Below are 288,358 nucleotides of genomic sequence, written 5' to 3' on the forward strand. Positions count from 1 at the left end.
TCACGACATTAAATGTATTCACAGCTGCTTATATGAGCATCTCAACTGGGCGGAGAATACAGTCGCAGTGTGCCGGAAGACGTCTGCTTGTCTCTATGGTCTCAAAAAGTTTCGGAACATATTTCCACAGGAGTTGAAACGCCAGCTCGTGCAAGCACTCGTTCTATCGAACCTCCACTATTGTGATGTAATTCAACAAGGTATGAGTAGTGAAAACAAAAGACGGCTAGAACTAACCAAGAATGCCTGTGTGCGTTACACCTGCAACATTCGCCGATATTTACTATTAAAAACAATTTTGACCACGATTTATTCATCAAGGTGACCGGTTTCGACCACTACTGTGGTCATCTTCAGACCATTGAGTACTGCAGTAGTGATTCTCCCACAGAAAGAGGTTCCTACTCAATGGTCTGAAGATGACCACAGTAGTGGTCGAAACCGGTCACCTTGATAAATAAACCGTGATCAAGACTGTTTTCAATAGTAAACATTTGGAAGACATTGATCACTGACTTTCCCATAATGTATTCAAAAGTAATTCGCCGATATGATCATGTTAGTGCTTCATACTCCGAAGTAGGGTGGCTGCGGCCGGACAAATTGCGTGACTACCACACTCAATGTCTACTTCACCGACTCCTCGTTGCGCGAGCACCCCAGTACCTTGCTTCAGAGATTAAAAACCTGTCATGCCATCATAATCGAAACACGAGGTCACTCTTATTTGGTATCCTAACTGTGCCCACTCACAAAACAAAAACTTTTGCAAACTCCTTCTCAGTTGCCGCTGTCCGCCTCTGGAACAAACTGCCCCTTACCTTGCGCAAAATTGAATCCCCTGCTGCTTTTAAGAAGAAGTTGAAGCATTTCCTACTATCATCCTCATAACGTTCTCCACAAAATTAATGATCAAGGCCAATCCTATCTGTCAAATAGCAAAGCTAGCGTCTCTTATCTTGCTCCTGAGATGCCTTTCTCTTCATCTATCTCTATTAGCCACGCAATCTTCTTTTCCTTTATATTTCCTTAATTATGTTTCATCATGTCTCTATTCTTCTCCTCCCTTCACCATCAGTCGCCCTCATACTCCCTGCTGCCAGCACTCCTATCTAAAATCTGTCTCATCAATAATGTCTAATTATAACAGTACTTATGATCTACGAATATAAACTCTATAAGTATTTATTTTTCCTGGTGTGCCTTTGTAACCGTTTATTTTACAATTTGTACTAGATGTAGTTTAACATGCCTACTAAAACATATGAATGTAAAATAAATAGAAAGCCTGGTTAGATGTAAGAGAGGACCTGATGGCCCTAATCTTGCCAGGTTAAATAAATAAATAAATAACTAAATATTTGGACTACCATCCGCTGTATAATGAAATGGATCCCAGACTGCAGCGCCTAGAACCGCTCGGCCAGCCCGGCCGGCGGCTTAAATTTCTTAGTTGCATCGTTTACTGGGCTGACCTACGTTCTTACCCCTTAACGTATATATTGCGAAATTTTTTATCTACCTTGTGATCAGAGGTATCCCGACACCCCCTAAAATATGCGTTTTTCATATTAGGTGCATTGTGTTGCCACCTACTGCCAGGTACGCCATATCGGCGACCTCAGAAGTCATTAGACATCGAGAGAGAACAGAATGGCTCGCTCCGCGGAACTCACGGACTTGGAACGTGGTCAGGTGATCGGGTGTCACTTGTGTCATACGTCTGTACGCGATATTTTCACACTGCTAAGCATGCCTAGGTCCTCTGTTTCCGATGTGATAGTGAAGTGGAAACGTGAAGGGACACATACAGCACAAAAGCGTATGGGCCGACCTTGTCTGTTGAGTGACAGAGAACGCCGACTGTTGAAGAGCGTTGTAACGTGTAATAGGCAGACGTCTATGCACACCATCATACAGGAATTCCAAAATGCATCAGGATCCAGTACAAGTAATATTACAGTTAGGCGGGAGGTGAGAAAACTTGGATTTCAAGGTCCAGTGGCTGCTCATAAGCTACACATCACGCCGGTAATGTCAAGCGATGCCTCGCTTGGTGTAAGGAGAGTAAACACGATTGAACAGTGGAAAAACGTTGTTTGGAGTGACGAATCACGGTACACAATGTGGTAATCCGATGGCAGGTTGTTGTTATGGCGAATGCTCGGTGAACGTCATCTGCCAGCGTGTGTAGTGCCAACAGTAAAATTCGGAGGTGGTGATGTTAGGGTGTGGTCGCGTTTTTCATAGAAGGGGCTTGCGCCCTTTGTTGTTTTGCACAGGCCTACACTGATGTTTTAAGAACCTTCTTGCTTTCCACTGTTGAAGGGCAATTCAGGGATGGCGATGGAACTTTCAACACGATCGAGCACCTCTTCATAATGCACGGCCTGTGGCGGAGTGATTACACGGCAATAATATCCCTGTATTGGGCTGCCCTGCACAGAGTCCTGGCCTGAGTCCTTTAGAACAGCTTTGGGATGTTTTGGAACGCCGACCTCGTGCCAGGCCTCATCGACCGACATCGATACCTCTCCTCAGTTCAGCACTCCCCAAGAAACCTTCCAGCACCTGATTCAACGTATTCCTGCGAGAGTGGAAGCTGTCATCAAGGCTAAGGGTGGGCCAACAGCATACTGAATTCTAGCATTACCGATGGAGGGCGCCACGAACTTGTAAGTCATTTTCAGCCAGGTGTCCGGATACTTTCGATCACATAGTGTATTAATTATCTCACTGAGTGCTATGTGAATTCCTGTAAGAAAAACGAAATCACTATCGTTTACTAAGTAGCGTGTGTATCAGGCTGTGGCTAACGACGGACGTACCATCGTCCGATAAGCAGACTCACGCCCAAGGAAGTCCCCTGCAGAAATATTGAGCCATCGTACCTCTGTAGTTGCTCATAATTGCGAAAGTGTTGCTGGTGCAGGATTTTGCGCACGAACAGACCACACGATTATGTCCTATAAATGTTAGACGGGATTTATCTCAGGCTGTCTGGATGCCCAAAGCATTCTTTCGTATTGTCCAAAACCAATTAAAGTTATTTAATTTTCACCACAAATTATGGTAGCAAAACTGAACGACACTTGGCATTTAAAGATGTAGGTTCTATTTGGAATACAATGTTCAATCAGCAAGACGCTATCCACGATCGATCTGACTTCTTTCGGGCGACGTACGTTGCCCTCCCTGAGGCATCGTCTCTAAAACAGGAAAGCCATGGCGAAACATATTTGACAGATATACAGGCGACCACAGTAACGGTAGACAGTTTTGATAAATATAATAAATTATTATTCAGTACAATCTAAAGTACGAGATGTGCCAGTTGCTCATACCTACGTGTACGTTTCGATATCTGAAAAATGAGAGTGACTAACGGGAAGCACCTTCTCTCCTCAACGGACTTCTACTGTTTAACAACTGATAGACAGGTTTTCCATACATCGGATCCTTGCGTTTTTAGTATTATTGAAGCCTCTTTGCTCTTTTTATGATACGCTTAAATGGGTGTACATTTTATTATAACAGTATGGATAAATAAAAAAGAATGTCATATTATTTTATTTCTTACACTCGAGCCATACTGGTCCCAGATTTTAGTCAAATTCCAGAGTTTGTAGACTCTCAATATCTTAGTAATATATTTTGCTGTACTGATACATAAACGTAATAATCCTATAATACATACCGCAATATCACGTAACATCATTCTCGTAGTTAATTGACACTTAGTTTCTATATATGACAAACCAGATTATTTATCATCGATGTTGTGATAATCACTGGGCAGCCTTTTGTATTTCATGGTTACTCAGTGATCAACTGTATTTTAATGTAACGATTGACAGTAATCGACTGCGACTGTGTTCTTAGACGCGCAGCGCTATTCCAAAAAATAGCAATTTCAATTTTTCGTATTAAATGTAATTTTAAGTTTTATTGCAGCGTTCGTCAACGACTGACGTGTTGTACAAGATAACCTTTTATGAATGTTAGGTATTACTGAAGTCAGCCATTACGAAAACTGTGTTAGGTAGAAAGTTTAACTTATTGCTACGGGAGAAGTACCATCAGACTCGACTGAATTTGTAGAAATAATTAACTGTCAGAATACATGTTGAAGTCTTGTTTCAAGGGTGCATCAACTTTTAATAATTCGTCAATATATTATTTCCTATTTCTTACGCACTACGACACCATAAAGAATATCGTCGGAATCGGTGAACATTGGTTTGAGAGTACGAAGCTGCACTCGCAGTCCGATTTCGTCGATGGAATGTTGTACAGTTGTGGCGATTCGTCAATGAGTCTTTCACTCTAAATAAAGAATCGTAAGAATCGAATCGTCATACGGACGAAACGTTGTTGTAAAGAATCGTAAGAACGATTGCGGGCCGGCCGCGGTGGTCTCGCGGTTAAGGCGCTCAGTCTAGAACCGCGCGACTGCTACGGTCGCAGGTTCGAATCCTGCCTCGGGCACGGATGTGTGTGACGTCCTTAGGTTAGTTAGGTTTAAATAGTTCTAAGTTCTAGGGGACTGATGACCACAGAAGTTAAGTCCCATAGCGCTCAGAGCCATTTTGAACGATTGCGTGTTTCCGAGTCGTGACCATTCCAAGTTCCGATTCATCGATTCTTAGTACGCTATGCTTCGAACAAAATGATTACGACCGCCAGATGGCAGTCAAGTGGAGGATGCGTGTGAACAAAGGAAGCTCGGAACGAACAAACGAAGTTCGTGGGCCGTAATATTACTCGTGAAAACCCAAGTTGACACTTGGCGGTGGCTGACGGGAACAGGGGAAGGCATTTCCCATTTACTATCGCTACCATCAGCCACCGCACCGACGTCAGGTAGGTTTGCGCGAGTAATACACGAACTAGTGTTGACAGAAACGATATACAGCGAGTACACAGCTCCCAATACACACGATTAAAATCAAGATATCCAAGTATGATGAATAAATAAGCTTTGTTAGTACGTATTGAATGTAGTTGAAGTTTTGGTTTTTAAGTTTATATGTATATAGGTGTCTTTCCTTACAGCACGCGATTTTACACAAAACAGATACGTTCAAGCCACACAACCAAACTCGCATACCACGTAATTTTGCACCACCTTTCGTATAAATCGACTCCTCTTTCCTGGCATACAGAAATAAAACAATAGATGCAATCAAATCAAACGCGACCTTTCAACAATTAAGGTATTACACGTATAAATCGAGAATCACACTTGTGACATCATATGCATGTTTACTCATAAATAAACTATTTCTGGCATATCTTATTATGACACAGTTCGATTCTATCCCCATTGAAAATTTCAGACATGTTCTGCCATCTGTGAGTAAGATGTACAACTTTTTGCATTCCGTAAGAATCGCGCCATCGCAGACTAGAATGACTCGTGAAAGAATCGTGAACGAATCGTAGGAATCGATTCGCAATGTGAGACTGAATCGTAGGCATCGAATCGGGAAAAAGAATCTTGTTGCCCAACTCTAGAATGTTATTATCCTCTACGCAATTGTGTTTTACTATTTTTCTCCGGATGTTTTTTGTGGACCAATCAACAAGTTCTCATTGAGAGATTTGTCGCTGCACTTAGGCAGACTCCAGCTGATGGACAGAGACGATTTTTGAAGAGATTTTATTTCAGAGAGTTTTTGAGATACAACAGTAGCGCTTTATAGTCAGTCAGCAACGAAAATTAGACAATTTTAACACCTCGTTATTTTTACGTCTGAAGATTTGTCTCTATTGAGAACGATACGCTGTCGGTATCTGCAAACCTTTTTTTCCGCGGGTAGTAAAATACTGCGTTCGGTAACGTCCTTCTTCTAAATTTTTCTGATTCTTAATTGAAAGAATTTAGTTTGTGGCGATCAGACATTGGCGATATGACGCTTCGTGTTGCCTAAAAGGAAAACGTATCTCTTTCCATTACAAATATTAAAGTCATAAGTTGTTCAACCTAAGTGAAAAGGTTGTTTTGGAAGGATGGCATATCATACCGTTAACTTCGACTACTGCGTTAGTAACCCACTTCCTAAGAAGTTAGACCCAACCATGCTCATATTAGCAGTTAAATTTACTTCTCTTTCACACTGAAGTTACCGGTCTAGTACCAAATCAGTGATCCCTTGTTGTCTCAGAATGTGTCCTGCCAACCGATCCCTTCTTCTAGTCACGCTGTGCTACGAATTTCTTTTCTCCCCAGTTCTATTCAGTACCTCCTCACTGGTTACTTGATCTAGCCATCTAATCTTCAGTACTCTTCTGCAGCGTCACAAGTCAAAGCTTCTATTCCGTTCTTGTCTGCACTGTTTATCGTCTGTTTCACTTCCATACATGTTCACGCTCCATACAAATACTTGCAGAAAACACTTCGTGACACTTAAATCTATACTCGATGTTAACGACTTTCTCTTCTTCAGAAACGGTTTTCTTGCCATTGTTAACCTGCACTTTACATCCTTTCTACTTCCGCCATTATCAGTTATTTTGCTGCCAAAATAGCAAAACTCTTCTACTACTTTTGAAGTGTCTCGTTTGCTAATTTAATTCCCTTAGCACCACCGTATTCAATTCGATACGAGTGGTTCTAGGCGCTAAAGTCTGGAACCGCGCGACCGCTACGGTCGCAGGTTCGAATCCTGCCTCGGGCATGGATGTTTGTGATGTGCTTAGGTTAGTTAGGTTTAAGTAGTTCTAAGTTAAGGAATTCTGCTACCTAGGCAGTAAAATAACCAATGACGGACGGAGCAAGGAGGCCATCAAAAGCAGACTCGCTATGGCAAAAAAGGCATTTCTGGCCAAGAGAAGTCTACTAATATCAAATACTGGCCGCAATTTGAGGAAGAAATTTCTGAGGGTGTACGTCTGGAGTGCAGCTTTGTATGGTAGTGAAACATGGACTGTGGTAAAACCGGAACAGAAGAGAATCGAAGCATTTGAGATGTGGTGCTAAAGACGAATGTTGAAAATTAGGTGGACTGATAAGGTAAGGAATGAGGAGGTTCTACGCAGAATCGGAGAGGAAAGGAATATGTGGAAAACACTGATAAGGAGAAGGGACAGGATGATAGGACATCTGCTAAGACATGAGGGAATGACTTCCATGGTACTGTAGAGGGCAAAAACTGTAGAAGACAGAGATTGGAATACGTCAAGCAAATAATTGAGGACGTAGGTTGCAAGTGCTACTCTGAGATGAAGAGGTTAGCACAGGAAAGGAATTTGTGGCGGGCCGCATCAAACCAGTCAGTAGACTGATGACAAAAAAAAAAAAAAATAGTTCTGGGGGACTGATGACCTCAGAAGTTATGTCCCATAGTGCTCTGAGCCATTTGAACCACTGTCCGTTCCGTTCAACTGCTTTACCAAGTCTTATGCTATCTTTGACAGAACTGCAATGTCATCGGCGAACCTCAAAGCTTTTTTCCTTCTCCCTGAACTTAAGCTCGTTCTTCAAATTTTTCTTTGGTTTCCTCTATTGCTTGCTCGATGTACATATTCGGTAACATCATGGATAAGCTACAGCCCTGTCTCATCCCTTCTAAATCGCTGCTTCCTTTTCATGCCCCTCAACTCATAATTACCGTCTGGTTTCTGTACAAGTTGTAAATAGCTTTCCACTCCTTGTATTTTACCCATGCTATCTTCAGAAATTCAAAAAGAGTACTCCAGACAACATTGTCAAAAGCATTCTCAAAGTCTACAAATGCTGTAAATGTAAGTTAGCCTTTCCTTAACCTGTCTCCTAAGACAAGTCGCAGAATCAGTATTGGCACGCGTGTTCTTACACATCTCCTGAATCCAAACTGATCTTCTCCGAGGGCGACTTCTACCAGATTTTCCATTCTTCTGTAAAGAATTAGCGTTAGTATTTTGCAATCATGACTTATTAAACTATGGTTCGATAATATTCATACCTGTTAACATCTGCTGTCTTTACAATTGGAATTATTACATTCATCTTGAAGTCTGAGGGTATTTCGCCTGTCTCATGTATCTGACTCGTCAGATGGAAAAATTTTGACATGGCTGGCTGTCCCAAGGCTATCCGTAGTGCTGACGTAGTATCATCTACTACCGGAGCCTTGTTTCGACTGAGGTCTTTCAGTGATCTGTCAAATTCTTCTCGCAGTGTCATGTTTCCCATCTCCTCTTCATCTGCGTCCTCTTCCATTTCTGTAATATTGCTTGCAAGTTCATTGCCCTTGTATAGACCTTCCATATACTCCTTCCACCTTTCCGCTTTTCCTTCTTTGCTTAGGACTGTTTTTCCGTCTGAGCTGCTTCATACAGCTGCTTCTCGTTTCTCCAAAGGCCTCTTTAATTTTCTTGTAGGATGAACTTACCTTTCCGCTTGTGATACATGCTTCTATATCCTTACATTCCTCCTCTAGCCATTCCTGCCGGCCGAGGGATCCGATCGGTTCTAGGCGCTACAGTCTGGAACCGCGCGACCACTACGGTCACAGGTTCGAATCCTGCCTCGGGCATGGATGTGTGTGATGCCCTTAGGTTAGTTAGGTTTAAGTAGTTCTAAGTTCTAGGGGACTGATGACCTCAGAAGTTAAATTCCATAGTGCTCAGAGCCATTTGAACCATCTAGCCATTCCTGTTTAGCCATTTTGCACGTGTTGGCAATCTAATTTCTTAGGCATTTGTACGCTCTTTTGCCTACCCCATTTGCAGCGTTTTTATATTTTCTCCTTTCATCGATTAAATTCAATATCTATAGGATGTCTACTAGGTCTTGTTGTTTCATCTATTTGGTCCTCTGCTGCCTTCACTATTTCATCTCTTCAACACATATTGTGCAGTCGCATGAATAACGGGTACAGCATATTTCCTAGGAAACGGTGTTACAGTGTCATGCAGAAAGAAATTAAAGGTTCAGTTGCCACGAAACAGCAAAGAATTACAACTATCGACAGGCGGGATTCATTGTTCAGTACATCAATAAGCAATTTGAGCTAATTTTCAGGCATGCTGCACGTGAATTTATTGGTGATATGAACAGTACGTAAAATTTATGAAGTCCCACTCATTATTCCAAGTCAGCAGCAACTGTTTGGACGATGAGTACATAATCTCTGTATATCACTGCAAAGGACGTTGATTAACTCAAGGGGGACGCCTGGAGCGATTTTTTTATTTAAAACTCGATGTTGTTGAATTCATGAAGAGAAACGTAGTGCAGGAACAAACTCAGAACATCCGGAATGGATTGCACACCTCAAATTTTAAGTGGACTTGACTGCACGCTGCAAGGTGAGCAGCAGCTTTCTGGTTTGATGGGGTTGCATTAAGAATAAAATTGTGTGATTGAAGGATACATTCTGACAAACACAGTCCAGTTCACTAATTTCATCGTCATTAAAGAAAACACGAGGTCTGAACATTTCGTCGTGGCGTTGAAGGAATTACAAAGACAGTTTCCTAAACATTATGAGACACTTCAAGCTTATACCCGTTTTCCAGCTGTCTTCAAGACCGTTTGCCGTTTCAGTTGAGAGCGCCCCTGTGCATGCACAGGGAACTGGCTGACCTGCAAAGGAGTTCCCGTTTTAATGACGCATCCTTTTACCTTAAAACTGTCGAGGAAGTTTTCATTATTTTCCAGCGGTAGAACATCTCCAAAATGAGGTTGCAGAAGTGATACAGTATTTCGAAACAGCTTTTTTCCGATTATGAAACTGAGTAAGTCACGATTACGTGGCAAATTGAGTGCGAAAACCTGTGAAATAGTCTGCACCTGCTCGTATGCCAACAGTCCGCACCAGATAAAAATTATGTCTTCAGCTTGCCGAAAATAATTAAATAATACTGAAAATTGTTTTTGTTGTGACTTGGCAAGACAGCCAAGCCACTATGAGATAGCCGAAAGGCACGCGTTTAAGCTCACGCAGGCTGGCGTGAGGTCTGGAACAGTTAAAGGAGTTGAGTCTAGTAAAAAAAGTACGTAGCTTCTGGAATACTTAACTTTAATCCATAATTGGTAAACATCGGTCTGACAGTACATGCATCACAAGATAAATATCAAATGCTATGGCGCCTTGCTAGGTCGTAGCAAATGACGTAGCTGAAGGCTATGCTAACTATCGTCTCGGCAAATGAGAGCGTAATTTGTCAGTGAACCATCGCTAGCAAAGTCGGTTGTACAACTGGGGCGAGTGCTAGGAAGTCTCTCTAGACCTGCCGAGTGACGGCGCTCGGTCTGCAATCACTGATAGTGGCGACACGCGGGTCCGACGTATACTAACGGACCGCGGCCGATTTAAAGGCTGCCACCTAGCAAGTGTGGTGTCTGGCGGTGACACCACAGTCTTCTTTGTGATCTTTGTTGCTGATAAATTTGAAATATGACACTCAGTCGTACACAGTGTGACTGTAGTGCCATTTAAATGCGGCGCGTTCGCAGTTTTCCCCTCTCGCCTCTCTACCCGCTGTGTCAGTGGGGCGTGGCGGTGGGGGAAGTGTGCAGCGAGGCCGAGCGCGAGCTGACGCGGCTCGTAAGCCAAAATCTTGGCCGTCCCTGCTGCAGGAGGACACAGCATGAGCTGGGCAAACATTCTATTTGACGGCTTCTTACTGCAAAAACAGATAATTATAAGTTAATGCGCATCGGTAGTGAGAAACATTCCAGTGAAGTTCGAATCTAGTATTAATGGTAGGCTGCTCGACTCGGCATTGTCGATATCATTGGGAAATGATATGAAATACAATTAACGTATTACATGTGTCCTAAGGAAGGATAAAAGCAGACCAGCACATTGGGAAAATTCTAGGAAAGTGTGGCTCATATATTAACGAAAATGTGTAGAGAGCGCTTCCGTGACCCACTCTTGAGAATTGCTCAAGTGTTTGGGATATCGACCAGGTCATAGTAAAGGACGACATTAAATTCCTTCGAAGGTGTGGTGCTACATCCGCTAGTGCGATGTATTACGAGTCTAGATCTTGTGATTTTCATCTTTTTGGCAAGCTGAAAGAATATCTGGAGGGAAAGAGATTTTACAGCGATGAGGACGTTCGCAGAATGGTTCTGTGATCAAGGAGCGGATTGCTATTGTCGAGGAGGTGAACGATTCGTAGAACATTCTGACCATTGTTTACAGAGATGTCGTGACAATGTGTTAAAAATCATATCATGTGTCTGTGTCTACTGCAGCAGTCAATAAAAGTTACTTGGCCTACCATAAGAATGTCTGACTTACTTTTTGAAGTCCCCTCATGGCAGGAGATGGTCTATTAATGTTTTCAGAGCCCAACGTAACTGAGCACTGTGGCACTTTTACTACAGTTCATTTTCGTCACTGGTAGCATATGGACTTTATTATGATTACTAGTTTTCGCCTCAGCCATATTCTACCTGGTAAAGCAGATATAGAGAAAAAACAACAATTAAAAACTGGGTAGCATATGGACTTTATTATGATTACTAGTTTTCGCCTCAGCCATATTCTACCTGGTAAAGCAGATATAGAGAAAAAACAACAATTAAAAACTCCATTACAACAACCATAAAATTAACGGGATATCATTCTCCTGCATAGGCCGTTTTATATTGAAACAACCACTTCATTCCATGCTTTAGCAATCAGCTAATTTTGCCCCCTCCATGTGCATTATTAAGCTACATTATAGTAAAACACTATAATGTATATACTGTACCATGGGTTGCAATGGTACAGGGTACTCCTCACCACTTACCATACAGTGGTTTGCAGAGTATGTACTGTAAGTAGATGTAGATTTAGATGTAGCTGTACTTACATATCTGCATGGGCGTGGTCACTGCTAGTGCCTCAAATGATGAAAATCATGTAGTATTAAATTTAGCTTGTTACTAACAAATAGACCTCGAATGACAAGACATAACGTAATAACATTAACTTGTTAACGAACAGGCACAACCTGATTATCTCCCTATTCTGTACAGCTTCAAAGTGAACCCCACCTACTCTAGTGCCCCAACTATCAAACATGGGTCGTCGAGCAGATGCGCAAAACTACAGACCTATATCGCTGACATCGATCTGTTGTAGAATTTTAGAACCTGTTTTTTGCTGGCGTATCATGTCATTTCTGGAAACCCAGAATCTACTCTGTAGAAATCAACATGGATTCCGGAAACAGCGATCGTTTGGGACCCAACTCGCTTTATTTGTTCATGAGACCCAGAAAGTATTAGATACAGGCTCCCAGGTTGATGCCATTTTCCTTCTGGAAGGCGTTCGATACAGTTCCACACTGTCACCTGATAAACAAAGTAAGAGCCTGCGAAATATCAGACCAGCTGTGTGGCTGTATTGAAGAGTTTTTAGCAAACAGAACACAGCATGTTGTTCTCAGTGGAGAGACGTCTACAGACGTTAAAGTAACCTCTGGCGTGCTACAGGGGAGTGTTATGGGACCATTTCTTTTCACAATATATATATATATAAATGACCTAGTAGATAGTGTCGGAACTTCCATGGGGCTTTTCCCAGATGATGCTGTAGTATACAGAGAAGTTGCAGCATCAGAAAATTGCAGCGGAATGCAGGAAGATCTGCAGCGGATAGGCACTTGGTGCAGGGAGCGGCAACTTCCCCTAACATAGACAAATGTAATGTATTGCGAATACATAGAAGGAAGGATCCTTTATTGTACGATTATATGATAGCGGAAAAAACACTGGTAGCAGTTACTTTTGTAAAATATCTGGGAGTATGCGTGCGGAACGATTTGAAGTGGAATGATCATATAAAATTAATTGTTCGCAAGGCGGGTGCCAGATTGAGATTCATTGGGAGAGTCCTTAGGAAGTGTAGTCCATCAACAAAGGAGGTGGCTTACAAAGCACTCGTTCCACCTATACTTGAGTATTGCTCATCAGTGTGCGATCCGTAACATGTCGGGTTGATAGAGGAGATAGATCCAAAAAAGAGCGGCGCGTGTCGTCACAGGGTTATTTGGTAAGCGTGATAGCGTTACGGAGGTGTTTAGCAAACTCAAGTGGCAGACTCTGTAAGAGAGGCGCTCTGCATCGCGGTGTAGCTTGCTCGCCAGGTTTCGAGAGGGTGCGTTTCTGGATGAGGTATCGAATATATTGCTTCCCCCTACTTTGCCTCCTGAGGAGATCACGAATGTAAAGAGTGATTCGAGCGCGCACGGAGGCTTTCCGGCAGTCGTTCTTCCCGCGAACCATACGCGACTGGAACAGGAAAGGGAGATAATGACAGTGGCACGTAAAGTGCCCTCCGCCACACACCGTTGGGTGGCTTGCGCAGTATAAATGTAGATGAAGATCGGAAATGGGTGCTTGACACTCTCTGGTCCAGAGGGAGTAGTTGGGAGTTCTGCTGGATGACGTTGATATTCTCCCAGCGGTTTGCCAGGGCGTGAGAACTGGGAGTGGCCATGAATATACGTCACCCAAGTGTGTCATTCGACACCGGACGTCCTTATCAGTAACCCCACCATACGATCTCTTGGCTCGTATGTCCACTGATAACCTACCCCAGTACCTGCCCTCACGTTCGCATGCAGTCCAACATTGAGTCACTGTAGTAACAGACTGCCTCACAAATCTGTAAATAGCGCTGTTCGACTAACCAGCCCAAGAGAGAACTACAAAGAAACCACTCTGGGAGGTGATGATAGCTTAGTCTCGCGCGCTATGCGACATCTTCGTGTTCTTCACGCGGTGATCATTCAACATCTGACGCTGTTCACTACTCTTACGTACCCAAACAACACCACACACGAACAACATTAATGCGCTCTGGTGGACGTTTACAGAATTTCATATCTAATGATTTGCATGCCCACCGATGGTGTGTAAGTGAACGATGCTGCATAGACATACGACCGTGCTTTACTCGTTTTCTCAAACAGTGTGTATGGAAAATGAGGAAAGTGGGAACGGCACCAATGTAGAGAACAGCCTATCCAGACACAGTGCAAATGAAACCAGCAGTGTTCCGCGCATAAGAATACGTTTACGCTGGGTGTCGACACTGTGGCTCTGGTACAGTACCTGTCCACTTAGCGACGCCGATGGCTCGTTCCACGGAGTAATGCGTGTGGCCGGAGACCCTATCAAAACGCGATGCTTCTCTCTCTCTCTCTCTCTCTCTCTCTCTCTCTCTCTCTCTCTCTCTCTCTCTCCATTTCCTTCTTTCTCGGCAGAGGAGATGAAAGCAGAGGCCGGGCAAAGGCGGCCGCAGCCAAATGACATTAATGGCTGCCGCCGGCTAAGTCGCTTATGATGCCGCTGCGCCAGGGGGGCGAAACGAATCCTGCCTACAGTGGGCGAGCGTCTTACCTTACCCGAGACGACGCGCTCCGCGCCCAGAGATGGGAAAATGAACTAAACTAAACACCGCAGTTTCTGCTTGTGCCCATCAGAAAAACATTTTCCATTTTATTTGAAACGTTCCCTCAGAAAAATTATAAATGACTGTGCTGATAAACCTCTTACGTTATTTGATTTTTAAACAGCTGAGCAAAACTGAATGTGCTCAGACATTTCTCTCTTTACTTACTCTGATCTTCACTAAAGTGACACACAATATTTTTAGCGCAACGCAATCTGACTTTCAATAATCCTTACAAATGAATAGCTCTGACTAGCAATAACCTATACCTTTCACGAATCACTTACAAAAATCTTCGTTACTCGAACTACTGCAATACAGCGAGCGCCAACACTGCCAGCTAAATGAAAGATTATAACTACGGAAGGCACTAATTACTGATAGGCATAGTTAGCAAAGATTTTTATAGAGAACGAACAAAGTATTTACCTTAAAAGTGTTCAAAAGCCATAATATATGTAGCCCGAAGGCTCCTACTGTTAATATTGTTCTTTTGCCTCCAAAATTGTTAAATTGTAACTTGATATTTCGAGGGTGCTTTTCTGCTTATAATTTTGAAAAATGTTTTTAGGAATAAAATACACATTTGCTAAAAGTAATTTTCCATCAGTTACTTCCTGGCAACTACTTCCACGCTCACCTAGTGTGATTAAATGTGTTAATTTTCTTGATGAATCGCTAGTAAATAAAGTAATTCTTTAAGAAAAGATTTTGAAAGTAAATTCATGGTTCAGTAAGTCCACTATAACTTGACATGAAAGGCAATTGAACACGGCGTATACAATCCTCGAAGTACCGCTGTGGTTTAAGGGTACCACGGATGTTTGTCCGTGCGCGTACGTACCATCTACCGATTTCCGTCCCTTTCGGGTAATTCCTTCGTGATGCGTCACGTTTCTTTTTTTTTTTTTTCGTCTTAGTGTATATGTCTTGAGGCAATACGCGCAGAATACCCAGACTATACTCACCCAATATTTGAGAATGGCAGCTTAGCTACTTCCAATAAGCTTTACACATAATTTGTAACTTTTTCGTAAACATTTCGTTAATCTGTGGGTGAACAACGCGAAACCAATGAAACCAACACAATGAGTTTTGCGTTTTTAAGCATAAAGGTTTTGGATGTTTGTCAAATATTCAACAGATTTACACGTTTCAAGCTGTTTCATACGTAGGAGATCGATTCTTTAATGAATCGGCGAGGGTGATTGCTGGTATCATAAGATTTCACTTTGACGATCTGTAAACATTCACACGCCAAAGTACACTACTGGACATTAAAATTGCTACACCAAGAAGAAATGCAGATGATAAACGGGTATTCATTGAACAAATATATTATACTAGAACTGACATGTGATTACATTTTCACGCAATTTAGGTGCATAGATCTTGAGCAGTCAGTACCCAGAACAACCACCTCTGGACGTAATAACGGCCTTGATACGCCTGGGCATTGAGTCAAACAGAGCTTGGATAGCGTGTACAGGTACAGCTGCCCATGCAGCTTCAACACGATACCACAGTTCATCAAGAGTAGTAACTGGCGTATTGTGACGAGCCAGTTGCTCGGGCGCCATTGACCAGACGTTTTCAATTGGTGAGAGATGTGGAGAACGTATTGGCCAGGGCAGCAGTCGAACATTTTCTGTATCCAGAAAGGCCCGTACAGGACCTGCAACATGCGGTCGTGCATTATCCTGCTGAAGTGTAGGGTTTCGCAGGGATCGAATGAAGGGTGGAGCCACGGGTCGTAACACATCTGAAATGTAACGTGCACTGTTCAAAGTGGCGTCAGTGCGAACAAGAGGTGACCGAGACGTGTAACCAGTGGCACCCATTACCATCACGCCGGGTGATACGCCAGTATGTCGATGACGAATACACGCTTCCAATGTGCGTTCACCGCGATGTCGCCAAACATGAATGCGACCATCACGATGCTGTAAACAGAACCTGGATTCATCCGACAAAATTACGTTTTGCCATTCGTGCACCCAGGTTCGTCGTTGAGTACACCATCGCAGGCGCTCCTGTCTGTGATGCAGCATCAAGGGTAACCGCAGCCATGGTCTCCGGGCTGATAGTCCATGCTGCTGGAAAACGTCGTAGAACTGTTCGTGCAGATGGTTGTTGTCTTGCAAACGTCCCCATCTGTTGACTCAGGGATCGAGACTCGCTGACAGATGACGTTCACCGGGCATTCGCCGTACGCACCCCCTGCCATCGTATCGCCACATTGTGTACCATGATTCGTCACACCATTCAACATTTTTCCACTGTTCAGTCGTTCAATGTTTACGCTCCTTACAGCAAGCGAGGCGTTGTTTGGCATTTACCGCGTGATGTGTGGCTTACGAGCAGCCGCTTGACCATGAAATCCAAGTTTTATCACCTTCCGCCTAACTGTCATAGTACTTGCAGTGGATCCTAATGCAGTTTGGAATTCCTGTGTGATGGTCTGGATAGATGTCTGCTATTACACACTATACCCCCAATTGGCGGTGGTCTCTGCCAGTCAACAGATGTGGTCGACCTGTACGCTTTTGTACTTTACGTGTCCCTTCACGTTTCCACTTCACTGTCGCCGGCAGGTGTGGCCGAGTGGTTCTAGGCGCTACATTCTGGAACCGCGCGACCGCTAAGGTCGCAGGTTCGAATCCTGCCTCGGGCATGGATGTGTGTGATGTCCTTAGGTTAGTTAGCTTTAAGTAGTTCTAAGTTCCAGGGGACTGATGACAACAGAAGTTAAGTCCCATAGTGCTCAGAAGCCATTTGAGCCACTTCAGTATCACATCGGAAACAGTGGACCAAGGGATGTTTAGGAATGTGGAAATCTCGCGTACAGACGTATGACGCAAGTGACACCCCGTCACCTGACCACGTTAGAAGTCCGTGAGTTCCGCGGAGCGCCCCATTCTGTTCCCTCACTATGTCTAATGACTACTGAGTCCGTTGATATGGAGTACCTGGCAGTAGGTGGCATCTAATATGAAACCATATGTTTTTGGGTTGTTAGGATACCTATGATCGCGCAGTGTATTGTCAGATGTTCGGACGTAAATCCAATGCGTCGTACTATCGCTTCTGTGATGGGTCCTTCCAACGGCAAACCTTTAATTCGTCCACTGCATACTGCTCAACAGATTCATTTAACTTCGTCGTTTTCGTATTTACTCACTGTGCCCCACGAATGATTCGTTACTAGAAGTAATGTATTAATACGCTGTGGTAATGTACAAACTATGATGTTGTTGTTGTTGTGGTCTTCAGTCCTGAGACTGGTTTGATGCAGCTCTCCATGCTACTCTGTCCTGTGCAGGCTGCTTCATCTCCCAGTATGTACTGCAGCCTACATCCTTCTGAATCTGCTTAGTTTATTCATCTCTTGGTCTCCCTCTACGATTTTTACCCTCCACCTTGCCCTCCAATACTAAATTGGTGATCCCTTGATGCCTCAGAACATATCCTACCAACCGATCCCTTCTTCTAGTCAAGTTGTGCCACAAACTCCTCTTCTCCCCATTTCTGTTCAATACCTCCTCGTTAGTTATGTGATCTACCCAAACTATCATATGCGGAAGAAATCTGAAATGGCGCTGGGAACTCTCCGAGTGCTCTCAGCCCACCCTGCAGTGTCGGTATAGTTTTTCTTGTCACAGAGCTACGGTGAGCAGCTCTCGAGAGTTGGAGAGGCGGGAGGTCTAAACTCGCAGATCGCGACCGTATGAGATGTTCCTCCACTCTCGGACAGTGCTGGTAAGCTTACTCTCGGCGCTGATTACACGACACGTACTTCTCAGGAAAGCTCCCCGAGAGCGAAAAGTTCTCCCGTGTGTACCTAGTTACAGGATTTGACGACAGTCTCACTTCGTAAGGGTGAGCGAGTTTCTGCGAGAAGCGAATGGTCCGCCATTTCCATCTGGCTGTTGCTGGAGCAGTTTACAGTACGGTAAGGGGGAGGGAGGGGGAAGGGCGGTCAGAGGGTGTGGACGCCCGGCGTCACGACGCCTGCCGTGTCCGGGCAGTGGACGCTGAGTGATCAATAGCCTGACGAGGGAGCCACGGCGCCCGCTGGTCAGGCAGTTTCGAGAGGTGGGGAGAGGGCCGAACTCACGGGGGAACCGCAACGCTGCCAGACAAGTAGGTGAGGGCCTAGCTACAGCTAGCTCCGTACGCTCAGTATGAAAGCAGCGGGTGCTAGACTGAGCTGACGTAAGGCCTAACATCGCTCGGACCTCTTTGCCTGGCATAGTGCACCTCCTCCACGTGGCTTTGGCTCGACAAGTTGTACCAAGTGCCCTGCAGAAATACTGAGTCGTGCTCCTACAGCTGTTCATAACTGTGATAGGATTACTGGTGCAAGATTTGGCGCACGACGAGACCTCTCGATTATGTCCCATCAACGTTAGATGGGATTCATGTCGGGCTGTCTGAGCACCCAAAGCACTCGCTCGAATTGTCTTCAAACAAATCGTGAACAGTTGACGCCTGGTGATGTGGTGCATAGCTGTTTCGCAATATGAAGTCCATGTATAGCTGTAAAAGATCTCCAAGTAGACGAACATAACCATTTCCAGTTACGATCGGTTCAGTTCAACCAGAGCACCCAGTCCATTCCATGTAAAGACAGCTCACAACACTATGCAGCCACCACCATGCGAGGTGACAGGGCTAGCAGAGTATTTAACACTAAATTCATCTAGAATCTCCAGATGGAAATGATGCTCTAAGCCCCCCCTCCCTCCCCCTTTTCGAACTCGTACTTTTGCTCTTGCACATGGATTAAGAAGAAACGCGAACTGACTCTAATCGACCCTGCAAGTAGAGTAGAAAAGAGTTTGGCACCTGCAATAGCCGGCCGGAGTGGCCGAGCGGTTCTAGGCGCTACAGTCTGGAACCGCGCGACCGCTACGGTCGCAGGTTCGAATCCTGCCTCGGGCATGGGTGTGTGTGTTGTCCTTAGGTTAGTTAGCTTTAAGTAGTTCTAAGTTCTAGGGGACTGATGACCATAGCAGTTAAGTCCCATAGTGCTCAGAGCCATTTGAACCATTTGATCCTGCTATAATTTGATAGAAATTAATTTGATAAATACGTTTCATTAAAGTGGTGAGATATGAAAGGGTTGCTCTACCGATCTACAGAATGAAAGTTCTGTCCAAAATAACAATTTGATTTATTATGATTAAACTCATAACAATAAACAAAACACTTGAAACATTTACAATACGTCAAACTGGATACTCAAATAAATGCTTTGAAGGTGAAGTTGTCCTTAAACTAGCTAGTGACGTTTATGACCAAGTGATTGTGGAGCCAATTCCTTGTAACTCAAATCTTCAGAGAAATACCCAGCCAACCCAACATTAATTGCTGTTACAGTAGTGAGAACTCAGGTAATGAGCACCCAAGACAGAACCACGTAAGAAAAGATGGGAACAAGCGCGCTCTACTGAGCTCTGTTTATCACAGAGCAAAATTCCCTAATCTGCCGATGCTGCGGACATACATTAGCAAGCTGTCTTCTTAACTGGAAGGACACGATCTGGCGTACCGGAAGCGATGGCTGGTTGCTTCGACATCCAGTCGTGGTGACGATAATGTAACGAGTATAGCCCGAAAGAAATTATCCTGGTCTGGTTGTTCCATTCTACAGACTTCCTATCAATACAAATGCGCCTCTGAGGGAGACGAAGAAGGCTCGCCACACAATCACTGACGGTACAGTGATTGATTTTAACAAGCGAAGTCACACAGTAACTCTGATACAGTCACCTTTAGCCACAACTGCTGAAGATGGACAACATAGGCCGCTTCTACACATAACGCTCAATTGCCAACTGTACTCAGAAAATTACATTGAAGTCGAAACTTCAGCAACTTCGTCAAACATTTGCAATTAAATGAAAGTATATTAGACAGACAACAGAAGGCAGGCTATCCAGAGCAGCGAGAGCTCAGTCTTGTAACCTACTCCGACCGAAAGACGAGAGCCGACTCCTTCAAGAGCACCTATACAAGCCGAACACAGAACATTCCCGCCCACACGACAGAGGCCGTGGTTAAACGTTCCATTCAGCAACTCGAAAACCGGGGGAAAATTCCACTTTATTGCCGAAGCACTACCATTCCACCAATGGAGATACTTGGCGCCAATTTCTGCGCTGATTTTGCTACGTCACGGAGCTATCCCCTGAGCAAGCCAATCTAAGTTACGATTTTGCAGAAAACGCGGGAATTTGCCCGCCAAGACTGCCTGGGAACACAAGTCATTCCCACACCTCGCTGGTAGCCCGCCAGAAAGTGTTTTCACTAAGTTTCTGCGAAGTAACGGAATCTCTAGCGCAGCCGCTCCGTCAGGCCCCTGTGGGCGTGTCGCCCCCGCTCTTATGACAATGTCGACGTCTGGAAAGCATCCACTCGACTCCCTCACACCTGTCGGCTTAACCCTTTCAAGATCAACAGAACCCGCCTGTCACCAGACCACCCGGGTGACGAGAGACGCTGCGTGGGAAGTCCCCATGTGAAGGAATAGCAACGTTTCACTGCATGCAATTAGAGAGGAAAATCGAATTACTCAGAGTAAGATAGAAATATGAGAGGGGGCTTATGCCACCTCTCAACCAACTTGCACAGTGCTGTGAATCCAACGTGAGCCCTTGGCTTCAGGGATTCTGCGCCACACTCGAAACCTACCATTAGTTCTCACCATCCCGTATTTCTCGTGGGTCCGCACTACGGGTCCTGTGACATCTTATCCGAACTCTCCATCTCCATATGCTCGGAGAATTGACTCTCTAGTGTCCGCTGCCACACACTGGACCGAACATTTTGGCAGGAGGGAAGTAAGTGGAAACTAGTAAGGTGCCACAGACAGTTTCGACCATGATACAAGCACAAAATTTTATTAGCTTAGTATTCTACCACACTAAGAAACATGCCAGGTAAGACTGACAGAAGAAATACAGGAGATCGAACGAAGAGCGGCGCATTTCGTCACGGGAAAGTTTAGTCCGCGCGAGAGGGTTACAGAAATGCTCAACGGACTCCAGTGGAGGCGCTACAAAAAAGACGTAGTGCATCGGGGAGAGGTTTGCTATTGAAATTTCGAGAGAGTACTTTTCGCGAAGAGTCGGATAACGTAGTACTTCCTTTGAGATGCGCCTGGTTAAATGACTACAACGAGAAAATTGGAGAAAAGAGAGCTAATACGGAGATATACGGACAATCATTCTTCACACGCGCCATTTGCGAACAGAACAGGGAAGAGAGGGGAGGATCAGTTAGTGGTACCAGAAGTACCCTTCACCACACTCCATCAGGTGGGTCGCTAAGTGTTTATGCAGATGTAGAATTTCTTGAAAAACCTATCTCAGCATTTAATCATAAAATGGCATTTACTCAAGTAAATAGTTAAACAATATCTGAATGTAATCCCTGAATGTAAAATGAAATGCCCACTCCGATTACTGACTCATTACCGCACAGCCCAACCGCTAAGGATATAAATTAGAAATTTGGAGAGGGTGTTTATCTTATACTGTAGGCACCGTAAAGGAGGAATTTTTAGAAATACCAGCTCTAAGATGGTGAAATCGGGGATGGAAGGTTTTTTGAAAATATGTCGCTATTAAGGCAAGTTTGAAGCTAGGACTACGAAAATTGTTACTTCGTTTCTCGCTCATAAATGAAAAAAAATACGTCCTTCAGTGTTTCTGGAAATTTCTCTTCTAAGGGGGTGAAATATAGTATGGAAAGTTTTATGAAAATATTTCATTATGAAAGCAGAATCACTTTTTGGTCAGAAGCACATTCGGACAAAACAGTGCTTCTGTGGCCATAATTATCGTGAACTGTGTAAAAGGTGTTGCAATTTATGACCTGAATCGAAGTAAGCTGTTTAACAGTCACCACAACAGCGTTATCAGATTTGCATACAAAAAAAAAAAAAAATGCCTCTGAGCACTATGGAACTTAACATCTGTGGTCATCAGTCCCCTAGAACTTAGAACTACTTAAACCTAAGTAACCTAAGGACAGCACATACATCCCTGCCCGAGGCACGATTCGAACCTGCGACCGTAGCGGTCACGCGGTTCCAGACTGAAGCGCCTAGAACCGCACGGCCACACCGGCCGGCCGCATACAAAAAGAAACGGATCTTTAACACATTAATTTTTCAGTAGACTAATACATGATGTCTATACCAACACGCTGTCCTCATAGCCAGTGGTTCATCTGTACAAGGAAATGAAAATCAGGGGGAGGCAACGTCCGGGCCACCAGAGAACGCTGCAGTAGCTTCCTCAACACCCCTGCAGTGTACAGCCGAGCGTTGTCATGAAGAAGGAAACGTATGACTTGTACGTTATGTTGGCTGCACGAAATCAGGCGAAATCCCTCAGCAGAGTAACATACTTGGCTGGAGACACTACTGTTGTAGGCATCTTTATGTGCTCAGTGTGCAACGTGACGCAGTCGACGGGCATTTTAGCGACATTGTGCAACACATCTGCGTAAAGCGGATTTTTGTTGTGGTTTCCATTTCAGGACCGATCGGTGCTTAAAAAGAAGAAAAAAAAAGAACCCAATAACACACGACCTGTACTATCGAGCCATCACTGAAGGAGGTTCTCAATATTGTATCCATTCATACTAAGCCATTCTTGTGTCCGACATCTTAGACAACCATGCACTCTCCCAAAAATTCCAGCTTGGTCACAAATGCATCGGCAAGTGTTCCTGTATTGTTTGTTAATCATTAATGAGCTTGCACGCACCAAAGATTTCAAGTGTCTCCACAACTAAAAATCCAAAGAATCTAGATCGGGAGAACGAGCTTGGCAATTTACTGGAATTCCCCGGCCAACGCATTGTCCATTAATCTCTCTGAGGTGTTCTCGGACAGTTCAGAGAAAATGGGGAGGTGCTCTATCATACATGATCCACATCTCCAGCCGTTGTCGAAATGGTATCTGGTAAATACAAACATAAAACTACAATGTGAAAGCAGTTTCACAAGCATATCAAAACACAAACTGATTCCACTAGAACTAACGTATCGGTGCACTTACCCATAACTGTCAACAGATGCCTTGAATGCTATATGCACGGAGAATAGCAGAGGAATCTGTCCTCGTTTGTTTAATGCATTCTGTGGGTCATCCGTAACAGCAAAGCGCTTTCCTTCTAAGAAATGTGTTTCACAGTAGCTAAGATGAACAAGTACTTACAGCTGTTAACGTACGCGTTTTAAGGCCCATATTTACTGGACATTTATTTCTCTATCACCCCTCAAAATATGCAACATTTCTTTTTAAAGCTCTGCATAGTTCCATGACGCTATCAGATTTCGGCACCTATGAAGACAAAAAATTACTTGCTTCTTCGCAAAATTCGCTAATTTCTCCTCCATAACTTAGGGACAAGCGCACCTCAGTTTGTTTACTCACTGCGAGATTTTTTTCTTTCAATATTTCTCAAGATCGCGAATGGGTCTCAATACTAAGAATCGTTCGTGTGAGTCTCTAGCGGAATTCTTTGAACAGAAAATACATTTATAATATTTACTCTGATGTTTCTGTAATGATCACTCTTGCCTCGCTAAAGACATTCGCTTCAGATTCTTTGCCAAATCTACATCAACATCTACATACATTCTCCGCAATCCACCATACGGTGCGTGGTGGAGCGTACCTCGTACCACAACTAGCATCTTCTCTCCCTGTTCCACTCCCAAACAGAATGAGGGAAAAATGACTGCCTATATGCCTCTGTACGAGCCCTAATCTCTCTTATCTTTGTGGTCTTTCCGCGAAATGTAAGTGGGCGGCAGTAAAACTGAGAACTATTTGACATCTATTTACTTATTTAACAGTATGGTCAGGGCACCCCGTCGGGCAGACCGTTCGCCGGGTGCCGGTATTTCAATTTGACGCCACTTCGGCGACCTGCAGTCGAGGAGGATGATGGGGTGATGATGAGGACAGCACAACACCCAGTCCCTGGGCGGAGACATTTCTCCGACCCAGCCGGGAATCGACCCCGGGCCCAGAGGATTGGAGGATTGACAATCCATCACGCTGATGATGAGGACAGCACAACACCCAGTCCCTGGGCGGAGACATTTCTCCGACCCAGCCGGGAATCGACCCCGGGCCCAGAGGATTGGAGGATTGACAATCCATCACGCTGACCATTCAGCTACCGACGGCGGACGGCTTTGTCATGTAATGTAGGCACACTCACGAGCGTATATATATATATATATATATATATATATATATATATAGGAATGTTTCCTGAAAGTTTGGCCATATATATATATATATATATATATATATATATATATATACAGGGTGTTACATAAAGGTATATATATATATATATATATATATATATATATATATATATACAGGGTGTTACAAAAAGGTACGGCTAAACTTTCAGGAAACATTCCTAACACACAAAGAAATATGTTATGTGGACATGTGTCCGGAAACGCTTACTTTCCATGTTAGAGCTCATTTTATTACTTCTCTTCAAATCACATTAATCATGGAATGGAAACACACAGCAACAGAACGTACCAGCGTGACTACAAACACTTTGTTACAGGAAATGTTCAAAATGTCCTCCGTTAGCGAGGATACATGCATCCACCCTCCGTCGCATGGACTCCCTGATGCGCTTATGCAGCCCTGGAGAATGGCGTATTGTATCATAGCCGTCCACAATACGAGCACGAAGAGTCTCTACATTTGGTACCGGGGTTGCGTAGACAACAGCTTTCAAATGCACCCATAAATGAAAGTCAAGAGGGTTGAGGTCAGGATAGCGTGGAGGGCATGGAATTGGTTCGCCTCTACCAATCCATCGGTCACCGAATCTTTTGTTGAGAAGCGTACGAACACTTCGACTGAAATGTGCAGGAGCTCCATCGTGCATGAACCACATGTTGTGTCGTACTTCTAAAGGCACATGTTCTAGCAGCACAGGTAGAGTATCCCGTATGAAATCATAATAACGTGCTCCATTGAGTGAAGGTGGAAGAACATGGGGCCCAATCATCACCAACAATGCCTGCCCAAACGTTCACAGAAAATCTGTGTTGATGACGTGATTGCACACTTGCGTGCAGATTCTCGTCAGCCCACACATGTCGATTGTGAAAATTAACAATTTGATCACGTTAGAATGAAGCCTCATCCGTAAAGAGAACATTTGCACTGAAGTGAGGATTGACACATTGTTGGATGAACCATTCGCAGAAGTGTACCCGTGGAGGCCAATCAACTGCTGATAGTGCCTGCACACGCTGTACATGGTACGGAAACAACTGGTTCTCCCGTAGCACTCTCCACACGGTGACGTGGTCAACGTTACCTTGTACAGCAGAAACTTCTGTGACGCTGACATTAGGATTATCGTCAGCTGCACGAAAAATTGCCTCGTCCATTGCAGGTGCCCTCGTCGTTCTAGGTCTTCCCCAGTCGCCAGTCATAGGCTGGAATGTTCCGTGCTCCCTAAGACGCCGATCAGTTGCTTCGTACGTCTTTCTGTCGGGACACCTTCGTTCTGGAAATCTGTCTCGATACAAACGTACCACGCCACGGCTATTGCCCCGTGTTAATCCATACATCAAATGGGCATCTGCCAACTCCGCATTTGTAAACATTGCACTGACTGCAAAACCACGTTCGTGATGAGCACTAACCTGTTGATGCTACGTACTGATGTGCTTGATGCTAGTACTGTAGAGCAATGAGTCGCATGTCAACACAAGCACCGAAGTCAACATTACCTTCCTTCAATTGGGCCAACTGGCTGTGAATCGAGGAAGTACAGTACATACTGACGAAACTAAAATGAGCTCTAACATGGAAAGTAAGCGTTTCCGGACACATGTCCACATAACATCTTTTCTTTATTTGTGTGTGAGGAATGTTTCCTGAAAGTTTGGCAGTACCTTTTTGTAACACCCTATATATATAAAACAAGTGCGTGTGTGAGAGAGGGAGAGAGAGAGATGATGCCCAAGATCACGATCGTGTATGTTGTTGAACGTATTACAGTGGTGTAACTGTTTTCAATTCCAACACTCCCTGCAGCCCCCAGTGTTCACGGTACACTGACGCTTCTTACCACCCCATCTCAAAGCGAAGCTACGTACTGTTCCGCAATGATTATTTCAACGTAAGGATCGCCGTCAGAAGAGAGTCCCACGACATTTTTCTGTAATTACAAAACGGGTCGCGGATCGTGAAGCGCGGGCCGCCTGCGCCTCTTTTATCCTCGCGACCCCCTCGACGCCGCCGCCTTTGATGCGAGCCGACGAGTTTTTATATCCATTAGCCGGCCGCCTCCAATAACAGCAGGGCAGGCAGACAACGGAAGAACGGCACGAGGAGTACAGACTCCGCGAAAGCTGCAGCCAATTACTCCCTCCTGTCTGTTGTCTGACCTCCCACCAAAACCACGTCTCGAGTCACGGCCTCATGTGTCCAACACGGGCATCAACGGAAAATTCTAGGGTGGTTGTTGTCGTTGTGGTCTTCAGCCCTGAGACTGGTTTAATGCAGCTCTCCATGCTACTCTATCCAGTGCAAGCTTCTTCATCTCCCAGTACTTACTGCAACCTACATCCTTCTTAATCTGCTTAGTGTATTCATCTCTTGGTCTCCCTCTACGATTTTTGCCCTCCAACGCTAAATTTGTTATCCCTTGATGCCTCAGAACGTCCTACCAACCGGTCCCTTCTTCTTGTCAAGTTGTGCCGCAAACTCCTCCCAATTCTATTCAATACCTCCTCATTAGTTATGTGATCTACCTATCTAATCTTCAGCATTCTTCTGTAGCACCACATTTCGAAAGCTTCTACTCTCTTCTTGTCCAAACTATTTATCGTCCATGTTTCACTTCCATATATGGCTACACTCCATACAAATACTTTCAGAAACGACTTCCTGACACTTAAATCAATACTCGATGTTAACAAATTTATCTTCTTCAGAAACGCTTTCCTTGCCATTGCCAGTCTACATTTTATATCCTCTCTACTTCGACCGTCATCAGTTATTTTGCTCCCCAAATAGCAAAACTCCTTTACTACTGAAAGTGTCTCATTTCCTAATCTAATTCCCTCAGCATCACCCGACTTAATTCGAGTACATTCCATTATCCTCGTTTTGCTTTTGTTGATGTTCATCTTATATCCTCCTTTCAAGACACTGTCCATTCCGTTCAACTGCTCTTCCAAGTCCTTTTCTGTCTCTGACAGAATTACTATGTCATCGGCAAACCTCAAAGTTTTTATTACTGCTCCATGAATTTGAATACCTACTCCGAATTTTTCTTTTGTTTCCTTTACTGCTTGCTCAATATACAGATTGAATAACATCGGGGAGAGGCTACAACCCTGTCTCACTCGCTTCCCAACCACTGCTTCCCTTTCGTGCCCCTCGACTCTTATACTGCCATCTGGTTTCTGTACAAATTGGAAATAGCCTTTCGCTCCCTGTGTTTTATCCCTGCCACCTTCAGAATTTGAAAGTCAACATTGTCTAAAGCTTTCTCTAAGGCTACAAATGATAGAAACGTAGGTTTGCCTTTCCTTAATCTTTCTTCTAAGATAAGTCGTAAGGTCATGGTTGCCTCACGTGTTCCAATATTTTTACGGAATCCAAATTGAACTTCTCCGAGGTCGGCTTCTACCAGTTTTTCCATTCGTCTGTAAAGAATTCGTGTTAGTGTTTTGCAGCTGTGACTTATTAAACTGATTATTCGGTAATTTTCACATCTGTCAACACCTGCTTCCTAGGGTAGCACCCCTGAATGCCGGATGTGAGTCTCATGGTGGCACGAAATTTTGACGTCAAACAGAGATAGCATCATGAGTTTCTTATTTTTCTTGCTCTTTTTACCGATTTCATTTCCATCACTCTTGCACATTGCCGGACCTGCGAGATGGTTCTATTGCTTTAGTCCTTAGATTTACAATTTACATATTCTGCATTTTCCATTATTGTGGTCTTCAAGGTGTCATTTTTACCGCACCGTCACTTTATTAGGTCACGTTTGCAAAATACTGACTATAACTACTGTATTTCACAGAAGAACGAAAAAAACTGGTTGAAGCGACCTCGCAGTAGATCGGTTTGGAATTTCTGCGCGCTATACGAGATTGGAATAATAGAGAATTGTGAAGGTGGTCCGATGAACACTCTGCAAGGCACTTAAATGTGATTTGCAGAGGCACTACTGATCCTACGACTTCTCGTAGAATTTATATTGAAGGGAAATCTACATTTACTAGAGAAAGCTTTTGACAAATATTGGTAGTAGGTATAACAAAGCAGTAGTAGTATGGTATTCTGCCTTATGCCAGGTCCAGTCATGGGTTAAGCCTCTTCCACTTTTGTCTGTAAATAGCCAGTCTTTTCATTTGTGCTTTGATATTGTCCAGCATTTGATATCTTCTTTTTCCTCTTCCCCTTTTTCGCTCCACCATTCCTTCTATTCCTTCCTTCAGTAAACAGTCACTCCTCAAACAATGTCCAATCCAGTTCCGTTTTCTCTTCCTGATGACTTTCAGCATGTTTCTCTCTTCTCCAAATCTTCTTAGTACTTCTTCATTCCTTACTCGGCTTTCCATTTCACTTTTTCCATTTTTCTCCATATCCACATCTCCAGTGCCTCCAGTCTTCTTTCATCTTCCTTCCTCAATGTCCAGGTCTCCGTACCATACAGTGCAACGCTCCAGATGTAACATTTGGCAAGTCCTTTCCTCAGATCTTTGTTTAGTGGTCCGCAAAGTAATTGTTTCCTCTTGAATCCTTCTTTTGCCATTGCAATTCTTTTAGTAACTTCTGTTGGACAAAACATATCATCCGTTATTACACATTCCAAGTAATTGAGGTTATTCACTTGCTCTATTTCCTCTCCCCCTATTTTCATACGTAATTTTCTCCCCTTTCCTCCAGTTACCATGCTTTTCGTTTTCTTCTCGTTAATCTTCATTCCATATTCTTCTAATTTTGTGTAGATCATCTAACATTTGTTCCACCTCTCTTGAACTCTCTGCCATTACAACCTTGTCGTCTGCAAATCTTATGCACTCCACTCTCCGACCCCCTATACAAACTCCTCTCCTTCCGTCAAAACTTTCATTAATAATTACCTCCAGATAGATATTGAACAGAGTTGGTGATAAACAACAACCTTGTCTTACACCTCTTCCCTGTTCAATTTCTCCACTCATCACACCTTCTATTCTTACTCTTGCCCTCTGCTTCAAATATAAAATTCTACTTAGCCGTCTATCCCTCCAGTCAACTCCATGTTTCCTTAGGATTTCCATCAGTTTGTCCCATCTGATACAGTCAAAAACCGTCTCAAGATCAATGAACACAACATACACCTACATTTTCTTCTCCCTGTACCTCTCCTCTACCACTCTCAGTAGCCCAATGGCACCTCTAGTTCCCACTCCTCGCCTGAAACCAAGTCGTTCATCTCCTATTACGCAATTCAGCCTTCCATATTGCCTTCTGTTGAGCGTCCTCAGCAAGACGTTTGCTGCATGCGATATCAGGCTCACTGTTCTATGTTCCTCACACTTTTTGTTGTTCATTTTCTTTTCTATAGGTATTAAGATCCTGTCTGTAAAATACTTTGGCCATTTTCCTGTGATGTATATTTGGTTACACAATTCAATCAACTCCCTTTTCTTTCTCCAATGACTTTAACAGTTCCGCAGGAATCTCATCAGTTCCCATTGCCTTTCCGTTTTTTATCTCCTCCATAGATTGTTCAATCTCATTAGTTAGTATTGCATTTCGTTTGTCATCATCTGCAACTTTATCTTCTTCTTCTATCCCAAGCTCTTCCTCACTTGGTCAGCTGTCTGCAGTGTATGGCCATTCTATATATTCTTCCCATCTTATCATTATTTCCTGGGGTTCACTCACCATTTTACCGTCTGCTGCCTCTACATCCTTTAGTCCATTGTTGTTTCTCTTTTCTCTGAATGTCAAATCCATTGCTTTTTCGGACATCAAATCATATTTTCCTTCTTTCTCTAATTTCTCTTTCTTGTCACACTTTTCTGTCAGACATTTCTCCTTTGCTTTTTCTGCCTCCTTTCTCAAATCATTATTTAACCACCTGTAGTTGCACTTCCCTTCTTCTGTGTTTATAGTTTTCCATTTCCTGGGGTCATCCAACTTGGTTATCATATCTGGTGTTACCCATTCTTTCTTTACTTTTTTCCTCTCCTTGACTGGAAGCGTTTGCTTAGCTGCCTTTTTGATCCCATTTTTAAAACGATCCCATCTTCCTTCTGTGCATTCCGTTTCCTGTCCTTGTGTCGTGTATTCTCTAATTTTTGACAATTGCCTTTATCTTTCAGTTTCTCAAAATTAATGTGCTCTCTCTTCTGTCCTTTCCGGGTTCTTTTCAATTTAGCTAGAACCTCACCTACTACTAATATATGATCTGACTATATATCTGCCCCTGGATAACGTTTGACACTCTTAAGGCAATTTCAATATCTTTGTTGTATCATCATATAATCAATTTATATCTTTTGTTGTCAAATAGAGATATCCAAGTATACCGTCGTCTTTTGTGGTTATCAAATAGACTATTTCCAACTACCATGATTCAATGGTTCAAATGGCTCTAAATACTATGGGACTTAACATCTGAGGTCATCAGTCCCCTAGACTTAGAACTAGTTAAGCCTATCTAACCAAAGGACATCACACACATCCATGCCTGAGGCAGGATTCGAACCTGCGACCGTAGCAGCATTGCGGTTCCGGACTGAAGTGCCTAGAACCGCTCGGTCACAGCGGCCGGCTAACTACCATGAAACTTTCGTTGCAGTATTCGAACAATCTTTGCCCTCTCTCATATCTTTCTCCCAGTCCAAATTTTCCCAGAGCTTTTCCTTCTGGTCCTTCACCAACTACCGCATTCCAATCACCCATTATGGCAATACATGCATTTTTTCTTTCTCTCTGTTAAGTTTTCTATGTTCTCATAACATTCTTCTACCTCTTCATCTGAATGATTACTTGTTGGCATATAGACCCGGATGATAACTAAATCTTTCTTTTTCCCTTTCAGTCTCATCATCATTGTTCTTCCACTAAGATATTCAACCTTGATAACCTTGTCCTTCAGTCTTTTACCTATCAAAATTCCAACCCCATACATTCCACTTTTATCTTCACCTGAATAGTACAATTGGAAGTCGGTACTTTCTAGTTCTCTACTACCACCCTATCACACCTCACGCATTCCGAGTGCATCCAATTCGTTTTTTGTCATTTTATGTTTGGCGTTTTCTAATTTCCATTTCTGGGGAAGCGTTAAAACATTCGAGTCCCAATCGTCAATAAGTTTTCCTTCTTCTTCCTTTTCCATTTGTCCTAATCTCTCGAGTTCTCGTTGTATTCCCCTCCTGGAGATATGCAGAAAGACAACACTCACACTGCACTCAGTTAACCCACCACACAATCAAAGAAGACCAACGTCAGAAGCTATCGACAGTGAATGTTAATTACCAGCTGGTGATCAAACACCATTGTGTGTGTTCCCCTGTAGTTTGACCAGGAAGAGACCAGAAATCCAAGTAGAACTGAAAGAAAAAGCTCCCTTTTCAAGGTCACTAATTTAATCTCGACTGCCGTGTATGAACAGTGAGACGAAATTGCATTATGGACCCCTTTGTCACCTATTATTGACTATCTGTTTACGGAAAATTTAGATGAATGTGTCCTGGATTCGATGGTGTTGAAATCTGCTTGCATTTCTTTAGATACAAGGGGGGGGGGGGGGGGGGGAACCAGTAGATATGATGCACATCGTGAGGTAAAGAAATGATTACAATTTCAGTAAATCTGGATGATTTGTTCAAGAGAAAGGGCTTCACAAACAGAGTAACCCGATAATGCGTAACGCATTGGTCCACCTGTGGCACTTATGCAAGCAATTATTCCGCTTGGCATTGAATAATACAGTTGTTGTACGTCCTCCTCAGGGATATGATGCCAATTTCTGTCCAATTGGCGCGTTACAGAGTAAAAATCTCGATCCGTTTGTAGGGCCCTGCGCATAATGCTCCAAACGTTTTAAACTGGGGAGAGATCCGGAGGCAATGTTGTATATGGCAAACATGAAAACAAGAAGTTGAAACACTCGCCGTGTGTTGCGGACATTATCTTGCTAAAATGTAGGACCAGTATGGCTTGCTGTAAAGGGCCTCAACATGTCGTCGGCGTACCGTTGTGCTGTAAGGGTGCGGCCCTTCCTATGAGAAGAAATGGCGCCCCACTCCATCACTCCTTGTTGTCAGGCCGTATGGCGGGAGACAGACAGGCTGGTATTACACAACTGTCCGCAGTGTCTCCAGTAACCTCTCTGGCCTGGAATCTTATGAACTGATGTCTTCAGTAATGAGTACCGCTTTCAGTTGAATTTCCATGACTGCCACCCGCCATACAGCCCAAGAACCAGGAGTGATGGTCTTTGGTGCCATGACTTTTCATAGCAGCACCCCTTTGGTTCTCATCCATCACCCTGACACCACAGCGATACATCGAGAATATTCTACGCTTTTTTTCGTCGCCCTTAATGCAAGCCACAATGGACTTACATTTCAGCAAGATAGTGGCCGCCCAAACATGGCGAGGGTTTCTACTGCTTCTCTTCGTGCATGTTAAACCCTACCTTGCTCAGCAAGGTCGTCGGATTTCTCCCCAATTGAGAACGTTTGGAGCATTATGGGCAAGGCCCTTCGACCAGCATGGAATTTTGACGATCTGACGCGACAATTGGACAGAATTTTGCACGGTATCCATCAGGAGGACGTTCAAAAACTTTGTCAATCAACGCCAAACTAAATAACTGCTTATCTAAGGGTCAGAGGTGAACCAACCGCGTTATTGACGTGCTCAGCTTATGAAGCTCAATCTCTTGAATAAATAAATCATTTTTCTTGATATTTTTATTATTTGTTTGCCAACACATGTGCATCACATCTGTATGCAGACGAAACTCTAGTTGCTAGCTCTCATCTGTTGTTGTTGTGGTCTTCAGTCCTGAGACTGGTTTGATGCAGCTCTCCATGCTACTCTCTCCTGTGCAAGCTTCTTCATCTCCCAGTACTTACTGCAACCTACATCCTTCTGAATATGCTTAGTGTATTCATCTCTTGACCTCCCTCTATGATTTTTACACTCCACGCTGGCCTCCAATGCTAAATTTGTGATCCCTTGATACCTCAGAACATGTCCTACCAACCGGTTCCTTCTTTTTGACAAGTTGTGCCACAAACTCCTCCCCAATTCTATTCAATACCTCCTCATTAGTTATGTGATCTACCTATCTAATCTTGAGCATTCTTCTGTTGCATCACATTTCGAAAGCTTCTATTCTCTTCTTGTCCAAACTGTTTATCGTCCACGTTTCACTTCCATATATGGCTACACTCCATACAAATACTTTCAGAAACGACTTCCTGACATTTAAATCTACACTCGATGTTAACAAATTTCTCTTATTCAGAGACGCTTTCCTTGCCATTGTCAGTCTACATTTTATATCCTCTCTACTTCGACCATCATCAGTTATTTTGCTCCCCAAATAGCAAGACTCCTTTACTACTACTAAGTGTTTTATTTCAAGCAGTTTTTTTATATCACCTGAATTCAGTCCACCCGATGGCTTCGCTTTCACGGTGTAAAATGATGAGTAAGACGTTTCCTTGATGTGTGGGCGGGAGAGGCTGATGGTGGGGACGTGCTGTTTACAGGAAGTCAACTCATACTGGTTTGTACCTGCACGCTGACAGTTGGCACCATCTGGCTGGGCGTAAAGCTTGTACTTTGTAACGGCTCATAGAGCCCACGTCATTTCATACCGTGCAAGTCAGATCGTTTCGAAGTTGTCTTTCGTGAGAATGGTTGTTGTAATACTGCAGCCACTTTGGGGAAGTCGCCGCGAGCAGCCGGCCGGTGTGGCCGTGCGGTTCTAGGCGCTTCAGTCTGGAACCGCGTGACCGCTACGGTCGCAGGCTCGAATCCTGCCCTGGGCATGGATGTGTGTAATGTGCTTAAGGACCGAGCGAGGTGGCGCAGTGGTTAGCACACTGGACTTGCATTCGGGAGGACGACGGTTCAATCCCGCGTCCGGCCATCCTGATTTAGGTTTTCCGTGATTTCCCTAAATCGCTCCAGGCAAATGCCGGGATGGTTCCTCTGAAAGGGCACGGCCGACTTCCTTCCCTGTCCTTCCCTAATCCGATGAGACCGATGACCTCGCTGTTTGATCTCTTTCCCCAAAACCAACCAACCAACCAACCAATGTGCTTAGGTTAGTTAGGTTTAAGTATTTCTAAGTTCTAGGGACTGATGACCACGGCTGTTAAGTCCCAGGCGGCCGGTGTGGCCGTGCGGTTCTAGGCGCTTCAGTCTGGAACCGCGTGACCGCTACGGTCGCAGGTTCGAATCCTCCCTCGGGCATGGACGTGTGTATTGTCCTTAGGTTAGTTAGGTTTAAGTAGTTCTAAGTTCTAGGGGACTGATGACCACAGATGTTAAGTCCCATAGTGCTCAGAGCCATTTGAACCATTTGTTAAGTCCCATAGGGCTCAGAGCCATTTGAACCGTTTGTTAAGTCCCATACTGCCCAGAGCCATTTGAACCATTTGTTAAGTCCCATAGTGCTCAGAGCCATTTGAACCATTTGTTAAGTCCCATAGTGCTCAGAGCCATTTGAACCATTTGTTAAGTCCCATAGTGCTCAGAGCCATTTTCGCTGCGATTGGCCGTGGAGGAGGATGGGGCCGGATTCTCTGGGGTGAGCCGCCGGGTGCAGTCATTCTGCGAGCACACAGCGGGAAGCCAGCCGACGTCCGCGCCTCCCTCAAAGAGGGCCACGGTGCGAAGGGCCTGTCTGACAACGAGAAGTTTGCCGTGTCAAGAACTGATGGACATCTGCAGGACGGACCGCCAAGAAAGAACGCGCGAAAGCATCTGAGTTCTTCTGGCTTTGCGACAGTCATTTTACCTGCCTTAGGAAACAGAGATGTGCCGACAATTACAGCACCCCACGGGCACAGGGAGGAGCACGAAAAAAAAAAAATCGCGGGGAATTGGCGCAGGGAGGCGTGTGAAAGAAAAATTCTTGTGTGTGAAATCTTATGGGACCTAACTGCTAAGGTCACGCACTACTTAACCTAAATTATCCTAAGGACAAACACACACACATGCCCGAGGGACGACTCGAACCTCCGCCGGGACCGCTCGGCTAATCCCGCACGAAAAATTCTTAAGATGTTTTCTTCGACAATGAGGGCATTCCTTGTAAGTGATGGACGCCGGCATATTTTGAGACGGAGCCCAAACATGAGGTTCAAAAAATGGTTCAAATGACTGTGAGCACTATGGGACTTAACATCTGAGGTCATCAGTCCCCTACTACTTAGACCTAACTAACCTAAGGACATCACACACATCCATGCCCGAGGCAGGATTCGAACCTGCGATCGTAGCGGTCGCATGGTTCCAGGCTGAAGCACCTAGAACCTCACGGCCACACTGGCCGGCAAACACGAGTCTGTCCAGGTCCCACACAGAGAGAGCGGTTATAAAGAAGTGTTGTGTAGCTGCTCAGCGCGAGGCACACGCCAGCACACACCAGATAGCAAATTTCCATCCTGCACGGAGAGGCGTGGCAATGAAACGGCGATCTGTCATTGGGCTACACTGAAAATTTCGTCCGCAGATGAGCACGCTGAAAGGAATAATACTTAGAAGAGGAGTTGAGTGGGGAGATGGATGAGAAGGGATAAAAGGGGGAGTCGTGGAAGTACCGCCGTGGTGAGAGGACTTGGCCGGTCTTCCACCCATCGCCAACATCCGCCTTCCGACGCCGTGACAGCTCAGCTTCGGCCACGCAACCGACAACGGGCAGACAACGCGGAGGTCGCACCTGGGACACGCCGCAAAGCCGCGATTGCTGATGAGGGCAGCCGACCCGTGCAGCACAGCTCCGAGGCGACGCGACGTACCAAAGTAGAGCGGTCCTCCGACAGCACTGCACGACGAACGATAACGAAGAATGGTGAGACGATTCCTCCTTCCCCTTAATAACTGAGTCGTGTCCACGCCCAATCATATCGGCCCTGAGATTTATAATTTTGTTTTGTTTTCTTTAAACAGCACGAAAATACATTTCTTTCATATTTTGAACGTATAAACAGTATTTTATATTCATATAGGAACCCCTTAATTTTGTACCCTTTGTGTCTGATTTCAAAATAATTTCTCCACAGTTTACTACAATTTTTGGCGAACAACGTTGGGCGACCGGTATCTGATGTCACATAATAATTTCTCGAGTTCACTACATTATAGTGAATTACGGATCAGACGCAGGCTGCGCTATCGACTAACCGAGAATCGGATGTTTGATTTAAGTAACGAGGCGACACCTAAGGATGGTCCTTTTGCTTTACGCAGGTAATATTACTGAAAGAAGTGGTCGTATTCAGCGGGAACGCGGTTGGAAGTGTGTTTTCCTATCATCATGTAAGATTATGGCTCTTTTAAGGTGTAAAGCAGCGATGTATTGTCCCTACTGTTCAATGCACACATCGAAAAAGCAATGACGGAAATAAAATAAAAGTTCAAGAGTGGAAAACATCCGAGGGAAAAGTTTAGCAATGATAAGATTCTCTGTTGACATCGCTGTCTTAAGTGAAAGTGAAGAAGAATTACAAGATCTGCTAAGCAGAATTAACAGTCTAACGAGTACAGAATATGAACTGAGATAAATCGAAGAAGAAAGTAATGAGAAATAGCAGAAACGGAAACACTGAGAAACATACATCAGGCTTGGCGATCATGAAGTAGATGAAGTACGGAATTCTGCTACCTAGGCAGCAAGGACGCCGTAAAAAGCAGACTAACACTGGTAAAAAGTGCATTCCTGGCCAAGAAAAATCTACTAGTATCAAACATAGTCCAAGAAATTTCTGAGAATGTACGTTTGGGGCGTAATCTTCTATAGTAATGAAACATGGATTGTGTGAAAACTCAAAAAATCGTCGATTGAGGTAATATGGAAAACACTGATGAGAAGAAGATATCACAGAATAACTTACATGACACTGGAGGGAGCTCTCAGATGTAAAAAAATCTAGAACAAGACAGAGATTTGAATACTTCCTGCAAATAACAGAGGACGTAGGTTGCAACTGCTACTCCCAGGCGAAAAGACTGGCACAGGAGAGGAATTCAAACCAGTCAGAACACTGATGACTTAAAAAAATATTTTTGTTAAGGGTCTACATCTACATCTACATCTACATATGCATGATTACTCTGCAATTCACATTTAAGTGCTTGGAAGAGGGTTCATCGAACCACAATCATACTATCTCTCTACCATTCCAATCCCGAAGAGCGCGCGGGAAAAACGAACACCTAAGCCTTTCTGTTCGCACTCTGATTTCTCTTATTTTATTTTGATGATCATTCCTACCTATGTAGGTTGGGCTCAACAAAATATTTTCGCATTCGGAAGAGAAAGTTGGTGTCTGAAATTTCGTAAATAGATCTCGCCGCGACGAAAAACGTCATTGCTTTAATGACTTCCATCCCAACTCGCGTGTCGTATCTGCCACACTCTCTCCCCTATTACGTGATAATACAAAACGAGCTGCCTTTTTTTGCACCCTTTCGATGTCCTCCGTCAATCCCACCTGGTAAGTATCCCACACCGCGCAGCAATACTCTAACAGAGGACGAACGAGTGTAGTGTAAGCTCTTTCTTTAGTGGACTTGTTGCATCTTCTAAGTGTCCTGCCAATGAAACGCAACCTTTGGCTCGCCTTCCCCAACTGAAGTTGTTCGCAATTTTAACACCCAGGTACTTAGTTAAATTGACAGCTTTGAGAATTGTACTATTTATCGAATAATCGAATTCCAACGGATGTCTTTTGGAACTCATGTGGATCACCTCACACTTTTCGTTATTTAGCGTCAACTGCTACCTGCCACACCATACAGCAATCTTTTCTAAATCGCTTTGCAACTAATACTGGTCTTCGGATGACCTTAGTAGACGGTAAATTACAGCATCATTTGCGAACAACCTGCTCAGATTGTGACCCAGGTCATTTATATAGATCAGGAACAGCAGAGGTCCCAGGACGCTTCCCTGGGGAACACCTGATATCACTTCAGTTTTACTCGATGATTTGCCGTCTGCTACTACGAACTGCGATCTTCCTGACAGGAAATCACGAATCCAGTCGCACAACTGAGACGATACCCCATAGGCCCGCAGCTTGATTAGAAGTCGCTTGTGAGGAACGGTGTCAAAAGCTTTCCGGAAATCTAGAAATACGGAATCAACTTGAGATCCCCTGTCGATAGCGGCTATTACTTCGTGCGAATAAAGAACTAGCTGCGTTGCACAAGAACGATGCTTTCTGAAACCATGCTGATTACGTATGAATAGATCGTTCCCTTCGAGGTGATTCATAATGTTTGAATACAGAATATGCTCCAAAACCCTACTGCAAACCGACCTCAATGATATAGGTCTGTAGTTCGATGGATTACTCCTACTACCCTTCTTAAACACTGGTGCGACCTGCGCAATTTTCCAATCTGTAGGTACAGATCTATCGGTGAGCGAGCGGTTGTATATGATTGCTAATTAGGGAGCTATTGTATCAGCGTAATCTGAAAGGAACCTAATCGGTATACAATCTGGACCTGAAGACTTGCCCGTATCAAGCGATTTGAGTTGCTTCGCAACCCCTAAGGTATCTACTTCTAAGAAACTCATGCTAGCAGCTGTTCGTGTTTCAAATTCTGGAATATTCCATTCGTCTTCCCTGGTGAAGGAATTTCGGAAAACTGCGTTCAGTAACTCCGCTTTAGCGGCACAGTTGTCGGTAACAGTACCATCTGCACTGCGCAGCGAAGGTATTGACTGCGTCTTGCCGCCTGTGTACTCGACATACGACCAGAATTTCTTCGGATTTTCTACCAAATTTCGAGACAATGCTTCGGCGTGAACCTATTAAAGGCATCTCGCATTGATTTCCGTGCCAAATTTCGCGCGTCTGTAAATTTTAGCCAATCTTCGGGATATAGGGATGATCTTGATATGCGTATTGCAGGCTGTCTATCGCATCACTTACTGTTGTGCCAAGTCGTACAGTAGTCAGACCATCAGAAACGTGGAGCGTCGGTGTATGGAGTGTTAAGTGTTGCTGGTTGGAGAACATGCCACCCGGATGAATTTCTTCTGGTAAAGTTGGCTTTTGTAGCCGTCGTAAGACTGTAATGTGTGGTATACACTCGATTAGGCAACGAGTTCCGCTGTCGCTTATTCTGAGACGCAGACGTACACTGCAGCTCTCGGATGCGGTACCGATTCTCCCTGAGCGCGGGCAACCCTAGAGAGCTAGTGTGGCGCAACAATTGAATAACACGGCAGGAGACAAAGGCCCGGGGATGGGGGGCGCAGGCAATATCCCGCGGCGGGACCGCCACATCCCCCGCCCTCAGGCTCTTTCTACTTGTTACTCACTTCCTTTCTCTCCGTGTCTCCGCCTTAGGATTTCAACAGGTAGGTCTCGTTCCAGACGCTGCACGGGACTCGTCGACTTTGATTTCACACGTTAAGTTACATCAAGAGATTGCATTCAAATTTTAAGATGTTCCATCAAAGGTTAAGAGAATTGAGTTAAGGAAAAAATAAATATCGTGGGTCTATAAGCCAGGTGCTAGCTCTTCTATTTGACGTCACTTTGGCGGCTTGCTTAGTTTATGGAGCAGCTCACCAGAACCTTGAGAGGATCCGTCCAGACCTTTCCACTGCAGAAGAGGAATCGGAAAGCAAACGCACTTGAGAATAAGCTACATACTTTTATCTCGCGATTACTTCATCACAAAGTGTATACTGAGTTATTTTGCCGAATGGGGCAAACTGCAGAAATCATCCACGAGAGAGGAAAAAAAGAAGAAGAAGAAAAAATTGTATGGACATAAGACTGCAAATTCGTTCCAAGTTGAAAGGTGAGATGAAAGATCTTCAACAGTCTAGGTTTAACTATTGAAAGCACACGTGTTACCGAGCGGTTCTAGGCGATTCAGTCTTGAACCGCACGACCGCTACGGACGCAAGTTCGTATCCTGCCTCGGGCATGGATGTGTGTGATGTCCTTAGGTTAGTTAGGTTTAAGTAGTTCTAAGTTCTAGGGGACTGATGACCACAGTAGTTAAGTCCCATAGTGTTCAGAGCCATTTGAACCATTTGTTTTCGATACTTCGTATACCAAATTATATGGATAACACAACCATACTGTTAAAAGTCCAAATCAATAACTTCTCTACTTTGGAGATATAAATTTTTACCTAAATCACATAATATCTGTGCTGGCTTTGGGAAATCGAATTACATAGCAGGCAAGAGGAAATTTCTTTTCTGTACTAGTGTTTCAGCTCCACATTCAAGCGGTCAGTAATGTTTGCGACAACTACCAACATCCATATCACTTACTACTTACAGACTTGTTTCTGCGGCGAACCTGTACCATGGACACCAAGCATCATGTCTTGAGTGTGGAACTAGAACACTAGTACATTCATTCCCACATGCCTGGTGTGTTCTCATATGAGCATTCAATAATTGCTACCTTCACCGTCAAAGATATTTTACCTCCACCTTCAAATGGCTGTACTTCCCTTCAAATGCACTTTCGGCCTTGTGTACATATGACCTTTATTGCTCCGTATCCTATGATTAATCGTTTCCAGTAGTTTGTCTCCATTTAGCAAGATCATCCTGTATAGCCATCTGACATCGTGAAGCCTGCTACTGCCGTCTTGGTATACTAAACAACTCACATTATGATCTACATTGTAACACCCCACCCATCACTTATCTGGTTTTGGCGTGTGTTCGCCCCAGCTAATTGACTAACAGATCAACAGAGAGTGCAAAACTGACGTAATATCAGATAACGCAAAAAAAAGTAATAAGGCCCTGTGACTCCTGATTGAACAGCGGTGGCAGTGTTGACATTAATTGATTCAGAATTGATCACTTTTAATTAAAAAGCGGTGCACATTGATGTTATATTCAGCTATTGAACACCAGACGCAAATGTTGAACATAAAATTAATCAAGAAAGTGACTTGGGATTTCAACTACTTGATTGAAAACAGATGCAGTTGATTAGCACAAATTTATTTTAACTCCCGACCTTCAATCATCACATTACAAGACTCTCCTACCAGGCAGTGGTAATAAATTGCGTGGAGTAAAGTGCGATAACTGAAAATTAATTCCTACCTACTGACCCAGGCATAATGCGAAGTGCAAGAAGAATTCTACAATACATGGCCCATAAAACCCTTGAGGAAACTTTGCCAACATGATCCAACAAATTAATCAGTGGCCAGAGCGGGCACAATATCACCGAATACACGGTGACAGAGCGGCGTCATTGTTCGGACGTCGGCCAACCTCGTGGTGCTGCAAGGCTGCGCTCGTCTATTGACTCCTAGCTATCTTGCTCAGTACGTAGCTGAACCAAAACTTCTTATGTCCAAGCTCAATCGTTCCATTTGCTAACTCCTAAACTCCAGAGATGATCACTCTTTCTCAGGCAAGCTGAGTAAAGAACGCCATGTCCGCACTCTAGGCAAGCTGGGAACGGAAGACCCCTACAGGAACTTCTCCCAGTCCCCTCCAGCAAAATCACTTACGCCAATTGCAGCGCAAGTCTCATTAATTATGCGTCACTTCCCAGTGCTGACCAATGCCTGCTCTGGGAACTGAACAAATTCCCACAAAATTTCCCTTGTTCTCAACTTCTGCTGACTCCCAGGAGAGTACTTCCAATTCCTTCGTCCTACGTTCCCATCGGAGGCTGGCGTATTTCGTTCTGTTGCTATTCACCTGATTTACTTCAGACTCTGTGGACCGTGAATTCAGCATCAAGTTGCTATAGTCATGAACATGCATATTTTGGCCTCTGTTGACCGCTCCACTGGAGCTTTGAGCGGTTTTGTCGCATGTTTCACTGAAAATGGGACGATGGACATTTATCAACAGGCATACAAGTTATCTGTCTGCTTCCTGGTACACCAGTATGGGGTCAACCACCCCCCTTCACTGTCACTCATCTTAAGGCAGCTGGAGGCCGCATTCCATTACTGCTTTCTCAAGAGTTTGAGCCGCCCTAAGCTGCCTATTGTCGCTTCCCTTCTCCGCTCCCCAGCCGCGCGCCATGGTCAACTCTGAATACTTCCCTGAGATGAACTAGCCTCTAGTAAATCGATGTGTTTCCACAAAGTTTTCTTGTCAGTAATTTTTTCCCAGCCCTACTGTTCGCTCAACATGAGTTAGGTGATCTTTAATGGCTTCATGTAAGGGGCGTAGTTCTTGCCATCTTACAACATAGTCATCTGCACCCATACTCTGAAAACCACTGCCTCGTACATCACAGAGCATACTTCCATTGCACCACATATTAGCGTTTTTTGGAATTCCCGGTAAAATTGGAATCCTGATAGCATCACTTTGTTGTCCCTATGTCTGTATGTCTGCCTGTCTGTCAAGCGGTTAAGACCGTTTTGTGTCAGGAACGGGTGGAAGTGTCAAGTTGAAATTTATGTTGCATGCTAAGGTCTACAGTGCTATCACGGTGCGAAAAATTGAAGCTTCTAAGTAAGTGCAATAAAAGATACGGCCATTTATGTCATCTCCTTCACGTGGACTGAGCTTCGCGTCTGCGATTTACCTCATCAACAAGGACCACATTGAGGCGCCACGGACCTCTACTTCGTCGGAGGGTGGTCCGTGAACGCTGCCGGTCACATCTCAGCTTCGACAACTGCCGATCGCAGGCCGCGTGTGACATAAACCCGATGCAAACTGCTCGCGGCATGACTAATAAAGTAGGTGTATGCCTTTCGGTGGCTGTGTTGTATGACCCATGTGCCTGGGCAAGGCAAGTCCTTTACAAGCGCCTGAAGTTCCGGGCAGGTGGTATAGTGCTTCATCTGGTCGGATGGTCCAAGCACACAATTGAAGCCTCCGCCTTCTACCAAGTGGTTGGCACTACCTTGGAAGAGCAGAGTATAGAATAGTTTTCAAAGAACTGTGACCGACACCCGAGCAACAGGTACTTACAAACATTGAGAATAAAAAATAGCGCCATGAGAATGGCTAGCTATTAGCCGAAATCTGGATTTGCATAATAAAATCTAAAAAGGACGACTGGTTGCTGCACTATAATTTATAAGTCACATACGGTCGCTCAGTGCAACCACTTTCCGAATGGAAGGTAACCTGATTACTGAATTCATTTAAATCCACCGATATGAAATAATCTGCACCGTGATCATCTGACTGAATTGCACTTTCGTTAATGTTATCCCCCTCGATCAATTCATTTTTCACCCAACGCGTTTTCCAGTCTGAACGTGAAGGCTCATCCGAAGAACTATTGCAAGGATTTTGATCGGTTTACAGCAATAGATAGCTTATTCACGACGAAGGTTTGTGCATAAAATTTCTAATAATGACGAGTTTGCAGTACACATACTGCTATCTCTTCCATATTTAATTGGCGCTTGTAGTGAAATCTCGTGGCAATGATGGAAGCTACAAGCTGGTCAGCTTAAGAGGAGGTGGTATCTGGTGGGAAAAAGCAGCAAACGGCCTACGCAACTCTAGAGCGCAGCGAGTCTCGACCAGACTCTGTAGGTCCGGTGGTCTTGCGGTAAGGAGAGTGTCTCGAAACTGAAAGGGCAGTCTGCTTTCCGCAGCGCTGCGGCGAGGACGTCTTGTTTACGTCCCGTCCGCGCGGTCACGAGTGCCCGTAGTTGTTTACTACTGCGTTGTCGCTAGTTTAGAGTCCATCACTACCGACGCAACATGGCACATTCATACAGACAAACCACCATCAAGATCAGTTTTCAAACCGATCATGCACGACCGCGAGCTTTTGAAGTGGAACGTTTTCTACGTGACGACGCTAAAATTGACCCGCGAGACATAATTGGTATCCATCTCTCTATCACGAGCAGTGTTGTCTACGTCAAGCTAGTAAGTGACGAGGTGTGCAACAGAATCGTGAGCACACATGCGAACGATCTTAAATTCAAACATTCTGATGGCCATATTGGGGCGGTCTCTATCGATCACGTGGGGCTTGGCCTCCGTACGATACGCGTCTTCGAACTCCCTTTCGAAGTACCACCGGACGTAGTCACCGCGGCTTTCCAGCCCTACGGCAAAGTGATCAGCCATATGGCCGAAAAATGGACCACCTTTACAACGTACCCTGTTCTTAACGGGGTACGACAGATTAAAATTGGACTGACCAAACATGTTCCGTCATATCTTGTCATCGGCGGATGTAGGGCGATCATTATGTATGACGGTCAGCCACGCACTTGCCAAGTGCAAGTAGGGCACGTCCGGTCGGATAGTCTCCGACCACGGCTTACTCAAATCCCGAAAGGTGAATCTATGACTCCTTCTACGGTGAAGACCCTTCCTCTCAATTACGCCGAAGTTACACGGGCAGCAACCTTTTCCGATGCTGACGATATTAGTCCGATAGCCGCCCCCGATGGAGAGACCAAAATGGCTTCTGCAGTACAGGATCCGGCCTCTACAACGGCGCCCCCACCTGAAGATAATCACCGACCGACCTTGCAAGAAGCCGTGGATGCCAGGATGGACATTGACCCACGAGTTGTGCCGACAGCGGCTTTTCTTCCAGACACCGGAGCAGCTGACGAAACCCACCCACATTCAGATACTGAAACACACGTCCGTAAACAGCGTTCCCCGCGAAAACACAAGAGACGGCGGCGTGCTCCATCGGACGAGTGTTTGCAGCGATCGTCTGACATGGACTGTGGAAATTCCGACGACGGTACCGGCGGTACAGAGGCCGCTGTAACTTCAAACTCAACAGATCGCCGTGGTGACGGCTTCAGCCCCTCAGACCCCACAGCACAGCAGGATCACAAGCAGACAGCCGCTGCCACTGCCGATTCCCAGCCAGCAGAGCCGATGGAGTCAGCGCCGAGTGCCGCAGCAGCCACTAACAGCCACCAACAGCCGATGGTGTTTCATGGCGACTGGGCGGACGACTGTGAGGAACACTCCTTGCCCATGGTGTCGGACGACACGAGGGGAAATTTACCCCACCAGTGTTGATGCTTTCCCGCCGTCAGTTACAGTGAAGAGACAGCCATACCAGGGTATTGATGGCCAACACGGATGCTGTGGACAGACCTCAAACTTATCGCGTTGCAACTATAAACATCAACACTATACGGACGCGCGCTAAGTTATCCTTGCTTCAGGATATGTTGAACTCTGCTTCCATCGACATAGCCCTTCTCCAGGAAGTGTACGTCGACGACTTCCCAGGCATGTACGGTTACGATGCTTGCGTCTCTCCAGCTTCCCCAACAGGCAGCGGTGTCGCTGTACTTCTTCGGGAAGGGATAGTGGCGGACGATATCCTGTTTCTGCCTGGGGCAAGAGGAATGGCACTCACAGTACTGGGTGTCCACCTTATCAATATCTACGCACCTTCCGGGACGGACAAACGTCGCGAACGTTCACGATTCTTTGCGGAAGACGTCGCCCCGCTCTTCCAAGGCCGCCACGACCATCTGGTGTTTGGAGGTGACTACAATTGCGTACTGGCGCTCAGAGATCAACTCCCACGACATAATCCGTGCCCGGAACTCGGGACGCTAATTCGAGACCTGCAGATGGTGGACACTTGGGAACATCTTCACGGCCACCGACCGGGATTCACGCACTTCACAAGTCACTCTTCCAGTCTTATCGATCGGATTTATGTCTCACACTCTCTCACCGCTGGAACACAGGATGCGGAACTGTGGCCTGCAGCTTTCTCGGACCACTCAGCTTACATTTGTGCCGTCACCCTGCGGCGGCTACAAGTGTGGAGAAGCCGCAGCCCGTGGAAATTAAACATCGCTCACCTGTCGTACCCGGATTGCCGCCAAGCCGTTGAGGATACGTGGCATTCGTGTGAAAATCGCCTCCGTGCATATCCCACAACGATCCGCTGGTGGTTGGACTGCGCCAAACCGGCACTGAGGCGAACGTTGATAACCTACGGTCGTGACCACGCTACTTGGCGAAGACATACACTCGACTTTTACTTCCGGGTCCTGCGCGACTGCGATGCTATGGCGCCGTCTCCGGAACGACAAACGGCGGTCCACCGTGCTAAGGCTCAGATCCTCGCTCATATGCGACGCCACCTAGAGGGGGTAGTCATCCGCTCGAGGACGCAGGATCGGATACCGAGCGAACGCCCGTCAATGTTGCACGTCCTTCGTGAACGTAAACGACGCCAACGAGCGCTGATACGCTTCATCGACACGGAGAACGGTCATCGCCTCACCACGCAACAAGACATAAACACAGCGTTCTACAGTCATTATTCCCAACTCTATTCTGCTCAGACCCCTGATCCGACAGCACTGGAGGACGTCTCTCAGACGATTTACGGAACCGTCACCCCGGCAATGGAAGCGGCCTTGATGGAAGAAATTACAGAAGAAGAAGTGATCGACGCCATTAGAAAAGGAGATGTCAACAAGTCTCCGGGTCCTGATGGCCTCCCCTTGGAATTTTACCGGACTTTTCAATATTTATTAGCCTCCCGATGGACGGACATCTGTCACGAACTCCTATCCCCGGAAGTGCCGCTCCCTGCGGCCCTTGTGGAAGGGATGATTATTCCTATTCACAAACCGTCCGGTGGCTCACGACTGCAGGACTACCGCCCGTTGACGCTATTGAACTGCGACTTTAAGATCTTTTCTCGACTGTTGGCGGCGCGGATACGCCAGACCCTACGAAATGTTATCTCACCCGATCAAACGTCATTAGGAGGCGACAATAATATTCAAACAGCACTCAGTGAATATCGTGACTTGATCTCACTGGCGAGGGCCTGTCGTCTGAAGGGTGCACTGGCGGCAATCGATTTTAGTCAAGCTTTCGACCGAGTGGACCACGAATATTTGGAAGCGGTCCTCCAACATATGCGGTACCCACAGCCATTCGTCACTGTCGTCATGCGACTACTCCGTGGCGCGACGTCCAAGGTGATCGTCAACGGCCGACCTTCGCAGCCCCTCACCATTTCTCGATCAATACGCCAAGGCTGCCCTCTGTACACTTTACTTTATGCTGTGGCCATGGAATCTCTCCTCTACGGCCTGCGCCAACGACTGACGGGTATGACGTTACGAGGCCACACTTTCCGGTGTAAAGCGTGCGCTGACGACCTGGTGATTGTCATCCGCAACGGTGACGACACCGCTTGCGCACTAAATTGGATAACGAAATATGGCACGGCCACTGGTGGTCGTATCAACGTCGCAAAATCGGTGACGATGAACATCGGGGTCGGATTGTCTGAGAACAGTGTCACCCCCTTACAGCTCAGAGATAGTTTGAAATGTCTGGGCATTGACTTTACAGACGATATACGACGGACCACTGCTCACAACTTTCGATGGCTTTTACGGAATGTTCGGACTGGAATTGCCAACAACCGCCTACGAGCCCTGGACATCGTCCAACGGACCCAGTATGTTAACACACATTTAGCGACACGCATTCCGCACATCGCCCAGATATTACCTATACCGGTGATATTAGCTCACCGTATACTTGCGGCTTTTGGGTCCTTCGTGAGTTCAGGAATGCTTTTCAAGATCAAATATGAGACTCTCACCCTTCCCCCGGATCGGGGAGGGCTTGGCCTTTATCACGTTTATGACAGAGCGGTCGCCCTATTTATGAGCACATTAGTCAAACTATGGCACCGCCTTCCGGACAGTCTGACCAGTTTGTTAATAGAAGAACTAGCACCGCCCTCCCTGTTGCCGCCTGTGCCGATACACCACGTCCCCTCTTCGCTCTTCTACATCCGTGTCTTTTACCTCGGACTCAGTTACGTTCGACTCGCCTTACCAGCGACTGAACTGGCAAAGACGGTTTATAGGATCCTGCAACGTGAACGACCCGATAACGTCGTGGAGAGGAAGCACCCGAACGTCAACTGGCGAATAGTGTGGAGGACAATTCACCACGTAACACTGGACACTGACGTCACGGCGATGTGGTATATCACCGTCAACGGTAAGCAGGTGACCAGATCACGGCTACGTGCGATCCACATGGTAGACTCATCCACGTGCACGAGGTGTGGCGTTCAAGACAACGATGAACACCGTCTCAGCTGTGGCGAGTCTACGGCAGTGTGGCACTTAGTGAGGCAAATGTCAGCATACTTCCTTCGGGTAACGCCGAATCATATCGACCCCAAGACTATCTTATTCCCGGATGAAACGTATTACCCACGCACTAAAACTAATGCAATGACGTGGCTTCGTGGACATGCAGTGCATTATTTGTTTCAAGACGGCACTAAGGACACTTTAGACTTTTGGAACTATTTGCAGGAACGACATTGCAAGATCCTCCGTAACCCAAAGTATCGACAATATTTTTCCAATTTTTTGTGTTGTGCGTTCCACGACCCTCCACGTAGGTGGAACATCACGGGTAAGAGAAGCTAAAATTACAATACGATGATAGAACACTACACGGTACAACGTGGGATCTACTTTCATCATTACGAGAAGTCATACCTGGATGATACAGCAGATGGAGAGTTTCGTTGTGAACCCTCACACTCTGTAGCAGTATTTGCCCCATTTCCTCTTTTTGTCCCCGGTGCGAAAAGGTCTTCGCAGTTTTAGTTTTCCCATCCGGTGCAAGATGTAGCACTGGTTAATGGTGGTATGGATTCCACCCTTCAGTTTTGTTTCATGGTTTCCTTCGCCCCGCACTTTGCTCTCTTTCTTTATGTCTTTTTCTACAACTATTAGCATGGTTTTAGTTATGTGCGTCCCCAACTCGACGCAAAGAGTGCACTTACTAGTTTTCAGTTCCTTACTGTTAAAAAATATTTAGAAAAATGAAAAAAATTTAAAAAATTAAAAATAAATAAATGAATAAATAAAATTTTAAAAAAGTCACAATAATACACCAATCTGCATCCTTTGTACCACTTCACAACCCCAGAATGGGAGGGGGGAGACATCGTGGACAGGCCTCGGGTCGCGACCCCTGACCACCTTGCCTCCGCCAGCCCACTACCTGATCCAAAAAAAAAAAAAAGGGTGTCTCGGCGTAGAATCCCAGTCTGACTACGAATTATTCAGGCTGCTTTTAACCTATCATTCATCAATGAGTTGGAGATCCGGCAGAAAGGAAACGTGGTCCACATTGCACGTTAAACTGTGGGCCCTCTTTGCACATTTGCGAGATGGGCGACGAAAGCAGTCGATGCTGCGTCCGGTTGAAAGATTTGTACCGGGCATTGAGTTACATGAAGTTATTATTAGCAGAATATACATTCATATTCTGTTTTATAACGACCCGTGCTGCGTATCTCTGTCTGTACTTTAAGACCAGTCTCAGGAACTAGTGTAGGGATTTTGATACGATTTCCACTAATGGATGGACTGATTCACGAGGAATGTTTGTGTGTAAAATTTATTAGTGCTACGCCAGACAGGTCGTCCAGCAGTTACCCTTGCGAATTTGGGGTGGATCGCTAGTTTAATTTAATTCACTTCATCTGCATGAATCTCTCTTCAGCCACCGCATAGCAGAGGCAAGACGGCCACTCCTGTGGAAGCAATCTCCTCTTATTACAGTGCTCTCTGCACATGAATACGTATTCTGCGAAATACTATAAAAGGGTCCGCGGCTCGTGGTCTTGCGGTAGCGTTCTCGCTTCCCACGTACGGGGTCCTGGGTTAGATTCCCAGCGGGGTCAGGGATTTTCTCTGCCTCGAGATGACTCATTCACTCGCAAGTCACCGTAGTGGCGTTAAAGAACTTGTGGAGCGGCGGACGAACCGCCCCACGAGGGGTCTCCCGGCCACGAATGCCATACGCTCATTATTATTATTACTATAAAAGTCGTGGTCCACTAAACCACATAGTAAGGTTTCATCTGCAGCATTCGCGTGCATCACGCAGGGGAATGACTATGTAAATGACTATGTGGCTCGTCGTGTCGCCACGGCTTCCTTCGGGAACGATACGTACGAGACTGAACAAAATCTCTCCATTCTTTTTTTACTGCTTGTTCTTGAATCTGTAAGTAGGCTTTCGCTGTATGATTGGTGTTTACCTCTAAGTATCTGTCAATACAGATGGTTCAAATGACTCTGAGCACTATGGGACTTAACATCTGAGGTCATCAGTCCCCTAGAACTTAGAGCTACTTAAACCTAACTAGCCGGCAGGAGTGGCCGTGCGGTTCTAGGCGCTACATTCTGGAGCCGAGCGACCGCTACGGTCGCAGGTTCGAATCCTGCCTCGGGCATGGATGTGTGTTATGTCCTTAGGTTAGTTAGGTTCAATTAGTTCTACGTTCTAGGCGACTGATGACCTCAGAAGTTAAATCTCGTAGTGCTCAGAGCCATTTGAACCATTTTAAACCTAACTAACCTAAAGACATCACAAACAACCATGCCCGAGGCAGGATTCGACCTGCGACCGTAGCGGTCGCGCGCTTCCAGACTGAAGCGCGTAGAACCGCTAGGCCACGTCGGCCGACGTCAATGCAGAACTTATCAGCTTTTCTGTGATACTCCAATAAGCTAAAACTTGTTACCATATGTACTGCTCTTCTTAGCTTGTATTCAAATTCCCCCATAAGTCCTGTCTGGTACAGATCGCGTGTGCCTGAAAAGTATGCTACAGTGAGACGCAGAATAGCTTTACATGCATTGTCCTTTGTAGACGCCCTGCTTTTCAAATCTGTTTTCTTTTCAGTTTCGATCTTCCGTTTGTGGAAGATCTGAGTGATTAATATCCAAGTGTGTTTCTCAGTACTAATCCCACGTTACTGGCAATGTTTTAGTGTTCTTGCTATCGAATTTGCAGCCATGAACTAGGGACAGTTGTATTCTTTAATACGGGTTGTCTGTCGCACGCACTAAAGAAATACTGCTCGTCCAGCTCCAGATCGGATCCGCCTCGCAAATCAACTACGAGGGCCGGAGAGGACTTGGTTTTAGGCGGTTCCTTACGTGCATGATGGTAAATACTGGGCACGTACTTACGTTCTGCCTCAGATACACGCTACGAAAACACTCAGAAAATGGTAGCACACTTGACCAGGAGATGTACACTGGACGCAAGCAGGTGGGGTGCACAGAAGTACGGGGTGGGGTTGGGGGAGGGGGGCGGGGCGTAGTAAATGGCATCAGGAAGAGCATTCGGTTATTACATATCACTATGCTAAAATCGATATAACAGTCCCAACACTGTAGCGAAACGGGAAAGGTGGAGAAAGAGAAAAAACTTGGGTATTGGTCATCCGTCTGCTATCCTTAGCAGATAGGATGATAGATGTAATAGGGAAGATCTAAGGAAGAGCAGCGAGTTTCGTCTCAGTTTCGTTCAGTTAACTGCGAGAGCGTGACGATGCTCAGCCGCAGACGCTGTAAGAGAGGCATAGTCCATCTCTATGTGGCTTGTAGGGTTATGCGTTAAGTTGTTTTGAAAGCGTTGCTGATATTCAAGATAATAAAAACGGGTTAAAAGCTGTGAGCTATCTGGGGAAGTTACCCTTGCATTACTGACCAACTGTTTCACCAGGTATCCAGTCTAGTTTCCCAAATTTCCAACCAGACTAACATTAATTATAATCTTTTAATAGTCATCTTACGACAACCGTTGATATATATATATATATATATATATATATATATATATATATATATATATATAAAGAGAATTTAAATAAAAAAATAAATCAGTTTATATTTGGACATTTATTTTAACATTGATCATTGTACCGTTAAAATTTCAGCATATTAAACTTGATTCATAACTAAACTGGTGCCTTATTTAGGATTCTGAAAATGTGTGTTTGTAATCTTACGGAACACATCAAACACGGAGCCAAGACAGGGAGACTGCATACAACACTGCGATCATAAAATAACACACGAAGAACGTTTTAGCATATGCAAGAGGAAATGAACCACAACGAACCGATTCAATTTTCACCCAAAGAAGTTGCGGTCGTGGCACAATACTCTCCGTCATGAAATTACCACACACTGGTACACTAAATTCATACTAATTGTCTGTGAAATCTTCTCGAAAAGAATTGCTGAGGGCTACTTTGATGATTACACCAGTGCTTCATGTGGTCAACTTAGTCTACGCAAGGAGTGTAACTCCACAACAATTTTGATAACTAAAATAAGTTACATCGAAACGCAATTTACGAAAGGAAAACCTCCAACTGGTTACTATCGTCATACTATTAACCTGATGGGTCAAAAAATTATATAAGTCCGTGGTACTGGTCTCACAAAGTACACCCCACGTTGGTTGACAATAAAGAAAAGTTGCTATATTGAAAATTATTGTCAAGATGAGATGTTATAATCTCATGCACATTCGCATTTAAGATTGATGATCTTAGAGTTATGGATCATCAACACGTGGTTCCACTTTGCTCACAAAGTAGTGGCAAAGCAACTACTGAATGATATTTTGAACTTCACACTCGAATTACACTGTGTTGCAATTTAAGATAACATAAGATATAGATGTAAACCTGAAACAAAGGTTATTAAATTTTCAGTTAGGCTGAACTTAGAAATCCATTGTCCTACGGACTTAGCAGAGACGCGCATAGCCGGAGATCTTACCACTTCAGACGCTCGCCATGGACAGACTGGTGTGGGCCCCTACCGAGGGTGCCTCACAGATACAAACAGAAGTGACCAGAGAGGCAGCTTCCCATACCAACATGACAAGGGACGGACAGGACCATACCAAGAATAGAAACCGCTTTGCTTTTAGAAAGCTTGGCAACCTTTTCCGACGTTGGTCCTAATGTTCTCCACCAGACAGGCTTGTCTGCTACCATCGAGCATGCAACTTGAAATATATTTGCTCATTCATCCTTTCACACAAAAGGGAAGGGGAATGACAGTATCTTATCACATACAGTATATAAAAGAAAGCGGATGTAGGTTCGGTGAGACTGTGTGACATGAATTACGTATAAACTGTGTTTTAAAATGTAGTAGTGTGGCAGATCGTTCTTGTTCATGTGTAAAAGTAACACGTTCCACTGCTCAGTCTCCTCCCAGATAGAGTCAGAAACACCACAGTAAATTTAGAAGTGGAATGTATGCCGTAAATGACAACAGATTTAAGAAATTAACATGAAAGGAATCCAACAGAGACTTTTCAGGCTTACTGTTAAAATTTCAAGAGTGTACTGTACTACCTCAACCAGCATGTTACTGCGTTCTACACGCAAAGTGCCACACCTACGCTTATTACAAGTAAGTGCGACCATATGGGGTATCAGAAGAAGCTTATGACGGGACTGAAGATTTGTTGGTAGGCACTACGCAGCATGTTCTCTTGGATGGAGAGCCATCGACAGATGTAGAAATAACTTCTGGTCCACACAAAGGAAGTGTGTTCGGTCATTTGCTGTTCACCTCGTATCTGTTGTATCCTCGTAGAGTCTAGTACCATAGGAAGCAAGTGAGAGGATGTTGTTACGGGTGGCTGGTATCCTCTTTCTAGAACACAAATGCGTACATGGATCAATATGGTTCTTTGTTTACATTAACAGATATCTTATACTTAACTTGAACGATGTCCATGAGTTGTGGTACAATGTCTTAACATTCCTCTTGCAAACAATATTGGTAATCTTGCTATGGTCGAAATCGAGTCGCTATGTACTATCATAGCCTACAATGTGAACTGAGCCTGTTCTGTGACTGAACTGACAGACGCCAAACTGGAGAGTGAGGCCCTCCGCTCGCTCGCTCACTGTAAAACCCTAGGGACATATGCCAGGTGTAGAGGCAGTGTAAGGAGCGGTGCTGCTGTTTCTGCACTGACCTATGGTGTTGGCAATGTGACCTGTCGTGACGAGCCAGTGAGCGTCCCTGGCTATAGAGACGCTCTTTGCAGCATCATCGGGACTGCGGGAGAGAACTACTCCCGCAGTAGGCCCGGCCAACGTGTTGTCGGTCTGTGGTGGACCTGTTGGCCCAGCCCACGAATTAAGCGGCTGTCGGAGTGTTCGGCGTTGTTGTAGAACACCCTGGCGATTTGCCAGAAGCGATCCCGCAGGAAAGGGATGCCTGCTTCCTCATGGAACAGCCTCGTGGGGTAGCGAGGCGACTTGTGGAGCGCAAGTCGCAGCGCCCTATTCTGGACGCGTTGGAGCGTCGCAATGTGCGTTACTGCTGCATTGCCCCACACCACGGCCGCATATTCCAGAAGTGGCCATACCAAGGCCAGGTATGTGGAGAGGCCGTGGCCTGGAGGTAGTGTGGACGAGGGGTTGAGCAGCGGGTACAGTGCTTGTAGTCTCCCCACTGCTCGCCCTCTGACGTCGCGGACGTGGAGTGAGGCCCTCTGGTCAGCGGCGGCGGCCTAAATACTTGCTGTCGGGAGAGCGCTGGCGGCGTGTTGCTTGTCAGTGTGTCTCCCGCCTCTCTGATGAAGGCGCGCTCGATCACGCGCCTACTGTCGATCTTCGCGCTACGTCTTTGCCGACCGGTGTGCTGGCAACAGCTTTCGCAAGCACAGTATCTTAATGACCTTGCAGACAATACTAATAGTAACGTCAGACTTTTCACAGGTGATGCAGTTTTCTACAATGAAGTACAGTCTGAATGAAGCTGTACAAATATTCACTCCGGCCGTGATAAATTTTCGGTGATGCAAAGATAGCCAACCTGCTTTAAATAAAAACTATGCACTGCACAAAGCAAAAACACTGTATCCTATGAATATACACTACTGGCCATTAAAATTGCTACACCACGAAGATGACGTGCTACAGACGCGAAATTTAACCGACAGGAAGAAGATGCTGTGATATGCAAATGATTAGCTTTTCTGAGCATTCACACGGGGCTGGCGCCCGTGGTGACACCTACAACGTGTTGACATTAGGAAAGTTTCCAACCGATTTCTCATACACAAACAGCAGTTCACTGGTGTTGCCTGGGGAAACGTTGTTGTGATGCCTCATGTAAGGAGGAGAAAAGCATACCATCACGTTTCCGACTTTGATAAAGGTCGCATTGTAGCCTATTGCGATTGCGGTTTGTCGTATCGCGACATTGCTGCTCGCATTGGTCAATATCCAATGACTGTTAGCAGAATATGGAATCGGTGGGTTCAGGAGGGCAATACAGAACGCCGTGCTGGCTCCCAATGGCCTCATATCAGTAGCAATTGAGATGACAGGCATTTTATTCACATGGCTGCAACGGATCGTGCAGCCACGTCTCGATCCATGAGTCAACAGATGGGGACGTTTGCAAGACAAAAACCATCTGCACCAACAGTTCGACGACGTTTGCAGCAGCATGGAGTATCAGCTCGGAGGCCATGGCTGCGGTTACCCTTGATGCTGCATCACAGACAGGAGCGCCTGCGATGGTGTGCTCGGCGACGAACCTGGGTGCACGAACGGCAAAGCGTCATTTTTTCGGATGAATCCAGGTTCTGTTTACAGCATCATGATGGTCACATCCGTGTTTGGCGACATCGCGATGAACGCACATCGGAAGCGTGTATTCGTCATCGCCACACTGGCGTATCACCTGGCGTGATGGTATGGGGTGCCATTGGTTAAACGTCTCCGTCACCTGATGTTCACACTGACGGCACTTTGAACAGTGGACGCTACATTTCAGATGTGTTACGACCCGTGGCTCTACCCTTCATTCGAACCCTGCGAAACCCTACATTTCAGCAGGATAATGCACGATTACATGTTGCAGGTCCTGTATGGGCCTCTCTGGATACATGTTCAACTGCTGCCCTCGCCAGCACATTCTCCAGCTCTCTCACCAACTGAAAACGTCTGATCAATGGTGCCCGAGCAACTGGCTCGTCACAATACGCCTGTCACTACTCTTGATGAACTGTGGTATCGTGCTCAAGCTGCATGGGTAGCTGTACCTGTACACGCCATCCAAGCTCTGTTTGATTCAATGCCCAGGCGTATCAAGGCCGCTATTTCGGCCAGATGTGGTTGTTCTTGGTACTGATTACTCTGGATCTATGCACCCAAATTGCGTGGAAATGTAATCACATGTCAGTTCTAGTATAATATATTTGTCCAATGAATACCCGTTTATCATTTGCATTTGTATGAAACAGGCGGCAGACTTTTGTTTATAGGCAGAAGAGTAGACAAATGCCATCAGTCTACAAAGAAGATTGTTTGCAACCGCTCATGCGACACTTGCTAGAATGTTGCTCAAGCGTGTGGGAACCGTGCCAGATAGGCCTAACGGAGAATCTTGAACGTATACAGAGAAGGGCAGCACGAAGGGCAGAGCTTTTTTTGACCAGCGGAGGAGTGCCACAGAGATGTTGACAAACTGAACTGACAGGCTCCTTTAGACGGAAACCACCCCGAGAAAGCCTAAGTACAAAGTATCAAGAACCGCCTTTAAATGATGATATATTACAATCGCTATATTCAACCGACATTAGATTAATTATAGGACGCACGAAGCATCTAAACAATGATTCCTCCCGCGCTCCAAATGTGAATGGAAAGGGAAAAAGCCTTAATAACTGCTGCACAGAAACGTACCCACTGTCATGCACTTGACAGTGTCTCGAAGAGTACAGACGTAGATGTAGATGTAGATGAGACCATGAGCGAAAAATTAGAAAGATTCGAGCTAAAACGGAGACTTGGCAACACTAATTCTTCCTGCGGACCATTTGTGACTAGAACAGCAATGAGGGGAAGCGACAGCGATACACAAACTACCCTTCACCAATGAAGGTAGCCTGCGTTGTATACGTTTATACGTCGGTACAATATATCCCCTGCAACTCGGTCATCCACGCCTCCATCCCACAACTTACGTACTCCGTGAGAGACTGTGTGGTAGCACAGTTCGCAAACGAAAGGCAGAGACATCAGAATTTTGTAAAATTTGAATATGCCTAGGAGACGTGGTCAGACAGCTAATGGTTCAGATGACTGCTCGTCATAGGCAGTAAATCCGGTTCGGGTTCGGTCTGGTAAAACCTTCACTTGTCGCTGAATATTGTAGTGTTACAAGACTGTCGATCAGACATCCTAGTTGTAATCAGCCTCCCAGCGTACGCACAAGCGGTTTTACAAGTTGTATTACAGTGAAACGCCATGGAAAATGGTATAGGCATGCGTATCAAATACAGAGATATGGAAACGGGCAGAATACGGCATTGCGGTCGGCAACTCCTATATGAGACAAAAAGTGTGTGGTACAGTTGTTAAATCGATTACTGCAGCTACAGTGGTAGGTTATCAAGATTTAAGTGAGTTTGGACGTAGAATTATAGTCCGCGCACGAGCGATAGAACACAGTATCTCCGAGGTAGCGATGAAGTGAGGTTTTCCCGTACGACCACTTCACGGTTGTGCCGTGAATATCAGGAATCCAGTGAAACATCAAATTTCCGACATCGCTGCGGCCGGAAAAGATCCTTCAAGAACGGGACCAATGACAACTGAGTAGAAACGTTCAACGAGGCAGAAGCGCAACCCTTCCGGAAATTGCTGCAGATTTCAGTGCTGGGCCATTGACAAGTGTCAGCGTGCGAACCATTTAACGAAACATCATCGATATTGGCTTTCGGAGCCGAAGGCCCACCCGTGTGCTATTGATGACTGCACGACACAAAGCTTTACGCCTCGCCTGGGCCCGTCGACATCGTTGATGACCGGAAACTTGTTTCCTCGTCGGACGAGCCTCGCTTCAAATTGTATCGAGCGGATGGACGTGCACTGGTATGGAAAAAAACTCATGAATCCATGGACATGCAGTCAGCAGGGAAATGTTCAAGCTGGTGGAGGCTCTGTATAGGTGTGGGACGTGTGCAGTTGTAGTGATACGGGACCCTGATACTTCTAGATACGACTCTGACAGATGACACGCAGGTAAGCATTCTGTCTGATCACCTGCATTCATTCGTGTCCGTTGTGCATTCCGACGACCTTGGACAATTCCATCAGGACAACGCGACATCCCACACGTCCAGAATTACTACAGAGTGGCTCCAGGAACACTCTTCTGAGTTTAAACACCTCCGCTGGCTATCATACTCCCCAGGCATTAACATTATTGAGGATGCCTTGCAACGCGTTGTTCAGAAGACATCTCCTCCCCCTCGTACTCTTACGAATTTATGGACAGCCCTGCTGGATACATGGTGTCAATTCCCTCCAGCACTACTTCACACATCAGTCGAGTACATGCCACGTCGTGTTGCGGTACTTCTGTGTGCTCGCGGGGGCCCTGCATGATATGAGACAGGTGTACCAATTTTTTTGGCTCTTCAGCGTATACGTTAAAATATGAATTTGTTAAATGACTAAAGGAACTACAATGTTCTCTTTACTTGTAACGATGGATCACGGGTCAGATGCATACGCTTCTGAAGAGCCGACGCGATGTTCAGTACCTGGTCACGAACTGTAATGCGCCGAAGACCATCGTAATTCCTAGCTTTATGTTATTTGGAATTGGTTTTAATAGAAGCAACACCACCCAGAGACAAAGACAAACAACCCTATCGCGTCGTCACCGCCAACCAGCAATCTTAATATAGAGCAGCCAACACCAAAAGAATTGTGCGACTCGTAAAATGAGCGATGTTTCAGCCGATTCTTGAATGACTAATAGGGAAGACACATAGTTGTTAATGTGAAAACGAGACAAAAACAATTAAGAATGCATTACTTTGATGAATGTCCTGTACAGCATTTAGAACATGACTAGCACATTTGTAAATGGTTCAAATGGCTCTGAGCACTATGGGACTTAACATCTTTGGTCATCAGTCCCCTAGAACTTAGAACTACTTAAACCTAACCAACCTAAGGACGTCGCACAACATCCAGTCATCACGAGGCAGAGAAAATCCCTGACCCCGCGAGAACACTACCGCACGACCACGGGCTGCGGACCATTTGTAAATGAAATTACAGACGACTTTGAATAAGATGTGTTATTTTCGTGCGTATGAACAGTATGAACAGTAGTAAAGGAGTTTTGCTATTTAGGGAGTAAAATAACTGATGATGGTCGAAGTAGAGAGGATATAAAATGTAGACTGGCAATGACAAGGAAAGCGTTTCAGAAGAAGAGAAATTTTTTAACATCGAGTATAGATTTAAGTGTCAGGAAGTCGTTTCTGAAAGTATTTGTATGGAGTGTAGCCATGTATGGAAGTGAAACATGGACGATAAATAGTTTGGACAAGAAGAGAATAGAAGCTTTCGAAATGTGGTGCTACAGAAGAATGCTGAAGATAAGGTGGGTAGATCACCTAACTAATGAGGAGGTATTGAATAGGATTGGGGAGAAGAGAAGTTTGTGGCACAACTTGACTAGAAGAAGGGATCGGTTGGTAGGACATGTTCTGAGGCATCAAGGGATCACAAATTTAGCATTGGAGGGTAGCGTGGAGGGTAAAAATCGTAGAGGGAGACCAAGAAATGAATACACTAAGCAGATTCAGAAGGATGTAGGTTGCAGTAGGTACTGGGAGATGAAGAAGCTTGCACAGGATAGAGTAGTATGGAGAGGTGCATCAAACCAGTCTCAGGACTGAAGACCACAACAACAACAACATGAACAGTTAGGAACATTTGGTGTATTTTTAAATGTACAGTATTTGTTTCATAAGACATTCGCACATTTCCAAACAAAGTTTCGTATACGTGAACATGGAGTGATGCACATCACAGTCGGTTGTATTCACTCAAATTTCTGTTACAAGACAAACTTCAGGAACAAATCAGGTGACTAGAATCTTGTTTAATGAAACTCCTGTTGAATATGCCTCCACTTTTAAATAATTATCAGTCACAATATGCACTAGGTGATGGGACCGCACAGATAGAGTGATACACATTAAAATAGTGCACCTTTAACTCATTATTTTCATCGAATTCTTCTGTAGAAATATTGCGTTCACATCACATTTCATTTCCTGATGGCTGTTATGTGAAATTCTTTTGAAATACTCATTCTGGCTAGCCACAATAATCTTGACGGCTTCCTCTAATTTTGCTGCCTCCAAAGCGCATTTTCTTCTGGTCCCTCTCCGGATGGTTCTGCAGCTGAAGGCAGGAAGGCTCGATAGACCAGAAAAATGCCTGGCACGGCGTTTGAATCAAGTCATGGTTTTGAAAGTAAAGCAGTTATCATTTCCAGAATGAGATTTTCACTCTGCAGCGGAGTGTGCGCTGATACGAAACTTCGTGGTAGATTAAAACTGTGTCCCGGACTGAGACTCGAACCCGGGACTTTTGCCTTCCGCGGGCAAGTGCTCTACCAACTGAGCTACCGATGAACGACTCACGCCCCGTCCTCAGCAGTAATTCCGCCAGTACCTCGTCTCCTATCTTCCAAACTTCACAGAAGCTCTCCTGAGAACCAGGCAAAGGTCTCGAGTTCGAGTCTCGGTCCGGCACATAGTTTTAATTTGACAGGAAGTTTCATATCAGTTATCATTTTTCCGTCTGTCGCAGTTACTTCCCAGAGAACGTCGCTGGCTTTGAAATGCCTATTACTCACCTGAAAAATAATCAGGGAAGAACGTTAATATTAATATATTTAAGCCAAGTGACCTGGCGAGCAATAGCATACTATAGTCTAAAAAATGCATTACTAAATAACTTTCGGAAAAAACTTACCACTGAATGATTAGCAACTGCGAAATATCACGTTGCAATTGAATGGATCTCCATTGAATTGTCTTTAGGAAACTTGAACACTTGAGCCTTGTCTCCTACTGCATAATTTCCGTTACTTTTTGGTACAAAGCACTCCACAACCGTAGTGAAGATGAAATTGCATAAATATACTATACTAACTGCGCTAAACTCGCACAAACACAACTTAGCAACACGCAATACGATTTCTTTGTACGTAAATAACAATCTCGTAACGATCACATAGCACAACAATTTTTTTTGTTTACAACACGTTGTTGATACAAGACAGTAGTTGACTTTCGCTGCTCGTCGCTGACGTCACAATTTCGAGTTCCTTCATTTGTTCGGCCTTTCCATCTGTGTGATGGTGGTTCTATCTAGATTATAAGAGAGGTTTATTCATGCTAATGCACAAAGCTTACAACATCAATAAATATTTATTGAAAACTAGAAGTTAAATAATTAGCTGCTCGGGATCCGAATAGATTGCGTTCTGTGGAGGACACGGAAAGTAATTTTGTCGTTAGAATACATTTTAGTTTTTATTATCTACTGCAGCCTTAACAATAATTTATGCAACGTGCGACAAAAGGTTGCAGAATTATTTAGGCATATAAAATGAACAGTAACGTAGGAGAACTTCACTTAATACTTTTGAACAGTAGGTAGAATTTCTGTGCCGGTGTGCGGCGATTTAACGAACGATGTTGCCAAGAGATGTCACATTAATGTGACCACCTGTTAAAAACTCGAAGAACCACCTTTTACAGCACCGACCTGTGGTAGACGTGTAGGAACAGACTACATGAAATTCTGGAGAGTACCGACAAGGATGTAGAGCCATGCAGACTCCGGTCCCGCGGCCAGCTGTGCTAGGGGCAACCGTGGCGCAACCCAGCCCGATCCAGGTGGTCCTATAGATTCTCGACTGGGCTTAAACAACACCACCTGACTACAGGCCTGCGTGCACACTTGTGACGTCACATACTGATGGCCGGGTCTGTATCGGAACGCTCCTGTTAAGCACTCTGCAGCTATACGAACTTAACGAGTTTTAGAGCTGGGACCGCATAGGGATTCTCGTGCTTTCCTCTTCTACATTTCCTTGAAATGAAAGTATGGAAATTTATATCATTGCGTAAAGTAACTGAACAAAACTGCCCTATGTTATTTCAAGATGTAAAATTATTATGACGATTTGCCTTAAATACGCGTTTCTAGGCTCGAATACAAACTGTAATTTTAAATCCTGTCTTTTACCTCAGGAGCTACGCTTTCTTGCAGTAAAAAATCGGCAATTTGCAACAACAAGCAGACGTTTTCGGTATTAAATAAAGCAGCTGGAGCTCCTACAGAATTTAAGAATTTGTTTCCCTGGTTATTTTCGTAAATTTTCCTCTCCAAAATTTGCTGATCTCATACGAAACTCAAGTCATTCGACGAAATGGAGCACCTCCTGACATTATGTTTAATAAATCAAAAAACCCGAAAAATATTTTATTTCCCTGTTTGTCCAGAGCTTTAGAACTTTAAACATGAGAAGATTGTTTCTCCTCTATCCTTGATTGAAATTCGTGTCAGAGAGTGCTGTTAATTTAATCATAATACACTTACCTCGAAATTCTGCTTTCTATACTGCTTAATCTGTCGAACACCGAATTCATTAAAGCAATTTTCTAAGGTAGTTTATTCAAATTGAAATTATTTCCGAATAGCTGTATATGTAAAACTGAACTAAATCATTCTGTAGCTCTTCCAAATAAAAGTACTGGAAACTCAATAATTTGGTAGGAATGATACGGAATACTAAACATTTTCGAGTCACACTAATTAATATAACTATTCTGTGTAACAATAGTTGCAAATATGAGAGATATTTCACAGCCAGCTTCGTATTAACCGCGCAGCAATGGTCCAGAATTAAGAAACAAATGATACTGGTATATGATACATAACTGCTTTTAAAAACAACTGGTAAATGTGGTGCAATCGAAACAAATAACACGCTACAAATTTTTTGTCATTTACTTATCCTTGAATGATGCGTAGACACAAATTCCTGTCTGGTAATAGCTGCAATCCAGCGATTTCTCAACTTCACATATCTGGGAAATCGAAACATGTGCACTTTAATGCCTTTTTGGGATTTATAATTTCCCTGGCAAAAGGGAACGCACCACTTGTATACCATAGTTCGAAGAACTGTAGGCGAATACTGTGTGAAATACATGTCACTTTCACGTGTCACACACTTTCAACACAACGTACACGCCAACAGGACTGCCGACTGAAGATAAGATGGCCAACAGTTTGTGACGTCACGTGCCAATATGGCCGCTGTGTGTAGGCCTTGTATCTCGAAGGCTTTGGCTTAAATCGTGAGAGTCTGGTGGCCAGGGGAGTGCGGTAAACCCATGCCGGTACTCTTCGAAGCAGGCACGCGCTCTGCATTGTCATGCCGGCCGCGGTGGCCGAGCGGTTACGGGCGCTTCAGTCCGGAACTGCGCGACCGCTACGGTCGCAGGTTCGAATCCTGCCTCGGGCATGGATGTGTGTGATGTCCTTAGGTTGGTTAGGTTTCAGTAGTTCTACGTTCTAGGGGACTGATGACCTCAGAAGTTAAGTCCCATAGTGTTCAGAGCCATATGAACCATTTTTTTTTTTTTTTTTTTGCATTGTCATGTTTGTGGATGCCGTCTTGCCGAGGAAACACAACTGCATGTGGAGGTCGACATGGTTCCCGAAGATAGACAGATACCTGTGGCGATCACTGGGTCTTCCAGAATGATGAGATCATCCAGGGTATGCCACGTAAACTTTCCCAATACCATAGCGCTCCCACCTCGTTTGCTTTCAGGTGCCTCACGTCGTCACACCAACGGCCATCTTTCCGATGGAGCATAAAACGTGAATCTTCTGAAAATCCCACCTCTCTCCTTTCAGTGGACGTCCTGTTACGGTAATGGCGTGCAGATTCCAGCCTTCTTCGGTGATGAACAGGATTTAACGTGGGTCCGTGGACATGGCGCCTGCGGCGGAGGCCCGTACACAGCAACGTCCTTGGCGATACACTGTTGGCAGGTCCTCGGTTCATCTGAACGGTGAGTTGTTCAACAGGTGCATATCTATCTATTCACCCGCAAACATTAGCGCAGCTGTCTTTCACCCCTGGCGTCTATGGCCCTTGATGCACCACAGATGCCTCAGACCGATTTTGCCACGCACCGTGTACTTCATCCACGGCGGCACGCGAACAGTTCACAACTTCAGCCACCGAGCGAGGTGGCGCAGTGGTTAGCACACTGGACTCGCATTCGGGAGGACGACGGTTCAATCCCGTCTCCGGCCGTCCTGATTTAGGATTTCCGTGATTTCCCTAAATCGTTTCAGGCAAATGCCGGGATGGTTCCTTCGAAAGGGCACGGCCGATTTCCTTCCCGATCCTTCCCTAACCCGAGCATGCGCTCCGTCTCTAATGACCTCGTTGTCGACGGGACGTTAAACACTACCCACCACCACCACCACCACAACTTCAGCCGTTTCGGAAATGCTTCCGCCCATGACCCGGAAGCCAATAATAATGCCCTTTGGGTCGTCATAAATATTGATCCGTTTCAGCATTACGACAACTACTGTACTTAAAACTTTTTGGAACATTATTGGCCGGTTGCGGTGGCCGAGCGGTTCTAGCAGCTACAGTCTGGAACCGCGCGACCGCTACGGTCGCAGGTTCGAATCCTGCCTCGGGCATGGATGTATGTAATGTCCTTAGGTTAGCTAGGTTTAAGTAGTTCTAAGTTCTAGGGGACTGAAGTCCCATAGTGCTCAGAGCCATTTGAACCATTTCCATTTTTTTTTTTTTTTTTTGGAACATTATTCCCGGAAACAAAGCTCTAATTATATTATAATTTATTTAGTGTACACAGTCGTGGTCGCGTAAAGGTTGTTACTTTTTATTGGTAGATGACCGGTTTCGGTCAACTGCAGAGCTCATCATCAGAATCAGATGAGCACGGGTGGAGCACACCCATCCGTGAGTCTCTCTTTTTTTTTTTTTTTTTTTTGACACCAGCGTTCTAACAACTTATATGCAACGACGACTGTGTACACTAAATAAATTACAACTTCTACACTATTTTCCAAGTGTCCTGCCCCTCCTCCTCCCTCGCCCCCCCCTATCCCCACCCCTACCCCCGGAGACATCTTATATACCCACCACTGCTAGTGCAGTCACCTACCGGCTTTGTGTGGTTGTTGCACTCTGACGTCGAGCAGTGAAGGTGTGCGCGTTAATGTGACTGGACCGTGTAGCAGTACCCGAAAGATGTCATACCCATTCTGTCACTTCTTACTTCTCAAGCTCCAAAAAACATAAAAAGCGCATTCTGAAAATGGAAATTAATGTCATCAGTCAAGGTACACAGCAGAGAATCTAGAGCATAGATTGATACTCTTTATTGTCTGAGTTATTACATTGCATGATGTTCAACAAACATACAGGGAATTAAATAAAAGTTACAAAACAACCACAAGTCAATATTTAAGAGCGTTCCTACTCATTTCATGGTTGGAGTTCCAATCCGGCAGAAATTATTAATCTGTCAGGTAGTTACAATAAGTCTGTAGCTAATTATTTCACGTAAGCTAATGTATACTTTGGTTGAAGCTTCTATTAAAGACACTTTTTTATACTTTTTTTTATAGGGCGTGCTGAAAAGTACTGCCTCCGAATTTTTAATACAAAATTTTTAATGCTTTTTAAATAAAACGGACATTATTTACGTTGTGTATATTTGTTTTTCATGTCTACATATTTATTTTTTCAACATAGTCACCCTGGCGACGAACACATTTCTCCCAACGAGAGACCAGTTTGTTGATACGGTAACTGTAGATTGCTTGACTCTGTTGGCGGAGCCACAACCTCAACTCTGCTTGCACTGCTTCATCACTGTCAAAGTGAAGTCGTCGAAGTTGTTCTTTAAGTTTTGGAAACAGATGAAAATCGGAGGAGCCCAAATCGGGATTGTATGGAGGATGATCGATGACAGTGAATCCTGGGCGTCAGATTGTTGCAAATGTAGTTTTCGTACGTGGTCTAGCATTGTCATCCTCAAGCAAAGCGTGTTCCGTGTGTAGTCGATTCCTTGATTAAAAACTCGACTACAGTACGCTGTTTCTCGCGCACTGACCTAGTTACGCTACACACTATCATGTCACACTCTGCAATACAGCAGAGAGTTGCAGCTTGGGTCACTGAAAAGGGAAACTCGACTGAGTAAGATGCGTGAAATATAATACCTGAAACGATATTCAGAATAGAATGAAAAATCCGGAGGCATAGCTTTCCAGCACGCTCTCATAGTAAGCACGAGAGCTCGATTCATTTGTTCTGGAGCTCCAGTGGCAAACGTTTCTGGGGCGTTTTATGACGTTTCCTGTGGGAGGGAAAGAACAGACCTATGGACAGATGGAGACTTTTGTATGCTTGTGGTAACTTCGGCTGATCCTGTACAGACAGTTGCCAGAAAAAAACTTACTATTCCATCACAATGGTCAGTGGTTTGATCAATAATTAACGCCCAAATTTTTATTTATTGGAATGACTTTGGGGAGCTGCGTGTGCCTGGACAAACAGCTGCGCACGGTTGTCAGACCACGCAGCAGCGCAGTATACAGAGAAGTTGCAGCATTAGAAAATTGCAGCGAAATGCAAGGAAGATCTGCAGCGGATAGGCACTTGGTACAGGGAGTGGCAACTGACCCTTAACATAGACAAATGTAATTTACTGCGGTTACATAGAACGAAGGATCCATGATTATATGATAGCGGAACAAACACTGGTAGCAGTTACTTCTCTAGAATATCTGGGAGTATGCGTACGGAACGATTTGAAGTGGAATAATCATATAAAATTAATTGTTGGTAAGGCTGGTACCAGGTTGAGATTCATTGGGAGAGTGCTTAGAAAATGTAGTCCATCAACAAAGGAGGTGGCCTACAAAACACTCGTTCGACCGACCTATACTTGAGTATTGCTCATCAGTGTGGGATCCGTACCAGATCGGGTTGACGGAGGAGATAGAGAAGATCCAAAGAAGAGCCGCGCGTTTCGTCACAGGGTTATTTGGTAAGCGTGATAGCGTTACAGAGATGTTTAGCAAACTCAAGTGGCAGACTCTGCAAGAGAGGCGCTCTGCATCGCGATGTAGCTTGCTGTCCAGGTTTCGAGAGGGTGCGTTTCTGGATGAGGTATCGAATATATTGCTTCCCCCTACTTATACCTCCCGAGGAGATTACGAATGTAAAATTAGAGAGATTCGAGCGCGCACGGAGGCTTTCCGGCAGTCGTTCTTCCCGCGAACCATACGCGACTGGAACAGAAAAGGGAGATAATGACATTGGCACGTAAAGTGCCCTCCGCCACACACCGTTGGGTGGCTTGCGGAGTATAAATGTAGATGTAGATGTAGATGTAGGACAGTACACGCCAATCGCGTGCAAGGCAAAGTGTGCTCAGTTCGTCCGGCGACTCTTGCCAAGCGGAGCTTTTCTGGCCAAGCCCGGAGGAAGTACGGCTTGTAACGTCTTGCCGCTACACCGGGCACTGAGTCAATCAAGTGCACACCACAACTGTAATGAACACAATACGAACGTTCCGAATATAAGACCAGCTCCGGAATTAAATTTTCACTCTGCAGCTCAGTGTGCTCTGATATGAAACTTCCTGGAAGATTAAAACTGTGTGCCGGTCCGAGACTCGAACTCCGAACACAGTTTTAATCTGCCTGGAAGTTTCATACAAGCGCACACTCCGCTGCAGAGTGAAAATTTCATTCTGGAAACCTACTCTAGGCTGTGGCTAAGCTATGTCTCCGCAATATCCTTTCTTCCAGAAGCGCTAGTCTTGCAAGGTTCGTGGGAGAGCTTCTGTGAAGTTTGGATGATACTGGCGGAAGTGAAACTGCGAGGACAGGTCGCGAGTCGTGCTTGCGTAGCTCACATGACAGAGCACTTGGCCGCACCACCTGAAGTTCACGAGTTCGAGTCTCGGTTCGCCACATAGTTTTAATTTTCCAGGAAGTTTCATAAGACCAGCTGTGCGTTTGAACTGATGACTTTCTAGCAGACAGAAAACAGTGAGTCGTTCTCAATGGGGAAACATCTTTAGACGTAGAAGTAAACGTGACTTTACCCCAAAGGAGTTATCACATCAATACTACTCCGAAACCAGAAGTATTTCGCAATCACTAGTATAAGCTCCTAGGAGTTTCAGAGGGGACTTAGCAGATAAAGTTTCCATAAGGAACGCATGTGCGTAAATGTACCGTTTGGATGTAAAATACAGAGGTGTACTGAAAAGGCCGGCCAGGGTGGCCGAGCGGTTCTAGGCGCTACAGTTTGGAACCGCGCGACCGCTACGGTCGCAGGTTCGAATCCTGCCTCGGGCATGGATGTGTGTGATGTCCTTAGGTTAGTTAGGTTTAAGCAGTTCTAAGTTCTATGGGACTGATGACCTCAGAAGTTAAGTCCCATAGCGCTCAGAGCCATTTGAACCATTTTTGAACAATAATGACATTTTAAATATAATTTAGTTTCATGGCCGATACACAACTGAATCCATTCGTTCTTACTCCTCAAAAAGATTAATTTTGCGCCTCAGGAGGTAGTCACCCCCAGGTTGGAAAGCACCGCAGTAAACGATCGTAAAAGTTACACATCCACGTCACGTATTTGCGCCCTGTCTCGCGACAGGGTCGTCGCGCCATGATGTTGGTTCGGGCTTTAGTGACCCTGGACCACGGTCTCGCTGCCCCTATGACAGAGTCCTCCCCCCCCCGCCCCCCACTTGCCGGCAGCTTCCGCCCACATGGGCGCCACTCTCACCGTGCCGGCGTCCTGGCACGGTCGCCAACTTGCGCCGTGATGTAGGGCGCGCAACTACCTTAATTGCAGTAATCAATAACCGCCTACATACTGCCGCGGCTGCTCGCCGAGTTGTACCGGCAGAGCCCCCAGAATGGCCAAACAGCCACCAGTTCGCTACCGCCCAACGTGTGCACTGCATCAAAATTCAAAGACCCTGCCAAGATGTGTCTTCTGTTTCTTACTGCAACCAGTACTGGACGTCACCACATTAAGCTGGTGTGAGGAATGGCCACACAAGAAATAGTTGGTAATGTTCTTCGAAGAATTGGTAAGAGATGTCAATACTGTCTCGGAAAGAGGTTTAGAATGGACAGTAACAGAAATGAAAGAAGGGTACTGCGACATAGTCGAATTATACTAAGTAATGCTGTGAGGAACTGAGGCCCAAAATTTAGTAAATGAATTTTACTATTTGGGCAGCAAATTGCCTATGGACAAAGTAGAGATGATGTAAAATGGAAACTGGTAATTTGAAAGAGAAGCTATTCTGAAAGTGATAAATATGTTTACAACAAATATGAATTTGTGTTTTAGGATGTCTTTTCTGGAAGTATTTGCCTTGAGTGACAAAAGAGTCGTTACAGGCCTCGGATGGAGACGACCTGCTCTACATCCAGTAAGCCAGACGTTGACACAAATTTGGGTCTGACTTTCCTACTTCATAACTCATTTTTTCTTTCTTCCACGTGTCTGTATTCCAGTTGCTATTCAGTATAGTACCAGTAAACTTCCTACCACCGTCTCTTTAAGAAAACTAACTTCCATGTTTGAAACAGCTTCAGACGTCTATTATTCCAAGTAAGTAAATGTGCTAAATATCTCAAGTTATGGATGTAAGCGGAAAAAAGGTTTAGGAAAGGTCTCAAAGTTCGTTGCTAGTCGGCAAGTGCTTTCGTTGTGAAACACTGGATGAATATAGTCCGGCGTCATTGACGTTCCGTTTTTAAAAAAAAAAAACAGCTAGTTTCTCACGCACCTTAATGTTTATGACGCCATATCTACTGTACTACGACTCGTACAGCGATATAATTTTGCAGCTACATTCAGTGCTATATGTGGTCACTGTGTGCAAAACGTGTTTCGAATAAAATCAGAGTAAGAAGCAAGAAATTGAAACTTAATGTTTGATGCTGAAGTTTTACTACTTGAATATCAAAAATGTAGTAGTACCGATATCCGTAACTACAAAGAGTACTCTACGGAATTCGCCGCTTACTTGCATTTATCGCGAATGTCCCGTCTTGCACCTAGTCCCAAGCGGTTGGAAAAAAGCGCAGGTGAATCTTACTCGTATATACGGACAAATATCGTTAACATCGGTTTTTATGGAGAATTCTAGAGCATAGTCTGAATTCGAATACATGTCTCGTCAGGAGTGCCCCAGGGAAGTTGTGAGCGGGTAGATGCTATTCTGTCATTCTGCGCAACGGATTAATCTGAGATGTACCCTTTACCCTGTGGCTCCTGCAAGATGCGATTTCCACCCCCACACTACTACAGAAGTCAGACAGACGCTCCTAACGTTCTAAAGAGAAATGCCTGAAAAACTTTCATCAATAAATATCTTCTGGAGTCGTCCGCTGTAAGGAAATGACACAAAAATTCACAAAATTTCTTATGTAGCTAGTGGGATACTTGGGTACTGGAGTAATGCTAGTTAGTGTAAGAAAAACATGAAACTAACCAAAATTATTATTTATTTTGCAAAAATTCTGAGAAATCACAATGGCACTTTTAGTTATGAACTGAACAAGTTATTTCTGGGTTCTTTTCGGAATGTGAAGTTACCTCTCAAGGACAGGATTCGCTAATGAAATTTCTATACAAAGTTTAAAATGGTTGTTGACTTGGCAGAATGGCTGAGAGCCGTGTCTACTCAACCTGAATAATTATCGGTTAGAATGTTGCTAGGTACTGTCAAGGCTGTTGCGTGTGATGTGCAGTGAAGTGTACTGTTGTGGAGGAGATATGGGTCTCGCAAGAGCTGTAGCGCACAATGTCGTAAGCTGCGATGACTGCTGTCTGCACTGCTCGCTGCTGACAAATAAGATAACTCTCTTTCTGTCTGGATTGACCTTCGCCAATCAGACTCTCGCTACCCCTTGATGAAGTCAAGGACTCCTATTCGCCCCTAGTCTAACTATTGGCGTGGTACACCGGTCAGATAACCAGTCCACCGTGATGCCACTCAAAAATTCGCTCGCAGGTGTTTAACTATAACTCTGCCCATTCACACCGCACAACAAGTGTGGTGGCCAACACAGTCAACAACGCTTATTTGCAAGGACTCAATATAGAGTCGCACTCTGATTCGCTCTCGACATAGGTGCTTTCCCAGTGGAGTACTGAGGAGAGACTTGTTCCTCGCTCTTTGACTACACGTACGAGCGTGCATGCTCTCATTACATGTTCTCGCTCCAAGAGCCACAATGGAATGGCCCCTCTCTACGCCAGACATGAAGGGGTATATCGTTCAGTCTCTTCAGTACTTCTTCACCTCAAGGCATCAGGAATATCATCTGCCAATCAGCATTGCTTTTCTAAAATGGGAGACTGATGTTTCATTTAAGGTGACCAATCCGGAAATCTGTAGCATCGGCGTTTGGCGTTTGGTCTCTCCCTGTGAAAACCTCTGAAACTGCGTGCTATATTTGTAAAGAATGCATAGGCTGGGCGCTCCCACACAATTTGGCGGAATTTGCTTTTAAGCTGAACATGGGGTCGTTCTTCCTTTCACTCTGGCAAACGCTGTCCACTTTACGGGCAGCCACCATTCGACATAGATAGGTTGACTTGACCCGTCCTCTGAAGGGACCAGCTTCCCAGCGTGCGGTCTGGCTCTCCCTAACTAAACGCTCCTGTGACCGTCGTGTCTGGAATGTGTGTGTGTATGCCAGCCTCGAGTATTTCAATCTCGGTGTGCATTTGCGATTTACTAATTATTTGCATATCGTTTACATGAATTCATACAACATTGACTTTATCTTATCGAGTTTGGGTTCGAATGAAGCGTCTTGATGTGTGGAATCTGATTGTGAGGGCGGAATATGTAAGCAATGAAGGTCAGGAGACCACGACGTCTTACAAAGTGTTACAGGTCCGCTCTTGTTCTCTATGTACGAGGGTATGCTGAAAAGTAATGCCTCGGAATGTTTTATGTGAAAAAGGCAGGGGGCGGAGGACAGCAATCTGCGGCTGTTTGCTGATGATGCTGTGGTGTACGTGAAGGTGTCGAAGATGAGTGACGATAGGAAGATACAAGATGAGTTAGACAAATTTTCTTGTTGGTGTAATAAATGGCAGCTGGCTCTAAATGCATAAAAAATATTAGTTAACCCGGATGAGTAGGATAAACAAACCCGTAATGTTCGGATACAGCAGTATTAGTGTCCTGCTTGACACAGTCGTTTGAACATCTGAGTGTAATATTGCAAAGCGATAAGAAACTGACCGAGCGTGTGAGGATTATCGTAGAGAGGGCGGTTTATTGTGGGAAATTTAGGAAAGTGTGATTCATCAGAAAAGATGACCTCATTTAGAACACTAGTTCGGTCCATCGCTGGGTACTGTTCGGGTGTTTGGGATCCGCACCAGGTCGGATTAGAGGGAGACACTGAAGCGATTCAGATGCGGGCTGCTGGATTTGTCACTGGTAGGTTCTAACAAAGCGCGAGTCTTCTTCTTCTTCTTCTCTTCTTCTTTATCGTCGCCTTGTCCCACGTCACGTAGGGTCGGCGTTGCTCTTCTGGATCCTTCTCCTCCATAGTACTCTATCCATTGCCTCTTGCTTCTTCCATCCTTTCTCCCTTAGTTCCCCGGATATCTTAGCCTTCCACCTCATCTTCGGTCTTCCTCTCCTTCTCGCTCCTTCAATCTTTATATCTTCAACTATGTTTCCGATATAGTCTTCCCCTTTTCTCTGTAAGTGTCCGTACCACCGTAGTCTGCTCTCTTGTATCTTTTTCCCCATACGTCCCACTTTCACAGCTCCTCTAACAAATTCATTTCTAATCCTGTCCTTCCTTGTTACCCCACACATCCACGTCAGCATCCTCATTTCCGCCACTTCCATCTTCCTTTCCTGGGCTACTGTGATTGGCCACGTCTCTGCCCCGTGTATCACAGCAGGCCTTACCACCGACTTGTACACTTTCCCTTTCAACCCAATGCTCACCTTCTTGTCACACAACACTCCACTCATTATCCTCCAGTTGTTCCAACCGCAATTTATTCGGTGTTGTATCTCGCTTTCCAGTCCTCCGTCCCTCTGTATGTACGACCCCAGGTATTTAAATTTGCAGACCGATTTCAGTTCATCATCCTGGAACTTGCAAGACCTCATCTGCACATCCTTCAGTGCTAAAGCGCCAGTATTAACTCAAATTCTTCGGGAACTCAAATGGAAATCACTGTAGGGAAGGCGACGTTCTTTTCGAGGAGCACTATTGAGAAAATTTTAAGAACCGGTATTTGAAGCTGACTGCACAACTATCCTACTGCCGCCAACAGACATTTCGCGTAAGGAACAGGAAGATAAGATGTAATAAATTAAGCCCATACGGAACCATATAGGCAGTCGTATTTTCCTCGCCCTGCCTGCGAGAGGAACAGGAAAGGAAACGACTAGTAGTGGTACAGGGTACCCTCCGCCACGCACCGTGCGATGGTTTGCGAGGTATGTAGTATGTAAGTGTAGAGATAATGGAAGAGGAGATGGACAGCTGGGGAAGAAGCAGATTGATGGAGGGGGAGGAGGAGCAGAAAGACTGAGATGGGAGGAGATGGTTAGATAGTGGGAGGTGGTGGAGGTGGATAGAGAAAAGGAGAGGTGGAGGTGGTGGACAGGGACAGGGGTGATGGATAGAGAAAGGAGGAGGAGAAGTAGATAAAGAGGCGATGGGTAGAGACAGGAGGGAGGAGGAGCTGGTGGATAGAGAGAGGAGGAGATGAACGGAGGGGCAAGTGGAGGTGGCCAGAGAGAGGAGGGAGGACGAGATGGACTGACGCAAAATTGAAATAAACAAATACCTGAGCATCGCTGGTTTTCTCGGCTAGTAAACAATACACGAAGTAGCCTTGTCTATGAAACTTCCTGGCAGATTAAAACTGTGTGCTTGGGTAGCTCAGTTTGTAGAGCACTTGCTCGCGAAAGGCAAAGGTCCCGAGTTCGAGTCTCGGTCCGGCACACAATTTTAATCTGCCAGGAAGTTTCATATCAGCGCACACTCCGCTCCAGAGTGAAAATCTCATTCTGTAGCCTTGTCTATGTCTATAAATCATTCACCCTCTTGTAGTTGCCGTTCTTTCTAATACCTGGTTATTGCCGCTGATATACACTGGTGTCCAAAATTAAAGTAACAAACCGCTATTTCCCTTTCGTGTGTCTAACTGACGACATAATCATAAAAACTGTGAACAGATGTGTGTCCGATCGTGCTCTCCATGGAAGATGGCATTTTCGGCAACCGCGCCAACGGTGCGTGAGAGCATCTGCCAAACGGAGTGGTGTTTGCTGGGTAGTCCGACTTCCACGTTCGCTGTGTCCACAGCCACAGAGGGTGCAGCGTGGCATATTGAAGACACCTACCAGGCTCTCTGCGGCGGAGGGCCATAGGAGAAATGGAAGCAGGAGAGTCGAAAACTCATGTGGAACGGTGGCTTAATGTGAAGAGTTCTCTTGTTTCTCGGACATGGCTTTGGCTCTGAGCACTATGGGACTTAACAGCTGAGGTCGTCAGTCCCCTAGAACTACTTAAACCTAACTAACCTAAGGACATCACACACATCCATGCCCGAGGCAGGATTCGAACCTGCGACCGTAGCGGTCACGCGGTTCCAGACTGTAGCGTCTAGAACCGCTCGACCACACAGGCCGGCTTTTTCTCGGACATGGCTACAGTTTATACAGACCGAAACTGCATACGGAAGACCAGGTCAGGGTCGATTGTGTGTGACATCAGAAAGGGAGGACTGTTGTTTGGCTGTAAGAGCACGACGGTACCGCCTTAGTACTGCACGGCAACTGGCATCTGACCTCGCAGCATCCACTGGACGTGTTGTGTCGAGGCAAACGGTATGGAGAAGGCTTCGACAGAGTGGCCTTTATTGTCGGAGACGTGCGGTATGTGTGCCTCTGACGCGACTTCACAGAAGGGAAAGTCTAGAGTGGAGGCGTTAACGTGCCACCTGGACAGTAGAACAGTGGGCAAATGTTCTTTTCACAGATGAGTCCAGATTTCCTCTGGAGAGCGATTCTCGACGTATTTGCATCAGAAGAGAATGAGGAACACGACTTCGAGACCTGAACACTGTGGAAAGAGACCGATATCGATCAGTAATGGCGTGGGCAGGGATTGTGTTTACCGCTCGAACATCTCTTCATGCAATTGTACAGGTGAATCGGAAAGGTTTAACTCATGTCAGGTTTCGTGACAAGGACCTCATGTACTGTTGTTGCGAGTTGCTGTGCCCCCAGACTGCGTATTGATGGGCGATAATGGTCGACCTCATAGAGCATGAGTGGTTGTTGTTTTTTTGGAAACGGAAGATATTGCACGCATGGCGTGGCCTGCTTGCTCTCTCGATTTGCATCCTATAGAGCCTGTTCGTGATGCACTAGGGAGACGGATTACATCACGTCAACATCCACAAAGTCTCCAAGACTTGCAAATAGCCCCGCAGGAGGTATGGGAATTTTTGCCGTAACATCACATTGATGAGGTTATTCAACATCCTCTGTTGTTGTGAGGCCTGTATTGCTGCCAGAGGTGGTCACACCCCGTAGTGAGCACATTAACCAGTTGTCGGAATGTACGTGCAAATCTGTAAAGCTGAAAAAAAAAAAAAACGAAGAACATTTTCGTCTACTGTAGTGTGAACCGTGAATTCACTTTTAAAAATTTTTTTCCTAAAGAATTTACTTTATTTACGAGCCATTCATCAAGAAAATTAACACATTTAATCAGACTAGGTGAGCGTGGACGTAGTTGCCAGGAAGCAACTGATGGAAAATGAAATTACTTTTTTTGTGTTAGCAGAAGAGCCAACACCGTGTTACGAGTGGAGGCCGAAATGCACACGTTTTAGCTCAAGCAGGCTAGCGTGAGGAGGGAAGAACTATACAGACGTGAGGTCTGAAACATGACAAGGAATGAGAATTCAGAAAGCGTACATAATTAGTTTGATACTTAACTTTAATCCATTAATGATGAACGTCGCTCTTGACGGTACATGAGTCACAATATTATCTGTTCAGAACACATTCTTGAAGATATTACTTATTTTAACTGAATATCTATGGCGCCTTGCTAGGTCGTAAGCAAATGACGTAGCTGAAGGCTATGCTAAACTGCCGTCTCTGCTAATGAGAGCGTATGTAGACAGTGAACTATCGCTAGCAAAGTCGGCTGTACAACTGGGACGAGTGCTAGGAAGTCTCTCTAGACCTGCCGTGTGACGGCGCTCGGTCTGCAATCACTGATAGTGGCGACACGCGGGTCCGACGTATACTAACGGACCGCGGCCGATTTAAAAGCTACCACCTAGCAAGTGTCGTATCCGGCGGTGACACCACACTTTTAACAAATGTGAATCTTATTCCTAAAAGCGTTTTCAAAAACAGATTTAAATTATAAGCAGAAAAGCACCCTCTAAATATCAAGTTATAATTTTATTTAGAGGCAGAAAGAACAATATTAACAGTAGGAGCCTTTGGGCTGAGAGGCTTGCCTGCTCCCTTTCAACACGGCCGTAGTCATGACCGCTCACAACAACCTCTGAAAGAGTACACTGGTGCAAATCTGCAACACACCAAATTACTTTAAAGTAAAAATTTTTTAACAACTCACACAAACACATTAACTATGCACCCCGTAAGAGGGATGGAAATGATACAACATTCAAATTATTTGCCACCGAAAATGCAATTTTTAAGGGGCTCTTACGGTGGACGGGTGGCAACCTTATAACCTAAAATGACTATTTAAATAAAACCCATAAAATGCAGATTTACATAAAATGTACAACATGCTCTACATTACACATACAGGGTGTTACAAAAAGGTACGGCCAAACTTTCAGGAAACATTCCTCACACACAAATAAAGAAAAGATGTTACGTGGACATGTGTCCGGAAACGCTTAATTTCCATGTTAGAGCTCATTTTAGTTTCGTCAGTATGTACTGTACTTCCTCGATTCACCGCCAGATGGCCCAATTGAAGGAAGGTAATGTTGACTTCAGTGCTTGTGTTGACATGCGACTCATTGCTCTACAGTACTTGCATCAAGCACATCAGTACGTAGCATCAACAGGTTAGTGTTCATCACGAACGTAGTTTTGCAGCCAGTGCAATGTTTACAAATGCGGAGTTGGCAGATGCCCATTTGATGTATGGATTAGCACGGGGCAATAGCCGTGGCGCGGTACGTTTGTATCGAGACAGATTTCCAGAACGAATGTGTCCCGACAGGAAGAAGTTCGAAGCAATTGATCGGCGTCTTAGTGAGCACGAAATATTCCAGCCTGGGGAAGACCTAGAACGACGAGGACACCTGCAATGGACGAGGCAATTCTTCGTGCAGTTGACGATAGCCGTAATGTCAGCGTCAGAGAAGTTGCTGCTGTACAAGGTAACGTTGACCACGTCACTGTATGGAGAGTGCTACGGGAGAACCAGTTGTTTCCGTACCATGTACAGCGTGTGCAGGCACTGTCAGCAGCTGATTGGTCTCCACGGGTACACTTCTGCGAATGGTTCATCCAACAATGTGTCAATCCTCATTTCAGTGCAAATGTTCTCTTTACGGATGAGGGTTCATTCCAACGTGATCAAATTGTAAATTTTCACAATCAACATGTGTGGGCTGACGAGAATCCGCACGCAATTGTGCAATCACGTCATCAACACAGATTTTCTGTGAACGTTTGGGCAGGCATTGTTGGTGATATCTTGATTGGGCCCCATGTTCTTCCACCTACGCTCAATGGAGCACGTTATCATGATTTCATACGGGATACTCTACCTGTGCTGCTAGAACATGTGCCTTTACAAGTACGACACAACATGCGGTTCGTGCACGATGGAGCTCCTGCACATTTCAGTCGAAGTGTTCGTACGCTTCTCAACAACAGATTCGGTGACCGATGGATTGGTAGAGGCGGACCAATTCCATGGCCTCCACGCTCTCCTGACCTCAACCCTGTTTCATTTATGGGGGAATTTGAAAGCTCTTGTCTACGCAACGCCGGTACCAAATGTAGAGACTCTTCGTGGTCGTATTGTGGACGGCTGTGATACAATACGTCATTCTCCAGGGCTGCATCAGCGCATCAGGGATTCCGTGCGACGGAGGGTGGATGCATGTATCCTCGCTAACTGAGGACATTTTGAACATTTCCTGTAACAAAATGAAGCCACGCTGGTACGTTCTGTTGCTGTGTGTTTCCATTCCATGATTGATGTGATTTGAAGAGAAGTAATAAAATGAGCTCTAACATGGAAAGTAAGCCTCTCCGGACACATGTCCACATAACATATTTTCTTTCTTTGTGCGTGAGGAATGTGCCTGAAAGTTTGGTCGTACCTTTTTGTAACAGCTTGTATACCACCTCGCAAGATGATAGGCTACATAAAAACATATTTCAAGAATTCGTCCTTTAAGCAATGAATTCGTTAACACCGAATCCGACAGAGGCAACTATTAACGTACGGCAGACCGACATATTAGCCCTCCGACCGACAACCCGACCGATTTCCAACCGTCAGATCCAACTGCACGAACAACAGAGAATATCGGGCGATGTCGAGTAAACCAAGATACCTATTCTCTCTAACTCAGCCTGACCAAGATCAAGGCATCAAACACCACCCCAGACTAGTTTAAAGGAATACAGAAAACACAAGTCACAACTGTCCAATCACTACGGAAGAAGGCTGCGGGTTCTAGACAACAACACACACCACTTGTCATCACACGCGTGAACGGCTGAGGAAACAACAATCCACAAATAACGAACAAGTCGCAACAGTCGAGATTTTAAAAGAAGTCACTAATTACTCAACTTGAGCATCCTGCTTCGGAGGAAAGCGAAGAGTCGCTCTCGTAGCTAGCGCCTCCAAATGCAACAGCGCGTGCCCGCCGCGAAAAGCCCCGGCCTGGCTTCGCGCTTGGGGAGACTACGTCGCTGCTCAATTCCAACGAACCAACAAGGTCCAACCACATCGCGACTCGGAAAATGGTGTTCATCCTGAGGATGCAAGACGTCGTCGACTAAGACGACCGCCAGAGGAAACGACCAACGGCAGCCCGCTTTCGCCGACAGCGGTCCCAGCGACTACTAACACCATACGGACCCGATTGTGCCGCGCGGGATTAGCCGAGCGGTCTCGGGCGCTGGAGTCATGGAATGTGCGGCTGATTCCGGAGGAGGTTCGAGTCCTCCCTCGGGCATGGGTGTGAGTGTTTGTCATCAGGGTAATTTAGGTCAAGTAGTGTGTAAGCTTAGGGACTGATGACCTTAGCAGTTAAGATTTCACACACATTTGAATTTTTTGGACCCGACTGTTGCTGGCTGCCAACGCTTTCCGACTGATCCTGGTGTCAGTGGTCAGCAGACCACATGTCGCCATCCGACGACCAGCCGACCGATCGAGCAACGGCCTTCCGTCTGCGTCGACCACGGTCCCGGCGCGTACTTGCACCGTGCGGACCCGCCTGCTGCTGACTGCCAACTCGTCCAACCGCGGAGTAACGACGAACCCGACTCAGTCCACAACCGAACTGCGACTGAAACTTACAGCCGACCGACTAACATGCGAGTGTCTGCCTTCTGACCGACTCTGTCGCCTGACTGCACCGACTCCCAGACTGACAGCCTCGCACTGACCCGGCTGACCAACTGAGCAGACTCGCCGAGACTTCCAGACTGACAGACTGACCCACTGCGGAGCTCATAGAGTCCGTTAAATGCACGTCAACAGCCAGCTTTTCCCATTTCCCACCAGAGGGAGACGCAAAAGCTGCTATTGCCACAGTGGAAATAGAATTTTAGAACATGTTTTTTGCTCGCTGATCATGTCGTTTCTGGAAACCCAGAATCTACTCTGTAGGAATCAACATGGATTCCGGAAACACCGATCGTGTGACACCCAAATCGCTTTATGTGTTCATGAGACCCAGAAAATATTAGATACAGGCTCCCAGGTAGATGCTATTTTCCTTGACTTCCGGAAGGCGTTCGATACAGTTCCGCACTGTCGCCTGATAAACAAAGTAAGAGCCTACGAAATATCAGACTAGCTGTGTGGCTGGATTGAAGAGTTTTTAGCAAACAGGACACAGCATGTTGTTCTCAATGGAGAGACGTCTACAGACGTTAAAGTAACCTCTGGCGTGCCACAGGGGAGTGTTATGGGACCATTGCTTTTCACAATATGTATATAAATAATCTAGTAGATAGTGTCGGAAGTTCCATGCGACTTTTCGCGGATGATGCTGTGGTATACAGAGAAGTTGCAGCATTAAAAGCGAAATGCAGGAAGATCTGCAGCGGATAGACACTTGGTGCAGGGAGTGGCAACTGACCCTTAACGTAGACAAATGTAATGTATTGCGAGTACATAGAAAGAAGGATCCTTTATTGTATGATTATATGATAGCGGAACAAACACTGGTAGCAGTTACTTCTGTAAAATATCTGGGAGTATCCGTGCGGAACGATTTGAAGTGGAATCATCATATAAAATTAATTGTCGGTAAAGCTGGTGCCAGGTTGAGATTCATTGGGAGAGTCCTTAGAAAATGTAGTCCATCAACATTGCTCATCAGTGTGGGATCCAAACCAGGTCGGGTTGAAAGAGGAGAAGATCCAAAGAAGAGCGGCGCGTTTCGTCACAGAGTTATTTGTTAAGCGCGATAGCGTTACGCAGATGTTTAGCAAACTGAAGTGGCAGACTGCAAGAGAGGCGCTCTGCATCGCGGTGTAGCTTGCTGTCCGGGTTTCGAGAGGGTGCGTTTCTGGATGAGGTATCGAATATATTGCTTCCCCCCTACTCATACCTCCCGAGGAGATCACGAATGTAAAATTAGAGAGATTCGAGCGCGCACGGAGGCTTTCCGGCAGTCGTTCTTCCCGCGAACCATACGCGACTGGAACAGAAAAGGGAGGTAATGACATTGGCACGTAAAGTGCCCTCCGCCACACACCGTTGGGTGGCTTGCGGAGTATGAATGTAGATGTAGATGTAGATGAGCGGCGCCACCGCCAGAAATGGAGGGCGACTGCTTTACACTACACGCTGCGGCGCGCTCTTCAAAACAGCAAATTTTACTACGGCTTATTATGCATGTTGCAGTTGTTTACGTTCTGTATTCTTTACATTGTTTCTAATTTGCTACCAGCTATTTATTCTGTTTAGTGAAAAAATAAACGCAACCTTGTAAAATTTCCTTTTGTTGCTTTTTTTTAATTTTGGGCAGCAGTGTGTTTGCCTCCCACTACACGCATCTGGTGCATGTGGTGCAACAGAAGAATGCTGAAGATTAGATGGGTAGATCATATAACTAATGAGGAGGTATTGAATAGGATTGGGAAGAAGAGAAGTTTGTGGCACAACTTGACTAGAAGAAGGGATCGGTTGGTAGGACATGGTCTGAGGCATCAAGGGATCAACAATTTAGTATTGGAGGGCAGCGTGGAGGGTAAAAATCGTAGAGGGAGACCAAGATTCAGAAGGATGTAGGTTGCAGTAGGTACTGGGAGATCAAGAAGCTTGCACAGGATAGAGTAGCATAGAGAGCTGCATCAAACCAGACTCAGGACTGAAGACCACAACAACAACACACGCATCTGTCGCGTGGACCAGGTCACAGCGCACAGTGGCCCGACGCGACTGCAGCTTCCAGAGCCAGCCTCCAGCGCCGAAGCTCCAGCTGCAGCTCCAGCGCTCTGGAGACGGAGTCTTTCCCCCTCGGAAGCGTGGGGGCGTCGGCGCTCCACCCCCGCGGCGTCTCGGTTAGCACGGGAGGCAGGGTAGAGGCCGCCCCTCGCAGTTCATTCCAAACGCCGCCGCGCCCGGAGAACACCTTGGCTGCCGCGCCGGTGTAATTTCCAGACAAAGGGGCGAACAATGGCCAAGACATCGCGCCGCCCGGCTGCCGGCTGGGGGCGGACAGCGTGGGCGGCGGCGCGGGGGCGGCAGGCAGTGTGGGGCGAGGGGGAGGAGGTTATTATTATTTTGGGCCTGTTGACGGCGGCCGCTCTAATATGTCGCCGGCGCTGTCAGAGACACAGGAGGCGGCGCGCAGCTGCCCGCGTCACAGAACTGCTGCCAGCCGACCAACCACTCCCCCTCCACCCGCACCCCACCTGCCCGTCGCCTTCTCTCCCTCTGCGTGCTCGCTCTCAGGTTTGTCTTAACCGACACAACTTCGACTAAAGTGCGCGTCATTTATGACGGCGGCCGAGTTTAGGTTCATTCTGCGCATCTGACGTCACAAAACACTGTCAGCCAATGAACAGAGAACGACGTTGCCAGAGCTCGGCTGCAGTACAGAGCACGGACGAGTGTCTTCAGTTTTAGAAACGTTCACTCATAATTAAAGTTACTGAACGAAATCAATGTCTTGATAGCAGAATTTCTTGTATAGAAAGTTTGGAAAAAACACTCTTTATACCAATTGCTTAATATTCTATTAATTAAACTAAACAAGCAATAAGCCTCCTAATTCAGGCGACAGCAAGAAAAGGTGTTTGTAACATCCTCACTAACCGCGTTTTCGCAATAAAGAACAGCGGTAATTGTTTATTTCCTATTGTACTTCGAAGAAACGTGAGTGATTCATAGTCATACCAACAGTGTTTATCGATACTTTGCGCCTCAGTGTAAAGTCCTCCAGGAACTATTTTGAATAATGGGCTGTGTTAGCGTAATGGTTAAGGTGTTTGGCTGCTAAGCGAAAGGTTTCGAGTTCAAACCTTGTTCTGTGCTTAGTATTTTCTTTATTTAAAAACAATATCGAAGTGTCTTACCTAATGAATTTTTTTCGGTTGAATTTAATATTTTGAAATTTCTAGTGGCAACTGAAATCAACCATACGGAAAGTATCCGCTATGGACTTTTACCTCTGCAAACGCATCAAAATTTCGTGCAGTGGTTTACTACATTTAATGCTGCACAATAACTGCGTTGAACATCTAAACAAAATCAAGTCATTTATGGGGGGAAGGTATCAGTCAAGAAGATGTGTAAAATTCAAATTTTTGGGCCAAATAGTTTTAGTGAAATCGAATGATAAGTGTGTCAAAGCAGTCGGAACACCAGTGTCTGCACAGGCGAGCAGTGCAGTGATGACAAATTCGCGCACAGCGCGGAATGCGGGGAGCACGTCTCTGTAGCAGTGAAAGGGTTAATGCGGCCGTGGTGGCTTTACTTCTTAAACTGCGCGCTCCCCCCTAAACGTAAGTTACTTGGCGCGTGCAACTGGCAACGCAGCGATCTCCCACGTCTGGGCGGGAATGCGCGAACCACCAAGATAAAAGAATTGAACTATAGACCTATATCTGTACTCCGCTACCCAGTTTACGGCATCTTACGTATGGCGGAAGGAACTTATGTTTAATGGTGCGTTTACACATGAGCTTCTTGCGACCAGTCACCGTGCGGCCGTGCTTGCCACTAGAGGTACACCAGTAGGCGCACGCCTCTTCCTCAGCTTGTGCGCATGGGTGATTCCACCCACACCTACATTCTTTGCCAACGTCTCTGCGCTACTCTGACAAAACCAAGGTGTGCGCACATCGGCTATTCCACAATTTTTTTCAGAAGATATTACGGATACTACTGTATGAAAAGTTTCGATTCTTCTTTTATTTGTAACCTTATACACAAGGCTTTTGTTCAGGTGAATGCAGGGTTATAGGGGTAATGCAGGAGTAGGTTTAATAACGAATAAAAAAAATAGGAGTGCGGGTAAGCTACTACCAACAGCATAGTGAACGCATTGATGTGGCCAAGACAGACACGAAGCCCATGCCTACGACAATAGTACAAGTTTATGTGCCAACTATCTCTGCAGATGACGAAGAAATTGATGAAATGTATGATGAGATAAAAGAAATTATTTAGGTAGTGAAGGGAGACGAAAATTTAACGGTCATGGGTGACTGGAATTCAAGAGTAGGAAAAGGGAGAGAAGGAAACATAGTAGGTGAACATGGATTGGAGGAGAGATATGAAAGAGGAAGCGGTCTGGTAGAATTTTGGGCAGAGCATAACTTAATCACAGCTAACACTTGGTTCAAGAATCATAAAAGAAGGTTATATACGTGGAAGAATCATGGAGATACTAGAAGGTATCAGATAGATTTTATATTGGTAAAACAGAGATTTAGGAACCAGGTTTTAAATTGTAAGACATTTCCAGGGGCAGATGTGGACTTTGACCACAATCTATTGGTTATGAACTGTAAATTAAAACTGAAGAAACTGCAAAAAGGTGGGAGTTTAAGGAGATGGGACCTGGATAAACTGAAAGAACCAGAGGTTGTACAGAGTTTCAGGGAGAGCATAAGGGAACAATTGACAGGAATGGGGGAAAGAAATACAGTAGAAGGCAGCAGAGGATCAAGTAGGTAAAAAGACGAGGGCTAGTAGAAATCCTTGGGTAACAGAAGAAACACTGAATTTAATTGATGAATGGAGAAAATATAAAAACGCAGTAAATGAAGCAGGCAAAAGGGAATACAAACGTCTAAAAAATGAGATCGACAGTAAGTGCAAAATGGCTAAGCAGGGATGACTAGAGGACAAATGTAAGGATGTAGAGGCTTACCTCACTAGGGGTAGGATAGATACTGCCTATAGCAAAATTAAAGAGACCTTTGGAGAAAAGAGAACCACTTGCATGACTATCAAGAGCTCAGATGGAAACCCAGTTCTAAGCAAAGAAGGAAAGCAGAAAGGTGGAAGGAGTATATAGAGGGTCTATACAAGGGCGATGTACTTGAGGACAATATTATGGAAATGGAAGAGGATGTATATGAAGATGAAATGGAAGATACGATACTGCGTGAATAGTTTGACAGAGCACTGAAAGGACTGAGTCGAAACAAGGCCCCGGGAGTAGACAACATTCCATTAGAACTACTGACGGCCTTGGCAGAGCCACCAGTCCTGACAAAACTCTACATCTGGTGAGCAAGATGTATGAGACAGGCGAAATACCCTCAGACTTCAAGAACAATATAATAATTCCAAACCCAAAGAAAGCAGGTGTTGACAGATGTGAAAATTACCGAACTATCAGTTTTATAAGTCACAGCTGCGAAATGCTAACGTGAATTCTTTACAGACGAATGGAAAAACTGGTAGAAGCCGACCTTGGGGAAGATCAGTTTGGATTCCGCAGAAATGTTGGAACACGTGAGGCAATACTGACCCTACGACTTATCTTAGAAAATAGATTAAGGAAAGGCAAACCTACATTTCTAGCAATTGTAGACTTAGAGAAAGCTTTTGGCAATGTTGACTGGAATACTCTCTTTCAAATTCTAAAGGTGGAAGGGGTAAAATACAGGGAGCGAAAGGCTATTTACAATTTTTACAGAAACCAGATGGCAGTTATAAGAGTCGAGGGGCATGAAAGAGAAGCAGCGATTGGGAAGGGAGTGAGACAGGGTTGTAGCCTCTCCCCGATGTTATTCAATCTGTATGTTGAGCAAGCAGTAAAGGAAACAAAAGAAAAATTCGGAGTAGGTATTAAAGTCCATGGAGAAGAAATAAAAACTTTCAGGTTCGCCGATGATATTGTAATTCTGTCAGAGTCAGCAAAGGACTTGGAGTTGAACGGAATGGACAGTGTGTTGAAAGGAGGAGATAAGATGAACATCAACAAAAGCAAAACAAGGATAATGGAATGTAGTCGAATTAAGTCGTGTGATGCTGAGGGAATTAGATTAGGAAATGGGACACTTAAAGTAGTAAATGAGTTTTGCTATTTGTGGAGCAAAAGAACTGATGATGTTCGAAGCAGAGAGGATATAAAACGTGGACTGGCAATGGCAAGGAAAGCGTTTCTGAAGAAGAGAAATTTGTTAACATGGAGTGTAGCCATGTACGGAAGTGAAACATGGATGATAAATAGTTTGGACAAGAAGAGAATAGAAGCTTTCGAAATGTGGTGCTACAGAAGAATGCTGAAGATTAGATGGGTAGATCACATAACGAATGAGGAGGTACTGAATAGGATTGGGGAGATGAGAAGTTTGTGGCACAGCTTGACAAGAAGGTGGGACCGGTTGGTAGGACATGTTCTGAGGCATCATGGGATCACAAATTTACCATTGGAGGGCAGCGTGGAGGGTAAAAATCGTAGAGGGAGACCAAGAGATGAATACATTAAGCAGATTCAGAAGGATGCAGGTTGCAGTAAGTACTGGGAGATGAAGGAGCTTGCACAGGATAGAGTAGCATGGAGAGCTGCATCAAAGCAGTCTCAGGAGTGAAGACCACAATAACAACAACAAGCGACTTTGAGAAAGGGCAGCTTATTGTTACGCAGATTCTGTGAACAAAGTGGGGAACCTGGTCGAATGTTCACATGCCACCCTCATGAGCGTCTACGGAAATAGGTATAATTACAGTGAAACTACCACTAGGCGCTAAATGGTTGGACGTATATGACTCTTCACGGAACGTGGAATTCGGAGATTTCTCTGCTCTGAGAAGTAGGATAGATGATGATCTGTGGCATCTCTGCCGAAAGAGCACAACGCTACTGCAGGCAAAAGTGTTTTGGAGCACACCGTTCATCGTACACTGTTTTTCCTTATACGGCAATGCGGGAGGGTGTGCTGCAGTCAAAAGCAATCACCGCACAAGTTAAGACATTTATCTCATTGGAGACGAGACGATCAATTTCTGTTTCGTAGAACGCTGTCGGCAGCTAACGGATCGAGAACCGCAACCACTCTTGGACTTGCTCGTCCGATTCAAACCGACGTACAAGCATGTCTTTGTTCAGATCGCCAAAGATGTGAAAATGAGTCGCTGAAAGATCCGGGCTGTACAAACGACGCTGCAGTGTTTCCCAATCAAATGACTGCAGTGGTAAGTCTTCGTCCGATCGGTAGTGTAAGGGCGGGCGTTGTCTTGCAACGGGATGATACGTCGGACAGAATTCCTGGGCCTTTTCACTTCGTAACACATCGTAGTGTCTGCCAAGTGTCTTCGTAGCAATGTGGATTGATTGTGGTTTTACGCTCGAGGAAGTCGACAAGGAAAGGGCCCCCGCTGTCGAAGAAGGTCATCATGACCTGACCGGAGCTGGCGTGAACAATTTCTGATTCCTTTGGCGATAGAGATGTGGGATGTTCCCACTGTTGACTTTCCCGTTTGCCCTCGGGTGGTCGGAATGCTGTCGGACACCCCGCCCCCCCCCCCCCCAAAAAAAGGCTCTGAGCACTATGGGACTTACCATCTGAAGTCATCAGTCCCCTAGAACTTAGAACTACTTAAACCTAAGTAACCTAAGGACATCACACACATCCATGCCCGAGGCAGTATTCGAACCTGCGACCGTAGCGGTCGTCCAGTTACAGACTTTGGCGCCTAGAACCGCTCGGCCACTGATGCCGGCCCGCCCCGTCCTCCCCCCCCCCCCCCCCCCCCCCCATTAACGCGTTAGTCGATTACTTTTGAATGGAACCATTTCATGGTCCCTTTGTGGCGGATGTTCGGTTTTCATCTGAAAACATGTTCACACAAGTGCTTTTCTACTGTGCAAAGGTGTCTTTAATTTTCCCACAGGTGCTACCTACCTTTCTCCCAGTCATCGGCACTTCTACATCTTTGGACTGGTCCTGCAGCCATCCTATTCCTCCATTTTGCATTTTCTCACACTTTCACTTCCGTATGATGGTAGCATTCCCTTTCCCTTACTTTATTTGACATTTGCTCTAATAAAAATGCAATAACTAGAGCTGCGCTGAACCAAACTGCGGTTCGGTAGCTTGGTGCAGCACATAAATGACGTACTAAATGATAGGGTAACCGGTAACATTGGTAGGGAAAGAAACATAAATCAATTTGTGAGAGTGAAACGTTCAAATGTTCAAATGTGTGTCAGTTCCTAAGGGGCCAAACTGCTGAGGTCATCGGTCCCGAGACTTACACACAACTTAAACTAACTTAACGCCAAGGACAACACACACACCCATGCCCGAGGGAGGACTTGAACCTCCGGCGGGAGGTGCCGCGCAATCCGTGACATGGCGCCTCTAACCATGCTGCTACTCCGCGAGGCAGAGAGCGAAACCGGAAGGCGAATACTTCTCTTTGTTTCTGTTTCTTTGTTTTCCATATGATCAGAAGCGCATATCTTTCAATGATAGTCCACTTACTATTTTGTATTCTTACAAAATATTAATTGCATTTCATGAGTAATAAAAATTACTTGAGCCCATAACTTTCACACTTCTATGCAACCAGAGCAACTACTTTTGTTGCAAGGATATTTTACATGCAGAAATATCAAAATATATACATTACTATTGTTATTTTCTACTCAATTGGACGTTCTTCATCGTGTTAAAACTCAAGAGATTCCCGTTAGTATTGATAACTCCGGAAGTTGTTTTTGAATAACAGACCCATGTTTCATATAGGCTCGACAAAGTACTGGAGTGATGTCTGATGTGTTTTTATTTTGAGTTTTTCTTAAAATTTTACCTTTTTTGAGGAAATTGTGTTTTCTACATCTTTATGATGAATCGCTTTTTTTCTGATACAGCATCTTTTTGTTTCTCGTTTCAAGTCAATAACATTCGAATAAAATATTTTTAAGTAACAGGTAGGTTAGATTAGATTAGATTAATATTGGTTCCACGGATCATGAATATGATATTTCGTAATGATGTGGAAGGAGTCAAATTTTCCAATACATGACATAATTAAGTTAATTTAACAACATAATTAAGTTAATATAACAACTTTTTTATTTTTTTTATTTTTTTATAATTTTTTTGTTTGGTTCTTTTTTCTTTTTTTCTTAATTTATATCTAAAAATTCCTCTAAGGAGTAGAAGGAGTTGTCATTCAGAAGTTCTTTTAATTTCTTCTTAAATACTTGTTGGTTATCTGTTAGACTTTTGATACTGTTTGGTAAGTGACCAAAGACTTTAGTGGCAGTATAATTCACCCCTTTCTATGCCAAAGTTAGATTTAATATTGAATAGTGAAAATCATCCTTTCTCCTAGTATTGTAGTTACGCACAATGCTATTACTTTTCAATTGGGTTTGGTTGTTAATACCAAATTTCATAAGAGAGTATATATATTGAGAAGCTACTATGAATATCCCTAGATCCTTAAATAAATGTCTGTAGGATGATCTTGGGTGGACTCCAGCTATTATTCTGATTACAAGCTTTTGTGCAATAAATACTTTATTCCTCAGTGATGAATTACCCCAAAATACGATGCCACATGCAAGCAATGAGTGAAAATAGGTGTAGTAAGTTAATTTACTAAGATGTTTATCACCAAAATTTGCAATGACCCTTATTGCATAAGTAGCTGAACTCAAACGTTTCAGCAGATCATCAATGTGTCTCTTCCAATTTAATCTCTCATCAATGGTCACACCTAGAAATTTTGAATATTCTATCTTAGCTATATGCTTCTGATTAAGGTCTATATTTATTAATGGCGTCATACCATTTACTGTACGGAACTGTATGTACTGTGTCTTATCAAAATTCAGTGAGAGTCCGTTTACAAGGAACCACTTAGTAATTTTCTGAAAGACATTATTGACAATTTCATCAGTTCATTCTTGTTTGTCAGGTGTGTATCATCAGCAAAGAGAACTAACTTTGCCTCTTCATGAATATAAAATGGTAAGTCATTAACATATATTAAGAACAACAAAGGACCCAAGACCGACCCTTGTGCAACCCCATTCTTGATAGTTCCCCAGTTTGAGGAATGTGCTGATCTTTGCATATTATGAGAACTGCAGGAGAATAACATTGCGGAACAAAAATGTTCCATAGGTTATCCGGCCTTTTATATATTCTAACTCAGTTTCTAGAGCGCTCACTGCTTTAAATTTCTAGGGAACCTAGCACGATACCGATCGCGTATGCTAGCAATCAGAATTCAGTAACGCCAGATAGGTATGCAATACACTTAACATACGAGTAACGCGATTATGATCTAAATAAAGACGCAGGCAAAACTTGTGACAGTCTATAATAACCTACGATGGTTTTGCGACTTTACCAATAACAAAATAATGCGACAGTTACTCTTTTCTTACCAATTTACTCCCACTGGCTCGCATCTGTCCACGCGTAATGCGCGTGTACATTCAGCACGGTCTGTGCCCGGGAGGGCCGTTCTTTTGACACGTGAGACTGAGGTGGGGTGGGGGAACACGGCGTGGCCCTGCGCAGCCCGGGTTGGGGATTCCTTTCGCTGAACGGGGACCAGGAGAACGCGCCGGAAGACGCGAGCCGAGTGGAGAGGGCGAAACAAAACACGCCGGCCGCCATTGTTCTCCCGCAGGGCTGCTCGGGGGACAGCGCTGACCATAGCGGGGGCCCTGCCGCGCGGTGACGTCACCGCACTCGCATTGTGTCTACGTGATGGAGAAAGAACTCTACCCTTGCCTTGTTTTGCGTAATACCAATATGTCAAAGTCTGCTCGAATGGTCCCCGGCAATTGCGCCGGTTACTGCCGTGGAGACTGTACAATACTTCCTAAAAAAACACGATAGGCTACAACCCTTGGTTTCAACGATGAAATACATCAAATAAAATTAGAGCGAACCGACTATAAATGATATCGAAAACATCACTTGACCAATATAGCTCAACTTAAGACGCCCGAAACCAAATGTTGAAAACTAATTAGGCATGAAGCCACATACAGGGAACCCCTGGAGTGCGTAGCTGCAAGTTCAGTCTCCATTAACATTCGTTTCGAAGTGTTGTGTTAACAATTGTGACACGAAAAGAATTTGCTGCTAATGACTGACCGCGTGCATCAGGACAACAGAAAATGAGTGTGCGGGAGGTGTAGAGATCAACCTTCTGTGTAAGGTATATACTACAATGAAATTTTCACTCTACAGCGGAGTGTGCGCTGATATGAAACTTCTTGGCAGATTAAAAGTGTGTGCCGGACCGAGACTCGAACTCGGGACCTTTGCCTTTCGTGGGCAAGCACTCTAGCGTGAGTCGTGCTTGGGTAGCTCACTCGGTAGAGCACTTGCCCGCGAAAGGCAAAGGTCCCGAGTTCGAGTCTCGGTCCGGCACACAGTTTTAATCTGCCAGGAAGTTTTGTATAGTACACTTCCAAATATAGACATCGTCAACATTCAAGAAGTGTTCAAAACAAAAAGCCACAGTGATCACAAGGGTTCGCACCATCAAGATCGAAGGCGATCTCCTTGGAAGCTACAGACCGTCCAGGACGTTCAGCTGGTTATCCACTCTTATAGAATCATGCTGCTGTAGTGGAGTGGTGTGAATAGATGGACTGTGATGGCCAAGAACTGAATGCGAAACTCTCTATCGTGGAGCCTACCATGAAACAGGCTGTCCTTTAAGAAGTTGCTGCAGACAGTGCTATAGCGTGTAGGCACGGGGAAAAAAAAAACTTCCAGAGAGTGAATTTGTGCAGTGGTTCCAAGTGGTATCATCTGCAATGTCATACACTTTTCAGGAGGGACAGTGTGCTCTAAAGGTGTATGATTTTTATATGCAGACCACGAATGAAGCAGAAGAAAATTTTTTTGTCCAGCTATTGGCCAAAAGCAGTGCTCATACCATGGCTGTAGTGCTCTTACGGCCATTTTCCAACTCTTGCTTGTTGTAATGCCCGTGCAAGATCACGCACACCAGGAAGAATCGTAGGCGGCAGAGCACCTCAAACTTCTCGCAGCACAGCAATTGACTTTGCAGCCAATTTACCATCCAGCTTAACAGTTGTCATAATAGTCTAATGCGTTATAGCATTGATGTTAACCTTGATACAACTTTCCTGGTACCTCTAATTTCCAGGGTTCCTTTCATATGCGTTTCGTCTTCAAATTCCGTTTGGTCAGAGCTGAAAACAAGTTCCTTACTCAACGATGGGATAAGTTTGTTCATTTCATCTAAACATTTTGGGGCCGAGTCCGCAGTTTGCTGTTTCGTAGCTGCAGTCGACATGTAGCTACTTAACATAGTGTGTTATTTTAAGAGACTGGTATCACTGATGTGAAAAGCCTTTGATTCTAGGAGCCTTAATTTTTACATACGGACATACAGACCGTTGCCGATTGATGTCATGTGGAGACAGCTTTACTGAGTGATTGCTAATGTGAAGTTTGCTTGTCCTTCTGAGGAAGACGGGTTTAAATCCGTCGAAAACATGGTAAAAGTTATGTGAAAACCAGCATTTATTGCAACTGGTTGGCTGTCTGTTTACCTGCTGTCCTGTAACTGTTGCTGTAGCGCAGTCATGTTCAAAAGTAAAAGAAAGAAAGAATTAGTTCAGTCTAGGATAAACCAGAGCCTTCGTCAACTTCCAGAGAATTTGAACAGTGAATCATCAAAAGGACCGAAAAGAGAAAGAAAGGCAATTTCAAAATGGCGACTACGACATCACAATCTCCCGTTCGCAAGCAGTGACACTGTAAACATCAGTAATGGAATGGTACAAATTCTTAGTAATAAGTATTGAACCTAGCTGGACAACCTCGGGCAAGTGAGGGTTTTGGGAAAAGATAAAGTAAAATTTGACAGAAGAACCACAAAATCACGAAAATACTCAAATACACACATCAGTACAGCCAGAAAAACACGATGCTTGAAAGGCGTAAGGGAAATAATTGCAAATGTGAGAGGAAACTTTATTTTTATTTCAGTTTTCTTGCCCGTTGCATTTCCAATTGCCATAGCATGTACCTCAGTAGCTTTCCTGCGTCCTAAGTGTATGCGACCTTTACGCGAAGAGATAAGAAGGCACACGCAGCGGTGCGAAGTCACGCACACCACTGATTTGTGCACGGGCGCGGGAGTCTCCCATCGACGGGCGCAGGAGTCTCCCATCCCAGAAGGGGACACACACGTCGGGTCGTGAGCCTGACCGCGGTTCTCTCCGTCCGGTGCTTTGTTTTATTGGGTTGGTGCATAAGTTCGTAGCGTTTTTCCACAAGTTTAATAAGCGCTACTCAGAACAGAGACTTAAGTCTTCATTAATATATTCTCCTTCAATATTTACAACAGTCTGCAACCGCTGGGGCAACCTCACGATTCCGCGACTACAGAAATCACGTAATTTTGTGTCAAAGGCCTTACCAAACCGTGTTCGGAGAGCGTTTTCATCCTGTTCAAAATGGCTCCAAGCACTGTGGGACTTAACATCTGAGGTCATCACTCCACTAGACTTAGAACTACTTAAACCTAACTAACCTAAGGACATCACACACATCCATGCCCGAGGCAGGATTCGAACCTGCGACCGCAGCAGCAGCGCGGTTCCGAACTGACGCGCCTAGAACCGCTCGGTCACAGCTGCCGGCTTTTCATCCGGAAAGGAAGTTCCTTAAACGTTGTAAGATACAGGGGGAAAAGGTAAAAAACTGAGGGTGCAAATCCGGTGAATAAGGTGGGTGCGAAATGATTTCCCAGCCCAACCACAGTATAGTGCTTTTGTCAGTCTAGCAGAATGTGGGCGGGCGTTATCGTCGAGTAGCGAAACTTCACGGCGTATAACTGGTCGTTATTCTTGGAGTGCGCCTGCAAGAGGTCTCGGTTGTTGACAACAAATGTAAAAAAAAAAAAAAGTTCAAATGTGTGTGAAATCCTATGGGACTTAATTGCTAAGGTCATCAGTCCCTAAGCTTGCACACTACTTAACCTAAATTATCCTAAAGACAAACACAAACACCCATGCCCGAGGGAGGACTCGAACCTCCGCCGGGACCAGCCGCACAGTCGGTGACTGTAGCGCCTTCAGACCGCTCGGCTAATTCCGCGCGGCCAACAAATGTCAGCAGTGGTGGTTACACCTCGGGGAAGCATTCGTATACTCCACACAGTCGCTGTTCCACCAGGCGCATAGTGTTATCTTTTGTGAACGCGCGCATGTCTCTGTACGGACAGCTGCTGCTTTGTTTGGCCTCAACCAAACATTCCTTATCCCTGTTTCAGCATAAAGACACGATTTCTCTTCACCAGTAACGTTACAGGATAGGAATGATCGATGTTTTCTACGAGCCAATTGAAGATGAGCAAGCAGAGATGCACATATAAGCACCCGCTGATTTTTGTGGTTTCGGCTTAGAGCATGAAGTACCCATACGCCCGATGTTCGAACCTTCCCCATTGCATGCAAATATCGCACGATGGTGAGATGACCACAGTTTATCACGTTTGCCTGTGTTGAAGTGGAGCATTGTGGATTAATGTGGTTAAACCATCTTCATCAAACCTCGAAGGTGTTCTTGAACGTAGAGAGTCAATTGTTCAATTGTGTGTGAAATCTTATGGGACTTAACTGCTAAGGTCATAAGTCCCTAAGCTTACACTCTACTTAATCTAAACCATCCTAAGGACAAACACACACACCCATGCCCGAGGGAGGACTCGAACCTCCGCCGGGACCAGCCGCACAGTCCATGACTGCAGCGCCCAAGACCGCTCGGCTAATCCCGCGCGGCGAACGTAGAGAGTCATTAACGCCAAATCGATCCTTGTTAAAACGAGAAAACCATTTTCCTGCCATGCTCTGTCCAGTGGCATTATCCCCATACACGACGTAAATGTTTCTGGCTGCCTCCGCAGCCGTCACCCCTCTGCTGAACGCAGACTGAGGAATATATCGGAAATCTTCCGATTTCTCCACTGGACACTCCACTTTCTAGCGTCCACAGCTCCGTTCAATACTTCCAAACGAAAAAATGACGATATTTAGGTACTGATAGAAACAGTAAACTACAAATAAAAAATGAACATCGATAAATAAATCCATAGCAACCGGAATACCAACATGTAAAAGCCGGCCTGAGTGGCCGAGCGGTTCTGGGCGCTACAGTCTGGAAGCGCGCGACCGCAACGGTCGCAGGTTCGAATCCTGCCTCTGGCATGGACGTGTGTGATGTTCTTAGGTTAGTTAGGTTTAAGTAGTTCTAAGTTCTAGGGGACCGATGACCTCAGAAGTTAAGTCCCATAGTGCCCAGAGCCATTTGAACCATTTTTTGAACATGTAAAACAAAAGCGCTATCCTATCTAATACTAGGTCTTATGTCCTTTTCACGCACTGAAATTTTCCTATGGGTTAGTAGTTTGCCTGAGTGATCTAACGAACACATTTTCTTTTTTGCTGGTTAATGACGCGGAGTATGAAGACGGAGAGAATTGTGCACAGTTCCTCGCGAATAAGAATGACAGGGAAACAAGCATAGCAAACCTAGACAAAATAAGAAGCCTTTGTAATTCTAACGAATTTATTATGGAAAAGAGTAGTGATACCGGCGCCCTTGATGTGCCACAACCGTCTTGGGTCCTTTATGTGCTGCTTTGATTCATAAACAAAGTCACGAAAATATTCCCGGACCATAACGCCGCCGCCCTTTGCTTTCAGACTTTTCACACCGTACACGCCGGCGGCCATCTGAACGATGGAGCATAAAACGTGATTCATCTGAAGAGACCACCCGTCGCCATTCAATGCACGTCCGGTTGCGATGTTTTGGCTCCCTCATTAGGTCGTTCAATTTTTGCGAAACCTTTTGAATCACCTAGTGTGCAGTAGATTGCGTGAAATTATTAAAAAAACGTCAGATAAAACAACAACATCGATAAACAAATCAATCTAGCAACATAGTGAATAAGGGTCCCCCGTACCCAGCTGATGCTGAAATACCTTGTTGGAGAAAACAGGAGGAACAAGTATTTGTTCGGAGGTTGGGAGACGAAGCGTTTTGCGGGAGCAGCTGTTTTCTGGCTGGCACAGTCTCTGGCGACCAGACCGCCACGACCGCAAGACCACGACCACCAGCAGTGGCGGCACACAACTCAGCCCGGAGTTATGGCGGCCCTGTTCTGGTGCGAGGTGGGGGCGGCTAGGCCGGCCAAATTTATTTATTGGCCGCCCTGCCTCCGCGCCCGCCTCCGACTAGGCGCCACCCCCAGAGGGACGGCATTGTTTGTGCGCGCGCGCCTGGACTCCAGCCAAAGTTCCAGGCACTCCAAAAACTGGCCGCTCCCCGCAGGGCCATTACTCGGGCGGACTGGGCCTCTGGTGGGGTGCGGTGTGGGCTGCGACCTCGCATATATCACGCACACACACGCACACACGCACCGGGACACACGCGCGCGTTCTGCGATACAGGGGGCGGCCGCTCGCTCTGACAATTCCAGCCCCGCGCGTGCAGTAAACGGCCGGGGCAGTTAATTTGTGTGGATAGCAGGCCTTGGCTGTATTCCATTCCGTTTTGCTCCTTACTGCTCAATCACGGAGACCTCCCGTAAATTGTGGTAGTGACGAAGTTTAGACACAGACAAAAAAAGTTCACGATGTTTCGACTGTTTTTGAGGTCACCATCCGGATACCATAACTTCAGGTCCCCATATTTCGGTTGGTAGTGAGAGGTACCCACATGCCTTGCTCATACTGTGGCATCAAGCAGTCAGGACTTATTTATCAAGTAACATGAGCTCTAGTACTCACAATTAAGTTATAAATTATTCTCCTTTTTCAATATAAACGCAACGGAAACGGATAACGCACATCTGACTATTAGTAATTTACACAACTCTGACTGTTCAATACGCACTGGCAACACCACATTTTCTTCCTTACCCAACGGCTTTGATCAACACGTGGATGTCGCACTGAATATGAATGGCGCAAACATTATAAATTCTGGATATCATGACAACATACTATTCGAAGGAAAAGGCCACCAATCTTTTTCTTTTCACTATCTTTTCTATTCCGATAAATTCTATAACCTGAACACACTATTACATTTTCTACAACAATTACACATGAGAAACTCCGCCCAGTGGGCATGGCTTTACATTGGTGATTCTCTGTCTTATGGTCTCGTAATTATCTAACACTACAGTGCACTTTCTGGATAGGATGGTGCATCTTTTGCTATATCTCACACTTCGACTCGCACACCCATCATCACGAAAATTTCCTACAGACCGAGTGATACAAAAAGGAACATGCATAACCCACTGCCTCTGAACCTATCTTGCTACTCTCCCATGCAAACCACACATACTTAAATTACATGAAATACACCACACTGGCAACATGGAATTCAACACAAGGAATAGTCACAACGTTATAATCACAACACTTTCAGCTTTCCCACTTCAATTAGTATTCATCCCAGTTTCACACGACACTGCCCCACTTCGTAACTTTTCTTTCCTACTACGAACTCTGGAGGATATACGCACGTCTTCCTGTGCAATGCAAGCCAAGAGGCGTTGCTGGATAGACGGCTGACTCACCTTGCTTCACTCTCAGAGTATTATAGTTTGAATCAAGCGTCACACGGAAACATAACACGCAAAGTAATATTAAGAACATATTCGTCACACACGCGAGGCCTCAACTGATATCATGGATGAATACTTCTCTTTATCCTTTGTCTCATACACAGATTGAGACTCACACAGTACTCACCACGTGGAAGCACTCGTCTCTAATTTTAAGTCATGCACACGCCATTTCTTAAATATTTGCAACTTATAGTACACACGCCAGTAATTCAGCTTAACTTAAGCACTCAGAAGTATTTCAACTCATTGCTACACGTGGTTTCATTGTGACCGTTGGTCACTTCCGAAGATTACTACGATCCCCTTAATATTACCTGCCTGTCATTTAATTCTCCCCCCAAAAGTTCCTGAAATAGAGAAATAATTATTCCAAACTACTCTTAAGTATTTCACACGCATACCATTCTCTCCACTCTTTTGTCTTTACAGAGCACACCTAAGACGGGTCTTACCAACACAAGATCCAGCGCCAGAGTACTGAAACGTGGCCTCGCATCTCTGCCGAGGTGAGGGAGCACCATGCTACCGTATTGGTCAGCCACATTTCAGGCGCTCAAAGCTCAGGTAAATTTCATCTCTTTGGTTCCACCAAAGGTGACCAAAGGATCGTCTCAAAGATGATCATATATTCACATTCACTATCTGCAGTTAGCAGACGACCATACATTCATTCATTTCACAGATCTCACCAAATTGGATATAGGGATTTATTTTGTGGGAGTGCACATGTGATCAATTAAATAAATAAATTGTCCTTCTTTCCTACACTGGTATGCAGCTTCGGTGTATTAAATGAAATATAGTTATTATTTAAAAAAAATGTTGTTCTGGCAAGAATAACGAAGAATGTTGTACCTATTTTCAATGTCGGGCAGTACTGTATCCTTTCAGTAGTTATAACGCCTCTTCTTCTTGATGATTTGGTTTGATTTGTACTTGGCCTCGGCTAAAACTCGGCCACAGTCGGTAGAGTGTTGAGATCCTTATCAAGTTACGAAGACGACGTTACACAAAATAACAGTGCTGAACCGAAATGTCGACGTGCGTGAGATATTTACTTCACAAAGAATCGTAATTAATCGTTCGTAATCGATGTTTAAATGATTAATGATGAAATATTAATGATAAAACCAATACAGTCACATCCACAACAAATTCCCTACAAGCTGGTCGTAATTTCAAGTATCTAAGAAATCGTAACAGTGGACTTCATATTTGAGTCAAAGGTTCTACACAAGCGCCGAGCGCTACTGTCAAATATTATCGCTGCGCGTAATTATTACTCGGCAGTTTAATGTCAATAATTTGATAGAATTTTAAATCACAAATGCACGACTTGGCACGAGAGGGTGTTTTATTGCACAATATCAGTCACTTCCTAACCGAGCCTTGAGAAGAAAACTTTCCCAGGTGTTTGGGGGATTTAAATTATATGCTTCGGACCTATCACTGAAGTGCCATAAACCACTGGCTATTATGAATGAAAATTGTCTATCAGTGTTCGTTGCCTAAATCACTGTCTAAGTAATGTTTAGTACAATTATCTAGTTAAAAGTTCACTTTATTCTAGTAGGTAAAAGTCCTCCGTTCGAATTCTAAGGCCGTGATATTTGAAGTCAGAAGATCGTATTACTGCGTCATAATAGATCGGAGTTATTCAATCTGAAAAACAATCTAAGCGCGCCTACATGTACGAGCATTCAGATACATGACCTGCTTCGGCTAACTCTCGGAACGTAGTCACAATGCATTGAATTATACTTAGTCATTACTCACGATTCCCAAAGAGTACTCACACGGAGTATTCTTTGGGATCGTTGGTTCTACTTTGCATATGTTAATTCATGCAAATTTTGCGATTTATTATGATTTTGATTTTAATTTTACTGAAATTTAATCTTTCTTTCGTAGATTGCTAAATTGTCAAGTCTTCGATTCCTGATTTAATTACTTGTTATTGTCCTGATAATAGTGATAAATGGAACTTAGTTCGCTTATTCTCTTTTCTGGGAATTTGGGACTTGGGGGGAAATCTTTGGGGTATTGGGAACTAATTTTTGATTTTTATTTCTCGTCCGAGGAAGTGGCATTACATAGTCTAACGCCCACGCCAAAAGGAGTTGATGGCTAACTTGTTATTTTGAAAGAAAAACAATTTGCAATCCAAAGTCCATAGTTCGTCACAGAGTAATATACGCCGTACAAATGATTGTAATGTAACACACCACACGTCACTTATCTGGTTTTGGCGTGTGTTCGCCCCAGCTAATTGACTAACAGATCAACAGAGAGTGCAAAACTGCCGCAATATCGGATAACGCAAAAAGAAGTAATAAGGCCCTGTGACTCCTGATTGAACTGCGGTGGTAGTGTTGACATTAATTGAATCACAATTGATCACTTTTAATTAAAAAGGGGTGCACATTGATGTTATATTCCGCTATTGAACACCAGATGCAAATGTTGAAATGTTGAACATTAAATTAATTAAGAAAGTGACTTGGGATTTCAACTACTTTATTGAAAACAGATGCAGCACAAATTTATTTTAACTCCCGACCTTCAATCATCACATTACAAGACTCTCCTATCAGGCAGTGGTAATAAATTGCGTTTGCGTGGAGTAAAGCGCGATAACTCAAAAGTAATTCCTATCGACTGACCCAGGCGTAATGCGAAGTACGAGAAGAATTCTACAATACACGGCCCATGAAACCCACGAGGAAACTTTGCCGACGTGATCCAACAAATTACTCAGTGGCCGGAGCGGGCACAATCTCACCGAATACATCCTGGCGGAGCGGTGTCGTTGTGCGGATGTTGGCCGACCTCGTGGCGCTGCAAGGCTGCGTTCGTCTATTCACTCCTAGCTATCTTGCTCAGTACATAGCTGAACCAAAACTTCCTATCTCCAAGCTCAATCGTTTCATTTGCTAAGTCCTAAACTGCAGAGATGCTCACTCTTTCTCAGGCAAGCTGAGTAAAGAACGCCACGTCCGCACTCCAGGCAAGCTCGGAACTGAAGACTTCAACGGAGACTTCTCCCAGTCCGCTCTTCGTCTCAGTTTCCCCTCCAGCAAAATCACTCACGCCAATTGCAGCGCGAGTCGCGTTAATTATGCATCGCTTCCCAGCGCCGACCAATGCCTGCTCTGGGAAGTGAACAAATTCCCACAACATTTCCCCTTCTTTCAACTCCTGCTATTTAGCTCCTCCCAGGCCACCCATTAAGGTTAGCATCTGCACAAAGACCAATTTTTCGGGAAATCTGACTCCCTGGAGAGTACTTCAAATTCCTTGGACCTACGTTCCCATTGGAAGCCGGCGTATTTCATTCTGTCAGTCTTCACCTGATTTACTTCAGACTCTGCGGACTGTGAATTCACAGTGAAGTTGCTATAGTCACGAACACGCATATTTTGACCTCTGTTGACCGCTTCGCTGTAGCTTTGCACGGCTTTCTCGCATGATTCACTGAACGGGACGAAGGACATTTATCAACAGGCGTACAAGTTCTCCGTCTGCTTCCAGGTACATCAGCACAACCACTCACTCACTGTCACTCATCTTAAGGCAGCTGGAGGCCACGCCCCGTTACCGCCTTCTCAGAGCTTGAGCCACCCTAAGCTGCCTATTGTCGCCTCCCTTAGCCGCTCCCCCGTCGGCCACGGTCAGTTCTGAATACTTCCCTGGGATAAACTAGCCTCCAGTAAATCGACGCGTTTCCACAAAGTTTTCATGTCGTGTGTATTACTTTAAAACCATCACCCAACATTAATTATTCCAATACGTCCATATTATACCCTCTACAAGATGCATTGTGCCTTGTCAGTCATTTTTGTTCAGCCCTACTGTTCGCTCAATGTGAGTTTTTTTTGGTCATCAGTGTACTGACTGGTTTGATGCGGCCCGCCACAAATTCCTTTCCTGTGCTAACCTCTTCATCTCAGAGTAGCACTTGCAACCTATGTCCTCAATTATTTGCTTGACGTATTCCAATCTCTGTCTTCCTCTACAGTTTTTGCCCTCTACAGCTCCCTCTAGTACCATGGAAGTCATTCCCTCATGTCTTAGCAGGTCCTATCATCCTGTCCCTTCTCCTTATCAGTGTTTTCCACATATTCCTTTCCTCTCCTCATTCCTTATCTTATCAGTCCACATAATTTTCAACATTCGTCTATAGCACCACATCTCAAATGCTTCGATTCTCTTCTGTTCCGGTTTTCCCACAGTCCATGTTTCACTACCATACAATGCTGTACTCCAGACGTACATCCTCAGAAATTTCTTCCTCAAATTAAGGCCGGTATTTGATATTAGTAGACTTCTCTTGGCCAGAAATGCCTTTTTTGCCATAGCGAGTCTGCTTTTGGTGTCCTCCTTGCTCCGTCCGTCAGTGGTTATTTTACTGCCTAGGTAGCAGAATTCCTTAACTTCATTGACTTCGTGACCATCAATCCTGATGTTAAGTTTCTCGCTGTTCTCATTTCTACTACTTCTCATTACCTTCGTCTTTCTCCGATTTACTCTCAAACCATACTGTGTACTCATTAGACTGTTCTTTCCGTTCAGCAGATCATTTAATTCTTCTTCACTTTCACTCAGGATAGCAATGTCATCAGCGAATCGTATCATTGATATCCTTTCACCTCGTATTTTAATTCCACTCCTGAACCTTTCTTTTATTTCCATCATTGCTTCCTCGATGTACAGATTGAAGAGTAGAGGCGAAAGGCTACAGCCTTGTCTTACACCCTTCTTAATACGAGCACTTCGTTCTTGATCGTCCACTCTTATTATTCCCTCTCGGTTGTTGTGCATATTTTATATGACCCGTCTCTCCCTATAGCTTACCCCTTCTTTTTTCAGAATCTCGAACAGCTTGCACCATTTTATATTGTCGAACGCTTTTTCCAGGTCAACAAATCCTATGAAAGTGTCTTTATTTTTCTTTAGCCTTGCTTCCATTGTTAGCCGTAACGTCAGAATTGCGTCTCCCGTCCCTTTACTTTTCCTAAAGCCAAGCCGGCCGCGGTGGTCTCGCGGTTAAGGCGCTCAGTCCGGAACCGCGCGACTGTTACGGTCGCAGGTTGGAATCCTGCCTCAGGCATGGATGTGTGTGATGACCTTAGGTTGGTTAGGTTTAAGTAGTTCTAAGTTCTAGGGGACTGATGACCACTGATGTTAAGTCCCATAGTGCTCAGAGCCATTTGACCATTTGAACCTAAAGCCAAACTGATCGTCACCTAGCGCATTCTCAATTTTCTTTTCCATTCTTCTGTATATTATTCTCGTAAGCAGCTTCGATGCATTAGCTGATAAGCTGATTGTGCGATAATTCTCGCACTTGTCAGCTCTTGGCCGTCTTCGGAATTGTGTGGATGATGCTTTACCGAAAGTCAGATGGTATGTCGCCAGACTCATATATTCTATACACCAACGTGAATAGTCGTTTTGTTGCCACTTCCCCCAATGATTTTAGAAATTCTGATGGAATGTTATCTATCCCTTCTGCCTTATTTGACCGTAAGTCCTCCAAAGCTCTTTTAAATTCCGATTCTAATACTGGATCCCCTATCTCTTCTAAATCGACTCCTGTTTCTTCTTCTATCACATCAGACAAATCTTCACCCTCATAGAGGCTTTCAATGTATTCTTTCCACCTATCTGCTCTCTCCTCTGCATTTAACAGTGGAACTCCCGTTGCACTCTTAATGGTACCGCCGTTTCTTTTAATGTCATCAAAGGTTGTTTTGACTTTCCTGTATGCTGACTCTGTCCTTCCGACAATCATGTCTTTTACGATGTCTTCACATTTTTCCTGCAGCCATTTCGTCTTAGCTTCCCTGCACTTCCTAATTATTTCATTCCTCAGCGACTTCTATTTCTGTATTCCTGATTTTCCCAGAACATGTTTGTACTTCCTCCTTACATCAATCAACTGAAGTATTTCTTCTGTTACCCATAGTTTCTTCGCAGCTACCTTCTTTATACCTATGTTTTCCTTCCCAACTTCTGTGATGGCCCTTTTTAGAGATGTCCATTCCTCTTCAACTGTACTGCCAACTGCGCTGTTCCTTATTGCTGTATCTATAGCGTTAGAGAACTTCAAACGTATCTCGTCATTCCTTAGTACTTCCGTATCCCACTTCTTTGCGTATTGATTCTTCCTGACTAATGTCTTGAACTTCAGCCTACTCTTCATCACTACTATATTGTGATCTGAGTCTTTATCTGCTCCTGGGTACGCCTTACAATCCAGTATCTGATTTCGGAATATCTGTCTGACCATGATGTAATCTAATTGAAATCTTCCCGTATCCGCCGGCCTTTTCCAAGTATACCTCCTCCTCTTGTGATTCTTGAACAGGTTATACGCTATTACTAGCTGAAACTTGTTACAGAACTCAATTAGTCTTTCTCCTCTTTCATTTCTTGTCCCAAGCCCATATTCTCCTGTAACATTTTCTTCTACTCCTTTCCCTACAACTGCATTCCAGTCGCCCATGACTATTAGATTTTCGTCCCCCTTTACATACTGCATTACCCTTTCAATATCCTCATACACTTTCTGTATCTGTTCATCTTCAGCTTGCGACGTCGGCATGTATACCTGCACTATCGTTGTCGGTGTTGATCTGCTGTCGATTCTGATTAGAACAACCCGGTCACTGAACTGTTCACAGTAACACACCCTCTGCCCTACCTTCCTATTCATAACGAATCCTACACCTGTTATACCATTTTCTGCTGCTGTTGATATTACCCGATACTCATCTGACCAGAAATCCTTGTCTTCCTTCCACTTCACTTTACTGACCCCTACTATATCTAGATTGAGCCTTTGCATTTCCCTTTTCAGATTTTCTAGTTTCCCTACCACGTTCAAGCTTCTGACATTCCACGCCCCGACTCGTAGAACGTTATCTTTTCGTTGATTATACAATCTTTTTCTCATGGTAACCTCCCCCTTGGCAGTCCCCTCCCGGAGATCCGAATGGAGGACTATTCCAAAAACTTTTGCCAATGGAGAGATCATCATGACACTTCTGCAATTACAGGCCACATGTCCTGTGGATACACGTTACGTGTCTTTAATGCAGTGGTTTCCATTGCCTTCTGCATCCTCATGTCGTTGATCACTGCTGATTCTTCCGCCTTTAGGGGCAATTTCCCACCCCTAGGACAAGAGAGTGCCCTGAACCTCTATCCGCTCCTCCGCCCTCTTTGACAAGGCCGTTGGCAGAATGAGGCTGACTTCTTATGCCGGAAGTCTTCGGCCGCCAATGTGAGTTAGGTGATCTTTAATGACTTCATGTAAGGGGCATAGTTCTTGCCATCTTACAGTAACACTGTTTTATGAAATACTGACCACACTCTTGTCTTACGAGAACTATTCAGAAAGTAAGGTCTCATCGGTCGCGAAATGGAAACTACAGTGAAAATAAAAAATGTTTTATTTGCAACAGTTTGCTACACCTTACAGCTACTTGTATGCGTAGTCGCTGCTCCGACTGAGACATTTGTCGTAGCGTTGTCTGTGCCAAAATGTTGTCTTCGTGGCTAGCAGAGAAGAACATCAGGGGGAATCAAGTCCGGCCTTTTTGGTGGATAATCAAACTCTTCCCACTGAAAACGCTGCAGGAGCGTCCTCATTGCCCTGCAGCGTTTTGTGGAGAATTGTGATGAAGGAAATGCATGACAGGTGCGTTATGTGGGGTTACATAAAATGAGGCTAAACCTCGCAGCAGCCAGGTCGTACTTGGCGGTAAACACTACTGTTCAAGGCCCCTACACGTGCTCACTGTGTACATATAAATGATAAGAGCGATGTGACGCAGTCGATAGGCATACTAGAGACACTGCCCAACACATCTGTGCAAAACTTCATCGGACTTTTCATTGTCGTTTCCATTTCGCGACCTATCGGGCCTTACTTTCTGAACAGCTGCACATGGGTTGAAGAAACACAAACTTACGTTTACATCATTTGTAGGAAACTTTCGGTAGAGCTCAGTGGACTACATTCTTTGAAATTCTCAAGACAGCAGAGATAAAATATAGCGCAACGTTCCTTACAATATGTACAGAAAGCAGACGGAAAAGTAAGAGTCGAAGGACCTGGAGAAGCAGTGGGTGGGAAGGGAATGAGAGGAAGTTTGTCGCCAATGTTACTGTGGTGTGCGTAATGTAAGACCTTCAATACACACACCATCCAATTATTTGACTTGTCACTCTAACGTAGTAGGCGAGTGTCAGCAATATGTCTTGTAGTCTTATCGTGGCGTGTTTGTCTTCTGCCATTAGGTGAGACGATAGAAATGCCACTTGCATGCTTAGAGTAGCAGATTGCCGGTGACCAAAATTGACACTCTGAAGTTCCTTTGGTATTGGTACGTTAATCCTATTCTCAAATATATCTCTGATACTTGACAAAAGTGTCTATACATTTATCTTCATGGCTATGTACAGGAATATGGTAATCTTATTAGGAGCAGACTGAAACTTGACTATTGACTGGTACAGACAAATGTAGAACTCGTACAGACTGGTACAGACAAATGCAGACTGGTGCAGACAGGCTAATCGGAGGTCTGTACGCTCGTTATAATACCTCGCGCGTTCATGTATCACTGCGCGAGTGTGATCCGCTAGGAGAAAAGGTTCTGCGTTAGCAGCAATCTCATTGACTGCGTTACATATTAATACGCGGAAGCAGAATTTGGTATGTCTCTATGGCAGCGCCATCTCGTAATGCGGAGACGGACGAGCGCTGCGCCTGCGCTGTTGTGCTTCGCGGGGCGCGCTCTATTGGGAAAGTTGTGTACGCGCTGACTACGCGGAACTACGTGCACAACAGTTACTCCATCTGTACATTGAACAATCGGTAAAGGAAAGAATGGAGAAATTTGCAAAAGGAAATAAAATTCAGAAATAAACATTTTGAGGTTTGCCGGTAACATAGTAGTCCTGTAGAAGCCGACAAAGGGCTCGGAAGAGCTGTTGAGGTGTCAGGAGGTTATAAGATGAATATCAACAAAAGTAAAACAAGGGTAATGGAATGTAGTCGAATTAAATCGGATGATGAGGAACGAATTAGATTAGGAAATGAGATGCTAAAATCAATCGATGACTTTAGCTTCTTGGGCAGCAAAACATCTGACGATGGCCGCAGCAGAGACGATATAAGATTTACTCTGGCAATATCAAGAAGAGCATCTCTGAAAAAGAGTAATTTGTGAAACAGAATGTAAATTTAAGTGTTAGGAAATCTTTTCTAAAGGTATTTGTCTGGAGGGAAGTTTTGTACACCAGTGAAACGAGGACAGAGCACTTGAAATGTGGCGCTGCAGAAGAATGCTTTAGAGCCGACAGGTAGATCAAGTAACTAATGAGGAGATACTGAATGGAATTGCGGAGAAAACCAAAAGTGTGCCTAAGAGAACGCACGGTGGGGCGCATACCGAGCCATCAAGGAAAGACAAATTTCTTAATGGAAGAAAGTGTTGGGGTAGAAATGGTAGAGCGAGAACAGGAGTTGAATACAGTAAGCAAGACAATAATTTAACTTGGAAGTCTTCCATCTGGTCTGTTCACAATTTTGTATTTGTTTACCAAGAGCCGTTTGCAGAATCGCAGATTATATGATGTTTGCCGAGAGAAACGGTAACAGAGATACACAGGAAATATGGAGCAAGAGTGACAACTATCTTTAAAAAATATGGCTCTGAGCACTATGGGACTTAACTTCTAAGGTCATCAGTCCCCTAGAACTTACAACTACTTAAACCTAACTAACCTAAGGACATCACAAACATCCATGCCCGAGGCAGGATTCGAACCTGCGACCGTAGCGAACTATCTTAAAACCGTGCTGTAACGTATAATAAACAAGATGTAAAGAGCCCACTAATGATGGCGATATTTGTCGCTGAAACAAGTTTGGGGAATAAATATATGCCAAATGTATTTTGCGTCAAGACTCAGATTGATGCAAATTGCAGTGAATCTGTAGAGATGAAGAGGCTTGCACAAGAGAGACGAGAGTGGAAAGCTGCATCAAACCAAATTCTAAAGACTACATCACAAAAAAAATCTTAAATTGTATAGACTTTTTAATTTGTATAATTAGATCTGAATATGGTCATCTGAAGCTTTCTAAGCTGGTCATTCATAAAGATGATTGTGATTGTGGTGATTGCGTCGAAAAGTAGAGTAAGTAGTAATAAGAAGCGCGTGACTGCGTGTGAGATCGCTCTCTAAGTTTTCATCTATTTTTAGTTTTCAGATATATATTTTAACTGTTTTTGTGATAATATTTACTATATAAGTGACTTATTAGTGGTTTCTTCATTCACCTCTGCATTTCGTGTGTTGTGGCCTGATATTTGTGAGTGTTTCGTATCGAGCAACTTAACCTCTTACCCGTGTTTACATTCCGCGCTGACCAGTTGCAGCTGTAGCGGCGCATCGAAAGCTAAGTACTAATTAATTGTTTGTGTATAGTATTTTATTTAGGAACTTTAGTGGTCTTCAACCGGTGTTCTTGGTGTTTTCCGGTGAAATAACTTCAGAAGAAATTTTTGCGAACTGCTTTCAGTTTCGTTACTGTCATTAGACGTTTGATTTTCTTTCTGTGTTAGTATTTTGTTATATTCTCATTTGTTGTTGATTAATACTTTCAATAATAGTAGTTACTTCCCTTGTAGAGCAAGTTTGTGATAATTGTAGTCAGTTTTTAACATCTTCTTATTGTAGTAGCGGAACTTAGATAAAGTTGTTTTCTTGTTTCAATAATTGTAAAATTTTACCATGAGTGAGAAGTGTGGGCTTTGCCGTAGGTTTGTGAGTAGTGGATTGCGGTGTGAGACTTGTTCGAAGTATTTTCACTGGGGGGAATGCAGTGGGGAAGCCAGTGGGCATTCTGGTGAGATCCTCTCCTGGAACTGCAGGTTATGTAGCAAGAGTAAGTTGATAGAGGAGCAGGAGCGTAAGATCTGTGCCCTTCAGGTGCAGTTGAAAAACGCACAGGAGGAGCTAGATAGGATGAGGAGGGAGAAGGGGGTTGGGGAATGGGAGCTGGCTGTTGGCAAGAGATCTGCTAGGAGAAGGAGATTTTCAGATAGTTTTACTATTGGTGTTTGTAATAGATATGACCAACTGTCAGAGTCTAGTGGAGAGGAATCTCTAGTAGCTGTAGATGTAGGAAGTATGCAGCAGACCTCAGCAGTTACGGTGGCTAGGACAGTTGCAAAGTCTAAGAGAAAGAAGAAGGTTCTGCTGTTAGGTAGTTCTCATGGTAGAGGTGTAGGCCAGCAGTTGCAGGAAGTTTTGGGGAGTGAGTACCAGGTCACCAGCATTGTGAAGCCTAATGCAGGATTGGCTCAGGTGACTTTTAACATAGGGGGGTTATGTAGGGATTTTACTAAAGAGGATCAGGTAGTGATTGTGGGTGGGGCTGGTAATAGTATTGATAGGGATGGGAAGTATGACATAGATGGTGACCTGGAAAAGATAGCCACTCAGACTGGCAACACGAATGTGCATTTCGTGGAACTGTTTCAGCGTCACGATCGGCCTCATCTTAATATAGCCGTCAGGCGTAATAACATGAGACTTGGGGGTGCGCTGATGACAGAAGGCATGAGTCACATTTCAGTGGTGTCGGTGGAGTCTATCAGTAGGACGGGTTTCACTAGACATGGCCTGCACCTCAACAGGTATGGGAAGGGGAGGTTGGCAAAACTTATAGGTGACAGCATAGGTGGGGGTGGTGGGATCACTCATGGGAAAATTCCGGTAGTTGTGGGTGTTAGAGCTGTACCTTTTTTAGATTGAAGTCAGCTGATAGGTATTCCTGCTTAAGGGAAGTCTCTCTAACAAAGAAACCACTTTCTACAAAGCTTGGGTATCCGATTAATGAGGGAATTAGTATATTTCATCAAAATATACAAGGTATTCGAGATAAAGTTAGTGAACTGCTTATAGATGTTGACTCTGAAATTATTGGTATATCTGAACACTTCTTAAATAAGGAGATAATTCAGAGGCTTCCTTTACCAGGATACAGGTTGGCTGGCAGCTTTTCTAGGAGCTCTTTGCGGTGTGGGGGAGTAGCCATGTATGTGAGAAACGGTATCCCATTTGAGTCAATTGATGTTTCAAAGTACTGCACTGAAAAGGTGTTTGAATGTTGTGCAGGTGTGGTTAAATTTAGTGGAGCTAAACTTCTTACTGTTGTTATTTATAGATCCCCAGACTCCGATTTCACAACATTTTTGCTAAAGCTAGAGGAGGTTCTTGGTTCACTTTATAGGAAATACAAAAAGTTAGTTATATGTGGTGACTTCAATATTAATTGTATAAGTGATTGTGCAAGGAAAAGGATGCTGGTAGACCTCCTTAATTCATATAATCTTATGCAAACCGTATTCTTTCCAACGAGAGTGCAAGGGAACAGTAGAACAACCATAGACAATATTTTTGTTCATTCGTCATTATTAGAAGGGCATTCTGTTAGCAAAAAGGTGAATGGCCTTTCAGATCATGATGCACAAATTTTAAGTCTAAAAGATTTTTGTGCTTCAACACATGTTAAATATAGTTACCAACTTTTTAGGAAAGCTGATCCAGTTGCTGTACAGACTTTTGTAAACCTTATCAAGGAACAAGATTGGCAAGATGTTTATAGTGCTGATACAGTAGACGATAAATATAATGCTTTCCTCAAGACTTTTCTCGTGCTCTTTGAAAGTTGCTTTCCGTTAGAACGTTTAAAACAGGGTACTAGCACAAACAGGCAGCCTGGGTGGCTGACTAAAGGGATAAGAATATCTTGTAGAACAAAGTGGCAATTATATCAAAACGTTAGAAACAGTCAAAATCTAAATGCAGCAGCCCATTACAAACAGTATTGTAAGGTGCTTAAAAAAGTTATTAGGAAGGCAAAAAGTATGTGGTATGCAGATAGAATAGCTAAGTCTCAGGATAAAATTAAAACCATATGGTCAGTCGTAAAGGAAGTGGCTGGTCTGCAGAGACAGGTCGAGGATATAGAATCAGTGCGTAGTGGGGATGTCCGTGTTGCTGATAAGTCGCATATATGTACAGTACTTAATAATCACTTTCTGAATATAGCAGGTGAACTAAATAGAAACCTAGTCCCAACAGGGAATCATATAGCGCTCTTAGAAAAAAGTGTTCCGAGACTGTTACCTGAAATGCTCCTCCATGATACTGACAAGAGGGAGATTGAGTTAATAATTAAATCACTAAAGACCAAGAACTCTCATGGATATGACGGGGTATCTAGCAGAATACTGAAGTATTGTTCCACGTATATTAGCTCAGTACTTAGCCATATCTGTAACTTTTCCTTTAGCAGTGGTCGGTTTCCTGACCGATTAAAGTACTCGGTAGTGAAGCCACTTTATAAAAAGGGAGACAGGGATAATGTTGACAATTATAGACCTATTTCTATGCCATCGGTGTTTGCTAAAGTTATCGAGAGGCTTGTATATACAAGGTTACTGCAGCATTTAAATTCATATAATTTGCTGTCAAATGTACAGTTTGGTTTTAGAAATGGCTTAACAACTGAAAATGCTATATTCTCTTTTCTCTGTGAGGTTTTGGACGGATTAAATAAAAGGTTGACAACGTTAGGTGTTTTCTTTGATTTAACGAAGGCTTTTGACTGTGTTGACCACAAAATATTACTGCAGAAGTTGGAACATTATGGAGTAAGGGGAGTAGCTTACAATTGGTTCGCCTCCTACTTTAAGAACAGAAAGCAGAAGGTAATCCTCCGCAATATTGAGAGTGGTAATGATGTTCAGTCCCAATGGGGCACTGTTAAATGGGGCGTTCCCCAAGGGTCGGTGCTGGGGCCACTGCTGTTCCTTATTTATGTAAATGATATGCCTTCTAGTATTACAGGTGATTCAAAAATATTTCTGTTTGCTGATGACACCACCTTGGTAGTGAAGGATCTTGTGTGTAATATTGAAACATTATCAAATAATGTAGTTCATGAAGTAAGTTCGTGGCTTGTGGAAAATAATTTGATGCTAAATCACAGTAAGACTCAGTTTTTACAGTTTCTAACCCACAATTCAACAAGAACTGACATTTTAATCAGACAGAATGGGCATGTTATAAGCGAGACGGAACAGTTCAAGTTCCTAGGCGTACGGATAGATAGTAAGCTGTTGTGGAAAGCCCATGTTCAGGATCTTGTTCAGAAACTAAATGCCGCTTTATTTACCATTAGAACAGTATCTGGAATAAGTGACATTTCAACACGAAAAGTAGTATACTTCGCATATTTTCATACGCTTATGTCATATGGTATTATTTTTTGGGGTAATTCTTCTGATTCAAAAAGGGTATTTTTGGCTCAAAAACGGGCTGTTCGAGCTATGTATGGTGTAAGTTCGAAAACCTCTTGTCGACCCCTATTCAATAGTCTGGGAATTTTGACATTGCCCTCACAGTATGTATTTTCTTTAATGTCGTTTGTTGTTAGCAATATTAGCTTATTCCCAAGAGTTAGCAGCTTTCACTCAGTTAATACTAGGCAGAAATCAAATCTGCATGTGGAATGCACTTCCTTGACTCTTGTGCAGAAAGGAGTGCAGTATTCTGCTGCATCCATTTTCAATAAGCTACCACAAGAACTCAAAAATCTTAGCAGTAGCCCAAACACTTTTAAGTCTAAACTGAAGAGTTTCCTCATGGCTCACTCCTTCTATTCTGTCGAGGAGCTCCTGGAAGAGATAAAAAATTAAGCAAATTCCAGTGTTACATTCTTGATTTTCTTTATTTAAACTAACGACTTGTTTCATTTTATGTGTTTCTACAATCGTGTTATAATTTCATGTATTGACTCGTTCCATGACCATGGAGACTTCTCCTAAATGTGGTCCCACGGAACAATAAATAAATAAATAAATAAATAAATAAAAAAAGAAAAAAACATTTTGACGTTTATATCTGCTGTACCGAGTGAAGGGACAATTGACTAGTTGCAACATCCAATTGGCCAGTCGACTGTGTTTTCGTTCGGTCGGTTTTCTCAGTCGAATGTAACAACCTAATGAAACCAGTCCCTACGGCCATGTCAGCGACGTGAACATTTCTCGTACTCTCCGGATCTGACTAGTATGTTTACATACTTTTTCTGCCCTGTCGGTAATACATGAACCGTGATTAAGACTGCCAACATTTTTAGTGACAAGTACGGAATCTTATTTTCATGAAAGGTGAATGAAAATATATTTTTATAAATCAAGTATTTTCAAAATTGATATATCCATTTACGTAAATATTAATTTTTCCTACTTCTGGAATTAAGTATGGATGTTTGGTTGGATTTTTTAATGGGTTGGAATAAATAAACGACGTTTTTATTTTTATTTTTAAGTTCTGTCTTTCTGTGTCCGTTGGTTTGCACCGTCACCGATAAATCTATATAGGAAAATGCTGGGTTACATCAACGGAAAGCATTTACTACAAAATTTTCACAACTGGTGACTGAAGCACTTACTTTTTATATACTATCACTTACCAGTAGCATTTTTTGGGTAGAAATATTTATCGTCATTCGCTCATTTCTCTGAATTTTTAAATATATATAATATATATAATAATATATAATACGTGTCATCCTTGCATATGTTGTACATCACACTCAATTTACCTCGAGGATAACTTTTTATGCTATCACATCTTTCCCACTCCCCCGCCAGTGAGCTTTTCGACATTCTGATTTGCACACTATTAAGGAAAGCCCATACATAAGCACGGATGAAAAACTGAATTAAAAACCAATTATTGGCACTCAGTACAAAGCAGACATCGGAACGGCGACAAGAGTGACGACAAACTGCAGCGGGCAATAGTCATTTAACGGTGGCAAAACGTTCAAATGTCTCCGCCCAGAAGTGAGAACAGTTTTTATTCGGTTCTTCCCACAGACTGGTTTCAGTCAAAAGTACGAATGAATAATTCAGCCGATAGGTAAAGCTACAGGGATTAGGCTAAAGTGTTGGGACACTGCAGTATTGGGACACGGCAGTTTGTATTTGACCACGAACGGCTCCTGTGCAGTGTCGTCAGTACGTTGTAAATGTCAATCGTGGTCGGAACAGTTGTAGTAGAGAGTGCGTTGTGCCGGAGCTAAGTGGATTCCAAGTGAGCCAAGCTGTTGGTGCCCGTATAGTTAGTGCTTCCGTTACCGAGGGAGCCGAAGTGATTTTTCGAGAGGCGCCATATCGGAGGTTTATATCGCATGTAGCGAGAGAGGAGAAACATCATCCTCTGTCTAACAAAGCAGACGAAGGTGTTTGCTGAGTGGTCGCGACAGACGATCACTGAAGACGACTGTGACGAAAAATAAGGGAACGCCAACTACAACAGTCATTGAAAAACTGAACGCCGCGCTCTAGAACCCTGTCACCATCGAGGGGGCTGCTTAGGCCGGGAACTCCAGGGCGAGCTGAATTTCCAAAAACACAGATCAGAAAATGTTGAGCAACAGGAGAACGTCATTTGGTCGAATGAGTCTCATGTCGCAATGTCTCCAACATCTGACCGAGTTTACGGCTCGAGAGTGAAATGTGGAAGGGGTTCAGTGATGATTTGAGCCTCCACATCGTGGAATTACGTGGGACCCTTGGATACTCTGGAAGGATGATGTGACCAGTTAGGCTGATCAAGCTCTCCCATGGTGCAATGTGGGTTCCCGAACGATGATGCTGTGGTCGAAGATGACAGGTCCCCTGTTCACACACCACGCATCGTCCAGGGCTGGTTTTGTGGGCACGAAGATGACCAGTTTCCAAGTTACACTACGTCATCTTCAGGCCAAAACTGGTTGCCTAGAAATAATCCTACATAACGGCGATTGGTATGGTTTTTATTGAACAATGAAGAGCTTGTAAAGTTGATGCATTAAGTTGTTCTGAAAGTGGTGCTGATATTCAAGACAATAAAAGTGGATTAAAAGCTGTGAGCTATCTGGGGAAGTTAACCTTGCATTACTGAGCAACTGTTTCACAGGTATCCAGTCTAGCTTACCAAATTCCCAACCAGACCAACACTAATTATAATCTTTTAATAGTCATCTTACGACAACCGGTGATACATATATAACAAGAGAATTGAAATAAAAAGAAATAAATCAGTTTATATTTGGACATTGATCGTTGTTCTGTTAAAATTTCAGCATATTAAACTTAATTCATAACTAAATTGGTGCCTTATTTAGGATTGTGAAAATGTGAGTTTGTAATCTTATGGAACACATCAAATATGGAGCCAGGATTGGGAGACTGATACAACACTGCATTCATAAAATAACACACGAAGAACGTTGAAACATGTGCAAAAGGGAATTAACCACAACCAACCGATTCAATTTTCACTCAAAGAAGTTACGTTCGTAGCGCAATCCTGTTCGTCATGAAATTACCACACACTGGTATGCTAAATTCATACTAAGTCTCTGTGAAATCTTCCCGAAAAGAATAGCTGAGGGCTACTTCGATGCTTACACCACATGCTTCACGTGGTCAACTTGGTTTACACAAATAGTGTAACTCCACAGTAATTTTGATAATTAAAATAAATTACATCGAAACGCAATTTACAAAAGAAAAACGTCAAACTGGTTACCATCGTCTTACTTTTAACCTGATGGGTCAAATAATTGTATAAGCACGTGATACTGGTCTCACAAAGTACACCCCACGTGGGTTGAACAAAAAGAAAAGTTGCTATATTGAAAAATATTCTCAAGACAAGATGTTATAATCTCACAAACATTCGCATTTAAGATTGATGATCTTAGTTAGAGTTACGGATCAACAACACGTGGTTGCACTTTACTCACAAAGTAGTGACAAAGCAACTACTGGAAGATATTCTGAAGTTCACACTCTAATTACACTGCGTTGCAATTTAAGATAGCATAAGATATTTTAGAGCTAAACCTGAAATAAAGATGATTAAATTTTCAGTTAGGCTGAACTTAAGAAATCCATTGTCCTACGGACTTAGCAGACACGCGCTTAGCCGGAGATCTTACCACTTCAGACGCTCGCCGTGGACAGACTGGCGTGGGCCCCTACCGAGGGTACCTCACAGATACAAACGGAAGTGACCAGAGAGGCAGCTTCCTTTACCAACATGACAAGGGACGGACAGGACCATACCAAGAATAGAAACCTCTTTGCTTTTAGAAAGCGTAGGTACCTGTTCTGACGGGGGTTCTACTGTTCTCTAGCAGACTGGCATGTCTGCTACCATCGAGCGTGCAACTAGAAATACATTTACTCATTCATCCTCTCACACAGAAGGGAAGGGTGATGACAGTATCTTATCATATACCGTATATAAAAGAAAGCGGATGTAGTTTCCGTATGAGGCTATGTGACATGAATTACATATAAACTGTGTTTTAAAGAGTAGTAATGTGACAGATAGTTCTTGATTATGTGAAAAAGTAACAAGTTCCACTGCTCAGTCTCCTCCCAGATAGAGTCAGAAACACGACGGTAAATGTAGAAGTGGAATGTATGCTGTAAATGACAATAGATTTAAGAAGTTAACATGAAAGGAATCCAACGGAGACCTTCCAAGCTGTAGTCCCATACTCCACCAGAAGGTGGAGTTACATTCATTTTGCGGGAAGGTCGGTTTAAGAATTCCTTGCGAATCATACAGAACTTGTAGCAGAACTTGTAGTTACCCATTCCGGGACGACTGGAAGCTCTTTTGAATACGAACGGTTTTGCTACACCGCATTAGGCGTGCTAATGTGTTGTGTCTTCGATGTTTGCATATTTGTGTCAGCCTCTTTATAACAGACTGAATCTATAGTTTTCATTGGGTTGCTCCCATAGACAGATTTCGCTCAAAAGAATGAGAGACTTTAGCGATACGTAAAGCTGCAGCTGAGCGAGTCGATTGTTTTTCCTGCAACTGACCGCGATTCTTTCATTCGGTTCTTCCCATCCTTGTAAGATTCGTGGACGAATACTCGTGCTCACGTGTCGTGGCCGACGACTGTGACGGTACCTGAGAACTGTGGTGGGGCGTGGCTAGAGAGGAGGGGTGGGGGGAGGTTGGAGGAAGGGGAAGGTATGCAGCAGAGATTCGGAAGCGGCGGCGCGTAGCGTGCGGACACCCATTGGCAGCCCCAGAGAGGTCACATCGCGTTAATTAGCTGGGGCTGCTATCCGACGCTCAAAAGACTTCCCGTCGCCGAGCTGTGAAAACCGGCGCGAGGCAAACGCCTTTCACCGTAGCCAGCGGCGGTTGACGTCGGCTCCCTGTGGAAAAAAAAAGAGCTACCACGCTGTGCATCTGGAAAAAAGGGAAGATTCGGGATAAATAAAATGTTATGTCAGATATAAGAGACGTGTGTAGAGAAGCGATCACGATTCAGAGCGCGTCACGGTGGCAGGCGACGCAAACCCACGAGTTCACTCTTCGGCGGCGAACCTATCTGAAATACTCGCGCCGAGTGTGTCTTAAAAGAGGCGTGGCTGGCGGCTGGGCGGGCAAACTAAAAAATTAAAAAAAACGGCGCCATTTTTTTACTTTTTTTTTAGATAAAAGCAGATGGTTGAGACCAGTTGGGAGGGGCGAGGGAGGTGCGGGGGAGGAAATGAAGTTGAGAAGCGTCGACAGTTATTTGCGCGAGAGCACGGCGGCGGCGCGCCTCTTTTACGGTTTTGTTTCTACCCAGCCGCGGTCCTCTTCCGGATCTTTTACGTTTATTTTATTTTATTTTTACTGCGTAACCTTTGGCCGGCGGCGGATTCCTGTATTCCTGTCCCCGTGTCACTCGGAGTCGGTGACCCGTGACGCCGTGGCGTTTGAAGCACCCAAATTAGCCAGCGCGCAAAACTGCCAAAGCTCGCGTCGCGAAACCAGGAAAAAGGAGGAGAAAAAGAGGAAAGGATCAAAAAAAGTGTGTAACCGTGCCGGGCGACGCCGAGACGCTGCCAGCAGGGCAAAGCGGGCGCGCCGGGCGGCGTTCCATTATTCGCCGCTCTCCGCCGCGTTTTGTTTTTGTGAATGAGCCGCCGGGGCCGACTTAATTTTTGTACGTCTCTCCCTGCCTCTCTCTCTGAATATATATATATATATATATATATATATGTGTGTGTGTGTTTGTGTGGGTGGCTGTACATACTATACTGGCGGCAGTGCCCTGAGAGGCACTTGGCGGGATTCCTCAGGCAGCTGTGCGGTCGCGAAATGTAGCCGGCAGCCGAGATGGCGGTAGGGCACCCTTTTGAAGCGACCGATACCTCGAGAGGGCTACTTTTCACTCAGGGAAAAGAAGAAAAAAAAATAAATGAAAAGTTTACCGGGCGTAATTTTCAGATCAGAGCAAGTCAGAGGTTCTAGCAATTTCTGAAGCGGCGGCTGTAAATTTCATGTGCAAAACTTTTTGGCTGCGAATTAGGTCTGCAGTGAAGCTGAAATTTGCGCGTACGAGTGTGTGTGTGTGTGTGTGTGTCACTAAGAGAGTCGAGTTGTTCGATATGCCATTTCCTTCGCCCCCTTTCTAAACGTACCAAACTGTGGACTGCGCGAAGACCGCGTCGATTCCAGGAGCATGTGTACCAGTTCTTGCAATCGCGTCTGTACGCACTGGTTTTCAAAAATAATGAAGTGCTACTACGTTTACAAGAACAATCTACATCTACATCTACATACATACAACGCAATCCACCATACGGTGCGTCGCAGAGGGTACCTGCAACTAGCATCTTCCACGAAATGTAAGTTCTAAAATGGTTCATATGGCTCTGAGCACTATGGGACTTAACATCTATGGTCATCAGTCCCCTAGAACTTACAACTACTTAAACCTAACTAACCTAAGGACATCACACAACACCCAGTCATCAGGAGGCAGAGAAAATCCCTGACGCCGCCGGGAATCGAACCCGGGAACCAGGGCGCGGGAAGCGAGAACGCTACCGTACGACCACGAGCTGCAGACGCGAAATGTAAGTTGGCGGCAGTAAAATTGTACTGCAGTCAGCCTCAAATGCTGGTTCTCTGAATTTCCTCAGTAGCGATTCACGAAAAGAACGCCTCCTTTCCTCCAGAGACTCCCACCCAAGTTCCTGAAGCATTTCCGTAACACTCGCGTGATGATCAAACCTACCAGTAACAAATATAGCAACACGCCTCTGAATTGCTTCTGTGTCCTCCCTCAATCCGACCTCATAGGGATCCCAAACGCTCGAGCAGTACTCAAAGAATAGGACGTATTAGTGTTTTATAAGCGGTCTCCTTTACAGATGAACCACATCTTCCCAAAATTCTGCCAATGAACCGAAGACGACTATCCGCCTCCCCACAACTGCCATTACATGCTTGTCCCACTTTATATCGCTCCGCTATGTTACGCCCAAATATTTAATCGACGTGACCGTGTCGAGCGGTACACTACTAATGGAGTATTCAAACATTACGGGATTCTTTTCCTATTCATCTGCATTATATTACATTTATCTATATTTAGCGTTAACTGCCATTCTTTGCACCAATCACAAATCCTGTCCAAGTCATCTTTTATCCTCCTACAATCACTCAACGACGACACCCTCTCGTACACCACAGCATCATCAGCAAACAGCCGCACAGTGCTATCCACCCTATCCAAAAGATCATTTATGTAGATAGAAAACAACAGCGGACCTACCACACTTCCCTGGGGCATTCCAGATGATACCCTCACCTCCGATGAACACTCACCATCGAGGACAACGTACTGGGTTCTATTACTTAAGATGTCTTCGACCCACTCACATACTTGGGAACCAATCCCATATGCTCGTACCTCAGTTAGGAGTCTGCAGTGGGGCACCGAGTCAAACGCTTTCCGGAAGTCAAGGAAATGGGTAAATAATAATGCAGTTGACACGAAAGAAGTGAATAGTCTCATTACGGTGAAATTAGGATTGGCGGTTATCGCTGAAACAATCGGTCATCGGTCATGTCCTTTTTTGTTTTCTTTTGTTTTCCAACGCCGGTTTAACCTGTCTGTTAAAACCGCTCAAAACAACCAGTTTCTCAAATAGCCGATTTTCGGTTCTTTATTTCCACTATTTCCTGTAATAAACGTAGAAATCGAACAAAGATTGAGAAATTTTCACCCTATCAGTTACGAGATACGTAGAATCAAAATATTAGATGAAACAGACAACTAAAAGGAAACTTAAGAGTAGTTCGTCCACCGCTCACTTTTCTTTCGAAAAGTGATAATTGGTCCTGGCTATAAGCCAACAAAGACATATTAGGAAGACACAAGCAGCAGAATGAACTGTTAAGTTTTTAATTTGTTACTGTTACCGTAAATTCCTTCCGCTTTTGTTCATAGAAGTGACAGAAAAGTCTCTAACATTTTAAAGCAAGAGGCGTTGTACTTCATTGCTACGTCAGTTCGTAAAAATATTTCCAGACTAGGGTTGGTGCCATTCTGCAGTACAATGAGTGTGCGGCAATGACAGCGGGAAACTGCCGTATTGACCAGGTGGGGTCGGGTCTTGCAGACTGCACCACACACGGCGACAAGGACATTATTGTCTCAGCAATGTCGTCCCAGTTCTTATGCCACGTCTTTCTGGCTCGTTTCTGTCGGCTTTCTTATTAAATTAGCATTGCTCGCTTTTCCCATTTTCTATAATAACGCAATATTTGAAAACAGTGCAAATTTTTACCAATAAAAATTACTTCTCTTGTTATGGCTAATCGATATTTTGGTTTTTTACTTGGTATTAGTAAAAAACAAGAAACACCTGTTATAAACGAAACCAAACAAGTACCAAAAAATTTTGGCTTCTTACTCGATCTTTTCATCCTACAAACGCGAAAGTTTGTGTGTGTCTGTGGGAGTTAATATGTTCATTACTCATACAGATTGAACGGTAGGGAGGAGAGACTACATCCTTTTCTCATCTCCTCTTTAATCAGAGCCCTTCGTTCTTGGTCGTGCACTCACATTATTCCCTCTTGGCTATTCTACATGTTGTATATTACCCGTCTCTCCCTATACCTTATCCCTACATCTTGCACCACTTTACGTTGTCGAACGCTTTTTTCCAGCTCGACAGATCCTATGAACGTGTCTTTAGTCTTGCTTCTATTATTAACCACAACGTCAGAATTGCCTCTCTGGCGACTTTACCTTTTCTAAAGCCAAACTGATCGTCATCTAGCACATCCTAAATTTTCTTTTCCATTCTTCTGTATATTATTCTTGAAGTAACTTGGACGCATCAGCTGTTAAGCTGAATCCTCGCTCTTGTCAGCTCTTGCTTGTCTTCGGAATTGTGCGGATGATATTTTTCCGAGAGTCAGATAGTATGTCGCCAGACTCATGCATTCTACACGCCAACGTGAATAGTTATTTTGTTGCCACTTCCCCCAAAGATTTTAGAAATTGTGATGGAATCTTATGCTTTCCTTCTGTCTGATTTGATCTTAAATCCTCCAAAGTTTTAAATTCCGATTCTAATGCTGGATGCCCCATTTGGCTTTAACAAAGTCAAAAGCACCAAAAGAGGCAGTTCTGACGTTGTGGTTGGTAATCGAAGCCAGACTAAAGCAAAATGAAGACACATTCATAGGATTTATCGACCTGGAAAATGTGTTCGACAGTGTAAAATGGTGCAAGGTGTTCCAAATTCTGAGAAAAATAGGGGTAAGTTGTAAGGAGAGTCAGGTAACATGCAATATCTACACGAGCGCAAGAGAGAATATGGGCGGCCAAGAACGAGGTGCTCGTACTGAAAAGGGTGCAAGACAGAGACGTAGTCTTTCGCTCCTACTGTTCAATCTGTACATCGAAGAACCTATGATGGAAATAAAAGAAAGGTTCAAGAGTGGGATTAAAATTCAAAGTGAAAGGATACCAATGATACGATTCGCTGATGACATTGCTAACCTGATTGAAAGTGAAGAAGAATTACATTATCTGCTGAATGTGATGAATAGTGTAATGAGTACAGACTATGGACTGAGAGTAAATCGAAGAAAGACCAATGTAATGAGAAGTAGGAAAAATGAGCAAAGCGAGAAACTGAACATCAGGATTGATGGTCACGAAGTAGATGAAGTAGTAGATGAAGCTAAGGAATTCTACTCCCTAGGTAGCAAGAGGATATCAAAAGCAGACTTGCAATGGCATTTGTGGCCAAGAGAAAGCTGCTAATATCAAACATAGGCCTTAATTTGAGGAAGGAATTTTCGAGAATGTATGTCTGGAGCACAGCATTGTAACGTAGTGAAACATGGACTGTGGGGAAACTGGAGTGAAGAGAATCCAAGCATTTGAGATGTGGTGCTATAGACCAATGTTGAAAATTAGTTGGACTGATAAGGTAAGGAATGAGGAGGTTCTGCGCAGAATCGGAGAGGAAGGAATATGTGGAAATCATTGACAAGGAGAAGGGACAGGATGATGGAGCATCTGTTAAGACATCAGGCAAGAATTCCATGGTGTTAAAGGGAGCTGTAGACGGCAAAAACTTTAGAGGTAGACGGAGATTGAAACACATCCAGAAAATAATTGAGTATGTAGGTTGCAAGTGCTACTCTGAGATGAAGAGGTTGGCACGGGAGAGGAATTCGTGGCGGGCCGCATCAAACCAGTCAGAAGACTGATGACTCAAAGAAAAAAATATAATTTTAAAGTTGTAAAGTCAGCAATGGCGTATACCTTTCTGGTTAAATAGCATATATGGCTTGTGAAGTTGTCACAATAGATATTTTTCTACTATGAAGATGGTTCATGACCAAAACCGATAGTGAAGAAATATATTGTAAGACAGCACAGTGTGTATAATGCATTTCTCCAAATTTTCTGTGTTTAGCTAGAGTTCTGAGTTGGGGACTGCTTCAATTTTGACTTCAGACAGAGGAGGAAATTAGTCGCTGAGATATCTAAAATAATCACCATGTTGGTCAACACCTTTCACGAACTTTTTTCGTGATGAATAAATCCGCTCCGGTTGTGTATGGGAAACCCTTTACTTGGGTAATATCGTACAGCTTAACAGCTCATGTATCCAGGTTGCCGACAAGAATAATGTACAGAAGATTGGGCAAGAAAACTGAGGGTCTATTAGTGCAGTTTGGCTGTAGGAAAGGTAAAGGTACCGTAGATGCGTTTATGACGTTGCGGTTGATAATGGAAGCAAGACTGAAGAAAAATCAAAACGCGTTCACATAATTTGTAGACCTGTAAAAGGCGTTCTGTATTGTAAAATGGCACGAGATATTCAAAATTCCGACAAAAATAGTGGTAAGCTGTAGGAAAGGAAGGGTAGACACTATGAACGAAAGCCAGAAGGGAACAATCAGACTGGAAGACCAAGAACAAAGCACTTGGATTAAAAAGGTTTTAAAGCAGGGGAGTAGAATTTTGCCCCTACTGCTCGAGCTATACATCTAAAAAGCGATGACGGAAATAAAAGTAAGTTTCAAGAGTGGGATTAAATTTCAAAGTGAAATGATATCAGTGATAAAAATTCTTTGATGGCATTGCTATCCTCAGTGAGCGTGAAGAAGAATTTCATGGTCTACTGAATGGAAATAACAGTCGAATGGCTCCAGAATATGGATTGACAGTAAATGGAAGAAAGACGAAAGTAATATGAAGTAGCAGATATCAATACAGCGAGACACGGGGATCACGGAGTAGACGATGTTAAGGAATTCTGTTGCTTAGGCAGCAAAATAACTCATGACGGACGGAGCAAGGAGAACATAAAAAGCTGACTAGAAGTCGCAAAATGGGCGTTCCTGGCCTAGAGAAGTCTACTTATAGCAAACACAGTGCCCAGTTTTAGGAAGAAATTTCTGAGAATGTACATTTGAATCACTAGTTTGTGTGGTAGTGAAACATGGACTGATGGAAAAACGGAGCAGACGAGAGTCGAAGCATTTGAGATGTGGTGCTACAGAAGAATATTGGAAAATTTGATGGCCTGATAAGGTAAGGAATGAGGTTTCCCGCCGAATCGGAGAGGAAAGGAATGTATGGAAAACACTGACAAGAAGAAACGACAGGATGACAGGACATTTGCTGAGACACGAGGGAATAACTTACAAGGTACTGTAGAGAGCCGCAGAGGGTACAAACTGTACAGGAAGACAGAGATTTGAGTACATCCAGCAAATAATTGAGAACTGATGTGGCTAGTGCTACTCTGAGATGATGATGTTGACGCCGGAGAACAGTTGTGGCCGTTCGCATCAAACGAGTCGGAAAACTGATGACTCAAACAGAAGGAAACCATCCTACACACGACCCGTATTTCATGATTAATCCCATTATCAAATGTTCACATGTGGTTGAAATGTTATGGGACTTAACAACTAAGGTCATCAGTCCCTAGCTTCTACTTAACCTAAATTATCCTAAGGACAAACACACACACCCACGACCGAGGGAGGACTCGAGCCTCCGCCGGGACCAGCCGCACAGTCCATGACTGTAGCGCCGAAGACCGCTCGGCTAATCCAGTGCGGTTTAATCCCATATCCCATTCGCCGCCTGTCCCGTTTTACCTGTCTGCCCAGCCTACGACGTTCGACGTCTGTAATGAGGATTGTCAGCACAACACAGCGACTTCTGGACGTATTTTCGGCGCCAGTGCTCGATTGCGTGCTAAAAATCGTACTAGTTGTGTAAAATAATCCAGTTAATTTATCAAGTAGCATGAGAGATCCCCTGCGGATGAGTTTTTGCGAGTCATCCAATGCCACACAGGGTAAACGGAAGCTATTAGTTGTGGCCGCAGCCGCTCTTTGCTGTATGTGTGTGCTGCGGTCTTGCTTGGCGTCCACGACACTCGGCGGGCTGGGCTTGCTGGAGTTTTTACGTGACCAGCGCGACTTTCTGTTACGAAATGCAGCTCCTCAATATAGGATTCACATCCTCACTTCAGGATCGTGTGCGCAATACGTATGGTGGAAGTAATGGATTTTCCAGCTGCAACTGCAGCGAATTTATTCATGAAGAAAAATGTTAGCAACAGTTGTGGATGTCCACAAAGAGTGTACCTTCACGAAGTTTTACATGAACAGTTGGCAAAAGAATTTTCTTAGGATCGACTAGACTACCCGTTATTATGTTCTTAGCACCTGGTATTAAACTTTCTCCTTTGGCCATTTGCTTTGTTTCCAATATTTGTCTCTTTCCCTACTCTCCCAATCGAACAAAAAAGCGTGGACTTTCGTGAATCCCTGTTGTTGACCGAACGTCATGCAGATGACTTTCAAAACTTCACACCACGCCCGCTGATGTTCAGCGTATTTAATTGTATATAAAACATACACTCCTGGAAATTGAAATAAGAACACCGTGAATTCATTGTCCCAGGAAGGGGAAACTTTATTGACACATTCCTGGGGTCAGATACATCACATGATCACACTGACAGAACCACAGGCACATAGACACAGGCAACAGAGCATGCACAATGTCGGCACTAGTACAGTGTATATCCACCTTTCGCAGCAATGCAGGCTGCTATTCTCCCATGGAGACGATCGTAGAGATGCTGGATGTAGTCCTGTGGAACAGCTTGCCATGCCATTTCCACCTGGCGCCTCAGTTGGACCAGCGTTCGTGCTGGACGTGCAGACCGCGTGAGACGACGCTTCATCCAGTCCCAAACATGCTCAATGGGGGACAGATCCGGAGATCTTGCTGGCCAGGGTAGTTGACTTACACCTTCTAGAGCACGTTGGGTGGCACGGGATACATGCGGACGTGCACTGTCCTGTTGGAACAGCAAGTTCCCTTGCCGGTCTAGGAATGGTAGAACGATGGGTTCGATGACGGTTTGGATGTACCGTGCACTATTCAGTGTCCCCTCGACGATCACCAGTGGTGTACGGCCAGTGTAGGAGATCGCTCCCCACACCATGATGCCGGGTGTTGGCCCTGTGTGCCTCGGTCGTATGCAGTCCTGATTGTGGCGCTCACCTGCACGGCGCCAAACACGCATACGACCATCATTGGCACCAAGGCAGAAGCGACTCTCATCGCTGAAGACGACACGTCTCCATTCGTCCCTCCATTCACGCCTGTCGCGACACCACTGGAGGCGGGCTGCACGATGTTGGGGCGTGAGCAGAAGACGGCCTAACGGTGTGCGGGACCGTAGCCCAGCTTCATGGAGACGGTTGCGAATGGTCCTCGCCGATACCCCAGGAGCAACAGTGTCCCTAATTTGCTGGGAAGTGGCGGTGCGGTCCCCTACGGCACTGCGTAGGATCCTACGGTCTTGGCGTGCATCCGTGCGTCGCTGCGGTCCGGTCCCAGGTCGACGGGCACGTGCACCTTCCGCCGACCACTGGCGACAACATCGATGTACTGTGGAGACCTCACGCCCCACGTGTTGAGCAATTCGGCGGTACGTCCACCCGGCCTCCCGCATGCCCACTATACGCCCTCGCTCAAAGTCCGTCAACTGCACATACGGTTCACGTCCACGCTGTCGCGGCATGCTACCAGTGTTAAAGACTGCGATGGAGCTCCGTATGCCACGGCAAACTGGCTGACACTGACGGCGGCGGTGCACAAATGCTGCGCAGCTAGCGCCACTCGGCGGCCAACACCGCGGTTCCTGGTGTGTCCGCTGTGCCGTGCGTGTGATCATTGCTTGTAGAGCCCTCTCGCAGTGTCCGGAGCAAGTATGGTGGGTCTGACACATTGGGGTCAATGTGTTCTTTTTTCCATTTCCAGGAGTGTACTTCAAACTTTCAGAATTGTCCTTCAGCTACACTTAGTTCAAATGGTTCAAATGGCTCTGAGCACTATGGGACTTAACATCTATGGTCATCAGTCCCCTAGAACTTAGAACTACTTAAACCTAACTAACCTAAGGACAGCACACAACACCCAGCCATCACGAGGCAGAGAAAATCCCTGACCCCGCCGGGAATCGAACCCGGGAACCCGGGCGTGGGAAGCGAGAACGCTACCGCACGACCACGAGATGCGGGCAGCTACACTTAGTGTGCTAGTGGAACTTTCGTCTCGCTATACACCATTAAGACTTTCTTTTTAATATAGTAGAATCGATAAATAGTATAAATAGCCTCCAGTCATTGGGTCGTATTGAAAAGGACCCAGTTTATTTTTTACGTCTGGATCGTTACCACAGTAAACTAGATTTTCTTCGACACTGAAGTTCTGCACGAGATCCTTCTCACTGTCCCTGTGGACAGACTCTTGAGTTGTTTTCCTGTAACGTGGAACCCAGCATCTCAACTACATCCTTGGGATCGTTTAACCTGGCGAGAAATGACTGCTGGGTAGACACACGCATGGTGCATCTAGTATCAGTTGGCGAGCTGTCCGTGAGTAGAATGGGGAAGGCGCGCGATGTGTCTTAGTTGGACCGAGGGCAGATTGTGATGGCCTGGAAGCAAGGCACGAGCATTGGAAAGTCCACGACTTGTCTGGTGTTCGAGGAAGGCTGTGCTGAATGTCTTCGACACGTGCCTAAACCACGGCGAAAATACGTCCAGAAGTCGCTGTGTTGTGCGGCCAACCCTCATTACAGATGTCGAACGTCGTAGGCTGGGCAGACAGGTAAAACGGGACAGGCGGCGAATTGTAACGGAAATAGCATCAGACTTTAATGCTGGGCAGGGTACAAGTGTGTCTGCACACACAGTTCACAGAACACTACTAACAATGGGTGTCTGCAGCCGACGACCCATGAATACGCCAAAGTTATACCGGCCATTAAAATTGCTACACCAAGAAGAAATGCAGATGATAAACGGACATTTATTGGACAAATATATTACACTAAAACTGACATGTGATTACATTTTGACGCAATTTGGGGTGCATACATCCTGAGAAATCAGTACCCAGAACAACACTCTCTGGCAGTAATAACGTCCTTGATACGCCTGGGCATTGAGCCAAGCAGAGCTTGGATTGCGTGTACAAGTACAGCTGCCCATGCAGCTTCAACACGATACTACAGTTCATCAAGAGTAGTGACTGGCGTATTGTGACGAGCCAGTTGCTCGGCCAACATTGACCAGACATTTTCAGTTGGTGAGAGATCTGGAGAATGTGCTGGCCAGGGCAGCAGTCGAACATTTACTGTATTCAGAAAGGCCCGTACTGGACCTGCAACATGCGGTCGTGCGTTATCCTGCTGAAATGTAGGGTTTCGAAGGGATCGAATGAAGGATAGAGCCACGGGTCGTAACACACATGAAATGTAACGTCCACTGTTCAAAGTGCCGTCAATGCGAACAAGAGCTGACTGAGACGTGTAACCAATGGCACCCCATTCCACCACGCCGGCTGATACGCCAGTATGGCGATAACGAAGACACGCTTCCAATGTGCCTTCACCGCGATGTCTCCAAACACGGATGCGACCATCATGATGATGTAAACAGAACCTGGATTCATCCGAAAAAATGACGTTTTGGCATTGGTGCACCCAGGCTCGTCGTTGAGTACACCATCGCAGGCGCTCCTGTCTGTGGTGCAGCGTCAAGAGTAACCGGAGCCACGGTCTCCGAGATGATTGTCCATGCTGCTGCAAACGTCGTCGAACTGTTCGTGCAGATGGTTGTTGTCTTGCAAACGCCCCCACCTGTTGACTCAGGAATCTGGACGTGGCAGCACGATCCGTTACAGCCATGCGGATAAGATGACTGTCATCTCGACTGCTAGTGATGCGAGGCCGTTGGGATCCAGCACGGCGTTCCGTATTACCCTCCTGAACCCACCGATTCCATATTCTGCTAACAGTCATTCGATCTCGACCAACGCGAGCAGCAATGTCGCAATGCAACAAACCACAATCGCGATATGCTACAATCCGACCTTTATCAAAGTCGGAAACGTGATGGTACGCATTTCTTCTCCTTACACAAGGTATGTCAACAACGTTTCACCAGCCGACGCCGGTCAACTGCTGTTTGTGTATGAGAAATCGGTTGGAAACTTTCCTCATGTCAGCACGTTGCAGGTGTCGCCACCGGCGCTAGCCTTGTGTAAATGCTCTGAAAACCTAATGATTTGCATATCACAGAGTCTCCTTGCTGTCGGTTAAATTTCGCGTCTGTAGCACGTCATCTTCGTGGTGCAGCAATTTTAATGGCCAGTAGTGTAATACCACGTCATAGAGAACTATGACTGAAATGAGCAATTGACCATCGACACTGGTTGTTGGCGCAGTGGCAGAGCGCCGCATGGTCTGATGAACCTCGATACCTCCTTCATCATGTTGATAGGAGGGTGCGAATCCGTCGTCTTTCAGGGAACAGCTCCTTGACACTTGCACTGTGGGACGGAGACAAGCTCGCGGTAGCTCTGTTATATTTTTGGGAACACTCACCTGGGCATCCATGGGTGGAGTGGGGATCGTGTAAGGCACGTACACTGGCTGCAGAACACGTGCACCCTTTCGTGATGATCATGTTTTCCGCCAGCAGTTGCATTTTCAGCAAGACAATGGACCATATCACAGGGCCAGGAGTGTGATAAGTGGTTCGAGAAACCCAGTGACTAGTTGCAGTTCATGTGCTGGTTCCCCAACTCGCCGAATGTGAACCCGATCGAGGATGTCTGGCATGTGTTTCAAAGTGGTGTCAGAGCTCATCGCATCCCACCCTGGAATTTGCGGGAATCAGGTGACTTGTGTGTGCAGATGTGGTGCCAACTCCCTCCAGCGCCCTACCAAGGCCTCATCGCTTCTATGCCACTATACATCGCCGCTGTTAACCGTGCCTAATGCGGACATACAGTATATTAGGTCGACAGTCATAACATTCTGCGTGATGAGTGTATAGTCCTCTGCCCCCTGCACATCTACTGGCCACGGTATTTTGCGCGGACTCTACGGTCAGTATCTGAGCTGCTTCCGTCGACTACCTGTATGAGAAGTGTAGTATAATGAAGAAGCTTTTTGGACTCCCCAACAGCCGCCAGATCACCGAAGGTAAGCACAGTGGTGCTTAGCTAGCACTTGGATGATTGACAGTCCGCGTCTGCTCATTGCTATTTGTAAAACGGGATGCGCACAGTCCTTGTGAGACCAATTACAGACCTACTTAATTGAGAGCTATCGGCTCTGGTGACAAAAACTAGCAACAGCTGGGAAAGTGGTGTGCTGGCCACAGGCCTCTCCACATCCGTATCGAGTGGCACCTGGTCGCCGAATGTGACACGGTGCTCAGCCGGTACAGTTCGGCCTTCTGACGCTTGCTCGGAGGGAGTTTAGTTTTTAGTATTCTTGACTCCACGCTCGTCGTCGTACTGGAGATCCGACCCCACAGCTACCAGCACACGCCAGCCTGGAGTCAGAAGAGGCCGTCCTGGAAAACTGCCTCTCTGTGCTACCTTCAGCAAGTAAGAGGGGTCGACTGATATGGAAATCAGGGGCACACTGATATGGAAATGAGGAAGATGTTTCCGAAAGTGTACGCCAGAACAGCATTATAAGGAAGTGAAACATGGCTCGCCAGTAATCTCTAGTGGAGAGTAGTGGACAGAATTGAATTATGGTGCTATGGAAGAATGTTAAAAATTATGTATAAAGGTACAATGCCAAATGAACAGGTTTCTAAAAAGGAGTTTCTAAAAAGGAACAGGGGAGGAAAGTGGTCAGATCACTACCAGATAATGGAGCATATTAGTGGGCCATCTGCTGCGCTACTCGCGATTAGCTGATTCTGTCCACGAAAACGCCGTCAGTCCAGGGTTGAACAGAAATCATCAGCAACGGTGGCCGACGACTTCTGGCATAAGAAGTGACCCTCACTCTGCGAACGCAGTATAGGAGGGCAGAGGAGCGGACAGATATTCAGGCCTCTCTCTTAACCTTGAAGTGGGAAACTGCCCCTAAAAGACGGAAGAGATTCAGCAATGATCAACGGCGTGAGGATGCAGATCATAATGGAAACCACTGCACTAAGGACACATAGCGTGTATCCACAGGATATGTAGCGTGTAGCTGAAAAGGTGTCATGAGGATCTCTCTATTGACAAAAGATTCCCGAATATTCCCCCATTCGGATTGCTGAGAGGGGATTGCCAAGAGGACTGCCAAGAGGGAGGCGACCATGAGCAAAAGATGGAATGACCAGCGAAGGGAGCATCGACTGTAAGACTTTTGAAAGTGGTAGGTAACTTAAAAAATCTGAAAAGGAAAATGATAAGGCTCTGTCTGGCAATAGTGGACTTCAGTGAAGTGAAATGAAAAGAAGGTAAGGTAGGTTAACACCAACAGCAGCAAAAAGCGATGTAACGGCAGTAGGATTTGTTATGAATAGGAAGATAGGACAGATTGTGAACAGTTAAGGTATAGGGTTGTTCTCATCACAATCGGCAGCAGACCAACATCGACACCATAATTCAGGTATGCAAATCAATGCCTCAAGCAGAAGATGAAGATATAGAACAAGTATATGTGGTTAATGAATGGGTAGTTCAGTACATAAAGGGAGATGGAAACTGAATAGTCATAGGAGATGAAAATGAGGTTGTAGAGGACAAGTAGAAAAAAGGATTATGGGATTGGTAGTGGGAATGAAAGAGGAGAAAGATTAATTGTGTTCAGCTAGGAACAGCGAATACTCTGTTTAAGAACCACAAGAGTATGAGATACACTTGGAAAAAGCCAGGGGGTACAGCAAGATTTCAGTTAAATCATATCACGGCCAGGCGGAGGTTCCGAAATCAGATGTTAGAGTCCCAGTGGCAGACATAGACTCAGATCACAATTTTAATAATGACGAAGAGTAGGTTTAGTTTAAGAGACCGATGGGGAAGAATGAATACCCAAAGGAGTGGGATTAGGAAGTACTCAGGAATAAAGTGATACGGTTGAAGTTCTCTGAGGCAGTGGATCGCTTAGTATGAAAGTCAGTTGAAGAGGAATGCACAGCACCAAAATGGGCAATGTCAAAATTTGGAGACAAAAACTTGCGGAGAAGGAAGTTGACTACGAAGAAAACATGGGGAACAATAGAAAGTCTTTAGTAGATTGGCGAAAGAAGAAAGTACAAAAATTTGCAGAAATGCAAACCACTTAGGAATGAAATAATAATTAAGTAGAGGGAGACTAAGATGAAATAGTTACATGTAAAAGATATGTTTGTCGAAAGGACTGACTCAGCATATACAGGTAGAAAAGTGACAACACCCTTCGGTGGAATTAAAAGTAAGAGCGTATCATTAAGAGTGCAATGGTAATTCCACTATTACATGCAGAGGAGAAAGCGAACAGTGGAAACAGTCCATTGAGAACTTCTGTAAGGGGCAGAACTTATCTGATGACGTGATAGAAGTAGAAACACCAATCGATACGGAAGAGGTAGGAACCCAGTATTACAATCAGAAATTAGAATAGATTTGGAAGATTTAAAATAAAATAAAGCAGAAGGGGTAGATAAGCTTCCACCGGAATTTCTAAAATTACTGGGGGAAGTGGCAACAAAACGATTGTGCTCGTTAATGTGTAGAATGTATAGGACTGCCGCTACACTATCAGAAAAGTGTAACAGGTGAAAAGTGCGACAATTGTCGCATAATCTGCTTATGCGTGCAGGTTACTAACGAGAGTAATACAGGGTGAGTCACCTAACATTACCACTGAAAACACCTACCAAACCACAACAAACACTGAATAACCAATTCCGCAGACCGAAAGTCGGGAGAGAGGCGGGTGGAACTGGTTAATACAAACCATTGAGAAATGCTTGAAAGTATGATTTTCATCTTATGTTTTTTTAATGGAAGCCTGTTATTATTTTTAGCCCAACTGAAAAAAATAATTAATCCCATTTCTTACTTTGTAAAATGTTGAGTACATCCTGAGTAATTTGTAACGTAAAATTGACTCTTGAAACCTCAGACGTTCAGTCGCGTGTTGTAACAAACAAGATCTGTAGGGGTATGTTTACGGGTTTGGCTGTCTCAGCGCTGCATGTAGCACTTGCTGCGTTAGTCCTCGTACTCAGAATAACTGTAGAACACTGTGCTACCGGACGTCTGTGATAGTGTACTGTACACACGTAAGAACGGGAGTACGCACAGTAGGAACGTGAGAAGGTCGCAAGTACAACAGTGTGTACAGTGTTGTAAGAACTGCGAAAATGGTTCATTCTAACTCTGAAATGGCAGAGATGATACTCATCTATGGCGAGTGTAGACAAAATGCAGCTGCAGCCTGCAGGTTGTATGCGGAAGGGTACCCGGACAGAGAGCATCCAACGTGTCGCACATTGCAAAACATCTACAAACAATTGTATGCAACAGGTATGGTCGTAACACGCAAACGCGTCCGTAACAAACCCATCACAGGAGAAGCGGGTGCAATTGGTGTGTTAGCTGCCGTTGCCGTGAATTCACACATAAGTTCACGTGACATCGCTAGAGGCAACAATGAGTCTAAGTAGTGTAATGCGCACACTTTATCGTCACAAATTTCACCCGTACCATGCGTCGTATCAGCAATTACATGGAGATGACTTTAATAATCGAGTGAATTTCTATCAATGGGCATTAACATAGAATGTGTTGCAGTTCTGCCGGTTAACCGACGAAGCAGGTTCCACAAACCACGGTGCAGTGAATTTACGAAACATGCATTACTGGTCCGTGGACAATCCTCGCTGGCTTCGACAGGTAGAGCGACAGCGGCCGTGGAATGTAAATGTGTGGTGAGGAGTAATTGGCGACCATCTCGTTGGTCCTCACTTCATTGAAGGCACCCAAATAACTGCAAAATACATCGGGTTTTTACAATATGATCTGCCAATATTGCTAAAAAATGTCCCGCTGTAAACGCGTAGACGTATGTGGTATTAACATGATGGTGCTCCTAACCATTCTGCAATGAACATTAGGCTGACCCTTGACAGAATCTTCGGTGGGAGTTTTATAAATGGTTCAAATTGCTCTCAGCACTATGGGACTTAACATCTGAGGTCATCAGTCCCCTAGAACTTAGAACTACTTAAACCTAACTAACCTAAGGACATCACACACATCCATGCCAGAGGCAGGATTCGAACCTGCGGCCGTAGCGGTCACGCGGTTCCAGACTGAAGCGCTTGGAACCGCCCGGTCGCACCGGCCGGCCGGATTGTCATAGGACGTGGCGGACGCATAAATTGGCCAGTCCGTTCTCCTGATCTTACACGTTTAGACTTCTTTCTGTGGCTTACGTTAAAGGAGAACGTGTACCGTGGTGTGCCTACAACCCCAGAGGATGTGAAACATCGTACTGAGGCAGCCTGTGGCAACGATACACAAGATGTGCCGCGTCGTGTAAGACATTCATTACGCGGTAGACTGCAAATGTGTGCGGCAAATAATGGGCACCACTTTGAACATTTGTTGGTCTGAAATGTCAGGAGAAACTCTTTTACATTTTGTAACTGAAAACAAAATACAAATTTGTGGTTTTTAACTACATTCACATGTTAATGTACATTTTCTTCTAACAAATCAGTACCGTACAGTATTTTTCAGAGAAAAAGACTAATAAAAATGTTTGTTTTGTACCTGCGTCACATCACGTTCTTCTTGTGTTCCTAATTAATTCGGTTCTCTCCGATACACATGATTGAACTGCGGAGGAGTTACTCACGTGTCAACATTACGTTACAAATTACTGTGGATGTAATTAACATTTTACAATGTAAGAAACGGCATTGATTAAGTATTTTTTTCTATTTTCAGTTGTGCTAAAAATAATAACAGGCTTCCATTTAAAAAACATAAGATATGTTGGAAATCATACCTCTTTGCATTTCTCAGTGGTTTGCATTAACCAATTACACCAGCCCCTCTCCTCGCTTTCCGTCTGCGGAATTGGTTACTCAGTGTTTTTTGTCGTTTGGGAGGCGTTTCTAGTGGAACTGTCACCTGACTTACCCTGTATCCAGATGAATGGAAAAGAAAATTGAGGATGACGAACAGTTGGACTTCAAGAAAGGTAAAGGCACCAGAGAAGTATATTTGATGTTGCGGTTAATTTTGGAAGCAGGACTGAAGAAACAGCAAGGCACGTTAATAGGATTTGTCGACATGGAAGGGTGTTAAGGTATCAATTTTAGGATTTGCTGATGACATTGCTATCCTCAGTGAGAGTTAGGAAGAATTACAGAACGTGTCGAATGGAATCAACAGTCTAATGAGCGCCGAATATAGGCTGAGAGTAAATAGAAGAAATACGAAAGTAATGAGATCTAGCAGAAATCAGAGCAGCGAGAAACATGACAGCAGAAATGGGTATTGAGACCTGATAGTCAGCGAAAGGCAGGGTTCTGTTACGATTGTGGACGGGGCCGTAATCAGTTACACACATTTATTTTTAAAACAGTAATTCCAGACTCAATAATAAATAAAAAATACCACACATTATTAATGAATGAATAAACAACTGTGTAAATAATAGTGTTTTCGGTGCGTTACAATTTAGCAAATCACCATTAAATACAGATACAGATAATTAAAAAAAAAAAACAAGCCACTGTGATCACGGCTGAAGGCCTTACACGCCAAAAATGGCAATAAATTAAGAATGTTTAAGAACTCGCTGCAATTACAACTTACAGGTATTGAAATATTAAAAGTAAGTGGCCACAAACACAGCAGAAGGTATCAGACGCCAGGAATGGCACTAAATAAGGTTTTAAGGCTTACTACTAAAATACAAATATCGAATTATTTTTTCAAAGCAGATGACCACAATCACGGCTGAAGGCCTTACACTCCAGAAACGACAATTATATAAAAAATTTAGAAACCTGCTGTAAAATAGCAAATACAAGCAAAGGTTAATTAAAAGAAACAAGCAACTGACCACCAAACGGGTGATATAAGATGATGGTACCCTGTAACACAACCCCTACACTGCTAGATTTATTCCAGAAGGCGACCGGAACTATTAAATAGACATACATAACCTTTAATGTAGGCATTACAAGGTATGGTAATAAATAATACAATAATGAAATACAAGGACCAGTCACAGACGGTGCTCCAGGAATCGACCTCTGAGAAGGTCCGACAACAAACACTTTCGCGAGTGATGAGATGGGCAGCCAAGAGTTGCATTCACTTCACAAGATGGTAACTCAGACTAGTGGCAGTGTAACAATTGATTAATGATAATCTTGCTGAAGATACCTGACGTCCAATAAACCAAATGCAAGAATGGAACAACACGCCAAAGCCGGAACCGGCGGACTGCACTACGCCCCTAGAGTACTGTGCTTAGAGCGCCTGGAACGAGAAAGGAATCACTACCACCAGAGTAGAAGAATCACAAACGGCCCACAATCAAGAAAGCTGTCAAAACTGCCACGTCTTACCGGACAGCAGCGGCAAGGCGAGGAAACCTACACTGCTGTTACATAGACTAATCCTCAGAGCAGGTAACTGGGGCGATAGTAGCCACCAGGCAGGAAAAATACCACTGGTTGAACTGAATACATTGTAACAAGCTGAACGCAGTAAATAGTAATACGAAGTCAAGGAAAGCTAATCAGATCCGCTTTCCCCAAGCACTCGCTGCTCTTCGCCTTGTCTACACTACGAGCACCAACACTAACCCAAGTCACTGGAGAAACGCGAGATGTCACAGTGGTGGAGGTTTCTCTACTTGGATTGAAATGCACTCATCTTAAAGCTTGCTGGATCCGGCCCCGGCGCAGCCAGCGGCCCCGGCGTGTTCCCGCACTGTGCGGACCTGGCTCCTCCTGAGTCCCCAACCGAACTACCACACACACACGACCCGTAAAAACGACGACGTCGCCCCAAAGATAGGGCAACACTTAGCACGTATCGATAACCGCCGCTGCTGCCACTAGCGGACAGGCAACGCTTGGGAAACCGAGTGGCGCCAGTCAACACGAGAAGAAGACGAACAACCGCAGCCTTGCCAACTAAACGATACCGTCTGGCCTGCAACAGAGGGCGGAAACCTACAAACAGCACCAACGCGAGCCGCAGCTCAGATATTATGAAGTAGACGAAGTTAAGTTATTTGCTGCCTGGGTACCAAAATAACCCATGATGGACGGAGCAAGGAGGACATAAAAAGCAGACTATCACTGGCAAAAAGGGCATTCCTGGCCAAGTAAAGTCTGCTAGTATCAAATACAGGCCTTAATTCGAGGAAGAAATTTCTGAGAATGTACGTTTGGAGCACAGTATTGTATGGTAGGGAAACATGGACTGTTGGAAACCTGAAACAAATGGGAATCGAAGGATTTGAGATGTGGTGCTACAGAAGAATGCTGAAATGTGGTGGACTGATAAAGTACGGAATTAGGTCCTCCGCAGAATCGACGAGGAAAGGAATAGACTCACAAGAAAAAGAGACAGGATGACAGGAGAACTGTTAAGATATCAGGGAATATGTTATTTTAAATTGCGGGCAACCGCGGCCAGACTTTCACATTTGGAAAGTACTAATTCGCACTGGCTGTAAAATACTTTTATTAAAAGTCACGACTTGTTTCGCCCCACTATAAGATGCATTTTCAGGTGATAACTTCTGTGGTGCTAGAGGGAGCTGTAGAGTGTAAAAACTGTTGGGGAAGTCAGATATTGGAAAACATGCAGCAATTGTTTGAGGGCATAGGTTGCAAGTGTCACTCTGGGACAAAATGGTTGGCGCAGGAGAGGAATTCGTGGCGGACCGTGTGAAACTAGTTAGAAGAATGACGACTTAAAAATAAACAAGTAGATAAAATGGAAAAAAAAAGAGACAAAACAAGCCTCGTTTCCCTTCCTTATAATGCTGTTCTTCTGGCGTACACTTTCGGAAATATTTTCCTCATTTCTGATGCCAGTTGACCCCTCTTACTCGCTTAAGGTAGCACAGAGCGGCAGTTTTCCAGGACGGTCACGTCTTGACTCCAGGCTGGCGTGTGCTGGTAGCTGTGGGATCGGATGTCCAGTATCACGGCGAGTGTGGAGTGAAGAAAACAAAAAAGTAATCTCCCTCCAAACAGACCTCAGAAGGTCGAAGTGTACGGACTGAGTACCGTGTCATACTCAGCGGCATGTTGGCAGGAATGGGCGACCCGTGGCCGAACACAGCGTCCTACAGACGACAGAACGTGGGGGCCCAGCAATCGTCAGGGAGCCACTCAGAGCCCCGGATTCATCATTATCACCCACCCGACGTACAACTTGTGCTCCAGCGACCACAGCGACCACTAATAGTCGGAGAACAGAGAGTGGGCGGCGCTCGCGGCGGCCTTGCGCCGACTACCAGTGGCCTTTGTACACGCTGTTGGCAGTGGTGTCTGGCACTGCCGGTCGGAGTCTGACTTACAGGTGTAGAGTTATCTTCAGTGATGAGTCCCGCTTCTAACTGTGCCCCAAAGACCGGCGACGACTTTTCTGGAGACGTCCCTAACAGTGGTGGGATATCAAACCCATCCTACGGAGAGACAGCCAAGCGTAATAGTCTGGGGTTCCATTTCATGTGAGTGCAGGGTCCCTTTGGTTGTCTTCTGTGGCACCTTTATAGCACAGCGCACCGTATTATATACCCAACAGCACTTTCATTCAGTGCAACGTCGAGTAACTGCTTGCATGAGGGTCAGAGGTGGCCGAACACGTTTTTATTGAATTGCAATCATTTGTTTGTCTGTAAAATCTAAATCATATGTGCCGATTTCCGTCCCATTTAGATAATTCCTTCGTGGTGCGTAGTTTTTTTTCCTCCTAGAGTGCATGTATAAATACGTGTAAAATTTGTTAAATACATGTGAAATATATTTGACATATGCGCCCGTAGGCAAAGCCAGGGTGAAAAGCTAATCCTGAACGCCTTGAATGATTTGAGCCGAATTTTGGAACAGATGTTAGTTACGATCAGGAAGGCCGGCCCGGTTAGCCGAGCGGCCTCACGCACGGCTTTCCGGAGTGGGAAGGAGCGCCTGGTCCCCGGCACTAATCCGCCTTGCGGACTTCTGTCGAGGTCCGGTCAGCCGGGCAGTCTGTGGATGGTTTTTAGGCGGTTTTCCATCTGCCTCGGCGAATGCGGGTTAGTTCCCCTTATTCCGCCTCAGCTACACTATGTCGGCGATTGCTGTGCAAACAAGTTCTCCACGTACGCGTACACCACCATTTCTCTACCACGCCAACATAGGAGTTACACTCGTCTAGTGTGAGACGTTCCCTGGGGGGGTCCACCGGGGACCGAACCGCACAGTAATCCTGGGTTCGGCGTAGGGCGGCAGAGGGGTGAAGTGGACTGCGGTAGTCGTCGTAGTGTTGTGGATCATTGCGACTGCGCCAGGGACAGAGCCTCTCCATCGTTTCTAGGCCCCCGGTTAACATACGCTACAATACAATACGATCTGGAAAGAAATACCGTGGTGATGAGAACCACCAGTATCGTTTCGGGGTGAGTGCGATAACGTGGAGATAGAAGGGGGAGGAGGACAGACAGCTAGGACAGGAAGAGGGAGAGGCCAAATGGACAGAGGGAGGAGAGAGGAGGTGTTAGAAAGGAAAAAGAAAGTGTTGGACAGTGACAGGAGGATAGAGAGATAAGCAGAGAAAGGAAGGAGAAGCAGATTAACAGAGAGAGGGAGAGAAGAAAATGGACACAGAAAGGGGAGGAAATGAACAGAAAGAGAGTGCGGAGGAGGAGATGGACAGAGAAAGGAGATGGGAGGACTTGAACAGGTAGAGGAGTAGGAGATGGTTGGGGGGGGGGGGGGGAGATGGACAGAGAGGGCGTGAAGAGAAAGAAGGAGATGGACCAATAGAAGCTTTGAATAAATACATACCTGGGCATCGCCGGGTACTCAGCAATGGACTGAATAAAGGCCAGTCTATATGTCCACCGTTCGTCTGCCTACCGATTCGAAACACATGTCTCCCAGACGATAGACAAAAGTTTACCACACACCCACACACACAGGAAGACGCGAACCCATCCTTTCAACCACGATCAGGTCTTTTGTGTATTTTTGAACTAAACAATTCACTGTGAGTCTCCTTTTGAATAAAAAGAAGTGCAAAGCGTTCCGGAGTAACGACAGGCGCCAGCAGAGAGGGCTGCGAGACGACGTCAGCCCGTAGAACGCTGACTAGGACGACATCACGACATGAGCGGCCTCTACACGAAGAGAACATAAGCGCCGCGCCGTCTAGCCACGGCCGCAGTGAAATACTAGCCATCATACTAACGTTACAGCAGTGACTTATGAACTGAACTGTTTTGCTTGTATTGAAATTGTACACACCGAAGGACATTTATAATTTGCATGTCGCCATTTGCTTCCGACACACCTTTGTGTGAATTTGACTTACTGTAATTTACTCTATTAATATGATTTGCTTCAATTGTTGTTTAGCGATGCGAGAAATCAGCTTCCTAGACACCCTATATTAGACGACTGGGCAGCGTACTACACAAAGCTTGCGCTTATTCTTTCCATTCGCACCTGAGCGAAGCATCCTATCAATATCTCGTTTTTATCTTCGTGTGCTTCAGCAATTTTGTACCCACCATATTTCTTTCCCTCCGGCATTTGTGTTGTGAGTGTCGTGGGTCCGAGAAGCACTTACGGTATCTATATTCTTCTACAAGCAACATTACGTTCTCTTCAGACCAATCCGTCGCTCGGGCAACAACAAAAGTAGTCAACTTTTAGTGGTCGGGGTAATAGTTCACGTAAACTGCATCATTTGATGATGTACAGTGTTTGGCGGTCATTTGATGTTACTGTATTCCTGCAGTGGAAGGACTTATCTTTGACGATTACATGTACCCGTGTCGGAATATTTTGAAAGTCTGACATTAGCTGAAGCAAAATCTTGATGACGGTCCAAATGCAGAAATTGCAACAGTGAAATAAATAAATTTCTACAGTCAACGTCAAAACTGATGAGCTAAAAAAAAGAAAGTTGTCGAGTTGCCTAGATACCATATAAATGCTTTCGGTACTGCTGGCGCCGAAGGAGGACGCGGAAGTACTTTGATGATTCAGTGAAGACCGATGTCCATCGCAAGACGAAAGAGTGAAGGTCGCTGGCGCTCGCATACCGTTTACACCATTTGGGATTGTCGTTTGTTGATGTTTATTCGCTTGTCTTCGCTCCTGTATAATCCGTGATTGCACGGCCTGTTTCCTTCCCCTTCGTTCCCCAAAGCAGGTACGTGCTCCGTCACATCGCAGACGGCACGTTAAATTCTATTATACCTTTCCTGCTTTTTGTCGGTCGTCTGCAGGTTCACGCTGTTTTTGTGGTGTGAGGTGCATCCGCACACAGTCGGCCTGTGGGCTGGCCAGCAGCCTCCGCCTGGACCAGTCTGCGTGGCCCCTGCGAGGTCATCAGGCGTGACCCTGCTGGCCGCCAGACCGGCTCAGACGGGACCACAAAGCGGAGGTCAGCGGCCGCAGCCTGCGGACCGCGGGATCACGTGACCTGCGGCACGCACTAGGGGATTCCCAGCCCGACAGGTAGATCAGGGGGGAGGAGGTGGGGCTCCCAGCTGTGTCTTCCCTGGCACTAGAGCTGTCTGCGCGAGGTACTACTCACAAGAGGACCACGGGAAAAATTGTCATTTATGGCGCAAGTCGGAAGAGACAGGGGCATGTTGGGGTAAAATGCTTTTTTCAAAAAATGGTTCAAATGGATCTGAGCACTATGGGACTTAACATCTGTGGTCAACAGTCCCCTAGAACTTAGAATTACTTAAACCTAACTAACCTAAGGACATCACACACATCCATGCCCGAGGCAGGATTCGAACCCGCGACCGTAGCAGTCAGACTGAATGCCTAGAATGCTTTTTTATTTCAGTCTATGATCACAAATGAATTCTTTAGACGACGACCGGTTGCAGTCTGTAATGACCTTCCTCAGATGTAAAATACATAAATATATACATCTAGTGAGCAGTGTGTCTTTTAACATAAAACAGCAATATATATCAATATATTCTGTCATACACCAGATACGTACAGATATGTACAGATAAAATATGTATAACGTACCTTTTTTTACACCTTGTCCTAAAGTGATACGGCTATAATGCCATCGTCAAAACATATAAATACACTCCTGGAAATGGAAAAAAGAACACATTGACACCGGTGTGTCAGACCCACCATACTTGCTCCGGACACTGCGAGAGGGCTGTACAAGCAATGATCACACGCACGGCACAGCGGACACACCAGGAACCGCGGTGTTGGCCGTCGAATGGCGCTAGCTGCGCAGCATTTGTGCACCGCCGCCGTCAGTGTCAGCCAGTTTGCCGTGGCATACGGAGCTCCATCGCAGTCTTTAACACTGGTAGCATGCTGCGACAGCGTGGACGTGAACCGTATGTGCAGTTGACGGACTTTGAGCGAGGGCGTATAGTGGGCATGCGGGAGGCCGGGTGGACGTACCGCCGAATTGCTCAACACGTGGGGCGTGAGGTCTCCACAGTACATCGATGTTGTCGCCAGTGGTCGGCGGAAGGTGCACGTGCCCGTCGACCTGGGACCGGACCGCAGCGACGCACGGATGCACGCCAAGACCGTAGGATCCTACGCAGTGCCGTAGGGGACCGCACCGCCACTTCCCAGCAAATTAGGGACACTGTTGCTCCTGGGGTATCGGCGAGGACCACTCGCAACCGTCTCCATAAAGCTGGGCTACGGTCCCGCACACCGTTAGGCCGTCTTCCGCTCACGCCCCAACATCGTGCAGCCCGCCTCCAGTGGTGTCGCGACAGGCGTGAATGGAGGGACGAATGGAGACGTGTCGTCTTCAGCGATGAGAGTCGCTTCTGCCTTGGTGCCAATGATGGTCGTATGCATGTTTGGCGCCACAATCAGGACTGCATACGACCGAGGCACACAGGGCCAACACCCGGCATCATGGTGTGGGGAGCGATCTCCTACACTGGCCGTACACCACTGGTGATCGTCGAGGGGACACTGAATAGTGCACGGTACATCCAAACCGTCATCGAACCCATCGTTCTACCATTCCTAGACCGGCAAGGGAACTTGCTGTTCCAACAGGACAATGCACGTCCGCATGTATCCCGTGCCACCCAACGTGCTCTAGAAGGTGTAAGTCAACTATCCTGGCCAGCAAGATCTCTGGATCTGTCCCCCATTGAGCATGTTTGAGACTGGATGAAGCGTCGTCTCACGCGGTCTGCACGTCCAGCACGAACGCTGGTCCAACTGAGGCGCCAGGTGGAAATGGCATGGCAAGCCGTTCCACAGGACTACATCCAGCATCTCTACGATCGTCTCCATGGGAGAATAGCAGCCTGCATTGCTGCGAAGGGTGGATATATACACTGTACTAGTGCCGACATTGTGCATGCTCTGTTGCCTGTGTCTATGTGTCTGTGGTTCTGTCAGTGTCATCATGTGATGTATCTGACCCCAGGAATGTGTCAATAAAGTTTCCCCTTCTTGGGACAATGAATTCACGGTGTTCTTATTTCAATTTCCAGGAGTGTATAATCAGCATAGCGTCGTCACATAGATTTAAGATATGGTGTAGAATAGGCCACATCGTTCGCATAGTGATTATTGCCAACTACCTACTGAGGTACAGTAGCATCCAGAAACCTGTCTGTCTACACCCTCCCTAGATGTCGCTACTGTGGGCCTGCTTATATGTAGTCATCAAAAACATAATCTGATTAAACCACATTAGATAAAATGCATGTAGCAGAGTTATTAAAATTGATGATTATCATAGAAACCAATTGTGATACATTAAAATATGAATGCAGTTACCCATGTAAAATTATTAAAAGAAAATATATGAAGAGTATAGGTCCGACCCTTTTTTATGGTGAATTTATGGTCAACAATTAATATAGCGTAATACATTGCCTGTGGGAACCGATAAATTACTCATAAAACGTAAAATATCTATATGACAGCTGAAAAAGAGACAGATCAATGAACAGCGCCCTCTGTTGGGTCGGCCGCTAGGATGTTATGTAGGCGCGCGCCGATCGTAAGAACTTAACCAATAGAGGGCTTTACATACATCGTGACATGTCTCCCACAGAAAACGTCTAAACAATATATAAGCATTCAATAAATAATATTATATAGTTTGGCTATACATTCCATAAGTAGGTAGGAGATAATCAGTTACAGGATTAGAGCGACTACCGTGCGGAAGTAAGGGAAATGCCTTCTGTTCTCAACATAACTCATCAAGTAAGGCTAGGTATAAATACGCGAGGCATTAATGTCATATAGACATTTTATCTATCATAAGCAATTTCTAGGTTGCCACAGGCAGTGTATTACGCTATATTAATTGTTGACCGTAAATTCACCATAAAAAAAGGGTCGGACCTTTAGTCTTCATTTATTTTCTTTTAATAATTTTGCATGGGTAACTGCATTCATCTTTTAATGTATCACAATTGGTTTCTATGATAGTCATCAATTTTAATAAGTCTGCTACATGCATTTTATCTAATGTGCTTTTATCAGATTATGTTTTTGATGACTACATATAAGCAAGCCCACAGTAGCGACATCTAGGGAGGGTGTAGGCAAACAGGTTTCTGGATGGTACTGTACCTCAGTAGCTAGTTGGCAATAATCACTATGTGGACGATGTGGCCTATTCTACACCATATTTTAAATCTATGTGACGATGCTATGCTGATTATATTTATATGTTTTGACGATGCCATGATGGCCTTATCACTTTAGGACATGGTGTAAAAAAGATCTGAGGATGGTCAAACCAGACTGAAACTGGTCATCGTCTAAATTTCAGTATCTGATCACAATAATATTTCTTTAGACGATAACCGGTTTCAGTCTGTATTGACCATCCTCAGATCTTTTTTACACCATGTCCTATAGTGATACGGACGTAATGGCATCGTCAAAACATATAAATATATGCTATGCTGATTATATTTATATGTTTTGACGATGCCTTTATGGCCGTACCACTTTAGGACATGGCGTAAAAAAGATCTGAGGATAGTCAAACCAGACTGAAACTGGCCATCGTCTAAAGAAATCATATTGTGATCAGAGACTGAAAATGAAAAAGCATTTTACTTTCTGATTACAAAATCTTATGTCAAGTTTCTCATTGTCCTTATTTCTGCTACTTCTCATTACTTCCGTCTATCTTCGATTTACTCTGTATACCTAGCCTGTAGTCATTAGACTATTCACGCCATTCAGGAGACGCTGAAATTATTCTTCACTTTCACTGAGGTTATCAAACTCGTCAGTGGATCTCGTCATTGCGATCTCTTCACCTTGAATTTTAGTGCCACTCTTGAACCTTTCTTTTATTTCTAGCATTGTTTCTTTGATGTAAAGGTTGAATGGCAGATGAGAAACGCTACATCCCTGTCTTACAACCTTTCTAATCCGAACACTTCGTTCTTGGCCTCCTACTCATATTGTTCCCTCTTGGTTCTTGTACATATCGTACATCAGCCATCTTCCCCTGCAGCTTACCCCCATTTTCCTCAGGATGTCGAATATCTTGCACCATTTTACATCGTCGAACGTATTTACGTTCTGTGAAGCATGAGGAACGTGTTACGTGCTGCTACGTGTATAAAGTGCAATACAATAAACGTCCCTGGAAAACATTTTTTATGTTTTCCAGAATGCTGTGTACACCAACATCCAACCAACGGATACTCTACACGACTCTCACGCTGCTGAAAACAACTGATAAATATGTAACATCTGATGATGAATCGGTACGCGGTTCGAAACTGGTAATGGAATAATAAAAAAATTAAAGAACAAAACAAAAGGCGACTGGTTGCAGTTTCAATAAATCTTCAAACTGATCGTCATCTAACAAATCCTCAATTTCCTTTTCTATTCTTCCGTATGTTATTCTTGTCAGCAACCTGGAAGCATGAGTTGTTAAGCTGATTGTGCGATAATCGTGGCACTTGTCGGTTCTTGATATCCTCACAATTGTGTGGTTGATGTTTCTCCGGAAGTCAGATGGTATATTATCAGGCTCATACGAGGAAGGACCAACCATCATAATGGAAGAAGTAAAGTCTGCCGTAGCTGCAATGAGAAATGGCAAAGTTGTAGGTGCAGATACGACACCGGGAGAAATATTAAAATGCTTGAACCATGATGGAATAAGAGAAATATTGATGGTTCAAATGGCTCTGAGCACTATGGGACTCAACTGCTGAGGTCATTAGTCCCCTAGAACTTAGAACTAGTTAAACCTAACTAACCTAAGGACATCACAAACATCCATGCCCGAGGCAGGATTCGAACCTGCGACCGTAGCGGTCTTGCGGTTCCAGACTGCAGCGCCTTTAACCGCATGGCCACTTCGGCCGGCAGAAATATTGAGGTTATGTAATAAAATATATGGCAGCGGTGAATGGCCTGATGACTTTCTGACAATGATTCTAATACCGAAAAAACAAGGAACCAAGAAATGCAGTGAGCACAGGAGAATCAGCCTTATTTCACATGCAGCCAAAGTGATGTTAAGAATAATTAATAAGAGACTTGAAAAAGTAATGGAGGAGAATCTTGGCGAAGAGCAGTTTGGCTTTAGACGGAATACGGGCACCAGAGATGCAATAGGGCTCCTACGAATCTTGGGAGAAAGGTTTACTGAAAAAGGAAGAGAGATCTATATGTGCTTCATCGATCCAGAAAAGGCATTTGACAATGTGGCTTGGGACAAACTGGTGACTATAATGAGGAAAAAGAGAGTGGACTGGAAAACCAGAAGAACTGTACTCATTATATCTGAATAAAAAAGCCTCAGTTAAAGTGAAAGGAGAAAGTACAAACTGGATCGGACAAGGAAAAGGAGTAAGACAAGGATTCTATCTGTCACCTACCCTTTTGAACCTCTACTTGGAAAATATGATTGACCAATGCTCATTAGATGACAAAGGAGTAGAAATTGGAGGAAGAAGAGCAGGGTGTTTGAGGTTTGCTGATAACATGGTCCTTCTAGACACAGAGGAAAAAGAATTACAGGATTTAGTGGACACAATTGAAGCTAACGGAAAAAAATTATGGAATGAAAATTAACACAAAGAAAACAAAAGTATTGACACTAGGAGGAAATAAAGAAGTAAAAATTATGCAGAACGTAGAAATATTACAACATGTGCAAAATTTTAAGTATCTTAGAATTATTTATTTATTTAGCGTATGGCAAATACAAATCACGTATGAAAAATCTAAAAATACATAACACACAAAACAGTTACAATATCACAAACAAACATCTAGATTAGAAATATAATCGATTGCACTGTTAGTCGCATCCATGAAGTCCCTTGTTGGCCCAGGGTAGGGCCTCAGAGGGCATTCTACCACGATATGGTGAATTGTCTGCCTGTCAGCGCCGCAGTCGCACTGTGGTGATGGCACTATGCTCCATTTGTACAAGGAGTCCGCACAACGGCCGTGGCTCGTCCTGATCCTGTTAAGGGTAGACCAGATTTTGCGGGGCAAGTCAAAGCCCCGAGGTCTGTTAGATGTTCCCAATAAGGTGTTAACCTGAGGCGGTGTCTTTCCCTCCCATTCTTCTCTCCAGCGGTCCTCAAGAATAAAAGCGTTCTTTACCAGATCTTTGGCACTTGCGAGAGGGGGCTGTCTGGATTTCAATCTATTTTGCTCAATTCCATTACTCAGGGTGTGGATAGGAAGTCTGGGCTATTTTGGATTTTTCGACACTCCCTGACAAGTGCGTGTTCTCTGCGCAAATGTGGCGGCGGGGTATGGCTCAATACAGGCAGCCATTGGACAGGAGTTGACCTGATCGTTCCAGAGATAATCCTCATCGTTTGGTTCAAGACTGCATCCACCTTCTTGATGTGAGCACTATTTAACCATATTGGGGAACAGTACTCTGCTGCAGAATAGACAAGTCCTAGTGCAGAGCTACGCAGAACGGAGGCAGTGGACCCCCAACTAGTGCCACAAAGCTTTTGGACAATGTTGTTTCTAGTTCTGACTTTCTCAGCAGTGTTTACAAGGTGTTGTTTATAGGTCAATGTTCTATCGAGTGTCACGCCCAGATACTTTGGTGTTCTATTATATAGAAGAATGCCGCCATCAAAGCGGATCTTGAGCTCTTTGTTTGCTAATTTGTTATTCAGGTGGAAACAAGTGGCCTCTGTTTTGGATGGGCTGGGTTGGAGCCTCCAGTCACGGAAGTATTTTCCTAGAGTGGTCAAATCGCTGGATAGTGTGATCTCAGTTTCCTCCATCACCCGGTGTTGTGTGGCCATGGCCCAGTCGTCCGCATATCCGAACATTTTGGATCTCGTCCTAGAAGCAGGATAGACACCGACTGGACGCGCAGCACAGAAATTAAAACAAGGATAGCAATGGCAAAAGAGGCATTTTATAAGGAAAGGAGAATTTTCTGCAGCAGTCTGGACAGAGAACTGAGGAAAAGACTCAAAAAATATTTTGTATGGAGTGTTCTTCTGTATGGCGCTGAAACATGGACTTTGAGGAAGAAAGACAGAGAAGGGCTAGAGGTTTTTCAGATGTGGACATAGCGGAGAATGGAAAGAGTAAGTTGGATGAACAGCGTAAAAATGAAGAAGTACTGACAAGAGTGGGAGAGAAAAGACTTACTAGATGTAATAAAAAGAAACTGGGTTGGGCATATATTAAGAAAGAATGACGGACTGATAAAAACAGTTTTAGAAGGTTAGCTAGAAGGAAAAATGAAGCGAGGAAGGAAGAGATTTCAGATACTGGATGACGCGATGGACGGTGCAACATACAGCAGCCTTAAGAAGGAAGCAATGGATCGCAGAAAATGGAGAGGCAAAGGACCTGCTAATATAGCAGAAAACTGATAATAATGAAAATCTACACACTAATGTGACTAGTCGACTGTTGGCCACTACCCTCAATGATTTTAGAAAGTCCTGTAGAGTATTATCTGTGCCTTCTAACTTCTATGATCTAAGTCTTCCAAAGTTCTATTAAATTCTGATTGTTTCCTTACAGACTGCTTTTACCTGTCCTATCATGTCATTAGACACTTTGTAGAAATCTTCAGTCTAGTCTTTCCACGAAATCACCCTCTCCTCTACATTTAGCAGTGGAATTCCCATTGCACTCCAAATGTTACCTCCCCTGCTTTTAAATTCATCGAAGGTAGTTTTTACTTTTTCATATGCTGAGGCAATCCCACCGATAATTATTTCCTTTTCGATTTCTTCGCATTTTTCATGCAGCCATTTCAACTTCGCTTTCCTGCACTATGTATTTATTTTATTCTTAAGTCGCTCTTATTTCTGTATTCCTGAATTTCCCTGAACACTTTTGTAATTCTTTATTCGTCGATTAACTGAAGAATTTCTTGTGTTACCCGTGGTTTCTTCGCAGTTATCTTCCTTGTACCAGTTCTTCTTTACAAAGTTCTTGACTGCCCTTTTTAGAGAAGTACTGTACAACTTACTAAGCTATTCCTTATTGGAGTATCTATAGCCGTAGAGACCTTCAAGCGGATCGCTTCGTTCCTCACTACTTCTATATCTCACGTCTTTGCGTACCAATTCATCCTGACTAATCTCTTAAACTTCAGCCTACTTTCATCACAACTGAATTGTGATTTGAGTCTATATCTACTCCTGGCTAGCCTTACGGTCCAGCATCTGATTTCAGTATCTCTATCTTACAATGATGTAATCTCACTGAAATCTTCCCGTATCTCCCGGCCTCTCCCAAGAATATCCCGTCCTCTTGTGATTATTGAACAGAGTTATCGCCATTACTGGCTGAACTTCATTGCAGAACTCAACTGGTCTTTCTCCTTGTACTAATCCCATATTCTCCTGTAACCCATTTCTTCTACTCCTTCCCCTTCAACTGCATTCCAGTCCCTTGTGACTATTAGATTTTGATCTCCATTTAGGTACCGTATTACAATATCAATATCCTCATACATCCTCTTGCGACGTCGGCATGTATACCTGAACTATAGTTGTCGGTGTTGGTTTGTTGTCGATTCTGATGAGAACAACCGTACCACTGAACCCCATGAATCTAGCAGTAGCAAATCGAGCAGCACTTTTCTGAATTTCTTCAATGTCTTCCTTTAATCTGACGTGGTGGGGATCCCACACAGTCGAGCAGCATTCAAGGGTGGAATATCGAATCAAAACATCTTTCAGCCCTCTAAATTTCCAATTGTTATTTTATTGAGCAACCAGTTTCGGTGATATATTACGCCATCTCCTGGCCCCCTGACCGAGGTGTATGAAGATTTACACCTCTGGTCCAATCCACTAGAGGCCAGCATTCAATAATTGACATCCGTATATTTCTTCTTCACTCAGCGATCCCTTGAGGTGATAATCGAAGGCTTTCTATGTCAAGCAGAAATCTACCGATATTAGTCATTGAATGCTGGTCCCTATTTTGACTGGACCAGAGGTGGGTTTCATCCTACAGGAGGCCTGAAGATGGCGTAATATATCGGAGAAACTGATTGCTCGATAACAGTGCATGATTTGACATTCTGTACTGAACAGCCGAGATACCGCAACCGTCTGCATAAAGGTGGAACTACAGGTACTCAAGAATGGTTTTCACTGGTGTTCTATCGCTGTCTCCTTTGTAGATGTACACTTTTCGCCCAATAAACCGAAGTCGACTATTCGACTTCGCTACTACAATCTGTACATGATCGTTCCACTCCATATCGTTCTTCAGCGTTACCCGTAGAAGTCTGACGGACGTTGTGTCAAGCAGCACACTCCATTCGAATACTACAGGTTAGTTTTTCCTACTCATTACATTTTTCATTATTTAGAACTAGCTGTCATCCATCATACCAAATAGAAATTCTATCAAAATCATACTGTATCGTCTTACAGCCAGTCAACGACGATACTTTCCCGTGTACCACGGTGTCATTAGTAAACAGTCGCAGACTGCTGCTTACCATGCCCGTCAGATCGCTTGTGTGCATAGAGAACAAGAGTGCTCCTGTCACACTACCATGGGGCACTCCTGTCGGTACCTTTGTCTCTGTTGAACACTCGCCGTAGATGACTTCGTTCTACTGCTTAAGAAGTGTTCGAGCCAGCCGCATTTCTGGAGACCTACGTCGTGTACTCGGACATCCGCTAGCAGTCTCCAGTGAGGCACCATGTCAAAAGTCTTCCGGAATTCAAAGCTGAGGATTATTTGTTAAAGAGATCCTGAACCGTGATTTTACTTTCAAAATCTTTTCTTAAAGAATTTACTTTATTTACTAGCGATTCGTCAAGAACATTAACACATTTAATCACACTAGGTGAGCGTGGAAGTAGTTGCCAGGAAGTAACTGATGAAAATGAAATTACCTTTAACAAATGGGAATTTTATTCATAAAAGCCTTTTCAGAAACAGATTTAAAAATTATAAGCAGAAAAGCACCCTCAAAATATCAAGTTACAATTTCATTTAGAGGCAGGAAGAACAATATTGACAGTATGAGCCTTCGGGCTGAGAAGCTTGCCGCTCCCTTTCAACACGGCCGTAGTCACGACCGCTCACAACAACCTCTGAAAAACTACACTGGTGCAAATCTGCAACGCACCAGATTACTTTAAACTAAAAATTTTAACAACTCACACAGACACATTAACTATGCACCCCGTAAGAGGGATGGAAATGGTAAAAACACGCACACTAAGAAATTATTTGCCACCGAATGTGCAATTTGTTTTTAAAAGGACTTTTACGGTGGGAGGGTGGCAACTTTATAAAAATGACTATTTAAATAAAACCCATGAAATTCAGACTTACATAAAATGTACAACATGCTCTACATTACACATATACCGCCTCGCAAGATGATAGGCAACCTAAAAACGTATTTCAGGAATTCGGCCTTTACACCTTAATTCTATAAATTCATTAACACCGAATCCGACAAACATGACAGAAGCAGCTATTAACGTACGGCAGACTGACAGATGGTTCAAATGATTCAAATGGCTCTGAGCACTATGGGACTTAACATCTATGGTCATCAGTCCCCTAGAACTTAGAACTACTTTGACCTAACTAACCTAAGGTCATCACACACATCCATGCCCGAGGCAGGATTCGAACCTGCGACCGTAGCTCACTTTATTACGTGAATTAATAGAAAGATTTACTTAACGCAATAGATTCCTATGTCACAGTAGTTCTTGGTAATTTACAACCGTCATTGACTGTTAAGGCGTCCCTTGCTGCAAACAATTCCGTTCTTCACTTGAAGTACAATGTTCAACATTTACAAACGTACATTTCCGTCTGAGACTTCAACAACTCTTGAGCCCTACTCAGTAATGACGACTGCTTCAGCTGAGGTCTCGAACTGCACAAGAGCGCTTCCGCAATGGGCTCTATATTGACCTCCGTGCGAGGACACTGCTGAACTGAGAGGAGGGGCGTGTCTTCTTCAGCGTCTCCCATTCGCCGTTTCAGCGAAACATTGCTAATTTCTTTGGTATCTATGCGTGTTGCCGACTGTGGTGTAGTACTGCGACCTCTTAGGACACCACAGAAAGGAACTGCACCTCGATCGAATACTTTGAGCAGGCCCTTATGGCCGAGCGGTTCTAAACGCTTCAGTCCGGAACCACGCGGCTGCTACGGTCGCAGGTTCGAATCCTGCATCGGGCATGGATGTGTGTGATGTCCTTGGGTTAGTTAGGTTTACTTAGTTCTAAGTCTAGGGAACTGATGACCTCAGATGATAAGTCCCATAGTGCTGAGAGCCATTTGAACCATTTTTTCGAATACTTTGTTTAATGGGCCGCAGCTGGTTAACCACTGCCAGCCACTGCTTTTCCCATTCAACCAATGCTCGCTTTGTCACCTCCGACACAACGGGCTGTAGGGCAGGGGTTTCCAGACGATGGTACGCATACCCCTGCTGCTACGCAAGGACGTTTCAGGTGGTACACGGACAAGTAAACAAATCATGACCTTGTGGGGATTCCACACAGTCGAGCAGTACTCAACGGTGGAATGTCGAACCAAAACAACTTTCAGCCTTCTAAATTTTCAGTTGTTACTTTACTGAACAACCATTTTCGGTTATATATTACGTCATCTTCAGGCCCCCTGACCGACGTGCAGGAAGACTTGAACCTTTGATCCACTCAGATAGAGACCAGCATTCACTATCTGGCATCCATAGATTTCTACTTTACACTGCGATCTCTTGAAGTGATGATCGATCTTGCTGTAAAATATGTTCTCACGTTACTTTGCTTTCAAAGTAAAATGATAGTGAGAAAACTCATTGTATAATGTTAAAGAAAATGGATATACCACAGGAGGTTTCTTTAGGACTGTACACATGACACAGGAGTGTCAGACAGAACTGCCCCCGCCCCTTCGTTCATTAGTTGTCGCTGTCTTGACTGGGAGTGAGTCATCTTGGTTTGACGTTGGCGGTGGTTACTCGACAGCTTTCGTGTCGCATGACATGATGCCGAATTGTGCCTTCTTCCAGTGTGTGGCGCTGCAGCAGTCATTACGCAGTGAACGGTCTGGTCTTGTTATTGTCGCTTTGTTGGGCGTTACCTAAATGGCATCGAGATAGGAACGAGGCTTACGTCTGGAAACGGTAACTTTTACAACGAGCTGATTCTTGACTGCTACATTCGTGATGTGAAGTTTTACTTCATTCTGTCACTTACATGTGATTGTGTTTAAAGCTAACCATGCGGCGACTTTTAAGCCAGGAGCCTCCTTCAGTCCGGAACCGTGCGACTGCTACGGTCGCAGGTTCGAATCCTACATCGGGCATAGATGTGTGTGATGTCCTTGGGTTAGTTAGGTTTACGTAGTTCTAAGTCTAGGGAACTGATGACCTCAGATGTTAAGTCCTATAGTGCTCAGAGCCATTTGAACCATTTTTTCGAATACTTTGTTTAATGGGCCGCAGCAGATGAGCGGATGCTGTTGAAAAACCTGAACCAATACCTAAGTCCACGTGTGACGACTGCTGCTTACAATTTGCCTTCACAGTAAGGCCCGGTCCAGAAATCGGTGCTAAGCCAATACCCAAATGTGCTGTACGCTCAGAAATGTTTTTGGATCAAAGCATGAAGTTTTCTTTATTAGAACGTCTTGCTCTGGTAGCTGGTAAACCTACTGATCACTGCTACGTGTGAACACGAATGACTCTCCCACGAAATCTTATAGTTGTGTGTGTCGCATTCGGCAACACACAGAAATTGAATTTTTGCTGTCACCAAAGAGTAAGATGGAGAAGTTATTCCCTCCGTACACTACCTCACATCTGCGCCACTCGTCACTCAACCGCGCACAAGGTGCCCCCTCCCCCCAACCCTTCCCCAACTTCCACCTCAGGGTTGATTAAAAGCGAACAAGTCACAGTGGTACACCCAAATTTCTTAAAATGTCAAATGGTACGAAGTGACAAAAAGTCTCGGAACCGCTGCTTTTGCTACTCTGTCAGTTCCTCGTTCCCCAAGATGCTTCCCAAATACTCTGGGGCCCAGAAGGCCAGCATTTTCTTTTGCCTGTGCAGAAAATGGATAGTGTCCTGAACCATTTAAATTATCCTGTCCTCTGGAGACATTTGCTGAATAGCCTGTAGAGTACTAAGAGAGTCCGTGCAGACACGAAACTTCTCTCCAGCAACATCCCTCATGAACTCCAGGGCTTTCTTGGCCACCCAGAGTTCTCCATAGTACACCGGGAAGTGTAGTATTTAGGTTATGACGAACAAAGAAGCTTCCATCTTAAGCATTCGGTCTCGTAGTTATGCAAAGAGCGCAGAATTCAACAGAAACTATACAGGGCGATTCAACTACAGCTAGCGCTGCCGTTTCATGCAACCCGTGACGTCACAGTTGGCCGTCATAAATCACGCGCGATCATTTCCATATCCTCTCGCTCCCTGCGCACATACTATTAATCGCGCAGAAAAATGAAAAGGACTTTTTGTATGAAATTTAATGTAAACAAAAGTTACTCAAGAGAAAAGTACATAAGTGATCTTCAAAAATCGCACCCTCTCTCCTATCACCGTGAAAGTTAACTCTGTGGGGCTGTTTTATAAAGTGATTGAGAATGCAGCAAAATTTACTAGAGTTCTAACAACATTTATTTTCAAAAGAAAAAAAGACATATGCTAAACAACTTATGATTGAATACCGTAAACAACTAACAGGTGGTTTAAGACCACAATGGACAAGGATCCTGGGGGGCAGAAGTGAGTCAAGTACTCTGGCCCTAAAAAATTTGATAACGCAACCTGAATTGATCTGACGCTGAGCAGGCTTTGTACGATTTAATCTACTGTGCTTTCACTAGATAAATGTAGCTGAGAGCAAGTGGCGATTGAGATCTGTACGCCCTGATAAGGCCGGAGCGGCAATATGTTACCCTATTTGCTTCGTGCAGTGATGTAACTTACAGCTGGCGAGATTTGTGCGGCCACGAAAGAAATACAAGAATCTCACGAAAGAAATGCAAAACTCTCACGGTCTTGCAGTCAGGTAGACGGATCGCAATTTACGCTCTACCGCAGACCTAAAATCACGGTAGGTTTCAGTGTGTGACACTGGTCGTACCAAGGACCAATTTGGTTCACTTATACAACAGAGTGCACAAGGATACCAAACGAATAAGTGTGCAATCGGCAAACGAGTAGTTCGAGACGTTTGAAGTTACACTGTCGGTACAGTAAGAACTTCACCACAGGCTCTCCAGTCTAACTGCTCACTAGTGAGGTCAGTCTTAGGACATGTCTCAAGCACCAACCACGCATGTCAGAGCATCGACCAGAAGTCCTCTTACCAGACCAAAGTCCAGCACCCGAGTGCTTCGCACCTCCTCAAAAAATCTGTTTTCCCGCAAAGTGCGCAGACGACACCGCCTTCACGCCGCCTTGAGCCAATGCTATGGCTCTAGAGGCGCTAAAATCTCCTCTCCCACATGGCAGCACAAACTCATGTGAAACTTGGGCAAGAGTTACGAAATCTGCGTCTCTGAGAAAAAAAATCGGCAATTACTGGCTTTGTTAAAGTGTTTGCAGAGGGGGAAGATTTTTTTCTCCGAAGTCACGGCGCTACCCATGGCAACAAGAGAACAGATATGATCTTAAAGATCTTTATCAAAATCGCCTGTGCCTTGGAGCTTATCCAACGCACAACCGCCCTGCGTACATCCCTCTCCATCCAGAATTTCTAGTGTATTGTTCCTCGAACTCCAGCCATCACTATGCAACAATTTCCGAGTGCACAAACTATTCCCCATATGCGACCGCTTTTGATCCCCACTCAAAAATGGTTCAAGTGGCTCTGAGCACTCTGCGACTTATCTTCTGAGGTCATCAGTCGCCTAGAACTTAGAACTAATTAAACCTAACGAACCTAAGGACATCACACACATCCATGCCCGAGGCAGGATTCGAATCTGCGACCGTAGCGGTCGCTCGGTTTCAGACTGTAGCGCCTAGAACCGCACGGCCACTCCGGCCGGCTTGATCCCCACTGATTGTGCTATTACGCCACCAGCGTAGTCGTCTATTTCTTAAACATTTTTAATTTAACATAAGGAACGAAAAATGACTTTTGAAAACTTTATTGTAAAACCAGTTACGTTGGCAATTCGATTCAAACTTTACCCCTACAGGTATTAGTAGTTTCGTGCTCAGAGCGCCTGACGAATACAAGCATTTTTTGCTATTAAAATTCGCAAATTTGTTTGGTAAACTATACAGGAACGTTAATTTTACAATTTGTGAGTGCTCGACTAAGCCGGTGGCGTAATAAAACCGTTCACTGACGGCCAAAAATGGTCGAATTTGAGAAATAATTCGTGCAGTAGCAAATTTTTGTACAGTTGAGAGAGAACAAGTTACTCTCTCACCTATTTTTCGTATACAGGAAATTATTAAAGATTTTGTTACAATCAGACGCACTTTGAGCGAGACTCTAGAAAGTTAACGGTCTGAGCAGTCGTTGATGGAGCCTGGTAGGGCTCTAAAGGCATGAGGTATTTTTATGACATGTTGGCAGTTCCAAGCAATTGGCGGTGAGCCAGTCCGCCAGCAAAACTTGCTGGATAGGTCCACAGCCATGCAGGGCGGACAGAGCAGTGCCTCATCGGGACAGGTCTCCAGCAGAACAATGCCGTGATACCTGCACTGGCCCCAGCCAAAGTCTGGGGTGGAGGTGACAGACTGAAGGGATGCATCTACACAGCGGAGTCGTTAACTGGGCATTGTGTACAGAGCCACGCGTAACAAATATTCACAAGTTTTCGTGTTCGCCAATACTGAAAATAGGTCTATGAGGTGTAATAAAGATTCTATCTCTAAACGTTTCTCATATTCCAGGATTTCTTATACAACTGAGGCCGCCGATGGAAGCAGGTCACAGACCTATTTTCAGTATTGGCGAACACGAAAACTTGTGAATATTTGTTACACGTGGCTCTGTACACAATGCCCAGTTAATGACTCCGCTGTGTAGATGCATCCCTTCAGTCTGTCACCTCCACCCCAGCCTTTGGCTGGGGCCAGTGCAGGTATCACGGCATTGTTCTGCTGGAGACCTGTCCCGATGAGGCACTGCTCTGTCCGCCCTGCATGGCTGTGGACCTATCCAGCAAGTTTTGCTGGCGGACTGGCTCACCGCCAATTGCTTGGAACTGCCAACATGTCATAAAAATACCTCATGCCTTTAGAGCCCTACCAGGCTCCATCAACGACTGCTCAGACCGTTCACTTTCTAGAGTCTCGCTCAAGGTGCGTTTCGTTGTAACAAAATCCTTAATAATTTCCTGTATACGAAAAATAGGTGAGAGAGTAACTTGTTCTCTCTCAACTGTACAAAAATTTGCTACTGCACGAATTATTTCTCAAATTCGACCATTTTTGGCCGTCAGTGAACGGTTTTATTACGCCACCGGCTTAGTCGAGCACTCACAAATTGTAAAATTAACGTTCCTGTATAGTTTACCAAACAAATTTGCGAATTTTAATAGCAAAAAATGCTTGTATTCGTCAGGCGCTCTGAGCACGAAACTACTAATACCTGTAGGGGTAAAGTTTGAATCGAATTGCCAACGTAACTGGTTTTACAATAAAGTTTTCAAAAGTCATTTTTCGTTCCTTATGTTAAATTAAAAATGTTTAAGAAATAGACGACTACGCTGGTGGCGTAATAGCACAATCAGTGGGGATCAAGCCGGCCGGAGTGGTTGTGCGGTTCTAGGCGCTACAGTCTGGAACCGAGCGACCGCTACGGTCGCAGGTTCGAATCCTGCCTCGGGCATGGAAGTGTGTGATGTCCTTAGGTTCGTTAGGTTTAATTAGTTCTAAGTTCTGGGCGACTGATGACCTCAGAAGTTAAGTCGCAGAGTGCTCAGAGCCATTTGAACCATTTTTGAGTGGGGATTAAAAGCGGTCGCATATGGGGAATAGTTAGTGCACTCGGAAATTGTTGCATAGTGATGGCTGGAGTTCGAGGAACAATGCACTAGAAATTCTGGATGGAGAGGGATGTACGCAGGGCAGTTGTGCGTTGGAAGGTCACATTTGTGCGTTTTTCTTGAATAACTCGAAAACGGTGGTCTCTAGCGAAAGCGTATTCCATCCCAAAATTTAACTGTATTAAGTTTCCTACAAAAAAGTCCTCCACTTTTTTTTGGTATGGCTTCCAGTAACGCGGGCAGCGGGAAAGTGACTATGAAAATCTCGCCCGTGGTTTATGAAGGCCGGCTACGAGGGACTCTTCCATAAGAAATTCAACACTTTTTTATTTCCTGAAAGCAGTTTGGTTCTTCAAAAAATGGCTCTGTGCACTATGGGACTTAACTTCTGAGGTCATCAGCCCCCTATAACTTAGAACTACTTAAACATAAGTAACCTAAGGACACCACACACATCCATGCCCGTAGCGGTCGCGCGTTTCCAGACTGTAGCTTCTAGAACCGCTCTGCCACCCGGGCCGGCGCAATTCGGTTCTATCTAGGCTCCCAATACACCATATTACTCCCCACTCTTTTAGACACAAAACGTTATTGTTCAACTTAATCTGTGTTCAGTGCGACGGCCTTATGCCACGTTGCTGGATGGGGCTGGACGCCCGCATGGTAGCATTCCACCGGTCGACGTCGGGGCCAGCGTATTGCTGCATCAGTAACCCCCACACCATCCACGTACAGATTCCCGCGGAGCCCATTCTCCATTGGGCCAAATTGAAGGGAGGCGGAAGGTGCGAGACCTGGGCTGTAGGGTGGATAAGGAAGGACTCTTCTGTCAGGTGCGCCGACTTCAGTGACTGCCTTGCGTTGTCAGATGAGCAACGAGACGTTTGACTGCATCCGTCGACCACATCCTCTTTAACTCGCAGGTCGCCGATGTGGGTCACCTAAAAAGGTCTTGCAATACGGCGGCCGATCTCCCTCGAATGGGGCCTCCCGACCAACAATGCCATACGATCATTTCCAATTCCATTAACTTGAAACATAATGTCTAAAACTTAAACTCGTGTTCCTAAGTGTGGTTGGTATCTTAGAAATGAATAAAACTTATTTTGATGTCGAAATATGTACGTCTCAGTGCAGAGCAAAAGAACTGTATTAAAATTTTGTTTTGAATGGAAATATGTGGAGCTGACGCTACACGATGTAGTATCCAGACTAGTCGGTACACCAGACAGTTCGACTGCGAGAGAGCAATCCGTTTTCAATGAGATTAACAAAAGCAAAGCGAATGACTCACAAGTAAACCTTCTCTCCTTTGATACTGGTTGCCGGAAATCCATTCATTTTCTGTAAGCTTATGTTACAAGTATGTAAACTACGAAATCTTAAGAGCAGAACGACATCTGTTTAGGAGCTGTAGCATCCACAAAGTATCGGTAAGGTGTGTATAGACCGACATATTCCCGACATGAGCTCTCTATTTGTTGTACGTTCCACTATGCTGCTGTCTAGTACTAAGGTATTGAATGTCTCAGTCTTACACTGCAGATGGATCTGAAAGTTTTTGTGGCTGACTTGGCCTCCAGATTCGGAACATGAAATAGGTCTCCTAACATCCAGGAATCGGAGATAGTAAAACACAAAACTACTGTCCTGACAAAAGATTGTGGAAGGGAGCCGGACATTCGGATTTTCTGGAGGCGATGCAGAAGAATGGGACGGGGAAATGGACTTCGCAGATGACATTTGATACGCCCGCTGAACACGCTCGGCAGAACAGGTAATTTGGATTGTGGAAAAAGCCAAATAAGGTTGGGGGCAGTTTCACCTTCTAATTGTAATTTAATAACACTTTTACAACCAAAGCGGCACATAGCCGGACCTTTACCTAATGCGACTCTTTCATGGCTGAAGGCCTCCAAACAAGAAATCTTAACAAATCAACAAGATAAAAAAGTCCAATTAAGATAGCAATAAAATAATTTCAAAAAACATCACAGCGAAGTAGACAGAACAAACATATGCAAGGTGCAATACCAAAGGCTGAAGGTCACAATTAAGCTTCAAAATTTAAAAATATATTACCATAATCTTTTAAAGGCAGAAGGCCGCAATGTTTAGGCTTGAAAGATAAATTTAAGAATTAATTTTACAAAATTTTTAAGAAAAAGAAAATTAACAATAAGCTTTAAATTTTAAGCAAGCAGCTGAAAACAGATAATTAAACACCGGTGGCTCACAGAAGCCTCCAGGGAGGTCAGTCTGCCCTCGTTCACTTAGGTGAAACAGGTGGTGAGCCCAGCTACACTTGATCCGTCGCAAACAAACCAGGGGACAGCCACGGACCGACCGACACAACAACTTGCTTCCCGCCGATGAGTACATGAGAACCCCGACTGGCGATGTTACAAACGGGATAATCCACAATGGAGTGTGTACTAGCTGTCAAAATTACTCACCATGTTGGACAGCGACAACAGGTGAGGAAAGGACGCTGCCTGACATTACGTTAGTTTCCAGGACAGGTAACCTGAACACTAACGGCCACTAGGCAGAAAATTCCGTTGGTACTCTTGAATTTGAAACACGATAATATAGTTAACTTCACCCAAAAGAACACTGTCTGAACTTACGTCAGTGCCCAGGGCAGTTAACCAGAACACTAACGGCCACAAGGCAGAAAATTCCACTGGTGCATTCGAACTGTAGTCAACCAAAATAGTTAACTGCACCGCATGGCGGCGAAATTTCAGCAGTAGAAACACTCCGTGTTGCTCACAGGAAAACCTCCCCAACAGCAAACCACCGAAACGAACCACCACAACATGAATGGACGTGGCTTGGGTAGTTGAAACCACTACTAAACTTTGACGTCCTGGGCCGGTGAAACACGAAGCTCGTAGCGATCCGACAGCTCCACACACGCTCCGACACTGCGCAGGGACCGCCAGCCAAACCTGCCGACTGCACCGCGCGGGGATAAATTCCCTGGTACGCAGCAACCGACCGACTCCCTTCAGAATGCCGACAACATCTAAAATCGTCGTCAGTGGAAATGATGCCAAGTACACACACAACTTGACAAACACTTTCACGAAGGCCTGAATAATACACAACAGTAACAAAGCTCGCACGAAGAGTGATCGGGAGCCGATGCACACATACACACACACACACACACACACACACACACACACACACACACAGCAGACTCGTGAACCATCGGCGAGCCAAAACGCGTCGTCCTCGATGGTGAGTGTTCATCGGAGGTGAGGGCATCATCTGGAGTGCCCCAGGGAAGTGTGGTAGGTCCGCTGTTGTTTACTATCTACATGAATGATCCTTTGGCTAGGGTGGATAGCAACGTGCGGCTGTTTGCTGATGATGCTGTGGTGTACGGGAAGGTGTCGTCGTTGAGTGACTGTAGGTGGATACAAGATGACTTGGACAGGATTTGTGATTGGTGCAAAGAATGGCAGCTAACTCTAAATATAGATAAATGTAAATTAATGCAGATGAATAGGAAAAAAAATACTCCATTAGTAGTGTAGCGCTTGACACAGTCACGTCGATTAAATATTTGGTCGTAACATTGCAGAGCGATATGAAGTGGGACAAGCATGCAATGGTAGTTGTGGGGAAGGCGAATAGTCGTCTTCAGTTCATTGGTAGAATTTTGGGAAGATGTGGTTCATCTGTAAAGGAGATCTATTGTTGAATACTGCTCGAGCGTTTGGGATCCCAATCACGTCGGATTGAGGGAGGACATAGAAGCAATTCAGAGGCGGGCTGCTAGATTTATTACTGGTAGGTTTGATCATCACGCGAGTGTTACGGAAATGCTTCAGGAACTCGGGTGGGAGTCTCTGGAGGAAAGGAGGCGTTCTTTTCGTGAATCGCTACTGAGGAAATTCAGAGAACCAACATTTGAGGCTGACTGCAGTACAATTTTACTGCCGCCAACTTATATTTCGCGGAAAGACCACAAATATAAGATAAGAGAGATTAGGGCTCGTACGGAGTCATATAGGCAGTATTTTTCCCTCGTTCTGTTTGGGAGTGGAACAGGAAGAGGAGATGCTAGTTGTGGTACGAGGTACCCTCCGCCACGCACCATATGGTGGATTGCGGAGTATGTAGATGTAGATGTAGATGTAGGACGACCGGCCGACGATCCACCAAGACCGTGGCCCGGCTCAAGTGATGCGTGGCGGCAATGGTGGGGCGAGCCATGTCGACGCAGACCTCACTGCTGCTCCAACCCGACTTCACTAGTGCCACACTGAAACTCCCCGACTGGCAGGTCCGGACTGCGCTCCAGACGCGTTCCAACGGACTGGCAGACCCGTACTCGCGATCCGAATTCGCAACCCGAACTGAAGCGAACTGGTCTACGACAGGCAACGACCGGTAAGTAATAGCAGTCAAGCAAAGATACTACGAGAGGGGATATATCGATACCCGCTGCTTGCACCGGTCACGGTCAGGCAAAGCGGTAACTCATTGTCAGTAGTAATTGAAATTAACGTAGTGAGGTGGAAGTGCGTAAAATCAGGGTGTAAAATACATGATGGCGGGAACACGAGCCACACACGGCTCAACAGTGTCGATAAGAAACAGCAACGTTCGTCGCAACGGTCGCCTCCCTCCGCTTCGAGTTCATCGGCATCCGAGTACGTTATGGTCCAGCAGGTATGAGAGAAGAGGGCTGGACTGCTTACAAGCAGCGTGCTTTACCGTACAGGAGAACTTAAGACAAAACGTTTGTCGCATGCGTCAGCAATGAATCAGTTCAATAAAACTAAGAACAAGAACGTTCTGTTCAATGCGGAGAACAAAATGAATATTTTGTCGATCCAAGAAATCAGTCAGGTTGTCCTGCAGAAACTCACAGAGAAGGAAACAGAAGGCACAATTATTCACGACTGGACGTGAGAATGAGGACCATGCAGCCGGCGAAATACATTCGATTTTAAAGCTTCTGATTCCTGGGAACATCGCTTCAAGAAGCAGAATAACATTGTTGACATAGCAATAATGCACACCATCGGCAGGAATTGGTAGAGTAAGCAGCCATATTTGTCACAGGCGTGTGACGATTTTGTTGCGAAGATTCGAAACCTCGTCGTCTTCAGTGCTGGCCAGAGCAGATTTTACAAACAGTTAGATCACCATCGGACTCTACGATCCAGAGGAACGACAGTTGTTCACCTTGTTGTTGGATCAGCCTCTGCAACACAGCAAAGTTTAATGATTGTGGCTGTGATTTCAATTGAAGGAGAAAGGCTGCTGCCAACTTATGTGCTTGTATACGAGCCGTATGGAAAATTCCCGCAGTCAAAGTCAGCAGATCCGCCGAACGCAAGATCCTATGCTGTAAAAACTGCGAACATATCGAAAGCGCACTTCAAACGGTTCTTTCGTGAGATATTTTGGCCAAGCACGCCTGGTGACAGGGAGAAAATTCTCCTTTTTGCAGATTCGTGGTTGAGCCGTGCATCGACTCGTGCTACACCTTGTATTTAGATTGCATTGGTTTTCTTTTTCTTCCCCTGACATGTTTGTTTGATATTTTGTCTGTCTTTAAGTGGCTGCTTGGCTGTCTTTTTCCCTCTGCTATCGGTATCTGCGTTTTGCTTCAGGGTAACTTGTGTGGTGGCGCGGAAGTAGGGGCGTTAGGTGCTGAGAGAGTCTGGTGGACACGGGAGGGCAGTGTGGCTCTCCAGCGCGAAGTAAGCGTGGTCGGTTGTACCGAGTCGCCACGTGATGTATGTCGGTTGTGTATAACGTGCGGGAGGAGCTGACGGAAGAGCTCCCCACGGGTTGGTTGTATACAGAATCGCCCCACGAGTAATTGCTGTTCATTTCACTTTGGTGGGACGTTAACAAGCATCTTTAAGTCCTCCGTTTCAACACTGGAGTTCAAAAAGGAGACACTTAACATGAAGGAGCGGTCACTACCCGTCAACGTTGAAGAGAAGACGTGAACTCCGGTGACAGAGCGTGTTGTCGCGTGAACGTGCGTGTTGGGTATTCTGGCGATGCGTGCGCGGTCGGATGTGTGGATCCTTGCCATCTGAGGTCGTGTACTGCCTGTTCGAGCATAATTGCAAGTTAAGTTAGTGGCAGGTTTAATCATTAAGTAATAAGTTTGCGTAACTAGTGTCTCTTCTGCCTTGTGGTCTCCGGCGATCGGGTTTCCTGTCCCCGGCACCGGTGTAATTGAAGACAGTGATCTTTCCTCCTCCTCTCGTTACTGCCCGATGGGAGGCGTAGTTTTGGCAGTTTAATTGTTTCGCTATTCTGTCGTGTGTTATGAGTAAATTCATGCTTCTTGTTGGTTGATTATGTGGTCGCTCATTCAGGACTGTGGGGTGTAATGTTTCCTTGCACGAGGTTAGCTCTAATTCTGTCAGGAAGTTCAGCCATCTTATTACAAGTTTTCGCTGTCTAAAAGTCGGTGCAGTGACCAGCCTGAGAGTGGCAATTGTGTTTACGAGCGTATTTAAATTGGTCAGTATTCTGTCTAGCCTGATCATCCCCGAGTGGGTGATTTGTGGCAGCCTTACACGTCCGTCATATCTGTTATGTTCTAATAATATACCAGGACACTTTTGTTTAAAAACCTTTTTAAATTCCTCCATTCCTTTGTTGCCAGTAATTGTATGTTTGCCGAGACCTTTGATTTTTTTAATGGCGGTGGTAGCTTCACTACCTCACCGTACTTTATTAACAAAGTTCTGTATTTACTTTAGTAGCCTGTTTACTAATGTTCTTTAAATTTTTTTAAACTGTTGTATTGCTATAAATTACTTGATTGCCGTTAGCGGTGTGTTTGAAAGGCTGTTTATTGCCGTACTGCTAGTTTTTGTAAGATATGAATAAAAAATTTGTGTGTAAAAATCTCAACTCGACAGTAAACTACTAGAAATTTGGCCCCGTTTCCCAACTTGTGTTGTGGCTTGTAGTAACCGTAACCACTGTGTGTGTCAGTGGTGTTCTAACAAACATAGTGCATTATCTACTACCGAAGTATCGGATGGCAAAGTCCTACCAAAAGAACTGAAACCTGAAAGATGTGCGGAAAAGATTCAGCCTCTAGATATGCATTTTTTTCAGATATTACAAATCTTGTTTTCGTTGTTTGACGGACACAATCATTATCGAGACACAGGAGCATATTTAGCACCGCGACAGGTTTCTGGCCCTGCAGTCGTTTTCCCTATATCAGTTCAGAGCTCCTCGTTTCAAGAGCTTGATTGAGTATGCTGCTTATAAGGGCGGATCTTTGGACGACGAACCGGGATTGTGGATTGTGCCAGTGGATTACTGCTTCTATTCATCAAGCAATGATGGGTGTGCAAAATGTGAGGCTATCGCTTTTGTAAAACGTGCCAATTGTGAACTGTCTTTCAGCCCACCTCACTGTTCACTTGATGAAACGCACATTGATTGTCTCTTGTAATAGATTTTGTTTGAAGTTAATTCCGAGTCAAATTTTCAGCATCCCAACTTATATTGTTTCTTTTCAACGAGTTATTTCTTCCTTTATATTGAAATCTCCAACTCCCTATAAATACGTGAAACGAGCACCTTAGCAACTTTTGGTTTCACGTTTCCAACGCTTTGCTGATACTTCGTGGGTCCTATAGCTGTTAGCCGCTTGTCCCTCTACTCATCTGCATCTACATCTACATCAATACTCTGCAAATCACGTGTAAGTGCCTGGCAGAAGGTTCGTCGAACCACCTCAGCAGTTCTCTATTTTTCCAATGTCGTACAGCGCGCGAAAAGAACGAACACCTAACTTTTCCCCTGCGAACCCTGATTTCCCTTATTTTGTCATGGTGATCGTTTCTCTCTATGTAGCTCGGCGTCAACAATATATTTGCGCGTTCAGAGGAGAAAGTAAGTGACTAGAATTTCGTGAGAAGATTCCTCCGCAACGAAAACCGTGTTTTAGTGATGTGCGTCCCAAATCCTGTATCATTCCAGTGACACTCTCTCCCCTATTACACGATAACACAAAAGGTGCTGCCCTTCTTTGAACTTTTTCGATGTACTCCGTCAAACCTATCGGGTAAGGATCCCACACCGTATAGCAGTATTGTAAAAGAGGATGGACAAGCGTAGTGCAGGCAGTCTCCTTAGTAGATTTATTACATTTTCTAAGTTTCCTGCCAATAAAACGCAATCTTTGGGTAGTCTTTCCCACAACATTTTCTATCTGTCGCTTCCAATTTAAGTTGTTCGTAATTGTATTTCCTAGTTACTTAGCTGTATTTATAGCCTTTAGATTTGATTGATTTATTCTGTAACCGAAGTTTATAAGATTCCTTTTAGCACTCATGTGGCTGACCTCACACTTTTCGTTATTATGGATCAATTGGCAATTTTAGCACCATACAGATATTGTTTCTAAATCGTTTTGCAATTTGTTTTAATCTTCCGATGACTTTCCTAGTCGATAAACGACAGCGTCATTTGCTAACAACTTAAGACGGCTGTTAAGATTGTGTCCCAAGTCGTTTACATAGATAATGAACAGCAAAGGGCCTGTAACAATACCTTGGGGAGCGCCAGAAATCACTTTTGTTTCACTCGAAGACTTTCCTTCAGTTACTACATCTACATCTACATCTACGTCCATACTCCGCAAGCCACCTGACGGTGTGTGGCGGAGGGTACCTTCAGTACCTCTATCGGTTCTCCTTTCTATTCCAGTCTCGTATTGTTCGTGGAAAGAAGGACTGTCGGTATGCCTCTGTGTGGGCTCTAATCTCTCTGGTTTTATCCTCATGGTCTCTTCGCGAGATATACGTAGGAGGGAGCAATATACTGCTTGACTCTTCGGTGAAGGTATGTTCTCGAAACTTCAATAAAAGCCCGTACCGAGCTACTGAGCGTCTCTCCTGCAGAGTCTTCCACTGGAGTTTATCTATCATCTCCGTAACGCTTTCGCGATTACTAAATGATCCTGTAACGAAGCGCGCTGCTCTCCGTTGGATCTTCTCTATCTCTTCTATCAACCCTATCTGGTACGGATCCCACACTGCTGAGCAGTATTCAAGCAGTGGGCGAACAAGCGTACTGTAACCTACTTCCTTTGTTTTCGGATTGCATTTCCTTAGGATTCTTCCAATGAATCTCAGTCTGGCATCTGCTTTACCGACGATCAACATTATATGATCATTCCATTTTAAATCACTCCTAATGCGTACTCCCAGATATTTTATGGTATTAACTGCTTCCAGTTGCTGACCTGCTATTTTGTAGCTAAATGATAAAGGATCTATCTTTCTGTATATTCGCAGCACATTACACTTGTCTACATTGAGATTCAATTGCCATTCCCTGCACCATGCGTCAATTCGCTGCAGATCCTCCTGCATTTCAGTACAATTTTCCATTGTTACAACCTCTCGGTACACCACAGCATCATCTGCAAAAAGCCTCAGTGAACTTCCGATGTCATCCACCAGGTCATTTATGTATATTGTGAATAGCAACGGTCCTATGACACTCCCCTGCGGCACACCTGAAATCACTCTTACTTCGGAAGACTTCTCTCCATTGAGAATAACATGCTGCGTCCTGTTATCTAGGAACTCCTCAATCCAATCACACAATTGGTCTGATAGTCCATATGCTCTTACTTTGTTCATTAAACGACTGTGGGGAACTGTATCGAACGCCTTGCGGAAGTCAAGAAACACGGCATCTACCTGTGAACCCGTGTCTATGGCCCTCTGAGTCTCGTGGACGAATAGCGCGAGCTGGGTTTCACATGACCGTCTTTTTCGAAACCCATGCTGATTCCTACAGAGTAGATTTCTAGTCTCCAGAAAAGTCATTATACTCGAACACAATACGTGTTCCAAAATTCTGCAACTGATCGACGTTAGAGATATAGGTCTATAGTTCTGCACATCTGTTCGACGTCCCTTCTTGAAAACGGGGATGACCTGTGCCCTTTTCCAATCCTTTGGAACGCTACGCTCTTCTAGAGACCTACGGTACACCGCTGCAAGAAGGGGGGCAAGTTCCTTCGCGTACTCTGTGTAAAATTGAACTGGTATCCCATCAGGTCCAGAGGCCTTTCCTCTTTTGAGCGATTTTAATTGTTTCTCTATCCCTCTGTCGTCTATTTCGATATCTACCATTTTGTCATCTGTGCGACAATCTAGAGAAGGAACTACAGTGCAATCTTCCTCTGTGAAACAACTTTGGAAAAAGACATTTAGTATTTCGGCCTTTAGTCTGTCATCCTCTGTTTCAGTACCATTTTGGTCACAGAGTGTCTGGACATTTTGTTTTGATCCACCTACCGCTTTGACATAAGACCAAAATTTCTTAGGATTTTCTGCCAAGTCAGTACATAGAACTTTACTTTCGAATTCATTGAACGCCTCTCGCATAGCCCTCCTCACACTACATTTCGCTTCGCGTAATTTTTGTTTGCCTGCAAGGCTTTGGCTACGTTTATGTTTGCTGTGAAGTTCCCTTTGCTTCCGCAGCAGTTTTCTAACTCGGTTGTTGTACCACGGTGGCTCTTTCCCATCTCTTACGATCTTGCTTGGCACATACTCATCTAACGCATAATGTACGACGGTTTTGAACTTCGTCCACTGATCCTCAACACTATCTGTACTTGAGACAAAACTTTTGTGTTGATCCAACAGGTACTCTGAAATCTGCTTTTTGTCACTTTTTCTAAACAGAAAAATCTTCCTACCTTTTTTAATATTCCTATTTACGGCTGAAATCATCGATGCCGTAACCGCTTTATGATCGCTGATTCCCTGTTCTGCGTTAACTTTTTCAAATAGTTCGGGTCTGTTTGTCACCAGAAGGTCTAATATGTTATCCCCACGAGTCGGTTCTCTGTTTAACTGCTCAAGGTAGTTTTCAGATAAAGCACTTAAAAAAATTTCACAGGATTCTTTGTCCCTGCCACCAGTTATGAACGTTTGAGTCTCCCAGTCTTTATCTGGCAAATTAAGATCTCCACCCAGAACTATAACATGGTGGGGAAATCTACTCGAAATATTTTCCAAATTATCCTTCAGGTGCTCAGCCACAACAGCTGTTGAGCCAGGGGGCCTATAGAGACATCCAATTACCATGTCTGAGCCTGCTTTAACCGTGACCTTCACCCAAATCATTTCACATTTCGGATCTCCGTCAATTTCCTTCGATACTATTGCACTTCTTATCGCTATAAACACGCCTCCCCCTTCACTGTTCAGCCTGTCTCTACGGTACACATTCCAATCTGAGTTTAGGATTTCATTACTGTTTACGTCCGGTTTCAGCCAACTTTCTGTCCCTAGTACTATATGGGCATTGTGACCGTTTATTAATGAGAGCAGTTCTGGGACCTTTCTATAGACGCTCCTGCAGTTTACTATTAGCACATTAATATTGTTATTCCCTGTTGCATTTTGCCTACTCCTACCTTGTCGCGTCTCAGGAGGCGTCTTGTCGGGCCTAGGGAGGGGATTATCTAACCTAAAAAACCCCCATGTGCACTCCACACGTACTCCGCTACCCTTGTAGCCGCTTCCGGCGTGTAGTGCACGCCTGACCTATTCAGGGGGACCCTACATTTCTCCACCCGATAGCGGAGGTCGAGAAATTTGCACCCCAGATCTCCGCAGAATCGTCTGAGTCTCTGGTTTAAGCCTTCCACTCGGCTCCAAACCAGAGGACCGCGATCGGTTCTGGGAACGATACTACAAATTGTTAGCTCTGATTCCACCCCGCGAGCGAGGCTTTCCGCCTTCACCAATTCCGCCAACCGCCTGTACGAACTGAGGATGACCTCTGAACCCAGACGGCAGGAGTCATTGGTGCCGACATGAGCAACAATTTGCAGTCGGGTGCACCCAGTGCTCTCTGTCGCCGCCGGTAGGGCCTCCTCCACATCTCGGATGAGGCCCCCCGGCAAGCAGACAGAGTGAACACTGGCCTTCTTCCCCGACCTTCCCGCTATTTCCCTAAGGGGCTCCATCACCCGCCTAACGTTGGAGCTCCCAATAACTAATAAACCCCTCCCCCCCTGTGCCTGCTCGGACCTTGCTGAAGGAGCAGCCACATGTCCACTCACAGGCAGAGCGGGCGATGCCACACGGCCAGCCTCCACACTGACCCTCCGCCTCGTGCGCCGCGAACGCCGCTGAACCCGCCACTCCCCTTGGGGAGAGGGTGGCCCAACCGCACCCGGTACCGGCGAAGATGTCTCGACAGCAGGGACAGTGTGTGAAGCATGTAACACCTGGGGTGTACCCTGCGACGCACCAGACTCCCCACTGCCGCTACACTCCGAGGCAGCAGCCTGAAGACGGCTGACCGCGGCCATCAACACGCTCAGCTGTTCGCGAACAGTGGCCAGCTCCTCCTGCGTCCGTACACAGCAGTCACACATCCTATCCATCCTAAGGAATCAATTTACTGAAGAGAGTTGTTCAACCTTTAACTAGACTGCTAATTCACTAAAGGCGGCTGTTTATTCACTAAACTGGGGTTGCTAGCCACTTCTTGTAGAAAACAATGAAAATTGCACTACCTGTCTCTGGACTGTATTGAAAACAAACACTAGCACTACTGGCACTATGGTTGACTAAAGGGACTCTCTCTGACTGTATTCAAAACAAACACGAAATCTATGGAACACTATTAATAGCACCAGACAATTAAAGCTTCCTAAAAGCAAATACACAAGGAAGAAGAAGTGACAAGTAAGAAAAATACAGTTAATACTTAAATTAAGGTAGCTCGCTGCACAGCAGACGTGAAGCAGACGGCAGTTACGACGACACTGACTCTACTGGCACTATGGCTGACTAAAGGGACTCTCTGACTGTATTCAAAACAAACACGAAATCTATGGAACACTATTAATAGCACCAGACAATTAAAGCTTCCTAAAAGCAAATACACACGGAAGAAGTGACAAGTGAGAAAAATACAGTTAATACTTAAATTAAGGTAGCTCGCTGCACAGCAGACGTGAAGCAGACGGCAGTTACGAGGAACGGTGACGAATCCAGTCACATAGTTAAGGCGATATTCCATATTTCACTACAAGCCGCTTGTGTGGTACAGTGTGAAAAGCCTTCCGGAAATCCATAAATACGGAATCAATTTGAAATCCCTTGTCCTTAGCACAAAACACTTCGTGCGAGTGAAGAGCTTCTACTATTTTTCTGTTTTTCTAATTGTGACATAAGCGTTCAGAAAGTATATGGGTTTCCAGCATACCGGTATTAAAGGTGAGAAGGTTTACTTGTCAGTTTAATATGTTGGCCCTGAACATTATTGGTCTGTATTTTTAGTCTTGTACACAATTCCTGTATCAGAACTGTTATTCTAATCACAAATCAAATGAACATAAAAATTAAGGCATCTGACTTCCCGATAAAACTGCTTCAAAATTCACAAGATACCGCTCCACTGAAGTCTTTCTCAGACCTGATACTGGTATTTCCACAAAAACACTCTGACAATCACAGTGCCATGCAATGGACATCAGCGTTGGTGGTAATTAAACTCATTGGCATACCTGTGCACACGGAAAGCTCGTCTGTTCTCCAACCTGTGACTGTTAAGATAGTTGTGAGACTGTCAAAAATCAGATTTAATTTGCCCTACTGGTCATATGCAATGCAAGACAACAGCGTCTAGTTTTCAAAAATTGCTTCTCAGTACCCAAGTCGCGATGTGCAATGCGAATATCCAAACACAGCCATGAAAGTAACGAAAATCTTAACGACAGGTAAATGAGTACAAGACTACAAGTTTGACTATGCTACATTAAACCATAACACCACCACACCTTTTCATAAAGTTTTCACACCTAGGTTAGCAAAATATTTCTTAATAACTTTCCTATGTACAATTACTTTCCTTGACTCTTGTTCAACCATAAGACAAAATCATATGTTGCATTATAAGATTTCTGCGGTGAACTATAACCATATGCAATGTTAAAAAATAAAAAAATTACACAATTAAAAATATGAAAACACTACATTACTTTAAAAATTTCCTTATGTAATTCTTACATTCATATCGTTCATTTCCTCAAAACATGTTATTACGAAATCGTTTTTAAATAATGCTGCCTCCACTACTCAGCAGGCCAGCTTCCATCCTTTTCAAACCAAGTACATAGCCAGACTGACCAACACACTACCTGCTACTCTCTCCAAAAGAAGTAACCCTGCTGACAAAAGAATATTACAGAGGTTGAGTACTTTTATCAAATGCGCAACTTCATTCACAGTTCTGGCCAAAGTCTTCAAAATCGCCATGGCAAATAGGACAGTCCCCTTTCAGCCTCGAATGAGAGTGTCCGCACGTTTCGGCCGGAACTCGGGAGATCGGAGAGGTTTGCGCGACCTTGTTGCGATGATTACAGATGTCTCGTCCAGCGACTCGCCGTGCTTTTGTTCACTGCCAGGTCTCCGTAGTCATTCTGCAAGTATCTACATCTACGTCTGCATAGATACTCCGGAATCCACCGTACGGTGTGTGGCGTAGGGTACCCTATACCACTACTTGTAATTTCCCGTCCTGTTCCACTCGCATTTGGAGCGTGGGAAAAACGACGATCTTTTCGCCTCCGTACGAGCCCTGATTTTCGTATGTTATCTTCGCGGTCCTACTGGTAAGAAATCTAGCAGCCCACCTATGAATTTCTTCGACGTCTTCCTTCAATCCGGCCTGGTACGGATCCCAAATACTTGAGCAGTACTAAAAAATACGTCGCACAAGCGTCCTATATGCGGTCTCCTTTTCAGATGAACCACTCTTTCCTAAAATTCTCCCAGTAAACCGAACTCGATCATTCACCTTCCCTGCCACCTCATATTACTTTGCAACGTTATGCCCAGATATTTAAACGACTTGACCGTGTCAACCAGGATAGTAGTAATACTGTATTCGGACACGACAGGTTTGTTCTTCCAATTCATCCAAATTAACTTAAATTTTTCCACATGTTGCCTAGCGGTCATTCATCACACCATCTAGAAATTTGTTCTAAGTCCCCTTGTATCTTTCTACAGTCACTCAACTTCGACACCTTACCGTGCACCACGACATCATCACCAAACAACTGCAGTTTGCTTCCCACCCTGTCTGTCGAATCATTTGTGAAGACAGAGTTCAACAGCGTTCCTATCACACTTCTCTGGGGCACTCCTGACGATACCCCTGTCCCTGATGAACACTCGCTTCGAGCCACTCACATACCTGTGAACTTATATGCTCGCACCTTCGTTAATAGCCTGCAGTGTAGCACCGTGTCACTAATGAATATCTGCGATGCTTTTGTTTTGGTAACATGATGAAACAATAGAGACTGAAGCAGGAATACTCCACGATGTCCCACAATAGAGTCCGCACTTTTTTCAACCGAAATTGGCCGAGAAGAAAAATGTGTTGCATTAGTTATTAAACACTGATACGTGTTACAAACCGGACACAATAAGAACGACCAGGCCCCTTTGCTTTTTCCTTTTATCACTTGTTTATTACTTCAAAGAAATTTAAGACAAAATTTTACTACATGTAATATTGCTCACAGTAAAGGTTAACATAAGCAGTGACAAAACTTGTAAGTCCCGTGACACAGTACTCGTTAAAGCCTGTGCTATGGTAATTGAGCGGGATTCACCTTATGAGGAAGGATTTTCGTATAGATATCGGCCGCGTGTACCTGAATGGTGGCAAATCAGACTTACATCCACTCTGTAATAACAAAGATCAGTCAAGTATGTTCGAAATGCAATTACACGTCAGGATGGATCAAAAGCAACCCAGACGATGCTACAAATTAGATAATAATACGGTCGCCAGCCTAATTAGGCATTAACTGAGTTTCTTCCCTGTACAAGTTGGTATATATTCATGGAAAACAACAAGTTGTAACACTACATAATATAGCAGAATTTTAGAACGAGAAAATCTATTGAACTGATAGTTTCACGTTCTGTACTGATATGGAAAACCATGAATACATAACACTACACTGTAATGTATACTACAAAACTTTATACTATTAATCGGGCATAGGTTACCCTAGAAATTGCACTTTCGTGTCACACACAAAATGTCAGTTTTAATAAAAATAAAACACTGATAAATTTTGACTTTTATATTGACTTTAACTTTTGCTGGTCAAACCAATTTAGAACACTTCAGAATTCAAATGAATGAGGGGGGACCCTGAAACTGTTATGATCGCTGTATTTAAAAAATTGATTATCGAGTTTATTATGCGTTCAAGATTTCCAGTATATAAGTTACTACACTTTTCATCTTATTTACTGCTCATTTAAATGCCTTTAAATCTGTCTCGAAATAATAAACTTCATTACTATATCAATACTAAAGTTATCTTTCAACTTCGTTAGACCTTCGTTATTCATTTACTGGTTCATTAACAAAACATTTCTTTAAACACCATTCTAACATAGCTAGTTCTGCAAATAATTATTATTAACACAAATTTTAATTTTCATTTCGGATCACTCGGATTGCACAACGTTTGGAAAGGACCCTGTCTAGGTTAGTTGTGAGGATAATTAAATGATGGGAAAGTTCTGGTAAAATTTAGGTTATTATTGCACCAAAAAACACAGTTCACTCTCTGATCCATACGAATGCAGTACTAAAAGTTTCAACCTGCTAGTATCGATGTGGCGGTTGGCGGGTGGTAAGATGGCGAGGCACAGAGCACACATACAACCACAGGTATGGCTCTTGACGTATGTTGTTGTTGTTGTGGTCTTCAGTCCTGAGACTGGTTTGATGCAGCTCTCCATGCTACTCTATCCTGTGCAAGCTTTTTCATCTCCCAGTACCTACTGCAACCTACATCCTACATCCTTAGTGTATTCATCTCTTGGTCTCCCTCTACGATTTTTACCCTCCACGCTGCCATCCAATACTAAATTGGTGATCCCTTGATGCCTCAGAACATGTCCTACCAACCGATCCCTTCTTCTGGTCAGGTTGTGCCACAAACTTCTCTTCTCCCCAATCCTATTCAATACTTCCTCATTAGTTATGTGATCTACCCATCTAATCTTCGGCATTCTTCTGTAGCACCACATTTCGAAAGCTTCTATTCTCTTCTTGTCCAAACTATTTATCGTCCATGTTTCACTTCCATACATGGCTACACTCCATACGAATACTTTCAGAAATGACTTCCTGACACTTAAATCAATACTGGATGCTAACAAATTTCTCTTCTTCAGAAACGCTTTCCTTGCCATTGCCAGCCTACATTTTATATCCTCTCTACTTCGACCATCATCAGTTATTTTGCTCCCCAAATAGCAAAACTCCTTTACTACTTTAAGTGCCTCATTTCCTAATCTAATTCCCTCAGCATCACCCGACTTAATTAGAGTACATTCCATTATCCTTGTTTTGCTTTTGTTGATGTTCATCTTATATCCTCCTTTCAAGACACTGTCCATTCCATTCAACTGCTCTTCCAAGTCCTTTGCTGTCTCTGACAGAATTACAATGTCATCGGCGAACCTCAAAGTTTTTATTTCTTCTCCATGAATTTTAATACCTACTCCGAATTTTTCTTTTGTTTCCTTTACTGCTTGCTCAATATACAGATTGAACAACATCGGGGAGAGGCTACAACCCTGTCTTACTCCCTTCCCAACCACTGCTTCCCTTTCATGTCCCTCAACTCTTATAACTGCCATCTGGTTTCTGTACAAATTGTAAATAGCCTTTCGCTCCCTGTATTTTACCCCTGCCACCTTTAGAATTTGAAAGAGAGTATTCCAGTCAACATTGTCAAAAGCTTTCTCTAAGTCCACAAATGCTAGAAACGTAGGTTTGCCTTTCCTTAATCTTTCTTCTAAGATAAGTCGTAAGGTCAGTATTGCCTCACGTGTTCCAGTGTTTCTACGGAATCCAAACTGATCTTCCCCGAGGTTGGCTTCTACTAGTTTTTCCATTCGTCTGTAAAGAATTCGTGTTAGTATTTTGCAGCTGTGACTTATTAAGCTGATAGTTCGGTAATTTTCACATCTGTCAACACCTGCTTTCTTTGGGATTGGAATTATTATATTCTTCTTGAAGTCTGAGGGTATTTTGCCTGTTTCATACATCTTGCTCACCAGATGGTAGAGTTTTGTCAGGACTGGCTCTCCCACGGCCGTCAGTAGTTCCAATGGAATATTGTCTACTCCGGGGGCCTTGTTTCGACTCAGGTCTTTCAGTGCTCTGTCGAACTCTTCACGCAGTATCATATCTCCCATTTCATCTTCATCTACATCCTCTTCCATTTCCATAATATTGTCCTCAAGTACTTCGCCCTTGTATAGACCCTCTATATACTCCTTCCACCTTTCTGCTTTCCCTTCTTTGCTTAGAACTGGGTTTCCATCTGAGCTCTTGATATTCATACAAGTCGTTCTCTTATCTCCAAAGGTCTCTTTAATTTTCCTGTAGGCGGTATCTATCTTACCCCTAGTGAGATAGGCCTCTACATCCTTACATTTGTCCTCTAGCCATCCCTGCTTAGCCATTTTGCACTTCCTGTCGATCTCATTTTTGAGACGTTTGTATTCCTTTTTGCCTGTTTCACTTACTGCATTTTTATATTTTCTCCTTTCATCAATTAAATTCAATATTTCTTCTGTTACCCAAGGATTTCTACCAGCCCTCGTCTTTTTACCTACTTGATCCTCTGCTGCCTTCACTACTTCATCCCTCAAAGCTACCCATTCTTCTTCTACTGTATTTATTTCCCCCAATCCTGTCAATTGCTCCCTTATGCTCTCCCTGAATCTCTGTACAACCTCTGGTTCTTTTAGTTTATCCAGGTCCCATCTCCTTAAATTCCCACCTTTTTGCAGTTTCTTCAGTTTTAATCTACAGGTCATAACCAATAGATTGTAGTCAGAGTCCACATCTGCCCCTGGAAATGTCTTACAATTTAAAACCTGGTTCCTAAATCTCTGTCTTACCATTATATAATCTATCTGATATCTTTTAGTATCTCCAGGGTTCTTCCATGTATACAACCTTCTTTCATGATTCTTAAACCAAGTGTTAGTTATGATTATGTTGTGCTCTGTGCAAAATTCGACCAGGCGGCTTCCTCTTTCATTTCTGTCCCCTGATCCATATTCACCTACTATGTTTCCTTCTCTCCCTTTTCCTACACTCGAATTCCAGTCACCCATGACTATTAAATTTTCGTCTCCCTTCACAATCTGAATAATTTCTTTTATTTCATCATACATTTCTTCAATTTCTTCGTCATCTGCAGAGCTAGTTGGCATATAAACTTGTACTACTGTAGTAGGCGTGGGCTTCGTATCTATCTTGGCCACAATAATGCGTTCACTATGCTGTTTGTAGTAGCTTACCCGCATTCCTATTTTCCTATTCATTATTAAACCTACTCCTGCATTACCCCTATTTGATTTTGTGTTTATAACCCTGTAGTCACCTGACCAGAAGTCTTGTTCCTCCTGCCACCGAACTTCACTAATTCCCACTATATCTAACTTCAACCTATCCATTTCCCTTTTTAAATTTTCTAACCTACCTGCCCGATTAAGGGATCTGACATTCCACGCTCCGATCCGTAGAACGCCAGTTTTCTTTCTCCTGATAACGACATCCTCTTGAGTAGTCCCCGCCCGGAGATCCGAATGGGGGACTATTTTACCTCCGGAATATTTTACCCAAGAGGACGCCATCATCATGTAATCATACAGTAAAGCTGCATGCCCTCGGGAAAAATTACGGCTGTAGTTCCCCCTTGCTTTCAGCCGTTCGCAGTACCAGCACAGCAAGGCTGTTTTGGTTATTGTTACAAGGCCAGATCAGTCAATCATCCAGACTGTTGCCCTTGCAACTACTGAAAAGGCTGCTGCCCCTCTTCAGGAACCACACGTTTGTCTGGCCTCTCAACAGATACCCCTCCATTGTGGTTGCACCTACGGAACGGCTATCTGTATCGCTGAGGCACGCAAGCCTCCCCACCAACGGCAAGGTCCATGGTTCATGGGGGGGTCTTGACGTATAGGCACTTTAATTCTTCTTAACGTGGCAATACTTTTCCATTTAGTGCCTATGGAATTTGGCCATGCTGTGTGGGCGTTGGAACGGCATACCAGAGGCTCAGTGAAGCTATCTCTTCCAGGAGAGCCTCCTCGCTCGAGAAAGTGTTGCTCAAACCAGTGCCAAACTCCAACAACTACTGCTGAGCCCGTTGTGCCGTGCAGTGCCCGCGTGTATTTTCCCGCGCTCGCCTGCCATCTACCTTTTACCGCTCCCTGACAGACCGGGTATTCACCCGAGGTTTTGCATTCTACATATCCTAACACATTGCCTACGTATGGACCAGACGCACAGTTACAATTTTAAACATCTTACAACAGTTTCAACATTCGTTACATTTCAATTCTATTACAATATTACTTGACATTTGACATAAAAATTAATATTCACATTGAAACTTATTTACGGTTTTCTTAACATAATGGAATGAAACAAAAAATAATTGACTCAGAACATCAGTTACACAAGTTTATCGAAAAATCAGATGGGAAGAATTACTTATATGTACAATATTACAGAGTCGTTGTTAGTTCTGTTAAGGGTTTCTGCTGGCAACAAATTTTAAGGAGTCAATGTAAGGTTTATATCGATTTAGCTCAAACGCGTAGCTAGTGATTGAATCACGACACAGACACTTTAACAATTTCGGCAACAAATAAATAGCGTGAATTTGTACTCACAGTAAGCAACTAATCAACAGCCTTGCCATTGAATAAGTAGTAGGCCATTTGCAACGAATTAGCAACACCCCGCAACTAGGGGAGTTAATAGCAACAGTCTTTAAATGTTTTGCTCCCCATTAAATAAACATACTTACAGTAATTAAATGAATAACAAATCAAACACACTACGCTCCACTCAAACTCTTCAGTGGAAGCCAAGCCAAAACGAAGATTCCATTAACTGACTAGCAACGAAGTCACACTGAAGCTCATCTCTGTGTTCCCAGACACACATGGGGCACACTTATACAAGACAAGATTTTGAAGGTGGCACATCAGTAAAACCGGTAGTGGAGCTAACTCGTACCACTGAAAATTAAGGTACTAGACCGGGGCACAAGGTGGTATACAATGAGGTTGCCATAGTGCTATACTGCGCTCCAAAATATTAATTCACATGGCCAATTCAAAATTAAGTACACATAAACCAGCATTAATTAACGAGGAGTGACACCAGGTCGCTCGAAGGGATGAGAACACTTAATTGAAAAGACGAATGCCGGAGGCGGCAGTAACATCAAACACCTTCTCCGAGTTTTAACCAGGAGTCTTTTCCGGCCATACAAGTAAACATTTAACCAAGCACAAGGAAAGAACCCCAAAGAGAAAATTCAAATAAAACCCCCAAAAGATTATAAGGACAGGGAACCCCAACTATTTAAATTTAAAAGAATTAGCTCTCCCCAAAGGCAGTGTAAACGCTAAGGCCACACTTAAGGGGCCACCAAAATTGATTACTAAAGGTCTTATACATTTGCTTCTTTTCTTTAAAAGAAACTCAAGGCTGCTTGACTTCTGCTGGACGTCCGGTATGGCTCGTGTAGGATACACCAGGCAGCAACCCAAGCTAGGCGATCGCACGGCACGGCGAGCAAAATCAGGAGAACAGACAGGCAGGCAGCCAACACATCCTCCATCCTGAACCGGCAGACCGCGTACAACCAACTCCACATACAGAGTGAAAAGTATTTAAACCGACAAACAATGGGAGGTTGTAGGGGACATAAAAACAAATATTTTTCCCTAATGTCATTTTTTTCCTATGAGGATTATTTAAACCGGTGGAGGCCGTATTACGTAGCGCACCACAACGGACGAGCTGCGCAGTGGGTTTATCACCAACAATGTCCTAATCGCCGTATCCCGCATCTTACGACCTTTGCTGCTGTGTACCATCGTCTGCGTGAGACAGGGTCATTTAGCAGATTACCTGGACAGGGACACCATCGCACGGTAAGAACGCTGCAATTTGAGGAAGCTGTCTTGCAGCATGTGGAGCGGGATCCTTCAATTGCACGTAACATGGGGACGAATCAGGCGAATGTAAGAACAGTTCTTCGAGAGAAATTGTTACGTCCATTTCACTTACAGCGTGTCCACAACCTGGAACCAGATGATTATCCACCCAGAGCACAGTTTTCGCAGTGGTATCTGGAACAGTGTGAAATGCATCCTACATTTCCATCCTCTGTTTATCGATAAAGCGACGTTCGGGCGTGATGGAGTCTTCAGCATGAACAATTCGCATGTTTGGAGTGAGGATAACCCACATGCCACAGTTACTAGCACTCATCAAGTGTGGTTCTTCGTTAATGTGTGGATCGGTGTTGTTGGGGACTGTTTAATTGGGCCGTATCTGCTACCTAGGCCATCAAATGGCAGGCACAAGTTTCTCGCCAGACCATTGCCAAAATTGCTGGAAGACGTCCCACTCCCTACAAGACAACGCATGTGGTTCCAACATGACGGGGCGCCGGCACATTTCAGTCGTCTTGCACTTCGATTCCTGAACCGACGGTTCCCAGAAACGTGGATTGGCATAGGTGGTCCTGTACCGTGGCCTGCTCGATCCCCAGATATGCCCCTTTGGACTTCTTTGTTTGGGGAGAGATGCGCAACCTTGTTTACCCAACTCCTGTTGCATCAGAAGAGGACCTGGTTGCCTGGATAGTAGCAGCAGCAGGAACAATTGAGGATACTCCTGGAGTTTTTGCCCATGTCAGACTGAATATAATCCGACGGTGTAACCTTTTTTTAGTGTCAGTGGAGGCATTTGTGAAAATCTATTGTAATTGAAATTGGGTTGTGTTAATGTGTTGTGTCTTGGTCATAAAAAAATGGAAAAGTGTTTGTTGGTTTAATTAATTTGCCACCAGAGAAATCTACTGATTTAAATACTCCTCATAGGAAGAAATGACATTAGGGGAAAATATTTGTTTTGATGTCCTATGTAACCTCCCAGAGTTGTCGGTTTAAATACTTTTCACCCTGTATACGTGGTTGCTTCCCACCTCGTACCTCGCGGCGTCTTAGCAGGTAGTCCGAGCAAACGTCAACTGCCCCTCGCCCCGCGAATGCAGAAAACAACAAGGCAAGCAAAGGTAAGAAACATCGAAGGATCGATAATGGACACCCAAGAGACTGGCGCGCCATTTGGCGGGCCGCAAGATGAGACGCAGGTCCGTGAGTTGACGCAGGGGGGCTCACGCCAAATTCCTCACGGCAGCGTGAGTCACGGCGACAATCATCGCAAGTTGGATCACAGTTTCAATACGCAGTTGTGTTACATCGCTTTGATGAAACCAAAAGCAGAAAAAAACGCGTACATGAAAAGAAAAGTAACTCATGGGGAACTCGCTTTAACTAAGGAATTTGATGATGAAAAATTCACGAACTATTTTATATTAAACCGTGATAAATTCCAAGAAGTGCATGGTCTCGTCAAGAATGAAGTTGACAGAGAGGGATGCAACGCTACAAGGCCGATTGGAACCAAGGAGAAACTAGCTGTGTTTTTAAGGTAAGCTATTATGATTAAGATATATCTCTTCTATATGTTCTGTTGGTTTGTGTACAGCCACTAACCTCCGAAAGCTCTTGACCGACTGCTTTGAAATTTTCACACAACGTTGCGTTCTAATACAGGATGGTTTCTAGGTACCTATTTCTTTAATATATTATATATATCCTATATACACGTAATTTTTCACGACTTTTCGTAACAATGTTTCCCCGTTATAAAATTTGTATAAATTCATATATTTCAGTTACATCCTCGTAGTCCAGTGCAACATTGTGTCCAAACTTGAAAGCATTGGAACTAGGGTTACTATATACCCAAATGAAGTAACCAAGGGTATTACAGTCTTTATGTGAACTCAATGGCTTCATTTTTTAATATATAAATATAAAAGCATATTTCTCGTTTCCTCGAACTTTCTTAAGGAACTATTCCTTGGATTAATTGTTTTCAGAGATTTGAGAACATGTGAGGTCTTTATATGATGTAAAAGGCACTGTCCTCATTGACTGAGTGATTGACTCATAACGCCCAGTCAAAACCATTGACGATAGCGTAGGTTGCATACACATTTCCCATCCATATTTAGCAACTGCGGAAGTATAGCCGGGTCCGCTAGTTGCCTATAGTTCTGTATTGTCATCACCACGCACGGCTTCAATTAGCTTTTCCTCCATTTCGAACTACCAACAGCCAGAACCACCGTGAGCCTCGCAGTAAACTGCGTACAGGAGACTGCGGTCTGCAGCGCCACCAAGCGCAGGAACTGAGTCACGTCACGCTGCGGTCTAACGTGCGTAGGACCAATTCATTCAGTTGTGTGGTTCGCAAAAACTCACCGTGAGTCACCCTGTGTCACCTCACCAGCCAATATTAAGGCTGGCCGCAAGATGAGACGCAGGTCCGTGAGGTGACACAGGGTGACTCACGGTGAGTTTTTGCGAACCACACAACTGAATGAATTGGTCCTACGCACGTTAGGCGGACCGCAAGATGAGACGCAGGTCCGTGACATGACGCAGGTTGACTCACGGTGAGTTTTTGCGAACCACACAACTGAATGGTGCTGCGCACGTTAGAGCGCAGTGTGACGTGACGTAGTTGCTGCGCTTGGTGACCCTGCGGACCGCAGTCTCCTGTACGCAGTTTACTGCGAGGCTCACGGTGGTTCTGGCTGTTGGTAGTTCGAAATGGAGGAAAAGCTAACTGAAGCCGTACGTGTTCGCAAAGTTAGTTGGAGATTACTTGAAAACGAAGCTGAAAGCTGAGAAGTGGGGGGAAGTGACGAAGGAAACGGACATACGAAATTGTAATTCGTTGTTAACATTATAAAAAAAAAAGACGAAAGGTTCACATGGCTTTGAGCACTATGGGACTTAACATCTCAGGTCATCAGTCCCCTAGAACTTAGAACTACTTAAACCTAACCAACCTAAGGACATCACACACATCCATGCCCGAGGCAGGATTCGAACCTGCAACCATAGCGGTAGCGCGGTTCCAGACTGGAGCTCCTAGAACCGTAACATTCTACATTGACATTGTTAAAACTCTGTAGCAAATTTTCGTGATGTGCTCTGTAATGGTTAAATGTTTATCAGAAACGATGCCTAGCTTCCTTACTAGCGTGTAGCCCTCCATATCTACCAGTGAAAATGGAATAGATGGATTTAACCACGTCTTTGATATCAATATAGAATCGAAACTGACGTCCGAGTACATTTCTGATGATATATGAATTTATACAAATTTTATAACGGGAAACATTGTTACGAAAATCGTGAAAAATTACATGTTTATAGGTTATATATAATATATTAAAGAAATAAGTACCTAAAAACCATCCTGTATTGGAATGCAACGTTGTGTCAAAATTTCAAAGCAATCGGTCAAGAGCTTTCGGAGGTTAGTGGCTATACACACACACACACACTCACACACACACACACACACACACACACACACACACACACATATATATATATATATATATCACGGTTTAATCTAAAATAGTTCGTGAATTTTTCATCATCAGATTCCTTAGCTAAAGCGAATTGGTTCAAATGGCTCTGAGCACTATGGGACTCAACTTCTGAGGTCATTAGTCCCCTAGAACTTAGAACTAGTTAAACCTAACGAACCTAACGACATCACACACATCCATGCCTGGGGCAGGATTCGAACCTGCGACCGTAGCGGTCTCGCGGTTCCAGACTGCAGCGCCTAGAACCGCACGGCCGGCTAAAGCGAATTGCCCATGACTTAGTCTTCTAGTCTTCTTCTCATGTACGCACTTTTTTCTGCTTTTTGTTTCATCAAAGCGATGTAACACACCGTTTCGAACTCAAACTCAGAATCGGAATCCGATTCTGAACTTATATCTATTAACATAGCAGAAGTAGTCGCCATCTCTGCCAGAGCCAAAGTTCCTCAGCAAACTGCGTATTGAAACTGCGATCCAACTTGCGATGACTGTCGCCGTGACTCACGCTGCCGTGAGGAATTTGGCGTGAGCCCCCCTGCGTCACCTCACGGGCCTGCGTCTCATCTCGCGGCCCGCCTAACGTGCGTAGGACCAATTCATTCAGTTGTGTGGTTCGCAAAAACTCACCGTGAGTCACCCTGCGTCACGTCACGGACCTGCGTCTCATCTTGCGGCCAGCCTTTTAACGAGCACCACGGCTCAAAAACCAATAGTGTAACTTTGCGGGTTGAATAAAACGAGAAAGGTTGTGGCAGCTGAATCGCCTTGTAATGAAGGGTGTTTGGATTCGATAGTTCGAGAGGGAGCGAGATGAAACAGAGAGAAGATTTCAGTGAAAACGACCGGGGCAGGTGATTCCACTGGAGCTCCTGTCTGGTTGCCATGGCGACGCGGCCCCGACGTCGGACGCGCAGTAAACGTCCGCCGCTGCCGCCGAGTGTTGACACACACACACACACACACACACACACACACAGAGAGAGATAGAGAGAGAGAGACAGAATCCGCTCTGTGCTCGGACCAACTGGCGCGTGCTCTGCAGCAACGGCAGTCGCACCACTCAGCTAATTAGCGGCGCGACCTCCACCCGCCCCCGCAGCGCGCCCGCCCCCGCGGCAGACACGTCCCTCCGCCTCCGCCCCGCTCACGGTTGGCCTGTCCGGCACAAGTAATTACCAAGCCCGCCGCGACTCTTGCAACTCGGCGGCGGTCTCCGACCCCGAATAAAAAACCGCTTCCCGGCAGAGAAAGGGGTTGCGAGGGGGCAGGGGGAGCTCTGGGATACTTCATACAGCTTGCTTCCTGGCCTGCTTTATGATGGTAATTAACGACAGAGGTCTCCGAAATTTTTCGTCCCGTCCGCAATGCATGCACTCGTGTCTGCGTATGTGTCAGTGTGTGTGCGTATACGCCTGTTAGTGTGTGTGTTTTGGCCGCGCCAGCAGCCAGAAACATAGCGGCCCTGCGTCCGCGAGTTTTTGAGAACCTAATTACCTCATCGCCTGCGTAAATTTGGCCCACGCTTGACAGAATATTTATTCATACAACAAGTCGCCTCTCTCTCCAATTCCTCCCTCCTCTCTCTACCTCTTTGCCCACCTCCTCCCCCACGTGGCTTCCAAATCTTCCTCCTCTCTTTCTCCACTCTCTCTCCCTCGTTTTTTTCCTCTGACCACCGGCTAGAGCCTGAGTAAACAGAAAGCGTTTCTGAGAATCTGTTTCAGGAACTCGAAGCGAAAAAAAACGGAAATAAAAAATTGTAGCAAGCGGTGATCAATGATAGAGGGAACGTGCGTTTAAGCTGCAGGAAGGGAGGAGGGGCATGGAGGAAGGGAAAATGTGAAAAAATAGGGGTGGGGAAGCATTTAGACGACAGCGAATAAGAGTTGGAGGGAGAAAGAGGTTGGATGAGGAATGATGATGGAAGATCCTGTTTCAGTTTATGCAACACGTCTGCTGTCCGCAAAAGGGTACTAACTAGCTGCTGCAGAGTTTGAGAAATGGCGTTTCCTTTTAGGAGACAAAGTATGGAGGAATAAAAAAGAATCTTTGATACGAAAAAAAAAAATACCACGGGTGAACGCATGCAACCTCTTTCGCCAACTCGCGTCCGTCGCAAAGCTGGGTTACGTGGTTGAACTAATTAGTCACTAAGAGAGAAAAGAGGACCTCCTGGAATATTTACTGCATTCGCCTGCGCGGCGGCTACGCACGGCGATATTTTTTCCTACAAAAATTCTTTTCTCTTTTTCCGCAGGATGGTGTGGAAAAAAAGAGTGAGCGCTGCCGCAAGGAAAAAAAAATATCGTGAGCTGGCATCAGATTCTATGACCAAACGTAGACCGCGCGAAACGCGAACGGAAATTTCTTGAATAAGCTGTCAACTCTAATTAGCTAATTCTCGCTACGCGAGAAGGATAAGAGGCAATCATTTTAGGTGTCCCCGTTTGTCAGTGGCGGAAATGACTCAAAGAGACGAGCGACTGGCTCAAAATAAGCTTCAAAAATTTGACGAGCGTGTCTGCGCTCCAAGGCATCGCGTAAAGGAATTTCTGGTGTCGTCTTACTACCCCGTACTTAGATCTTCTTCCTGTATTCGTCCTCAGTAAAGGCACACAAACACAGTGCACCAAAAGAGTAGCATTTGAATATGGTTTTACGGTTTTGTAAGACATTTGCCATATCGTGGAATTTCGGCCTCAAGACCACAACAAAACGGCGTACCTTGCTTATCTTCTTCGTGAAACACTTCTTACTCTAGCCTTTGTAATCAGATATAAGAGAGACTTCCAAGCTATAATTGGTGAAAAAACGTTTTCTGGTTCAAATGGTTCAAATGACTCTGAGCACTATGGGACTTTGAGGTCATCAGTCCCCTGGAACTTAGACCTACTTTAACAGAAAAAAGTATGCCAGAACTCGAGTATTTATTTCTATGATAATTCCAAACAATGGTTACTGAGAGGTTGAATGCCACCTGCTAGCTTTGCAGTCAATAAACGCGGAAAGGAAACTACACACAGAATCATTCAGCTGCCTGCCTCTACCGATGTCGTTTTATGCAGACCGCACGGTTCTGTGAGGCCTTCAAGTCCACGTGCAACGTTTTCATATTCACTCGCCGCTACGCGCAAACTATTAGCAATGGAGTAAGGCATTGGATGCAGCGACGGCATAATAAGGCGTTTAACCCGAGTTGTGTAGATGGTGCAGTTAAGATCGAAGATGGTCGTTTGATGTTTTCGTGCTGGTTCTCGTACCATGACTTGAGCCAACTCATACATTCTTCCGTGAACATGAACTGGATGTTTATTTCAACATTTTTGGTGACCAGGTGTTGTCATCTCTGCCGCATCTTCGTTATGAGTATTCCGTGGACACATCCATAGTCACAACAGCCGCGTTTACAGGGCATACATGTATGATCCTGGTGTGACGAACACTCAAACACCCTGTCACATTTGCCAGGTCAGGCGATATTAATCCCAGAGAAAAAGGCAGGAGCTATTTGTAACAGTGGGTGATACGTAATAATTTCTCACCTCCATGGCACCTATCGTCAATGACTGTATTTTCCTTGGTATGGCATTCCTGAAGAAATTTTTAATCGGAGCACTTCCGTATGAGTTTTCCATTCTTACTTTTCCCTGATTTTTTTTATTTTTATTTACTTATTTTTCTCATCGGTCTTCTCACTGGTTTGATCCGGCCTGCCAGGAATTCCTGCCCTGTGTAATGCTTTTCGTCACGTTTATGATCGCCGACATATTGAAGTTTGAGTCTGACCGTGCGTCATCCTGGGATAGCCAAATGACAAGACGACCGCTGAAACTTCCTTTTATCTGCGTCATTGCTTCTTCGACGCATAGACTGAAAAGTAGCAGCGAAAGACGGCATTCTTGTCTGTCAACTTTCTTTAATCAGAGCGCTTCGTTCTTGGTCCTTTAACGTTATTATCCCCTCTCGGTTCATCTAAAGATACCGAATTACCCGTCTCTCCCTATAGCCTGATCTTATATTTCCTAGAATTGCGAAGATCTTTCACCTTCACTGTCGTACGCTTTTCCTAGATCTTGATTTTTCTTCAGTCCTGCTTTCATTATCAAGACCAGTTTCAAAACTGCCTCCCGTGCCTTTACCATTCCTTAAGTAATACTGATCATCTAACAGTTCCTCAGTTCTCCTTTCCAATCTTTTGTTTATTATTCTTGTCAGCAGCTTGGATGCGTGAGTTGTTAAGCTGAGTGTGCGTTAGTTCTACCACTTATCTCTTGTGATCGCTGAGGAACTGACTGAGTGACGTTTCTTCGAAGGCCTGATAGTATGTCCCCAGACTCATAGATTCTACACATCAACTTGATTAGTCGTTTGGTTGACATTTTGACTAATGATTTTAGAAATTCCGACGGAATGTTATGAATATCTTTTGCCTTATTTGATCACAAGTCTACGAAAGTTCTTGCAACTGACTCTCTAAATGAATGCACCACGAATTCGACATTGACTCCATTTTTTCTGTCACGTTATGACACAAATTTCCCCCTCATAGAGGCCTTAAATAGACTCTTTCCACCTATCCACTCTCTCCTATACGTTAACAGTTTTCCATTGCACTCTTAATGTTCACGCCTTTACTTTTAATGGCGTCAAAAATTGGTTTGACTTTCCTGTATGTTGAATCTGTCTTTCAGACGATCATTTCTTTTTCGATTCTTTCACATTCTTCCTGCAACCACTTCGCTTTGGCTTCCCTGCACTTACTATTTATTTTATTCCTAACTGATTTGCATTGCTGAATACCTGCCTTTCCCTGAACATTTTTGTACTTCCTTCTTTCGTCTATCAGTTGAAGTATTTCTCCAGCTACCCAAGATTTCTTCGCAGTTGCCTTCCTTTTACCTAAGTCTGACCAACATCTGTGATTTTCCATTTTACGGATGGCCACTTCTCTCCAACTAAACTGCCGACTGTTGTATTCAGTAGTGCAGTACCCCCATCCTTAGACTCATCGATACTGCAGTATCCCTATTTCTTCCACATGATTCTTCCGGTTAATCCTCTTAAACTTCAGTTTACTCTTCTCCAATAACTAAAATGTGACCTCCTCCTAGGTACCCCTTAAAATCCAATGTCTGATTTTTGCCTGCCCATGATGTAATCTAACTGTAATCTTCCCGTATCTCCCGGCCTTTTCCAAGAAACTTCCTCTCCTTATGGTTCTTCAGCAAAGTATTCGCTATCACCATCTGAAATATACCGCAGTTAGTCTTTCTTCTCTATCATTCGTACCCCCAAGATCATGTCATCCCATAAGTCTTTCTTCAATTCCTTCCTTCAAGAACCGCGTTCCAGTCACGCATGATTATTAGTTTATCATCTCCCATTACGTACTGAATTATCACTTCAGTATCCTCATACGCTTCGTCAATCACTCGGCTTTTGCTTGTACATCGACATGTACACCTAACCTATCGTATACGACGTTAGTTTCCTGTCGAATCTGATGAGAACAACCCTATCGCAGAACTGTTCACAGTAATTCCTGCCCTAACTTCATATTCATAACTAATCCTACTCTTGTTCTACCATTTTCTGTTGCTGTCGAAATTACCTTATGTTAATTTGCCAAGAAATGCTTACACTCCGCCTTCAGGCCACAAGTGGCCCATCGGGACCATCCGATCGCCGTGTCATCCTCAGTTGAGGATGCGGATAGGAGGGGCATGGGGTGCGCACACCGCTCTCCCGGTCGTTATGATGGTTTTCTTTGACCGGAGCCGCTACTATTCGGTCGAGTAGCTCCTCAATTGGCATCACGAGGCTGAGTGCACCCCGAAAAATGGCAACGGCGCATGGCTGCTGGATGGTCACCCATCCAAGTGCCGGCCACGCCCGACAGCGCTTAACTTGGGTGATTTCACTGAAACCGGTGTATCCACTGCGGCAAGGCCGTTGCAAGAAATGATTATCTTGTTTCTCTTTCACTTCACTGATCCATATTATATCTAAACAGAGCCTTTCCAGCTTCCCAACGGCATTTAAACTTCCGACACTCCGCACTCCGATTCGTATAATTTTACTCTTTCCTTAGTTATTGCATCTTTTTGTCATGATCATTTCCTCCTCCTTCTCCTCCGTCACCTTGGCAGTCCTGTCCTGGAGATCCAAATGCGGGACTAATATGGAATCTTTTGACAATAGAGAGATCACCAATTACAGACATAAAAGCCAGTGGATAGACGTTATGTGCAACAAATGCAGTGGTTGCCATTGCCTTCTGCATACTCATGCCGTTGATTATTACCTACACTTCTGCCATTTAGGGGCAGTTCCCACCGCAAGGAAAAGATAGTGCCCTGAACCTCCGTCCGCCTCTCCGCACTCTTTGACACGCCGTTGGTAGAACGAGGGTGACTTGTTACTGAAACAGTATAGCTGGCTCGAACTGGGAACGATAGGGTGCTGGGTAACAAAGTCAAATGAGATTTTCACTCTGCAGCGGAGTGTGCGCTGATATGAATCTTCCTGGCAGTTTAAAATTGTGTGCCGGACCGAGAGTCGAACTCGGGGAAAGTGCGCTTGCCTGCGAAAGGCAAAGGTTCCTAGATCGAGTCTCGGTCCGGCACACAGTTTTAATGTGCCAGGAGGTTTCAAAGTCAACATCTGTACGAAAAAAGACGTTTATTCATAAACAAAAGATCAACCAAAAAAGTAATTTATTCTTTAACATTGCTTTAAGAAGAACGAGAGCCCTTAATATGTACTGCTAATCGGATAAGAAAGTTCTTACAATTAGGACTGGTACAATTTAAGATCAGTTATAAGTTTCTTAAATTTACGTCTATGGTCACAATCTTTTTTGTTTAACAGATTACCGATTTCGGTCTTTAATGACCATCATCAGATCTGTTTCATAAAAGCAAAGTCCTAATGCACTGCAGCCATAGTGGCATCATCAGATGTTAACATAGTACTTTGTTTTTATGAAACAGATCTGATGATGGTCATTAACCGAAACCGGTAATCTGTTAAACAAAAAAGATTGTGACCATAGACGTAAACTAAAGAAACTTATTACTTATACGGGTCACTGTGTTTTTCGCGACGATGTCGCAGCTTGTTAACATCAGTTGACTGCTAGGTCTCCAATGGCTCTGTCCCCACCTATATTGGGCAAGAACAGAGGGAAAATATCCTGATTAGGAAAATTATATGGGAATAAAATTAACGCAGACAGGCGATAGGTGCTAGGTTCAAATCAGTGAGTCACAATTACATAACAGTATAAGAGCAGACAACAATTTGTAGAAATGAAATCGATAAACGACACTGAAGTGATTTCAACAACAAGTGCTGGGCACTAATTATTAGCTTGAAGCAGAAATGCCCACACTACAAGATTAGTTGGTAACTGATTCAAGTTCAAAAATGGTTCAAATGGCTCTGAGCACTATGGGACTCAACATCTTAGGTCATGTCCCCTAGAACTTAGAACTACTTAAACCTAACTAACCTAAGGACATCACACACACCCATGCCCGAGGCAGGATTCGAACCTGCGACCGTAGCAGTCCCGCGGTTCCGGACTGCAGCGCCAGAACCGCTAGACCACCGCGGCCGGCAACTGATTCAACTAATGACGCCCACTTGATCGCAGTTGCCACCAGTGGGCGATGACTGTTAAAACCAGAGCGCCCACACAGAGGAGAGCATTATTGAGCCAATGGGCAAAGATAAAAGATCTCTCAATAAATTTAAAAGAACAAAGTTCCTAAGTGGCTTCCAATGAAACAATATTTGTAACTCCTGCAGCGTAAGTAACACTGCAGGTTACACGCCAAGCAACAAGGATATTTAAAAAATAAAAATTCTTAGTAAAACTAGTACTTGCAGTGTTCACAATGCAAATACGAGTAAATGCTCTCCAAGTACACTTAAAAGAGTCAGAAAGCCCCAATAGACACAATTAACACATGAAAATGGCTGGGTAGAATTTGCAAGCACAGTTCGCCATATTTGTAGACTGTTGGCAATACACAAAAGCCATGTAAGTGTAAGGTCAAATTAGTTTCACGATTGTAGCTACTAGTAAACTCTTCTTACGAAATGATTTAAGAGAAGCATAGAGTACGAGCACTCACCGGCAAAGAATAAGATGCCTGGGTATCTGAAGGGGCCAAAATGCAGGGTCGAAACGAAGGCCGTCTTGCAATGCGAGTGTCCTGTTACTCACCACCGCCAGATTGACAATGCAGGCATCGGTTAAAATACGGTCCTGTATGTGCCTGTAGCCTTCGAGACCCGCACAGCTGCTATTCGCAGCTGCTCGGTGGCGTTCTTCGAGTTCAGTGGTGAGCAGCAACCGACCGCGAGCCGATTCTCAGAGATGTCGGGTGAAGGGGTCGTACCGCGCGAGCGCCCTGTAGCAGGACGCCGAGCAGAATGTTGCTTGGCGACGGACAGTGAGGTTACGTTTCGCTTTCGATTGGGTATCGGAAGCGCGCAAGCCTAACTTATGCCAGAAGCCGTCGGGAGCTACTGCTGAAGATTCCTATTAGAAATTCAAGCAAGCTTGTTTCGAATGCGGGACTCGTAACACTTTATTTGCTGGTCATAAAAGCTACCCCATTTTCTCTCTTCTATCTATCTGTTTCTTCGTCATTCCTCCACTGATGACAATTTCACTCAGATTCTTATTACGGAGAGTGGCTGGTTGCCTGACCGAACATGCAGAGCTACTGTGCCGGCTACACATTGTAAATTTTCTGTCTTTCCCTAAAACTTACTCGAGTTTTTCCTCAGAATTCCGAACACCTTGTGCCATTTTACATTGTCGAAAGCTTTATCTTTATCTAGGCCCACTAATTCTACGAGCGTATCTGAATTTTTGTAAAGGCTCGCATCTACTATCAATCGCAACATTAGAAATACCTTCCTCCTGCTTTAAGCTTTCCTAAGGCCAAAATGAACGTTGTCTGACACATCCTCAATTTTCTTTCCTATGTTTCTGTATTTTATTCTTGTGAGAAACTTCGATTCATGAGGTATTGACTGCGTTATAGTCCATCTTACCTGCTCTTGCTGTCTCCTTAACTGAGTGCACGATGTTTTGATGGTACGCCTCCAGTATCACAGCTCCTACAAAGTAGTGCGAGTTATTGTTCGGTTGTCGTTTCCCACAATAATTTAAAGAATTTTTTTATCTGTGAGTCGTCATAGAGTCGTCTATATCAGTCGTCGACCAGTCTGTTGTTACATTAGAAGACGCAAAAGGCAAGTTATAGTTACAAATTTAGTGAAAAAAATCATTCTCGCAGAAGCAACGTACACATGTACCATCGTTTGACCATCGCACTCCCATGTAGATGACTTAGAAATAAGCAACCCTGGCCTTTAGAAGTCTCCAATAGACTAGAAAAGAAAGAGGTACGGATGGAATTTCAATTCGGTTGGAGTCAGAGTACAGTTCGGGAACTGCCCCTCACTTACATCACATACCGGGTGACCAAAAAGTCAGTATAAATTTGAAAACTGAATAAACGACGGTTGGTTGGTTGGTTTTGGGGAAGGAGACCAGACAGCGTGGTCATCGGTCCCATCGGATTAGGGAAGGATGGGGAAGGAAGTCGGTCGTGCCCTTTCAGAGGAACCATCCCGGCATTTGCCTGGAGTGATTTAGGGAAATCACAATAAACGACGGAATAATGTACATAGAGAGGTACAAATTGACACACAAGCTTGGAATGACATGGGGTTTTATTAGAAGAAAAAAAAAAAATACAAAAGTTCAAAAATGTCCTACAGATGGCGCTTCATCCGACCAGAATAGCAATAATTAGCATAACAAAGTTAGACAAAGCAAAGATGATGTTCTTTACAGGAAATGCTCAGTATGTCCACCATCATTCCTCAACAATAGCTGTAGTTGAGGAATAATGTTGTGAACAGCACTGTAAAGCACGTCCAGAGTTATGGTGAGGCATTGGCGTCGGATGTTGTCTTTCGGCATCCCTAGAGACGTCGGTTGATCACGATACACTTGCGATTTCGGGTAACCCCAAAGCCAATAATCGCACGAACTGAGGTCTGGGGACCTGGAAGGCCAAGTATGACGAAAGTGGCGGCTGAGCACACGATCATCACCAAACGACGCGCGCAGGAGATTTCACGCGTCTAGCAATATAGAGTGGAGAGCCTCCCGCATTTCGTACGTTCCAGCAGGTGTTCATCAGCAGGTGGCTGGGAATGATGCGATTCTGTAACATATCGGCGTACCTCTCACCCGTCACGGGAGCAGTTACTGACGTTTTGCTGTCCAGCGCCATCCGTCGGACATTTTGTGAACTATGTTTTTTTTTTGTTCTACATCTCCATCTACATCTACATGATTACTCTGCAATTCACATTTAAGTGCTTGGCAGAGGGTTCATCGAACCACAATCATACTATCTCCCTACCATTCCACTCCCGAACAGCGCGCGGGAAAAACGAACACCTAAACCTTTCTGTTCGAGCTCTTATTTTATTTTGATGATCATTCCTAATAAAACCCCATGTCATTCCAAGCATGTGTGTCAATTTTTACGTCTCTATCTACATTATTCCGTGGTTTATTAAGTTTTCAAATTTATACTGACTTTTTGATCACCCTGTATATCGCGAATCTCTCGCCCTACGCAACTTCCCCAGTCCATGGAGAAAAGCGGAGGTGACTCTTGGATACAACAAGGGTAAAAGAGTGGACATCGGAATATACCACATTTCCTTGAGAAAGAAAAGCTTATGCACATAAATCAGCACGAACTCAGAAAGTTTTGCTTGTGCAAACTCTAGCTTGCCCTTTTCTCACATAATATCTTGTGAAATAACGATTAAGACTAACAAGCAGATTTCATATCCCTAGATTACCAGAAAGCGTATGACATGATGGCCCAGTGCAGACCGTTAAGGAATGGCCCAGCATAGAGAATGGATTCCCAGATACACTACTGGTCAAAAGTTTTCGATCGGCAAGCTGACACTGCACGGCGCTTTTGCTTCTCGTAATAGATGGATTTTTTGCTGTTTGTTGTTTGTAAAGTTTCTTTGTAACGCTTGGGCAAAGCTACTACTACTACTGAGGTGTGGGGTTGATCTGTTATTCTGCGCAACGGATTAATCTGAGATGTACCCTTTACCCTGTGGCTCCTACAAGATGCAATTTCCACCCCCACACTACTACAGAAGTCAGACAGGCGCACCTAACGTTCTAAAGAGAAATGCCTGAAAAACTTTCAGCAATAAATATCTTCTGGAGTCGTCCGCTGTAAGGAAATGACACAAAAATTCACAAATTTTCTTATGTAACTAGTGGGATACTTGGGTACTGGAGTAGTGCTAGTTAGTATAAGAAAAACATGAAACTAACGAAAGTTATTATTTATTTTGCAAAAATTCTGAGAAATCACAATGGCACTTTTAGTTATGAATTAAACAAGTTATATCCTGGATCTTTTCGGAATGTGAAGTTACCTCTCAAGGATAGGATTCGCTAATGAAATTTCTACACAAAGTTTAAGATGGTTGTTGACTTGGCAGAATGGCTGAGAGGCATGCCTGCTCAACTTGAATAATTATCCTTTAGAATGTTGCTAGGTACGGTCGAGGCTGTTGCGTGTGAAATGCAGTGAAGTGTACTGTTGTGGAGGAAATATGGGGCTCGCAATAGCTGTAGCGCACAATACCGTAAGCTGTGATGACTGCTGTCTACGCCATTCGCTGCTGACAAATAAGATAACTCTCGTTCTATCTGGATTGACCTTCGCCAATCAAACTCTCCCTATGGCTTGATGAAGTCAAGGATTCCTATTCGCCCCTAGTCTAACTATTGGAGTGGTACACCAGTCAGATAACCATTCCACTGCGATGCCACTCAAAATTCACTCGCAGTCGTTTAACTATAACTCTGTCCATTCACACCACACAATAAGTGTGTTGGCCAACACAGTGAACAACGCTTAATCGCAAGGACTCAATATAGAGTAGCACTTCGATTCGCTCTCGACAGAGGTGCTCTCCCGGTGAAGTACTGAGGAAAGACTTGTTCCTCGCTCCAAGAGCGACAACAGAATGGCGCCTCTCCACGCCAGATGTGAAGGGGTATATCTTTCGGTCTCTTCCATTATTCCTTGAGCTCAAGGCGTCAGAAATATCGTCTGCCAATCAGCATTGCTCTTCTAAAACGGGAGGATGACGTTTCGTTTAAGGCGACCAATCCGGAAACCTGTGGCATCTCCCTGTGAAAATCTCTGAAACTGCGTGCTGTGTGTAAAGAATGCGTAGGCTGCTCGCTCCCACACAATGTAGCGGAATTTGATTTGAAGCCGAACACGGGGTTGTTCCCCCCTTTCACTCGGGCCCACGCTGTTCGCTACACGGGCGGTCACCGGCCGACATAGGCTGGGTCGTCCTCTGTAGGGACGGGCGTCCCGTTGTGTGGTTTCTCTCCCGAACTAAAAGCTTCTGTGACTGTTGTGTCTGGAATGTATGTGTGTACGCCAGCCTCGAGTATTTCAACCACGGTGCGCTTACTTGTTAATTGCATATCGTTTACAAGAATTCATACAACATTGATTTTATCTTATCGAGTTTGGGTTCGAATGAAGCGTCTTGATGTGCGGAATATGATTGTGAGGGCAGAATATGTAAGCAATGAAGGTCAGGAGACCACGACGTCTTACACTACTACTATGTGATCAGCCCCAGTGGACCGCGCGCATCTACAAGTTTCCTCCTCCACTGTATTCTGTCCATTGCTGCCATCCGTCATCCGTTCACAGCTATTGACACTTGGTTTAAATCTTCATGGAGTCCATCCCTACAACGCTTCTTCATTGTCCCTGGGCGTCTCTTTCCTGTAGGTGAAAAATCCAGGAGCTTCCAAGGCCATCTGTGATCCTCCATCCGGGCCACATGGCCGGCCCACTGCATTCGTTTGGCTTTGACAGTTCCTGCTATGTTGGGCTGCTGGTATAGTTCCTCAAGCTCTCGGTTGTATCTGATCCTCCATTCCCCCATATCTGCATCCAGAACTGGACCGAAGATCTTCCGAAGCACTTTTCTCTCAAAAACAAGAAGCTTATGGAGGTCCTGTTTCTGGATACTCCATGTCTCACAGTCATATAGAACAACAGGCTGGATCAGAAGAAAAATGGCTCTGAACACTATTGGACTTAACATCTCTAGTCATCAGTCCCCTAGAACTTAGAACTACTTAAACCTAACTAACCTATCACACACATCCATGCCCGAGGCCGGATTCGAACCTGCGACCGTAGCGGTAACGCGGTTCCAGACTGAAGTGCCTAGAACCGCGCGGCCACACCGGCCGGCGGCTGTATCAGGGTTTTGTACAGTCGAATCTTGAACTGTCTGGTGAGATATCTGGACCGAAGCAGCTGTGCTAGGCTGTGGTAAGATCGGTTTCCTGCTTGTATTCTGGCATTGCTTCACATGACCTCAGTGAAAAGTGCCCCTAGGTATTTGAATTCTTGCACTCTCTTGTAGGACTGGTCCCCAACGTGCTGTGATTGTAGATGATCAGCAGTCTGACAATGACCACGCGTCATAACGAGGTACTCTGTCTGGGCTTCGTTTATGTGTAGCCCAAATTTGCTGGCAGCCTCCTTTAGTGCTTTGGTCATTTGCTCCAGCTCCTCTTCCGACCTAGAGAGTAGTCGTCTGCATAGGCTAAGTATCCCAGTCTGTTTCCTCCGATTTCAATCCCTTCGTTTTCTTGGAAGGTCTCGCGTACGATCTTCTCGAGGGCAAAGTTGAACAGGATAGGGGACAGCCCATCTCCTTGCCTGAGTCCTGTCACAATTTCAAACTCCTCAGTTACGCGATTTCCCATCTTCACCTTTGCACGTGTTCAGACAGATCTTTATCAGATCGATGAGTTTCTCTGCTATGCCAAACTCCCTTAAACAGTTGAGCAGGCTCTTGCGATGTATGCAATCACAGGCCTTCTTAAAATCAACGAATAAAATATGCAAATCTTTACCATATTAACCCAGTTCCTCAGTGAGGTGCCGGAGACTGTGCAAAGCTGCCAGTTAAGTAAAACTTCTGTTTACTGTATTTGTTTGTTTGCTAATCATTTCCTCTGCTGTCCAGCTTCCCTGTGACGACAGCTGCAGCACAACTCTGTGGCCCACTTCTCTTTACTGTCCTTTACAGAGAATTAGACTGCAGTTAAAACAGGGACTTCTATTATATCCTCCTCCTCGTAATAAAACAAGAACAGACGCGTAAGTACTAAGCACCTGTGTTGTGCATGTGACTGGTTGTTCGCACAGCGGCGCGCTGACGAGTATGCACAATAACACTGACATGCCTTCACGTAAGACACTTCCATTCGAATAAGTCTTATTTCCTCAGCTGTCTGTGTAGCAATCAGTTCTCATTAGTTCACAGTACATTGTGTGTCTGTAGCAGTGTGTTAGTATACCTGACCAGGTTCACACCACGTTACTTCCTAATGGGACGGAGGCAAGAGATTGGAATCGAAAAAAGTGATGTAATTCTGCGTGAGGAAAGGTATTCCAGTAGGACAATAGCAACAAAAGCTGGCATAGCCAAATCTACAGTGGTCTAGCCGCTGCAGATGTTTAAGCAAACCGGTAGCCAATGCCCGTGTTCCGCGATTTGGAAGACGCTGAATACTATCATGCAGGGAACATCAGTTCATACGTATACAGAGTAAACGGCAGACGATTCGTACTGCAACTGAAATTTGTGAGGAACCAAATGGTATGCGAGCAGCTCCAATCTAAGTTTGAAGAAGCTGACAACCATCATCGAGTGTTTCTCGACTTCCTGGAGAACGTATGAAGAGTTAATGGTTCAAATGGCTCTAAGCACTATGGAACTTAACATCTGAGGTCTTCAGTCCCCTAGACTTAGAACTGCTTAAACCTAACTTACCTAAGGACATCACACACATCGATGCCCGAGGCAGGATTCGAACCTGCGACCGCAGCAGCCGCGTAGTTCGACACTGAAGCTCCTAGAAACGCTCGGCCACAGCGGCCGGCGAAGATTCAATGCGACTTCAGTAATGAATCATAGTGGAGGATCCGTTAAGGGGTCGGGATGTTTTCCAGATGATAAAGTCGGTGATGTAGCGAGAATTAATAGAACATCAATGAAGAAAGGGTGTCAGAAGATACTGCTCAACAATGTACCTACATTTGAAGAGGTCTCATTCCTTCAGCTGTGTGTGTACCAATCAGTTCGCAGTACACTGTGTGCGTGTAGCAGTGTGTTTGTGTACCTGATCAGTTCCATTTGGCAAGACACTTATTGGTCGTGGGTTTGTTCTGCTGCAGGACAATGATCCCCAACATGCTTCTAAATTGTGCGTGGTGTATGACAATAGAAAGGATAAATGTGGGGAACTGAAGAATGTGATTTGTCCAAGTCAGTCACCTGACTTATATTCAATTGAATTATTATGGGACGAACTTGACATGTAGATCGGAAAAGTGAGGCCTTGTAATGATGCAGATCTGTGGAATAATTTACAGACGCGCTGGACTGCAATACCTGCAAAAACACTACAAAATCTTACCTCCAGAAAGCGAAGAGTTTTTGCAAGTGTTCTGATGGGAAAGGGTGGATACTTTGAAGAGACTGAAAGCTTAAATATATTGTATTGTGCGCAATAATAGGGAAAATATTTATTTTATTGGTCTGTTTAGTTTGTAGAATGTGTTTGTACATTTAAGTAATGTACATAGTTTTTAGCATGGTCGAAAATTTTTGATCGGTAGTGCATGTGAGTGGCTTGAAGACTTCTTAAGCAATGGGACCCAGTACGTTATCGTGGTTCAAATGGTTCAAATGGCTCTGAGCACTGTGGGACTTAACTGCTGAGGTCATCAGTCCCCTAGAACGTAGAACTACTTAAACCTACCTAACCCAAGGACATCACACACATCCATGCCCGAGGCAGGATTCGAACCTGCGACAGTAGCGGTCGCGCGGTTCCAGACTGTAGCGCCTAGAACCGCTCGGCCACTCTCGCCGGCACCTTATCGTGGGCGAGGTGTGTTCATCACAGACGAAGCTATTGTCAGGACTGCCCCAGGGAAATCTGATAGGACTGCTGTAAACGATCTGAAGAATTCGATGGGCAGCAACCTGCGACTGAATGCTGACGACACTGTAGCGTACTGTAAAGTGTCCTCGTTGAATCACTTTAGTAGGACGCGGTACGGCTTAGACAGTATTTCTGCACTAAATGTGAAAAATGTAAGTTACTGCAGATGTGTAGCAAAAACAATCTGGTAACGGGCGAATACAGTGTTACTGCTATGCTACTTGACTCACTGAAGTCGATTAAATGTCAAGACATAACGCTGCAAGGTGACACGGAATTCAGCTAACACCTAAGGCTGATAATGGGAAAGGTGAACGGCCGGCATCGGTTTATTGGAAGAACTCTAGGGCAGCATAACTCATATAGAAAAGAAGTCCGCATGTAGAGTGCTTGTGCGATCTGTTCTCGAATACTGTTCGAGTTTCTGGGATACTCGCCAGATCGGGTTTAAGCAACACATCGAGGTAATTCAGTTGTGGCTCAGAGTAATTATGAAGCTGTTCTTTCAAGAAGCGAAACGAAATAATTAACATTAAGATGCAAGTGACATGACTGTTGTGTTACTAGAGGAGGCCGAAATGCACGCGCTTTAGCTCACGCAGGCTGGCGTGAGGAGGGAAGAACTATACTGACGTGAGGTCTGGAACATGACAAGGAATTAGAATTCACAAATCGGACGTAATTAGTTTGATACTTAACTTTAATCCATTAATGTTGAACGTCCCTCTTGACGGTACATGATTCACAATATTAACTGTTCAGAATACATTCTTGAAGAATATGGCGCCTTGCTAGGTCGTAGCAAATGACATAGCTGAAGGCTATGCTAAACTGTCATCTCTGCAAATGAGAGCGTATGTAGTCAGTGAACCATCGCTAGCAAAGTCGGCTGTACAACTGGAGCGAGTGCTAGGGAGTCTCTCTAGGCTAGACCCGCCGTGTGGCGGCGCACGGTCTGCAATCACTGATAGTGGCGACACGCGGGTCCGACGTATACTAACGGACCGCGGCTGATTTAAAGGCTACCACCTAGCGAGTGTGGTGTCTGGCGGTGACACCACAATGACCGTCACTGAAAACGGTGGAATATAGGAGCGGAGAGGGCATTTGGTCATGTAGCCCCAAGCAACGATTCAGAGTAAACGAGATTGGAAAGTAGTGTGACTGCGAATTCTCCAGCCGCTGAAGAGAACCAGCTGGAGTGTTCTGACGGCGCGTGGCCGCGGTGTTTCCCGCCCTCACAGCCGCCCTCCACCCCCGCTCCCGCCACTCCGCTCGCCGCCCCCGCCGCTACCCCCGCCCCTCCGCTCCCCCACACGTCGACGCCGAGGTCCGGCCGCCGTGCCCGGTCCCTCAGAGGCGGCGGTGGCGGCAGGCGTCGCGACGTCCGGCAGCAATGGCCGCCGGCGCCGGCGCCGCTATCGATTGCCGGCCCTTCCTGCCGCCGCCTCGCAGCGTCCCCGGCGCAGCGCACCCTCCGCCACCTGCCGCACCTCTGCCCCTCACGCCGTCCGCCTCACCAAAGCCTCGGCCACGTCCGAAAACTTCCCCAGACTGTAGCAGTGTTTTGACGTTCTCACCGTGTCGCTCGACAAAGTGTCAGCCAGTTCGTAACCCTCCATTACCAATTTAGGGAGCTAACCCTACGAGGAACAGACATCATGGTGAGCTTTGATGTTGTGTCTATTCACAAGGGTCCGGCTAGGAGATTCGATTCACCTTATCAGCGAGAAATTCGGTCCCGAGTTGACACAACTGTTCAGGCACGTACTTATATCCACCTACTTCGTCTTCAAAGCCAATAATATGAGCAAACCGACGGTGTGGCTATGGGGAGCCCTCTCTCACCAGTGGTTGCCAACTTATTTATGGAGAGTTTCGAAGAGGAGGAACTTCAAGCGACCGAACGGAAACCCGTGCCCAGAATGAGATTTTCACTCTGCAGCGGAGTGTGAACTGATGTGAAACTTCCTGGCAGATTAAAACTGTGTGCCGGACCGAGACTCGAACTCGGGACCTTTGCCTTTCGCGGACAAGTGCTCTACCAACTGAATTACCCAAGCACGACTCACGCCCCGTCTTCACAACTTTACTTCTGCCAGTACCTCGTCTCCTACCTTCCAAACTTTACAGAAGTTCTCCTACGAACCAGCGTACACTCAAAAGCAGAGTGAAAATCTCATTCTAGAGTTTCCACTTCTTTCCGCATCCCAGTGTCCAACATCTGTACCTCCTTTGGTTTCGGCTCTTGTGGAAGAATGTGCTACCATTTGTCATTTGGCCCCACGGACCTGATCATCTACAGACATTTTTAGAACATCTACATTCCGTCCACGACAACATACGGTTCACCATGGAGATCGAGAAGGAAGGGAAATTACCCTTTCTTGATGTACTCCTAGAGCGGAGATCAAAACGCACACTGGGTCATAGCGTGTACCGCAAGCCTCCACATACGGACCTATATCTGCATGCCTCGTGTTGCCACAATGCTGCACAACTCAACGGGATGCTCAACACACTGGTTCATAGGGAATACTCGATATCAGATGAACAAAGTCTGCAAAGAACTCTGAAACGTCCCCTTAGAAAAATTAATGAATGACTGTGCTGATAAACCTCTTACATTATTTGATATTCAAACGGCTGAGCAGAATTGAACGTACTCAGACATTTCGCTCTTTACCTATTCTGATCAACACTAAACTGACACACAATATATTTAGCGCAACGCAATCTGACTTTGAAAAATCTCTACAAAAGAATGGGCCTGACTAACAATAACCTATACCTTTCATGAATCACTTACCTCACAAAAATCTTCATTACTCCAACTACTGCAATACAGCGAGCGCAACTACTGCCAGCTAAATAAAAGATTCTAACTACTGAAGGGACTAACTACTGATAGGCGTAGTTAGCAAATGAAAGATTTTGATAAAGAACAAACAATGTATTTACTTTAATAATGTTCAAAAGTCACAATATATATATCACTTCATGACATCCAGTCTTACAAATTTACTGTCTCTGATGGACACACGTCCAGATCATCCGCTCTCAAAACTCCGCCATCTCTCTCCCCATATCCACCACTGCTGGCGGCTCACCTCCAACTGCGCAACGCTATGCGCTGTTAACAGCCAACTGCCCAACACTACAATAGCAAATTCCAACAATGCCACCCAGCCACAGACTGCACACAGCACAGCCAGTGATTTTCATATAGAGCGCTACCTGGCGTTACCGACATAAAAACCTAGACAGCCTACTTACAACTCAAACACCTATAAAATGTGTTTCACAAGAACGGATACAGCAAACGACAGACTCAGACAGCCCTCACACGACGGAAACACTACAGAAACCCAGATGAAGAACAGTATAAAGATGCGGAAGCAAGACTCGCCTTTCTACCGCATGCAGTCAACGCGACATCAAAAATTGGGAGACTGCTAAAACAACACAAAACTGACACGGTCTTCCGACCACCATCCGAGATACGGGCCCTACTGGGGACAGTGAATGACGGATTTGCCCCCAAGAAAGCGGGCGTATATAATATTCCATGTGGTTGCGGCAAATCCTACATCGGTCAAACAATCCGAACAGTCGCCGGCCGGAGTGGCCGAGCGGTTCTAGGTGCTTCAGTCTGGAACCGAGCGACTGCTACGGTCGCAGGTTCGAATCTTGCCTCGGGAATGGATGTGTGTGGTGTCCTTAGGTTAGTTAGGTTTAAGTAGTTCTAAGTTCTAGGGGACTGATGACCTTAGAAGTTAAGTCCCATAGTGCTCAGAGCCATTTGAACCAGTCCGGTCGAAGATCGCTGAAAAGAACACCAACGCCACACGCGCCTAGGCCACCCCACCAAATCGGCACTGGCAGAACACTGCTTGGAAACTGGACACAACGCCAAATACGAGGAGACCAAGATTCTGGTCCCTACCAGTTTCTACTGGGACCGCATCTTCAAGGAGGCCATTGAAATTGGCGTAACGGACAACCTCATAAACCGAGACACAGGTTTTCAACTAAGCAAGGCATGGCAACCATTACTTAACTCCATCAAGGAGTCGCGCCACAAGCGGACACAAGACCCTTCTACGACGGCCGCAGAGGACACTCACGGGATTCTGCATCTTCCACCACACGGCGCCGCGCCGGGGTGGGCGCGAACCTGGGTCGATGACCGCAAACGGATTGTCGGCGGCCGCACCCAAACCGTCGGCGCAGGGAATCGAAGCCCGACTGACGGACATAAATAACACTGATAACGAGCAGACAGACTATTCCATCACAACCACCTGATGATCGCGGAAAGGCTATTCGCCGAAATATCGTGGGACTTCAACAATCGCATCCGGCTGGAAACAACACATACGCCGGGAAAGCCTCCGATCACTCCACCAGATTATTGCCAACTTTTACCCCGAACTTTCGCTGACTAACTGAAGCGTCAACTCTTTCCAAAACGCTCGTCAGGCTTTCTCTCCCTTGTGACACACTTTCATCGGCTGGCTCAACAAAGGATCAACCACTACCCACACCTTTCCCAAACTGTTGCTAACATCTGTTGCATTCGTAGTCTTCTTCACCAAAGTGTCGGAAGCTTCAAAACCCTCCACAGACTGTTAATAGACATGCTGAATTTTGCTCCTTACGTCATCTGTCTCATTAAAGCAACAACCAAGTCCATAAAGCCTATCATGGCCGAGTGCCTTAACTGCTGGCGAATCTTCTTGGTTGTATTCCATGATGCTACTACAGGCGGGTGTAAAAATGAATGTGCGCAACGGAAAATAACAAACGCTAAAATGCAGATTTGGCCGTCTGACTACCCCCTGAAGCAGATCTTAGGATCTCTTAATTTCATAAATTACAATCTAAACATAAATGAATGATGAAGGCAACTAATACTACTAAATGATAAAATTGTTTCTTATTATACGTTTATTGCAGATTAAAAAAACACCCTTTCTGACAAATGTCTGTATTTCCTAAGTATAATTATTAATCAATTGCCCAACTCTGCCCCCTTTTATGACCACACGATCCAACATAAATAACGCGAAATGACTGACATTATCTACGTACCAGACACTAGAAGACACTACTTTCAAAGATGATCTACAGTGGTGTGAAACCTCAGTGGAAAAACTAACGCGATCACAACTATTTAGCTTTACAGCCCTAAAAAGCCGAAGCAATTTGCGATATCACCGAATGTACTGCGTCAGGTGTGTCGAAGTAATGGTTCTCGTACTCGTCTGCATCGATGGAACAACTCCAGCCACAAAATAAAACTCTTTCAAACACTAGGACGGAAGAAGGTGGCCCTCTGACTAATACACTCTTATATTGTCTTCTCATCTCTGTGTCCAACAAACGAGAAACGCGAACACCCAGCCACAAGGACGGAGTTCTAATAACGTCTCAGCGTAAGTATAGGCAGAAGAAGTGCTCTCAATCACTGAACGCTGCGTTCTCAACGACGACTTCCAACCCGGAGGTAAAGTAAAGAACCCCTTGTGAACTCGCGAGGACTGTACACCGTCCTGGATCGCTTAGATTTTGTAGAAGAGCTGTTTGTCTGTCGCCGGTAATGTTAACAAAACCACGTGACAAGTGGTGAGATTATTTTCCACTTTTGTGGCAAACAATTAACTTTGATTATTAGAAGTCGGGGCTAAAGACCATTTAATGGGAACTAACCGCAGAGGTCGCCTCTCATAATGCTGTTTATGGTAGAGACATTGTTATTATTGTCAGGGATATTACTTTGTTGTGCGTGTGAAATTTTAGCAAATATATCAATCAGTTACAGTTGGAAACTGTCATTTATAATAGTTTCTGATTCCGTTGAGTAAATACCGAGTAGAAGGGATGTGGAGTTGCAGACTGGAAATGATTCTCAGTATGTTCTCCATCGCTTTCTGGCTAACCGCAAAAATAGTTTTCTGGCTCTTGTAAAAGACAGCGAACAGTATTTCTTATTCCACCCGCCGGCCTATAACACGGATGCTTGCCAACAATAGTTCTTCTCGCGTACCATTCGCGACAGGCACAGCACAGGTGGAAAGTGACAGCCGTAGACGATGTGCAGTGGCACACAAATTAACCTCCGCCATGCACCATGAGGTGGAGTAAGGGATGTGCGACTAGATGCACAAGACACCGGTCGTTAGATCTGTGGATGGCTTCTCGTAGGCGGGTGTGACCAGGGCTTTCGCCGCGCAGGATGGCCGCACGGTTTGAGGCGCCCTGTCACGGATTGCGCGGCCCCGCCCGTCGGTGGTTCGAGTCCACTCTCGGGCATGAGTGTGTGTGTGTGTGTAGTTCTTAGCATAAGCTAGTTTAAGTTAATTTAAGTAGCGTACAAGTCCAGGGACCGATGATCTCAGCAGTTTGATCCCTTAGAAATTCACACACATTCGAACATTTTGAACCAGGGCTTTCGTCCAACCGCAGGACATAATTTTTTTGTTTCCAAAAGACCATGGTATCTTATGGTTAGAGAGAAGGTAACTCAGCTGTGCACAATCTGAAGAGAACAACAGAAACATCGGGGCTGGGGCCTTGTTCAGTGTTAGCGATTGCAGCTATTAATATTTGTGTCACTCATCTTTTCTGTGGTCCAGGTAACGTGGGCAGTACTCATGTACCTTACTTTGTATAGCATTATTTCTGGTGCTCCCAAGGATACCTTGCAATGACCTAGACATAGAACTAAAAAACCCACATCGATTTTTTTCAAGAAAAATACTTTTTCGGAAGTATAAACCAAATACATTGCCCGACAAAAAGAAACGGAAGCACCCAGAAGAAATGGTCGAATGTCAGTATAACTTCGTGACAGTGGCCAATCGTTGCACTGTGCACATAAGGGCAGGCGTACCCGCCGTCAAAGTTCTGGTCGCCCACGCCACACCACCACAACGGAAGATCTTCATATTCTCGACAAAAAAATTGTAACCCTTTCACATCTGTGCCTATAATCCGACAGCAATAAATGCATTTGGACATTTGGCCACTGTCGCTTATGAAAACCGCACAAATCTAGATACAGCACGATACGGCCAAATGGAAACCCACAACAAAAGATGCTCCTTTCAATATCTCGAAGACGATGATAACGCTGTCTCACACGAGTACGCGGCATATCCGTGTATTGCACAGTTGTAAGGTGGCTATAATTTCGCACCTTACAAGCACTCATCTATATACTTTGCTATGATTTACAAACGTAATTAGGCATCATTTGATAGGTTGTGCATCGTATATCTGTATATTTAAAGAAGACTGACATTGTCACGTATACCTTGTAAATAGTTGTTAACGCTTGATGCATGAAAGATGATGGATTGTCTTTATCACCAAAATGGCGTAATGAATGATTAAGTATACTTGCAGAGGTTGTACCGCCAGTGGAAATGAAACGGCAGGCGTAACTCAGCCCCTGGGTAGAAAAGCCCGCACCGGTGTGTTGGTCTGCTTAACACAGGAAGTAGCCCATGACGGACGGTCGGGGCAGCTGAGCACTGAAGCACAATACAGCGGCGGCCGGCCGGTTTGTATCCGGTCCGGAAAGATAACCGGATAATTTTCCGTAAACTCTGAAAATCTTGCACGCAAGAGCGAGGAACGAGGAAGCGTTACCTCGAAAATCATGCAGGCTGGGTTATTTCGGAGGATTTTTACTCTGAGAAGCATACCATTGTATGAATCCTAATTAACGAGGACAGGTATTTCCTTGCAAACTTCCCGCGCTGGACGACAAAAGACTACAATATGGTCGGTCGGCGTTCGGAAGAATCTGCAGAGAGGGCGAATATTCGGTGATTCGCTTTCTGCAGTTACGAGCGAGGGGAGCCGAACTTTGCTGGGAAGCCAGCGGTGGAGAGAAAGGGGTCTTGTGTTTCGAGTGCCTGTGTTTGACAGTCGCTCGGTATCAGCTTTTGTCGGTATAGACGGACTTGCTGCCTTTGCTCTCAGGATATTTTATAGTTTGTGAACGGTTAGGCACTATACTGTTGCGAACTTAAACGATTCTGGACTTCGCCTCCAGGTAGGGAGTCGTCATTGAGTACGCAGCGTTCAGTGACTGAGAGCATTTCTTCTGTCTATACTCATGTTGGGACGTTATCTAAATCCCGTCCTTGTGGCTGGAAGTTCACGTTTCTTGTCTGTAGAACACAAATGGTCTTCTGTCATCCTAGTGTTTGAATGAGTTTTATTTTGTGGCTGGAGTTCTTCCATCGTCGCAGACGTATATGAGAACCACCACTCCGACGCACCGGACGCAGTACATACGGTGATATTGCTAGTTACTTTGGCTTATTAGGGCTATAAAGCTAAACAGCTGTGATCACGTAAGTTTTATTTCCACTGAGGTTCCACACCACTGTAGATCATCTTTGAAAGTAGTGTTGGTACGTAGATGACGTCAGTCGTCTTGCGTTAGCCATAAAAAGGGGCAGATTTGGGCAGTTGATCAGTAACTTTAGTTAGGAAATTCATGTGTATCTCTTTATGTCCATTGGACATTGATATATAAACATTTGTAATATACGAAGGGGTTTTAATGTACAATAAATGTATAAGAAGAAACAACATTTATAATTTAGTAGTTACTAGTTCCCTTAATCATTCATTTATGTTTGTTGTTATTTATACGTTAAAGAGCAAGAAGGAGGAAATAATATCATTATTAAGAGATTCTACGATCTGCTTCAGGGGGTAGTCAAGCAGGGCCAAATCTTCATTTCCGCGTTCAGTATTGTCCGTTGCACGTTCATTTTACACCTGCCTGGAGTAGCAGGTTGTACAGTGACCACTCAACATCTGGCGCTATTCACGTCCCGTATGTACTGCACCAGCCCTGGAAACAACACTCAACAGGAACAACATTAATGCATGCCGTTCTAGTTGTCACAGAGAACTGTAGCTATGATCATTCACTTATCTGCTTATGCTGCGTACGTGTATGTAGTTAAACTGACACACGACTACGTCTTCTAGGTGCTAAACATTTTCCGCCACGCAATTTATACTTGTCTTTTTTAAATCCTAGTCTCTGAAAATACAACCGTAAAACATTAATAAATATTACCGCTCGGATACACAATAATCGATAAATTACGCCATTGTATTTTAAATTGGTAATTTTGCGTCTGAATTCATTCTGAACTTAATATTAACATTTCCTCAACGATTTAATAGCATTCTTTACATTCTGCATAAATAATTCTTCAAAACAATATCACTGCTCCTGACAGTCTATACGAAACGTTTTGATTTAATGAATACCTCCATTTACGAGCAACTATTAACAAAAGATAAAATGTTATGAAAACAAATTAAAGTAAGTTCAACTATACCGATATCATTATAGTTCAATATAGCAAAATGAAGTGTCCTTTTGTTGCAGAAATAATGTGAGTTCAAAACGAATGGAAATCCAATATTACAATTCTTATATGCAAAAAAGGAGGTAAGGAAGACCCATCCAGCTACACGGGGACTTCCGTTCTTAAACTCATAACAAAAAACAGGAAATAAACTAAAAAGCATTACAACGCTTGCAGAGGAGCAGTGTTGCTTCAGATCCGGTTGGTCATGCAAGGATGCAGTATTCGTTCTTAGACAGGTTGTAGAGAAGTCCATTGAATGTAACAGGACAGCTTACCTTTGTTTTATTGATTTACAGAAGATTTTCGGTAGGATTAAGTTCACAGATGTTTTAAACATGCTCTACAGTTGGAGGATTCCTTCCAACATAATACAAACAAGTGAAGACATTTATTTCTACAAAATTTGCTTCCAAGTTAACTAGCTGCATAGTAGTTACTAGCTTACAAGGAGACCCTTTGAGCACGTTACATTTTAATGTGGTCATACACGAGTTGATAAATAAGGTATTGGCTGGTAATGTTTATACAATGGGAGACGCATAAATAAAACTCATTTTTACCCTGATGATTCAGAAAATTTTACATTTCCTTAATATGAGAGCCAAAAACCTAAATATGTTCAATCCACTCAAAAAAACAAAATGTATGATGATGTGTATGGCACCAATTAGATGCAATTAGACGTAAAATGAAAGTGGACGGAATAATCATTCACGAGGTAATGAATTTTAAATATCTTGCCACCGAAATATCTACCAGTGAAAATGTCGAAAAGTAAGCTACATAACAAGCAGAAAAAGCAAAAAAGTGGCAGGGTGTTTAAATGAAACTATTTGGAAACAAGAATGTTCAAAAACCATAGGCCTAGTGAGACAACTTATGACATACGCAGCTGAGACAAGACCGGAACCATTAAAAACATAGAGACTCTTGGAACCCACAGACATGAAAGTTCTGCGAAGGATTACACGGAAGACAGTGAGAAATAGAGAGAGAAATGAAATCATTAGAAAAGGGTGTGAACTGGACTCTGTTAATGAGGGGGTGCGTAAGAGAAAGCACGAATGGGACGAACAAATAGACAGGATGGATGAAAATCGTAAGAAATGAATCACCAGTGATAAAAATATTGGCCGTCCAAGGAGAAGATGGAGAACAACCTCATGGTAGAGTGATTGGTACTAAATAAAACAGGTTTGAGCCTAGGAAGAAAGGGAGAAGAAACTATACATAGTGGTTCGTGTTCAGTACATAAAAGAAACAGTCAACCAACAGTCAACCATCTGCATAAGAAGCGCTTGGCTATACATTTTATAAATTGAAAATTTATTCACAGTTGCTGCTGTCACCCATGTTCGAAACTGTGATATTATGTCGTGCAGTTTATTTGACGGGAATCGTGTTTTCCGATACCACCCGACATTGGCTGATACGTTACAAGTTAGAGTTACACTACTGGCCATTAAAAGTGCTACACAAAGAAGAAATGCAGATGATAAACGGGTATTCGATGGACAAATATATTATTCTGGAACTGACATGTGATTACATTTTCTCGCAGTTTGGGTGCATAGATCCTGAGAAATCAGTACCCAGAACAACCACCTCTGGCCGTAATAACGGCGTTGATACGCCTGTGCATTAAGTCAAACAGAGCTTGGATGGCGTGTACAGGTACAGCTGCCCATGCAGATTCAACACGATACCACAGTTTATCAAGAGTAGTGACTGGCGTATTGTGACGAGCCAGTTGCTCGGCCACCATTGAACAGACGTTTTCAGTTGGTGAGAGATCTGGAGAATGTGCTCGCCAGGGCTGCAGTCGAACATTTTCTGTATCCAGAAAGACCCGTACAGGACCTGTAATATGCAGTCGTGCATTATCCTGCTGAAACGTAGGGTTTCGCAGGGATCGAATGAAGGGTAGAGTGACGGGTCGTAACACATCTGAAATGTAACGTCCACTGTTCAAAGTGCCGTCAGTGCGAACAAGGGGTGGCCGAGACGTGTAACCACCCCACGTGGCACCCCATACCATCACGCCGGGTGATACGCCAGTATGGCGATGACGAATACAAGCTTCCAATGTGCGTTCACCGCGATGTCGCCAAACACGGATGCGACCTTAATGTTGCTGTTAACAGAACCTGGATTCATCCGAATAAATGACGTTTTGCCATTCGCGCACCAAGGTTCGTCGTCTAGTACACCATCGCAGCCGTTCCTGTCTGTGATGCAACGTCAAGGGTAACAGCAGCCATGGTCTGGGAGCTGATAGTCCATGCTGCTGCAAACGTCGTCGAACTGTTCGTGTAGATGGTTGTTGTCTTGCAAACGTCCTCATTTGTTGAGTCAGGGATCGAGACGTGGCTGCGCGATCCATTGCAGCCATGCGGATAAGATACCTGTCATCTCGACTGCTAGTGATACGAGGTCGTTGCGATCCAGCACGGCGTTCAGTATTGCCCTTCTGAACCCACCGATTCCATATTCTGCTAACAGTCATTGGATCCCGACCAACGCGAGCAGCAATGTCGCGATACGATACAACGCAATCCCGATAGGCTACAATCCGACCTTTATCAAAGTCGGAAACGTGATAGTACGCATTTCTCCTCCTTACACGAGGTATCACAACAATGTTTCACCAAGCAACGCCGGGCAACTGCTGTTTGTGCATGAGAAATCTGTTGGAAACTTTCATGTCAACACGATGTAGGTGTCGCCACCGGCGCCAACCTTGTGTCAATGCTCTGAAAAGCTAATCATTTGCATATCACAGCATCCTCTTCCTGTCGGTTAAATTTCGCGTCTGTAGCACGTGATCTTCGTAGTGTAGCAATTTTAATGGCCAGTAGTGTACTTCTTCCTCAGCCCATGCCCCCAGTGCTAACAGTGCTCGGGGACAGGCCGGCCCCAGCCGCTGTAATCGCAGCTCTCAGCCTTGAGGCTGCAGGCTAAAGACTATAGCAGCCCATCAAGCCTGGCCCACCACAAGCGCACGCGCCGCTAATACATATTTCCCGACGCCGAGTTTTCCCATTTCCCGGCAGCGGCGGCGGCGGCAGCGGTCACAGCCGGCCGGCGGGCTGGCTGATTGCCCCCGTAACGAGCTGTAATTAACAATTAAGAGGCGCGGGGGTGGGGGCGAGGGTGCGGCGGACGGTGGGAGGGTGGGCGAAGACAGGCCGGAATGGCGCGCACGTGACGTCACGCGCCGGACAGGGGGTGTGGAGGCGGCTGGTGGAGGCCATTTGCTGTCGGACTTCCACTCATGTTAAACACTTCGTTTCAGGACGTCAGATAATGCAGCGAATACGTACGACATACACCGACAAGCCAAAGTAATATGGCCCCATGCTTAATAGAGTTTTGGTGGATACCTGGAACGCAATATATAGCCCATTCTGCCTGACACGAATTCAACAAGTGCTTGGTAGCTCTCCGCTGTGCAAAATTCAACGAAGAATCTCTCTTACTCATGAAGAAAAGTGTAGCTATAGCAACAAATGCAGCCAATTGTAAGTGAAAAAATAATGAAATTATACATGGAAAAAAATTATTTTGTTATGTTTTTGAACTTCCACTGCTATGAGTGTGAATCCTGAATCCTTCCTGGTCACGCTGACAAAGTTTTATGAATTTATTTTTAAAATTCTAGACAGTGGAAATAAAAATGTCTTGTGGTGCATCTCTTGCTCCAAATCACCCCGTTTGACGTCCTACCCACCTTAATGCAGATGTGTGAAACTCACACCGATGTGCCGAGAAATTAAGGAAGTAATTTTTCGTTGCAGGTTCCATCGACGTGGGTTCTGCGCAGGAGCTGCAGTGTTCAGGAAACAGGAAACGTCGTCTCTTCAGTGTTAAAAACTGCGTTACAAGATTTGCTCGACAGTGACAATACGGACCGGCTGCTGCCGTCCAGTTGGAAGACTGCAGCATCAAAGCATGCCGGTGCCGCCAGCTTCTGAGCTGCCGTCGTTTTAACAAGGACAAATTTTAAAACTGTAGTAGCGTAACATCTCAGTGGCTTCATCCAGTGATGTGTAGAATCGTGAAACACATCCCTCCTACTCTTATGTTTTGGTTGTTTTTGTTTTTGTTCTTGGTTTCGGAGTTGTTGTTGGTTTGGTGAGCTGCTCTAACCCACATGAAAGCGCTTGCTATTGTCGAGCTTTGGTCTCGCTTTAATGTTGTTAGCCTGACATTTCTATCCATTCCCAAATGAGCAACGTTCAGCGGACAAAAAGTTACCCACATCTAGAGAAATCATTACCAGCGCCATTTCATATACTGATGGAAAAAAGTCCAACAGCAGGAAGGGGTTGTGCCAGATAAAAGAATGTTGGTAGGCGTGTTTCCACGTGTGGAAGATGACGTCTGTTCCGTTTTCTCCCCAGCAGCGTAAGACTAGCGCTAGTAGCGACACTATGAGAGGGCAAATCAGGTTTGCTTCACATACGCGCTGTAGCGGTCATGAGCGTTAGCAGACAGAGAAGTTGCTGTCCATGAATCAGCACGGCTTTAGAAAGCATCGCTCCCGCGAAATGCAACTCGCCCTTTTTTCACATGATATCTTGCGAACCTTGGATGAAAGGTATCAGACGGATGCCATCTTCCTTGACTTCCGGAAAGCGTTTGGCTCTGTGCCCCACTGCAGACTCCTAACTAAGGTACGAGCATATGGGATTGGTTCCCAAGTATGTGAGTGTCTCGAAGACTTCCTAAGTAACAGAAGCCAGTACGTTGTCCTGGAGTGCCCCAGAGATGTGTGGTAGGTCCGCTGTTCTTTTCTATCTACGTAAATGATGTTTTGGATAGGGTGGATAGCAATGTGCGGCTGTTTGCTGATGATGCTGTGGTGTACGGGAAGGTGTCGTCGTTGAGTGACTGTAGGAGGATACAAGATGACTTGGACAGGATTTGTGATTGGTGTAAAGAATAGCAGCTAACTCTAAATGTAGATAAATGTAAATTATTGCAGATGAATAGGAAAAAGAATACTGTAATGTTTGAATACTCCTTTAGTAGCATAGCGCTTGACACCGTCACGTCGATTAAATATTTGGGCGTAACATTGCAGAGCGATATGAAGTGGGACAAGCCTGTAATGTCAGCTGTGGGGAAGGCGGATAGTCGTCTTCGGTTCATTGGTAGAATTTTTGGAAGATGTTCATCTGTAAAGGAGACCGCTTATAAAACACTAATACGACCTATTCTTGAGTACTGCTCGAGCGTTTGGGATCACTATCAGCTCGGATTGAGGGAGGACATAGAAGCAACTCAGAGGCGGGCTGCTAGATTTGTTACTGGTAGGTTTGACAATCACGCGAGTGATACGGAAAGACTTCAGGAAGTCGGGTGGGAGTCTCTAGAGGAAAGGCGGCGTTCTTTCCGTGAATCGCTACTGAGGAAATTTAGAGAACCAGCATTTGAGGCTGACTGCAGTACAATTTTACTGCTGCCAACTTATATTTCGCGGAAAGACCACAAAGATAAGATAAGAGACATTAGGGCTCGTACAGAGGCATATAGGCAGTCATTTTTTCCTCTGTTTGGAACAGGGAGAGAAGATGCTAGTTGTGGTACGAGGTACCCTCCGCCACTCACCGTATGGTGGATTGCGGAGTATGTATGTAGATGTAGATGTATCTAGGGAGTTGATGTTAATCACGAATGCCTTTGAGAACGACGACATCATTATTAACAGCTCACTGTGTTTGAACGAGGTCAATGTAACAGGGCTACGAAAAGCTGGATGTTCCCTCCGCGATAGTAGAGAAAGACTTGGCAAAAATGTAGCCACTGTACATAATTGCTGGCAGCGGTGGTCACGGGGAGGTGAGGTGGCGAGAAGACGGAGCTGCGGACGGCCACGTGGCTCTACCGAGAGGGAAGTCCGTCGTGTTCGGCGTACTGTTTTGGGGCTACGTGTGAGCAGCACTTGACACCACTGTGACACAGCGAACTGTTACAAATTGTTTACTTCAAGGACAACTCCGAGACAGACGTGGAGGAGCGTGCATTCGACTGACCCAAAACCGTCGCGATTAGCAACATCATTGGTGTCAAGAGAGAGCTTCTTGGAGGGCGCGATGGAGGCCTGTTGCGTTTTCTGATTAAAGGTGGTTCTGCCTCTTTGCCACTGATGGCCGTGCGTTGGTTAGCAGGAGGCAAGTTAAGGGCCTGCAGCCAACCTGTTTGCGTTCTGGACATACTGGACCTACACCTGGAGTTATGGTCTGGCAAGCGATTTCATATGGTGGCAGAAGCACTATCACAGTTATCGCACGCACCCTGACTGTAAATGGGCACGTCAGTGTGGTAATTCGACTTGTCGCGCTGCCATTTATGATCAGCATTCCAAGGGGTATTTTCCAACAGGTTAACACTCGTCCACATACCGCTGCTGTAACCATGTTGTTTGTTGTTGTGGTCCTCAGTCCTGAGACTGGTTTGATGCAGCTCTCCATGCTACTCTCTCCTGTGCAAGATTCTTCATCTTCCAGTACCTACTGCAGGCTACATCCTTCTGAATCTGCTTAGTGTATTCATCTCTTGGTCTCCCTCTACGATTTTTACCCTCCACGCTGCCTCAGAACATGTGCTATCAACCGATCCCTTCTTCTAGTCAAGTTGTGCCACAAACTCTTCTTCTCCCCAATTCTATTCAATACCTCCTCATTAGTTACTTGATCTACCCATCTAATCTTCAGCATTCTTCTCTGGCACCAAATTTTGAAAGCTTCTATTCTCTTATTGTCCAAACTATTCATCGTCCATGTTTCACTTCCATATAAATACTTTCAGAAACGACTTCCTGACTCTTATATCTATACTCGATGTTAACAAATTTCTCTTCTTCATAAACGCTTTCCTTGCCATTGCCAGTCCACATTTTATATCTTCTCTACTTCGACCATCATCAGTTATTTTGCTCCCCAAATAGCAAAACTCCTTTACTACTTTAAGTGTCTCATTTGCTAATCTAATTCCCTCAGCATGTAACCTCCCCCTCACTTATCGACCTTAATGACAGTGAAAAATTAAACCGCGTCTACCTAATGGGAATTTGGGAAAAGCAACCGTCACCGAAGTTAATCTGTCGGTAAAGAGGGAGGAAAGGGTTACATCTAAATGATAGGAAACGTGCAAATGAAATTGGTGGAAATTAATTTTGAGAAAAGGGTAAAATTGATAAACAAAGTAAATGTGCGGTCGTCACGTTAACAATTAACTGGCGTTAATTAAATATTTGAGATTTGGGGAAAATTACGGTCGCCAGTCCTACAGACAACTACTATAATAACTGAAAAAGAAAGGTTATTGCACATATAATTAGCACTAAAATCGTGGCAACTGAAGGTGGACACGTGTTGTGTGAAAACTGAAAGTTTGTCAGAAGTAATAAATTTCGCTACATTCTCACTTAATTTAGCAAAAGAATGAATAAAACCGGAAAATTGGAAGTTAATTTAGTGACTGAAATTAACAGCACTTTGTTTCTGAAGCACTACGAAATTCAGTAAAATAAGGTTAGTCTTGGGCTACCTCAACAATCATTTCAAAAGCTACTTGAACCTACGCAATTTAGAAATAAGAGATTTAACTTTGAACGTGAATTGAATGATTCTGGATAATTAACAATAGTAACATTTAGTACGTACCAAGCTGAGCTGCAGTCACAGGTAAGCTAAAATATGGTAACAAAACTCGCACTCTTAATTTGTGCTTGTGTAATCTAAATATTGTAGCCAGCTATGAATACTTTAACTGAACTTTGAAATTAAAGCAGTGAAATGGAATAATATTACTTTAATACTGGCGTTTGAATTTCAACGACACTCGGGTTCATTCCGGAAAAGGAAGGGACCCTGCTTGGTAATGCAATTGGGACAATGAGCAACAAATGTTCATGCTAAGTTGCTGTAATTATAGTTACGAAAATGCAACAGTTTGAAAAGCTGAGGTCTGCCATACAGTTCTAAAACTTTACATGCTTCCAGTCTTCCTTGGTTGATTGAAGGTTTGAAGCCGTCGATAGAGGAGGTGGCGACAGTCACTCATTGTCGGCCGTCGCTGTTGCAGAAGCTGGATGTTGGCGTGCCTTCTTCTCGACGAACCCCCAGGCGAAACGGGCTCTTGATGTGCGCCAGCTAATGCTTCCCGTCCTCGACACCGTGTCAGAAACTATCATAGCAAGTCGAGCGCAATTACATGCTGCCCAACCGCGAAAGCGCGGCAACTCGCAGGAGCGTCACACAACCCACCTGCTCCACCGCCCTACCCCAGCCAGACTCCCCTCTGCCCGCGCTCCACGCGACAGAGGTAAGACTACCAAAGATCCTAAACACTTTGGTTCTCCACACGACCTATCGATGTATTCGTTCGATAGCATAGTTTTCCCTAGGCCAGAGCCAGCGTATAAATACAAATAATATTCACAAAACAAACCAATTATACATCGACATAAATGCATATATATACAAACAGTAAAACAATTACAATATACAAAGACACAGAAATTTTATATCTTCAGGTAACAAAATATGGAAAAAAATTTGCAGTGCAATAGATGGAAATAGGAGGATATGCATTTCCGGCGTTACAAGCATCACCCGACTTAATTCGACTACATTCCATTATCCTCGTTTTGCTTTTGTTGATGTTCATCTTATACCCTCCTTTCAAGACACTGTCCATTCCGTTCAACTGCTCTTCCAGGTCCTTTGCTGTCTCTGACAGAATTACAGTGTCATCGGCGAACCTCAAAGTTTTTATTTCTTCTCCATGGATTTTAATACCTACTCCGAACTTTTCTTTTGTTTCCTTTACTGCTTGCTCAATATACAGATTGAATAGCATCGGGGAGAGGCTACAACCCTGTCTCACGCCCTTCCCAACCACTGCTTCCCTTTCATGCCCCTCGACTCTTATAACTGCCATCTGATTTCTGTACAAATTGTAAACAGCCTTTCGCTCCCTGTATTTTACCTCTGCCATTTTCAGAATTAGAAACAGAGTATTCAAGTCAACATTGTCAAAAGCTTTCTCTAAGTCTACAAATGCTAGAAAGGTAGTTTTGCCTTTCCTTGATCTTTCTTCTAAGATAAATCGTAGGGTCAGTATTGCTGTAACCATACATGGTCTAAAGAGTGGCGGCATGTAGCCCTGACTAGCTCGATCGGCAGATATGTCTGCAGTCGAGCATCGGACGACAACCCCAGTGTCATCCACAACCAGCGTTATTTACCGACGAAGTGCAACAGCCATTTAACTTCATAACACAAACTGACACCCGGCACCGGCACAACACAATGCATGCACGTTTACTTGCTTATATTCAACATTCTCGTGGCTACTTCGGTTGTGTCAAATTTGATACGGCTTTCCTCGCGCTCACATTAACCTGTGACCTTGCAAAGTTAATCACTTAAATATGTTACCGAGGCAAACGTATTCCCGAAATTACATTACTCTACATAAATTCTTTCGTGATGCTGGGATTTTTTTTCCGTCAGTATACCATGTAATTCGGCTTCTGGTCTCGACAACCGCTTGGACTCGGATAGAAAAAGAGTCCACGCAGTTGGGTAAATACACTCCTGGAAATTGAAATAAGAACACCGTGAAGTCATTGTCCCAGGAAGGGGAAACTTTATTGACACATTCCTGGGGTCAGATACATCACATAATCACACTGACAGAACCACAGGCACATAGACACAGGCGACAGAGCATGCACAATGTCGGCACTAGTACAGTGTATATCCACCTTTCGCAGCAATGCAGGCTGCTATTCTCCCATGGAGACGATCGTAGAGATGCTGGATGTAGTCCTGTGGAACGGCTTGCCATGCCATTTCCACCTGGCGCCTCAGTTGGACCAGCGTTCGTGCTGGACGTGCAGACCGCGTGAGACGACGCTTCATCCAGTCCCAAACATACTCAATGGGGGGCAGATCCGGAGATCTTGCTGGCCAGGGTAGTTGACTTACACCTTCTAGAGCACGTTGGGTGGCACGGGATACATGCGGACGTGCATTGTCCTGTTGGAACAGCAAGTTCCCTTGCCGGTCTAGGAATGGTAGAACGATGGGTTCGATGACGGTTTGGATGTACCGTGCACTATTCAGTGTCCCCTCGACGATCACCAGTGGTGTACGGCCAGTGTAGGAGATCGCTCCCCACACCATGATGCCGGGTGTTGGCCCTGTGTGCCTCGGTCGTATGCAGTCCTGATTGTGGCGTTCACCTGCACGTCGCCAAACACGCATACGACCATCATTGGCACCAAGGCAGAAGCGACTCTCATCGCTGAAGACGACACGTCTCCATTCGTCCCTCCATTCACGCCTGTCGCGACACCACTGGAGGCGGGCTGCACGATGTTGGGGCGTGAGCGGAAGACGGCCTAACGGTGTGCGGGACCGTAGCCCAGCTTCATGGAGACGGTTGCGAATGGTCCTCGCCGATACCCCAGGAGCAACAGTGTCCCTAATTTGCTGGGAAGTGGCGGTGCGGTCCCCTACGGCACTGCGTAGGATCCTACGGTCTTGGCGCGCATCCGTGCGTCGCTGCGGTCCGGTCCCAGGTCGACGGGCACGTGCACCTTCCGCCGACCACTGGCGACAACATCGGTGTACTGTGGAGACCTCACGCCCCACGTGTTGAGCAATTCGGCGGTACGTCCACCCGGCCTCCCGCATGCCCACTATACGCCTTCGCTCAAAGTCCGTCAACTGCACATACGGTTCACGTCCACGCTGTCGCGGCATGCTACCAGTGTTAAAGACTGCGATGGAGCTCCGTATGCCACGGCAAACTGGCTGACACTGACGGCGGCGGTGCACAAATGCTGCGCAGCTAGCGCCATTCGACGGCCAACACCGCGGTTCCTGTTGTGTCCGCTGTGCCGTGCGTGTGATCATTGCTTGTACAGCCCTCTCGCAGTGTCCGGAGCAAGTATGGTGGGTCTGACACACCGGTGTCAATGTGTTCTTTTTTCCATTTCCAGGAGTGTACGCCGCATCCATGTCAAGGCAGTCGCTCAGGACTTGATCGCGCAGTTCCACCGAATTACGGCGACGCTCATATAATCTTCATCATCGTGTATGCAACGATATCCTAGGTCAAAGGTTGGTGACACAACATATTAGTTCAGAAATTCTATTTAGGTTTCCAAAATGGTTTCCGCGTCTAAGGACACATTATGACATAATATTCAGTTCCTGCGTCCAGAGTTGTTTCAATGAACAAGCAGAGGCTTTAATAGTTTCGGGGTAATATTTGCAGTTTAATCCTTTAATACGACATTCTATAGTTTTTCCGAAACATTCAAAAATGGCTCTGAGCACTATGGGACTTAACATCTGAGGTCATCAGTCCCCTAGAACTTAGAACTACTTAAACCTAATCAACCTAAGGACATCACACACATCCATGCCCGAAGCAGGATTCGAACCTGCGACCGCAGCGGTCTCGCGGTTCCAGATTGACGCGCCTAGAACTGCTTGGCCACACCGGCCTACTCCGAAACACTGCAGATCAAAACTAAACATATGGCTTCCAAGCTCATTGAGAATCCCAAAGACTCAGCGGAAACGATCTGAAAATCAGCTGCGAGGAAACTGAACATAAGTGCCACGCTTGGAACCAAACATAGTATAATGCAGGACGTATATATGTTCCAGAACTATCAGGAACACACTCCAAGTCAAAATATTATTTAGTTGATTTCCGGTTTTTTGGATTATGTAACAAATTTAAATTACAGATCATTTTCAGAATGTTTATATTTACGTATTTTTGGTAGTAATGTCAAATGACAAAGGGTTACAAACTTTATAAATATGAAATTGGAAACTTCTTGTTATTTGACAGTATTGATTTCATATTGATACTACAGTAAAGAAAAATATAACGGGAAGACTTTTTTATATACAAAAATGAAATGAAAATTGCTGGAAATGATGTAGATTTATTATCAGAGCATTTAATGGTAATAGTGCGTTTACTAATCAATACGTATGGACAACGAAAAAATTGTGTCTGACGGAATACTCTAAGAAGATACACAGATAAGAACTATCTGATTTAAGTAAGAAAATCAATTCAGCTTTGGCTAAAATTTAGAGGGTATCGTAAAGTTCATTAATAGAGCAAAAATTCTGATGTTCATTATAACTGGTGGTTTGCGTGGCCTTGATGAAGAAATGGGGCCTTGTCCCTAAGAAAAGAGCAATCACAGCATTCGCGTTACACGATTTAGGGAAAGCACAGAAAAAATTTTGGATGGCCTGAGTGATGATTTGAACCGGCGTCCTTGTGAATGAAGGAAGACATGTGAGAGTATTTTACGAGTTGCGCTTCACTGAGTAAGCTCACGCGCACACACAGACACGCCCTGACTAGTTTGGGCAGAACCGCGAACAGCCAATAAACAGTTGTAAACACGGCGTGTCGACAGGCAGATGGGCTGCTCGGCTTTGAGACGCGCCCGGAATATAAATCAGGACGGCTGGGCGGCGTGGCGGGCCGACAAATTGATGGGGGCCGGGAACAGGAACAGCGGCAGTGGGACAGCCCGGGGGTCTCAGTGTAGGCAGCTGGCCAGGCCGCAACTGGTTCACCGCTGCTGCCTACCAGCATAACGGGCAGCCCGTATGAGGTGACCACAGCACACTGCGAGAATACACTGCACTCGCCACTCCTCCATAAGGTCTGTGGGATAAAGTACACGTACGTTCAGGAAGAAAATGTGCTAGACTTTTTATATTTCTTTAGAAAAAGTATTGATTCACTTTCAGAATTAGATTTTCACTCTGCAGCGGAGTGTGCGCTGATACGAAACTTCCTGGCAGATTAAAACTGTGTGCCGGACCGAGACTCGAACTCGGGACCTTTGCCCTTCGTGGGCAAGTGCTCTACCAACTGAGCTACCCAAGCACGACTCACGCACCGTCCTCGAAGCTTTACTTCTGTCAGTATCTCGTCTCCTACCTTCCATACTTTACAGAAGCTCTCCTGCGAAACTTGCAGAACTAGCACTCCTGGAAGAAAGGATACTGCGGAGACATGGCTTAGCCTCAGCCTGGGGGATGTTTTCACAATGAGATTTTCACTGTGCAGTGTTCGCAGAAGAGCTTCTGTGCAGTTTGGAAGGTAGGGGACGAGGTACAGGCAGAATTTAAGCTGTGAGGACGGGACTGAGTCGTGCTTGGGTAGCTCAGATGGTAGAGCACTTGCCCGCGAAAGGCAAAGGTCCCGAGTTCCAGTCATATCAGCGCACACTCCGCTGAAGAGTGAAAATCTCATTCTGGAAACATCCCCCAGGCTGTGGTTAAGCCATGTCTCCGCAATACCCTTTCTTTCAGGAGTGCTAGTTCTGCAAGTTTCGCGGGAGAGCTTCTGCAAAGTTTGGAAGGTAGGAGACGAGATACTGGCAGAAGTAAAGCTGTGAGGACGGGGCGTGAGTCATGCTTGGGTGTCTCAGTTGGTAGAGCACTTGCCCGCGAAAGGCAAAGGTCCCGAGTTCTGTTGATTTTTCGAAGAACTCTCCCGCCAGCTCGTTTCACCAGCACCTCTTTCTGCACCTGATCGTCGGTTGAACTTGTAGTATACCACCCATGATTGCCTTCATGGAGGTGAAAAGATGATAATCCAATGGCACCAAGTCTGGAGAATGCAGGTGGGGTGGTTCAAAACATCCCAACCACATGGGTCCAAGAGCCCCCTGGCGGCTAAGGCTGGGTGAGAACGGGCGTTGTCGTGCAACAAGCGCACTTCTCTCGTCAGCATTCCCCTCCTTTTCTTCTGAGTACACTTTTTGAGGCTTTTTAGGGTCTCGCAGAATCGTTGTGCATAGCTGATGTCCCACTGAGGCAGAAATTCGACCAAAATGATGCCTCTTCGGTCCCGAAACACTGAGACCATGATTTTTTTCCTGTAAATGTGGTATTGAAGTTTTTGGCAGATGGGGAATTGGTGCGACGCCAATGTGACGACTGTTCTTTCGTCTCAGGCGTGTAATGAGCTACCCATGTTTCATCTCCAGTCACTACAGAGCTCAGAAAAATCCTCACTTTCCAATCCAAGTCGCTCAAGAAAACGTCGCATGTGCTATTGACCCGTTTCTTCTCGTGCTGCTCTGTCAGCTGCTTTGGCACCTGTTTTCTGCACAGTTTCCGGTATCCCAGCGTTTCTGTGAGCGTCTTGTTTAACAGAGTTATGGAGAGATGAGGAACATCGCAGAAATTTCACCCACTGTCAATCGGCGGTCATTACAAGCAGTTTATTCGATTTTTTCCACCAACTCAACAGTCATCTGTTCGTCATGAACATTTGTTCGGCCTCCACAAAACTCGCTACACCAATTAAACACACTCGTTCTGTTGATAACACCCTCGCCGTAAGCCGTTTTAATTTGCAAACAAATTTCGGTACGTGTTATTCCTTCCGCGAGTGGCAACCGGACAACAGCACTTGGCCCTCATTGGGCGCGATTTCTTACCGACGTCTTTCGCGAAACTGGACACTGTAATGTGAATTGACGTACTACCGTTTTCCTGCAATGCACGCTCTGGTCAGACGATCCCCCTCTACCACTCAATGTCGCCAACCCTCAAAAACAAAAAATCACAGCCCGTTATGGTCACAGTACACTTATTTTCTGAACATGCCTCGTACACTTCACACTTATTAAAGTATTCCATGGTATTAAGCCGCTGTCACACGAAATTCTCGTTGAAATGCACGGGTTCATTCCCTTTTGTAGATCACATCGAGGTGTTGTAGCTTTTACTAACGTCCGACACAAAATCTTGGTTCGCTTCTGACTGAACTGAAATTCCGTTTCCTACTTGTTAGCTCACAGAGGCATGACGTCACATATATTGAAAACTCGATGGGATTGGCCGTTGTCGGCTGCCGCCGCCTGCTGTTGCTATCATCCCATCGTGGAAGACAGGCACATGTCTTGAAACTTCCTGGCAGATTAAAACTGTGTGCCCGACCGAGACTCGAACTTAACATCTGAGGCAAGTGCTCTAACATCTGAGCTACCGAAGCACGATTCACGCCCGATCCTCACTGCTTTACTTCTGCCAGTATCTCGTCTCCTAGCTTCCAAACTTTACAGAAGCTCTCCTGCGAATCTTGCAGAACTAGCACTCCTGAAAGAAAGGATACTGCGGAGACATGGCTTAGCCACAGCCTGGGGGATGTTTCCAGAATGAGATTTTCACTCTGCAGCGGAGTGTGCGCTGATATATAAGGTTACTCCGACCTCGAAGGTATGAGAGTCTTGACAAAGAGTAGAAAAAGATACTGTCAGCGGAAATAACTATAATGTCATCTGAATGGTTCAAATGGCTCTGAGCACTATGGGACTTAACATCTTAAGTCATCAGTCCCCTAGAACTTAGAACTACTTAAACATAACTAACCTTAGGACATCACACACATCCATACCCGAGGCAAGATTCGAACCTGCGACCGTAGCGTTCGCGCGGTTCCAGACTGAAGGGCCTAGAACCGCTCGGCCACTGCGGCCGGCTAATGTCATCTGAAAATGTGGTTAACGGTACCTCGGTAACTAATACAGGCACGAAAGTCATTCCCTTTTATTTAAAACCTTTTCACAATTCAATTGATGAATGCAGAAATGCGGTATCTTAAACGGTTCCGGAAATACTGAAGATGGATAGCTCAGCTGATACACCCTTTATTCTGGGTGGTCATTCTTCGCGTGCTAACCCTGTTTACATGTAGAACTGGTCCAGAAAGCATCGCATACCTGCGAGGCTGAAATGCTAAAGGTCCCGTTTCTGGACGACCCCTTTCCTGGACGCAGGGCCAGTTGAGACTGCTCTGACCTGCTGACAAAATGCTTATTTGGTGACTCCTGACACGAAAGTGCCCCACGCGGCCAGCCATCTGAAAGGCGCGACCCGGCGAACCACGCGCCATATGAATGAGGCGGCCCGCTGGACCACGTGCCAACGCGCCGGTCGCGTGCCCCGGCGTGACCTCCGCACAGACTCCAGCCACGCGCCCTCTGGAACAGAACTGGTCCAGCCAGCCTCCAGTCTCCCATACCAGCTCCCCACTCTGGGGGTCGCCGTGTCGGAGGTCATTGACCCCGGCAGCAGGTCCACAGCGGCTCATCCCCATTGCTACAGCGGCACCTGCTGGCGTGCCACTGCACCCCATCCTTCTCCACAGAGAACTGGTCCTTCAGCATCCGTTGCCGGTCATCCCGGTTCTCCCACCGCAATTACATGCGGCAAACAGGTTCATAATCGTGACCATTCGTCAACTGTACCCTACTGCCTTGCTGCTAGTGTATTTCGCTCTATCATCCAAGGTAAACTCAACGATCTTATTGTGGCTCTGTGGCTCTTGCTTTCTTCCCTCTCTAGACAGAATTATCGAAATTCATAAGCGTCTCTAGCTACAAGCACAATTCAACAAAAGGTTTGCATTACCCCAATATGTCGTGCAGGTGTGTTGCTATTGTGACTGTTCCTATAGTTATAAACAGTTACCATAAGCGCAACCTACGGGTAGAACACCACATTCGAATCGATTGCAGCAGTTCGGCACGGGTAGGAACACTCTTGAGACGTCCGTGCAATAGTAGAGTGAACATCCATCATGTGAGACCTTAACTTTTCCCGGCGAATTGAATGTTCAAATAACTTACGGGTTTGCTGCCGGGTGACGTCGTCGAACACCGCCGATATTTCGACAGGAGCACACCCTGCCATTCTCAAGACACAAATGCAAGGAAGAAAAAATGTACAAAATTGTTAATCCTTTCGTGGCTACTTGTTGACAAACTGCCTATTGGCCTCCACCCTCACCACCGGCAATGGAGGGCGAAGCTTTGACAATGCCAGCCACCCGTGCTGGCGAAACGTCAGAAAAATCGTTAGATGAACGTCGGCCGAAGAACCCGAGGCAGAAGCCAATAGGCAGTTTATCAAGAAGAAATGTGCTAGCAAATTTAATACCTCGGTTCACAGAGGAGAAACAAGGAAGACACCACACGCAGAATAAGTGTAAACACAAACAAAGTTAACCTACATCAGAAATATCGATAGTTACTATTAATCAACAGGTGAGGTAGCACTAATTCTGTCCCTCTGTTTTTGATCAGAGACAGAGCCGGATTCCAAGCAGCATTTAAACAAAATCCACCATCTCTCTTAATAAGGTTGCTGATAGTCTGATTTCAACAGCTCCCTTAATAACACTATCCCAATAGCTGGACGTGCAAGCCAGAATCTTCGTGTCGTTGTATCCCATAGAATGACCGGTGTCAAGGCAATGTTCTGCAATAGCGGATTTGCTTGGCTGTTGTAAGCGTGTGTGACGCTTATGTGCAATACACCGGTCTTCCACAGTCCTGATTGTCTGACCAATATATGGCTTCAAATGGCTCTGAGCACTATGGGACTTAACTGCTGAGGTCATTAGTCCCCTAGAACTTAGAAGTAGTTAAACCTAACTAACCTAAGGACATCACAAACATCCATGCCCGAGGCAGGATTCGAACCTGCGACCGTAACGGTCTCGCGGTTCCCGACTGCAGCGCCTTTAACCGCACGGCCACTTCGGCCGGCCGTCTGACCAATATATGACATGCCACAACTGCAAGGAATACGGTAGACCCCAGCAACAGTTTCATTCTAGAAACTCAGAACAGTGATACGTACTGTAAAACTGTATGCCTCCAACAAGCAAAGTACCTCTCCAGACAAGCTCTGTTGCGTCTCACCATAGATCAGTTTGAGTGATGTGTGGTGGATGGCAACAGGTCTTTGCTTTCGTTTAGATTACTACAAAATGCTGCTTGGAATCCGGCTCTGTCTCTCATCAAAAAACAGAGGGACAGAATTAGTGCTACCTCACCTGTTGCTTAATAGTAACTATCGATATTTCTGATGTTGGTTATCTTTGTTTTTGTTAACACTTGGTCTGTGTGTGGTGTCTTCCTTGTTTCTCCTCTGTGATCCGAGGTATTAAATTTGCTTGCACATTTCTTCTTCCTTGCATTTGTGCCTTGAGAATGGCAGGGTGTGCTCCTGTCGAAATATCGTCGGTGTTCGACGACGTCACCCGGCAGCAAACCCGTAAGATATTTGAACATCCATCATGTCAAGAAGGACAATCTCGACCGATGACACGGTCCGCATCGTAACATTATACACAGAAGGCTTGTCGAGTAAGGGAGTTGAACGTCAAGTACCGCCTCAAACTTTTTGCAGACAATTGCATGATGCGAATCTCCATTCCTGACAACCATGGCGAGCACAACGTTGTACACCTCAGTACCACGACTTTGTTATAGGTGGGTGAGAAGTCACGCAGTAAACAAAATTACAGGCTTACGTACACCAATTATCGTGGTAAAATATAAATACTTTACTGGCAGTATACAAATTGTTTGGCAAGCCTTAATTAAAGGCCTACTCATCACCGCTGCCCCAGTCGCAGTTTACGCACACAATGATGTGTTTGCTGTGGTACAGTCGTCGTGAGCCCACCTTTTACATCTCAGGCACAGGACTCATTCTTGAGTTCTTTACGGTTGTTTGTTTCGTATCAAGCAGTAACTACAAACGCAATTTTCATCCTCTTCAACAAAGTGAAAGGAAGAGAAAGGAAGAAGAGCTGGGTGGGACAATTGTTGAGATGGGGCACTAGCTAACAGAGGCTTTGGGAAGATATTTAGCGCAATTCTGGACGAAACGTGAGGAACGAAAATGTCTCGTGGACCACGATTTTACAACCCGAAATTGTCAGCAGCATGAAGGCGCTAATTTTGTACCCGCTGCTATTCTGGCGTCATCACGACGTAGGTAAAATCACTTAGGTTTTAGCGAACACTATTTTTTATTGTAGTATTCACTCCACACTATCGTCCGTTGATTGATACAGCAACCGGTTTTCATGACTACATTTCAAACAGAACAGTAACGAAACAGTGTGCCGGACCGAGTTCGAGTCTCGGTCCGGCACACAGATTTAATCTGCCAGGAAGTTTCATATCAGCGCACACTCCGCTGCAGAGTGAAAATCTCATTCTGGGAACATCCCCTAGGCTATGGCTAAGCCATGTCTCCGCAATATCCTTTCTTTCAGGAGTGCTAGTTCGGCAAGGTTCGGAGGAGAGCTTCTATAAAGTTTGGAAGGTAGGAGATGAGATACTGGAAGAAGTAAGGCTGTGAGGACGGGGCGTGAGTCAAGTTTGGGTAGCTCAGTTGGTTGAGCACTTGCTTGCGGAAGGCAAAGGTCCCGAGTTCGAGCCTCGGTCCGGCACACAGTTTTAATCTGCCAGGAAGTTTCATATCAGCGCACACTCCGCTGCAGAGCAAAAATCTCATTCTGAGAACAGTCACGGTTTGAAAGCTACTATTAATTAAAACTAGCGCGTTTCGCCACGATACAGTAACCATCATACTACTGCGCGTGATATGGATGGCTCATATTACCAGTTCAGTGTGGTGTTGGGGCGGACATGTGCCGTAGAACACCGCATCTACCTATATAAATGCGCTCTATAGGTTTGCTACTTTCATCTAACGAAGCGCAAGCAGACTGCCAAAAGGATATTGCTACAAAATCCGCAAAGTCCTTTTACATGTCAGGAAAATGTTCTCCCTAGTAACAGTTTCAAGTGTAAACAGTTAAACAAAATTGTCAGCAGCGGGGTGTCAACGGGATATCTTCGGTGCAACGACCTTACCGTCTACCATCTACATCTACATACATACTCCGCAATCCACCATACGGTGCGTGGCGGAGGGTACCTCGTACCACAACTAGCATCTTCTCTCCCTGTTCCACTCCCAAACAGAACGAGGGAAAAATGACTGCCTATATGCCTCTGTACGAGCCCCAATCTCTCTTATCTTATATTTGTGGTCTTTCCGCGAAATGTAAGTTGGCGGCAGTAAAATTGTACTGCAGGCAGCCTCAAATGCTGGTTCTCTAAATTTCCTCAGTAGCGATTCACGAAAAGAATGCCTCCTTTCCCCTAGAGACTCCCACCCGAGTTCCTGAAGCATTTCCGTAAGACTCGCGTGATGATCAAACCTACCAGTAACAAATCTAGCAGCCCGCCTCAATCCGACCTTATAGGAATCCCAAATGCTCGAGCAGGACTAAAGAATAGGTCGTATTAGTGTTTCATAAGCGGTCTCCTTTGTAGATGAACCACATTTTCCCATAATTCTACCAATGAACCGAAGACGACTATCCGCCTTCCCCACAACTGACATTATGTGCTTGTCCCACTTCATATCGCTTTGCAATGTTACGCCAAAATATTTAATCGACGTGACTGTGCCAAGGGCAATACTACTAATGGAGTATTCAAACATTACGGGATTCTTTTTCCTATTCATCTGCATTAATTTACATTTATCTATATTTAGAGTTAGCTGCCATTCCTTACGCCAGTCACAAATCCTTTCCAAATCATCTTGTGTCCTCCTACAGTCACTGAACGACGACACATTCCCGTACACCACAGCATCATCAGCAAACAGCCGCACATTGCTATCCACCCTATCCAAAAGATCATTTATGCAGATAGAAAACAACAGTACACGTACCACACTTCCCTGGGGCACTCCAGATGACACCCTCACCTCCGATGAACACGTACTGGGTTCTATTACTTACGAAGTCTTCGAGCCACTCACATATTTGGGAACCAATCTCATATGTTCGTACCTTAGGAGTCTGCAGTGGGGCACCGTGTCAAACGCTTTCCGGAAGTCAAGGAATATTGTATCGACATACAACGGTTGGCACCGAACTGAGTGTCTGACATCTGGAGAACTGGATGTTTGAACCATGCCGTATAACGTTCATAGGATAGTTATTTAATTGGTCTCCTTTTTCCATTTAGGTAATATGATACCTACCCACGGTGATACTCGTTATTATAAAACACACTACTGGCCATTAAAACTGCTATACCACGAAGATGACGGCCTACAGACGCGAAATTCAACCGACAGGAAGAAGATGCTGTGATATGCAAATGATTAGCTTTTCAGAGCATTCACACAAGGTTGGCGTCGGTGGCGACACCTACAACGTGCTGACGTGAGGAAAGTTGCCAACCGATTCCTCATACACAAACAACAGTTGACCGGCGACGCCTAGTGAAACGTTGTTGTGATGCCTCGTGTAAGGAGGAGAAATGGGTACCATCACGTTTCCGACTTTGGTAAAGGTCGGATTGTAGCCTATCGCGATTGCGGTTTATCGTATCGCGACAGTGCTGCTCGCTTTGGTCGAGATCCGATGAATGTTAGCAGAATATGGAATCAGTGGGTCCAGAAGGGTATTACGGGACGCCGTGCTGGATTCCAACGGCCTCGTATCACTAGCAGTCGAGATTACAGACATCCTATGCGCATGACTGTAACGGATCGTACAGCCACGTCTGGATCCCTTAGTCAACAGATGGGGACGTTTGCAAGACAACAACCAGCTGCACGAACAGTTCGACGACTTTTGCAGCAGCATGGACTATCAGCTCCCAGACCATGGCTGCGGTTACCCTTGACGCTGCATCACAGACAGGAGCGCCTGCAATGGTGTACTCAACGACGAACCTGGGTGCACGAATGCCAAAACGTCATTTTTTCGGATGAATCCAGGTTCTGTTTACAGCATCATTATGGTCGCATCAGTGTTTGGCGACATCGCGGTGAACGCACATTGGTAGCGTGTATTCGTCATCGCCATACTAGCGTATCACCAGGCGTGATGGTATGGGGTGGCATTGGTTACACGTCTCAGTCACCTCTTGTTCGCATTGACGGCGCTTTGAACATTGGACGTTACATTTCAGATGTGTTACGACCCGTGGCTCTATCCTCCATTCGATCCCTGCGAAACCCTACACTTCTGCAAGATAATGCACGACCACATGTTGCAGGTCCTGTACGGGCCTTTCTGGATACAGAAAATGTTCGACTGCTGCCCTAGCCAGTACATTCTCCAGATCTCTCACCAATTGGAAACGTCTGGTCAATGGTGGCCGAGCAACTGGCTCGTCACAATACGACAGTCACTACTCTTGATGAACTGTAGTACCGTGTTGAAGCTGCATGGGCAGCTGTACCTGTACACGCCATCCAAGCTCTGTTTGACCCAATGGCCAGGCGTATCACGGCCGTTATTACGGCCAGACGTGGTTGTTCCGGATACTGATTTCTCAGGATGTGTGCACCCAAATTGCGTGAAAATATAATCACATGTCAGTTCTAGTATAATATATTTGTCCAATGAATACCGGTTTATCATCCGCATTTCTTCTTGGTGTTGCAATTTCAATGGCCAGTAGTGTAAAAATACATTTGCAGCCTTCACCCCTTTATTTTCAATACAAATCTATTTTATTGTTTTGCAACATGTACGATCCCGACACTGAGCGGGAAGCATACCAACCAAAACACAGGGAAAAACAAGAAGTACTGCGGAGGGAACGGTGTATTTTGAGAGAAGCAGGTTTGTCGTTCCGTGACGAGTGTATGGACGGCTGGCCGGCTGAAGCACCCCCGGCCACATGCCGGCCTGTTGTGACCGCAGAACGTCCCTCCTGGCTTGACCGGTCTTCTGCCCGCGGCCGCCGTGTTTGGACACGTGAGCGGGCAGCTGGAAACATCGGAGCAGCGACTGGACTGGTGGCCTGTCGGTGGCGTGAGCGATGAAGCGGGTTCTCCCTGGGCTCAAAGGCCACGCCGAGACCTCACCTCATTACTCGCTCGTATTTCACTTCCTCTGACCGTACTGTCAATGCCCGGCCACCTCACACGCTGTCCACTCTGCCACGCGATGAACTACGCGACTGTAACTAGCGGAGGGGCGTCCTGCAGCGCGTTACGCTATGCGAGTACTGTTGCAATGTTGATGCCGTTTCACCAGGTATCCAGTCTAGATTACCAAATTCCCAACCAGACTAACATTAATTATATTCTTATAATAGTCGTCTTTCGACAGCCGGTGATTATATATATATATATATATAAAGAGAATTTCAGCATATTAAACTTGATTCATAACTAAACTGGTGCCTCATTTAGGATTGTGAAAATGTGAGTTTGTAATCTTACGGAACACATCAAATATGGAGCCAAGATTGGGAGACTGCATACAACACTGCATTCATAAAATAACACACGAAAGACGTTGAAACATATGCAAGAGGAAATTAATCACAACCAACCGATTCAATTTTCACCCAAAGAAGTAGCGCAATCCTGTCCGTCATGAAATTGCCACACACTGCTCTACTAACTCTCTGTGAAATTTTCCCGAAAAGAATAGCTGAGGGCTACTTTGATGATTACACCACATGCTTCACGTGGTCAACTTGGTTTACACAAAGAGTGTAACTCCACAGTAATTTTGATAATTAAAATAAATTACATCGAAACGCAATTTACAAAAGAAAGACCTCGAACTGCTTACTAACGTCTTACTATTAACCTGATGGGTCAAACAATAATATAAGCACGTGGTACTGGTCTCACAAAGTACACCCCACGTGGGTTGAACATAAAGAAAAGTTACTATATTGAAAAATATTGTCAAGACGAGACGCTATAATCTCACGCACATTCGCATTCAAGATTGATGATCTTAGTTAGAGTTACGGATCATCCACACGTGGTTCCACTTTACTCACAAAGTAGTGACAAAGCAACTACTGGAAGATATTCTGAACTTCACACTCGAATTACACTGCGTTGCAATTTAAGATAACGTTAGATATTTTAGATCTAAACCTGAAATAAAGGTGATTAAGATTTTCAGTTAGGCTGAACTTAAGAAATCCATTGTCCTACGGACTTAGCAGAGACGCGCTTAGCCAGAGATCTTACCACTTCAGACGCTCGCCGCGGACACACTCCCTGGGCCCATACCGATGGTGTCTCACAGATACAAACGGAAGTGACCAGAGAGGCAGCTTCCTATACCAACATGACAAGGGACATACAGGACCATACTGAGAATAGAAACCTCTTTGCTTTTAGAAAGCGTAGCTACCTGTTCCGACGTTGGTCCTACTGTTCTCTAGCAGACAGGCTTGTCTGCTACCATCAAGCATGGAACTAGAAATACATTTGCTCATTCATCCTTTCACACAGAAGGGAAGGGGGATGACAGTATCTTATCATATACAGTACATAAAAGAAAGCGGATGCAGGTTCCGTATGAGACTGTGTGACATGAATTACATATATACTGTGTTTTAAAGTGCAGTAGTGTGACAGATCGTTCTTTATTATGTGTAAAAGTAACACGTTCCACTGCTCAGTATCCTCCCAGATAGTCAGAAACACCATAGTAAATTTAGAAGTGGAATTTATGCCGTAAATGACAACAGATTTAAGAAATTAACATGAAAGGAATCCAACAGAGACCTTTCACTGTCGTCACACAGAGCTTTGCACCAGCAACGAAGAGCCAAAAATTTGTGACCACTGTGCCCCGGAGAGACTGAAAGCCCCTACGAGTCCAGTTATTTGCTTGATTGTTCCAATCACTCCCTTCCTCACAGTTTTTACCCTCTACCGCTCCCTCTAACACCATAGGTGCATTAACACATGTCCTATCCTACTGTCCCTTCTTCTTGTCAGTGTTTTCCACATATTCGTTTCGTCTCTGATTCTGCGCAGAACCTCCTCATTCCTTACCCTATCAGTCCACATAATTTTCAACATTCGCCTGCTGCTCCACATCTCAAATGCTTCAATTCTTCTCTGTTACGGTTTTTCAACAGTCCGTGTTTTACTACCATACAGCACTGTGCTCCAAACGTGCACTGTCAGAAATTTCTTCCTGAAATTAAGGCCTATGTTTAATACTAGTACATTTCTCTTAGCCATGAATGCCCTTTTTTCCAATGCTAGTCTGCTTTTTTTGTCCTCCTTCCTCCGTCCGTCATGGGGCAGTTTGCTGCCTAGCAAACAGAATTCCTTGGTCGAGTTCGTAATTACCAAACGTTATGTTAAGTTTCCCAGTGTTATTGTTTCTACTACGTCGCATTATTTTCCTCTCTCTTCGATTTCATTTGAATCAAAAGTTTGTACTCATTAGATTGTTCATTCCATTCAACAGACCCTGTAATTTTTCGTCACTTTCACTGCGGTTGGCAATGTCATCAGCGATTCTCGTCATTGATATCTCTTCACCTTGAATTTTAATCCCGTTCTTCAACATGTAGTTTATTTTTATCATTACTTCTTCAATGTAAAGATTGAAAAGTTCCATCGAAACACTATATTCTTGTTTACACCCTTTTTAATCCGAGCACTTTGTTCTTAGTCGTCCATTCTTATTGGCTCTTGTACATACTACATAAACCCGTCTGTCCCCATAGCTTACCCCTATTTTTCTCAGAATTACGAACATCTTGCAACATTTTACATTGTGAACGCTTTGTCGAAGTTGACAAGTCCTATGAACGTGTATTAATTGTTCTTCAGTCTTGTTTCGATTAACAACCACAACGTGGGACTGACTCTGTGTGCCTTTACTTTTCTAATGCCAGGCTGACAGTCATCTAACAGATTCCCAATTATATTTATCATTCTCATGTTTATTATTCCTGTTAATAGCTTCAATCCCTGAGCTTTTAAATTGATTCTTGATAATTCTCGCAATTGTTGGCTCTTGCAGTCTTCGTAATTGTGTGGATTATGTTATTTCGGAAAGTCACCAGTCTCATAAATTCTGCACACCAAAGTGAGTAGTCGTTTTGTTTTCACTTCTCCCATGGTTTTAGAAATTCCAATGGAATGTTGTCCATCCCTTCTGCCTTATTTGATCTTAATTCCCCTAAAGCTGTTTTTAATTTTGATTTTAGTACTGGATACCCTTTCTCTTACCTATCGACTGCTATTTCTTCTTCTATGAAGCCTGAAGCTTTCCACCTATCCGTTCTCTGCGCTGCGTTTCACAGTGGAATTCGCATTGCCTTTAGTTTCTCGTAACGTTCTCTTGACTCTTCTATATGCTGATTCCGTCCTTCTGACAATCATTTCTTTTTAGAATTTACATTTTTCATGCATCCATTTCCCCTTTGCTTCCGTGCCCTAGCTGTTTATTTCGTTCTTAAGTTCTTCCTACTTCCGCTGATCACGTGAAGTAATGTTTTCTGTTACCCATGGTTTCTTCACAGTTACTTTCCCTGTACCTACAATTTTCTTCTCAGCTTCTGTAAATGCCCTTTTTAGAGTTTTCCATTCAACTAAATACGTCCTGAGCTATCTATAACCTGAGAGAACTTCAAGCGTGTTTTTTTCATTCCTTAGAATTTCTGTATCCTACTGGTTTGCATGTTGATTCTTCCCCACTAGTCCTTTAAACTTCAACGTACTCACCTTCACTACTAAATTGTGACCTTGCTCTAGATGTGCTGCTGGGTACACCTTACAATCCAATATCTGAGGCGCCTTGCCACGGTTCGCGCGGCTCCCGCCGTCGGAGTTGCGAATCCTCCCTCGGGCACGGGTATGCGTGTTGTCCATAGCGTAAGTTAATTTAAGTTGGCTTAAGTAGTGTGTAAGCCTAGGGACCGATGACCTCAGCAGTTTGGCCCCATAGGAACCTACCACAAAAATTTTTCTACTCCTTTTTAGCTACGACACAGCCTGCAAATGTGGAAAACCATTGACATAAGTGACCTGACAATGGCAGACTTTTGTGGTCTGACGCCTGGGAACGGGAATGTCGGCGAAGCTGCTCGGCTGTTGGTGTGCTGTTGTCGTGAGCAGCTACGGTAATAGCTTGAAGGACTGTCGAAGAAGGAGTTGGCGACAAGGCGTCGGACGTCCACGGCTCTCACAGAGTCTGCGGGTCGGAGTCTCGTCCGCTGTCCGCTGTCTAAAGCAGGATAGGCGGCGGTCTGTTGTAGATATGACTACAGCGTACAATGCTAGTGCAGGACAAGTGTTTGAGAGCACACTGTTCAGCATATATTTTGAAAGATGCATGTATGGCGAGAAGTAGCTGTAAATTTCATAATCTTTGTGGTTCTATACCCTAACACATTGAGGACATACAGGGTGATCCAGAAATGTTGCGACAAACTTCGAGTACTTATAGAGCGTCTCCTGAGGAACAAATCTAGGACAGAAACCCGCGTCAGAAAACGTCATCCGACGACGATAGAGACCGTCTAAGTTGTAGGCGCCGGCGCCTGCTACTAGGCAACCCTTCCGGCATTGAACGTGACTGTTCGCCTACAGACCGTTGGCGAAAAGTCTCGCAACGTAGTTTGCTATTTCATGATCGTGACTCACTGCCACGACCGGCAGTGGAGAAGATGCAGCTAGGTTGCTGCGTAGAAAGACCCTGTCTCTTACGAATACGATACTCTGTTGCCTCGGTGGATGAGGGTTTCGGACACAGGTAACCATCAGCGGTTTAATTTCTTTTTTCCTGTAAACGAAAAAACAGCGGAGATTTTTGACGGTTCCAATTGAAAACTAAATTGTAGATCGAAACCTGTGTCTCAAACCGTCATCCACAGAGGCAACAGAGCAGCGCACTCATAGTGAGACATGGCGTTCCTACTCAGCAGCTGGCTCCATCTTCTCAACTGGCGATCACAGCAATCGCTCCTTATCAGTGAATAACAAAAAACATTGCGAGACGTTCCGTGCGAGACTTTCCGCCTACGGTCCGTCAGCGTGCAAAGTCACCTTCGCTGCCGGAGGTGTGGCCTAGTGGCATGCGACAGGGCCTACTTTGACGGTCTCTATTGTCGTTGGATGCCGTTTCCGTACGCTGGTTTCTGTCCTCGATTTGTTACTCGAGATATCCTCTACAAACTCTCGAAATTTGTCGCAACATTTCTGGAGCACGCTGTGTCTTTCCTGTTAATGTTGGGGTCAACGGACGTGTCTGTTGCCCCGTGAGTCTTTGTATATGGAATTATTTCGAGCGGTTATGGGTGACGGTACCTGAGTACTGAGATGTTTCCCTGAGTGTCTGTACACTTGCAGTGAGATAATACACACACAAAAAAAGTTTTGCATCACTTCGGTTCAGAGAGTTCCGAAGCCTGTAATAAAATTGGAATACATCTACACTCGTACATACTCCGTAATCCACCATACGGTGCGTGGCGGAGTGTACCTCGTAGCAGGCACGAGTGGCCGAGTGGTTCTAGGCGCTACAGTTTGGAACCCCGGGACCGCTACGGTGGCAGGTTCGAATCCTGCCTCGGTCATGGACGTGTGTGATGTCCTTAGGTTAGTTAGGTTTAAGTAGTTCTAAGTTCTAGGGGACTGATGACCTTCGAAGTAAAGTCCCATAGTGCTCAGAGCCATTTGAACCATTTTGGTACCTCGTACGACAACTAGCATCTGCTGTCCCTGTTCCACTCCCAAACAGAACGAGGGAAAAATGACTTCCTATATGCCTCTGTACGAGCCCTAATCTCTCTTATCTTTGTTGTCTATCCGCGAAATATAAGTTGGTGGCAGTAAAATTGTACTGCAGTCAGCCTCAAATGCTGGTTCTCCAAATTTCCTTAGTAGCGATTCACGAAAAGAACGCCTCCTTTCCTCTAGAGACTCCCACCCGAGTTCCTGAAGCATTTCCGTAACACTCGCGTGATGATCAAACCTACCAGTAACAAACCTAGCAGCCCGCCTCTGAATTGCTTCTATGTCCTCCCTCTATTCGACCTTACAGGGATCCCAAACGCTCGAGCAGTACTCAAGAATAGGTCATACTAGTGTTTCATAAGCGGTCTCCTTTACAGATGAACCACATTTTCCCAAAATTCTACCAATGAATCGAAGACGACTATCCGCCTTCTCCACAACTGCCATTACATGATTGTCCCACTTCATATCGCTTTGCAATGTTACGCCCAAATATTTAATCGACGTGACTGTGTCAAGCGCTCACTACTAATGTAGTATTCAAACATTACGGGATTCTTTTTCCTATTCATCTGCATTAATTTACATTTATCTATATTTAGAGTTAGCTGCCATTCCTTACGCCAGTCACAAATCCTTTCCAAATCATCTTGTGTCCTCCTACAGTCACTCAACGACGACACCTTCCCGTACACCACAGCATCATCAGCAAACAGCCGCACATTGCTATCCAGCCTATCCAAAAGATCATTTATGTAGATAGAAAACAACACCGGACCTACCACACTTCCCTGGGGCACTCCAGATGATACCCTCACCTCCGATGAACACTCACCATCGAGGACAACGTACTGGATTCTAGAGATCAACCCAAACATCATTTCCGCCCTTTTTATAGGTCATGAAAACCACACATTGCATGTTGTACCACCACACAGGGAGACATTCAGAGGTGGTGGTCCAGACTGCTGTACACACCGGTACCTCTAATACCCAGTAGCACGTCCTCTAGCATTGATGCCCGTATTCATTCGTGGCGTACTAACTGCAAGTCCAACAAGGCACTGTTGCCCCAGAGCGTCCCACTCCTCAACGGCGATTCGCCGTAGATCCCTCAGAGAGGTTGGTGGGTCACGTCGTCCATAAACAGCCTTTTTCAAGCTATCCCAAGCATGTTCGATAGGTTTCATGTATGGGGAACATGCTGGCTGCTCTAGTCGAGCGATGTCGTTATCCTGAATGAAGTCATTCATAATATGTGCACAATGGGGTCGCGAATAATTGTCGTCCATGAAGACGAATGCCTCGCCAATATGCTACCGACATTGTTGCACTATCGGTCGGAGGATGGCATTCACGTATCGTACAGCCGTTACGGCGCCTTCCATGACTATCAGCGGCGTACGTCAGCCGCACATAATGCCACCTCAAAACAGCAGGGAACCTCCACCTTGCTGTATTCGCTGGACAGTGTGTCTAAGGCGTTCAGTCCGACCGGGTTGCTTCCAAACACGTCCCCGACGATTGTCTGGTTGAAGGCTATGCAATACTCATCCTGAGCGGTCCTTTCGGCATGTTGTTGGGCCCATCTGTACCGCGCTGCATGGTGTCGTGGTTGCAAAGACGGACCTCGCCATGGACGTCGGGAGTGAAGTTGCGCATCATGCAGCCTATTGCGCACAGTTTGAGTTATAACACGGCGTCCTGTCGCTGCACGATAAGCATTATTCAATAAGGTGGCGTTGCTGTCAGGGTTCCTCCGAGCCATAATCCGTAGATAGTGGTCATCCACTGCAGTAGTAGCCCTAGAGCGGCCTGAGCGAGGCATGTGATCGACAGTTTCTGTCTCTGCATATCTTCTCCAAGTCCGAACAACATCGGTTTGGTTCACACAGAGACGGCTGGACGCTACCTTAGTTGAGAGTCCTTCCTGGCACAAAGTAAAAGTAAGGATGCAATCGAACCGTGGTATTGACCGTATAGTCATGGCTGAACTACAGAGAACACGAGCTGTGTACCATGTTCCTGGTGGAATCACTGCAACTGATCGGCTGTCGGACCGCCTCCGCCTAATAATACTGCTCATGCATGGTTGTTTCGACGAGTTTAGTGACATCTCTGAACAGTCAAAGGGATTGTGTCTGTGGAACAATATTCATAGTCAACGTCTATCTTGAGGTGTTCTGGGAACCGGAGTGATGAGAAACTGTTTTTGATGTGTGTATGTATCAGAATTTGTATATTTCCTGCGAGTGTTAACCGTAATTCTCGTGCAAGCTGTTTGGGCACCATTCTTCATTTCGCGAATTATTATTGGGCGGAGGATGAAATTCCGAGCGACAACCTCAACCTGAATATTCATAATTATCAATCATTTGTTCATTATATTGGTATATATGCATTTCGAAAAACTGTAATGAGTAAATCTAACGGTAATTGTGTGCTGGCCGGCCGTCGTGGCCGAGCGGTTCTAGGCGCTTTAGTCTGGAACCGCGCGACCGCTACGATCGCAGGTTCGAATCCTGCCTCGGGCATGGATGTGTGTGATGTCCTTAGGTTAGCTAGGTTTACGTAGTTCTAAGTTCTAGGGGACTGATGACCTTCCATAGCACTCAGAGCGATTTGAACCGTTTGAACCAATTGTGTGCTGACTTTTCTTGTTTATGCTTGTTTTGGTTCAAAAATGGTTCAAATGGCTCTCAGCACTGTGGGACTAAACATCTGAGGTCATCACTCCCCTAGAACTTAGAACTACTTAAACCTAACTAACCTAAGGACATCACACACATCCATGCCCGAGGCAGGATTCGAACCTGCGATCGTAGCGGCGCGCGGTTCCAGACCGTAGCGCCTAGAACCGCTCGGCCACTTCGGCCGGCGCTTGTTTTGGTCTCACTGGTTGTGACAATACGAGACCAGTAGTTTTCAGGTTAATGTAACTGAAATTATTATTCGTGTGGTTTTGAGGTACAAATCGAGGAAGGTAGCGCAGTGGTTAGCACACTGAACTCGCATTCGGGACCACGACGGTTCAAACCCGCGCTCGGCCATCCTGATTTAGATTTTCCGTGATTTCCCTAAATCGCTTTAGGCTAATGCCGGGATCGTTCCTTTGAAAGGGCACGGCTAATTTCCTTTCCCATATTTGACACGATCTGTGCTTGTGTTCCGTCTCTAATGACCTCAATGTCGACGGGACGTTAAACCCAATCTTCCTTCCTGCCTTCCGTGAAATGTAACTCTACTTTTGAAGAACTTTTTAAATTATTAAATGCCGGTTCTTCATTGATGACTACATGGGTCGTACCACGCGATAGGTAACCGTCTAAAATTCGGATTGTTGGTGGAGAAGGTGTCGAATGTTACTAAGTTCCTTCCCACAGTTGCTAGAGTACAAGTTTAAAAGTGACGCGTGGGAATAGGAGTACAATTTCACGTTTAGGAGTTTTCACAACTAGTATTTGGATTCAAAAGTAGCCCAGTTATATTACATCGAGGCCACGGTTAACTGACTGTACAGTAATACGAATTAGAAAATGTCTTTCTGCATTCTGTGTATCAGGCAAAGACTTTCTATCTTTGTATACTGATACACCATTGATAATTTTGTTGAGATACAGTTCAGGGGTGACTCTGCAATTACGCAAATCAACGGCCCGTTATTTACGCGAATTACATGACCTGTGCGTAGACATGTATTGCCACATACCTCCACAAACCTACCAACGAACGTCGGATCACTGATGCGCAAAATCAGTGACGTATTTTTTTTTTTTTTCAGAGATGGACAAACAAGCTATTAAGCAGGTCATAATGTTTTGGCTCATCAGTGTAAGTTGCATTTCTCGGTGTGCTTATAAATGCTGCGTAATAATAATCTGCCCTATGTCAAAGTCGTTTATCTCAATGGGCTTCCCCGTTTGCAGCCCATATCTTCTCTAGGGTGATGGCCCGTCCGTCGAAGCTCCGCTTATATACATGGTGTCCACAATGAGACTCCAACATTTGAACTCATAAAATCTGAAAGACGACTTGTTGACGAAATAATACAGGGAAATCATACAGCAGCTCATCAAGTTTTCATACACAAGTGGACGGTTCAGTACACTTGAACATGGGCACCACGGGTAGCGCCAATAATATCAAGTCTATAATCGATTTCGTGCTATGTGTTGCGGAGCATCTGTTCTGTGACAGAGTTGATAACAATTCTTATGCGCTGTTTCAAGTCTTACAGGTCCTTTACTGGTGTAACCCCACAAGAAAAAATCGAGGGGAGTTATGTCGGGCGAACGTGGCGGCCAAGGACTTGGACCTCCACGGCCAATCTATCGTTGCGCGAATGTGACATTTAAAAATTTTCGGACATCAAGGCTCCAACTGGGTGGTGCACCGTCCTGTTGAAACATCACATTTGGCTGCAGGTCTGTTATTTGTGGCAGGGCAAATTCTTCCAACATGTCCAGGTGATGGCTCCAACCACAGTCAGCTCCTGAAAGAAAAACGGCCCAACAATGCGATTTATCATCAAACCACACCACACATTAACTTTCGTACTGTCGCGCATGTGATCCCTAGGTGCATGTGGATTTTCGGACCCCCAGATGCGCACATTGTGACGATTGGCAGCCCCTGACACGTGAAAGGTTGCTTCGTCAGTAAACATCACGCGTGATATAAATGTCTCGTCCGCGGCAATGCGATCTATCATGACACATGCAAGTTCTTCTGGCTTTGGTCGATCATCAGGCTTGATTTCTTGTACAACCGGCACTTTATATGCGTACAAACGTAATCCAATTGTAGGACATCGGGTTCTGCAGTAGATGACCATTGTTGCCCAATGACATCAGCAACTATGGGTTCTGTGACTACATGATTGTCGAGATTAGACTGTGGATCAATAAAAATGTTTATCGCCTGATCGGGCGTTCCTTGTGACCGAGTCGTTGGTCGTGTCTGCATACGCCGTTATCCAGTGAACGGCTATTCGAAACGTGCACCGCACCGCGAACGGAGACCGCGGGGAGGGGGGAGGGAGGGGAAGGGGGATAGTGCTATGCTATGGGAGACTTTCACATGGGCTTCCTTGGTACCTGTGGAAGTGATGGCAGGCACATGACAGTTGCGGACTACATATCCCTTCGAGCTTAATGTCTTCCCCAGCGGCCATGACATGTTCCAGCAGGATAACTGTTTGAGGAGCGTGGAAGTAAACTCGCGTCGATGCATTGGCCTCCAAGTTCGCCTGATCTGAAACCCCATGAAACACATCTGGGATGCGCCCCCAAATCACACGTCGTAATTTATGGGAATATCGGGACCTGTGCGTTTGCGACTCCACGCCGCATTTCTTCACTAATGTACCATGTTCCAGATGTGGACTAACAGATTCGGGTCGTGATACACCAGGAATAAATGCTGCGTGGAGTGACAAGTTCTTCATAGTTTTCCGGAAGTACCTCGCACCAGATGTCAACGCGCAGGTCACAATATGCCCATAAATTACCGCGTGTGGTTTGCGGGCGCGTCCCAGACGTGTTTCATGGGGTTTAGATCTGGCGAATTTGGTGGCCAGTACATCGATGTGTGTTCACGCTCCTCCAACCTGATGAGGTCTAGAAGGTAAAGTGTTCACCGTTTCAGAGTAGCTCAGTGTAATCTTACTCTTTTGTTTAAGGTCTGAAAAGGTTTAAGGTCTGAAAAGGTTTAAGGTCTGAAAAGTCCCTTTAAAGGCTGCACTATTTTTAAATGTATTCATTTAATTCAAGGTGTAAGTCTCTCTTGAAAGATTGTTAAGTTTGAGAAGTTGTTTTTAAATTCACCTTTAGAGGCACCTCAGGATACTTTTTTCTACATTAATCCACCTGTATCGAAAGGCAGAGACTGTTTATTTGTTTTATTTGCTACCATTTACAAATTACCTACCACCTTGTCACTAAGACAAGTCGTACTTTCACAATACAAAATTGTACATGTACAGAATCTGAAAGATATCTGTTATTTCTTAATTTTAATAACGATTAATAATATTGCAGCTTTAAATACTTATAGACTTAAAAGTAATTAAGAAATGAAAATCGTAAAAGTAACGATTTATGGATAGAAGATAGCAATTTATGAAGACTGAGAAGAGGTTATACATATCATAACTTCAAGACAGAAATTCGGGAAAAAAATTTCTAAAATAAACAAGAATTTTGAATTAAAAATGGATCGATAAAAGATAATAAACATTTATGAAATTGGCAAAGTTTTGGAAAAGTGAATTTTTAATCCATAACTTTTTTGTTGTTGGAATACATCCAATTACTGTGAGATGAAGAGGAATTCGTGAGTGACAACACCGAACTAGTCTGAAGGCTGACGACTGCAAAAGAAAAGAAAGATCTTCATTTGTCCCAAGCGAGAAATTTTTAAACGTCGTTATTAATTATTAATTTTGTAGCTGCGCGCTTCTGCCTCGTGTATCGGACTACTGTACAACTGAAATAGTTCGCTGGCTGGGACGTTACACATGTCATGTCAGTATCACAAAATATGTTATTCGTAAGCCCCCGTCAGAACTGCTGAACAATAAAGGAACAAATAGGTATCTCAACTGGAGAAGTGGTATGTTCGATCATACGTATTTTTTTTCCAGGATAAAATTTCGGTTATCAGTTGCAAATAAATTTTATTGTGCTTTACTGGTTTTGACAAATTAATTTGTCATCTTCAGGAGCTTAGTACTGGTTTAGCAGATATCAATATCTTCTTCACAGAAGCGTAATGCCATTGTATGTCCAGAAATGTGCATTTTGTATGTGATTATTTTAAACACTGATTGACAATTTACAGTAGCTGAATCACATATATGTATGTGTTGTGCTAGGAGCAAGGAACATATTATTTGCAACTGATGACTTAAGTTTATCATGAAAATATAATATTACAGTTGCTCAAAATTACAGCCATGAATAAACTAATGATACGTAAATAATATATGAGGTTTTATACAGGTGGTGATTGTTATTAACAGAATCCGGTAATGATAATAAAAAAAGACATGTGGACAGAGCCGCATCATGGATTTTATAAAATACGTAACAGCTGTAGAAATAGTTATCGGTCGAGACGTCGAACGTGGTTGTGAAATCTCCATAATACTTCATTGACGCAACTAACCGATATCTACGGATCTACTACTGACGCCAATTCGAGGAGAACAAGGTGAGTGCCGTTACCCGATTTCCCGGGAATGTCGCTCAGTAGGAGTCAAAATAAGCGAACACGAATTACCCGTAGGTACTCGACCTTTTCATGGAAAAACGACGGTCAGAGTTTTCGAGTGTGGCCTACTGTGCGTACCTTCCAGCGTGAAAATTGCTCAGCCGCAGTGGCTACCACCGAGGCTTCATACTTTTGCGCCTCGTTTTCGAAACCTGATTATTACTATTCTACTCATGTCAGTAGAATAATACTACACGAAATTTTTCCAGTGTATAGTCAAATGTTGTCCTTATTTCTATTAACTGTATGTCTGGTGAATGAATTTGAATGGAAACAATAGATGAATGAGAAAATTATCTGAAAAGTTTTCGATGGTGTTCAGCCACAGTCATGCAATATTTCTAAAAAGAGTAAACCGCCATTTGATTATGTATTACTATGTTTATCTTCTGCACTATTTAGCTTCCGGCTTTTATGCCATTATCAAGTACAATGCTGGAAGTTGTTAGACCATTGTTATGCCACATTTGTTAAGACAACCTGCTTTGGACTCCCTTGACAGATATGACATAATAATGTTCTAACAGCTCTTAGCATTGTACTTGATAATCTTGGTTATGGCGTAAAAGCCGAAATCTATATAGTACAGAAGGTAAACATAGTAAAACACAATCAAATGGTGGTTTAATCTAAAAATCAAATTGTTTTCGGTGAACTTCCTGCCGTGTGTGTTGATTCATAATCAATTGCAAGCGCCAGTTTTCCGTAAGGTGATTCATTATTAGTGGTTTACAGTTTTGCCAACGCATGAGTGTGTCAGTAATGTTAACTAGTGCGACTCAAACGAAGAAATGTACGGTGGCAAACCGGTCTTCGATTGATGCTCCTGGTGTTCAGAATTTCTGTTTCATATGTCTCTACGATCGATAGGATCGAAAACGGCCTATTGACACACAGTCAACATGGGTTTTAAAAAAACATAGTTCCTGTGAAACACAACTAGCTCTTTATTCACATGAGGTGTTGAGTGCTATTGACAAGGGATTTCAGATCGATTCCGTATTTGTGGATTTCCGGAAGGCTTTTGACACTGTACCACATAAGCGGCTCATAGTTAAATTGCGTGCTTATGGAATATCGTCTCAGTTATGTAACTGGATTTGTAATTTCCTGTCAGAGAGGTCACAGTTCGTAGTAATTGACGGAAATTCATCGAGTAAAACAGAAGTGATTTCTGGCGTTCCCCAAGATAGTGTTGTAGGCCCTTTGCTGTTCCTTATCTATATAAACGATTTGGGAGACAATCTGAGCAGCCGTCTTCGGTTGTTTGCAGTTGACGCTGTCGTTTATAGACTAATAAAGTCATCAGAAGATCAAAACAAACTGCAAAACGGTTTAGAAAAAATATCTGAATGGTGCGAAAAGTGGCAGTTGACCCTAAATAACGAGAAGTGTGAGGTCATCCACATGAGTGCTAAAAGGAATCCTTTAAACTTCGGTTACACGATAAATCAGTCTAATCTAAAAGCCGTAAATTCAATTAAATACCTAGGTATCACAATTACGAACAACTTAAATTGGAAGGAACACATAGAAAGTGTTATCGGGAAGGCCAACCAAAGACTGCGTTTTATTGGCAGGACACTTAGAAAATGTAACAAACGTACTAAGGAGACTGCCTACACTACGCTTGTCCGTCCTCTTTTAGAATACTGCTGCGCGGTGTGGGATACTTACCAGATCCAACTGACGCAGTACATCGAAAAAGTTCAAGGAAAGGCAGCACGTCTTTATTATAGCGAAATATGGGAGAGAGTGTCACAGAAATGATACAGGATTTGGGATGGACATCATTAAAACAAATGCGTTTTTCGTTGCGACGGAATCTTCTCACGAAATTCCCGTTACCAACTTTCTCCTCCGAATGCGAAAATATTTTGTTGACACCGACCTACATAAGGAGAAACGATCACCACGATAAAATAAGGGAAATCAGTGCTCGTACGTAAACATATAGGTGTTCATTCTTTCCGCGCGCTATTCGAGATTGGAATAATACAGAGTTGTAAAGGTGGTTCGATGAACCCTCTGCCAGGCACTTAAATGTGATTTGCAGAGTATCCATGTAGATGTAGATGTAGATGTAGATATCAGGCAGGGAATGAACCTAATCTTCCTGAAGAATAAGCCTAAGAATAAAGTATAATTTTTTTATAAGAATTGATATAAGGAGGAAATATAAGAATATAAGGATTGTAAAGCCTGAGAGTACAATATACACATACATTATACAGTAAATGTTTGATGTGTATTGTGTAACCCGGTTGTACTTTTACAATTGTTAGAACGTCCTAAATTGATTAGAAACATTCGTGTAGTAACATCTACGGACATGGGTAGATAAACGAAAAAATAAGTAACTAAAAAAAGAATAGGGTTTCGAACACGGGATGCAAAAGCGTGAGGCTGCGAAGCTAGCCGCGGTGCCACCATTTAGGCTGCGATTAGTAGCCGCTAAAAGGCCCCTAAACTACACCGGAAACTTTGGCGGTTGTTTTCACAGAAACGGTCGAGTACCTACGGAAAAGCCGAGATATGTCTTCGCTTATTTTGACTCACGTACTATTGAGCGAAGTTTCTTGGAAATCGGATTAGCCGGCCGGAGTGGCCGTGCGGTTCTAGGCGCTGCAGTCTGGAACCGAGCAACAGCTACGGTCGCAGGTTTGAATCCTGTCTCGGGCTAGGTTGTGTGTGATGACCTTAGTTAGGTTTAATTAGTTCTAAGTTCTAGGTGACTGATGATCTCAGAAGTTAAGTCGCATAGTGCTCAGAGCCATTTGAACCATTTTGAAATCGGATTACGGCCCTTGACGTGTTCTCCTCGTAAGCAGAAAATACGCCGGCGTGAATACGCCATATTCGGTGGCCAATAGCGAAGACTTGCTGATCGGTAGAGAGAAGGACACGTGTCAGAACCAAGGACTTCGGCGTGCGCGGAAACGCAGTCGTTCCCACTGTGCTGCCGTCGGCAGTCCCAGTGTTTTATGTGCCGAAATATGCTTTCGCTGTCGTCGTCCGAATATTCAAGTCGCCACCGAAGCGTCATCTATTGTATGACCAATAGTTGCTCTTTTGTGGTCGCCGTGACTTTAGTAGTGCCACCACTGGATGCTATGCTTTGCTGTTCGTATTTCCACCGATTCGTTAATTACGCTGTCCCAGTTACGAAAACATTGACTAACGAATTTTGGTACAAGCTGTTGGCAATTGACTTCAAGAAATGTTTAGGCACAAGAATAAAAGGAGCAGCTATGAAGTTCCGTGTGCTGTAACGGAACAGCGCCTGTTGATGGGTGAGCCTGCAGGGAAGCGCGGTGTACGGCAGCCGATTGTGCGGAGCAGAGCTTAAGCGGCGGCACACCAGCGACTGCCTTTCCTCTTGCCTTCTCCTCCCGCCCCACCCAACGCAACGGCTGGCTGGCTCCCCCCACCACCGCCGTCGCCTGGTGACCGCGGCACAGTGCGGCGCGGCGCTGCGCGTGCGGCCGTTGCCATGGCGACGCTGCAGGCGGGGCCTGCGGCCGGCGCTCGGCCAATGGCAGCGCTGCTCCTCTGTCCCCCCTCCCCGGCCGCGCGCTTTTTTCTACGCCGCGCTTCTGGGTGCCCGCACAGCAGAGCAGAAAGCGCTCCAGTGGCTGCTACAGCACGTCTCCTTGTCCTTTCCAGGAATCACCGACCCCATTCTGTCCCGTCACAGCCGAAACCAGTCTCCGACGAGATATTAGGTGTCGTTCGACTCGCGATACACAGCGACTCGAAAATCATTTTACAAACTTTTGTCAGTCGCTCAATAGAGAGCGATTAGCTGGCAATAACCGGGAGGATTTCCGCCACGGGTATTTCGGGCGGATTTTTGAGTACCTTCAGTCCCCGCACGGGCGTCAGTGGAGACACACGACATTCAGACCGTTACCCGCAGTTCGTGGAACCGTTGAACCGGGCTCTCACAAGGGAAGCTCCTCATCGCACCCCCCTCAGATTTAGTTATAAGTTAGCCCAGTGGATAGGCCTTGAAGAACTGAACAATGATCAATCGAGAAAGGAAGAGGTTTCGAGGAACTATGAAAAAAATAAGCAAAATATACAAAATGAGTAGTCCATACGCAAGATCTGCAACATCAAAGATAGCGTGAGCTCAGGAGCGCCGTGGTCCAGTGGTTAGAGTGAGCAGCTGCAGAACGCGAGGTCCTTGATTCAAGTCTTCCCTCGAGTGAAAAGTTTACTTCCTTTATTTTCGCAAAGTTCTGTCCGTTCGTTCAATGACGTCTCTGTTCACTGTAATAAGTTTAGTGTCTGTGTTTTGCGACCGCACCGCAAAGCTATATTTGCTGGATTCATATTGCCCACGGAATACATCTCACGTATTTAATGCACTCTCGTCCAAAGTAGCGAACAGTCAACTGCCAACCAGGGAGCCTCGTTAGCAGGAATACTCTCTCTTGCGTGCACTGTAGTCGACTGACGTCGTGTGTTTCGATGTTTGATTAGGTGTAGCGTCCCCATACTGCGGCGCAGTTGCCTCGCATCGGACGAACGGACAGACAGGTAATAATGGTCTGAAAATAAAAAATCAAACTTTTCACTCGAGGGAAGACTTGAACCAAGGACCACTCGTTCGGCAGCTGCTCACGCTAACCACGGGACCGCGGCGCTCCTGAGCTCAGACTATCCTTGATGTTGCCCATCTTGCACATGGACTACTCAGTTTATATATTTTGCTTATTTTTTTCACAGTTCAACACAACTTCTTCCTGTTTTCTCGAGTGATCAGTGTTCAGTTTTTCAAAGCCTATCCACTGTGCCAACTTATAACTAAATCTGAGGGGGGGGGGGGGGGGGGTGCGATGGGCAGGTTCCCTTGTCAGCAGGTACCCTACATACAGGCGGATTTCCGCCAAAGGCCTCATTCAGACAAGTCCATCTGTTTTCTTCGAGCGCTACACAGCTAAATGGCATGCTCACGTCGGCTGCCAGCAATTTTTCTCAAACGATTTTAATGTGTGCGGTAAAAAAATATTAGTTTCTACGTCAGTTATAGCCTTTTATGTGATCTTCTTGATGAAGTGCCTATCATTTCGCTAATGGTCATCATTATTGCGATAATTCGAATGTAAGTCACACCCTGCGTAAAATTTGAAAAGTTTTCAATGAAAAATACGTGTCTCTATAACTCTGAGTTTTAAGGGTATTAGGCGATATATTGCTGGGTATGAAATTTAGCTAAGACAATGAATGTTCTTTAGACTTGGGAGGCTATCTCTATATATCACCGACCTCGAGAAAACTGATGTTAGACTCATTTCGGATGGCACGCGCCAGCTATAGAGCTAGAACGAAATGCTCACAACACCACTCATATCTTAGAAACAGTTTGAGATATCGAAACGACAATTTGGCAAATGACAGCACACGAAGAAAAGAGTATTTTATCATGCGGTAAACAAGCGGAACTTTATCTGCTGCAGCCGGCCGTGGTGACCGAGCGGTTCTAGGCGCTGCAGTCTGGAACCGCGAGACCGCTACGGTCGCAGGTTCGAATCCTGCCTCGGGCATGGATGTGTGTGATGTCCTTAGGTTAGTTAGGTTTAAGTAGCTCTAAGTTCTAGGGGACTTATGACCACAGATGTTGAGTTCCATAGTGCTCCGAGCCATTTGAACCATTTATCTGCTGCAGGCTTTTGCAATGGAACAGTCTAATTCCTTAAGACTCATCGGTAGCCGGTGACTTGAGAATTACTGTGGGTTTCTCTACATTTTTACCGAGAACGTACTTTTTCGTAAGCTTTTTACCTGGTTTGTCCTCAGTTCCTCGTGTAATAAACCACTGTTTCTGGATTCTGCCGCATTTGCAACTTTATTAGGATTTTAGAGGAGTGACAATGAGTATACTCTGATTTTTAACATGGCAACGAGAGAAATGTAGATATATACTCGAAATTGGCCCCTGATGTATGAGTGGTTTTCATGTTACAGCTACAACAAGTCTAGTAAAGAGAGTGGACCAATGACCACATCGAAAAACCTGTACCGTACATTGTTGATGAAAACAGACAAATGAAGAATGCACAAACAAGAATGTAAAAAATATGGCGTATGCAAAGACATGGTTGAAACATTTCTAGACAGCATTCCAACTGTGGACCAAAGTGTTATAAAAAGAAACAAAATTGTCAAAATAGGAAATATCTGAAAAATATGGTAGCAAACAGCGCTTCCAGATGTGGGTGAAAATTGTACATAATATATTGTAAGTAACATCAACATCTTTTGTGACGAACTGTTTTTAGAAGCAGAAATCAAGCCAGATTGTAAACACTTTTCATTACAGGCGTTGATGATGCTTTATTTCCATCAAATGAAACGCATTTGGTGATAAATAAGCATTATCTTGTAGTTGCAAAGACGGAATTAAAATACAATGATATGTGAGCGCCGGCCGTTGTGGACGAGCGGTTCTAGGCGCTTCAGTCCGGAACAGCGCGACCGCTACGGTCGCAGGTTCGAATCCTGCCTCGGACTTGGATGTGTGTGATGTACTTAGGTTAGTTAGGTTTAAGTAGTTCTAGGTTCTAGGGGATTGATGACCTCAGATGTTAAGTCCCGTAGTGCTCAGAACCATTTGAACCATTCTGATATGTAAGCGTAATAGGGGGACTGGTATGGGGAAGGGGGTGTGGAGGACATGCCTTGTATAAATCAACGGGATAGCGAGCATCAATAAAATGTTGTTGTATTATGTTCACTATTGTAAGCTAATAGGCATAATTGTTCTATGTTCGTTATTTACTCACCAACGGCTTTGGCTTTAGCAAACATATGTGAGTTCTGAACTTCACGTACGACAAATATAAAAAAATACAAAAATCCGATCGCCGCGTGGGCTCCTTATAACCCTAGTTATAACGTATCTTCTTGAGAAGATTTCACAGACAATTAGTATGAATTTAGTCTACTAGTGTGGGGTAATTTCATGATGGACAGGATTGCGCTACGACCGTAACTTGTTTGGGGGAAAATTGAATCGGTTGGTTGTGGTTAATCTCCTGTCGCATATGTTTCAAAGTTCTTCGTGTGTTATTTTATGAATGCAGTGTTGTATGCAGTCTCCCAATCTTGGGTCCATATTTGATGTGTTCTGTAAGACTACAAACTCACATTTTCACAATCCTAAATAAGGCACCAATTAGTTATGAGTCAAGTTTAACATGCTGAAATTTTAATGGTACAGTGATCTATGTTAAAATAAATGTCTAAATATAAACTGATTTATTTCTCTTTATTTAAATTATATATATATATATATATATATATATATATATATATATATATATATATATATATATCACCGGTTGTCGTAAGACGACTATTAAAAGATTATAATTAATGTTAGTCTGGTTGGCAATTTGGTAAGCTAGACTGGATACCTGATGAAACAGTTGCTCAGTAATGCAAGTATAACTTCCCCAGATAGCTCACGGCTTTTAACCCGCTTTTATTATCTTGAATATCAGCACCGATTTGAGAACAACTTAATGCATCAACATTACAAATGTTTGAGACTGGCTAGTACCCACGTGTGCAGCTTTTTGTCCAAAGCAAACTGAGGGCCACGAATGTCTTCCGCCCGTATCTCGTGGTCGTGCGGTAGCGTTCTCGCTTCCCACGTCCGGGTTCCCGGGTTCGATTCCCGGCGGGGTCAGGGATTTTCTCTGCCTCGTGATGGCTGGGTGTTGTGTGCTGTCCTTAGGTTAGTTAGGTTTAAGTAGTTCTAAGTTCTAGGGGACTGATGACCATAGATGTTAAGTCCCATAGTGCTCAGAGCCATTTGAACCATTTTTTTTTTTTTTTTAATGTCTTCCTTCAGGGCTCCAGACATGTAAAGATCGCATAGGGAGAGATCGGGACTTACCTTCTGCAGCGTGGTCAGGAAAAAAACTGCGAAAAATGTGGACGGGTGTTTTGCTGGAACAGAGCAGTACCGTCCGTCAACATTCCTGGGCTTTTGGTGAAGTGTCCACGTACCGCTGTGCGTTAATTGTGGCACCGTGTTCCAGTAAGTGAACGAGCCGCGGGCCCTTGCTGTAAGGAAAAGCTCATCATGATTTACCCGGAGTTGGCGAGCACGAATTAGGATTTTTCCGATGGACGTGAATCCATGTGCTTACATTGTTGGCTCTGACGCTTGCTGTCCACGTTCCACCTGCCGCGGCTGTAAGGCACAGGAAACGGCATCGTCCACCACGATGCCGTTGCAGGTCCACATTCTGTTCAGCCGCTGCTCGTGCATCCGGAACTTCAGACGCTCTGTCACGATATCGACAGCGGTATAGTGAGTGAGCCCAACATGAGCCCAAAGTCTTCCACCGTCCGCCGTCGACCGTTTATGATGGCAGCGCCCACCGCAGCAGTGACTGAACTGATAGAGACACGAGGGCCACGTTCAGTCACACCCATCCTTCGTGAAATCGTGCTTGCCGAGGTCTATTTTGCCAGTAAGGTCGCCGGATCTCTGTGCAATTAAAGCGTTTGGAGCAACATGGGGCCGGCCGGAGTGGCCGAGCGGTTAACAGCGCTACAGTCTGGAACCGCACGACCGCTACGGTCGCAGGTTCGAATCCTGCCTCGGGCATGGATGTGTGTGATGCCCTTAGGTTAGTTAGGTTTAAGTAGCTCTAAGTTCTAGGGAACTTATGACCGCAGCAGTTGAGTCCCATAGTGCTCAGAGCCATTTGAACCATTTTAGCAACATGGGCAGGGACCTCCTGCCAGCTCGGGGTTTTCGCGACGTAACGCTCCAAATGGACAGAATTTTGCACTATCTCTCTCAGGGTATCTGAGACGCCCTCCTATACCCGCAGGACAGGACAAGTAGTAGGAATTGTGAGGGAGGCCAGAATGAGCGGCTGTCAGTTACACTCCAGACATAACACTTTATCTAGTTGTCCAAACATTACAGCGCAACTTCTAAAAGGCCCATGATTTAAATACAACTGCTATATTTTTTTTTCTTTTTTGGGAAGCAGACTCTAGGCTTTAACCTTAAATAGTATTAAAGGCCAAGCGATGTAAGACTTGACTAGTCAGATAGATTCTGGTTTTTAAAAGCGGCTGAAGGCCGATAAATTTCAAACAACATAATTGTAACACCCCACCCGTCACTTACCTGGTTTTGGCGTGTGTTCACCCCAGCTAATTGACTAACAGATCAAAAGAGAGTGCAAAACTGCCGCAATATCAGATAACGCAAAGAAAGTAATAAGGTCGTGTGACTCCTGATTGAACTGTGGTGGCAGTGTTGACATTAATTGATTCAGAATTGATCCCTTTTAATTAAAAAGGGGTGCACATTGATGTTATATTCAGATATTGAACACCATATGCAAATGTTAAACATAAAATTAATTAAGAAAGTGACTTGGGATTTCAACTACTTGATTGAAAAAAGATGCAATCGATTAGCACAAATTTATTTTAACTCACATTACATGACTCTCCTAACAGGCAGTGGGAATAAATCGCGTTTACATGGAGTAAACCGCGATAAATCAAAATTAATTCCTATTGACTGACCCAGGCGTAATGCGAAGTGCATTCTACATTACCCGGCCCATGAAATCCTCATGGAAACTTTGCTGACATGTTCCAACGAATTAATCTGTGGCCTAACTGAAGCTGGAGCGGGCGCAATATCACCAAATTCAGTGAGGGGATGGCGTCGTTGTCCGGTCGTCGGCTGGCCTCGTGGTGCTGCAAGGCTGCGCTCATCTATTCACTCCTAGCTATCTTGCTCAGAACATAGCTGAACGAAAACTTTCTATCTCCAAGCTCAATCATTCTGTTTGCGAAGTCCTAAACTGCAGAAATGCTCACTCTCTCTCAGGCAAGCTGAGTAAAGAACGCCACATCCGCACTAAGCAAGGTGGGAATGGGACACTTCTATGGAGACTTCTGCCAGTCTGCTCTTCGCCTCGGTGTCCCCTCCAGCAAAATCACTTACGCCAATTGCAGTGCAAGTCACGTTAATTATGCATCCCTTCCCAGTGCCGACCAATGCCTGCTCTGGGAAATGAACAAATTCCCACAACATTTCCCTTCTTCTCAGCTTCTGCTATTTAGCTCCTCCCAGGCCGCCCATCAAAGCTACCATCTGCATAAAACACCAATTTTTCCGAAATTCTGACTCCCAGGAGAGTACTTCAAATTCCTTGGTCCCACGTTCCCATCGGAGGCCGGCATATTTCATTCTGTCGCTCTTCACCCGATTTACTTCAGGCTCTGTGGACAGTGAATTCAGTGTGAAGTAGCTTTAGTCACGAACATGCATATTTCGACCTCTGTTGACTGCTCCACCGTAGCTTTGCACGGCTTCCTCTCATGTTTCACTGAAAACGGGACGATGGACATTTATTAACAGGTGTACAAGTTCTCTGTATGCTTCACAGTACACCAGCATGGGATCAACCATCCACTCACTGTCACTCATCTTAAGGCAGCAGGAGGCTGAGCCCCGTTACCACTTTCTCAGAGTTTGAGCCACCCTATGCTGCCTATTGTCGCTTCCCTTCGCTGCTCCCCAGCCCCGTGCCTTCACACGGCTGCGGTGAACTCTGTATACTTCCATGGCATAAACTAGCCTCCAGTAAATTGACGTGTTTCCACAAAGTTTTAATGTCATGTGAATTACTTTAAAACCATCACCCAACATGAATTATTCCAATACATCCATACTATACCCTCTACAAGATGCATTGTGCCTTGTCAGTCATTTTTGTTCAGCCCTAATGTTCGCTCAATGTAAGTTCGGTGGTCTTTAATGACTTCATGTAAGGGTCATCTTACATAACTACAATACCCTTTCAATAGGCAGAAGGCTCAAGCTTTATGACCAATACGAAACCTTACTCCGAAACGGTTGAACGCCTTTGTTTTTTTTTTTAATAAAAAAAAAGTTTTCTAAGGCAAATGGCCCAAAGCTTTTAACCTTAAATAGTATTTAAGCCCAAGTGATGTAAGACTTGACAAGTAAGAACCCAAAATTTTAAAGTGACTGAAGGCACATCATTTTAAGAAGAATAGAACTACGATAAATTTTCAACAGGCAGAAGGCCCAATCTTTATCTTCATTCAGACAATGTGAGAGTTGCCCAATTTAGAAAAACTTACCTTTAAAACGGCTCAAGGCCTTTGATTTTAAAAACACAAGTACAAGCACACAAATTCCAACCATCGGCTATGAGCCATTAAAAATTCACAATTAAACACCAACAAGAAAGGCCGTATAGGCAACGGCGCTCAGAAGTTTCCAGTGGGCTCAGTCTGCCCTTGAAATCTTAACATTCGCATAGGTGAGACAAGAAGTCGGCCCAACTATACTCGATCCGCCGGCAACGCAACCAAGAGATAGTTAGCGACTCACAGACAAGACGACTTGCTAACCACCAACCAGTATACGAGAATTCCAAAGCCAAAACGTTACAGACATAAGAAATAAATTAAGCTGTCAAAAACTACACACCATGTAGGATAGGGACAACAGGTGAGGAAAGGACACTGCCTGAATTTACGTCAGCGACCAGGGCAGGTAACCGGAACACTAAGGGCCACAAGGCAGAAAATTCCGCTAGTGCACTTGAATTTCAAACTGACAAATATAGTTAATTCCACCACACGGCTGCTAAATCTTCACCAACTCGAACACTCATTGTTGCTCCAAGGAATACTACCAACGCACATTGTCTCAGTAAACCAGCAGTCGTTGAACAGATGCGTGCTGCTTTGCAACGGATGTGTGAATGAAGCTGAAATTACGTCCTTTAGACATCCACCCCCCAAGCCCACCCCATCGCTCAACTTAAATATGGACTGCCTTAGACAAAGTTAAAATTCCATTGTCCCTTGATGTGGTGGAGCATAATATTAATTAAAAATAATGTCCTCTGATACGGAATTTTTCGTGCTAAGTAAGTTAAAAGGAGCATCCAGGAATATTTTAATGAATGAGAAACATAGATGAAAGATTTTGCAATAATTCGCTCACCTACACTCCCGGAAATTGAAATAAGGACACCGTGAATTCATTGTCCCAGGAAGGGGAAACATTATTGACACATTCCTGGGGTCAGATACATCACATGATCACACTGACAGAACCACAGGCACATAGACACAGGCAACAGAGCATGCACAATGTCGGCACTAGTACAGTGTATATCCACCTTTCGCAGCAATGCAGGCTGCTATTCTCCCATGGAGACGATCGTAGAGATGCTGGATGTAGTCCTGTGGAACGGCTTGCCATGCCATTTCCACCTGGCGCCTCAGTTGGACCAGCGTTCGTGCTGGACGTGCAGACCGCGTGAGACGACGCTTCATCCAGTCCCAAACATGCTCAATGGGGGACAGATCCGGAGATCTTGCTGGCCAGGGTAGTTGACTTACACCTTCTAGAGCACGTTGGGTGGCACGGGATACATGCGGACGTGCATTGTCCTGTTGGAACAGCAAGTTCCCTTGCCGGTCTAGGAATGGTAGAACGATGGGTTCGATGACGGTTTGAATGTACCGTGCACTATTCAGTGTCCCCTCGACGATCACCAGTGGTGTACGGCCAGTGTAGGAGATCGCTCCCCACACCATGATGCCGGGTGTTGGCCCTGTGTGCCTCGGTCGTATGCAGTCTTGATTGTGGCGCTCACCTGCACGGCGCCAAACACGCATACGACCATCATTGGCACCAAGGCAGAAGCGACTCCATTCGTCCCTCCATTCACGCCTGTCGCGACACCACTGGAGGCGGGCTGCACGATGTTGGGGCGTGAGCGGAAGACGGCCTAACGGTGTGCGGGGCCGTAGCCCAGCTTTATGGAGACGGTTGCGAGTGGTCCTCGCCGATACCCCAGGAGCAACAGTGTCCCTAATTTGCTGGGAAGTGGCGGTGCGGTCCCCTACGGCACTGCGTAGGCTCCTACGGTCTTGGCGTGCATCCGTGCGTCGCTGCGGTCCGGTCCCAGGTCGACGGGCACGTGCACCTTCCGCCGGCCACTGGCGACAACATCGATGTACTGTGGAGACCTCACGCCCCACGTGTTGAGCAATTCGGCGGTACGTCCACCCGGCCTCCCGCATGCCCACTATACGCCCTCGCTCAAAGTCCGTCAACTGCACATACGGTTCACGTCCACGCTGTCGCGGCATGCTACCAGTGTTAAAGACTGCGATGGAGCTCCGTATGCTACGGCAAACTGGCTGACACTGACGGCGGCGGTGCACAAATGCTGCGCAGCTAGCGCCATTCGACGGCCAACACCGCGGTTCCTGGTGTGTCCGCTGTGCCGTGCGTGTGATCATTGCTTTTACAGCCCTCTCGCAGTGTCCGGAGCAAGTATGGTGGGTCTGACACACCCGTGTCAATGTGTTCTTTTTTCCATTTCCAAGAGTGTATTTTACCACCCATTCCCATTCCCATAATCTAAGACGGATGAGAATCAGTTTTAATTGTGAAGGTCTTGAGTTGTAACAGTTACGAGAGAAGACTAACACCTCCCTCAATTACTGTCATTTCTGCTCTGCTCATGACGCTCTATTGCAGATCCGCTTGTATAAGAAACTTGCATTCGAAACACACCCATTCCGCGATATTTATTGTTGCTGATTACTTTTTGAGCTATTTCTGTGGAATAACCGAACGGCATACCGGCACCCAAAGTACTCGTGCGTGTGCCAGCAAGTCCCTCTAATACAACATAGCTGGTCGTCAATGAAAGGGATGGAGATTAATCCGTAGATGCGATGTAAATATGCAGATAAAATATGCAGACAAACAAATATTTATAATTTCAGAAAAAAATTGATCATTTATTCAAGAGAAAGAGTTTTAGATCTCTGGTCCTTATGCAAGCATAAGGGTCATTGATTGATAACGTTGGAGATGCTCCTGAGGTATATCGTGCCAAATTCTGTCCAATTGACGCGTTCGATTGTCAAAATCCCGAGATGGTTGGAGGGTCCTGCCCATAGCGCTCCAAACGTTCGTATCTGGAAAGAGATGCGGCGCCCTTGCTGGCCAAGATACGGTTTGGCAAGCACGAAGACAAGCAGTAGAAACTGTCGCCGTGTACGGGCGGGCATTATCTTGCTGAAATGTAAGCCCAGAATAGGTTGCCATGCAGGCATCGTATCCGCATGGCTGTAACGGATCGTGCAGCCACGTCTCGATCCCTGAGTCAACAGACGGGATCGTGTGCAAGACAACAACTATCTGCACGAACAGTTCGACGACGTTTGAAGCAGCATGGACTATCAGCTCGGAGACCATGGCTGCGGTTACCCTTGACGCTGCATCACAGACAGGAGCGCCTGCGATGGTGCACTCAACGACGAACCTGGGTGCACGAATGGCAAAACGTCATTTTTACGGATGAATCCAGGTTCTGTACAGCATTATGATGGTCGCATCCCTGTTTGGCGACATCCCGGTGAACGCACATCGGAAGCGTGTATCCGTCTTCGCCATACTGGCGTATCACCCGGCGTGATGGTATGGGGTGCTATTGGTTACACGTCTCGGTCACCTCTGGTTCGCAGTGACGGCACTTTGAACAGTGGACGTTACATTTCAGATGTGTTACGACCCGTGGCTCTACCTTTCATTCGATCCCTGCGAAACCCTAGATTTCAGCAGGATAATGTACGACCGTATGTTGCAGGTCCTGTACGAGCCTTTCTGGATAAAGAAAATGTTCGACTGCTGCCCTGGCCAGCACATTCTACAGATCTCTCACCAACTGAAAACATCGGGTCAATGGTGGCCGAGCAACTGGCTCGTCACAATACGCCAGTCACTACTCTTGATGAACTGTGGTATCGTGTTGAAGCTGCATGGGCAGCTGTATCTGTACACGCCATCCAAGCTCTGTTTGACTCAACGCCCATGCGCATCAAGGCCATTATTACGGCCAGAGGTGGTTGTTCTGGGTAATGATTTATCGGGATCTATGCACCCAAATTGAGTGAAAATGTAATCACATGTCAGTTCTAGTACAATATATTTGTCCAATGAATACTCGTTTATCATCTGCTTTTCTTCTTGGTGTAGCAAATTTAATGGCCAGTAGTGTATATTGTTAAATCAACGATTATATGAAGTGTCTAATTTCAACAATAAAATTTTTATAAAACAATAAAATAAAAACTAATTTTAAATAGAATCTATTAAGAACGCAAATAGCATTAAAAAAATGGTTCAAATGGCTCGGAGCACTATGGGACTCAACATCTGTGGTCATAAGTCCCCTAGAACTTAGAACTACTTAAACCTAGCTAACCTAAGGACATCACACACATCCATGCCCGAGGCAGGATTCGAACCTGCGACCGTAGCGGTCACGCGGTTCCAGACTGAAGCGCCTTTAACCGCAAGACCACAAATAGCATTAAAGAGCTCAATTTGGTTCTTTGTAGTTTTTATTTTTAAAATAACAGTAGTAGTTATGGGTGGTGCTGAAAACTACAGTTTTGCATAACAGCACTGATATTAGTAGGAGACGCTTCTAACCTAACTACTAAACGAATACTGGACGCGGGAAACGTTTCTTGGAGGTGGAGAGAAAACTTTCGCGGACCTGAATTCACATTCACGCTGTTCATCGCGGGAACACTTGCAAAAAGCCAGGTTAAAAATACAAGGCCCTTATATCCCATCAGCCATGTTGTTACATGGCCGCCGGTGGCGCGTTCAAGTAGATTTGTTAGAAACTAACGCGCTGGTCCATCTCAACCAGTGGTCCATCTCACTCAGTGGCTCATCTGTCCCGGAATTACCCTATCTGTGTTTTATACTGTATATAAGATGATAATCCAGTCAACCGCCTGCGATCGTTGTGTTTCCGCCACTTCTCTGTCAGTCACCGGCTGGAGGTGAACATGAACACTGGTAATCGGGCGCAACACAGTTATGTTTATGTTCGTACATAGTAAGTTTCCATTCGACATGCCGATTTGTGGTGATCTTCATTATTGTGGGAAGTGTATGTGTGATGTGAAGTGACTTGTAATACAGGTGGCCAATATGATGAATTACTTTAAACCATGTTGTTGTTGTTGTTGTTGTGGGCTTCAGTCCTGAGACTGGTGTAATGCAGCTCTCCATGCTACTCTATCCTGTGCAAGCTTCTTAATCTCCCAGTACTTACTGTAACCTACATCCTTCTGAATCTGCTTAGTGTATTCATCTGTTGGTCTTCCTCCACGCTGCCCTCTAATGCTAAATTTGTGATCCGTTGATGCCTCAGAACATGTCCTACCAACCGATCCCTTCTTCTGGTCAAGTTGTGCCACAAACTCCTCTTCTCCCCAATCCTATTCAGTACCTCCTCATTAGTTATGTGATCTACCCATCTAATCTTCAGCATTCTTCTGTAGCACCACATTTCAAAAGCTTCTATTCTCTTCTTGTCCAAACTATTTACCGTCCATGTTTCACTTCCATACATGGCTACACTCCATACAAATACTTTCAGAAATGACTTCCTGACACTTAAATCTATACTCGATGTTAACAAATTTCTCTTATTCAGAAACGCTTTCCTTGCCATTGCCAGTCTACATTTTATATCCTCTCTACTTCGACCATCATCAGTTATTTTGCTCCCCAAATAGCAAAACTCGTTTACTACTTTAAGTGTCTCATTTCCTAATCTAATACCCTCAACATCACCCGACTTAATTCGACTACATTCCATTATCCTCGTTTTGCTTTTGTTGATCTTCATCTTATATCCTCCCTTCAAGACACCATCCATTCCGTTCAACTGCTCTTCCAAGTCCTTTGCTGTCTCTGACAGAATTACAATGTCATCGGCGAACCTCAAAGTTTTTATTTCTTCTCCATGGATTTTAATACCTACTCCGAATTTTTCTTTTGTTTTCTTTACTGCTTGCTCAATATACACATTGAATAACATCGGGGAGAGGCTACAACCCGGTCTCACTCCCTTCCCAACCACTGCTTCCCTTTCATGTCCCTCGACTCTTATAACTGCCATCTGGTTTCTGTACAAATTGTAAATAGTCTTTCGCTACCTGTATTTTACCCCTGCCACCTTTAGAATTTGAAAACGAGTATTCCAGTCAACATTGTCAAAAGCTTTCTCTAAGCCTACAAATGCTAGAAACGTAGGTTTGCCTTTCCTTAATCCTTCTTCTAAGATAAGTCGTAAGGTCAGTATTGCCTCACGTGTTCCAGTATTTCTGCGGAATCCAAACTGATCTTCCCCGAGGTCGGCTTCTACTAGTTTTTCCATTCGTCTGTAAAGAATTCGTGTTAGTATTTTGCAGCTGTGGCTTATTAAACTGATTGTTCGGTATTTCTCACATCTGTCAACACCTGCCTTCTTTGGGATTGGAATTATTATATTCTTCTTGAAGTCTGAGGGTATTTCGCCTGTTTCATACATCTTGCTCACCAGATGGTAGAGTTTTGCCAGGACTGGCTCTCCCAAGGCCGTCAGTAGTTCCAATGGAATGTTGTCTACTCCTGGGGCCTTGTTTCGACTCAGGTCTTTCAGTGCTCTGTCAAACTCTTCACGCAGTATCGTATCTGCCATTTCATCTTCATCTACATCCTCTTCCATTTCCATAATATTGTCCTCAAGTACATCGCCCTTGTATAGACCCTGTATATACTCCTTCTACCTTTCTGCTTTCCCTTCTTTGCTTAGAACTGGGTTTCCATCTGAGCTCTTGATGTTCATACAAGTGGTTCTCTTATCTCCAAAGGTCTCTTTAATTTTCCTGAAGGCAGTATCTATCTTACCCATAGTGAGATAAGCCTCTACATCCTTACATTAGTCCTCTAGCCATACCTGCTTAGCCATTTTGCACTTCCTGTCGATCTCATTTTTGAGACGTTTGTATTCCTTTTTGCCTGCTTCATTTACTGCATTTTTATATTTTTTCTTTTCATCAATTAAATTCAATATTTCCTCTGTTAGCCAAGGATTTCTAGTAGCCCTCGTCTTTTTACCTACTTGATCCTCTGCTGCCTTCACTACTTCATCCCTCAAAGCTACCCATTCTTCTTCTACTGTATTTCTATCCCCCATTCCTGTCAATAGTTCCCTTATGCTCTCCCTGAAACTGTGTACAACCTCTGGTTCTTTCAGTTTATCCAGGTCCCATCTCCTTAAATTCCCACCTTTTTGCAGTTTCTTCAGTTTTAATCTACCGGTCATAACCAATAGATTGTGGTCAGAGTCCACATCTGCCCATGGAAATGTCTTACAATTTAAAACCTGGTTCCTAAATCTCTGTCTTACCATTATATAATCTATCTGATACCTTTTAGTGTCTCCAGGGTTCTTCCATGTATAGAACCTTCTTTCATGGTTCTTAAACCAAGTATTAGCTATGATTATGTTGTGCTCTGTGCAAAATTCTACCAGGCGGCTTCCTCTTTCTTTTCTTAGCCCCAATCCATATTCACCTACTACGTTTCCTTCTCTCCCTTTTCCTACACTCGAATTCCAGTCACCCGTGACTATTAAATAGTCGTCTCCCTTCACAATCTGAATAATTTCTTTTATTTCATTATACATTTCTTCAATTTCTTCGTCATCTGCAGAGCTAGTTGGCATATAAACTTGTACTACTGTAGTGGGGGTGGGCTTCGTATCTATCTTGGCCACAATAATGCGTTCACTAAGCTGTTTGTAGTACCTTACCCGCGTTCCTATTTTCCTATTCATTATTAAACCTACTCCTGCATTATCCCTATCTGACTTTGTGTTTATAACCCTGTAGTCACCTTACCAGAAGTCTTGTTCCTCCTGCCACCGAACTTCACTTATTCCCACTATATCTAACCTATCCATTTCCCTTTTCAAATTTTCTAACCTAACTGCCCGATTAAGGTACACTACTAGCCATTAAAATTGCTACACCACGAAGATGACGTACTACAGACGCGAAATTTAACCGACAGGAAGAAGATGCTGTGATATGCAAATGATTAGCTTTTCAGAGCATTCACACAAGGTTGGCGCCTACCACGAGCTGACATGAGGAAAGTTTCCAACCGATTTCTCATACACAAATAGCAATTGACCGGCGTTGCCTGTTGAAACGTTGTTGTGATGCCTCGTGTAAGGAGGAGAAATACGTACCATCAAGTTTCCGACTTTGATAAAGGCCGGATGGTAGCCTATCGCGATTGCGGTTTATCGTATCGCGACATTGCTGCTCGTGTTGGTCGAGATCCAATGACTGTTAGCAGAATATGAAATTCGTGGGTTCAGGAGGGTAATACGGAACGCCGTGCTGGATTCCAGCGGCCTCGTATCACTAGCAGTCGAGATGACAGGCATCCTATCCGCATGGATGTAACGGATCGTGCAGCCACGTCTCGATCCCTGACTATCTGCCCGGAGATCATGGTTGCGGTTACCCTCGACGCTGCATCACAGACAGGAGCGGCTGCGATGGTGCACGAATGGTAAAACATTTTTTCGGAGGAATCCAGCTTCTGTTTACAGCATCATCATGGTCGCATCCGTGTTTGGCGATATCGCAGTCAACGCACATTGGAAGCGTGTATTCGTCATCGCCATACTGTGGTATCACGCGGCGTGATGGTATGGGGTGCCATTGGTTACACGTCTCGGTCACCTCTTGTTCGCATTGATGGCAATTTTCACAGTGAACATTAGATTTCAGATGTGTTATGACCCGGGGCTCTACCCTTCATTCGATCCCTACATTTCAGCAGGATAATTCACGACCGCATGTTGCAGGTCCTGTACGGGATTTTCTAGATACAGAAAATGTTCGACTGCTGCCCTGGCCAGCACATTCTCCAAATGTCTGGTCAATGGTGGCCGAGCAACTGGCTCGTCACAATACGCCAGTCACTACTCTTGATGAACTGTGGTATCGTGCTGAAGCTGCATGGGCAGCTGTACCTGTACACACCATCCAAGCTCTGTTTGACTCAATGCCCAGGCATAACAAGGCCGTTATTACGGCCAGAGGTGGTTGTCCTGGGTACTGATTTCTCAGGTTCTATGCACCCAAATTGCGTGAAAATGTAATCACATGTCAGTTCTAGTATAATATATTTGTCGAATGAATACCCGTTTATATCTGCATTTCTTCTTGGTGTAGCAGTTTTAATTGCCAGTAGTGTAGAACACCCCAGCGCCAGCCGCCACGGCTCAGTGGCCTTAAATTCATATTTGCTTTTTACGTATGATATATCATACGGTGGGCAGTAAGGGGTACAATTATTGACGTGTGATACAACATACGATGGGAAGTAAGGGGTAGTGTTCATTACACAATTTTATTACAAGCAATATGTTGAACCTTCCGTAATTATCATTCATTACTCGAATAAATGAATTAATTAATTTCCAGGTATTGTAATATTCATTTTACTTACATTCTGAGGTTACATTACTTATTTATACATTAAGTATTCATGCCAAATTCATATAGTAGAACCAACAAAATAACTGTGTTGCATTACGTTATTAAAGTAAGACACTGAAATAATAAAGGACAAATTACAAAAATAATAGTATCTTAGACAACTTAGTCTTCTAACGTCGGTGATACAAAATGAAACATCGCTTTGGATGTGGTCCCACACTGCATTTAATACAGTGAAATTTTGCGCGTGGGTGCCTTCTCCAAGCGGTCGTTTCTCAGGGTTCCTATGTATTTTATTCCATTTGAAGTAAGAGATTCAAGTAGGGGCAAATAGTTAAAGTAACTATCAGTATACACTGTGCTGTTCTGAGGGATGTAGCCCACACAGAGCTTTTCAGCTACAGAATGTCCCATGGCTTATGGGGATCTCTTTGACCTGCTCCAACATGGGCTCAAATTTGATGAGATATCCATCAGATGTAGCTAAACACCAACATTTGAAACCATAGCGAATTGGCTTGCCTATTATAAACTGTTTCATAAAGTGGCGGCCGTAATAACGCTCGTTTGCCTCATCCAAGGAGAAGTTTGACCCTAGAGGCTCTATGATGTCTTGAAATTTTCTATTCAGATGTGACATTAATGACCGATTCTTATAATCTTTTTTTTTTTCAATGCAGTCATTATCACTTAAATGGAAGAATCAATGAATTTTCTCAAAAGTATTTCTGGAGATAGAATTCTAAACAAGGCCACTGTTTGTGTCTTGTCTGGTCTCCCAGTACATACGTCTATGCATGACCTTATAACATCCAGATAACAGCAAAATAGCTAAGTATTTGTAGATGTCATCATGACTTATTTGTATGATGAGCGGCATATTTTACTGTCTCTCTCTTCAGAATCTCAACCAAGCCGGCCGCTGTGGCCGAGCGGTTCTAGGCGCTTCAGTCCGGAACGGCGCTGCTGCTGCGGTCGCAGGTTCGAATCCTGCCTCGGGCACGGATGTATGTGATGTCCTGAGGTTAGTTAGGTTTAAGTAGTTCTAAGTCTAGGGGACTGATGACCTCAGATGTTAAGTCCCATGGTACTTAGAGCCATTTTGGAATCTTAACCAAACCATCATCAAAAACTTTAGGAAAAAGATCTACTGAAGTCCAGTTTGATGTGCTTAGATGTTCTAAATTTTTGTTTCCAAATTACATCTGAAATAAATTGGACCAACTGCGAGAAAATGATTCCTTATTGCTCACCGTATGATATTTCATATGGAAAGATATAAGTCAGTATCACAACAAAGCAAGTAAAGTACTCTTTTTCAATTTATGCTTATATAATGCATTTAAGTATTCAAATTACTAACCCGCAATAATATGAGCGAAATTATGAACCTGTACATCGTAATTTTATTATTACTTATCGCCCGTTCATGAAGAGATGCAGCAGAGTCAATAGCACTAGAACAAATGCTTTTCACCAGGAAATAAACAATCCTGATCTCCACTGATACTGCTAGTTTCAAAAATTGACTTTCAAACGAACAATAAAGGATAAAATAAATATTTCAGTTGCTGACGCCGGCCGCTGTGGCCAAGCGGTTCTAGGCACTTCAGTCCGGAACCACGCTGCTGCTACGGTCGCAGGTTCGAATCCTGCCTCGAGCATGGAATTCTATGTCGTCCCTAGTTAGGTTTAAGTACTTCTAAGTCTAGGGGACTGATAACCTCAGATGTAAAGTCCCATAGTGCGTAGAGCCATTTAAACCATTTGAAACATCAGTTGTTGACAAAGAGCTTCTGAAAACAAATGTGCCTGAGAAGAGCAAGCGTATGATAAATCTTACGATGGGATATAACGGGTTAACAGGAACAAGAGGGCCCCTGCCGAAATTGCGGAATGTACTTCACCTTGGTCACGAATATTTACCAGTTCCTATTTCCGACGGAACTCACCAGAAATGTGGTACAAACTGTTTCTTTCTCTGGGCTCAGAGACAATACGCGGTCGCCCTGATCCGGGCTCTCCGCTGCCTGTGACCAGCGATTCCCCCCCCCCCCCTCCCACCACCACCACCCCCCGCCCCACCATCGTGTCACAGGCTGAGTCCTCTTCTAATGTTTCTAATGTGTTAACGATCTCAGTACCTGTAGCCTGCCCTATTTTCCGAAATGGCATCATTAAACCTCACCTGTCACAGCACTGGTCTCATATAACTTCGTGCATGTAGTTTATATTGAATTTACCGCTACAAACGTTGTCAACCCTCCCTAACAGTCTCATCGAGCATAAACCATAACTATTACTTCGACTGAGTAAATAAAGTGGAAGAAAGGTGCGTCGAAAACACTTGTGTCTTTCAGCCTCCAGACGAAATTATGTTTGACTTTCAAGGCAAGCAGCGGCGATGCCTGTCCTGGGAAGTGTTTCTGATCTAGGAAAACACCTCACCGTCACACATGCTGCTTCCTTGCGTAATATTTTAATATTTTGTAATGTTGATGCATTAAGTTGTTCTGAAAGCGGTACTGATATTCAAGACAATAAAAGCGGGTTTGCTGATATTCAAGACAATACAAGCGGGCTAAAAGCTGTAAGCTATCTGGGGAAGGTAACCCTGCATTACTGAGCAACTTCTATATATATATATATATATATATATATATATATATATATATATATATATATATATATATATATATATATATACCCCTGGAAATGGAAAAAAGAACACATTGACACCGGTGTGTCAGACCCACCATACTTGCTCCGGACACTGCGAGAGCGCTGTACAAGCAATGATCACACGCACGGCACAGCGGACACACCAAGAACCGCGGTGTTGGCCGTCGAATGGCGCTAGCTGCGCAGCATTTGTGCACCGCCGCCGTCAGTGTCAGCCAGTTTGCCGTGGCATACGGAGCTCCATCGCAGTCTTTAACACTGGTAGCATGCCGCGACAGCGTGGACGTGAACCGTATGTGCAGTTGACGGACTTTGAGCCAGGGCGTATAGTGGGCATGCGGGAGGCCGGGTGGACGTACCGCCGAATTGCTCAACACGTGGGGCGTGAGGTCTTCACAGTACATCGATGTTGTCGCCAGTGGTCGGCGGAAGGTGCACGTGCCCGTCGACCTGGGACCGGACCGCAGCGACGCACGGATGCACGCCAAGACCGTAGGATCCTACGCAGTGCCGTAGGGGACCGCACCGCCACTTCCCAGCAAATTAGGGACACTGTTGCTCCTGGGGTATCGGCGAGGACCATTCGCAACCGTCTCCATGAAGCTGGGCTACGGTCCCGCACACCGTTAGGCCGTCTTCCGCTCACGCCCCAACATCGTGCAGCCCGCCTCCAGTGGTGTCGCGACAGGCGTGAATGGAGGGACGAATGGAGACGTGTCGTCTTCAGCGATGAGAGTCGCTTCTGCCTTGGTGCCAATGATGGTCGTATGCGTGTTTGGCGCCGTGCAGGTGAGCGCCACAATCAGGACTGCATACGACCGAGGCACACAGGGCCAACACCCGGCATCATGGTGTGGGGAGCGATCTCCTACACTGGCCGTACACCACTGGTGATCGTCGAGGGGACACTGAATAGTGCACGGTACATCCAAACCGTCATCGAACCCATCGTTCTACCATTCCTAGACCAGCAAGGGAACTTGCTGTTCCAACAGGACAATGCACGTCCGCATATATCCCGTGCCACCCAACGTGCTCTAGAAGGTGTAAGTCAACTACCCTGGCCAGCAAGATCTCCGGATCTGTCCCCCATTGAGCATGTTTGGGACTGGATGAAGCGTCGTCTCACGCGGTCTGCACATCCAGCACGAATGCTGGTCCAACTGAGGCGCCAGGTGGAAATGGCATGGCAAGCCGTTCCACAGGACTACATCCAGCATCTCTACGATCGTCTCCATGGGAGAATAGCAGCCTGCATTGCTGCGAAAGGTGGATATACACTGTACTAGTGCCGACATTCTGCATGCTCTGTTGCCTGTGTCTATGTGCCTGTGGTTCTGTCAGTGTGATCATGTGATGTATCTGACCCCAGGAATGTGTCAATAAAGTTTCCCCTTCCTGGAACAATGAATTCACGGTGTTCTTATTTCAATTTCCAGGAGTATATAAAGAGAATTTTATTAAAAAGAAATAAATCAGTGTTTATTTGGACATTTATTTTAACATTGATCATTGTTCCATTAAAATTTCAGCATATGAAACTTGATTCATAACTAAACTGGTGCCTTATTTAGGATTGTGAAAATGTGAGTTTGTAATGTTACGGACGCCTCAAATATGGAGCCAAGATTGCGAGACTGCATACAACACTGCATTCGTTAAATAACACATGAAGAACGTTGAAACATATGCAAGATGAAATTAACCACAACCAACCGATTCAGTTTTCACCCAGAGAAGTTACGTTCGTAGCGCAATCCTGTCCATCATGAAATTACCCTCACACTGGTATACTAAATTCATACTAATTGTATGTGAAATTTTTCGAAAAAATAGCTGAGGGCCACTTTGATGATTACACCACATGCTTCACGAGGTCAAGTGTAGCTCCACAATAATATTGATAATTAAAATAAATTACATCGAAACGCAATGTACAAAAGAAGAACCTCAAACTGGTTACTGTCGTCATACTATTAACCTGATGGGTCAAAGAATTATATAAGCACGTGGTACTGGTCTCACAAAGTACACCTCACGTGAGTTGAACATAAAGAAAAGTGGCTATATTGAAAAATATTGTCAAGACGAGACGTTATAATCTCACGCACATTCGCATTTAAGATTGATGATCTTGGAGTTACGGATCATCAACACGTGGTTCCACTTTGTTCACAAAGAAGTGACAAAGCAACTACTGGAAGATATTCTGAACTTCACACTCGAATTACACTGCGTTGCAATTTAAGATAACGTTAGATATTTTAGATCTAAACCTGAAACAAAGGTGAATAAATTTTCAGCTAGACTGAACTTAAGAAATCCATTGTCCTACGGACTTGGCAGAGACGCGCTTAGCTGGAGATCTTACCACTTCAGATGCTCGCCCCGGACAGACTGGCGTGGACCCCTCCCGATGGTACCTCACAGATACAAACGGAAGTGACCAGAGCCTATACTAACATGACAAGGGACGGACAGGACCATACCAAGAATAGAAACCTCTTTGCTTTTAGAAAGCGTAGCTACCTGTTCCGACGTTGCTCCTACTGTTCTCTAGCAGACCGGCTTGTCTGCTACCATCGAGCATGCAACTAAAAATACATTTGCTCTTTCATCCTTTCACACAGAAGGGAAGGGGGATGACAGTATCATATCATATGCAGCATATAAAAGAAAGCGGATGTAGGTTCCGTATGAGACTGTGTGACATGTATTACATATAAACTGTGTTTTAAAGTTTGGCAGGGTGACAGAAGGTTCTTGATTATGTGTAAAAGTAACACGTTCCACCGTTCAGTCTCCTCCCAGATAGAGTCAGAAACACCACAGTAAATTTAGAAGTGGAATGTATGCCGTAAATGACAACCGGTTTAAGAAAGTAACATGAAAGGAATCCAACAGAGACCTTTCAATTTATGTTATGTACCAGGTATCTAAGACTTCACTTCATAAGGTTGTACAATACCACGCAGAGTGTAATGTATGCATTGAGGGACAATATGGGATCGGAATGACATGGAGATTCCAGTGTGGCACCTGGGTGACGTGGGATGGCGTCAAGGGGTGAGACGCGCCAGAAGCTTGCTATTCATTGAGTACAGCTGCCGCATATAATACAGGAAAACAAAATTTCAGTGGCAGTGATCAGCTGAAACGAGCGACACAGAGGCTCCAACGCGTCGCCAGGAATCAGGCAGCGGGGGACACTGGAGTGCGGGCTCGGTGGTGACTCTCGCCTGTTATGGTAACTACGGCATTAGAAAAACACTCTGGTACCAGAGGTCAAAAAAATGGTTCAAATGGCTCTGAGCACTATGGGACTTAACATCTATGGTCATCAGTCCCCTAGAACTTAGAACTACTTAAACCTAACTAACCTAAGGACATCACACAACACCCAGCCATCACGAGGCAGAGAAAATCCCTGACCCCGCCGGGAATCGAACCCGGGAACCTGGACGTGGGAAGCGAGAACGCTACATCACGACCACGAGATGCGGGCACCAGAGGTCACAGTGAACAGTCATGTCAGTAGTGGCTCATGTCAATTGTTAAAAAAATATCGTTTAATACATAGCTCGTGACTGCACAGTCGCGGGCTGGCTCATAGTGTGGTCGTGCATGTGCGTTGGAAGCAAAAGGTGATCTGCCCAAAGTTCCAGAATTTTTTTAACATTTTGTGCAATGTTTTAAGTCTACAGTGAACAGTGGTGTGATTAAAGCTACAAGAATCATGAAATGACGTCCGTTGAAAAGTAAAATTGTGTGCTCTTTACTGGAAGCCAAGTAGTTTTAGCCCTACATCTGCCATTCTGTACGGCCCCACTAACGAGCGCTTACACTGCAGGGAACGTCTGAAGAAATAATATTAGTCAATTTAAGAAAATACTGCGAGATGTGACGGGTCTGCACATCTCGAACGACGACCTCGCGTGTAAGATTACTCTGCACTGAGCTGAAAAACGTCCCAGGATACGTCCTAATACCGTCTCGGGTCTCCTTGTGCTCGGCGTAGGGCACCAACTCGACGAGGCATGGACTAAACATGGCGTTGGACGTCCCCGGCAGAAATATTGAGCCACGCTACCTCTATAGCGGTCTACAGTTGGGAAACTATTGTTGGTATAGGATTTTGTGCACGAATTGACCTCTCCATTATATCCCATAAATGTTCGATGGCATTCATGTCGGGTCAAATCATTTGCTCGAATTGTCCACAATGTTCTTCAAAACAACAGCGAACAATTGTGCCCCAGTGACACAGTGCACTGTGATCCAGAAAAATTCCGTCGCTATTTGGGAACTTCTGCATCTACATACATACTCCGCAATCCACCATACGGTGACAGGCGGAGGGTACCACGTACCACAACTAGCATCTTCCCTCCCTGTTCCACTCCCAAACAGAACGAGGGAAAAATGACTGCCTATGTGCCTCTGTACGAGCCCTAATCTCTCTTATCTTTGTGGTCTTTCCTCGAAATGTAAGTTGGCGGCAGTAAAATTGTACTGCAGTCAGCCTCAAATGCTGGATCTCTAAATTTCCTCAATAGCGATTCACGAAAAGAACGCCTCCTTTCCTCTAGAGACTCCCACCCGAGTTCCTGAAGCATTTCCGTGATGATCAAACCTACCATTAACAAATCTAGCAGCCCGCCTCTGAATTGCTTCTATGTCCTCCCTCAATCCGACCTGATAGGGATCCCAAATGCACGAGCAGCACTCAAGAATAGGTCGTATTAGTGTTTTATAAGCGGTCTCCTTTACAGATGAACCACATCTTCCCAAAATTCTACCAATGAACCAAAGACGACTATCCGCCTTCCCCACAACTGCCATTACATGCTTGTCCCACTTCATATCACTCTGCAACGTTACGCCAAAATATTTAATCGACGTGACTGTGTCAAGCGCTACACTACTGATGGAGTATTCAAACATTACAGGATTCTTTTTCCTATTCATCTGCATTAATTTACATTTACCTATAGAGTTAGCTGCCATTCTTTACGCCAATCACAAATCCTGTCCAAGTCATCTTGTATCCTCCTACAATCACTCAACGACGACACCTTCCATGAACTGCGGCATATGGTCTCCAAGTAGACGAACATAACCATTTCCAGTCAGTGATCGGTTCAGCTGGACCAGACGACCCTGTCGATTCCATGTAAACACAAGCTCACACCATTATGCAGCTACCGTCAGGTTGCACAGTGCCTTGTTGTGAACGAGGGTGAACGGCTTGTAACCTCCCCCTCACTTATCGACCTTAATGACAGTGAAAAATTAAACCGCGTGCACCTAATGGAAATTCGGGAAAAGCAATCGTCATCGAAGTTAATTTGTCGGTAAAAAGGGAGTAAGGGTTACATCTAAATGTAAGGAAAAATGCAAATGAAGTTGGAGAAAATTAATTTTGAGAAAAGGGTAAAATTAATAAAGAAAGTAAATGTGCGGTCGTTACGTTAACAACTAACTGGCGTTAGTTAGATATTTGAGATTTGGGGATAATTGCGGTCGCCAGTCCTATGGACAACTACTATAATCACTGATAAAGAAAGGATATTGCACATATAATTAGCACTAAAAGCGTGGCAACTGAAGGTTGACACGTGTTGTGTGAAAACTGAATATTTGTCAGAAGTAATAAATTTCGCTACACTCTGACTTAATTTAGCAAAAGAATTAATAAAACCGGAAAATTGAAAGTTAATTTAGTGACTGAAATTAATATTGAACATTGCTTCTGAAGCACTAAGAAATTCAATAAAATAAGATTAGTCTTGGGCTACCTCAACAATCATTTCAAAAGCTACTTGAATCTACGCAATTTAGAAATAAGAGATTTAACTTTGAACTTGAATTAAATGATTCTGAACAATTAACAATAGTAAAATTTAGTATGTACCAAGCTGAGCTGCAGTCCCAGGTAAGCTAAAATATGGTAACACAACTCGCTCTCTTAATTTGTGCTTGTGTAATCTAAATATTGTAGCCAGCTATGAATACTTTAACTGAACCTTGAAATTAAAGCAGTGAAATGAAATGATATTACTTTAATGCTGGCGTTTGAATTTCAACGACACTCGGGTTCATTCCAGAAAAGGAAGGGACCCAGCTCGGTAATGCAATTGGGACAATGAGCAACAAACATTCATGCTAAGTTGCTGTATTTTTGTGACGCAACAGTTTGAAAAGCTGAGGTATGTCATACAGTTCTAAAACTTTACGTGCTTTCCGTCTTCCTTGTTGGTTGATTGAAGGTTTGCAGTCGTCGGTCGAGGAGGTGGCGACAGTCACTCATTGTCGGCCGTCGCTGTTGCAGAAGCTGGATGTTGGCGCGCCTTCTTCTCGACACGGTCACCAGGCGAAACGGGCTCTTGATGTGCGCCATCTAATGCTTCCCGTCCTCGACACCGTGTCAGAAACTATCATAGCAAGTCGAGCGCAGTTACATGCTGCCAAACCCCGAAAGCGCGGCAACTCACGGGAGCGTCACACAACACACCTGCTCCACCGCCCTACTCCAGCCAGACTCCGCTGTGCCCGCGCTCCACGCGACAGAGTTAACACTACCAAAGATCCTAAACACTTTGGTTCTCCTCACGACCTATCAATGTAATCGTCCGATAGCATAGTTTTCCCTAGGCCAGACGCAGCGTAAAAATACAAATAATATTTACAAAACAAACGGATTACAAGTGGCTCTGAGCACTATGGGACTTAACATCTATGGTCATCAGTCCCTTAGAACTTAGAACTACTTAAACCTAACCAACCTAAGGACAGCACACAACACCCAGTCATCACGAGGCCGAGAAAATCCCTGACTGCACCGGGAATCGAACCCGGGAACCCGGGCGTGGGAAGCGGGAACGCTACTGCACGACCACAAGCTGCAAACCAATTACACAGCGACATATATATATATATATATATATATATATATATATATATATATATATATATATATATATATATATATATATATAGTAGAACAATTTCAATATATAAGGACACAGAAATGTCATTTTTTCAAGTAGCAAAATAAGGAAAAAAATTTATAATGGCTCTGAGCACTATGGAACTTAACATCTATGGTCATCAGTCCCCTAGAACTTACAACTATTTAAACCTAACTAACCTAAGGACATCAAACAACACCCAGTCATCACGAGGCAGAGAAAATCCCTGACTCCGCCGGGAATCGAACCCGGGAACCCGGGCGTGGGAAGCTACCGCACGACAAGAGTTGCGGACAACAAATTTTATAGTACAATAGATGGAAATAGGAGGATATGCATTTCCGGTGTTACAGGCTTCGCGGGATTTACGGCACATTCGAACCATATCATCTCATCAACTGAAATCGGGACTCGTCTGACGGTTCTCCAGTTGTGTAGGGTCCTACCGCTACAACCTCGAGCCCAGGAGAGGCGCTGCAGGCTGCCAACGCTCATTAACGCAAAATTTCACTGCACTGTAATAGCGGATACATTCGCCCCAAATTGATTTCTGCGGTTATTTCACGCAGTGTTGCTCGTCTGCTAGTACCGACAGCTCTACGCGAACATCGCCGCTCTCGGTCGTCGGCCAGTTTATTCTCCTTGGTGCGAGGCAATGCCCGAAATTTGGTGTTCTCGGCACACACTTGACACTTTGGATCTCGGTATACTGAATTCCTTGACAATTTCCGTAATGGAACGTCCCATGCGTCTAGGTCCAATTACCATAACGCGTTCAGTGTCTGTTGTTTCCCTTCGTGAGGCCTTAATCACTCCGGAAACCGTTTCACATGAATCACATGGGTTCAAACGACGGCCCAGCCAACGCACTGCCCTTTTATCCCTTGTGCACGCGATACTACCGCAGTCTGTTTATGTGAAATCGCTACTCCATGAATTTTTTTCACCTCAGTGTATTGCAACTGGGACATACGCACCTCTCTCCAATATTTAAACAATTAAATATTATGAGCTTAGATTAACCAATGCGGAGATAGGAAATCACGGGGAGAACTGAAGCAGCGCATCGCTTCACGGCAATTTGCATTTATTGTAACACATAACAGACCAAGAAAATGTCGCGTGTTGCACTTGACAGGTAATAGCACTAGAACAATGATAAATACCTGATTCAGTTTTCTGCACTTTAGTTAAAGGTCAGCAGGGGAACACACTTTCAGATTTCCCATAAATATAAATATGAGCGTAGGAGCGTTAAAGAACTGATTATGAAACAGTCACTTGTAGCATCAAGCCAGGCACCCTCCATCTAAAGAGAAAGTTATTAGGAAGTTTACACATTGACTATAACATTAAAATTAATAACAGGAAAGAGCATCGTCCACAACACCTTACGGCGACATTTAACCTCCAATAAGTTCCTTTCTTCACAATAGACATTAAGTGCAGTTCAGTAGTAATAAAAAACATTTAGATTCCACCGATATATACATATATAAATACATATATGCGCATAAGCACGATTAAAAACTGGTGGACAAACACTAAGTTGGAAACAGACAAATATGTACTGAAAGGAGCCGCACTCCATCTAAACAGCCCAAAAATGGCAACTTAGTGGCTACCTAGAGTAACAAATTAAGAATAGCATCCAGAATGAGATTTCCACTCTGCAGCGGAGTGTGCGCTGATATGAAACTACCTCGCAGATTAAAACTGTGTGCTGGACCGAGACTCGAACTCGGGACCTTTGCCATTCGCGGGCAAGTGCTCTGCCAACTGAGCTACCCAAGCACGACTCACGGCCCGTCCTCACAGCTCTACTTCTGCCAGTACCTCGTCTCCTACCTTCCAAACTTTACAGAAGCTCTTCTGCGAGGCAAAGGTCCCGAGTTTGAACCTCGGGCCGGCACACAGTTTTAATCTGCCAGGTTGTTTCATATCAGCGCACACTCCACTGCACAGTGGAAATCTCATTCTGGAACACCCCCTAGGCTGTGGCTGAGCCATGTCTCCGCAATATCCTTTATTTCAAGAGTGCTAGTTCTGCAAGGTTCGCAGGAGAGCATCTGTAAAGTTTGGAAGGTAGGAGACGAGGTACTGGCAGAAGTGAAGCTGTGAGGACGGGGTGTGAGTCGTGCTTGGGTAGCTCACATGGTAGAGCACTTGCCCGCGAAAGACAAAGGCCCCGAGTTCGAGTCTCGGTACTGCACACAGTTATAATCCGACAGGAAGTTTTAAGAATAGCATGCTTATAGATTGACTAGAATAAAGGAATAAATAACACATACAAGGTTTCTGACGGCCGACAAACTGTGCTGGGCTATTGAGCAGTGATTAATTTAAAATAGCCACAACATACGCTAACCAGGTTAGCGGCATAACTATAGACAAGCGTCGAGCAAGGATCCTGATCAGAAGGTTATCAAAACTAGCAGGATTCCCTTACAAGGCAGATGTGCCAACACAATCAACTGGTGCAACATAAATCATTGACACATTCCAGATAATATTTTAAACAGCATACCGGGTGATCAAAATAGTATAAATTTGAAAACCGAATAAATCAAGGAATAATGTAGATAGAGAGGTACAAATTGACACACATGCTTGGAATGAAATGGGGTTTTATTAGAACCAAAAAAAAAGAAAGTCCGCCAGATGGCGCTTCATCTGATCAGAATAGCAATAATTAGCAGTACAAAGTAAGACAAAGGAAAGATGATGTCCTTTACAGGAAATGCTCAATATGTCCACCATCATTCCTCAACAATAGCTGTAGTCGAGGAATAATGTTGTGAACAGCACTGCAAAGCATGTCCGGAGTTATGGTGAGGCATTGGCGTCGGACGTTGTCTTTCAGCATCCCTAGAGATGTCGGTCGATCACGATACACTTTGCGACTTCAGGTAATCCCAAAGTCAATAATCGCACGGACTGAGGTCCGGGGACCTGGGAGGCCAAGCATGATGAAAGTGGCGGCTGAGCACACGATCATCACCAAAAGCCGCGCGCAAGAGATCTTTCACACGTCTTGCAATACTTTGCTTTTTTTTTTGGTTCTAATAAAACTCCATGTCATTCCAAGCATTTGTGTGTCAATTTTTACCTCTCTATCTACATTATTCCGTGGTTTATTTTCAAATTTATACTGACTTTTTGATCACCCGGTACTTAAATACCTTTGTTTACCACAAGCCTTAATCAGTTAACAGGTTAGGCTCTGCTATTGGTTGGTTGGTTGTTTTTGGGGAAGGAGACCAGACAGCGTGGTCATCGGTCTCATCGGATTAGGGAAGGATGGGGAAGGAAGTCGGCCGTGCCCTTTCAGAGGAACCATCCTGGCATTTGCCTGGAGTGATTTAGGGAAATCACGGAAAACCTAAATCAGGATGGCCGAACGCGGGATTGAACCGTCGTCCTCCCGAATGTGAGTCCAGTGTCTAACCACTGCGCCACCTCGCTCGGTGCTATGCTATTGAAGCCACACAAATGAGGTAGGAAGTTAAGGTCTGCAGTTCTACTTTGCCACTTAACACGCGTCGTGACGAGGAAAAGGAATAATCCAGCTAATTAACTGGAAGTCACTACTTGGATCGCCGGCCGCGGTGGTGTCGCGGTTCTAGGCGCTCAGTCCGGAATCGCGCGACTGCTACGGTCGCAGGTTCGAATCCTGCCTCGGGCATAGATGTGTGTGATGTCCTTAAGTTAGTTAGGTTTAAGTAGTTCTAAGTTCTAGGGGACTGATGACCACAGATGTTAAGTCCCATAGTGCTCAGGGCCATTTGAACCACTGCTTGGATCCAGTATCTGACGATGCGCTCAAAATCAACAGAGAAAGGTGAGAGTCAGGTTTACATTCGCATACAGCACACGCAGAACACTAGCATAAGGTGAACATTGAATAAACTGCTCCTTGTTCAGTCATTTGCACACCGACGAAAGATATAATCTTCGCCGAATTACTGGAGACGCTGGAATACCCAGTTGCTTGGAAATAACGCAAAATAATGGTCAAAACGTCTTACTTTAAGGACCACGACATCCGCAGGACAGGACTTTCAGTGTACAACCAGGCCTCATCCCCTTGGATCCATCTGCGACCAAGACAGTAACATTGGCTGCTATCACGGCCTTAACGATGCATCACACCTGACACGAGTCACGCCAAACATCAGCAAAACGGCACGGCCTCCTGAACGCTCCCAGACGTCCGCAACTAGAGTTCCTCCTCCAGACCGACGCTCTCTAGCAAACACGGCAGGCAGCCGGCCGCAGCTAGAGAGCCTGTATACAGAGAGAGTGGCCACAGGTGAAGTGGCCCGTGATTGCTTGATTAGCTTTGGCGCCATTTTTCTGCCAAACGTCTCTCGCGCTTCCTATGTTCACCGTGCTTTTGAGCTGAACTGAAATTCAGAGGACTTCTGGAAATTATTGAGAGACTTGTTATGCGTTGTGCATGCATGTTCGTTTTAGTTGTATATCGTTTTTAGTACGTTATTAGCGTTTGCGATCTTAAATACGAGTTGAAATAATGAAGCGTTTTGTGATGAAGTCGGTAGGCTTACATGTCTGAAGTAAACACGTAAGTAACTGTACAGTATTGTTTTTGACATCTGTAATTCGTTCTGCATACGTTCGTAAACGATCCCAGGTTGTGCTGCATTTGGTTGTTCCAATAGAGGCGATGGTGGATTTCGCATGTTAGCATTTCCACGCAATGAAGAAAGACGAAAGCAGTGGGCAATCGCAGTCAACAGGGCTGACATAAATCAAACAGGAGCCTTGTGGAAACGAACCAAGTACTCTTTTCTATGCGGAGTAAGTCAGCGTTATTGCCTGACTGTTGACGCAGGCAAGTTGTAAGCACGTTTTCCGCAGTTGTCGAGGTTGCTGAAACATTATTCGTAGTAAATAATTGTAGGCACCCTTGAAGACAGTTTTTAATAGGCCTACTTACTGTGGGGTAGAAGGGATACAGTAGTTTTCTTGTTATATTTGGTCGTTATTAGAGTAGCCTAAATTTAACATTACCTGATTTTTGTAATCTTTTTCGTTTGTTATCTACGAGAGGTATTCAGTATAAGGAGTTGTTTACTTGTGACATGCAAAAAGTTTGAAGACGTGACAAGAAGTACTAATACGTCTCACACTTTTTGAATGTCACAAGTAAACAACTGCTTACGACTTTCCTCCATCTGACGTAATACAGGTACGTTAAATCTTTAGCGTGATGCACTTCCGATACAAAACAAATGCTGTGCACTATATTTTTTTATTTACGTTACTTCCATTGCAATATGTCAAGTAAACGAACTTTAAAAGAATAAATGCAAGTAACGAATAATTTTTACAGTCACTGTATCAAATTTTACTGTTCTGCACGTAGTAGGATATTATAGCTGTAAAGAAAGGCATTTAACGAATGATTTCGCCATATTTTGTCCTTTTGATTCGGTGTTCTCCACTACTCCACTACTGGCCATTCAAAAGTCCCGCCCGCAGTTTGGCAGAAATATGGCCGTCGTATCGTCCGGTTGGTCACTCCCTCCCTATACAGGCTCTCTAGCCGCAGCAGTGCCACAGCGCCCTCTGGCTAGGGTAAGGAAACAACAGAGCGCGAAGCGGGAATTTCAAAAGGAACTCGCTACGGACAAGGAGGAAACGCAGAGAACGAACCGCGACACTTCGTCACAGTTCAGCAACTAGAGGTCGGAGCAGGTGTTGCCATCGCAGGGAGAGTGTTGTGTCCGGGCTATCAAATTTTGCTTCACACATCTTGACACGGCGACCAGTGCTTCATTTCTCCTCCCTCAGACGATGAAATCATTGAACAGCGTGCATTTTTCACATTTCGAGGTTATTTTCATGTGGAAGGTATTCTTAACTGCCAAAATGCAGACATCTACGATCAAGATCTTTGCCAAGTTAGCCATCGTTGGAGCCGGCCGGGGTGGCCGATCGGTTCTAGGCGCTACAGTGTGGAACCACGAGGCAGCTACGGTCGCAAGTTCGAATCTTGCCTCGGGCATGGATGAGTGTGATGTCCTTAGGTTAGTTGTATTTAAGTAGTTCTAAGTTCTAGGGGACTGATGACCTGAGCATTTAAGTCCCATAGTGCTCAGAGCCATTTGAACCATATCCATCGTTGGGTAAAATGTGTCGTTTTGAACGGTGAGTATGCATAGCAGGACTGACACGATCACAAAATCTCAAGATCCCAGCTTGATTTTTTTCCACATAATAGTTACAACAGTTAAAACTTCATGACTACTACTGGTACTGATCTTGTGATTCTAACTATTCTTTTATTAACTTTCTGATTGAGGTTTCAGAGAGTCGCGTGATAATGAGCCAGGCGTCAGCTAATCACAGGCACCTCTCCTGTGGTGTAGGCCTACTCAGACCTGCCCGCGAAATCTCGGTGGCAGATTAAGTGCGCCCATCCCGAAGATAGTTCAGCACGGCAGATGCTCAGGTTCGTTCTTGGTGATCTCGTTGAAGCCGAGGCGGTACACCAGGTCCCGCATTCTAATAGACTGACAATTAACGGTATACAGAAAAATGGTTCAGATGGCTCTGAGCACTATGGGACTTAACATCTGCGGTCATCAGTCCCCTAGAACTTAGAACTACTTAAACCTAACTAACCTAAGGACATCACACACATCCATGCCCGAGGCAGGATTCGAACCTGCGACCGTAGCGGTCACGCGGTTCCAGACTGCAGCGCGTAGAACCGCACGGCCACACTGGCCGGCACGCTATACAGGACTTGCGTTGACAAGTCATTTCGCACTCACCTTATTCACCTTATTCCGAATGAAAATGCGTTCCGAACACGGTTCGACGAACTCGTCGCCACAGAATTACGTGATTTCTGCAGTCGCAGAAACGAAAAGTTACCCCAGCGTTGGAAGAATGTTGTAAACAGTGATAGAGAATATATTATTGATGACTGAAGCCTCTGATATGTGTATTTATTGTGTTTATTAAACTTATAGAAAAACACTAAGAACTTATGCACCAACCCACTGATATTACAAATTAAGGAGTATGGTTGTAATCCGCGCTAAAACTTAAAAAATTATTTAAATTTTTTATGCATGTCAACACTCACGGTAGGCTATCAAAGCAATGCATATTATCGGCTGGTAGCGCAATTCCTCAGAACGGTAGTAAGAAACCATGTAACGGAGGAACCGTCGAACAAGATACAATGGAACAAAACCGTGTAAAATTTATGAAGGCAATTTTCGAAAAATACACTACTGGCCATTAAAATTGCTACACCAAGAAGAAATGGAGATGATAAACGGGTATTAATTGGACAAATATATTATACTAGAAATGACATGTGATTACATTTTCACGCAATTTGGGTGCATAGCTCCTGAGAAATCACTATCCAGAACAACCACCTCTGGCCGTAATAACGGCCTCGAGACGCCTGGGCATTGAGTCAAACATAGCTTGGATGGCGTGTACAGGTACAGCTGCCCATGCAGCTTCAACACGATACCACAGTTCATCAAGAGTAGTGACTGGCGTATTGTGACGAACCAGTTGTTCGGCCACCATTGACCAGACGTTCTCAGTTGATGAGAGATCTGGTGAATGTGCTGGCCAGGGCAGCAGTCGAACATTTTCTGTATCCAGAAAGGTCTGTACAGGACCTGCAACATGCGGCCGTGCATTATCCTGCTGAAATGTAGGGTTTCGCAGGGATCGAATGAAGGGTAGAGCCACGGGTCGTAAGACATCTGAAATGTAACGTCCACTGTTCAAAGAGCCGTCAAAGAACAAGAGGTGACCGAGATGTGTAACCAATGGCACCCCATACCATCACGCCCGGTGATACGCCACTATGGCGATGACAAATACACGCTTCCGATGTGCGTTCACCGCAATGTCGCCAAACACGGATGCGACCATCATAATGCTGTTAACAGAACCTGGATTCATCCGAGGGTTGGGTTGGGTTGTTTGGGGGAAGAGACCAAACTGCGAAGTCATCCGTCTCATCGGTTTGGGGAAGGAAGCCGGCCGTGTCTTTTCAGAGGAACCATCCCAGCATTTGCCTGAGGGAAATCACAGAAAACCTAAATCAGGACGGCTGGACGCGGGATTGAACCGTCGTCCCCCTGAATGTGAGTCCAGTGTGCTATCACTACGCCACCTCGATCGGTCATCCGAAAAAATGACGTTTTACCATTCGTGCACCCAGGTTCGTCGTCGAGAACACCATCGCAGGCGCTCCTGTCTGTGATGCAGCGTCAAGGGTAACCACAGCCATGGGCTTCGAGCTGATAGTCCATGCTGCTGCAAACGTTGTCGAACTGTTCGTGCAGATGGTTGTTGTCTTGCAAACGTCCCCATATGTCCACTCAGGGATCGAGACGTGGCTGCACGATCCATTACAGCCATACAGATAAGATGCCTGTCATCTCGACTGCTAGCGATACGAGGCCGTTGGAATCCAGCACGACGTTCCGTATTACCCTCCTAAACCCAACGATTGCATATTCCGCCAACAGTCATTGGATCTCGACCAGCGCGAGCCGCAATGTCGCGATACGATAAACCGCAATCGCGATAGGCTACAAACCGACCTTTATCAAAGTCGGAAACGTGATGGTACCCATTTCTCCTGCTTACACGAGGCATCACAACAACGTTTCACCAGGCAACGCCGGTCAACTGCTGTATGTGTATGAGAAATTGGTTGGAAACTTTCCTCATGTCAGTACGTTGTAGGTGTCGCCACCGGCGCCAACCTTGTGTGAATGCTCCGAAAAGCTAATCATTTGCATATCACAACATCTTCTCACTTTCGGTTAAATTTCGCGTCATCTTCGTGGTGTAGCAATTTTAGTGGCCTGTAGTGTACATACACTCCTGGAAATGGAAAAAAGAACACATTGACACCGGTGTGTCAGACCAACCATACTTGCTTCGGACACTGCGAGAGCGCTGTACAAGCAATGATCACACGCACGGCACAGCGGACACACCAAGAACCGCGGCGTTGGCCGTCGAATGGCGCTAGCTGCGCAGCATTTGTGCACCGCCGCCGTCAGTGTCAGCCAGTTTGCCGTGGCATACATCGATGTTGTCGCCAGTGGTCGGAGGAAGGTGCACGTGCCCGTCGACCTAGGACCGGACCGCAGCGACGCACGGATGCACGCCAAGACCGTAGGATCCTACGCAGTGCCGTAGGGGACCGCACCGCCACTTCCCAGCAAATTAGGGACACTGTTGCTCCTGGGGTATCGGCGAGGACCATTCGCAACCGTCTCCATGAAGCTGGGCTACGATCCCGCACACCGTTAGGCCGTCTTCCGCTCACGCCCCAACATCGTGCAGCCCGCCTCCAGTGGTGTCGCGACAGGCGTGAATGGAGGGACGAATGGAGACGTGTCGTCTTCAGCGATGAGAGTCGCTTCTGCCTTGGTGCCAATGATGCTCGTATGCGTGTTTGGCGCCGTGCAGGTGAGCGCCACAATCAGGACTGCATACGACCGAGGCACACAGGGCCAACACCCGGCATCATGGTGTGGGGAGCGATCTCCTACACTGGCCGTACACCACTGGTGATCGTCGAGGGGACACTGAATAGTGCACGGTACATCCAAACCGTCATCGAACCCATCGTTCTACCATACCTAGACCGGCAAGGGAACTTGTTGTTCCAACAGGACAATGCACGTCCGCATGTATCCCGTGCCACCCAACGTGCTCTAGAAGGTGTAAGTCAACTATCCTGGCCAGCAAGATCTCCGGATCTGTCCCCCATTGAGCATGTTTAGGACTGGATGAAGCGTCGTCTCACGCGGTCTGCACGTCCAGCACGAACGCTGGTCCAACTGAGGCGCCAGGTGGAAATGGCATGGCAAGCCGTTCCACAGGACTACATCCAGCATCTCTACGATTGTCTCCATGGGAGAATAGCAGCCTGCATTGCTGCGAAAGGTGGATATACACTGTACTAGTGCCGACATTGTGCATGCTCTGTTGCCTGTGTATATGTGCCTGTGGTTCTGTCAGTGTGATCATGTGATGTATCTGACCCCAGGAATGTGTCAATAAAGTTTCCCCTTCCTGGGACAATGAATTCACGGTGTTCTTATTTCAATTTCCAGGAGTGTATTTGCTTTTCTTTTTTTATAATCTGAGGAAGTCTTAATCAAGAGAATCGCGTTGCTTCCAATAGAAATAACAGTGCAACCGACACTGTCTCTTTACGTAAGTACTGTAGTATCGGATCACGTCGTAACAGTACTGTAGTATCCGATACACGGCCTCAATCATTAGAGCACACAGCTGTCGATCGCATGATGACGTGGCCCGTCCGTCTATGACAAAGTTGTCTTTACGGGAGTACAGTGAGGTGTACATTACTCGCCTTTGGCACGGCAGCGACGACCGCCAGGGTGGAGCCCGGGAGGGACGGCTCCGCGCGCCGCCTCGCAGAACCGCCGCTCTTCTGCGCTGCGCGAGTATTAATTATGCAGTGGGCGGTGTCCCTTAGCCGGCGCCAGGTAAGACCGCAGCGCGCAGAGGCGCACCAACTATCGCCGGCCCGGAGCGCAGAGACCGGGCGGGGCTTTCTCGTCGCCCCCCGCCCGCCGCCGCCCACCGCCTGCCGCGCCCGCCCTTTACCATCCACCCCCGCTCTCCAGCTGGGGCGCTTCTTTGGCGAGCGGCCCCGCCGTCAAAGACGGCGAGCGGCGGCGACTCCGCGCAGGTAAATTTGAGGCGCGCGCCCATTACCGACAACAATAAGATTCCCTTCCGCCAAAACTAATTACCGGCGTCAGCGGCGGCGGCGGTGGAGAGGAAGAGACGACGCCGGCAGACGGCGGCGACGCGTCGGGGCGGCGTCGCTCTGCACCCTGCGGCGCCCACACAGAGCCGTAGCCGCCGGTGTGGTTTTCGCGTGGGCATCCGACCTTCTAAAAGGGCTGTCGCTTCATGGACGTGAGGGATCTAAAGTCGTACACTGGCGGGAAGTACATCCCTGGTATAAGGGGTGAGTCCGGAAGTGTTGGACCACTGCCTGAGAAGGTGCAGCGTCGTATTTCACAAATGCGCCGCTGGAGAGCCGTTTCCGCTACTTGCGAGGAAGCTCTTTTGTGAACAAACGTGGTGGTTGCAGAAGTGTAGCGGTCGTTTTCGTGATAGTGCTCGAGTAATAGTCACATTCTCTATCCTGGTAAGCCGAAGATTTTTATCGTGTAGTTACATAATTTTACACTACTGGCCATTAAAATTGCTACACCACGAAGATGACGTGCTACAGACGCGAAATTTAACCGACAGGAAGAAGATGCTGCGATATGCAAATGATTAGCTTTTCAGAGCGTTCACACAAGGTTGGCGCCGGTGGGGACACCTACAACGTCCTGACATGAGGAAAGTTTCCAACCGATTTCTCATACGCAAACAGCAGTTGACGGGTGTTGCCTGGTGAAACGTTCGAAAATGGTTCAAATGCCTCTGAGCACTATGGGACTTAACTTCTGAGGTTATGAGTCCCCTAGAACTTAGAACTACTTAAACCTAACTAACCTAAGGACATCACACACATTCATACCCGAGGCAGGATCCGAACCTGCGACCGTAGCGGTCGCGCGGTTCCAGACTGTAGCGCCTAGAACCGCTGGGCCACCCCGGCCGGCCGAAACCTTGTTGTGATGCCTCGTGTAAGGAGCAGAAATGCGTACCATCACGATTCCGACTTTGATAAAGGTCGGATTGTAGCCTATCGCGATGGCGGTTTATCGTATTGTGATATTGCAGCTCGCGTTAGGCGAGATCCGATGACTTTTAGCAGAATACGGAATCGGTGGTTTCAGGAGGGTAATACGGAACGCCGTGCTGCATCCCAAAGGCCTCGTATCACTAGCAGTCGAGATAACAGGCACCTTATCCGCATGGCTGTAACGGGTCGTGCAGCCACGTCTCGGTCCCTGAGACAACAACCATCTGCACGAACAGTTCGATGACGTTTGCAGCAGCACGGACTATCAGCTCGGAGACCATGGCAGTTACCCTTGACGCTGCATCACAGACAGAAACGCCTGCGATGGTGTACTTAACGACGAACCTGGGTGCACGAATGGCAAAACGTCATTTTTTCGGATGAATTCAGGTTATGTTAACAACATCATAATGGTCGCATCCGTGTTTGGTGACATCGCGGTGAACGCACATTGGAAGCGTGTATCCGTCATCGCCATACTGGCGTATCACCCGATGTGATGGTATGGGGTGCCATTGGTTACACGACACGGTCACCTCTTGTTTGCATTGACGGCACTTTCAACAGTGGACGTTACATTTGAGATATGTTACGGCCCGTGGCTCTACCCTCAATTCGATCCCTGCGAAACCCTACATTTCAGCAGGATAATGCACAACCGCATGTTGCAGGTCCTGTACGGGCCTTTCTGGATACTGAAAATGTTCGACTGCTGCCCTGGCCAGCACATTCTCCAAATCTCTCACCAATTGAAAACTTCAGGTCAATGGTGGCCGAACAACTGGCTCCTCACAATACGCCAGTCACTACTCTTGATGAACTGTGGTATCGTGTTGAAGCTGAATGGTCAGCGGGACCTCTACACGCCATCCAAGCTGTTTGACTCAATGCCCAGGCGTAACGAGGCCGTTATTACGGTTAGAGCTGGTTGTTCTGGGTACTGACTTCTCAGGATCTATGCATCCAAATTGCGTGAAAATGTGGTCACATGTCAGTTCTAGTATAATATATTTGTCCAATGAATAGCCGTTTAACATCTGCATTTCTTCTTGGTATAGCATTTTTAATGGCCAGTAGTGTAGTATTAAGGCTTAGTGTGAACAATATCGATGCAATCCAAGTGCATTCTGAACTTCCTCTCTCACTATCTGACGAGGAACACTTATGAAATCAGTTGCTTCCTCCATCACAGACATCGATACGACGTTTGGAAGCCGTTCAAACTTTTTGCGTGTCATTCTTTTTTGATGCATTCTCTCGATTTACTGGCACGATTTTATGAAGTCACCTGCTGTCGAAACCTCCTTCAGGA

The 288,358-nt window shown here is 44.9% G+C and overlaps 1 protein-coding gene across 1 annotated transcript; it reads left to right on the forward strand.

Annotated features, from left to right (window-relative positions):
- Positions 1-69,475: 69,475 nt before the first annotated feature.
- LOC124716724 (protein transport protein SEC31-like) lies at positions 69,476-201,661 on the forward strand. The gene is made up of 4 exons (XM_047243267.1): positions 69,476-69,518; positions 82,366-82,659; positions 192,241-192,411; positions 201,270-201,661. Exons 1-4 carry the CDS (start codon positions 69,476-69,478, stop codon positions 201,659-201,661), a joined length of 900 nt encoding a protein of 299 aa, XP_047099223.1.
- The last annotated feature ends 86,697 nt before the right edge of the window (positions 201,662-288,358 follow it).

The sequence above is a fragment of the Schistocerca piceifrons genome, chromosome 9 (genome assembly GCF_021461385.2).
Source record: "Schistocerca piceifrons isolate TAMUIC-IGC-003096 chromosome 9, iqSchPice1.1, whole genome shotgun sequence".
In the NCBI taxonomy this organism is placed as follows: domain Eukaryota; kingdom Metazoa; phylum Arthropoda; class Insecta; order Orthoptera; family Acrididae; genus Schistocerca; species Schistocerca piceifrons.

Bases quoted from the DNA above. Each gene is read 5' to 3' on its own strand.
- LOC124716724 (XM_047243267.1), top strand. From the start codon at position 69,476: ATGGCCACACAAGAAATAGTTGGTAATGTTCTTCGAAGAATTG. The intron at 69,519-82,365 runs GTAAGAGATGTC...TGTAATTTCCAG, and splicing joins TAATGTTCTTCGAAGAATTG to ACAAAGGGGCGAACAATGGC. The intron at 192,412-201,269 runs GTGAGGTTACGT...CGAATTCTCCAG, and splicing joins ATGTTGCTTGGCGACGGACA to CCGCTGAAGAGAACCAGCTG.